This window comes from Pelodiscus sinensis, chromosome 2 (assembly GCF_049634645.1).
Source record: "Pelodiscus sinensis isolate JC-2024 chromosome 2, ASM4963464v1, whole genome shotgun sequence".
Classification (NCBI taxonomy): domain Eukaryota; kingdom Metazoa; phylum Chordata; order Testudines; family Trionychidae; genus Pelodiscus; species Pelodiscus sinensis.
This window is the reverse complement of record NC_134712.1, coordinates 135,387,268-135,675,625: the sequence shown is the minus strand read 5'-3', so window position 1 is coordinate 135,675,625 and position 288,358 is coordinate 135,387,268. Positions and strand designations below refer to the sequence as shown.

General features: G+C 44.7%; 2 protein-coding genes and 3 long non-coding RNA genes across 6 annotated transcripts; 2 read left to right on the top strand and 3 right to left on the bottom strand.

The window, feature by feature from the left end:
• The first annotated feature begins 3,377 nt into the window (after nucleotides 1–3,377).
• On the top strand, nucleotides 3,378–23,695 carry LOC112545293 (uncharacterized). The gene is made up of 3 exons (XR_003088762.2): nucleotides 3,378–3,441; nucleotides 13,141–13,252; nucleotides 23,504–23,695. It is a non-coding gene; the product is annotated as an uncharacterized LOC112545293 (long non-coding RNA).
• ANKRD33B (ankyrin repeat domain 33B) lies at nucleotides 3,926–81,991 on the bottom strand. The gene is made up of 4 exons (XM_025183120.2): nucleotides 81,369–81,991; nucleotides 31,093–31,222; nucleotides 17,854–17,994; nucleotides 3,926–7,371 (listed from the first exon to the last, which is right to left on the bottom strand). Exons 1-4 carry the CDS (start codon nucleotides 81,786–81,788, stop codon nucleotides 6,521–6,523), a joined length of 1,542 nt encoding a protein of 513 aa, XP_025038905.2. The 5' UTR covers nucleotides 81,789–81,991; the 3' UTR covers nucleotides 3,926–6,520.
• A 52,152-nt stretch (nucleotides 81,992–134,143) lies between these two features.
• Nucleotides 134,144–181,432, bottom strand: LOC142827218 (uncharacterized). Its single transcript, XR_012901796.1, has 3 exons — nucleotides 180,771–181,432; nucleotides 141,084–141,208; nucleotides 134,144–136,452 (listed from the first exon to the last, which is right to left on the bottom strand). It is a non-coding gene; the product is annotated as an uncharacterized LOC142827218 (long non-coding RNA).
• A 3,269-nt stretch (nucleotides 181,433–184,701) lies between these two features.
• Nucleotides 184,702–272,866, bottom strand: DAP (death associated protein). The gene is made up of 4 exons (XM_075921471.1): nucleotides 272,728–272,866; nucleotides 263,222–263,318; nucleotides 205,297–205,339; nucleotides 184,702–186,679 (listed from the first exon to the last, which is right to left on the bottom strand). The coding sequence occupies exons 1-4, from the start codon at nucleotides 272,780–272,782 to the stop codon at nucleotides 186,560–186,562; spliced, it is 315 nt and encodes a 104-aa protein (XP_075777586.1). The 5' UTR covers nucleotides 272,783–272,866; the 3' UTR covers nucleotides 184,702–186,559.
• On the top strand, nucleotides 187,826–200,213 carry LOC142827217 (uncharacterized). 2 transcript variants are annotated; one of them, XR_012901794.1, is made up of 3 exons: nucleotides 187,826–187,880; nucleotides 197,796–197,855; nucleotides 199,469–199,773. It is a non-coding gene; the product is annotated as an uncharacterized LOC142827217 (long non-coding RNA). The 2 variants fall into 2 exon arrangements; XR_012901795.1 differs by lacking the exon at nucleotides 187,826–187,880 and adding an exon at nucleotides 200,112–200,213 and having other exon boundaries at nucleotides 197,723–197,855; nucleotides 199,469–199,626.
• Nucleotides 272,867–288,358: the final 15,492 nt, after the last annotated feature.

The window sequence follows — 288,358 nt, the reverse complement described above, 5'->3', positions numbered from 1 at the left end:
TAGCCGCGTAAACTGAGTGAAGTCTTTGCTTCAACAGATGGTTTGGGGCAACACCCTGACCCTCATGCTTTGGGGGCTGTATGCTTCAGTGGGGTATGGAAACGTGGGGTCCAGGGTGACTTGGGGGTTTAGTGGGAGGCTTGGCACTGTCAGTAGGGTTGAGGCCTCACCCTGCACTCACTGGTGGTGGTGGGAAGTGAAATAACTCATCCACAGCCCTCTCTGGCTATGTCTACTTAGCAGCCAGCAAGTGGGAGCCAGACTGAAAGCTGCGCACGACAGGGACGGGACGGGGACGTGGGGGATGGGGACGCTCTGGGTCTGGGCCCAGGGGGGACGCTCTGGAGCTGGAGTGGGAGGATGCGCGGCGGGGCTGGCAGGTGGGGGCTGGGGGTCGCTCCAGGCAGGGCCAAGGGACTCAGCTCCAAATATTGCTGGAGCAGGGCCTCCGGCTCTGAATATTGGTGGAGCATGGGCACCACGAGCCCATATAACTCGCCACCCATGCCTGGGAGTAGCAGACAGGACCAGAGGAGTGACCCAGCCCGAAACTTTGGTGGAGCTGGACCTTAGGCCAGGAATATTCCTGGGATCTAGGCACCATAGGCCCATATAACTCAACACTTATGTTCCATTTAATGCACGAAAGTCTCCCAGACTGGAAAGGGAGGCATACATTTCACTGGACCTTAGGAAGAATTCACTCCAGGCAGTTGCCTTCCTTCCCTTAAGACTTCATTTGGAAAGGGATCCATTAGTTTCTATCCTGTCATCATAGGAATCTTGCTAGTGGGAGGATCAACTGAATTATTAAAATCAATGGGTGATGGACCACACAGAGAGAGATAAAATGAAGTTTTTAATCATTAGACACTGAAAATTTAGCTTTCTATTTCTGCTGAAATGCGTCTGTGGATTCAGTGTTATGAGGGCAATCACAACCCTTCTGTGATGTAAATCACATAGCTAATCATTAGCCTTATTCTCCTCTCACTCTGGTGTAAATTGGGAGTAACTCCACTGCAGTGGATACCAGTGGATATTACACTGACTAAAGACAGGTCCTTAAATTCTGTCTTTTCATCTAGCAAAGACAGAGGCAAACTGAAGGATCCATTTGGAAATCTCAAGGATCAGACCGTTAATTGCCAGGAAAACAAACTAAGAGCATGTCTTGGTGAGAGCTGATCATTTTTTAGCCACTGTATTCCTGAAGTGACTGATGTTTTGTGGAAACTATTTGGAATTTATAGAAATAAAAAAGTAAGATGATGTGCAGCAAAGGTGCCAGCTTTTCCAGCTGACTCAGCCCATCTGCCTCAACCATGAGTTAATGGCACCACCTCTGGGCATGAGTGAATTTTCAATACCTATTCAACCACTTACCCTTCTGAAGAGAAAGCTAGCAAGAGTGCAAATGAATGGTAAATACCTTTCTCACTGGAACATTTGTTTATTAGAAGTTGGACTGAGAACAGAGAAAGTCACTACTACCAGGTTAACTCCTTTCATCTAGGCCAAATGGTAATTACTACCCACTTCCATTGACCTGGTTTAAATTCATATTGGTAATCTAGAAACAAAAGGCAAAACCCCTACACCACTCTGAAAAACAAGTGCATGATTTTTAGCAGATTTTAATTCTTTTAAATGCATACATGTACATACATGCACAGCAAAGTACCACGGGTTAGAAAATGTGCTTCATTTTTAGTCCCTAATTTTAATCCATAGTACATTAATCCCTGAGAGAGTATGTCAGCCGCATCACTATCAAGACTAAGAGTGCAAAGTCATGTGTTCATTTTGTAGTGTTGATTGCTTTTGGGATACCGAATCTGTCTTGTGATACATAGCATGATGTGTTTTAATTGTGAACAAAAAATCCACTGTAAAGTAAGTTCATCAGGCCTACATTGTGTATCAGGGAGAAATCCATCCTGGTATTCTTTTTATGGGCAGCTAAAAGGTTGTCACCTAATCCTCAAAAACAAAGGAGTTTCAGTATATCCCTTGTAATCTTACATTATGCCCACATGATAGCCTGTCTCTGTTTCTGCTTCCATTAAACAGTGAAGTCTGCGCTGGAACTGAAATAAGCATGACTGCCAGCCTTCTGGGCTGAAATCCTCTGTGACGTCATAGAGCTGAGGTATCTTAGGCTGTGTCTAAACTTGCACTTGCTCCACAAAACCTTTGTTGTTCACGGATGCTTAAGCACCACCCCCCATGAAAGACAGAGTTTTGCTGTGACAAGCAGGAGTGTGAATGCTGCTTTGTCAGCAGGAGCACTCTGCTGCTGGCAAAATGAAACCCCCTTGTAGAGGGTGGAAATATTTTGTCAGCAGAAATGCAACAACCAGCGTTCACTCACAGGGCTGTTGCTAGAAGTGTAAGCACCCGTGAATGACAAAAGTTTTGTTGAGCAAGTGTAGACAAACGCTGCTGAGAGTCTGATCAGAGTGTGGCCAATCTGTGTGATAAATGGGGCAGAGAGAGGTCACAAGTGACCTTTTCTTTCTTTGCATCTTGTGAAGTAGCCAGCCATAAGTGCATTTAGGGACTGCTCGTTGTGAGCACCCCCCAGTGGTGTTCTCTGCCACAGCAGAGGCAGTGGGCAGGGCTGCTGATGGGAAGATGGGGCAAAGAGGGCAGTTGCCATGGGATCCAGGGATTTAAAAGGGCCTGGGGCTCCAGTTGCCACTGCCACTACCCACAGCAGGCAGAGCCCCAGGCCCTTTAAATCACTGCCAGAGCCTCATGCAGCACAGTCTGGGTGACGCTGAATGGCTGGCTTAGGGAGGCTAGCTGCTTCTGCCCCAGGCTCCTCACCTTCTGGAGGCACTGAATTGATCCCTCCTTCACGTTGCCCAGGGCCTGGGAAGTCTGTTGCCAGCCCTGGCAGTGGGTCCCATTGTGCTGTGGCCAGGATTCTCCACTGCTCTGCATTAGCCAGCAGGGCCAGCTGCTGCGAAGCATGGTACAGAGTGGGGCAGCACAGCAGTTTTGTGCCCTGGGAGCTGCAGAAGGGATTGCACTCTGGCTGGGGGGCAGTACCCCTACTGCCTGTTTGAGGCAGTTAAGCAACATCTGGCTGGCCCCAAGTGCCAAAAGCTTCCCGAGAAACCATTCTCTCAACTGGATGCAAAAGAAGTGGACAGAGTGTGATGCAGGAGACTAAGGGAGAGAGTCCCACCAGCAGAGCTGTGTGAGGATTTGTCATGATCATGAGGGTTAGCCAGCAACCCGGGGACTAAGGGGTTAACTATGTCCCTTACCTACCCAGGTGGAGTGGCCAATAGGAAGGTAGGTAGGAATTTCAAACTGGGACAAAGGAATTTTTGGTTTTCCCCTCTCCTTTGTCCTGGGCAGTTCTCTCCAGCTATTGAGGGGGACAGAAACTATGTCTCCCTCCAAGAAAAGACTCTTTCTTCACTCTCTGTAAGTCGGGTAAAGTTTAGATAAATCCGTTAGATTTTATTGTTTTATGGTTTGGGCATGGGATCTGCTGCCTGTGCACTTTTTAAAAGATGTTTTGGTTTTTCTTTGTAACTAAGGGTATGTCTACACTACCCTCCTAGTTTGAACTAGGAGGGTAATGTATGCATACCGCACTTGCTAATGAAGCCCGGGATTTGAATTTCCCGGGCTTCATTAGCATAAGCGGGGAGCCGCCATTTTTCACGAGGAGTAACGGTAGTTCGGAATAGGCACCTAGTCCGAACTACCTAGTTCGTGCCCCGGGTAGCCGCGCTGCACGGGGTTCGAAGCAGCGGGGATTTAAAAATGGCGGCTCCCCGCTTATGCTAATGAAGCCCGGGAAATTCAAATCCCAGGCTTCATTTGCAAGTGTGGTATGCCTACATTACCCTCCTAGTTCGAACTAGCGGGGTAGTGTAGACATACCCTAAGTTCTAGGCCCATGGAGTTTCTTCAGAAGTATATTTTGTTACTTTTCCATCTAATCATTATGCTTGCAACAGGACTATTGTGGTGATAATAAAAGTTTTCTCTTTTCTTTTTATTAACCTGGTATTGGTTAATGGTGGTGTCCTGCTTTGTACTTTAGGGCTGAGATTTCCCAAGTAATCTCTCCCCTGATTTTTTTTCACATCAATACTTGGGTGGTGGCAGTAGAGATTCTATCCCTAAAATCTAGGGTTTTAAGATTTTTGGGGGAAGTGTTATACAAAAGCCTGGTAGATAAGGTTTTGGGGTACTTTTGGGGTACATTCATCGTGCCAGAGTGGGGAAGGAGCCATGGAATATTTTAGAGAGCTGCAATATCCTGAGTGACTCTGAAGTTACTGAGGCCTTTTAAATTCTATTAGCCTTTAAAGTCACTTGTATGTGAAAACCTGAGAGCAGCAATAGCTTGTTTTCTGTCTTTGTTCAATATATTACTGTTGGGAAGATGTGAGCAAGATTCTAGAGAGTCACAATCTTAGTACCTTTGGGAACTGAGCTTTATTGAGGAAGGCTATAAGTGAAACTACTGCAGAGCATAGTGGAATAGGGTTACCAGTGCATTAACATTTTCAGTGATATCCTCATTTGAGTTCTATCTAGTCTTGAATGCTGGGTGACACAAGTGAAAGGAACAGAGAGCAGTGCCGTGCTTTTAAAATAGGAGGAAATATAAAAGCACAGACATAGTATTTATTGCATGCCTCACTGTTTTCTTTTGAATACTACTATTAACACAACCTTTCCATTGCAAGTAGCCAGCCCAGAGCCCTTACCGAAGTTTGTCAGCTAACTTGCTTTAAAAGAAAAATTCTAAAGAAAATTCCTAAGCTTGCAAGTGTTTTCTATTCTTGCTAGAACCAAATTAGTTGTAATATGCATTTAAATAAACTTTGTCAAATTATGCCAATTCTGAATATCAAAAAAAGGCTATATGTGCATACAGGAATGAATGCATTTCTGTGTCCATAAATGCTACTCACATTCTAACTTTACAGCTAGGCTTATATTTGGGACTTAGGGAATTACTCTGCAAGTCATAGGGCTTTGATGCTGGTAAAGCCACAATATGCAACATACTTGATTAGTTTTATGGTATCCAGGAAGGATGTGGAACAATATGCCTAACACATTGCTCCTCATTTGCCAGTTTAAAAACAGCTTGGGTCATTCCTGCTGTGACTTTGATATTAAGAAATGGCTTTCCATGTAGAGGGGTAGAGTTGGTAGACACAGCACTCCCATTTGGTACCCCAGATGCACTATGTCAGATGCCCAGGATTTCCAAAATCTGGGGAGTGAGCTGTCCCATACCCCCAAGAGGCACTCACTGTCCTTGATATACTTCTTGAAGATAGGAGAAGACAATTTCATTATTGAAGAGACTATCTGTTCCTTCTTGTCTATATGCTAGACCCGTGGTCACCAACCCGTAGATCACGATCTACCGGTAGATCTCCGGGGCTCCAAGAGTAGCTCTTGAGCCCTCTCTGAACTGTGCACCTGCGCAGTGCATTTACATTAGATTTCCTCATGTAATGTAGGCGTGGCTTCAAGGAAGGGGCGGGGCACTAGATCTTCACCTGTTCTGAGACTTAAAAAGTGATCTTGGGTGTAAAAAGGTTGGAGACCACTGTGCTAGACCATCCCCAAGAGGCAAACTTAGATTTAGTGAACACACCTTTCAAACATCTGATGATTTTGTAGGTAATTGCAATGATACAAGATGGTGTAGCACATTCCCTGAGTCTAAAGAGAAGAAAACCAATAGCAAGTGAAGGAAAATCTTGTAAGTGAGGAAGCAAATCTTAAAGTTGACCATAATAATACTAAATTGTAGCAAATCTGCAGCTGATGTAAAAAGGTGTAGCTCCATTGAAGTTTATGGAGCCATATTGATTTACATCAAGTGGGGATCTGATCACCTTAGCTGCTGAGACAATGTATATATTGGATACACAGCCATTTTTTTATCTTCAAATAATAAAACCAAGTGTTAAGAATCACATTCATTCAGACAGTACATGTTTGATACCTTTGATGTCTTAAACTCTGGTTTTCATAATTAAAATGTTAATCATAAAGTTCTTACTATATTCAAAATGATCTGCATTATATATAGCTCAGGATTCATTACCCTCCTCCTACTGTACCGAGATTGTGGCCTACTTAAAACTCCCAGTGATTTTCATTATTATTACAATGCATTGCAATTCATATGGTCCTACAGAAGAGGAAGGGAGAGTGACCAGTATCAAAAGCAGAAGCCCTTAATTTTATCCAGTATAAAATTACCACAAAACACGATCCTTTCATGCCTATAGGCAGTGATAGCTGTTTCTTGGCTGTTAATCTTGGACAGGGAAAAAACACCACCACCGTTTTCTGTCAGTGGGCAAACAAAGCATTATTTTTTCACTTCACCCTCAAGATAGCCTCACACTTCTCCAGATACAGCCGGTGACAGCCTATGTGTTTTTTCAGCACCACAAGGCCATTATTCAGTTTAGAAGCCCTTTTGATGTGCACAATCTGACATCATCCCCCCACTGGATCAAGTCCTGTTGTTCTGCGGAGACCCCCGCCTCAGTTTCTGAGCCTCTGTTGCTTTCCTCTTCTCTTGTTCCTCTGCCTTTTTCCGCTCCTCCTTCAGCTCTTTGTATCTCCATTTGGGAATCTGCAGATAAGTGCCATCTTTGGCACTGCTCTTCCTCCTCACTTTCTCTGGTTGGTAGGTGGGTGGAGGAGCTTTGTTGACACGGACTTTGGGGATGACAAATCCTGGCCTCACGCTGCTCCTTCTCAGTAGGTGCAGTGGCAGGAGGCTTGCTTTCCTTGTGACCACAGTGTTCATGTGAGCTACCGTGAGGCTGAAGGGCTGCAGACTAGCCCGCCGGTCTTTCTTTTTGGGGATCAACATGACTCTGGAGTTCTGAAATAATTTCTCATAACTGTTAACATGGTCTTTGTCCTGAGATCTGATTTCCTGGGCTCTCTGCTTCCTAAGGATTTCCTGCACAGCCAGTCTGCGTTTCCCCACACCCGGTGGGCTCCCCGGGCACACAGTCCTGCACGATATGGCAATAAAGGGGCTGCTTAAACTTGTAGTCATCCTAACCATGTGGTCAAGGACCCCATCTTCTTCAGGGCCACAGGAATTCCTGAATGACATTGCCGACCTCACACCCTCCAAGATCCTCTGCCAACAGCTTTTTGGCTCTGCGGCCTTGGCAACAAGTTCCTTCATCTTTGGCCATTCTAACGTATACTGGTCGCAGAACTGCTCAGCGCACGGCCTGTCCATCAGCCTCTGCATGAGAAAGGCTGCTTCTGTTCTGCCCGTGTAAAAAGCCCATTCCCGTGGTGTCATTCCACGGTTTGGATCAGTCGCGTGAACATCTGCCCCTAAAGGAAAGGAAAAACATTTGCATAGATTGAGTATATGCACACCTCAACTCCTACTGCCATAAAGTAAGCTGAACGAAGCCCAGCTCCCAAAGAGAAAAATAGCATGTGATTATGCAAAGTATTTTAATGTGCGCACACAGAGAAGAACATTAATTCGGGAATTTCCTGAGTTTTTAGTGTTTGACTTTGCAACCTTGCTGTTTTTAATGCTGTTTATTTGAATATAAATTCCTATTTTTTAAACAGAACACTAAAAATAAAACAAAAGCACCACACAACCTGAATTCCATCATACGGAACATGCTGACCCCCACCTGGATCGCAATTAGGATTGAAACCTTTAGATCCACAGCACAGACATCTGCACATCAAGTTAATGGAGCAGTAGCAGTCGGTTAGCCTCTACATGGACCAGTGACAATTGAACAATGAAAATATTTATCCTTGGATCTGGACTCATTATACTCCGGTCATCTGAAGAAATGGGTTTTGCCCATGAAAGCTCATGATACCATCTACATGTTTTGTTAGTCTTTAAAGTGCTACCAGACTATTTGTTGTTTGTTACGTTTTTCGAGTTACAGACTAATTCGGCTACCCCTCTGAAGCTATTGAATAATCAGACAGGCAGCAACAGAAGACCCCTTCTGTTTCTGTCATAAAATGTCTATAGTTCAGCAATGGAGGTGCAGCTGTGCCATGGGAGCATATGCAGATGTATGCTAAGTGACATGAGAGGGTGGTGGTGCCACCCACTGTGACAGATAAAGAGGGGAGAAGGAAGGACTTGGGTGATAGACTAGAAGTTCACTTTTAGCCATGTTGTTTCAGCTGGTGGCCAGCCCCAGAAGGAAACGTCAGAAAGACAGGCCAAGATGGGGTTAGGATGCAAGGAGACAGGTTACAATAGATAGGTAATAGAGCTGCACTTCCAGAGAAGATCATCAGTGACCAGGTACAGGGAAAGAAGGGGAGGGGAGCCAAATTGGAACTCTGTGAGACCCCACTGAGAGAGGGAGAGGGAAGGGAGAAGAGGAGTCCCAAATGAGACACTGCAGAGGCAGCCAGAGAAACAGGAGTGGAAGCAGGGGAAAGACAGCATTGCAAAAGCTAACAGCGGACAGGATTTCAAGAAGAATCTGGTTAATATCAAAAGCTGTAAAGAGGTCAACAAGAATATGACAGCCTGGAGGCCAAGATCTTTGGCATGGGTCTGCTCTTCACCTCTCCATCAGCCTGTCTTTGGACCCCTCCTATTCTCTTCCCCTACAGCAGCCTCCTGTTCCTTCACCTTTTCCCTTCTCGGCCTGTCCCCTTAATCTAGCTGCCCCTGGTTCAAAAGCAACAAGGAGTCCTATAGCACCTTATAGACTAACAGATTTATTGGAACATAAGCTTTCGTGGGCAAAGACCCACTTCGTCAGATGCACTTTTTGCCCACGAAAGCTTATGCTCCAATACATCTGTTAGTCTATATGGGTATGTCTACACTACCCCGCTAGTTCGAACTAGCGGGGGTATTATAGTCATCCGCAGTTGCAAATGAAGCCCGGGATTTGAATTTTCCGGGCTTCATTTGCATGAAGCCGGCTGGCGCCATTTTTAAATGCCGGCTAGTTCGAACCCCGTGCCGCACGGCTACACGCAGCACGGAGTAGCTAGTTCGGATTAAGCTTCCACGAGGAGTACAGCTAGTTCGGATTAGAAGCCTAATCCGAACTAGCTACTCCGTGCCACTTGTAGCCGCGCGGCACGGGGTTCGAACTAGCCGGCATTTAAAAATGGTGCCGGCCGGCTTCATGCAAATGAAGCCCGGGAAATTCAAATCCCGGGCTTCATTTGCAACTGCGGATGACTACATTACCCCCGCTAGTTTGAACTAGCGGGGTAGTGTAGACATACCCTAAGGTGCTACAGGACTCCTTGTCACTTTTGCAGATCCAGACTAACACGGCTACCCCTCTGATACTTGACACCATTTCTTTCAGTATTCCCTCATAGGTCATGTTTTCTAGATCTTAAATCATTTTTGTTGTTCTTCTCTGGACCTTCTCCAATTTGTCTACATCTTTCCAGAAATGTGGTGCACAACACTCCAGTTGAAGCCTAATCAGCACGGAGTAATTATTTATTACATTGGATAGCCCTCTCCCCACGCCCTGAGAATCCTTAATGTGTTTAAACTGACCCTGGGTATTCAGGGCAAGTTTGCTGGTGGACAATCCCTCATGCACACACGTCCTACAACCACACACACACACAAAACCAAAACAATAGCAAGTCCAGGGCAGATGGTCCAGCAAGACCCCATGCTAGGGGAGGAGGCTATTCTGATGTATGATGAAATTTGTTAACCAATTTATGAGGCCATCTTCACTTGGATTTGTTTGCACACAGGCAACATAAAGCCAAGCATGTTTGCCTCCAGATATACTCTAGATCGGGGTGGGCAAGACCAAGAATTTGGTAAGTTGTCAAGGACTGCACTCTTTCATGATATTAATGGAGGAGATTCTGGGTCTGGGATGGAGGTGGGGTGCAGAAGGGAGCTTGGGGTAAGGGATCAGGGAGGGTGTGGGGTTTGGGAGGAAGTTTGAGTGAAGAAGGGGATTATGACCTGGGGCAGGGGAGCTTCAAGATTGTGCTGAGAATGGGAGAAGTAAGCAAAGCCTCTCTTCTCCTGGTCCTAGGCTCGCAGCTTTCAGAGATGCACCTAGCCCTGCAGCCAGCTTTTCTGAGTGGAGGTTGGGGGTGGGGCAGACAAGGCGCCTGGCTGAGGCTCCCATTGGGCTGCAGGACGTATTTTGCTTGCCCCAGTTCTAGATGTAGAATTATGGAAGGGCTATTTCTAAGCCACAGAATATAAACTGTGTTTCTTCTTATTCAGATACATTTGTCCAAACAAATCAAAGACCATTTACAAGGGTCCATTGAGCTCACTATTCTTGCTGCCTCTTCTTTGATTTCAGGTTATTTCAATACAAATTGACACATTCCCAGCTCTTTTGGGAATTATGTCTCACAAAAGAAACCTACCAAATACAGAGATTCTAATCTTTTAGCAGCATACCCCATGCTTATTTTATGTCTCAGCTCATGCAATCTTGTGTGACACCAAATCTTCTTAAAGATGCTACAGACTTAATTTGTAAATCCAGAAACATTGCTTAACAAATTCCTCATTCAACAGAATTTCTACGGCCTTTACCTGTTGGGTCAGACATGAGTATTCAAGCCCCCTTTCAAAGGTTCAGATAGTTTATTGAACTATTTTTTGTTCAGATTTAAAGCACACCTAACAAGTCTCTGTGGGTATGTCTACACTACCATCCTAGTTCGAACTAGGGTGGTTAATGTAGTCAGACGAACTTGCAAATGAAGCCCAGGATTTGAATTTCCCGGGCTTCATTTGCATAAAGCCGGCCGGCGCCATTTTTAAATGCCGGCTAGTGCGGACTCCGTGCCCGCGGCTATACGCGGCACGAACTAGATAGTTCGGATTAGGCTTCCTATTCCGAACTATCTGTACACCTCGTTCCACGAATAGGAAGCCTAATCCGAACTATCTAGTTCGTGCCGCGTGTAGCCGCGGGCACGGAGTCCGCACTAGCGGACATTTAAAAATGGCGGCGCCCAGCAACATGCAAATGAAGCTCGGGAAATTCAAATCCCGGGCTTCATTTGCAAGTTCGTATGACTACATTAACCACCCTAGTTCGACCTAGGGTGGTAGTGTAGACATACCCTTTTAGAAAATGTGTGTAGTGCCCTTAGTCCTCATTTTCCTGAGATTAAATCATGCCCCAAATCCTGTTTTTCAAGCAACTAATCTGAGTAGATGTGGCACTTTGGGATATTAATATTCTAGTCAATTAATGAGGTTTCATGTCTCATGAGATTATTATCCACCAAATTAACATCACTGCTGCTGTGTTTCTGCTAGGCCGCCAAAGCATCAGAGTTCCAATTAATCAGAATTTCAGACTCCTAAATAAAAAATGGCCAACGTACTATGAAGTTGTTTTATTAAAATCCAGTTGTAAGTTTCACATTTCCTGCATTGCTCCTTTATCCTATCTGATTAGTGACAGAAACCCCTCCCCCCAAACCCTATGTGTTTCTTCTCAGTGTATGCAAGTCTGTTAATAAGAAGTAGGACCTAAAACTCTGGTTAAATATTCATCTCTTTTAAAAAATATCATCCCCACTAAATAAAGTAGCATCAGAACTTTAATTAAATGGCATCCTCAAGGAAAACTGCACCCATTTTGCTCACTTTAGCAAGATGAGAGTACTAGTGTAAATAGAACTCTAGTCAGATCAATTCTGAAGGTCTCAGCCAGGCAATGCTTTCTTAGTATATTATTTAAGGTCCAGATTCTGCTTTCAGTTATACTAGTGTAAATCCACAGCCGGTCCAATGATTTCACTGTAGTGACTTTGGTGTAAATGAGTGCTAATCACAATTGGCACTTCTGTACTGTCTTCTGCTGGAGGTGGTTGTCTTGCTGAAAAGCAATATCGTTTGTGACCCTGGCAGTGTGGCAGCCCAATCAAAGTAACTTCAGAATAGTAATTAACCTGCTTTAATATTAATTTTGCATTCCTAGAAGTACATTCACATTTTTAAAGATTAAACTTTATGGCCAAGACTGTCCAAAGTGACTAATGACTGTGGTTGCCTCCGAATTTTGGTTTCCAACCTGAACATCCTGACTTTTAGAAAGAACAGTCTCTCTGAAAATCAGGCTCCAATCAATCACCACATTTTCCTCTACAGTTTCCCCCCTGCAATGGTTATACCCATCACTACAGCATGTTGGAAACGTGGTTAGTCTCCAGTACTGAGCTCTTACATTGTCGGTGTCACAAGTAATAATACTCTAAAGAAGTCACCAAGACATGTGCATAGTAAACACCTTCTGGTCGTGTTTTACTGCAAAAACTAATCCATAGTGCTTTGATTTTATCCTCATTATAAGGTTTGCTGTCTCAGAATCCTTTAAGAGGGAGCAGGGTCCAAGGCATGTGGAATGATTTCTTGCTGCTCAGTTGAGATTAAGGGAAGGCATCTTGGCCTTATATAGAGGGAGACGGCTGCAGGTGCTGGTTGGCAGATGCCCATAGAGAGTATTTCACCACACCTGCAACGTCCTCTGAAGCAATAATATCATTTTAGTTCTTTGGGGCAGAGAGGAAAGGAAAAGTTATAATGATAATAAAGCAAACAATGGAAAATCATGGAATCCATGGCTTTGAAGAATGCCATCACAAAATTGCTTATATTTGTTTTCTGACGACTTACTTGCGTACTATTCAGTATGACTAGCAAGCTACAGGATTTACAATGCACTATGTCTGAGCACAGATGAAATTGCCCATCTAAAAACCTCACAATGCTGAAACTAATATTGTAAATGCATTTCAATAATTTAAGGGTATATGGGGTGGGAGGTTCAGAGGAAGACCTTAACACTTCCTGGCTTTCAAATATTTGAAAACTTCAATGCTCCTTTAACATAAGCTACTTTAAAACTACTCTTAAAAAATCTATTGATGGAGAGTATGGAAATGCCAAGTTGAAGTAGCAAATCATTAGCTTTCCCCTGCACTCTTGTATCCCTACTAACTTAATAACTCGAGTTTATTCCTAACATACTGCACATTTTCAACATTAACAACATGGTAGATAACCCAACTATGCTTTATCTGACTTAATGAATCACAGGAACATTTTCCATCTCTTTGTTGTTTGAACTCTGACAGGGCTAGAAGAAACACACTGAAGCCAGAGATCTCCAGAGATTATCTCCTGGTATACCCTGAAAGACACTTTGAACTGGCAAATTACTACAACACTATAACTCTCATGCTATAGGTAATAACTCATTTACATGTATATGTTTTCTTGCTTTAGTCTGTAAATATCTCTCATTTTGTTTTCCTAGTTAATAAACCTTTAGATAGTTCATTACAGGACTGGCTACATGTGTTGTCTTGGGTGTAGATCTAGAGTACCAATTGACCTGGGGTAAGTGACGGTTTCTTGGGACTGGAAGTGACCTGAATAGTCTGTGATGTCTTGTATAAGTGACAATTTATTTTAAGTCCAACTTACCTGGGTGTCAAGATAGACTGAAGAGCCTAAGGGTCAAGGAGAGCCTAAGGGTCATGGTCATGGAGTCTGTGACTTCGTAAGCAGCCTGTGATAGTGATCCAGTAACATTTGTTACTGGCTTGGTGAAATCTGACAGCCACAGTTTTGGTGGGGATCTGCCCTGTTTTCTGACAGTCTGCCCTGAAATTGGCACTCACACTCTTGAGCCACTCCAGACAATGGGACATATGGAACACCTGTATTTGAGATGGGAGTGTGATTCCAAGTCCACATAGATCAGTGTTTCTCAAAATGGTCCACAAACCCACTCTGAGAAAGCTGCTACCGGGACATTCTGGTTTGTTTGCTTACCGGCTCCACAGCCATGGAGCCGCGCAGCTCCCATGGGCCGTGGTTCACTGTTTCTATGCAAGGGAGCTGTGGGAAGTGGCACAGACTAGGTCACGCTGTTTCCCGTTATTCCTCCTGGCTGCAAATGGCTCTGTGGTGGTGGAGCTGGTAACTAAACAAACCGGGGTAGCCCGGCAGCAGTTTTCTCAGAGTGGGTCTGCAGATGACTTTGAGAAACACTGGCATAGATGTACCCATGATACCTCTGCTCAAGCTAGCATGTTAAACATATCGATATAGTCAGGGTAGCATGAGCAGTGGCATAGGCTGGCCATCCAGTGTGTACCCAGGGGGGCCATGTGGACTTGGGCAGCTAGCCCAAGCCACTGCCCATGCAACCCCTTCTACACAGATGTTTATAGCACATTAGTGTGAGGTCTACATGAGCTGTGAATCACACCTCACAGCTCAAATGCAGACATACAAATATTTCTGTTGTGGTTATTCCTCTTCCCCCATCCAACCTGGCTCACATGCCATTCCAGGAGTGAAGGCCAACTATATAATGTTGTTTCTGGTCACGGTTCTGAATGGTTAGGGGATGGAGTTGGTGGCAGGGCCAGGAAGGGAAATCACAGAGAGGGTTTCTGCTCCAAAATACTTGACAGTTTACCCCGTGGGTAAAGGGCTATAAAAGGTGTGAAGTGGTTCTTAAATAGTATATGTGTTATGTTCTTTTTTGGGGAGCTGGATAAGTGTGTGACTGCATACCAGGACTTAAACTGTATAGTGCCAAGATCCAGAGTGAGTTTAGACACCCAGAGGCATTACTCGGAGGGTATGTCTACACTACCCCGCTAGTTCGAACTAGCGGGGGTAATGTAGTCATCCTCAGTTGCAAATGAAGCCCGGGATTTGAATTTCCTGGGCTTCATTTGCATGAAGCCAGCCAGCGCCATTTTTAAATGCCAGCTGGTTTGAACCCCATGCCGCGTGGCTACACGCGGCACGGAGTAGCTAGTTCGGATTAGGCTTCTAGCTGTATGCCTTGTGGAACGAGGTGTACAGCTAGTTCGGATTAGAAGCCTAATCCGAACTAGCTAGTCCGTGCCGCGTGTAGCCGCGCGGCACGGGATTCGAACTAGCCGGCATTTAAAAATGGCGCCGGCCGGCTTCATGCAAATGAAGCCTGGGAAATTCAAATCCCGGGCTTCATTTGCAACTGCGGATGACTACATTACCCCCGCTAGTTCGAACTAGCGGGGTAGTGTAGACATACCCAGAGAGTGTAGAGGGAAAGTGGCGTGTGCAAACTTCATGGCCTTCAATAATGTTAGCTGGAACCCTGGTGGGTGAAAGTGTCAGGGCTGTAACAAGAAGAGAATGGCTTGTACTTTCAGCAAAGTGAGACTGGCAGAATAAAGGTATTTGTGCTAGTGGGGTGTATTGGGGCACTGCTGAAAGGACATGGGCATAACAACATCTAGCCAAGCCAGCTTAACTCTGTGTTAATAGTTCTTTGTCACTGAATTTTGTAGATTTAACCGGAAAACGTGTGGTTTTAGTAGAAGTTAGTGGTAATTTGGACAGTTGTACACATCTTGTCCTGTGACTTGCATATTGAGTAGGGATGTAAAATCCTGTTTAAAAAGTTAAATGGTTAAACATTATGTTTAATTGGTTATTCGGAATCAAATAAGTGGGGGAAGGCTGCTCCAGCCTGGCCGGGCTGCTGTGCTATGGGCTGCTCTGGACTGGCTGGGCTGAGCCCACTGTGTCTAGGCGGGGGCTGCTTGGGCCAGGCTGGGCCTGCTGCACCGTGCCATGAGTGGGGGGCTACTCTGGCCCGCCCAGGCTGCTGGTTAACCAGTTACCCAGATAAGTATGCCAGTAAGGCTGATGCTTACCAGTTCCCTTTACATACAACACACACACTCTTTGCAATGTTCACTCCCTGGCACACAAATATTTCTATTGTTGTTATTCCCTCTCCCCATTGTTCACTTGCCATAACAGGAGTGAAGGCCAACTATATAACATGAGAATGGTATTTCTGGTCACATTTCTGAATGGTTAGAGGGTGGAATTGGTGGCAGAGCCAGGAAGAGAAATCGCAGAGAGGGTTTCTGCTATAAAATACTGACCATTTTATGTTTGAGAGAAAGTATTTTTCTGACTAAGCACGCCGATTGTATAGAATTTAGAAAGGTCCACCTTTAAACAGATGCCACTGCAACCTTAACTATTGTAGTGCTGCCAGACCATAATAATAACAGCAAATGAACAAATTAAATAAGTCTTGTAATAAATAAATCATACTTCAAAATCCATGCCAAATGTAATAATTCCAAATTTGCAATTTGTAATTAAGTAGCTATAACAATATATTTTCTTTTATTCATCAGTTGATGGCAGTATAATAGGAGCATCAAGCAAAGTGCTTCCCCCTTCTCTGAAATATACACTGTAGAGCCCAAGCCTTCACAAAAGAACATGGCAGCCATTCTATACATGTTGTTTAATGACACTAGGCTATATGTACTCAGATGCACAAGGGATGCAGGGCTTTCATTTTATTTAGTTTTTCAAGTGATCCACTGTATAATGACAGAGCAACACTGCCAATGAATATGTTTACACAGTCTACGGCTATGTCTAGACTACAGGTTTTTTTTCCCAAAAAAGTAGCCTTTTTAAAAAAAAACATCATCTGTGTCTAGACTGCCGTTATGTTCTTTCGAAATTAATTTGAAAGAATGCAGCAGTTTTTTTCAACAGCAGTAAACCTCATTTTACGAGGAAGAATGCCTTTTTTCGAAAGAGCTCTTTTGAGAAAAGGTGTTCTTGAAGGCCAACAGGGCTTTTTCGAAAGAGAGTGTCCAGATTGCCTGGGTGCTCTCTTTTGAAAAAGCGCATCGCTTTTTCGAAAGTCACATGGCTGTCTAGACAATTTCTTTCGAAAGAGGCTTGTAGTCTAGACGTACCCTACATGTGCTGGCTGTAGACTCAGGTTTGCAGGGCTCAGGCTATGCAGCTGTTTCACTGCTGTGTAAGCCTCCAGACCCCTGTGGGGTCAGAGGATCCCAGAGCCTGAGTTCAATCCCAAGCCTGGAAGTTTTCATGGCAATTAAACAGCCCTCTGGCCCTGCAAGTCCAAGTTAGCTTCTAAGGCCAGCTGTGGGATTTTCTTTGCTGTGTAGCCATACCCTAAGAGGGAATTATATCTAATTACCATGCACAGCTTACTGTGTCTTATTATTTAACAGTAAGTAGCTTTGTAATTCTGGATGTAAACATAGTTATCACATCATATTTTAATACTGTATCATATTCATAATATTTGAGCTGTGTGAAATGTTTGTAATGAAACTTACTCAGTATCTCATCAAAACTAGTGGGTTTTCTAATAGAGTAAGAAATCATCCCAGGTTTTTGAAATCTTTACAGTGGACCTAAGCCCAATTTTGTAGCAATGTATCTGACCCCACATTTTATCAAGATTAAAAAGAAAAAAAGACTGTATTCTGCTCTTCTAATATTATAAGATAGATAGCCTCTTGGTTAAAGCATAGTCATATGGGATCTGTATTTTGTTCCTTATTTTGTCTCAGACTTGCAGTGTGACCTTGAACAAGTCATTTAAACTTCTATGCCTCGGTTTCCCCTTCTGAAAAAATATGGATAATAATATTTATTTACTTCTCATGGATGATGCAAGCCTAAACAAACTGTGTTAATGGGGTGTACTGAGGCATTGAAAGACCATAGGCTTGTAATTTCCTTTGAGATGCTCAGCTGGAAATTCAATAGCAGTGTAAAGTACTATTGTAACAACAGCAACAACAACAACAATAAATAAATAAAACTGCTCACTTCTCTATTTACAAGACATCCAGAAACTGTTTTCATTTGCATTAATAGCTCCATCATGCCTCTCAATAAAGTAAATATTGGAAAGGCCGGCTTTTTATAGATTTACTGCTATCTTATTCACAGCAAGAAGTAATGATGAAGCAAAGAATTTCATGTACCTGCCAACATTAAGGCTCTGACACATTCAGTTCGGCCTTGCATTGCAGATTTCATCAGTGCTGTGTATCCAAATACATTCCTCTTCTCAATATCAAGACCAGGAAAATAGTTCAACAAGTAGTTTGTAATGGTGATATGTCCTATAAAAGGACAAAACGGGAGAGAAGAGTTATCACTGCAGCAAAAATATTAAGAGTTAAGAATCATTCTGAGGTTCAGACTGCTTGAAACTTTTATTTGGCCACTAGCAGCTATCAAATACAGGAGGCCCCCAAGATGCCAGCACTCGACTTCCAAGCCCCTGCACTTTCAACCATTTCTGTAAGCGCAGAAGGGGCCAGAAACCCCCAACTTACATCCTCGGTCTGCATTTACGATGGTGCACAGTGCCTACCATAAATGTGGGTTTGAGTTACGATGCCCCCAACTTGTGATGCTTCCTCCAGAACCAATAACGTCGCAAGTCGGGGGCTTCCTGTAGGCAAGTCTGGCCACACCTACTTATGTGCCCTTCTCTCACATCCTTTTTCATAGGCTGTTGACATTAGCATTTACTCTTTAGTGTTACAGTGGTCTGACTGGAGCACAGGAATAGGAGCCTGGCATTCCTGGGTTCTAATCCCAGCTGACATTGACACTGGGTGTGGTTTCCATCTACATAAACACAGATGTACATAGTACTGCTACTTACCCACCTTAGGGGTTCTTGTGGGGAACAGCTAAGGACCAGATAGTAGCATGCCATAGTACCTACTTGCCTGTGCCATTACCCATGCAGTGGAAGGAAGAATAGCCTATGTGGGGTTACTATGTGTCCACCCTCATTCATCTTGGTTGGAAGGGATAGGAAATGAGTGGAGCTGTGTAGTTCCACCATCTCTAATGTACCCGGCCATGGCCAGCACAGCTGCACTAGGGGACAAAGGATGAGTCTGGAATGGGGGAAGCCCAAATGCAGAATGCATCAGAGTCTGCTCTTGGGGCAGTACAAAGATATTCTGCCCCATACATAGGGCTTGTGGAAAAACCATATTGACCCCTAACGCCTTTGGAAAAAGGGGTATATGATGCAACTGTGATTAATTGTACACACGCATTTTCAAGGAACCGGACAAAATACTGCTATAGAAATATGCAGACAGCTCAGCTGGGTCCTTTTCTCTAAAATCATGGATTGTGATTATAATTTCTGGTTATCCTAGGAAGTCAGAACTGAAAATCTCAATAGAACTTTGCGTGGGTTGATATTAGACAAATGGATTATTTATGCTCTCTCTCTCTCGCTCTCTCTCGCTCTGTCTTTTTTTCTCTTTTTCCTCATTGCCCTGCCTGGCAGTGGAAAGCCACTGGGCCATTCATTAGCAATAGGCCAGTGGAGTTGTGTTACTGGCTTCACAGTAAAATCAATATGACTGATGTTCTGCTGTCAAGTTTTACTCTCCACAAATGGCCATCACTGCCTTTCATTTCCTTTGGCTTGTGTGCCTGTGTCACTGGTGTCAGCAGGGATATGCAGAACACTGGAAGCCTGTCGCTGGCTAAAATAAGAAGTGTTACAGAACTAACAGCCTGAAGACCAATTAAAACATCAAGCCCTTATAACTGGTCTAACAGGAGATGACAAATATCTAGTGCCATTATAACTCATTCAGAACAGTTTTCCCTTCACTTGTCATTTATTTTATGATGGTTTGATGGTTTGTATAATAATGCAGTCTGTCAGGCAGCTGCAATAATTACAACTTAACTACTGTGAGCTGTAAAAAATGTTCTGTCATCGCACTCTGCAGTCCAGTTGAATATGCTGCAATGTGTGGCTGTCAAGTATGTTACTAAAGCAGACTGTAATTTACACAGAGGCAATTTTAAAAAAGAAATCTGCCACAGCACATCTGGAGCAGTTTTCATCAGCAGTTGTTTGCACCAACACAATCCTACAAGACTTCTGGAAGGCAGGAAAAACACATTTTTACCAGTTAAATGGTTTTAAATATATCTGTAATCCTAGTGTTAAAGGTGTTTTCAGTCTTACCCCTTTCTGAAATTTGCCAAAACCCACCAACCCTTTGTGTAACCAGAAGCTTCCAGGAAACTCAAGCAATTTCATAGACAACCTAAGACAGGAATTTAAACAGTGCAAGAATCAGAAAAATTGAAGGTCAAATGAATAGTTGCCCTGCACCTTGTGTCATCATTTAGTTCAGGGCAAAGTGAGGGCAAACCAGGTGTAAAAATACTAAATTAGAATGGCAATGATTTATACTAGTTTTCAACTGGGTCCTATAAACACAAACATATGCCCCAATTCTGCTCATGTTGCCGTCTATGGCAAAGCTCCTGTTGACTTCAGTGGGAGCAGGATCAAGCCACAAATAAGAACAATGAAGACAACACTAATGGAGTCTCAGAGTAGATCTACACAGCAGATTTATTTTGGAATAACATCCATTATTCCGAAATAACGTCATGCACTGTCTACACAAGAAGCCCGTTATTTCAAAATAAATTTGAAATAACAGGCTTCTTACTCTGACTTCCTGTAAACCTCATTGCACGAGGATTAAGTTAGCGGAATGGCAATTTATTTCAAAATAAGTGCTGTGTAGACAGTGCCAAATTTTGAAATAAGCTGTTCTGAAATAAGTTACTCAATTTGTGTAGTTTATTTCGAGGTACGTGCTACTGTGTAGACTTACCCTCCATGCCCAGAAGGCTTGCTGGAATGGCTCCAGAATGCTCAGTTCCTCTTGGAGTGCATCTGCACTGCACTGTAGGTCGAAATAAGATACTCAAGTTGAGCTACGCAATTTGCTTATCTTATTTTGATGTTATTTCAAAATAGCTTATTTTGTAATTTGGCGCTGTCTACACAGCCCCAAATTTCAAAATAACTCACTATTCTGAAACGTCTCTTACTCCTCATGGAATGTGGTTTACAGGGATGATGGAATAGAGAGCCTGTTCTATTTCAAAATAACGGGCTTGCTCTTAAGGCGTGGAATAGCTATTTCGGGATACTCCAGTAAATAGCGCTGCAGTATAGATGTAGCCTTGGTATGTAAGTATCCCTCCGCACCGCCTGAAGGCTTCAATGTAGCAGAAATATTTCTTTTCAACCTGGGATATCTAGAGAACATCAGAATAGTGAGGATGTTTTAAACAACAGCATTATATACAAATAAATGAGTTTTTAACAAATTTCTATGTTAATTGCTGTTAACGTTTCTCTTCTTTATGTTGCTAAAATATAACTACAGATTGGGCTATTTGACACAGATGGAGAGTGGGGGAAATCATAGTGAAAGTTCCCCAGGGATCTAACTGGATCTAACTTCAAGTAAAGACACAGACACACAAAATTAAATAACAAATTAAGCAGAGCTTTGTGGAACTCAGGTGTTCAGTATCACAGGGGTTCGTGCAAACCTCTTCAATTCCAGTCCACAGAGATTCATGTACTCTGTGGTTTGCCTCAAATTTCAGGTGCAACAAAACACAAACTCATAATAAAACGGAGTCATAAATGCATGGGCAATGGGTGAACTCCCGCTTTTGGGGAACTCCCATTCACCACACACAAGAGCCCCACTCTGCTCCCAGTTATGGGAGAAGCCTTGGCCTGTCCACCCCAGCCACTCCAGGCCACTCCTCAGTATTGGGCTGAGCCACTGGCAGAGGCACCATTTAAGTAGGGGAGTGATGGTCTGTGCCTCCCCAAGTTTGAATCCCTGAATTTCATCCTTGAGGTCTCCTTAAAGTGTATGCCTGAGCCCCATACACTGCTCTTACTGCCACAGAGCTCGTGCTACACCCAGCTTTGCCTTTGGGGCAGAGAGTCATAAGCAGGGGGAGGCAGAGTGATTAAGATAACAAAAGGCTTGAGGGATCATTAGATGATCATAGAAACATTGCCAGAAACACTCCACTTAAAAGACAGGAAACAAAAAAGTATGAATAAATGGTGAGAATGGAGAGTTAAATAGTGGTGTGCTCTAGGGGTCTGTGTTAGGACCAGGAGTATTCAAATTATTTGTAAATGATCTGGAAAAAGGGGTTAACAGTGAGATGGCAAAATTTGCAGATGATACAAAATTAAGGTTGGGGTGAATGGGCAACACAACGACAGATGGAATTCAATGCTGATAAATGCAAAGTAATGCACATGGCAAAATATAATCCCAACTATACATGCAAAGTGATAGGGTCTGAATTAAGTGTTCCCACTCCAGAAAGTGCTCATGGAGTCACTGTACATAGTTCTCTGAAAACAGCTGTTCAATGTCCAGTGGCAATCAAAAAAGCTAACAGAACACTGGGAATCATTAGGAAAAGGACAGACAATAAGACAGAAAATATCATATTGCCTCTACATAAATTCATGGTAAGCCCACATCTTGAGTATTGCATGCAGATATGGTCACCCCATGGCAAAAAAGGTATACCGGAATTAAAAAAGGTTCAGAAAAGGGCAACAGAAATTATTAGGAGTACTAAACACATTCCATAAAAGGAGAGATTAAAAAGACTGGGATTTTTTAGCTTAGAAAAAAGACAACTAAAGGGGGATATGATAGAACTCTATAAAATCATGACAGGAAAGGAAAAGTAAATATGGAAGTGTTCTTTACACCTTCTCATAACACAAGAGCTACGTTGGGTGACCCCCTGTGAAACTCCTTCTCAGAGGATGTTGTGAAAACCAAGACAAAACAAGGTTAAAAAAAGAACCAGATAAATTCATGGAGGTTAGGTCCATCAATTACTATTAGGCAGGATGGGCAGGAATGGTGTTCCTGTTTTGTCAGAAGCTAGGGTAGGAAATGAGGGCAGGAAATGGATCACTTGAACCTGTACTGTTCATTCCTTCTGAAGTGCCAGATATTGGCCACTGCTGGAAGACAGAATAGTAGACTAGATGGACCTTTGGTTTGACCCATTATGGCTGTACTTAGAGAAGTGTCTATATAATATAAGTAATAAATCATACCTTAACTTGTACGTATGCCAAGCATACTTTCTGTGAAGTATATCAGTGTCCTCAAAGACATGCTCTATGACTCACTTTCTGTCTGGCCTGGCTAGGATGCTTTTTTATTTGGTTTGACAATGGGATCAATTTTGGTTGGAGCTTCTCGGACTGCTGTATTATGATAATTATAAATAATAATGTCAGCAGCAGCATACAAATTCAGTTCACTATATGCAAAGACTCCCCATGATGTCTTTAAAAAAATTTTTCAATCTATTTGCTTTACAAGGAAGATACAGGGACATCGGCTGGCTCACACACTACCTTCCACATCCTAATGACTTAACCAACCAACCCAACAATGGAGGTGCTAATTGTTCTTATCAGCCTCTTGTAACTACTTGAACCATCTACTCACTGTCTCTCTCTCTCTTCCCCTCTTTTTTCTCTCTTTTTTTCCTCCTCCCCACTCCCCCTTCTCTTATTTATTCTTGGATCTGGATTTCTAATACTCCAGTCATCTGAAGAAGTGGGTTGTGCCCACGAAAGTGCATGATACCATCTATATGTTTTTTGCCTTTAAGGTACTACTAGACTATTTGTTGTTTAAGTTTTTCCTGTTACAGACTAATCGGCTACTCCTCTGAAAGATGATGATTACATTTATCTCCATTTTACAGATGGGAGGAACAGAGACAGACAGGAAGGTGGAATGACTTTCCCCAAGATAACACATCATTTAGACCCCCTTGACTTCTAGTTTGTGGCCCTAACCACGGGATTATGGCTGCCTCATTATTATTTCTGCATGTAAGCAGGCATGATGTCATTCGCTCACTGTCCTGAAAATGTGTGTAATATCAAGAAAGGAAACAGGGAAAGAATCTGATTTGAAACACCATCATTGAATCATTGATTTGTATCTGCAAATGTAGAGTCAAGACCTGTAAGATAACCAGTGCTTTCTGACAGATCAGCAGAATGGAGGCTGCTCAGCATCTTCTGTAATTTTCTCAGTACTATGTATGATTGGTTTTTACATCCTCATTAACATAAAGGAATTATTCTAATTTGCAATTCTGTACTGCACAATTATGACATAACTGCTAGAGATTAATAGGTAGCTGGCCCATATAACACACTGTCATGCAGCAGATATTTTGGAAGAGTGAGCAAATAAGGATTCACACCAGATAACAGCACATGTTAGCACTCATGTCTGGCTAGGGCAACTGCTATCCAGCAGCAGCAGCAATACTGTACATTCAGACCCTGAGAAGTGATGAGTCTTTAATTGTATTCTTCTTCTTGAATGCTTAGCTAGACAGTTGACCATAGCGATTGTTCACCATTTGTTGCTGCACAACCGCAAAAGTTTGATGGTCTGAGAGTCCAACATCAGAATGGACTTGATGTACCCATGCAATAGAGGGTCTGCCGCTGGACCACCTCCACCTCTTGATTGGTCGAGTTTTATTCCAGATGTTACAAGCCACCCAGGGAACAAAGCTTGCTGAAACGTCTTGTGACACCCTTCTGACATGTCCGAAAAGCATAAGGTGCTACTTGCAGACAATGGTCCCAGTAGTCTGCAGACCTGAATGACCATAAATATCTGCATTACAGATTAACTCATTTCACTTTATGGGAAGCCTCCAGCTTCGTTCAGTTTGCATGGGGTAGTGTCCATGTTTTGCAGCCATACATCAGTAGGGGAAGGACTCTGTTCACATAAATCCTGAACTTGGTTGTTGTACTAAGCTGATGATGATTCCATATCTGTTATAAATGGCCCATGTATTATTACTTTATTGTTGTATTAATCTTTATTAAATAAAAGTGACTGTATTGTGTCTTTCTCCCTTTTCCCCTTCTGTTTCCATTTTCATTCATTTTTCTTTTCTTTTACTGTATGTGGTATTCTTTACTTCTGTTTTTGATTTGTTTTTCTTTCTCAAAAGATCTTTGTTAAGCTGAAGTTTTAAAAGCAATTCTGCTGCTAGCATTTTGATAGACCTGATGCTCAGATCAAAATTCCAAAATAACCATGATATACTACATATTAAAAAGTTTTTCTTTCTACAAAAGATAATAGAAAAAGATAATAGACAAGTCCTTCTTGCAGCTTCAATGAACACTACATGCCTGCTTATCTACCTATTTCCTATGCTCAACTGAACACCAGAGATGTGTTTGAGACTATGAAATTCCATATAGTACAGTTTGGATTTAGACCCCCAAAAGTGGAACTGTTTTATACATTCTTACAACTAATCAAAATAGTGTGGATTTGCTACTTTGTATAGCACACACAAGAATAATTTCAGATTAAAATAACAATGATCTTGGTGTAATAATTACACTTATCTTTTTTAAAAATAAACTATTTCAATCGGCTGGGTGTTTGTTCCAGATATTATTTTAAATGGGAATACTCCGCAGTTAGGAAAATAAATTATTGTTAAGAGTTTGAAACACAATGAACTAACTAGGACCATGGCTACATGACATATTTAAACAGGGAATTTGCAGAATAGGCACTTGGAGTTTGGCTTACACCTTCACTAAGCACAATTCATTAAACCTAGCCTTCGGCTTAGAAGCTACATTTGGCAGCAATAGGTATTTAATTATAGAACTCTTAAGCCTGCCATTCATCTTTGGTGATACTGCTCACTAATCTCCCATAAGAGGAAATGCACATAGGCTCTCAAAGATGATAGGTCAGTTACTTCCTGGTATCTGCTCTTCTTTGAAAGCCACCTCTTTTCATTCACATTTTCTTGCTACCTTCCCCTCTTTCTCAGAGTGGTTATCTCAGTTTGGGACTCTATGGTTTGGAAGACAGGCCTGAGACAGTGGAGGGAGGGATACACTCACTTATGAAAACTCAAACACTTAAGTCAGGGGAGAAGGGAGGTGTTTATGCAATCCAATAGCCATGCTGCTTGTAAAGTTATATAATATTAGAAGATTTACCTGGCATTGCTCAGCTCCTTAACTCAAATACGGTTTTTTTACATTTAAATCACTGTTCTGGGGCGGGGCTGAGGATGAGGGGTTCAGTATGAACTCTCTGAAATATAGAGTAGATAGCTGTGCCTTTCTCCACCTCTGCCCCCTGCTGGCCCAATGGGGTTATAGCTATCCTGGTCCCTATCTCTGCTCCCTTGCTGCCCTCCAAAGAATAGTTAGCCAGCATGCCTGGGTAAGACTATTCATGTCGATTGGCCCATCAAGAAACATTCAATGAACAATGAAGCATGGGAGGCACCCAACTACAATGAATGGACTTCTCTGCAGACCTTCAAACTGGAATGTGGGCCATGAAGTCCATCTGCAAAGAACTGAGTTGTGCATGGATAGGTGACTTGCCCATGTGACTCCAAACTCCATCTTGGAATATACTTTTCCACAGCAGGAACAAGGAGATTCCTTTCACATGGAAAAGGATATATAAAGGGCCCTGGAATGCCTCCATTTTGTCTTCACTCCTGCTTCTCACCTCTGGAGGATCTTTACTAAAAACTGAAGCTCTAAACAAAGAACTGATTGACCCATTTTAATGGTGGATGTACTCCAGATACTTGATTTAAGCCAGCAGTTTATTGCATCACTGCTACAGATTTGATACCATTAACCTTTCTTTCTTTCTTTCTTTCTTTCTTTCTTTCTTTCTTTCTTTCTTTCTTTCTTTCTTTCTTTCTTTCTTTCTTTCTTTCTTTCTTTCTTTCTTTCTTTCTTGCTATAAACCTTCAGATTTTATATTCTAAAGGATCAGCAACAGTGTGCTTTTTGGGGTAAGATTCTGAGTTGTAAACTGACATGGGAATATGGCTGGTCCTTTGGGATTGGAAGAACCTTTTTATTTGATGAGATTGGTTTTCATAACCTCTCATCTGTATAAGGTATGTACTGATGTGGACACAGGGGAACTGGAATGTCTGAGGGAATTGCTTGTATGACTTCTTGTGAGCCAGTGTGGTGAACAGAAGTGCTTTTTGTGACTGGTTTCTGATTGCCTTATAGTGGAAAACTCCCTGTGTAGGGCTGTAGGAAGCCCTATCTCTATGCAATTCACCGTGACTAGATACTCCCAGCATTGTCTCCCCAGAACCTGCTTGCCACACCCACACTAAGGGTGTGTCTAGACTACATGCCTCCTTCGACGGAGGCATGTAGATTAGCCAGATCGGAAGAGGGAAATGAAGCCGCGATTAAAATAATCGCGGCTTCATTTAAATTTAAATGGCTGCCCCGATCTGCCGATCAGCTGTTTGTCGGCAGATCGGGGCAGTCTGGATGCGACGCGCCGACAAAGAAGCCTTTCTTCATCGGCACAGGTAAGCCTCGTGAAACCAGGTTTACCTGTGCCGATGAAGAAAGGCTTCTTTGTCGGCGCATCGCGTCCAGACTGCCCCGATCTGCCGACAAACAGCTGATCGGCAGATCGGGGCAGCCATTTAAATTTAAATGAAGCCGCGATTATTTTAATCGCGGCTTCATTTCCCTCTTCCGATCTGGCTAATCTACATGCCTCCGTCGAAGGAGGCATGTAGTCTAGACACACCCTAACAGTACAATCAATATAAGTGCATATCATGGTGAAGATATGCACCACCTATACAAAGAGCGAAGTGTATAGACATGCACAAGTGATGCAATTATTTTTGGTGGATATATTCCAATGTAAGGTAGGTCAACTTAATTTTGTAGTATAGACATGACCTAACCAAATAAGAAAACAGAAGGCAGGAGAAGTCTAAAATTATTATATTAGAAAAGGTTATTTACAACATACTTGAAAAATTAAAGAAAAACTACATAAAATATTTGGTTTCAGTCATCTACAATATATTGCTCTAAGCTACTACATAGAATTAAGTAGTAACTATATTCCATGTTAACTCCACTGATTGCAATGATAATCTGTATTAATAGAACAGTATCCTGTAATAAAGCATTAAATAACTGTTATCAACACTGACTCAAGATTACCAAGGGGAAAATAAGTAAAAAGAAGTATTTATGAGCTTGTATAAGCTTCTGCTGATTAAAGTCAGCCTGAGTTGCTTTGGGGATCAATATCAAACACTGTCAGTGTCAAATCAATGTCTGCCAAGTCAATGTCAGTACTATAGATTAATTCTGAGCTCATTATAATTAAGTATAAAAGGCAGAAAAGATTCAGACTTAACTCTAAATCTCTTATGGGCCAAATGTACATCAGAAGCAGATAAAAGAAAAGCAGGTTATAGAGCACTTGAGCCCTACTGATTCTATTTAGAAAGCTACAGAGATTATTACCTTACTACAATTAAGACAATTTTGAAAGAATTTAAATATTTTATAAGGAATTACTACTTCTAAGTGATTTCTTAAGTAGAAATTAATCCATCATTTCCTTTTTCAGAAAAATACAAAATGTTTCTTGAGTAAAGCCAAAGATTTACTAGGAGCAAAAGTAGTAGCTGTTTTTATTGCTATATAAATAATGTCTATGCATGTTCAGTTGGCTGCCAAACAATTATAATCAAGGCATAGAAAATTATCATTAAACTATATAATTTTCTTTTTTAAACAACTGCCCTAGACTTTTTTAATGGGACTTGTCTGTCACAGGTGGACCACTTGTCTAATGCTGTCCATTAAATGGGAACCTTAAATGTATGTTATGTGTATACCAACCTATTTGTTGCTCATCATTCTTTCGGTTCATCTGGCCTCAGATGTGGAACTCTTTGATGCTAGGTATAAATCCTCTTAACTAACTTATGTCAGAATTAATTATCTCAAAGTCTACAATTTCAAAGTTGCAGAACCTCAAATTTCCTGTCAGCCAGAGATACTAAGGCTTTTAGATTGACAAAAAATATTAGGTATTGTGACCCTGAGCTTTGGGGTGCCTAAATTTTAGACATATAGAAAAATTACAGGAACAATACTCTCATAACTCTGCTAGACACTAGCAGACACTAAAAATCATGGATTTAATAAAGACATTGGATTTATGGCCCGTTATTACAATCTGTAACCCACTAAGACTATATCCACTCTAGAAGCTGTGCTGCTGCTGTGAGATCACTCATGTAGTCGTTCTATGTTGACATCATAAAACCACCTCAATGAGTGGCAATAGCTGGTGGTGGGAGACGGTGTCTTGCTGACATTGCACTGTGCACACTGCCACCTATGTCAGTGAAACTTATCGGAGGGGTAGCTGTGTTAGTCTGAATTTGCATAAACAATGAGAAGTCCTGTGACATGCATCTGACAAAGTGGGTCTTTGCCCTCGAAAGCTTATGCTCCAATAAATCTGTCAGTCTATAATAGTGGTTTCCAAACTTTTTGGCATCACGCCCCCTTTTTGATTTTTGAGAAACTCTTATACCCGCACCCTGGCAAAATATCAGCAAAACTCATTGAGCAAAACAAAACAAAAATTGTGGCCCCTTTGATTCCCAGGACCAGTGTAAAAAAAAAAGGTGCCGGTACTCCAGGGGAAAAGTTTTTGACAACAAAAAAAATTTGCCCTTTTAAGAGCAGAGCAGGCATTGTCCTTTTAAGGCGGCCATTTTGAAGTCTGCCTGGGATGCTTCGTCCTCCTGCAGCCCGAGCCAGGAAAAACAGAAAATACCGGACATTTCACATGGTATTTTCTGAATTTTTTTTACCAGATGGACCGGGATCTTTCTTGGGGGGGATTGACGGGGGAAGGGAGGATTGACCAGGGGAGGAGGGGCTGGGTTGCCTCGCACCCTTCCCCCCGACATTTCTTCACACCTCCCAGGGGGGCGCGCACCCCCCCCCCCCCCAGTTTGGGAACCTATGGTCTATAAGGTGCCACAGGATTTCTCTTAGTGAAACTTACGTTATTCAGGGGCTTTTTTCACACTCCTAAGTGATGTAGGTTTTGCCATCATAAGTGGCAGGGTAGCTCTCCTTTTTTCTACAACTAGCCAAGTTAACTACCCACTTCATTTTGAATTGTTTCTTACAATATGTGATAACTCTTTCTTTGTTCCACCTTGTATTTAGCTGTGACATTCTAAGTACTTTTCTCAGACCTGAAAAAGAGTTCTGTGTAAGTTCCAAAGCTTTTCCCTGTCTCCAGCAGAAGTTGGTCCAATAAAAGATATTATCTTACCCACCTTGCCTCTTTCACATTCTGGGACCAACATGGCCACAACAACACTTGAAACACATAAATACAGTTAAGTACATCATAGATTCCATGCCTGGAGAGCAGGTTGGGCATCCACCTAGCTGTTAAGTGATTACTTCTAGAACCAAAGTAGACGATTTGCTTAGATGAGCAGAGCCAGATACGGACAAAAATAGAGTCTGTATTTGGTCAGTAGATACATATCTTAATTGTATTTGTCATCTCTCTTTTCTGAGTCCCTTCAGTATTTTGTAACCACTTACAGTATGTGACTACAGCAGTCTTTAAAATTAAAGCACAGTAATTTATCTTTTTTTAAAAATAAGAAATTGATTATGAGTGTATTAATACCAGCAGTAAGCACACATTTGTCTCTGAGTGGAATAAAACATGCAGACAACTTTGATTCTTCTCTCACTCTATTCTAAATTAGGAGCAACACCACTGAAGTCAATGTAGTTATCTTTGTATAAAATCGGTATTAGTGAATGATGGATCAGGGCCATAATATCTAATCAGATTATTTGTCCTTAATATGGAATGATTAAATAACATATTTGCAGCTAAAATACTTCTGAGTTGTCACATAGCTCCTTAACTTACTTTCCAATATTCAGCAATGACCACAGGCCAGCAAGGCATGTGCAAGGTATGTGAGGAAAAAAGCCATAGTTATGAACACACTTAGCTACATAATACACTATATTAACATCATTATGACAAGTTGTTTGTCATGGAAGAAACACAGAAAAATCAAAAGATAAAACCAAAATAAAAGACATTTAAAGAAAATTTACATTTATTTGAAATTAAAATAATTAAAATAATCTATTAATAATTAATGGCTTAGACCTATTCATAAATCCAGTTTACTCTCCCCTACTCCACCACAAAAGATACTGTTTGAATTTGACATCTATACACAGTGAACTTGTTAAAGGTTCATGAGAGCTTTGTTTGGAAGTAGACTAGTGGGTTTATAAAATCTATGAGCCACTGTGGAAAAAAACCCGAGTCACAGTTTTTCCCCCCAAAAGTGATGGCCATGACAAACATGTTGCCGTAACCCTGGAACATAAAGGTGAACCAGAGAAAGAACCTTACCTGCCTGTGCAGCTGTAATTAGAGCTGTATTCCCTTCATTGTCCTGCCAGTTTACATCAACATGAGGGCACTGTGCTAAGGCTATTATAATATCCACAAAACCTTGGTAACAGGCAACAATAAGGCCAGTCTATAAATAAAAAATAAGGAGGTTGTTAAGAGTAAGCAGATGGATCAATAGCACATTGAGGAAGCATATCATTTGGCTTTTTTTTTTTTTTTTTTACCCATATAAGATGAGATTTGAGGTTCAACTTAGTGATAGGCCTAAATTGCAAAGCTTGAATCATAATTTCCACAAAGTTGGGATAGTTTGGGTCAGGAGTTAAACTGGATCTGAGCTTCCACAAAGCTGTGTGTGCGTGCGTGTGTGTTTGGCTCTGGAGCTTTAGTTTGACTCATTTTCTGATTGTTCCCTGCTTCTTCATGGTTGCACAGAGATTGAAGTGAAAATGAAAGGCACAGCAATAGGCTTCACGGCAGTCCCTGTGCTTCTTATACTAAAGGAACTGCTTTCTTCATGTGCCACTTGAGTGCAAGATACCCCAAAGGGAGGTAAGGTAGGGCCATGGGTCCCCAAGAGCCAGCAGGAAAAGGGGTAAAAGCAGATAAATGGATACCTCCACATTCCTAAATGGAAGGCAGTGCCTGACATGAATGATTGACCCTTTTATTAGACTTGGGTTTACATTTGTAAATTGCTTCCTTAAAAAAACCCAACAGTAAATAATATATATTGAAAAATATTAAATGATCTCTAACAATTTTAAAGTGCATGGAAAATTATAACCCAATGAGCAGCACTCACCACCATTCATCAGTCAGAGCCACTAGTAATTCATTGTCGTTGAGGTCGTGCCCATGGATTTCCAGATTCAGAAATTAATTTTTACAATGTATTTTAATTTAAAAATTCTACTTCTCACAGTAGATTTTGGATCACAAACAAAACCATATAGCTGGAACAGTGTAAGAATCATCATGCTGTAAATCAATGTGGGATTAGGAAAAACATTAACAAGCTACCATACAACTCTTACAATTCCATTTTGGAAGCACACAAAAGGTGATATTGGAATACAGACTAGTGTGCTATTAGAGCATTAATATTCTAACTTAATATTGGGAAATTCAGATTTAAGGCATGGCATACTGATGTGGAATGTATGTACTGATGTGTCTTATACATATATTTGGTGGGACACAAGAACTTTCCTTATATTATCACATAGCAATAAGCCACACATAATACTGTACTACTGGGCAAAAATATTTTGCAAATGTGGCTTAATGATATGGAGGCCTAGAAAAATTTTGTATACCAATTATTATATATCAAGATGAACACCGCAAGTTCCCAGATCATTGGGTGATTTTACATTTAATCATCTGAAAAGCAAATATCTGTCCTATGGGTTGTTTTATTTTAAGATCATAATATCTCTGCTCAACTTTCAATATTTCAGCCATCAGTTGGCATGTCCACATTGTTAATATTGTAAATAACATAAATCAACTTTAATGTTTAATGTTCTTGATAACAACTAAAAGCTCTGGAGAACCTCCAGGAAGAAGAGAAGTCAGGAAATGTATCTGACCACCCAGTTAGCCTTGAGCCATTATTTAATTACAGTAAAAACAATGAAATAACAGTTTCCCTGAAATATGGAAATACTGTTGCCACTGATTAAATGAAACCAGAGTACTTAATCCTTAACCTCTCACTTGACCATTAGTATTAAAACCATTATCTCATGTTTTCAGGAGTACTTGTGTAACCCAGCTGTAAGTATTTCACAGTGCTCTGATAAATATACACAATATAGCAGCAATAAAGTGAGATGTTTAGTAAAAGTCCAGAGGTTTTCCCCACTGCCTACACATTGTGCTTAGATGCTGACTGTGATCTAAAGGCAGTGACTAACTACTCAGAAGACAGAGGCAAAGAACAAGGAGAAAATTCATTCTCTCGGATTCCTCTGCCTAGCCAGAACATAATAAGAAACATGCAGAATTCAACTTGACCACCAACTTACAGAGAGACATAAGAAGCCCATCGATGAAAAAACTTTAAACCTAATAAAGTGGCAAACATTTTTAGTTCAAAAGGTCCAAATGACCCCATTTGACTCCCTACCTGGTCCCTATTTAATCAAAGAAATAGTGACTGCTGTTAACAGTAGCAGGGTCCTTCATATGCACCAGCTGTTCACCATGTGCACGAGGTCAAAAAAGAATCCCCTTCTAGCTACCACTGTGGCTACAACCCAAGTTATATTTAAAGCAGAGTAAAGGGGAAGAGTTAGCACAGCAGAATCCTGACCCTTAGATTTCTTTTCTTCCTTTGGGACAATTAAAACAGAATACAGACCAAAAAACACAATGTAATCTTTCTTTCAAAAATCACATTCAGGAGACCAATCTCATGGCTTTTGGGAGGCAGAGGCATGACTCATGATTTTTTGAAATTTTCCTTCTGTGTGCAGAACAAGAATAGCAGGAGCAGTGTTGGAATGGAACGGAAGATAGCCTCCTCTAAATAGAGCCAGATATTAGTTCAGATGGTTCCCAACTAGTAGCTGCTACCAGTGATGGAGACCGATAGGCAGTGAGCACAGTCGGTGCTATGATGCTCCTATTGACAACTAGTCTCACAGTCCCTACTCTCCTACTTTTTCTTAACTGAATGCCAACATTTAGATCAAATGTTTGTGTTTAATAAACACAAAATGTATTTGCTTAATCGTTCCAGTTTTTCACCTTTTTTATTTTAATGTACATGTCAATTTTGATGTACTGCAAGCTTATTTTTTCTCAATATGTCCCTTTAAAAATATTTGCAAGCTCCACCAAACAGACATACTGTTCATATTCTATAATCTCCTTTCAGTTTGCAAACAAGATTTTGAAAATATACCATGCTTACCAGTTTGGAACGCTGTGCCTATTGGAATGAGATACATTTGGCTCCAGTACTGTAGTGACAATGCCACATGAGCCTCTAGCTGTTGTATGACAATCAACATGAGAACCATAATAACTTGATACTTTTGGAGCTCAGTGATTGCTCCTTAAACCCGGTTCTTTGATACTACAGTGCCCTTTGTGGTCTCTGCAGGCTGACTTATTTTGTGTGTCTTTTCCTTTTTCTGACTCTATTCCTAGCCTCCTTGCAAAAGGTTACAATAGTCCACGATAATGTAAACAGAGCAGGTTATCTGGGATCCACAGTGCACAGCTAATCTCATTTTATAGGTGGCAGCAGTATTAGCCGGGAGAGTATACAATCTCTCAAAAAAGCTGTTTTAATTTTGAAGGCACTCAATTCAGTTAACAATAGTCATAATCAACTTAAAATGGTTTCTACAATCCCAGTTAACAAATACAACTGACACAATGTCTACTCTCAACTGATGTCTTGGGGCTACAGATGAAGCTGTAAGATCTGATGAAATGCAGAGTAGTCTGTAGTAGCAAATTGTATCCTTTGGTATATATGGTTGTGACTATTTTCTTCCACTATTTTATCTGAGGAAGTGGGTCTGGCCCACGAAAGCTCATCATCTAATAAACCATCTTGTTAGTCTTTAAAGTGCTACATAGTCCTGTTTTTTGTTATAGTTCATCAATACTTTTTTAAAGGCAAGAGCATAATTTGCTTCCATATCTGACCATTCGGTCCTTGGGCTTTCAGCTGGGGCTATCAGAAGGGCAGCCGTAAGCACAACCTGCGGCAGTTTTCAGGCAAGGGGGGACAACAGTGTCTCCTCCCACTACTAGCTTGAGCCTGAGGCAGAGAAGAGGGGAAGGTGGCAGCAACAACAATAGACTTTACATTTTCTAGCATTCCTGCCTATTAACTGTGATAGAAATGTAGCCGTGTTAGTCTGGTGTAGCTGAATCAAAAAACAGGACTATGTAGCTCTTTAAAGACTAACAAGATGGTTTATTAGATGATGAGCTTTCGTGGGCCAGACCCACTTCCTCAGATCAAATAGTAGAAGAAAATAGTCACAACCATATATACCAAAGGATACAATTAAAAAAAATGAACACACATGAAAAGGACAAATCAAATTTCAGAACAGAAGGGGGATGTGAGGGGGGGAAGGTAAATGTCTGTGAGCTAATGATATTAGAGGTGATAACTGGGGAAGCTATCTTTGTAATGGGTAAGGTAATTAGATTCTTTATTCAAACTCAGGCGTAAAGTGTCGAATTTAAGCATGAATGAGAGTTCAGAGGATTCTCTTTCAAGTGCAGTCTTAAAAGGCCTTTGAAGCAGGATGCAGGTAATCAAGTAGTTGAGACAATGTCCTTTCTGGTTGAAATGGCAAGAAATGGTATGAAGTGTCTAACTGCAATGATAAGGTCATTGTGTTAAAATATAATTGTTTGAATGGATTTTTAATATTCTTATGCCAGGTAGAGCTGTCCCCTGATACTGTTCTCTGAATCTTAAAGTTTTAAGGAAATGAATAGAGATTACTGAGATTACAAATCTGATTGTTATCTGATTACAAATCTGATAACTGTAATATTGTTTATGACCCTGGAAGCCCATTAGAGCCAACTGGCAGAGGGCCCCCTATACTGAAACTCAGAACAGGCCTGACACACTCATTGCTCCAAGATACTTTTGTCATAATCAGCATCTAAAAAGTGCCATGTGAGATGTCCCATGTAAATTGGTAACATGCCAGTCCCCAAAACCACAGCGTGATGTATATATAGACTGTGTATAAAAATATGCATGTGTGTTGGAAATATATTCGTAAAATGTTTCTGGGAGAGAGTGCATAAGCCCAACCTCTCCTAGACAAAGGAATGGCCTCAAAATTGTCTGACCAGTGATCACTGGCAGAGGTCAATGAAACTATATTTACAGGTGAACAAAGACATCAAGCTAACAAAGCAGAGACGAAGGCTGCTTAACGATCACATCAGAGGACAAAATCTGTACCCTAGGGAATCCTTCTGATTCTCAAAACAGACACAATAGACTTTCTGTAAATAAAGGGAGGACAAAGAAACTTTTTTGTTATCCATCACTAGGGGCTGATTTTATACAACTCTGAGGCTATGAAAGCTGGATCCTCTTGGCTGGGAAGGCAAGAGCTGCTAGCGACTTAAAGTCAGTGACAAATTTGCTTAGATAAAGACTGTAACTTGCTGAAATTAAGTTTGTAATTAAAAAAGCATTTTGGTTTGTTTGTAACCACGCCTGTCTTCTATTCTTAGTTAGTATTACTTAAATCTCTGTTCTCTGTTAATGAACTCTTTCTTTTAATACATAACCACCTTAGTGCTTTGTATTAAACTAGAGGGTGAATCCTCCTCTAGCCATACGGTCTGGTCCATGCTCTGTCCCTTTAGACCTGGCTAACTTAATAACTTCTGTTTAGTGTTCAGTGGAAGGGACTGGAAATTGCAAGGTATTGGGGTTCACTGCTTGTAACCTGTAAGACAAGTTTGGGACTAATATAATCCTAAAATATCTGCTAGTAAGGCAAAAAAGCTGGTTTATCATCAGTTAACAGAGCTTAGCAGCAGCAACATTTTCACTTGCTGAGGTGGAGAGAGGTAACACAGAGGCCCACCATTTTGGAAACCACAAGCAGGACATTACAGTATTGACATAATTTACTTAGACTTCTGTAAGGATTTTATTTGGTACCACGTGACACTTTGATTTTAAAAAAAACCAGAACGATATAAAATTAACATGCCACTCAGTAAATGGATTCAAAACTGGCTAACCAATAAGCCTCAAAATATAACTGTATACAGGGAATCATGGAGTGGGTGTGTTTTCAATGGGTGTGTTTCTACTGGGGTCTCACAGGGATCCATTCTTGGTCCTATACTTTTTATCATCTTTTATCAATGACCTGCAAGAAAACATAAAATCATCACTGATAAAGTTTGCAGATGACACAAAAGCTGAGGGAGGGGTAAATAATGAAGAGGAGAGGTCACGGATTCAGAATCAGTGACCGCTGTTGAAATGCTATGTCCTGGTGCCCACAATGCAAAAAGAATGTTGATAAACTGGAGAGAGTTCAGAGAAGAGCCAGGAGACTGATGAAAGGATTAGAAAACCTGCCTTCCAGTGACAGACTCAAAGAGCTCAACCTGTTTAGTTTAACAAAGATAAAGCTAAAGGGATGACTTGATTACAGTCTATAAGTATCTGCATGGGCAACAAATATTTAATATTTAGTAATGGAATCTTCAGGCTAGCAGAGAAACGTTATAACAGTTATATGGAAGGTGAAGCTAGACAGATTCAGACTGGAAATAAGGCATCAAATGTAAGTGAGGGTAACTAATCATTAGAAAATTTATTAAGATGTGTGGGGGATTCTGCATTACTGACAAGTTTTAAATCAAAATTGGATGCTATTCTAAAAGCTACATTCTAGGAATTATTTGGGGCATGTTCTCTGACCTGAGTTATATAGGAGGTCATACTGAATTATCACAATATTTCCTTCTTACCTTTCACTTCTACTATCTACTCTTCCCTCCTGAGCTCAGGGTCTTTCTTGCCAACTTCAGTGTATCTCATCCCCTATTTCTGCTCCATTAAACCCTCCCCCCCCCAACTATTTTGAAATCACAGTAAAAAATCATTTGCTGACACTAAATAGTTTGGCTAGGAGAAGCAATCATACATACATTTAAGATAAGCACACAAAACCACCTCATATTAATGTCAATCAAGAATTGTTCTTTCTTGTGCTTTTACCATAGCTGCTACCAGTCATTTCAAGACCAATGAAAGAAGAGACAGAAGGAAACTCTGCCCCAGGACAGAAGAAAAGCAAAAGAAATCAAGACAGGAAAGGGCACTGATGATGCCTTTGGATTAGAACATAAAAAGCTTCTCTGACTAAGGAAACTTTATTGTATGTCTCCGAGATTTGGAACTGGTCCTCCTCCATCCTCTCAGACACCATGTCAAGACTCTGAGACAAGTCCATATGAGCTCCTTATTCTTCACATCACCTACACATAGAATCCTGTGCACCCTCCACAAATGGACTTGTGAAAGGTGTATGAAAGCAGAGCTCTGACATGCTCGTTTTCCTCTTAATGGGCCTGATCTTGCAATGCATTGAGGACTCACATTTTCTTTTGGTTCCTATGGAAACTGAAGCGACTCAGACCCTCCCAGGATTGTGTCCACATTATTAAATTCTACTGATAACAAAATCATGGACCCTTGTGACTAGCACAGTCTTCATTTTTTCAACTGCCTGAGCCCAATAAATAACACTGTCTTTAGAGTGTGTGGCAAATTAATCATCTCAAATACACATTTGAGAATTGGTGCGAAAGTGTGCAGAAGCGGCATATTCATCCTCCCCAGGACCCCAAGTGACTTTTATGACACTTAAACATTTCAGAAACTGGACTGTTGAGAAGCAGAATCGTAGGCACCAACTCTCTGGGTGCTCAGCACTGATGGCCAGCAGCACAGACCAGCGCCCCCCCCCCCCCCCCCCGCCACCCTCCAGTGCCTCCAACCTGCTGCAGATCAGCTGTTCAGTGGTGTGCAAGAGGTGTTGGAGGAGTGGGGCCGGAAGAGGCAAGGGAAGGGGGTTGAGCTGTATGGGAAGAGGTTAGGCAGGGGTGGGACAGGGAAAAGGAGGAGAGGGAGGTTGGAGTTTGGGGGAAAGGGTGGAGAGGGGGAAGGGCCTGTAGTGGAGGGAACTCTGGAAGTTGGTGCCTCTGAACAGAATGTCAAGATATTTTGAAAGTATCAATTCTTAATTATTTTAAGCTGATGATTTATTCGGGTGTGTTTGATTTTGAGTTGGGTTGGGATCACTGTAAAAATAAGTTCTGAACAATTGAGCTATACTGGACAATCACATCAAGGTGGGCCAGATTTATTTAACTATAATGAAGGATTTTTAGGAGACAATTTTATAAATTAGATTTTATATCAAGATACAGATAGGCAGTGGTATCTATGCATTATGAAAAGTAAAGAGACTGCAGGAAATAGCACAAAATCAATAATGAACACCAGCAAAGAAAATCACAAATGCCATAAAATGATTTTAGCTTGATTACATTATTTTCAGCTGGCACATTTTCCTTCAGGAAGGTAAGAATGAAAACACCTTAATCTAACCTGTCACCCACTTACCAACAAGTAATGTTCCAACAAGTAATGTGTTTGGCAGGAGAATAAAATATCATTATATTGTTAAGAGCATTTTGTTAAAGAACTGGCAAGTAAATTTTGGGTGAGTTCCATAAACATATTTAAGCACCTAAGTCCCTTTATTATGCTCCATTAAGATCCACAAATCTCCCACTGTCACCTAAACCTGAAGGTACTCACTTAAAACCTATGTATTTGCAGTAAAAGTCCTACACTTTGGCCTCACTCTAGGTGACCAGGTGGCTAGCTCCTGCCTGAGACCACATAGATTCACAAATTAGGGAAAAGATAGGGATCTGAATGCCTAAGTTGTATGTGGGGCCTGATTTGGTATGTGTGCTCAGAGACAGCCTAATTCTATACAAAACCATGAAGGGGGAACAAAAAGACACTTCTACTTAATAATCTGTAGCTTAGTGGTCTCCACAGTGTGGGAGAGCTCTCACTCAAATCCTTCTCCCCTCCCTGCTGAGAAGAAGGGGTTTGAACAGGGAGCTATCATTGCTCAAGAGAGTGCACTAACTGCTAGGCTAGAGAACCATTCTTATGCTGTCTCTTGCTGAACTAACAGTAACTCTTCGATTACTTTATAAAGTTGAACAAATTCAACAGGGGAGCTTGAGAGATCCCCACATCAGACTATCCCACACCTCAGAGATGACAGGTCCCTGTTCAAATCCCTTCTTCTCAGCAGGCAGAGGGAGGATTTAAACCAACGGTCTTCCATATTCTGAGTAAAAGCACATGCTAACCACTAGGCTGAAGATAATGAGGCAGGCTTTCCTCCTACCCTGGGGCTACGTCTACATTGGCGCGATCTTGCACCAGAGCTATGCAAATGAGGCTAAGCGTGGAATATCGCCGAGCTTCATTTGCATATCTAATAAGCCGCCATTTTTGAGGAAGAGGTTTTTGCACAGGAAGGAGAAGTCTACGCTGCCCCTGCTTGCAGAAGAAAAACCCTCTTGCGCGATGCCGTTACGCTGATTATTTTCAGGAATAACGGCATTGCGCAAGAGGGTTTTTCTTGCACAAGAAGGGGCAGCGTAGACAGCTCCTTCTTGCGCAAGAGCTTCTTCCGCAAAAATGGCGGCTCATTAAATATGCAAATGAGGCTCGGCGATATTCCACACTTAGCCTCATTTTCATAGCTCTGGTGCAAGATCGCGCCAGTGTAGACATAGCCCAGCTGTTTTGTGTGGAGTCACCTGGTTCATGAATCACAAGCAGCCTGGACTTAAGCAACTGTTTCCATGAGAGAAAAGGGGCTTAAGATTCAACTCTGTTGTCAGCTTATTCCAGAAGCTTCTTAGTGCAGTGGCTTTGCGGACTGCATTCTAAGACATCACTCTCTACCCATTCACTGCACAGGGTGCTTGGCTCAGGCTTTGTGAATCACCGTGTGATTTCTATGATTTTCTAAGTGCCTAAACCTTAGGCACTGGGACACTGAACATCACCGGGCCTAAGTCCCTTGATCGATCTAGGCCCCATGGGTACGTCTAGACTGCGCAGCTCTTTCGAAAGAAACTTTCGAAAAAGCGTCTTTCGAAAAAGAGTGTCTAGACTACAATATGTGGATCGGAAAATCGATCCGCTTTTTCGAAAAAGAGCATCCTGACTGCTGGACGCTCTTTCGAAAGAAAAAGCCACCAGGAACCGCTTCTGCCAGGGCATGAGGGCAGCATTTCTGTCTGGGTGCTGCTGCCTGACCTTTGTAGAGACATGTGGTTAAAGGGACACCCCTGAACACCTGTTGCTCTGCTCCTGCAGCTGCCGTTGCTGTCCCTCTAGGAGGTAAGCAAGGTATTGCAGTGCTTCTTTGGAGTGCCCAGCTTCCTGAGACACCCCAGCAGGTTTTTTGTTTGGAGGTTTTTCTGATTTAGACCCCTTTTTCTGGCATGGAGCCAGAGCTGCCCCTGGGCAGGCGATGGCCCCATGCCATCATACTGCAAGTTTTGCTGCATCTGCATGACACAGTCATGAGGCTACTTCCCCATCTGAACCCAGACCAGAGATACGAAGGGTTCGCCCGTCATGCAGCCCCACTGCCTTTGCCTCCAAACTTCTTTGGAACCTTCTGCAACTTCCGGATGCAGAAGGCCACCTTCCAGGAGCTGTGAACCTGGCTCGCCCCGGCTCTGCAACGGCAGGACACCCACCTGCGGCCTGCCATCCCCCTGGAAAAGAGGGTCGCTATTGCCCTCTGGAAGCTGGCCACCCCCGACAGCTACCGCTCCGTGGGACACCAATTTGTTGGGTCCATCCTGATGGAGGTAAGTCATTGTCAGGGAACAGTCACAGTTTGGCGAGGGAGGGGTGGAGAGGGGGGAAGGGAGACTGTCAGAAAAGGGCAAGGTGGAGTAGGAGTGGGAGTGGGAGTGGGAGTGGGAGTGGGAGGGAGCTCCTCCACTCACCCTGAGCTACGGGGGGAGGGGGCAGGAGTTCTGAGGAGAGGATTCCCGGGGTGTTTGAGGGGGAAGGTGGGTGGTGGGTTCTCCTCCTAAGAGATAAGTCACCCCTTCTAAAATTTTGTTGTCTGTCTCTTTTTGCAGGTGGTGAGGGCCATCAATTCTGAGCTGCTGAACAGGCTCATCCATCTAGCAGACCTGGACAGTGTCGTGGCCGGCTTTGCTGCCCTTGGCTTCCCGAATTGTGGAGGAGCACTCGATGGCACACATTCCAATCCGTGCACCGCCCCATCGAGCAGCCCAATTCATTAACAGAAAAGGCTACTTTTCAGTGGTCCTCCAGGCCCTGGTCGACCATCGTGGCCAGTTTACTGACATTTGTGTTGGGTGGTCAGGGCGGGCACATGATGCCCACATCTTCAGGAACTCGTACCTCTACCGGAGGCTTCAGGCAGGAACATTTTTCCCGCATCATGACTTTGCGGTTGGGGACGTGCACATGCCAGTGTGCATAGTGGCTGATGCCGCCTACCCCCTGATGCCGTGGCTGATGAAGCTTTACACCGGCCACCTGGATGTGAGCAAGGAGCAGTTTAATGCTCATCTTAACCGGGCTCACAACCAGGTGGAATGTGCGTTCGGACATTTAAAAGGAAGATTCCGGTGCTTGCTCACACGGCTAGACATGGGGGAACACAACATCCTTGAGGTGGTGGCCACGTGTTCCGTTCTCCATAACCTGGTGGAGAGGAAAGGGGAGGCCTTCCTACCAGGGTGGGGTACAGGTGCTGATGGTCAGAAGAGGCACTTTGCCCAGCCCCGGACAGCTGCCATCTGCCAGGCTCACCAGTCTGCTGTTCGCATCCGGGAGGCCCTATGGGAGCGATTCTCTATTGGAGGCCACTGATTCCTAAGGGGATCCTGTCTGGGAGCTTGGCCCTGGCCCAATACAAGCTTCCCTCCTCAACCCTTATCCTGACCCTGTTTGTAGAAATAATAAACACCAGGGTTTATCTGAAAAGAATAACTTCTGTTTTATTGCTATAAATGTCAAGAACTGAAAGAAGGTATAACTATTGCAAACATAAAAAAGCTTTTGTTTATTTTTGCTGGAGAAAGTATACTTTAATGATAAACTATGTACAATAAACATTTTCTTAAACACAATGTTTGGTATTTAACTGGGGTGATGGGGGTGTCTGAAACCTGGAGGGGGGAAGGGGACTTGAAACCTGGAAGAGTGATGGGGGTGCTTGAAACCTGGAGGGGGGAAGGGGATCAGGTTGCACGGTGCTTGCCTGCTCGCAGTCTCCTGGTGCCTTGTGTTCGGGGTCCACCATGGCCTGGGGATCGGGTGGGGCGACTGTCTGTTGGCTGGACGACAGAGAGTAGGTGCATGGGTCTGGGAGGCCTGGGGGAGAGGAGGGCCAGTGGGAGAGAGGGGCTGGGGCACTGGGGGGACTGGGGGAGAGGGAGGTACAAGGGGGGAAAGGGATGGTGCTGTGGAAGGGGTGTTTGGCAGGGTGGGGTTATGGGGTGCTGGAGGAGCAGGACCAGGCACAGGAGCAGGCAAGCCACAGACCTCCCTGAGAGTGGCACACAGGGACATGCGCTGCTGGACAAGCTCCTCCATCAGCCGATCATGCCACCGAGCCTCTGCCTCCGCCTTCTCTCGCAGGATGGTGTTGAGCTCCTGCACGGCCGCCACATGCTGCCTCAAGATGTCTGCATAGACACGCTTGTGTCTGCGGCTCCCATGTCCCCAGAATGGAGGTGGGGTTGGGGTGCTGCGGCCCTCTTGCACGGCTGGTCTAGCTGTGGAGGAAAAGAGGAAGACACAATCAGTCATGTGTTCAACAGCTGTCCAAAAGGGCATGCCCTCTCCTTCAGACGGGACTCAGACATTCTGAAGGTAACACCATGTGTGACCTGGGCATCAGCCTGAGTATCACAGTGGTCCCAAAGTGCCAATGGGACCTCACACTGACAACCCACCTGGGTGTGTTCCGGACATGGTTTGGTTTATGCCACCATGTGGCACACCCCCATGTGTCACACTCTACCACTGAACATGTTGGCACATGCATAGCCAGCTGCATGATGGCCATAGTGAACATTACAGGTTTCCCTTGTGCATCACCCACTGTGCACCCACCTCCCCCACCTGCACTCACCTGCTGCTTCGTCTCCAGCATCAGATGACACTTGGGAGGCCTCTGGGGTCTGGGTGACTGGCTCCAGAGTGAGGGTCACCGTCTCCTCGCTGTCCTCCTCCTCCAGCACCATCTCCCCATCTCCAGACTCCCTGGACTGCTCTAGGTCCTGCTCTGGCGCTTCCACCACAGGGTCCCCCAAACCAGACTGGACGAGACTCAGTGGTGTGCATGCTTAGCCACCACCAAGGATCTGGGACAGCTCTGAATAATAGGGGCAGGAGCGGGGGGCTGCCCCATAACAGGAGCTCTCCTCCCCGGCCTTTACATAGCTTTGGCGCAGCTCCTTTACTTTAGAGCGCACCTGGTCCTGGGTGTGGGGGTGGTGCCCTCTCTTGGCCAGGGCCTCTGCCATGTGGCCAAAAATGTCTGCATTTCGCCGCCTGGTGTTTAGGGCTTGTAAGGCCTCCTCCTCTGACCAGAGCTCGAAAAGGGTCTTGAGCTCTGGCCCAGACCATGCCGGTGCCTGGCGTTTGGAGCCCCTGGTTGGGTCCCCAGAAGGTTGTCTGGAAGGGCCAGGAGGGTCTTGGGGCTGAAACATGGCTGCACTGGAACAGCCCTGTGCTCTGGCTGCTTTGCTGCCACAACTGGCTGTGAGGGTGACTGTCCCTTTAAAAGATGGTCGCAGACAGGAACCAGAGACATGCAAGGCATGCCCCAGATTGTCCACCAGGGCTTCTTCCTAGAGGCCCTTATTTTCGAAAAAAGGGGCTCCCCACGTCCACATTCACTTATTTTCAACAGATCTCCATCGAAAAAGGCGTTCTTCCTCGTGAAATGAGGAGTACCGCTGTCGAAAGAAAAGCCGCGTTCTTTTGATTTAATTCCGAAAGAACGCAGCTGTAGTCTAGATGCAGGAAAAGTTTTTTTGAAAAAACCCTGCAGTCTAGACACAGCCCATGAGCTCAGCTTTGTAAACTTTCATGACAGTTTAACAAGGTTGGTTAAAAGCAGGGATGTGACGGTGTACAAATTTAAATAGTTAACCAATAAGCCTGGGCTCATCAGTTATGCGCAATGCCCCCTCCCCTGCTGTTTCTGATACAGAGGCAGCTGCGGAGGGGGAAAGGGCGGAGAGCAAACAGGAGCTGGTGCTTGTGAGGAGCCAGCTTTTAAACCAGCTCCCCGCAAGCACCAGCTCCTAGGGAGCTGCCTCCTTCCATGCGTGTAAATGTGGAACCACTCAAAATTTCAGCCATTCCATGTTTACAAAAATAATTTTTAAAAAAGCTTTTTTAATTTAATTAAATTGAATAATTTAACTCTAACAATGTATATGTACACACACACATATTTAGGGAAAATTATGGTAAGTGCATTTATTAATTTTAAAAGTATATAAATTAAACAGCATTTATAATCAACGGAAATATTCAATTAAGAAAAACAAAAACACTCAGGATTATTGTATTACAAGTTATAAATACCAGTATCTCATAAATAAAATGTTTAATGTGATGAGTAGCATTCAAAATCTGCATATTTTATTTGTAAAGATGCCATAAAACAAAAGATGATCCCTTTTAAAAAAAAATCTCAAATTATTTAATACAGGTCAATTTCTGCTCCTAGTTGAAACTGTGTAAGTCTGGAGTATCTCTTCATCTCTCTCTGCCCTTTGAGCTGGAGGTGCAAGTGCCAGCTTGCATAGACAAGCCATGTTAAAACTATCACTGCAGTTGGGGCAGGACTGGTGGCAGCTCAGCCTTGCTGCTTAAATACATACCCAGAGCATCCAGGTGGGCTTATCCCTGTCACCTGAACCGCTACCATGGCTACACTGCTATTTATAGCATGCTGGCTTCAGCAAAGCTAGCATGGGTGTATCAACAGGAACAGGTAGTCTATAAATCATCTGAGACAATCCAGATTTACACGAGTATCTGAGCAGAATTTAGTACTGAGTATTGATATCTATTATCACCTGACTTATATGGACTGAATAAACTGTTACAGACTACATATACCATTAAGAAAAACATTTGCCAATTGCTGAACTCATATTTATAATTGGTTTTGCTAATTAGGTCACCAGAGAATGAGATAAAGTAATTATCCAGGTCTTCTATCCAATGAGAAAGATTGTGTGCTGCAGAAATCTGTCAGGCATATCCTTTAATACCACTCATAAAGAGAGAATTTAGACTGACCTTTTGGAGAAAGAATAGTGGTGATATATTTGTGCAGATATTATATTGCGAAACGGACAAAAATATCAGGAGTTTGAAAGAGAAAATTGTTGTTTGGACAAAAACACAGGAGCCTAGGGGAATTTGCGGATTTTTTCCAATGAAAGTGGTCAGACAAGAGCAAAAGGGAGTGTGGACTGAAGCAGGAAAGTGTAAATATTTATGACTGCAAGGGAATGTAAAAGCCAAAAGCAAAATCTTGTCTCCAACAGCAAAGCTTGATGACACTATCTACTCCAGTTCCTGAATAAGGGAGTCACAAAAATGTCACCTCCACTGCAGAACACTAAGAACTTGTCTTGACATATATGAGTTTTGCACTATGTAAAAGCATGCCAGTCCTCTAAAAAATAACATATAACTCTCATCTGCCATTTAATGAATAGGGTACATTCTGTCCTGAGTTACCCTCTTATGCTACACATGTTAGCGGGTCTTCACAGGTGTAAATAAAGGTAGAATTTAGTCTATGTATCAGTTCTGCTAAAAATCCTTACATAATCTATTATAATCTAAATCTATAGTAATTGCTACTAAAATAGCTTATAGCCATTTTCTGTGTTGCAAAAGCTGATGTTGCACAACAAATAAATCAGTGGTTATGGGGAAAATAAATAAGCTAACAGAAGGGCATATTTTCTGCTAATAATGTCAATTTTGCTGTGGTTAATGTGTAAAGTCTTTTAATTAGTTATAGTAGCATTTCTTATTTACACAAAGGAATGATGAGAGGAGGCTGGCAGAAATTTCTGCTTTACAAAACTAATTTCTTTCTCATAATGGATGAATTATATGTAAAGTTCTTATTCCTATGATGTCATGGTTATTTCTGCCTTTTACAGGCATTACTTCACTTTTAAAAGTGCTCACTTTAACAAAATGTTTGTATTAAAAGGGAAGTGGAAAGGGTTTAACTGAATGATACCAATTGCCTTGTCAGTAGTTAACCAGTCTCAGCTGATTTGAGGTCAAAGGCAGTTAAGGCTCTCAGGTAAAAAATCCAGTTACAGCTCTTTGAGACAGATGGAGGCTGTGGCTGTTCAGCTTTCTGGTCTGGACACAATTTGTCATGATGCCAATGAAACATAAGTACATATATTGCCCTCTGGTGTGATCCAGGGGAAAATACCGTCAATTTCAATGAATAATTTCAATCTCCGACATGTCACGATGGTGAGATTAGACCCAAAGATGGCTGAACTAGTCCAGAATTCCACTCTGAGTTGGGTAATACTAAACAGTCCAGTCAACACACACTGTCCAAGATGAGTAATGGTCTTGAATATCCAATTTCCATTCAAAGTGAATGGGAATTGAGTTGAAATCCCCTCCCTTCCCATCCATCCCAATATCAGTGTACTGTAATTGTGTGTCTATATATAATGATATGCATTTATTATAAGCAGAGCTGGTAGCATCCCTTAAAGTTAAGGTTGCTTAACACTTTCCATTACAACACTCTGTTTTCAATTAATTATAACAACAGTTGCAAACTTTACCCGTTTGGGCTGCAATTTGGTTTGCAGGGTGTCTGGCTCAAGATGAATTGTTTTAGAAAGATTCAGCACAATGAGATTAGAGAAAATATGTTATTCTGCACACTATGTTAATAACATTTTACAGCTATAGAGAGAAGCTCTAGTGTCTCTGTGCTGTGGAGCCAGGGTACAAAATTTAGGCATAGAAGTCTTACTGTGTAAAGAATATGCCTTTTACCTTCTACATGAAAATTCACCCTAATTTAGCTAAACTAGAAGTCTCTGAAAAAATCTGTTTGCACATTATCAGTAGAGTTGTTAAAGTTTGGCACCTAACTTCTCCAAAGATTCCACCTGTCCAGACCCTGACTGCTCCTGTGTGCTGACTAAATTCTACCCCTTTGAAGAAAAAAGCACATAAGAACATTTTTGGAGTATTTGTATGAGTAATCAAGGCAGAGAAACCAACACCAAAGCTAGCCACTTAAGGAACACAGATAGTGTTGTGTGGTCTTTGCTGTTAAGGAGGCTTTGGGAGGGTTTTATAAATCCTTATGTCAGAAATGTCACTATTTAACTAATATCTAGACCCAGTATTCTGTTTCGCTTTGATATTTGCACAGTGCTTTGTTCTGGTTCCATAACACAGAGGCTACATCTACATTGGCAAGATTTTGAGCAAATACTTTTAACGCAAGAGTTTTTGCATTAAAGTATTTGTGCAAGAGAGCATCTACACTGGCATGTGCTTTTGCACAAGGGATGTGCTTTTGTGCAAAAGCATCCATGCCAGTGTAGACGCTCTCTTGCACAAGAAAGCTCCAATGGCCATTTTAGCCATCGGGCTTTCTTGTTCGAGAAATTCATGTTGCCTGTCTACACTGGCCTCTTGTGCAAGAACACTTGCACAAGAGGGCTTATTCCTGAGTGGGAGCGTCATAGTTCTTGCACAAGAAGCACTGATTTCTTACATTAGAACGTCAGTGTTCTTGCGCAAGAACTACCCGCCAGTGTAGACAGGCGGCAAGTTTTTGCACAAAATCTTGCCAATGTAGACACAGCCAGAGTGTATTTCCAGGTTACATCATTAATTTATAGAAATGATCTTCCTAATTATTGGTACCATCTGAAGTACAACAGTGTTTCTGCATAGAAGCCACAAGGGCTAACCAAAATTAACAAGCTTCTATTGGATAAGCCAGGATAATGTATATCCAAAATGTGACATAACATGTAATGTTAATGTTTCCAACCAACACACTGAGTCTGAACACCTGTAACCTTTGGGAAACTTCAGAAGTGAACGTGGATCTAAATTCTGTGGTGTGGCCCTAATCTCCAACCAGTTGATGAATGTATTGTATTTCTGTGCAGAATGTAAGAGCATAAGATCGGCCATACTAAGTTAGACCAAAGGTCCATCTAGCCCAGTATCCTGTTTTCTGACAGTGGCCAGTGCCAGGTGTCCCAGAGGGAATGAACAGAACAGGTAATCATCAAGTGATCTCTCCCCTGTCACCCATTCGCTGCTTCTGACAAACAATGGGTAACAGCCATTGATGGACTTATCCACTATGAATTTATCTAGTTCTTTTTTGAACCCTATTGAAGTCCTGGTCTTCAAAATATCCTCTAGCAAGGAGTTCCACAGGTTGACTGAGCATTGTGTGAAGAAATACTTCCTTTTGTTTGTTTTAAACCTGCTACCTATTAATTTCATTTGGTGACCCCTAGTTCTTGTGTTATGGGAACAAGAAAATAACTTTTCCTTATTTACTTTCTCCACACCATTTATGATTTTATAGACCTCTAGTATATCCCCCCTTAGTCTCCCATTTTCTATGCTGGAAAGTCCCAGTTTCCTTAATCTCTTCTCATATATCAGCCATTCTAAATCCCTAATCATTTTTCTTACCCTTTTCTGAACTCTTTCCGATGCCAAGTTTTTGGTTTTTTTCCAAGATGAAGCGACCACATCTGTATGCAGGCTTCAGGATGCAGGCATACCATAGATTTATATAGAGGCCTTAAGATATTCTCTGTCTTATTCTCTATCCCTTTTTCAATTATTCCTAACATTGTTTGCTTTTTTGACTGCTGCTGAACACTGAATGGATGTTTTCTGAGAACTATACACAATGACTCGGAGAGCTCTCTCTTGAGTGGTAACAGCTAATTTAATCCCCATCACTTTGTACTGTGACAGGGTCGTTGCCCAGGCCCCTTGCGTTGGGACCCCCTTCTTTGGTCACAAATCAACCAGAGACCCATTCTGGTGCAGTCACCCGTGCCTTTTATTGTCAGTGCCAATTTTCCACCACCTTTTATTTACAGAGCTTTGGTTTTTTAGCAGCTCACTCAGCCAGCCTCTCTTCCTGGCTTGGGTGTGTGCACACAGCCACACCCTGGCTCCTTGCTGCCCTGCCCCTTCCCCGCTGGCTAATGAGGCCCACAGCTACTTCCATTAGCCCTTCAGGTCTGGGCTTGCTCAGCTGGCTATAATTGGCCTTTTCAGCCAGGTCATAGTGGCAGAACTCTAGTTTAGCCAGCAGTCTGTCACAGTACCTATGGTTGGGATTATGTTTTCCAGTATGTATTACTTTGCATTTATTAACATTAAAATTCATCTGCCATTTTGTTGCCAAATCACCTAGTTTTGTAAGATACTTTTGAAGCTCCTCACAGTCTGCTTTGGACTTCATTATCTTGAGAAGTTTAGTATCATCTGAACATTTTCCACCTCACTGTTTACCCCTTTCTCCAGATCATTTATGAATATGTTGAATAGGATTGGTCCCAATGCATACCCCTGTGGGACATCGCTAGTCATCTCACTCCATTCTGAAAACTGACCATTTATTCCTACCCTTTGTTTCCTGTCTTTTAATCAGTTATCAATCCATGAAAGGACCCTCACTCTTATCCCATGACAGCTTACTTTTCTTAAGAGCCTTTGGTGAGGAAATCTTGTCAAAGACTTTCTGGAAATCAAAGTACACTATATCCACTGAATCCCCTTGTTCACCCCCTCAAAAACAGAGGACTTCTATAAAGTAATTTTTTTTCTTACCATTCAAAAAATAGTAAGGGTTGCATTTTGAGATATAATATGTAGAGAAGTGAAATGCAAGCCATGCCTCTCTGCAATAACATGCCACGGCTAAAAAGGAAGCATAAGCATTCCTGACTTTATAGCATGTTGCATATCCCCAAAGGCTTTAACACTTCTCTTACAAGTTTTATGTAAGTGGTTTCCATCCTGTGGTGTTCTGTCCGACATGGGACCACTCTAATTTAGATCAGAAGTATTACCTCTCTGGTCCAACACCCTTGAGACCTGACTGGTCCCGAAGGAGGGAATTTGCTGGACCAGGGGAGGTCCCTAGCTACTGGTCCCCAGGCCACTGCCCCTCCCTGCTGCTGGCTCCAGCTACCCACACCGGCTGTGCTGCGGTAGCCTTGGAAGCCTGAGCTGCCATGTGTTCAGCCCTGGCCCCACTACTAGAGCTGCTGTGGCCCCAGCTCCAATCCCACTGCCATGGGCCAGACTGTGCTACTGGGGCTCCAGCACCAATCCTGGCACCAGTCCCAGCCCTGCTGGGCTCTTAGCCACCAGTCCTCTTGCCTCTGGAGCTGGGAACCAGGACTCCCTAGTTCAGGAACATCCCTGGTCCTTCTAGACCACAGATATTGCTGGATCAGAGTCCTGGTTTTGGGAGGACTCATTGCTGGACTAGAGTGTCCTAGTTTTGCTGGAACTAATTATCTAATGAAGAATGTTAAAACTGTTACATATGAAAAGTATTATCCATTCACATGATTTATGAAAACACAGGGAACTAAACAATGAATCCACATGAAATTTCTGAGGACTAGATTTTAAAGCTGGTATCTGTTGAAAGATGTGCATTGTTGCCTAATAATCTAAAACCTCCTCATACAGCATTGCTTTTATAAAGCACATTTCTCTTTCGAGGACTGCTGTACATTTCCATTCGGGAAAGGTTTGTCCCTACTTCTCTAGCACAGCACCATTTTTTGAGACTTGACATCACCGCAAGCCCTGTTCCTTCTAAAAAGGATAAAACGAAGCACGTTGTCCCCAGGAAGCTGCTTGAGGGGAAAAATACACAAGTGCTCTTCTCCACTTCTTCACCCCAGGCTATGTCTACATTGCAGGTATTTGTCAGCAGAATATGCTAATGAAGCGCTCATTAGCATTTGTAGTGCTGTCATTTGCATATTCTCTGCCGATGCTTTTTGTGCAAGAGGTTTTTGTGCAAAAACAAGCAGTGTAGATGGGTCTGTTTTGCACAAAAAACCCTTTTGTGCAAGATCCTGTATACCTCCTTTTTTGAGGCATAAGGGATCATGCACAAAAGGGGGTGTCACATTACTGTATTTCAGGGAAGCAGCCAGATCACTGCTGCACCTATAGGTAGGGGTGTTGGCCCCAAAAATTGTATAAAAGGGGGCCATTTGAGGTGTTGAATAGAAGCTTATTGTCTGCTAATCCTATGTATGCTATTCATGTGATTACATAATGTCTGTGTGTGAAGTTATAAGCATGTACTTTGTATGGATACTGAATATTTCTCTGCATGTGGTTGAGCATTGGGCAGAGCCCGGCCTATGGACATGCTAATTAGCGAGACTATGTGGGACAATAGCACTCAATGGGCCAAGGACACACCTCGGGAATGAGGACTGACACCTAAGGGATACCAGCAGGGAACACAGGGATAGGCCACTGGCCAGGTGACCTGCTGCAGCCAAGAAGAGACCAGGAAGGATGTATAAAGATGCCATGTGGCTGACTCCATCTTGGTGCCCAGCTCAGCACTTCATCCCAGAGGCAGCAGTGCAGGGATCGAAGGGCCGGAAAGAACTGTGGACCCATCCTGACCTAGGATGTGCCACAGGACTTTTAAGCCAGCAGTTATAACATCTTTGCTGCAAGCCTGCATCGAGAACTGAGAGATTTGATGCATGTAATGTATGATACTTTAGCAACCTCACTCTCATGCTTTTCTTTCTTGTAGTAATAAACCTTTAGATGGTAGATTCTAAAGGATTGGCTCAGCGTAATATGTGGGTTAGGTCCAGAGGGTAAATTGACCTGGGATCTGTGACTGGTTTCTTGGAACCGGACAGAACTTGTTCGGGGAAGGTGAGATTGGGTTCTAGACCCCTCGCTAGGATATGAGGCCCGGGGCCATCTGGGGCACAGATATTGCTGGTGTGTCAGAGGGGTTTTGCTTGTGAGGCTTCAGGCAGGCAGCTGAAGTGCTCTGTGGGACTGGTGTGTGGCCTGTTTGGGAAGGTCTCCAGTCTGGGGCTGTAAGGAGCCCCAAATTTGAGCAATTCGCCTTGAGCAGATGCCCTCAGCTGTGTCCAGCCCCAGCCCGGTCAAGGGCTGGGCACAGCTGAGGGCATCTGCTCAAGGCGAATTGCTCAAATTCGGGGCTCCTTACAGGAGGGGTTTGTGCAAAATGGACCTGTCTACACTACTTGTTTTTGCACAAAAAATCTCTTGTGCAAAAAGCATTGGCAAAGAATATGCTAATGACAGCGTGACAAATGCTGATGAGTGCTTCATTAGCATACTCTCTGCTGACAAATACCTGCAGTGTAGACATAGCCCCAGTACCAACTTCTTAAGAGCACAGCCTGTTAGAACTGATGATTAAAAAAAAAAATCTATCCGCAGCCAGGATTCCACAATCATCCATTTCTGTATGCTGTGGTCCATCCCCTTACACATCTTCCTTCTGAATCTCTCAAAAAAAGTCAGTTTGTTCTGGGCATACAGCACAGTGGGTGCCATCACAGACTGGGGAGAATACATTTTAGAATACGACATGTGAATAGCAGAAAAGTTACTGTGTGACAGATAAAGGATGGAGGAAGAGGGTAATATGATCAAGCCAATGTTAAGGGTGATGGCTGCTACACATAGTAGTAGTACACATGTAAAATCCCATTTAATCAGTTAGCTGGTTAAACAAAATGTATAACCAGTTAACTGCTTAAATATGGGTGATTGGGGTGGGGAAGGGGGACGCTCTGCTCACAGCGGGCTCCTGGGGGCGTTGGGTGGGGTGGCTGCTTCAGCCCCTGCCGGTTAACCATTTACATCCCTAATTAGTAGGTCCATATTTGCTATTCTTGTTTTCCATTTGTTTATTGCATAAGTACCCCACAGTTGCCCTCCTACTTTGTGACTGTCAGCTGACACATTTTGTAGTCTTCGTAGCAGAAATGGGTCTTGTTTCTAACATCTGTATTAATACGTTAGATACTTGACCAAGAAACCAGGAAGTGATACAATTAATGTATTAAAAATAAATGCTTTTTTGAGGAAGTGGAAAAAAAATCGTTTGAACTCATTTATCTAATTGCTATTGTAAAGCTTATTCCACAGCTAAATGCATTTTGTGGAAGGGAAAAGTTAACATAAGCAGGTTACAGGTACAACTATTTGGCATTTCACAATGCTAGCTCTGCATTGTTTAGTCAAAAACAAGCACACATTAGCCACAAAAATATTTCTATTAAACTTTCAATCTTTTTATATTAATATATTTGATAGCCGAGGAGGGGGGGTGTTTGCATACAGAGCGTATTATTCACTGCAGCATGTACTGTACTTGTGTGCCCATACATTTCTCCCTCATAAGAATTTTACCATAAATAGGGCCAGATCATAGACAAATTAAATAGGAAAACTGGCATGAAGGTCCCAGCCATTCATATATGTATGGAGAAGTCCTTATGTAAAATTTGTGAAAAAGCCATGCAGGGTAATAAGTATTACATAGTTTTAATACATTGGAAAATGGTTTTAGAAGTGGTTATGGTATACAGGCAGTCCCCGGGTTACATGGATCCGACTTACATCGGATCCCTACTTACAAACGGGGTGAGGCAACCCCGCACTAGCTGCTTCCCCCCAGCAGATCAGGGAGACGCGAAGCTAGCGCCCTCTCCCCCCAGCAGACCAGGGAGATGCGGAGCGGCTTTTCTCAGCAGACACCTCAGCTTGAGAATAAAGGACTGAGAGAAGTGAGGTGTGGGAGAATAAAACTGAGCTCTGGAGAAATGTTTGGATAGAGCAGTGGTTCCCAACCTTTAGAGGCTTCTGTGCGCCCGGAGGGTGGGGCCACTCATGCGCCGGGGGTGGGGCCGCGCATCCTGGGGCACGCCAGGGGTGGGGATGCCCTTGCACCTGGCGCCGGCATGTGCCCCAGGGCCGGGGCCGCCCGAGCGCCTTGTGCCATGGACCCGGGGCCGGCGCCGCCGCCCGAGCCACACGTCTGGGGTCAGCACCAGCGCCGCGCGCCCATATGTGCCCCGGGGCTGGGGCCGCCCGAGTGCTGCGCACCAGGTGCCGGTGCGTGTCGCGCGCCTGGGGCCAGTGCCTCCAGTGCGCCGCGCGCCGGGGGCGGGGCCGGCCCAGGTTGTCGGCGGGCGCACACAAATGCCCTGGCGGGTACCATGGCGCCCGCGGGCACTGTGTTGGGGACCACTGGGCTAGGGTTTCCCCTACAATATGTACCAGTTCCGACTTACATACAAATTCAACTTAAGAACAAACCTACAGTCCCTATCTTGTATGTAACCCGGGGACTGCCTGTAGTATATTTTCCATTACACTAGGAAAATAAGGGCACAGATTAACAATCCTGTGCTGTAAATGACAAAACAAACATTTAACAATATGTAACCTGAGGGTATGTCTACACTACAGGACAAAGTCAATTAAGATATGCAACTTCAGCTATGTTAATTACGTAGCTGGAGTTGAAGTACCTTAACCCGGCCAGCTTTTGGCTCTGTCTACACAGCAGGAAGTCGAAGGAAGAACACTCTCCCTTTGACTTCCCTTACTCCTCGTGAAAGCAGGATTACCGGCATTGACTAGAGTGCCCCACTCACTTCGAATTACCTGTAGTACCTAGACCGCTAATTCGAATCCTGGAAAACTGACAGCAACTTTAATCTTCCTCTGTAATGTAGATGTACACTGAGGGTCTGTTTCAAAACACTTCACCCCCTGTATACATCCATAGTCTTCAGTGGAGTTGTTTCTTACTAGCAAAATACAACAGCAATGTATTCTGAAGAGAATAAAGACCAAATATTTACACTTCATCATCTTATTTGTGTTTATTACATACGCACAGACAAAATTTAGTTTGTGGTGTTCATTTTCTGTGTATAAAACTGTTGCAGTATTACTCTTGTATGGGAGTATCTAACAAAGTGGAAGGGTTTTGGACTTTACACAAGAATGCAGGACTTTTCAGTCTCCCTAAGCTTTTGTGCTAGAACCTTATTTAAAGTAAGGACGTTAAATTGCTGTTAATTTACTGGTCGAGTAGTTGATGGAATTTCCATCGACTACTAGAGTAGCTGATAGGCACTTCCGCTGGGGCTCTTATACATTTGAAAGGAACAATGCAGAACTCCACGTGCAGCCCGGGGCCAGTGGGAAGTCCCGCTGACTCTAAGCTGCACACAGGTGCGCCAGCTTTGGAATATACAAGTCCCCAGCGGGAGCTCTTGTGCATTTCAAAGCGGAAGCGCCCTCCTGGAACCCGGGGTCAGCTAGGGACTCCCCAGCTGATCCCGGGGTCTGCAGGGCATTTCCCCAGATCCCAGGGCCACCTCGTCATTTCAAAGCAGCAGCGCCACACAAAGCCCCCATATGAGCTCCCAGTGGCGCTGCTGCTTTGAAGTACTCCCTCTTCTTCCCCCCCCTTTGCTGCCTCTATCTGATGGAGGCAGCAGGGAGGTGGGGGGAATTGACTAGTCCTTAACATCCTTAATTTAAAGACAGATAGTAATTTCTGCTGATTCATGTTGGCCAGTGGATTTTGTTAGTTCCAACTAAGCTATAATAGAAGTTGTAGGGTTTCTGCAGCAGAAAGAGTTACAGGTGGGTTCAAAAGGTTTTCTGTTAAAAGCATTTGTGGAAAAGAGCGTCTAGATTGCCACGGATGCTTTTCTGCAAAACCACTTTTTGTGGAAAAGCATCCGTGCCAATCTAAACGCGGTTTTGCACAAGAAAGCCCCGATCGCCATTTTCACCATCGGGGCTTTTTTGCACAAAACAGTTTTCAGCTGTCTACACTGGCACTTTTGTGCAAAAGCATTTCCGGAAAAGGGCTTTTGCCCGAACAGGAACGTCAAAGCATTTGTGCAAGAAGCACTGATTTTGGACAGTAGAACGTCAGTGCTTTTGCGCAAAATCAAGCGGCCAGTGTAGACAGCTAGCAAGTTTTTCCACAAAAGAGGGCGCTTTTGCGGAAAAACTTGCCAGTCTAGATGCAGCCTCAGTGGAAGGTCAGTCACACATACACGTCTGTGCACTATAAAGAACTGGATAGTTACAATACTAAATACTGGAGTGGATATACCTATTAGTTGCCATGGCTATTATAAATTTGAATAATTTACAATAATAAATATTTTTACATTATAAACTAGTGCAAGGAGAATATACTGCTATTATCTCTTTTGGCTTTCCATTTTATACATTATACATATAATAGAAATGTATAATCGTTTTCAGTGAAATGTGCAGCTATGTGATTGTGATCTTATATATATATATATATATATATATATATATATATATATATGAAAGCTCTGTAAAATTAAACTACTAGTGTATATTTATTCAGTTTTCTGAAGGTGCTATGTGAAAAATATTTTATGCTCTTACTAAGCATAAACTAGATCAAACTAAAATAATCCACAGAAAAGTATAAAATGGAAACTTCATAATGTTGCATCTCTGAGGAAAATAATTATAGGGGAAAGGTAGACATATAACTTGTTTTTTACACGTTGATGGCTGCTTGATATTACTTATTGCTTCTAAAACATCTTTTCTCAGGGTTAACTTTTCCATGTCATATCACATTGTTATTTGCCATAAAGTTTTTTTGGAACTGTTATACTGAGAAAAACTTTTTGCATTACATTTGAATATTTTTAAATTGCATTTTGCTTTGTTCTTTCAAGCAACTGTATGCTCAGCCTTTAATAGGAGATGGAGCAAAGTATTCAATAGCACCCAAGTGTCACAGTAAATGATCTTCCTGTTATTTCTGCTATAACTGTAATTAGTTTTATTGTTTTTTATGGGATGTAACATGTTTCTTGTGAAACTGGGTAGAAAAGTGTTAGGCTGTGTCTACACTGGCACCCTTTTCCGGAAAAGGGATGCTAATGAGACAAGTCAGAATTGCAAATGCCGTAGGGGATTTAAATATCCCCCGCGGCATTTGCATGAACATGGCTTCCACTGTTTTCCAGCTCGGGGCTTTGCCGGAGAAAAGCGCCAGTCTAGACGGGATCTTTCGGAAAATAAAGCCTTTTCCGGAAGATCCCTTATTCCTCTTAAAATCAGGAATAAGGGATCTTCTGGAAAAGGGTTTATTTTCTGAAAGATCCCGTCTAGATTGGCGCTTTTCTCCGGCAAAGCCCCGAGCCGAAAAAAAGCAACAGCCATGCCGCGGGGGATATTTAAATCCCCCGCAGCATTTGCAATTCCGACTTGTCTCATTAGCATCCCTTTTCCGGAAAAGGGTGCCAATGTAGACACAGCCTTATTGTTTAGCTACACCTGGGTATCAGGATTCAGTTTGTTGCGCACAAGCTATTTTAATTCAAGTGGGGTATTAAAAAGATTATTTCTTACCAACGGCCCAATTCAACTATGTTGTAATTGAGGCCCTTATTTCACCAACACTTATCGTAAGGAATACCTTTTTGCAATGAAACTTTTCATGTGTTTAAAGATACTTGTGTGTGTATTTGTAAGGTTGGGGCCTAAATTTGAAATCCACAAACATGGGGGTAGAACACACGTTTAGGCTTCAGAAACAAAACAAGAAGCTGCCTTTTTTATTTATATTGGGCTGTACATGACCCAGAAGGAAGAAAACCACCTACACTTATGCTAAAATAGATGAAATTCATTGTATTTTAAATGTACTGACTGGCTAGCCAGATAGAGATTTTTAATTACTCTTCTCAGAGAAAGGAGTATTAATTACGCTTCTCAGAGTATTTTTGAATGATGGTTTGAGGGAGTAAATAGGGATACGATGTGGTCTGCCTTTATTCCTCTCTCATCCTTCAGATACCAAGGCCTCTGGAGGTTTCACAGATAAGGAACTTTTCAGTGACAGTGAGTATAGTTATACTTTGAATACCGGACACCTGGAAACCCTATCGGACAGTCCAGTTTTTGGGCCCTCTGTCCATTAAAAAAAAATCAGAAAATACCAGACATGTGCAATGTCTGGTATTTTCTGGTTTTCCAGCTGGGCACTCGACAGAAGCCTGGTGGGGGCGGGGGTAGAGGCTGGGAGGCGGGGCGCGATCGGCATTGGGAGTATCTGGTTGCGTCTCATGTAGGAGTGATGCCTTGGGGAGGAGGAGAAGCCCTTTCAGTGCTCCTGAGCGCTGTTCAAGCGCGTTGTGGAGCAGTAGACGGACTCACTCGTGCTTTGCCGGGACCATGCGTGGGACAGGTAGCGTCCTGGGATCTGCATATGCCAAGGTCAGTCCTGCTCCCCGCTGGCTGATTCTCTCCCCCTCCCACCTCTGGCCAGCCCCATTCCCCCTGACCTCCTCCTAGGCCAGCTCTGCTTCCTGCAGGCTGGTTCTCCTCCTCCCAATCTCCCGCGGCCAGCCCCATTCCCCAACTCCCCTCCCCCCCCCCCAGTTCTCCCCCGGCTAACCCTGTTGCCCTGACCAGCCCTACTTCCCATCCCCCCCTCCTCCCGGCCAGCCCCGCTCTCCTCCCGGCTGGATCCTCCCCCCTCCCCCATCAAGTGTGTCCGGTATTTTTTCTGAAGCTACCTGGTAACCCTAGTTATACTTTCTGTTGCAACTACATTTTCTGTCTTTCATTAATGAAATCTCTTAGCTAGTTTGCAGGAATATATCTTCTGGATAAGCCACTCTTCCATATTCTGTTTCCTTTTGAACATTTTCCTCTCCATATATTGCAAAATCAGAATACTACCGCTCTAATCCTTTTCACAGCATAATATTTTAATGGAACTCTTGACATGCATTTTAAAAGCATATTTCCATCTCAAATACACATGAAAACGTCTGGTCCTCATTCATTGGGACAGAGGAGGAGAGTGTTTGAATCATGGCACTAACATCTAAGAGGTTCACTTGTTTTAATTCAAGATAAGTGAAACAGTTTGCACTGGGAAAATGTACACTTGCACAATCAATAAAAGTATTGACTACATTATAAATGCAAGCACTAAATGCTCTTAAGACTGACGTGTTGTGGAGAATGCACTGTGAAAGCATGTTGTACCTATCACACGGCAAAATACCACCATGTTGGGAAAGAGCCAACAGTCCTCAGTAAACTGCTGTGATGCTTGCGAATTCTAATCCAACAGAAATGTTTATTTCTGACCCTTGGGTCACACAGATCTCCTCTTCTCAATTTTAACTTGCACAAATCATTTATTTAGCCTCTTTATAGCCATGCGATCCCTACAGCCACTATGTGAGCCAAGCTCTCACTGAAAATCAATGGTCACAAGGGGAACAGGTTTGCAGGGACGCACTTCTTGGAGGCTTCTTCTGTATTCACATTAGTCAGAATCTGGCTAATGGGAGCAGTGGGAGGCTGTGTTACATGGTGCCTCTGACACAATGCAAAAGCAAGCAAGTGGCCCCCCCCCAGCACCTCCTCATGCCGGGAAGCCCCATCCCGCTGACTCACCTTCCCCTGCTGAGACCCCGCTCCTCCAGCCCGTTCCTGCACCTTTCACCCTGACCAGACAGCCTGGCCCTAGCTTGCTCCTGGCCCCAGCCTGCCCCTGCACTTATCCCCTCCCCCTTGCCCGACACCCTCAACCCCATCCCTATCCCATTCACCGACAGCCCTGTTCTGCACACTCAATCCCTCATTTTTAGTCCCACCCCAGAGCCACAAAATCCCAGAAGAATAAATCTGGCCTGTGGTCTTGAACCTCAGTCCTACCTGCCTCTTTCCCCACCAGGGGGCTGGAGCCCCAGGAAGTGAGGTGTTTCAGTGAGGGTTGGGGATTTTTGTGTGTGGGGCTGGTGGTTTTTTTTTGCTTGTCACTTGTGTGGTTACTGACTGATTTTTATGTGGGACAGTGGATCCTGACCCCAAAAAGGTTCCCCACCCTGCCCTGCCACTGGGGCTAATAAAGACACTGTTGAAACCTTTTGTGTTGAACATAATAATTTACTTTCTTTTAAAATGAAGCCTCGCCAACAAGCCCCCAATTGGGGCTCCACTCCCATCTGGCCTCAGTATTATAACACTCCTGCATCTTCCCACACACCAACCTTGAGTCCATCATATGCCTGAACCCCCTGCTCTGTGCCCCTCACATTCCTACATCCCCAAACTCATGCCCCCCATATTCCCAGACCCCTGCTATAACATTCCCACACACCCCACACCCAAACCCTGTGCTCTGAGCCCATCATACCCACACATCCCCAGACTCCTGCACTTCCACATCCCCAACCCTGTCACTACATTCCTGCACACCCCACACTCTCCAACCCTGAAGTCATCATATACCTAAACCCCCTGCCCTGATCCCCTCATGCCCTCATATCCCCAGACTCCTGCCCCCCACATCCTCAGCCCCCTGCCATAAGATTGACAGAAGACAGCTTGAATGCCTGCATGAAGCTGGATTTGACCAGTTATGATGTAAACTTCAAAGAAATGTGCAAAAAGATGCAGCAGCAGAAGTATCATTTAATAAAGTCTGTGGGTAAGTTTCATTTACGCTATTATCATTACGTCAATTATCAATAATATTAAGTTGTATATTTTCAGTCATGCAAATGGGCATTCTTATACGGCTCTTTGTTGACCACTTGTTCTGAACGTTCATGTCGTTTGGCTCTTTGGTTTGAAAAGGCTGCCCACCCCTGTATTAATTCATATTCTTTTGTGTAACATTCTGTTTGCCCTCAGGTAGGGACCTTATCTCTTGTGCTGTTTTCACTTAATAAAAAGGATTTAATTCTGATGGCTTTATCTACACTAAGAGGTTAAAAAACAATGAATGGTTCTGAAGTACCCTAAGCACTAACAAAAAAAATGTAGACAGTATCATGAATTTTTGTGGGCACAATCTACTTCGGATGAATGAAGCAAGGGATCCACAGGTACAAATAAATAACAGAAAAAGAGGGGAGATAGGGAGGGAAAGGGGGAAAAAATCTTGTCAATTAGAGTCTCAATCATTTAATTGTACTGTAGTGTCACGGAAGTGGATCTTTTGTGTGGACTGATCCAGGCTAAGATTAACAGTGGGGTGGAAGTTGTTGAAATCCCTGTGGAATTCTTCAAGGGTCTCCTTCCCGTGGTTCCATATGATGAAGATGTCATGAATGTAGTGTAAGTAGAGTAAGGGTACTGGGGGCAAGAGCCAGTCCACACAAGAAATCCACTTCCTTGACACTACAGTACAATTAAGTAACAACCACATTTCCACCAGCTTATACCAGAAACCTACTGACCGTAATACTCGCCTATATGTCTCTAACTTCCATCCAAGGCACAGTTCACAGTCCATAGTTTACAGCCAGGCCCTAAGATACAACCAGATTTGCTCCAATCCCACAGCCAGAGGCAAACACCTACAGGATCTGTATCAGGCATTCTTAAAACTTAAATACCCACCCAGGGAAGTGAAACAACAGATTGATAGAAATAGATGAGTACCCAGGCATCAGCTTCTTCAAGACAGGCTCAACAAACAAAATAACACTGGTCATCCCCTACAGCCCCCAACTTAAACCCCTCCAGTGCATCTTTAACTATCTACAATTTTCCACCTATCCTGGAAAATGATATCTCACTCTCACAGGCCTTGGAGGACAGGCCAGTTCTCACTGACAGACAACCCCCCAACCTGAAACAAACTCTTTCCAGCAATCATGCAGCACCCAGGAACCCACTCCTGCCAGCTCTGTCTACACATCTCTATACAAGTGACATAATCACAGGACCTAAGCACATAAACCACACAGCAGAGGTTCATACAACTGCACATCTACTAATGTGATCTGTGCCACCAAGTGCCAGCAGTGGCCCTCTGCCATGTATATTGGCCAAACTGAACAGTCTCTATGACAATGGATTAATGGACACAAATCAGATACTCAAAAAGGCAACACACAGAAACCTGTTGGGGAACATTTTAACTTGCCCAGGCACTCTCTAATGGATCTAAAAGTAACTATACTCTTACAAAGCAATTTCAAAAACCAGCTGGAGAAACTGTGGAATTTGCCTTCATATGCAAATTTGACACAATTTGAACAATGACTTGAACTGGATGGGCCATTATATTAAACATCCAAATGACATCAAAGGTAAGTATCAGGCACTTAGAGCCCACTCTATTAGCCTCATTTAGAATGGACACTCTAATTGACAAGATTTTTTTCCCTTTCTCTCCCCATCCCTCCTCTTGTTCTTTGTACCTCTATTTATTTATACGTACCTCTGAACCCCCTGCTCCATTCATCTGAAGAAGTGGGTTGTGCCCACAAAAGCTCATGATACCATCTACATTATTTATTAGTCTCTAAGGCGCTGCCGGACCATTCGTTGATTTTTTAAGTTTTTTTTCAGTTACAGACTAACAATGTCATAACCAGGAGAGCTGACTAGCACCTGGGGACTAAGGGGTTAACTAATGTCTTCAGCACCTAAGCAGGTGTCGGGTGGTCAGCCAATAACAATGCAGATAGGAATTTCAAACTGGGAAAAGAGGAGTTTTTAATCTTTCCCTCCTTTTTCTGAAAAACAGAGCAGTTTCTTCCAAGACTGTGGGAGATGGGAGGCACTTCTCTCTCCAAAAACGGACTTCCTACAATGTGTAAGTAGGGCAAAGTTAAGATAGTCCGTCAGAATTTTGTTGTTTTCCTGGTTTGGGAATTTGAAACTAATGTCTGAGCTGGTAATTGTGTTTTCTCTTTTGTAACTAAAGTTTTGGCCCAGGAGGTCCCCCTGAGTATCTAGATCAATTGGTGGCCCTGTCCATCTAGCCACTTTCCTATGCTTGCAACTGTATGTTTGTTTTGATAATAAAAGTTTGTTTTCTTTTTTCGAATTAACCGGTACTGGTTGATTTTTGTGTCTTGGAAGGTGTGTCTGTGGGTCCTCTCTGTTTTTCCCAACTCCAAGGAAAACGGAGGTTGGGGTAAGGGGAAATTTTTACCTTAGGGAGGAAATTTCCCAAGTGATTTCTTCCCTGATTTTACATGGAATTACTTGGGTGGTGGCAACAGATTCCCCAAAATCTGGATATTAGGATTTTTTGGGGGAAGTTTTTGTACCAAAGCCTGTAAAGACAAGGTTTTGGGGTGCTTTTGCAGGCCCCCACTTCTGCATTTGTCAGGTCAGAGTGGGGAACAGCCTTGACATATGGGTACCCCTCTGAGAGTTTTAGACACAGTATGAGGTATTAGTCAGAAGACTTTTAATTTTTTCCCCTCAGTACTGTATGGATACATCTTACAAAATATCAATTATTAATTATAATACATCTTTGGAGCTGTTTCTAGCCATTTGGATAGCGATTTTCCTGACTATCCATATTTCTGGCAAAGTTCAGCAGAAGTGGTGTGGGACACATGAATATCCGTCTATTGCTCAAACACCCACTCTTCAGATTTGGCATGTGAAAATCATTCCTGCTCCCCACAGTGAATCAGACTCTCCACAACTAAGATTTGTGGTGCTAATAAAGAACTAACTCTATGTTGTTATTTATTTTACAGTTACACTCAAAATGTGCCAACTGCTTTCCAAACACAGAGAGCAACACCTAGTGAAAATGTGAGAGACTGATCAATCACAGCTGAAACGAACATATTTCTGAACAACAGTTGGAATTTATAAATCCTTTAAACAGAAAGGACTGCACTGATGTCAAGTGAAAAAACCCCCACTACCACACAACAACTCCCAAAAAACCAAAACTTCTCCAACAACTGCCATCCAGAGAAAGTATATAGAAACAAAATTGTGCCTGGCTTCTGCCCACACTTGGTATCCATTTAAATCTTTGTTAAAGAAGGTAAATAATGTAATTCTACAGACATGTTTTAAGTGATAATGATTAATTGTATACATATTTACAAACTGTATTGTTTATTTTCCATTATTATTTCATTCTGTTACATTTTTCATAGTGCTAAAGAGCATAGTATATTTTGTGTTTATATGCAAATCTGTTTTTGTAATCAATAACAATTGATTACATTCATTTTTCAGATAGTTCTGCAAGCAATATCAAATGACTCCTGTTTGTGTGATCAGATTTAAAGTATTCAATGATTCCCCATCCGTAAAATGAGTATAAAGATGCTAACCTGCCCTGTAAGGCAATCTGAGCTGTCCTAATGAAAACCACTATCCAAGAGCTAGGCATTATTATTCATCACATTCCTATTTCACATAACTATTTACAATGTTTTTCAATCTAAACACCCATTCCTAATTCAGGTAAAACTCCCACGGAGGTCAGTATCAGCTTTGCCTGATTGTGGTCTGGCCTTGAAAGGAGCTGAGCACTTAGAACTTCCACTGACTTCAGTGGTCTTCCCATATGGAACTCAGTGCAAGGTAAGGGCCTTAGATATAAGATAGGACATAGGCACTGGCATGATATATAGATATTGCTCGGTATATTGCAAGATCAACTCATGGGTATTACAGGTTGGGCTCAAAGTATTACACATAATCTGTGTTGTGCATCATAAGCCTGAAAATAACAGCCTTTTTGTCACCCTACTCACAATTTATATAAACACACAAAGAAAAGAAAGGACTGCTCTGTACTGCAATTGAATAACTTTGGGTTTCATAAACCTATTTCACATTGTTCCCTATAAAAGTTAACATACACAGTAAAAAGTAATAGAAGTGAGAACCATTTCTACATTGTGTTTTTCCATAATGGTTGAAATTTGAATTGCTAATTCACTGCCAGATGTGCAGCTACAGACAACTGTCCTGTTCTTGTGGTATTTAATTATTTGTTATTGTGACATATAGGATATGCTGCAAAATCTGGTAATATGCTCAGAGGTTTTTTTGGGAGGCAGGGAGTGGGTGAGGAGAAGTAAATGAAAAAACTTCACAGATGGAGAAATGTGGATGTACCTAGCATATGTATTAAATAATTTACTGGAAAAAGGGTTCAGAATGAAGTACAAGTAAGCACTAAGGGTGAATTTCTTTAGCCCTCCTGAATGTTAATGAGATTTTTGCTGTTGACTTCAAAGGGGTCAAGATATAACCCTATGCCACCTTTCTATAATCTAGGGGTTTTTTAAGGGGTAAAATTCCACTAAATACTTTTAATAAATGTTCTTTATTTATGAAAGCAAGGCTCAGTCACAAAAGTCAACTATAACTACATAATGCAAAAGCATGGACACAATTTAAGAAGAATTATGGGAGAAATTAATTAGCAAACAATATATTTTGCATGTAATTCATGACAAAAGCTACACTGAATATATTTGCATTAACACAGTATGGACATTTTAAAAAGGTAAATGCAATTTGCCATCTCAGTCCAGAAAATATTACTTTGGGACAAAACCATAGCATATTACCTGAAATATGTGTAATTTGGAAAATAGTTAATATTAATTGTCCACTTAGATGCAAAAAAAGAACAAAACTATTATTTGTGAAAAGAACACAAAAACAAACTGAGAAATATCAACAATCTTCAAAATGTTGAGGTAGCAATACAAAATTAGCAGAGAACTAAATTAACCACTTTATTTCACAACATGTAAAAATAAGTTATTCTCATTTAAAAATTCTTCTTGGCATTCCTTGAGAACAATAAGTTATGGTCTTGATTTAGCAATCAAACTATGACAAAGAAACTAATATAAATATTATGTGAGTAAAGTATAGTTTGCCAAAAAAGTTATAATTTACTCAAACTTACCAGAAATAAGAATTTAAAAATAGAAAAGATACTCCAATGCATTTAAATCACCATGCTACATGCCTCCTTTGATGATTACATAGGGGAAGCTCCAGAGACCAGACTACAAATACATGGTATAGCTGGAAGTGTACGGTATCAGAGGTCAGGTCTTTTTTGTTGTAATGGATCCCATTCCACTCACTGGAAATAATCGACAAAAGGGCAACATGGTCCTTGTGAGCATCCAGACCTATGGAAATCCATAGGAGGATGGTTGTCAGGTCCTGGAAGGCCAAATCAAGATACTTGAACAGAATGAGTCACAAAGGTAGTGTCACTCTGCTGCAGAGAACATGCACTTTCTCCTACCTATCAGCAGTGCTGCTTCCTGACTGCACTCTCAGCCTGAGAACCACAGAGTGGGAGGTAGAAATTATAGGGGGGGGGGGGCAAAAGGTGACCCATCTCTCTCCCCTCAGTCAATCCCCCTTGCCCTAAGTTTTGCTGCTATTTTTATTTTTCAGCCCCGGTCAGTTTTTTTTTTTTTGATCAACAAGTTTTGCTGCTATTGGGCGGTGGGGGTAGGGTATTAGGGTTTCTCAAAAATCTAAAAGGAGGTGTGAGGCCCAAAAGTTTGGGAACCACTGGTATAAAGAGATTGTGTCATGGAGCTCACAGCAGCTACGTGCTCATGGACAGAGCTTGCAGCTGGAAGGGGCTGGGCAAGCTCTTCACTGACTAATGGAGGTAATGGCAGAGGTGACAGTAAGGCAGTGGGCCCCGGTGTGCCGCTCCCATAAGAGGAGTGAGAGGACAACACACAGCTCACTTCCACTCCTCTCCCTCCAGGCTGGTGCAGGGAGGGGGCAGAGGAGAAAGTGACCCATGCTGTGTGCTTCCCTCTCACTGTCTGACAGTGATAGAAGGGGAAGAGTAAGCAACAGGCAGTGTCAGTAGGGGTGGGGGGAGTTTCAGCCTCTCTGCTCTCCCTAAAGGATGCCCTTGCCCCCCATTTCTGCCTGCATCCCCACTCTGTGCTCTGAGCCCCTAACACTCCCAGCCCAGATTCCTGCACCACTTCTTATACACCTATCCCTGACTTCTGCACATCCACCAGCCTCCTGCCCTTAGTTCCTCTTCACACCCCAGTCCTACATCCCCAAACACATCTCAAGTCTTTGTCCTGAGTCCCTCCTCATACCCCTCCAGCTCTGACTCCTGTACCCACCATATCATAAAATCATAGAAGACTAGAACTGGAAGGGACCTTCAGAGATCATCAAGTTCAGTCGCCTGCCCTCATGGAGGGACCAAACACCATCTAGATCAGGCATGAACAATAATTTTTGGTGGGGTGGGGAGCACTCCAAGGTTTTGGAGAGTGGTCAAGGGCTGCACTTTTCTGTGGAGAAGATGCAGGGTCTAGGATGGAGATTGGGTACAAAAAGGCACAGGGGGTAAGGAACTAGGGTGCAGGAGATGGGGTGAGGTCTGAGATGGAGTTTGGGCAAAGGAGGAGGTTGTGACCTGGGTCGGGGATTGGGGTGTAGGGTCAAGGAGGAGGTATGGGTGCAGGAGAGGATTCTGGCCTGGGGAGGGGCACTAGAAGGGGGTGCAAAGTCTGGGAGGGAGCTGTGACCTGGGAAAAGGGGGTGTAGACTGCAGGTTTGGGTGGTTACTTGGGGCAGGGGAATGGGGTGCAGAGTATGGGAGGGTCCTTGGGTGCAGGAGAGGATTCTGGCCTGGGGGAGGATCTGGGAGGGCGTTGTGATCTGGGGCAGCGGGGTGCAGAGGGTTTGGATGGTGACTTGGGGGAGAGAGTCAGGGTGCAGGGGTGCCAGAGGCAGGCTCTGGCTGGGAGGCCCTTACCTAAGCCAGCAACCCTGCAGCACCCCAAGGCAGAATGGGCTCCCTGCCTGCTGCAGTCCCTCTTGAAACTACAAGCTGCTCGCTCCATGTGGCTCTCGGCTCCGGGAGGGGAGATCTGCATTGCTCCCATCCCCTAGCCAATCTTGCAGCACCTACTGGATGGTTGTTCCCAGCCAATAGGAGCTGAGAGATTGGCTGGTGTCAGTTCCTATTGGCTGGTTGTTTCTGGCCAATAGGAGCTAGGATTGGGCTGGGGGCACGGAGATCGCACAAAGCTTCCCCTGCCTGCAGAGCAGAGAATCACATAGACTGCACTGTAAACCACGCAGCTGTATGCCTGAGGGTCCCGGCAGGATGGTCCTTGGGCCAGATCCGGTGGCTTGGCAGACCAGATCCGGCCCCCACGCTATATTTTGCCCAGCCCTGGTCTAGACTGATAGACACATTCCAACCTGCTCTTAAATCTCTCCAGTAATGGAGATCCCACAACGTCCCTAGGCAATTTATTTCAGTGTTTCACCACCCTGACAGTTAGGAAGTTTTTCCTAAGGTCCAACCTAAACCTCCTTTGCTGCAATTTAAGCCCATTGCTTCTTGTCCTATCATTGGAGGCTAAAGAGAACAATTTTTCTCCTTCCTTCTTGTAACACCCTTTTAGGTACTTGAAAACTGCTATTGTGTCCAGCCTCAGTCTTCTCTTTTTTGAACTAAACAAACAATTCTTTTAGTCTTCCCTCATAGGTCATGTTCTCTAGACCTTTAATCATTCTCGTTGCTCTTCTCTGGACCTTCTCCAATTTTTCCAAAACTTTCTTGATATGTGGTGCCCAGAACTGGACACAATACTCCAACTGAGGCTTTATCAGCACAGAGTAGAGCGGAAGAATGACTTCTCGTGTCTTGCTCACAACGCTCTTATTTATGCATCCCAGAATCATGTTTGGTTTTTTTTGCAACAGTGTCACACTGTTGACTCATAATTAGCTTGTGGTCCACTATGACTCCTGCATCCCTTTCTGCAGTACTCCTTCCTAGAAGGTCACGCCTCATTTCCAGATAGACTGGGTATCAAGAGATCACATTAAAGGTGTGGAGGTGGAGGGTTGTGGCTATAGTAAAGGACAGCGCTTACCTCAGAAGTAAGAAAGGGAAAATGAGATGAGTTAATGTTGCCTTTGATCTAGGATCCCAAGGGAGAAAACTTATCTTTCAGGTTAACGTCTTTGCTTTTCTGTACATTTTGCTTTGCAGTCTATCTGCAGAATATTAAAACTTTGGGAAGTTTGATCTGTTCAGTGAAACACTGCTCCTCTCCTGATATCTGACCGTGCAAATGTAATTCGGGTGCCTTGTGTGTATGCATTATCTAAATGAAATATAAAGAGGAAGAACTTTTAAGTGAGAGAAGACATGAGTGCAGTTTCTTGAGACATTAATTCCACCAGAGTCCTGTGCCAAGAATATAATCTTGTATTTCGTAATGGAATGAAGGAGGGGGTAAGGAGCACAGCTGTTGCTTTAATTCATTAGTAGAATTACAGCTTGAAAGCAGCATTGCAAAGCTAACCTTAAACAGCCTCCTGGAAAACACAAAAAGGCATACTGAGGTTATATTTCACAGCTACATTAAAAGCACATTACATTACATTTCAAGTATCTTTCTTTCTAGTCCTCTCCTTGGAACCATTGTTAACAAATCTCTCTTACCATCAACCTTGTTATCATTTCATTTTATTTTAAATGTAACCATATTTTATTAGATGTGGAGTCAATCTGCGCTTGATTGTACCTCTAATCTTTCCTAGGCTTGACAAAAAGATTATGCAGTTGACTTGATATAAATTATCTAGTAGGAGAAATGCTCAGATTCCATATTCCTTATCTTTTTTATTTGCCCTCTCCTTGGTTTCCTTTATTTCATTCTATTTCTTTTTGTCTCTCTCACATTTGCCATCTGAACATTTATTTTCTTCCTTTCTCTTGTCACTACGTTCCACTTTACCTTCCCAACTTATCACCTTTTCAGTTCTCCCATCTCTGACTTCACAACAATCTGTCTTCCCTGTCTCTTAATCCTGCCCTCCTTTCCCTCTTTTGTATTCGTGTATGTCTCCACACACATGGGCAGTGGGTATAATAGGCCAGGAAGGCTAAGCCTTCCCTGGCACAGCTGCCCTGTCCCTTCCTGTGCAGTCTCCACCATCTGCTGCTGCTGCTGCCTGTCATGTGGTAAGTCCTCTACTATATCCCCCGCTCCAGACGTCCCTGCTGCTTATTGCATAGATCCTCTTCGGGGGGGTGCAGGGGATGCAAGTGGCCAACCAGAAGTGGGCAGAAGGGTCTGCTGGTGAAGTGAGGCAGCTCTGCCAGGTACTGGAGTCAGCCCAGCACTTGGGGGACTAGTGGCTTGGGGGAACTGTGCTGGCAGCTTAGGAGATTGGGTGCTGGGGCCGGCCCGGTGGCTTGTGGCAGCAGCGTGGTGTAGTTGGGGGAGGCAGACCAGGGCTCCTCCTGTTATCGGGGGGAGGGAGGGGAATATACGGGGCTCCGGTGTGCAGGGGTTAGGGCTTCAGATGAAAGGGGTGGGGCCAGCAGGCTAGCCTCTTGAAAGTAGGATTCACCCGACACTCACCTACCTTTTTTGTCTTTACCTTGGTCTTTCCCTCATCTTTTTCTCATTCCAAAATAAGTCAAGTCTCCACAGCACAGCTTATTTAGCATGCCGTATACTCTATTACATGGTCTAGAAACAAGCCCATGCCAGCTTGTGGCCTTTGCAAGACTCATAACTCATTGTTTCTAATTCCTGCCGCCCTCTAAGAACTGCCTTGCTTCCAAGTTAGGTGACTGGCTGATTCTGTGGCAGATGAAATTTAGTGTTAAAAAATACAAGGTAATACGACACATTGGAATGAACAGTCTGAACTACTCATAAACAATGTGGTTCTAAATCAATTGTAACCACTCAAGAAAGAGACCTAGGTATCTTTGTGTAAAATTATATGGTCTGTGTTATACCTGAGGTCCAACAATCAATCACAATGTTCCCTCTGGCCTTTGCATGTATGGATCTGGACAACTCAGTGATAACCTACCTGCAATGGAGGTCAAAATAGCAAACAATGTATAAAAAAAGGGACAGAAAATAACGCAAAAATTATAATGCCCCTTATATAAATCACATTCTCACTTGGAGTATTTTGTGCAGCTCTGGCCAGCTTATTGCAAAAATATGTAGCAGAAGAGTTCAGATAGATAATGAAAATGATTAGAAGCACTAGAAGATTTTCTTATGAAAAGATTGAAAAGAGATTGATTGTTTACTTTACAGAAGAGATGAAGGAACATGATAAAGTCATAACAGCTATCGTTCCACTGGCTCTCCATTGCGAAAAGGTTATTCCATGCAAAGCAAAAGAGGTGTGGATCTTGCATAAAATGTAATTTAAGAGCGGAAGAATCCCGTGGATGCCTTTTTACATGCAGCAGCCTCCAAAACATTTCAATGAAGCTGGCTGAGTGCCCTCAGTGTTTCATTAAAAGCTACATACTGCTTTGGTGCAGCTTTCTTATGAAGACAAAGTCTTAGGGTACATCTAAACTACATCCCTCTTTCGAAAGAGGGATGTAAATTAGACATATCGAAATTGCAAATGAAGCTGAGATTTGAATTTCCAGTGCTTCATTTGCATAATCACGTCACGGTGTTTTTTCAAAAAATGCTATTTTGAAAGATCCTGTAAACCTCATTTTTGAGGAGTACGTGATTTTTTGAAAAATGCTTTTCTTTTTGAAAGAACCGTGTCTAGACCGTGATTTCACTTTCGAAATAGTGTTTTTCGAAAAAAAACCCGCCGTGATGAGATTATGCAAATGAAGGGTGGGAAATTCAAATCCCAGCTTCATTTGCAATTTCGATATGTCTAATTTACATCCCTCTTTCAAAAGAGGAACTGTGATTTCAGGAACTGTGACACAGGGACCTCCTTGTGTCCCTGTGTTGGTGGGAACATAAGGGTTACAAGAATGTCTTAGGTCTTGACTCTACATATTTGTTCACTCCTGAATGTCATGTAAGGTCTCTGCATAAAACCTATGTCACTCTGGTCATTGTAATTATTGTGAGATGTATGTACAGAAATACGCAAGCAGCTATGTATACTAACCATTATGTTCGGGTAGGTCTGAAAGTTAGGACAGGTCACCAAACAGTGAGCCATATGTTCTGTCAGGCCCTATGCTTATCTCTCTCTGGCTCATTAGGCACAAATTGAGTGCTGTAGGATTCACAGAGGATGCCCATTCACCATGGGTGGCAGGTACTTTAGGTTGGGGTGAGGTTATGCCAGGTATGGCCCTTCCCACACTCCATCCCCAACCCTCCCCTTCCTGCTTCCACTTTGGGGTAACCAGTATCGTAGTCAAGAGAGCATTTTGTTAGTAGGGTTTAAGCCTTGGAATGCATGCTATGATTTTGTTTTATATGTAACCATTCACTTTCATTAATTCCTCTTTGCAATTATCTGGATCTCTAGTTGTTCTTAAATAAACATGTAGATTTGTTTATAGACAAAGCAAGTATAAGTGCTATGTATGAAGCAGAGTTGTGCTCTAAGGTGTGACTACTAAACTGATGTATTGTTCATTTGGGAATAGCAAGCCTAGTAATTCTGTACTGTCCAGTGGATATAGCTGGCACCACAGGACAATACTCAGAGAACCCAGGCAGGGCCATCCTTTGGATTTATGGGATCTCCCACAGCACTATGAAACTGGTGTCATTATGCCCAATGGCAGCCTGGAGTTGGGGGGAAGGGGATGATGCTTTTTTAGAGATGTGATTTTATAATCTTCAGAAACACTAAGGAAATATTTCAAAGCAAATATTAAACTAAGGTCCTGGAGACTAACACAGTAAAGTCAGAAACTGACAGTATATATCTGAGATTAGCAAATGCCTGTTAAATGGTTTCATTGCTACTTAGGTGACTTTCAGGTTCAATGTTCCACTAATAGCTCTGGCAGACTCTTTCACTTTTAAGTCAACTAAATCCTCTCTGGGGGAAGCAGAGCCACAGCACAAGGACAGGAAGAGGCGGGTATGTGGCTATTAAGATCCCGTGGAATCCCAAATGTTCTGGTGCCCTATGCACTCTGCGTGTGGGTAAGCCCTGCCCTCAACCCAGGGTGCTTACAGAATCGCAGTCCCTGATGTATCACAAGGCTGCATGAAGGACTGCAGAAACCACAAAGGCTGAAAGGGGAGTGCTTGCCTTGCCCATGGCAGACACACCCTGGCAAGCAGAGAAAAAGTTTTCCCATGCTAAAAGCAGTAGAAGATCATGTTATTACTTCCACAAGACCTAGAGTTAGTCCCCACGGGAAACCCAAATGGAGGGGCGCTACATTTAACTATGCCATCTGTATCTCCTAGACTACAATTTGCTCCTAGAGCCAGAAATAGAAACCAAACATCCTGATACTCAGCATTCCAAGGCTGTCACATAGTATTAGAGTAATCCACTGGCCATGTGTATGATGCATCATCATGCATGAGCAGGTACACACAGAACATAATAGCAAGCTTTCCTTTCTGCAGCCCCACCTTTTAACTATGAATGTGTTAGAATACATTTTTAAATGGTTAACTGATGAGCCTAGGCTCATCGATTAACCTTGACGGTTACACGCAAAGCCCCCCCCCCCACTCCTTCTTCTGTATCAGAGCAGCAGCGTGTGGAGGGGGGAGGAGCTGGTGTTCATAGGCAGCTACTTTTTAAGCCAGCTCCCCACCTGTACCAGCTCCTGAAGAGCCATCTTTCTCTCCCTTGCTGCCTCTGTTTGGAGGCAGCAGCACAGGGGTGGGTGGGGAGGCAGGTGGTTCCACGGGAGCTGGTGCTCACAGGTAGCTGGCTTAAAAGCCGGCTCCCTCCTCCCCTGTGCTGCTGCCTCTGATACAGAGGCTGCAGCGGTGAGGGGGATCCTTTGTGTAACTGTGAAAATTAACCAAGGAGCCCAGGCTCAACAATTAACCGTTTAAACGTGTATGCTGACACAACTCTAGTGACCACATCTTCATGCAGTATTCAAGATATGGGCATACCACGCATTTAAATAGAGGCAATACAATATTTTCTGACTTATTATCTATTCCTTTCTTAATAATTCCCAACTTTCCTTAACTTTTTTGACTGTTGCTGCACATTGAGTGTTTTCCAAGATTTAAGCACAATGGCTCCACGATTTCTCTCTTGAATGGTAACAGCTAATTTAGACCCCATCATTTTAGTAATTTATCAACATTAGATTTCATCTGACATTTTGCTGCTGTCACCACATTTTGTGAGAGCTCTTTGTAGCTCTTTGGCAGTCTGCTTTGGAGTTAACTACTTTATGCCATTCTGAATCATCTGCGTATTTGGCACTTCCCTGTTTACTCCTCCCCTTGTGGGGGATACCACTCGTTACCTCTCACCGTTCTGAAAACTGACCATTTATTCCTACCCTTTGTTTCCTATCTTTTAAGTGAAGACCTTCCCTTTTACCCCTTGGCAGCTCACTTTGCTTAAGAGCCTTTGATGAGGGACCTGACCAAAAGGTTTCTGAAAATCGAAGTATACTATATCCACTTGATCACCCTTATCCACATGCTTCTTGGTCCTAAACATTCTAGTAGATTGGTGAGGCGTGATTTCTCTTTACATAAACCATATTAACTCTTCCCCAACAAATTGTGTTCATATAGGTCTCCGATAATTCTGTTCTTTACTATAGTTTCAGACTTGCAATAAATATATATATATATAGTATAAATTCAAAGGTATTGCAAGAGATGAGTATGGACACTGATCATAAATTACCTTTACTACTATGTTTTTATTACTGGTGTTTGGTTAATGGGAGCTGTTTCTTAAAGATAAAGTGAGATAGAGTTTGAATGTGTTTGATATGGAGGTTACATCTATACTTATAAACTTAAGTTGACCTAGACTAGATCAACTTACAGCTACAACAAACAATGTGCAGTTCACAGATTAAATAGTCTATGGAGAAATGCCAGAATGCACACTCACCACCAATGTATCTCTTTGTATAAATGTGTAATGTCACAGGCAGTCTCATTTCCAATGCCCCTTACAGGCCATATGCAAGAATTGACTACTCCCAATATCCTTGAGCTGGAGAACATGGTTTCAAGCTTAATGGTAGCACAACCTCACAGAAACATCTACTATTTTTAGCACGAAACTTGGGCTTTGTCTACACTTGCAAGTTTTATTGAGGAAAAGTGCCTTTTGTTGACAAAACTGCATGAGCGTTCACACTGCAACGTGACTTTTTTTGGGAAAAACAATCATTTTAGTCAACAAAATACTTCCAGCTACACAAGGGACTTTTGTCTTTTCCCCTCCCTATGCTGTCAACAAACATGCAGTGTAGACACCTCAAGGTGTTTTGTTACTAATTCTGGCCTCCAGAAAGTAGCCCACAATTCCCAATGAGCTGCTCTGGTCAGCAGTTTGAAGTCTACATAACCAACTCCCTGCCCCGCCTCCTTAGTAGCTGCACGAAATGTAAATCCACTTCATGCTGGCTGGCTTTTCTGTGTGAGTTGACTGGAGAGAATAATGACTGTCAGGTTTCATCCACATAATTGTGGAGGCACTAGATGCAACGGATGAAGTACACCACCTAGGGCTGATCTTACAAACCATGGTGCCATACACAGTCTAAGCACCTGGACCCCCTACAGGTTGGCTTAGCATGCAGTGTTCTCAATGCGTCTTCCCAGGTGTCTAAGCCTGGCCATCACGCCAAACACTATGTCCCTTAGAGCATCACAGAGCTGTTGGATCTGATGAGCATATGGCGGGGGGGGGGGGGGGGGGAGAGAAAGGAAGGGGGACAGGAGTCTGTTCAATCCCAGCTGAGTGACACCTATAGGAACTGGGATACATATGGGCACATTTCTCAAACCTGGTGTAAAAAAGAGCATGAGCAAAGATTAAAGAAATCAGACAAGTCTATCATTAGGCCCGTTATGCAAACTGATGCTCTGGTGCTGTTTCTATTAGGAGTTGGACGCTGCCCTCAACGGTGACCCCAGCTCCACTGCCATCAGCCCTGTGGATACTTCGGAGGGTACAGAGGCAGTACACAGAGGATCATGGAGGATGAAGAGATTGAAGCAAATAAGGACCAGGGGCTCTCCCCAGGGTTGCCAAATGTGTCCAGCAGCCAAGAGCTGTTCTCCACTGCTGACGGACACAGTGAGTCTGAGCAAACACTTTTTGGGGAATCAGGAAGCAGGAGATGAGACGCAGGGTTAAGTGGCTGTGGCTTGTGGAGTGCAGGGCTGAGAGCATGGAGAAGTAGGAGGCTGGCTGCGTCCCTGTGAGTTGCATGTATCCCTGTATATCTAATCCATATGGCCGAGCAGCATTTTGTTGCTCACCATGATCTCAATGGAATCCTGCAGAAAGAGGCTATCAAAACTTTTGGAAGGAATGCCATAGAGAATAGGGAGTTAAATAGCATTTAGTAAGCTAATCAAGTAGTTGATGGATTTTCTGTTGACTACTTGATTAGTCGGTAAGGGGGTTTGCTGCAGCTCTGCTTTTTAAATATAGTAAGAGCTCTTCTTACTTTAAAAGGCTCTTACTACATTTCAGAGGCAGAGCTGTTGTGGTCTGAGAGGGTATGTCTACGTTGCATTCCTCTTCCGAGAGAAGAATGCAAATACGGACACCCAAAATTGCAAATGAAGCGCAAAGTGCCTCTTATAGGAAGGAGTGGTGGTGAGATACAAGACTGTTCCTGGAACATGGAATTCAAGGACATGAGAAGGGAAAAGAAAGAATTAAAGTTATTTGCAGACCTTAACACAGAATTTTCAGACTTTTGTTTCTTGATAAATATGAACTTAATTCAGAATTGCTTTTGTTTTAAGGCAAATATTTTGGAAAGTAGATACATTTATGCTCTCACATGTGTATTTAAAAACTCATCTTTAAAAATGTTGGCCTATCTTTCTTTTATAATACAATATTCCAATAAGGACTTTAATTAAAACAATTGATATGTACCAATATAACTATTTTAATAAGGTTTTGTTTATGATTTTTCTTAATGTATTTAAGGAATATATTTTTAAAAATTAAGAAAATAAAACCACACTGAAATAATTATCTTCTAGCAGTGACTTTCATTAGAACTATATCTATAGGGTTAAAAACATGTAGGCTGGTCAATGAAACACAAAGAAGCATGATTCTGGAATCAAAAACTATTCTGGTGAAATTGTGTAGCCTCCTCAAACCTAACTGTCAGATAATGGTGCTTAAACTATAAACACAAGTGGAGTTTATAGACTTGGCCAGATCTTTCATTTTACTGGGGAGTTAAGTTTAAAAACAAGTTTTGTCTGTAGGTAACGTTTATAAATACTACATCAATGGACTGTCTGTATAAGCTCCACAGAAAGGATATTATATACTCTGTAGCAACGTCTCCTGTGCTATGTGCTTCAGAATTCACCTATAGCTTCCCCTTTGCCCGTGAGTCAGACTCTTCCGTTTTCCTGCTGATGCTCAAAACTCTCACTCCACTAAACCTCTTTTCATGTGCAAGAGCCTCTCCCTTCCAAAACAAAGTTCATGGAGTTTACCACACCTGAATCAGAACTCAAACAGTTTATATCTATAGGCTTCCATGGAGAGTGGGGGATGAGTAGAGAGAGCAAGAATACTATGTGACTAAACACCCATGAATTCCAAAAAGAGTAAAGCTGCATTGGTTTTCAATTGGGATAAGTAAGTAAAAACAATTTTGAAGTCTTGAGGTCAAACAGTGAAAAGCCACTAATTTTATCAGAACATGAACATCAGTTGCCTTATTATACGTCAGCTTTTTTTTTCAAAATTATCTTATCTGATCTTCTAAGCATGGACAATTTCAAGCTGAAAAGAATTTAGGGAGATCTTTTTGTGTGCAAAAATGAGGCGGAGTGTGTCAAACTGGGCTTTTAATTGAAACTATCAATCTTAATTCTGGAGTCACTGCTGTGAATCTCTAATATCATTACTCAGTTTCACTGTGCACATATGAGCCTATTCCATATTACCCAGAAAATAACTTACAAGTCCTCCCCTCTGCTTTAGTGAAAGAAATATATCTCACCAATGAATCAAACTGAGTGTCAGACCAATCAAAACTGTTGTGCTGATATTGAAACCAGAATACATATATATGAATATGAAATCAGAAAAAAACCAGTCCTAGATGCTCAGTTTTTCACACAGGAATTCATTAAACCTTGTTTGACATTTCAAAGCTGAGAGACAGAATACTATTTATACTAAAAAATAAGTAATATTGTAATGAGAGAGAGAGAGGAAATTATTAACCTTGATCAATAATAAGAAATGTAAAGTGTGCTAGGAAATGGGTGGGATAGTAGAGCAGCTGGTTTATTTCTGGTAAATAAAATAATTAGTAATTCCTTCAGGAACTTTGCTTGTATAAGAAAACAACTCAAAACAAAACTGAGAAGTTGAGCTTGGGAAATTTCTCAAAGTTTCATGGAAAATTCATTTGTTTTAGTTAAGAAATGTGACCACTATCCCTTCCCTCTTTTAATTAGAGTCCTATTTATCAAAGGGGGATGTAAAGTTATGCCAGACAGTGAGTGTGTCTATGCTCCCCCCCTTTATTCTTGTGCATAAGGATACTACTGGCTCTATACCCTACGCCATCTAAGAAATTGGGTAAATGCATGCTTTGTCCTAAAACCCTTAAGGCTATGTCTAGACTGCATCCCTCTGTCGACGGAGGGATGCAAATGAAATACATCAAAATTGCTAATGAAGCCGGGATTTAAATATCCTGTGCTTCATTAGCATAAATATGGTTGCTGCTTTTTTTCGACACGGAGTTTTGTTGACAAAAAACGGCAGTCTAGATGCGGCTCTGTTGCCAATAAACATTTTTTCAACAGATCCTGTATTCCTCAAAAAATGAGGTTTACAGGATCTGTCAAAAAAGGATTTATTGTCGACAGATCCGCGTCTAGACTGCTGATTTTTGTCGACAAAACTCCATGTAAAAAAAAAGCGGCGGCCATGTTTATGCTAATGAAGTACCAGATATTTAAATCCTGGCTTCATTAGCAATTTCGATGTGCTTCATTTGCATCCCTCTGGCGACAGAGGGATGCAGTCTAGACATAACCTTATAAAGCAAGTGATACCATCATGCCTTCATTTTCTACTTCCAGCATATTCAGATGTATGATCTCTGACAGCAAGTACAGTATAAGGGTATGGATGTCTGGATGTTCCAGAAGCTAAATAAGTTTCAGAGTTTGAGGACAGAGTATACGGATGTGGGGATAGATATGGGGACTAGGATGTGTGACAGAAGTATGGGAATGAATAGGGAGTCAGAGCATGAATTCAGGTGTGTGAGATATCCAGGTGTGTTTGAATGGTAGAGTTGGCAGTGTGAAAGGCAAAGCATGGTTTTAGAGAAGTGGTTCTCAAAAGTATGGTCCATGGACCATCTTTGCAGGTAGGCTGTGGGGTCAGGGCTTGCCCCCACCATAGCTGGGAGCCTACTCTGACGTTCCAACCCCCCCCACCCCAGCGAGGTTGAAGCATCAGTGCTGGCATCCTGCTGCAGAGAAGTGTGTGGGGAGGGGCAAACCTCACAGGCCAAATCCGGCTTGTGGGGACAGGAAGTGGCTCTATGTGCTGCTGCTTCCCATCCCCAGCTGGGGGAATGGCAGCACAGGAAAATGCTCGCTTGGAGGTTTTCCCTGCTGCTACCATTGGGTGGAATCATGGCCAATGGGGGCAGTGGGGGACAGCATCTGGGAGCAAGGGGAGGCATGGAGCCAGGTAAGCTCCCTTCATGCCCAGACCCTGCACCCTCATTCCCCTCCTATACACTCCCTCTCTCTCAGGCCCCCCACTCCCAACCTATTGCACCCTACCTCCTAGCCAGATCCCCTTCTGCACCAATTTTGTCATCCATAGTTGGCTGGTGGTTTACAGAAAGGTCTCTCTCCATTGAGTGCAGGCCAAAAAAATTGAGAACCACTGCTTTAGAGAGATATGGAAAGAGAGTGGAGCCAAGAATGTGAAGAATACAGAAACTAAAAGCACAAGTATTTAGAAATTGCCGGGTGACTGGGGAGTTGTTGGAAAACAGGAGAGAACAGAAGTGGCCAGTTTGATGTGTATCTTTATGAAGCATAATGATGGGAATTTTAGGGATATTGGTTGTACATGTTGTGGTTTGGAGGGCATATTTGAGGAGACGGTCTGGGTGTGGGAGTGTTGTGTTAGTGCTGAGAGAGTGGAGGCCCAAGGGAATTTACAAATTAAGAAAAAGGCAGTATATATTTACACCAGAAAGCCCCTAAATCCTGGAGTCATAATTATGTCATAGTCTCAGCTACTATTGTTTTTTTAAAGTAAGTCTCTAACCCTTGTGGATGCAAAGAAAAGCTTGAGAATGGTACAGGAGTGTGACCAATGCAGTGATATCTGCTTGGGTCTGCAGAGAACCTGGGAAAAGAATAGCTCAGATGGTACAGAGATAAGTATGGTATAAAGCTGCATAGGGTCAGTATGCTGGGCAGGAGACTGGAGGACAGCTGAGAAGAAGGTTAGAGAGGGTGTGTATGAGGTGGAAGTGGAGCAGGATGGAGCAGTGGGAGTGTGATATATGTTAAAGTGGAGAAATTCTGGTGTGGGTGAGACCTGGCAGGGAAGGGACCTGAATGAATGGACAGTACCCAGGGGCAGGGATGGGGCCAGACTTGGGCTGTTTGCATAGCTGAAGGCTGTTTGGGGCAGGGAGGTGGAGCATGTGCAGTGGGTGCAGCAGGAAATATGGGCTACAGCCCAGCTGTGATTAGCTCACCCGGTTGTTGCGGTCAGTCTCCTGCACCTCCTCCTCCTCGGGCCCCTGGCGGATCAACGCTCTCAGCACCACGGCGTTGTTGGTGCAGCAGGCTCGGAAGAGGCTCAGGGGCTCAGGGCTGCTGTCCTCTGACTCCCCCAGAGACCAGCTCTCCTCCTCATCCTCCTCGCCACTGGGTGGGTAGAAGGAGTCATCCGAAGCGATGCTGCGGGTGTCGGGCAGCTCAGAGAAATCCTCGTACTCCTCATAGTCTTCTTCTTCCTCTGCTGCCACCATCTGCACCTGCTGCTCCCCCTCCAGGCCCTGTGGCTTCTTCTCCCCCCCTGGATCAGGCTGGACCTTCTGCTGCTCTCCCTTCTGACTTCCCACAGAGCCCTGCGAGTCCCCAGCCCCTGTCCCATCCCCAGACAGCAGCACCATGCTCCCTGCACTGGGGCTTGGGAGAGGCAATGGGGGCAGAAATCACCCTTCCCAAGGGGGCCACGGACACAGCTGCTATTCCTGATCCTCACACAGGGAAGGGGCACCCCAATGTACTGAGCCCCACAAACTCCCACAGTTACCTCTCCCCCCACCCGTCACACAGAGATCCCCACTGGCCCAGGGAGCCCCCCACAGCTGCCTCTTCCCGCACTCCTCGCCCAGAGACCCCCCCCCCACCGACTGAGAGGTCCCCGCAGATCAACCCCCTCACTTACCGAGACCCCCAGCCTGGTCCACGCCCCGCGCCCGGCAGACACAGCCCGGCCCCCTCGCGCCTGCCGCCCAGCCACGTGCAGGGGCGGGGCGCTGCGAGCTTAAGCCCGCCCGGCAGCGAGCCCGGCGCGCCCGCCTGGGGGAGTGAAGCGAGTTCTCAGCCCCGGGCGCAGGCGGCAGCGGGGCCCGCCGGGGGGTCTGGGAAGGGCGGCAGCGCCCGGGGAAGCTGGGACGAGCCCCCGGCCAAGCAGCAGGGGCAGGCTCCGCGCTTAGGGAGCGCCGACGCCCTGAAATCCCCGCGCGTCCCGCTCTCGCATTTCCAGCGGGAGGGGACGGAGAAGCGGTGAAAAATCCCCACCCCGCCCCCGCTACCACGCTTCTCTGCACCCCCCCCCCCTCCAGAGCAACAGCCCAGCTGCGGGGGTTTCCCCCTCTACCTACGAGCCTCGGCCGGCAATAGGAAAATCCCCGGGAGCTGGAGTTTCTTTCGGCCGATCCGAAACTCCGAGTCCACTTTAGCTCCGCTCCTGGGGTGTAGGAGCCCGGACACCTCCTGCCCCTGCTGCCATCCCGGCCAGGTGTGGAACAGAGAGCCCCATGCCAGCCCCCACCAGCCAGCACCCTGCCGCTAGGGAGGGAAAGGCTGCGAGGAGGCACGCAGCAGCTGACGGGAAGAGAAAGAAACATGTAGAAAACTCCTGGCCATAATCCGATCAGCCTATCTTTGAGAAGATTGAAGCTGCAGCTTAGCATGTTGACATCAGGGACACACTTTTAAAAGCGATTTAGCCAGGGGACATGCAGCTGTCAGTGTTGCTTTTTACACACCACACAACGAAAATTGCAATTGACAGGTGAGTAATTTGAATTTTCAAGAACACCTTCAAGTTCTTCACCTCGCGTGTGCTGCTCATTTGTTCGTCTCCATTAGGTAATTCGTTTCCATTTCTGGTTTTATTAATATTGTGAAAGATCTCCAGCTGATTGCGAATCCGTGGTATACAGGGCGTGTGTGACTGTACAGTAGGAGAGGTGAAGAAGGGACCTAGAGCAAACTGTTCAGTACAAATCTTAAATTTTGAAAAGCCCTGATATAAGTAAACTTTGAAACTATTCTGGAACCACTATAACTTAATATTTAAAAATTACAATGTGCTAAATACATTAGGCTTGTGGAAAAAATAATTGTACTCAATCAATAATTTTAGAAAACAGCTTAATTTTTAGACTGGTTACACCATTTTAATGAATTCCTATCTTAAAATGGATCAACGATCGAGATATCACATAAATAACTTCTGTGGATGTTATCAGTTCCAGTTGTGTGGATGACACATTTCTCTGTATCGATCACTTTAATGATTGTATTCTGCTAATTGTATTTACTGGTGGAGTACCAGTCTCCAAAAGTAATCCCTCTGAAACCAATATGACTACATGCTGATTAAGGTACTATATAAGAAGTAAGAGTAGCAAAGTCTAGCTGTAAATAACTAGAGTTATATTGTTTCTTTTATTATTGGAAAGCATTTTGCATATCCCTTAGAAATCAAGGGATAATGCACATATATATATTGAATTCCCGGAGCAGTCTTGTCAGGGTTGTTTTCCCTGCAACTGCCATGCTTTAGTTTGGACATCCCGCCCCCACATACTTATTCAGCCTCTCAGTCTCCTGCACCTCTCTTTGTCAGCAAAATGGGATGCTTGACTACCTAACTGCAATAAAGAAGGTAACCCTTGGCAGTTCAATGTGCTTCTGCAGTGCTCCAAACCTGGGAAAGAAGGGACAAGTGTGGATTCCTATGTATGGGCTTGTGTTGGGCAGCCCAATAATTTTTTGTTAATATATTAATTAAAATGTTTTCTCATCCAGAGAGGCATAACTCCTCAGGGGCTCATGAGCTTATTACATAGGGGGTTGTAAGCCATCATCCTTCACCCCTCAAACGCCACTTCACCTCAGCATTTATAATACTCTACTATATATTTGAGAGAACTTGTGCACCTATCTGTGTCTGTCTATGGGTCAGTCCATCTTGAGTCCATTTGTTCACTAAACATTAAAGCTAGAGCCACCAAATTTGGTATGCAGCTTCCTCTTATCATAACTGAAAGCAAAACAAATATTTGGTTGTGCCATGACAATGGGATGTGCTTGGAATTAGATTTTCCTCTAAAATGGAAAGGGAGAGGTCTGGTCAGAGGGACAGTTTATACTGTAGAACAGGGGGTCAGCAATCTATGGCTTGCAAGCCATCTATGGCTCACTTAGGAGCCAAATATGGCTCACAGCTTGAGTTTAGCCTCTCCCTTGCTCCCCCACCACTCCTTCCCCCCCATGATCCAGCCTCATGCCCCCTGCAAGATTGAAGCCAGAGCCATCTTCCTTGGGGGTGGAGAAAGCCTCGCTGTGAAATTGGGAAAGAATCCGGAGCCATAAATGGCTCTGTGTGTGCACTCCTACTCCCCTGGCTAGAGGAACAGACACGCTGCTTCGAGGCTTTTCCTGCTGTTCCGTTGGCCAGAATCTGGCCAGTAGACAGTGAGAAGCCATGCCCTGGGACAGAAGGCAATAAAGCAGCACAGGGCACAAAAAACAGACCCAGCCACCATCTTGCCCGTGAAGGACCCAACACTGCCATGGCCATATCCCTGTTGTTCTGCACACTGTTCTGCCCTGCGCCTCTCGCATGTGCTGTGCACTCATCAGCCTGCGCCCCTTCTTCCTGGCCTTCTGGGTGCCAGTGGGCTGGATCCTGGCCAGCCAGGAGAGGTACAAGAAGCACAACTAAGCTTGCTGGTTCCCATTTGCACCTGGACCTGCCGGCCAGACTTCCTGAGCTCCTGCTGAGGCACAGCTCCATTCCACACTTGGCCTTTGGGCTACTAACTTATTCTGTGACCTGTGTGGAGCAGGTGCTGGCTGCCATGTGGGAGTGACTTGCATCTATTACAATGAATAAACCCTGCTACAAGCACTGGGGGGAAAAGGTAAGTGCCACCCAGACCTTGTATCCCTGGCCTCTGCCACATGCCAAGACCCTGCACCTTCCCCAATGGCCAGACACCCTGCCCCCAGCCTGCTCCTGTGCTCTACCTTCCACCCAGATGCTGAACCACCATCCCTAACCCACTTATCCCACACACCGGACCACTCATTTTTGGTCCCACCACAAAGTCTAGGGGGGCCCACAAAATCCACTAATCCTGGTACCTGAGAAGAGTTAATCAATTCTGAAGCCTTGAACTTCAGTCATCCCTGCCCTCCTGCCTGTCCCCCACATGGTGCTAGAGTGCCAGGGGAGTGAGATGTCTCAGTTGGGAGCCACATCAATAAGGAGTTTTGGGAAATTTTTGTTTCTTTTGCTTCTCACATGCACGGTCCCCCAATTGATGTTTCTGGCCCTTGACCCAAAAACTGTCCCCCACCCCTGCAGCAGAATGACCACAGCAGGGCAGAGAAGGACCAGCCATGGGGACCAGGACAGCTGTAACCCTACTGGGCGAGCAGGGGGCAGGGGTGGAGAAAGGGACAGCTATCTACTCTATATTTCAGAGAATTTGTCTGTGTATCTATATGTCCTACAATCAGGGGAACGTGTACCCTTCTCCCAGCTGTGCCAGTTGCAGTGGCCATGAACAAGCACTTCTCACCTGGCCCCAAGCTGCTGTGGTGAGAGAGGGCTGGGGTTGTCCTCTCTCCCCATGACAGACCCTCATCCCCAGCCCAGAGCAATGATTTAAATGAAGAAAAGCAAAATTTATTTGAGCTGAGACCCGAGCAACACCAGGTAAATCCTCTAATATTAAATATAGAAAAAATGTGTTTAATTTATAAAGGGGGCCACACTCAGGCTTGCTGTGTGAAAGGGGTCACCAATACAAAAGTTTGAGAACCACTGAATTAATAAGGATAAAAAACTGTGTAAAGGTGACTGAACAGCATAAATGATTATAAATAGGATACAGAGGTTTGCAACTGTAGATCACAGGTGTGAATCTGACTCATGTGAATAGTGATTAAAAGCCTAATGGCTATTTAGTGAGCTATTCAGCAAGAACTTAGTGTGGAGCTCAGAATTAGCAAGAATTAGCTCCCTGATTTACTTCTTCAGCAAAGAGGCTAAATTGGAGTGGGGAACCTCAGGCCCAGGCTGGATGCAGTCCCCAGCTTGCATGGATCTGGCCCCCGAGGCTCAGAGCCCCCTCCAAGCATTAGAGAGCCTGTGCTGGTGCTCGAGCACCCCCACCCCCTTCCACTGCTCTACAACAGAGTTGGAGCACACAAATCTATTAGGTTGGGCCCCCGTAGGGAGTGTGGGGAGTGTCTTTTTCCTTCTCAGTCAGGGACCATGTTAGGGAGGGGTTTTTTTTTTTGTGGTTTTTGTTTTTTTGTTTTTTATCTTGTGTGCAGCCCATGAGTGAATTTTTTTTTTATTGGGTGGGTCAACTGGCCCCAACCCAAAAAATTATACATGGGTGAAACTGAACTATCTTTTAACCTGTAGATACTTTTGAGACTGTCAGATGTACATTGGCAGAGCAGTGTAGAGAAGTTGACACTGCTCCCTGTCTTGTAGGAAATAAAGTTCCTTTCATAAGCAATAGAGTCAAATAAATGTCAAGTAGAACTTGGGTTGCTTGCAATGTAGAATAGCACAGCAACTTAATAGGATTAACATTTCAAATTCATATTATCAATCCATGATCTTGTATTTGGCTCTTGTCTTCCTAAAACTCAAGTGCCCTCTTCAATCTATCTTTACAGTTCTCCTCACACTGTTGATCCTTGGTCATTAACTGATCCACTAATGGATATATTCTTTAGCATTTCACTGACTGTCTAGCATAGTTTTTTTTTTCTTACTTGCTTCTCCTGTGCAGCCAATGAGGGTACGTCTAGACTGCGGGATTTTTCTGGGATACCAGTGGTATCCTGGAAAAACTCTGCCGTGTACACGGAACGCATTTGCTCTTCTGCAAAAATAGCAGAAGAGCAAACGTGCTCTTTCGGAAACCCTGTCTTCCTCTTGTGATGGGCCAAATTTTGGAAACGTGTAGATGGGCCAAATTTTGGAAAAGACTCTTCTGGGGGGAAAGAAAATCGGAAAAAGTGCATTTTGCGTACCTTTTTCCGAAAAAAAAGGTGTAGTGTAGAGCTAGCCTGAGTGTATTGACTGTTCGGTATTTAACTCAGCATTACAGGATTTGAATTAAAATTTAAATCCACTGCCAAAACTCAGGTTTCACAGCTGTTCTCCACCAATCAGTTTGATAAGTTGATACACAAGTCTTAAATTGTACTATATAATCTGCAGTTTGCTTCTGTGACAAACTGATTCTACTGTGGTATAATAGACATGAAAAGCTTAATACTAACTGGAGAAGAGCAAATCTGTCTGGAAATAAGCTGGACATTTTTAACAGTGAGAATAATTAACCTTCAGAACAGTTTAGCAAGGGTCATGATGGATTTTCCACCACTAACTTTTTAAAGCAAGATTGGATGTTTTTCTAAAAGCTGTCCTCGACTAATTATTTTGGGGAAGTTCTATGGCCTATGTGTGATCCTATGCATGCTTATATTTACACCCTACACTCTACTGCAATAGTTATACAAAATATGGCTTGTGAGCTATCATATGAAAGTATGCTGGTTATTAATTTTTTATAATAATATTAATGTGCTGGTATGCTATGGGAAGTTACAAATTTCCTCTCTCTGATACTACTGGAACACATTTAAGATAGGGCAGTCAAGCCTAGGTAAAGATGATAAACAAATCTGTCCTAGACAAAAGAATGAGTTTTTTTCAGTTGACATATTTTCAGTAACCAAAGCCATTGAGTTAAACCAATGGGGGTTATCCTGATCCTGAATTTGAGAGACCAAGAATTGATGTGGCTCCTCTACCCCAGAGAGATACAGAAAACTAAATACCCTAGAGGATTTCTAGATTTTTGAAGATGAAGACATCCCCATAGGGATGTCTTCATCTTCAAAAATCTAGAAATCCTCTAGGGTATTTAGTTTTCTGTAAGAAAGAGAGAGAGACTCCATTTTTATGCTTCACTTTAGGAGTCAAAGGAACCCAGTGATTTGATCTCTATGATGGGTCCTGAACAATATGAAACTGGAAAGGAGACTATGGGTAAAATAAATTATCTTAAATAAAGACAATGTCTTGCTAAAGTTAAATTTTAGATTTAGATATGTTTTCACGTTTGTTTGTAATCATCTCTACCTTTATCTCATGTATTTGGTATCCCTTAATGCATGCTCTTTTGTTAATAAATGTGTTTTACTATAAACCAGTTCAGTGCTGTTTGAAGGGAAAGGTGCACTTACCCCCAGTTAAATTAATAAGTAGTGATGTACCAACTCTGCAGCAGGGCAGCAAATGTGCAATAGCTTCTGTGAATTCAATATGGTAGCAATTTATGCACTTTAGGGAAACCTCTCTGAGGAGCTCAGAGGCTGGCGGTCACTGGTTATTACCTGCTAGGTGAGGTTTGGGCCTTGAGGAGTTTGCTGGCAAGAGAGACAGACAGCTGGGACAAGGAGCTGATACACAATCTAATCAGTAGCTGAGAGAGAGAGATAATAAAGTGGCTCACAGTTTTGGGTATCCTCAACAGCATGTTGCACTATGATATTTAGGAGGTCAGACTAGATGATCTCAATGGTCCCTTCTGGCCTTGGAATCTATGAAAAATGGTTTTACATAGACTTAGAATTGTGTTTTGCGAAATTAGGGATATTTCCAGATCCACATCCCATTTTATCTGAACATTTACCCGCAGTTTAGGAAGTTAAGTTTTAAGGTAAGTGGTTCCAGTTTGGGCCTTTCTCAATGTCTAACATAACACGAAAGACTAAGCGGGTGAAATAATATCTTTTAGGGAGCCACCTTTTGTTGGTGAAAGATGCAAGGTTTTGAACTACACAGAGTTTAACGTAACATAGCACAGCAGCTCTGGCACAATTTGTTCACTTTTATCATTCCAGGTTTTATATTGTGATGTCTAACAGATCCCAATCTCAAGATTAGAGCTAGGATAAGGCTGAGGTCCATGGTGCATTAGGACATGTAAAAATGAATGGGAAGTGATTATGAAGGCTCAGCAAAGAGACTCAGGTAGGGATGGGGATTTGAGAGTGTCATTCAAAAAGAACAGATGTTGTACTGCTCATATGCATTCCTCTGTTTGGAAACTAGAATCTTGAGATGAAAAATATGTCTGGCTGGAAAATATGAATATCGCTGCCAAAAACTTAGTTAATGCAAAGCTAGATTTGTCTAGAGCAGCCTTATGTCCTTCTAGAACAAGGAGGGTGACTAAGTTTAAGCCTCTGAAAACAAGAAACTAAAGCAGGGACGGGGAAGCTTTTTTGGGTCAGGGGCCACTAATCCACACAGATCAGTCAGGGGACCACACAAAAGAACGAATCGGGGGGGAAGCAAGTACGCGTGCACACACACAAAACCCATAAAACCCCTTTATGTGGTGTGATGGTCTTTTTTATTTAGAATTTTAGTGTGATGGCTGAGTTTGCTTTTCCTAGCTGAGCCTTATGTCTGCTGGAACTGAAGATGTTGCTATTCTTTATCCTCAAGCATCCTTCAGGCATCATCAACACATCTGCAATAAGGAAATCCAGCGTATGCTAAAAATGCTATTCTAAAAATGTTTTTTAAAAAAACCCACCTGTTGCAGATGCCCCAGCCAGAGCAAAGCCTCTGGGGCTTGCCCAGCTATAGCCATCCCTTCCTCCCTTTTCTAAGCTCGCCACGCTGGGAATGGGTTCTGGAGTTTTCCCAGCTGTGGCCACCCCTTCCTCTCTCATTCATGGAAGGAGTTGGGGGCGGAGCTTCCTTTCCCTTCCCTCCCACTCCTGCAAGGGATTCTTCCCTGCCACCTTCCCTCTAGTCCCACATGCCTCCTTAACTGTTAAGGAGGCATTGCTGGCAGCATGTGGCTGGGGCTGCCAGATGCTGCTCTCTGCTGCAGCCACCCTACACAGGGAAGGGACCTCCGCTTCCTCCAGAAAGGTGTCGCCTACACAGAAGGCAAGAGGAGTTGTTGCTGATAGTGTCTGCAGCTGCCTGAGGCTGGGAAGCAGCTCCAGCCTCCTCTTTGCTGCTGCCCGGCACTGGGGAAGGGCGGCAAGCACAGAAATGTGGAGGAGCTCCTGTTTGTGCAGGGGCTCAGGCACGTGGAGCTTCCCCTTCCACTCTGATCTCCAGCATGTCTCTCCTACGTTCAGGAGAGGAGCGAGAAGTGTCCTGCCCATGCTGAAGAGGGGGTTGGGGGAAGACTTTAAAGCAGCCCCTAAACCTCTCTGCGGCATTTCTTGGCTACTGGAGCCCTCCCCCTTCTCTCCACAAGGGCTGGATTAAATTGTTTGACAGGCCTGAGATTTCCCTGAACTAAAGAGAGAAGGTAATGTCCACATCAGTCTCCACTCAACTAGGACTCTGCCCTCTGGAGTTATAAATGGGCATTTGGACCAAACTAAACTTGACCCATCCCTAACAAAATCCACCATTTCCTGTGAAGGGTTGTGTTTGATTCAAGTCTATAATATCATTCTTCTCCATACTCTCTCAAAAACACCCAGGCTGTGTCTACACTGGGCCACTTATTCCGGAAAATCAGCCGCTTTTCCAGAATAAGCTGCGAGCTGTCTACACTGGCCCTTGAATTTCCGGAAAAGCAACAATGCTCTACTGTACAAAATCAGCCGCTATTCCGGAAAAACTATTCTGCTCCCGCTCGGGCATAAGTCCTTATTCCGGAACACTGTTCCGGAAAAGGGCCAGTGTAGACAGCCCAGTAGTCTTTTCTGGAAAAAAGCCCCGATCGCGAAAATGGCGATCGGGGCTCTTTTCCGGAAAAGCACGTCTACATTGGCCACAGACGCTTTTCCGGAAAAGCAGCCTGCCAATGTAGACGCTCCTTTTCCGGAAAAACTGAAAATGGAATAGTATTCCGTTTTAAGCATTTCCGGAAATTCATGCCAGTGTAGACACAGCCCCACTGTGTAGCTGCTCTGATGCATGGAGTAGTTGCTACAGTGTGCCTAAGATCACCCTGCCATCTGAGAATTGCAGCTGCAGCTAGAGGAATCAGGGATCCCTACTGTCTGGGAAGTTATGCAATAGATGAACACAATAGTCCCCCCCCCCCCCCCCCCGAGCTTTAGAATCTAGGAAGGTATGAAAGAGCAAGTATAGAGCTTCAGTATGTTGTTTCCCCCAGGCTGTAATCTGGACTGTGGAACTGCTGTGCACCCTTTACCTTAGCTTATCTCCTACACTTCTATGTTAGGGTATTTACACAGCACCCTAAACTCAAAATAAGATACACAATTTGCGCTAAGCACATTGCGTATCTTATCTCAAATCTATTTTGAAATTTGGCACATCTACACAGCACCAAATTTTGAAATAACATTCTATTTTGAGCCACCCCTTATCCGTCATGGAACAAGTTTTACCGGGATGGTAAAATAGCGCACCTATTTCAAAAACTGTTTTGAAATAACAGGTAACTTATGTAGACATGGGGTAGCTATTTCAGGATACCTCCAGTACCCTGAAATAGTCATGCAGTGTAGACATACCCTTAGTGAACAGCAAAGCCCTCCAAGTTCTGTCACTCAACCATCAGTTTGTAGAGAGACACCCATTAAAGTTACATGCAGGCTGTCCTTATGAACTATTTGTAGAGAGATACAAGCAAACAACCTTGCATGCCAAAAATATGCACCTTACTCTGCCTTGCAGCAGTCCCCCTAGTTTAATGTCTTTCATGCAATCTTGTTTTGACAGGGAAAGGGGAAAAGGCCGAGTGATGGTGGTGTCACTGTCCCCATTTATATATTTCTCCAGGTACTGGAAAGATCCTCGCTGATGGGGTTAGGTAGCCCCCATGGTGTCTGTGAGCTGCTGACCAGCTTTCATTATTTCTTGTTTACAATTCACCTGCTGGTGAATGGCCAGTGATGGTCACCTAACACCTGGATGGGTATTGGTCACTGTTTTGTTACAGATTTTCCTCTTGCAGTTTTTCCTGTAAACTCAAACTATGGTTGGTCCTACAAAGACACGAGAGGTTTGCCATATGCCAAGAGACCCCTGACTTCTTACCCAAGAGGCCTGCTGAAAACATCTAAGAATGAATAGGGGAAGGACCAGGCCCAAGCTAGAAGGCTGCTTAGCTTGTGAAAAAGATTATTAGAACAACTGTTTAGGATAAGAATTTGCATGTAACAAATTGCTTAATAGAGTAGACTTAGCTGGCATGATTTGTTTATTTTGTCTTAGTAATTTATTTTGATTTGTCTGTTTTCACTTGCAGTCACTTAAATCCTACTTTTTATACTTAATAAAATCTCTTTTTTTTAATTATCAAGCCCAGTGTAAATAACTGTTACCGGGGGAGGGCAGGCAAGAGCAATCACTGTGCATATTTCTCATTGATAAAGAGGGTTGACCTTATAAGATTTGTCTGTGTAAAAAACTTTTATACAGAGTAAGATTTGGGATTTTGGTCCCTTTCTGGGGTTGGGCTCTAGGGTGCTGCTAATGGGCCTTTAGCTGAGCCCTCCTAGAGCTGAGCTGGTTCAGGATCTGTGTTGCTTGACAGGGGCACTATTACCCCAACTCTATCCCTTGTCTGGGGGAGACCGGAGCTTCTGGCCCAGCAGGACAGGGTGGTGGGGAGCCTCAGAAGGCAGGTCATGGACATCAGTGGCTTGACCAGCACACCAGGTGACAATCCCAAAGTGAGTTCTGTGATCCAACCCGTCACAACAGACATCTCATAGAATGAACGTGCCATGCAGCCTTCCTTTCCAGCACCATTCACCTTCTGATTTCCTCTAGTTTCCTCTTCCTCCTTTCTAACTCCTCCTATTTACATCAGTAACTAGTAATCACCAGCCAGTTCATATTCCCCCAACAGCAAGTGCTGAACTGCCTCCAGCTGGACCCACAGCCTTCTCCATGCTGCAGCGATGCCAGCGATCACCATGCTGCTGCGGCTAGCTCTCTGTCACAGAGATGATATCTTAGCTATGCATCCAAGTTTAGACATTCTGCATGTTCTGGATGGTCAGAGGCAGAGCTAGGCAACCTTAAAGCTGTCATTAACACACAACTGGCAATTTCTCTTGTTTTTGAAGAAATGATGGTATTGAGGGGCACTTGATGAGGGGAACTCAAGAAGGCTTTTTAGGCACACCAGCCCCTTCCTCAGCTGCCAGTTCTGACTTCTCCATGCCCCACTCTGGATAAAGCCTCAGAAGCCCTGAGGTGGAGGGAAGGTATTAGATGCTGAACTGCAAAAGGCACATTTGCCAGTTGGAGGCAGGAAGCAGGCGGGGAATTCCAGAGTCCCTTAGGAAGGGGAAGATGTAGAGGAAGGGTCTCTGCATAACCTCTGCCTCACAGGAGGCTTATGACTCCTATGTTTCAGTAGGAGAGTTTCTGGTGAATGAGGACATACTATAGACAGTGATGGCCTTAACATGAGGCGAACTGAGGCAGCTGCCTCGGGTGCCAGACTGGGAGTAAGGGGGGGCACTAGGACCCAGCGTGTAGAAAATTGTCTGCTGCTGGTGCCTATGTATTCTCTCTGCTCTAGATGCACAGAGATGGTGGAGTGTTGTGCTGGAGGAAGGAGGGCACGAGACATAACAGGCAGGCAGGAGAAAAAGGGGCATAGGGGTGTCATTTGAGCTCCCCACCTCAGATGCCAAAATGTTGTGGGCCAGCCCTGGCTATAGAGATGCATACAGCTGAAAACGGTAGATATGAGAGATGTAAACTGCCAATTCTCTATGGGTATTCTTCTCCTCCCCTTCCAGTTTAAGCACTGTATACCTGTGGCATGCATTGAGCATTTTTGTTCTGAGCTTCTTACTCTGACACTTTCCATCTGTCACACATTGTGAGCATGCCTATTCTGAGCACCCAGGATAGCCTAGTGCTGCTTGACAGGAGCTTGGGGAATTCATCTGCCACAGAAGTGGTTCATGCTGGCCCAGACTTTTGTGCTAATCTCTCTCATGTCATTTCCAATATGGGTAATGAATATCTCCCATATCCACACAGCCGCTCTCTGTGACATTGACTTCATAGCCTTGGCACAACATTGTTCCCCGAACTGTTCCAGAATGGGACTAGATCTGATGGATATTGTAGCCCGGCTGGACACAACTGCTCCTCTCCCCCCCTCCCCCCCCCAATCCTTTGGTGCTGGCTCTTTCAATATAATTTGTTAGGTCTTCTGTTATGTTAAAGCTGATAAGGCCAGATTTTGCTTAGAAACCATGTTGCTTAATTGTATTCTTGCTTATAAATACAGGCAGTCCCTGAGTTACGCGGATCCGACTTATGCCCCCCCCCCCCCCCCCCCAGCAGACCAGGCTTTTGTTGTGGACACCTGGGGTAGAGCAGCTGGGGTGCTGCCGGGTTGGTCCTGCGGGGACCTACCCGGCAGCGCCCCAGCTGTTCTGTCCCAGGCTCCAGATTCAGCCGCTGTTGAAACTGATCAGCAGCTGATTCCAGGAAGCTGGGGGCAGAGCAACTCTGCCTCGGGCTTCCTGTAGTCAGCCCCTGGTCAGTTTCAGCAGCAGCGGCTGAATCTGGAGCCAGTTCCGAGTTACGTACAAATTCAACTTAAGAACAAACCTATAGTCCCTATCTTGTACGTAACCCGGGGACTGCCTGTATGTACGTGTGTATGAAGATTTGTGAATGAGAAACACCCAATCATAAGGCAGTCCAACATTTGTAACCTTTTAAGACCAGAAAGGATCCTGCAAGGTGCTTAAATTAACATGACAGGTGGCCAGGTCTCTCTCTCTCTCTCTCTCTCTCTCTCTCAAGATGTAACAGCATGCAAACATCGGGATTGAACTAGAAGCAGTAAGGTCCTCCCGGGGATCTGGAGAGACTCCAGGGATTGTTGTGGCCTCACGGTCAATCTCCTGTCTGTCCAGTTTCAGATGCCTGTGAAATCAAAAGTTATCTATACTGCACCTGCAGCCAGCCTCCAAACTGCCAGTATGAATGTAATGTGATGTGTGAGTACTGCCGTACCCTTAAGAATCTATGCAAATAAATAACCCTAGTACTGTTCCAGTTCACTCTTTGTCTGGGTTTATGTCTTGACTGATTCCAAGGACAGGTAACAGATATATAGCATATGGATACACTTATAGGGTGCTAAACTTCCTCAAAATTGTGTCACTGCATTTACCTCAATCCATTTTGTGGCATATCAATTTTCAAGGCAGTCTACCTACGCAGATGGATTTTTGAGCTTTTGAAAAATCACTTTTAGTGCAAAGTCATAATGTTGTCTGTTCTCTGGCAGGACTTCCCAAATCAGCTCCTCACCCCAAAAAGAATGCAGAAAGAGAGTAGTAATGTGCACAACATATATTTTGAAAACACAGAATACAGGATTTGAGCTCCTAATTGTTGGGTGGTTTTTGAGTTGAAGTATGTTTGCCATTTCTGCTAAATTATTGGATGACCACAATAGAAGCTGTGCGCCTCTAAACAGTTGGTTTCCACAACACAGCGGCAAAAGGCTCAAGTAGCACTCATCTTGTAGTACAGGGGTGGCCAAGCTATTAAATGAAGAGAGCCGAAACAGCACTGGAAAAAAATGCAAAGAGCCGCACCAGAATTGTTGAGAAAAAAAAAAAAAAGCACGCTGCCCCTTTAGGCTTTTGGGCCACATTTGGCTCCCGCTGGCCGCTACCATCTTGTTGATGCCATTATGATGTGCCAGAGAGCTCCCCTGCACCCAGTGAGCACAGGGAGCCATTTGTAGGGGTGCAGGGGAGGCTTTGCGAGCCACACTTTTAGGGGTGAAGAGCCGCATGCAGCTTGTGAGCAACAGGTTGCCCCTCTGTTGTAGTACATGCACTAATGACTTTCTCTGATGCTTACCTCTGATGCATGCCCATTGAGAGAGCTAGACAGACTCCCTAATAAGTTAACATTGTTCTCTCCCCTAAATTGTAACTGGGCTTCTGAAGCTTGACAATTGCTGATGTACAGAATCTATATTCTGTTTTGGGCACATGTGCTTTATAAATAGGTCTGGTATAACTGGAGATACTGTTCAAGAGCAATTCATCTCTGGCTAAATATTGTTCCTGTCTTGTAAATAATGTCATTCCCTGTGTAGTCCTCAGGCCACTATCTAATATAATCTGTGAAGCTAATTTTTTAAAATAAGTGTAAAACGTTCAGTCATGACTGAACAGTCTTTTGAGGTAGTTTTTCCCTCTCATTTTTTACTGTATTTTACATTTGCTTCCTAGCTAACTGAACATTGGTGAATATAACTCTTGTTGGCTCTCCTTGAGGAAGGATTTCCCGCATTTTATATCCATGTTTGAACACAAAATTGACACATCACAAGGGTAGTCAAAATCTTATTTATGCTAAAGAGATAATTTCCATTTTCAAAGCACCTCTAACATTTTGAATTTGCAGCCTGTGCTGTGCTTATCATCTGAGCAGTTGGCAAAGTAAAAGCTATGTATAAAAGAGGCTCAATGGCTCAGGTAACTGGCTTATAATAGAACCATAGAACACTAGAACTGGAAGGGACCTCGAGAGGTCATTGAGTCCAGTCCCCTGCCCTTGCAGCAGGACCCAGTACCATCTAGCCCATCCCTGATAGCTGTCTGTATAACCTGCTCTTAAATATCTCCAGAGATGGAGATTTCACAACCTCCCTAGGCAACTTATTCCAGGCTACGTCTAGACTGGCATGATTTTCCGGAAATGCTTTTAACAGAAACGTTTTCCATTAAAAGCATTTTCGGAACAGAGCGTCTAGATTGGCAGGATGCTTTTCCACAAAAGCACTTTTTGCGGAAAAGCGTCCGTGGCCAATCTAGACGCAGCTTTCTGCAAAAAAGCCCCGATCACCATTTTCACGATCGGGGCTTTTTTGCGGAAAACAGTACTGTGCTGTCTACACTGGCCCTTTTGCGCAAAAGTCTTTCGGAAAAAGACTTTTGTCCGAACAGGAGCAGCATAGTATTTCCGGAAAAGCACTGACGATCTTACATGAGATCATCAGTGCTTTTGTGGAAATTCAAGCGGCCAGTGTAGACACCTGGCAAGTTTTTCCGCAAAAGCAGATGATTTTGCGGAAAAGCTTGCCAGTCTAGACACAGCCCCAGTGTTTAACCACCCTGATAGGTATGAAGTTTTTCCTAAAGTCCCATCTAAACCTCCCTTGCTGCAGTTTAAGCCCATTGCTTCTTGTCCTATCCTCAGAGGCTAAGGAGAACAATTTTTCTCCCTCCTCCTTGTGACACTTTTAAATACCTGAAAACTGCTATCATGTCCCCTCTCAGTCTTCTCCTTTCCAGACTAAATAAGCCCAATTCTTTCAGTCTTCCCTATTCTCTAGACCAGGGGTGGGTAATCACTTTGGCTGGAGGCCACTTCAAAATTTTTTGAAGTGGGCCCGGGGCCTAAAACGGAAGGGATGGGCCCAGGATGCTTCCGGGCTTCCCCACCCCCAGACCATAACTGGTCTGGGGGTGGGGAAGCCTCTTCCCCCCCTTTACACTAATCACCCATGCCTCTGGCAGGGCGGGAAGAGGCTTCGCATGCTTCCCCACCCCCAGGCCAATTAGGGCCTGGGGGTGGGGGAAGCACACAAAGTTTCCTCTGCCCTGCCAGGAGCATGTAGCACTTTGATATGCTGCACTCTCCTGGCAGGGCAGGAGGAGACTTCACGTACTTCCCCATCCCCAAGCTCTTATTGGCCCGGGGGCAGGAGGAGCGTGCGAAGTTTCTTCCACCCTGCCCCCAACCTGCGAGGAGGCTTCTCTCGCTCTCCTGCCTCCACCCTAATCTGAGCTATTTGGCCTGGGGTGGAGAAGTGGCAGGGCCTCCGTGGACCAGATCAATCTGCTTGGCGGGCCGGATCCAGGCTACGGAGGCCCTTTTGCCCACCGCTGCTCTAGACCTTTAATCATTCTTGTTGCTTTTCTCTGGACCTTCTTCAATTTCTCCACATCTTTCTTGAAATGTGGTGCCCAGAACTGGACACAGTACTCCAACTGGGGCCCAATCAGCACAGAGTGGAGCAGAAGAATGACTTCTCATGTCTTGCTCACAACACTCCTGTTAATGCATATTAATAGCATGTGTGAACACATTTATACATTTAACACAAATAATACTTTTATAATTCTTGGTGAGGACTGTTCAGCTGCTAGTATAGCTGGGACTATTGCAAAAAGTATGAGTATGATGAAGAGCTGCTTTCTATTACACTGCTAAAATGGTCTTGCCTGGCCTATACTAGCAGGAGAACTGTTCTCTGTGTATTTTAGACAGCCATACCACAGGCTCATATGGGCCAGATTCCTGGCATAGCTAGGGAATAAGAAAGTACATGAAGAAGTACCCTAATAAAAGCTCCTTCTCATTCCTGGCAAAAGTGTTATGCAATGTGCTCTTTTCTGATTCTTGTTAAAGTGTATGTTTGTGTGTGTTACATAATGTTGCCCAGGAGCAATGAAAATCTTAATTTGTATGAAATAATTTTGATTGATGTAAACACATTGGAGATTTACCACATATCCTTAGTGCAAGCATTTCCAGAAATCTGTCTATCCCTTCCTCACAACCCCAAATAAAAGATGAGCTCGGTACTGCTAGTTGTGGCAAGTAAACACTTCGGGTTAATGGTTTTCACTTCTGGATTAGGAATTTTGGATTTTCCAGTAGGAACTGATAAACACTTCACTTAGTCTGATATTTTGTCTTCTACAATGCACAAACTCCAGGTGCCTAAGAGAAGAAGTATAACGTCCTTATAGTGAACCTAATTAGGATTTACTACAGGCAGTCCCCGGGTTACGTACAAGATAGGGACTGTAGGTTTGTTCTTAAGTTGAATTTGTATGTAAGTCGGAACTGGTACATATTGTAGGGGAAACTCTAGCCAAACATTTTTTTTAGTTTTGGATAGCATAGGGAAAGGTTAACTTCCTTCTAATGTTTGTTTTGCTGTCTGTTCCCCTGTTCAGAAAATTTCACATCTATTTCTGTCCCTGTGACAAACTCAGGACTAAAGGAGTAACTCATCAAATACCAAACAGCTCTGCACCATGCTTTGAGCTAATAGCTTTATTTCCACACACCACCCAGGGTTCTAGGAGGAGGGTCCTTTTTTTGCTAACACAATGAGGCCAGCACTTTGTTTGTTTTGGTGGAGTCTTTGTTTGCCCAGGGAGCCCAGCATGTATAGGGGGAGGAGGGGCGGAGAGGCTGCTTTTGTCTGCTGTTCTGCAGCCTGTTGCTCAGGGGAGGGGGCAGCCTGTTGCTGGCAGGGGGGGAGGGGGGAGGCGTGCAGGATGCGAGGCCGCGGGGGGGGGGGGGGGGGCAGCGGGCATGGGGAGGCACTTTTCCTCTGCCCGGCAGCTCTGCGGGATCCCTGTCCCTGTGGCCAGCTGCTGCAGGCAGAGGCCAGTTGGAGCCGGCCGAAGAGGAGGAGGAGGTGGATTCTAGGACCCAGGTGAGCGAGCCCCGGGGACGCTGCTGCGCTCCGGGAGCCCGGCATGTATAGGGGGAGGAGGGGCAGAGAGGCTGCTTTTGTCTGTTCCGCAGCCTGTTGCTCAGGGGAGGGGGCAGCCTGTTGCTGGCGGGGGGTGGGGAGGGGGCAGCGGGCGTGGGGAGGCACTTTTCCTCTGCCCAGCAGCTCTGCGGGACCCCACTCGGAGCCGGCCCGAGGAGGAGGAGGATCCTAGGACCCAGGTGAGCGAGCCCCGGGAATGCTGCTGCGCATGTGCGGGAGTTGCCTCACCCCGTTCGTATCTAGGGATCCGACGTAAGTCGGATCCACGTAAGTCGGGGACTGCCTGTATACCAGAGCCCTTGACAAATAGCAGGACATGCTTCATTCTTCTAACTAGCACTATTAGCAAGATTAGGAGTAGGGGAGCTGGATGGTCAGCTTCAAAGCTCTTCAGTTCTTCAGGAGAGATACTTTCTCCTTTGCTCCCTCACATTCTGTGCACTTCCGGACCTAGAATCATAGAACCATAGAGCTGGAAGAGACCTCAGAAGGCCATCAAGTCCAGCCCCCTGCCCAAGTCAGGACCAATCCCAATTAAATCAGCCCAGCCAGGGCTTTGTCAAACCTAGACTTAAACACCTCGAGGGACGGAGACTCCACTACTTCCCTAGGTAACCCATTCCAGTGCGTCACCACCCTGCTAGTGAAATAGTTTTTCCTAATATCCAACCTGGACCTCTCCCACCTCAACTTGAGACCCTTGCTGCTTGTTCTGCCATCCGTCACTACTGAGAACAGCCTCTCTTCATCCTCTTTGGAACCTCCCTTCAGGAAGTTGAAGGCTGCTATCAAATCCCCCCTCGCTCTTTTCTTCTGCAGACTAAATAGACCCAACTCCCTCAGCCTCTCCTCATAGGTCATATGCTCCAGTCCCCTAATCATTTTGGTTGCCCTCCGCTGGACCCTCTCCAATGCATCCACATCCTTCCTGTAATTGGGGGCCCAGAACTGGACACAATACTCCAGATGTGGCCTCACCAGAGCCGAATAAAGAGGAATAAGCACATCTCTGGACCTCTGCAGGGAAGAGCTACCCTCTGCTCCCGAGGCAACACTCTTTCAGTGCTTACATAGTAAAACTTAATCAGCCTCATTAGTGTACCAGTCCTACAATTGACAGGTACCTTTTTCTGTTATAAATCATTTGTTTTTTATTTCCACTTCAGCTCATTATCTGATGAGGTGGGTTTTACCCATGAAAGCTCATGATACTATTTATTTTTGTTTGTCTCACAAAGAACTGTTCAGGATTTTCTTTGGTTAAACTAGCAGTACATCTCAAGATTATGCAGCTCTTGTAATTGTTTTATTGTTTTTTTTTTGCCCCCAAAAGTATGCTTGATGTGTCACAAGCAAATAAGTACATATTCTCTGCTCCAAAGATTTTATAATACAAATATTATTTTATCATAATTGTAGCTAGAGGCCTCAACTGAGATCAAAGCTCCTTTATGCTTAGGCACTGTACAAACACATGCTAAGAGACAGCTCCTGCCCTTGAACAGTTTACTGTCTAGCAAGAGAATCAAAGGGTGTGAGAGAAACAGAAGCACAAAGAGATGACACAAGTTGCCCAAGGTCACACTAGAGGCTTGTGGCTGGTCTTAGTTCTAGATCATTCCCTTTTTCACTGTACGCTGCTACCTTTCTGACACAATGCTGTTAAAAACTGTACTGGTTAGGTTGTACAGTTACTGTTTGATTATGCCAGCTATGTAGTTTAAAAATTTATGGCCTTGATTTTCTCCATTTCTCTGACTTGTGGGTCCAATCTCCAGTTTGTCTCCTGCTTTTGATCTCCTGGTATCCTGACCCTGCTGACTCTTGACTCTGACTGTGGACCTGGCTCCGAACACTAGATATTTCTGCCCAGGACCTGGCTTTGACAGCTTGTTTGGGTCACGGTAATCCTAATGGACTGGGCCCAGTGTGAGAAGAATGGACCAACCCACACAGTCATCTCCACCAGAAGCATTGGACATACCTAACAAAGCCCTCCACCACCTGGCAGATCATCAGAACCCTTTGGGCCCAAGCCATGCAGCTGATCAGGGAAAACAGCAAGTGCAAGAGCAAGTGAGACCGTTCCAAGCCGAGAACGCTGTGATGTGACACCAACTGCAGTGCTATGCCTCAAACAGGGGCCTGCAGTACCTTATCCTGAAAGGTTTGGCACGAACCTCTGGCAGTCCTGGGGCTTTATGAACCTGCACCAAGCTAGAATGGCAGAGGCTGCCCTAAAGAGGTTCTGGCAGGGGTTAGACACAGCTGCCTCCCATAGGGCAGATGTCTACCAGTTCACAGTGGATACTGAGTGGAATGAAGCAGGGAAGTTGTACCAGTTCTGGAAGGGTTTCCTGGAAAATGTATATATGAATTGGCCCACGGAAAGATGCCCATGGGCCTAGATGATTTTGTGGCCTTTGCCATTGCATAGACAAGCAGCCATGAGAATAAAGAGAGAAGAAAAGAGGTTCTCTATATCTGCATACTGGGCTGTCACCTTCTGTATTGCCAACGAAACCCTTCACAAGCCAGTTTGGCTCATCAGTAGCTCACATATGAAGAAAACTAACAAAGACATCAGCACCACCTGTGTTTCTACTGTAGTGAACCTGGTCATGCCATTCGACTTGGTCAGTACAATGGAGAGGAGCTTGGGAAACAAGCCAGCTCAAACACAGAGTATGAGGAGGAAGGAACAGCCCGATCCTTTAGGGAAGAGAATTTCCCTGTACCCTCGTCCTCATTGAGATGCATCTCAAGCCCCATCCAGGAGATTCCCATTTGCAAGTTCCTATTCCTGGTCCAGGACCCATGAAGCCCAGCCCCAGTTTAAGGCTCTGCCCTGATGTCCTGTTGGTAGAATCCCAGAGCAATCGGTTGGCATGCTGACCCTACTTATGCTAGCAGCAGAAACCAAATAGCAGGGATCCACCCTGCTCTGTATCTTGAGGCTCCTGCTCCGCTGGATCGACTTCCTAGACTCCTGACCTGGTTTGGCACTTGGCCTCTGAGCACCAGGATTCTGACCCAGCCTGATTCTGGTTATTGGCCTCCAGTTTGTCTTCTGCTTCTGCTTCTGATCTCATGGTATCCTGACTCAGCTGGATCCTGGGCCTGCAAAATCCTTCATCTGGGACCAGTCAGGTCCCTGGGTGCCGCACCAGGGAGGTACAACCTCTACTTTATTCAACAGATCTATCATTTTATTGTGCATCTCTTAGGAGATTTTCATAAAAGATTGTTCATGATGACATAATTTGAAGTGATCTGGTGTCTGTCATCAGAGAATCTCAAACCTCCTTATAAAAGCAGGTATCTTTGTAACTATATGAATATGGACAGAAAAACTGAATTTTAGGTTGAGGTGCAGCTTCAGCAAAGCACTTCAGGATGCACCCTTTAAATATACATATGGTCTCATGTTGGAACTGCTCACAGCTTAAATTACTCTTTTAACATTCAGCAGAAGAGAGAATGATTCTCCTGACTACTGACCCCCTGCTCAAACAATTAGGCTACCTATCTCATTATCCTTTATGTAACTCAGTAAAAGGCTACAAATAGAAATCATAAAAACAGATTATCTTTTTGGAGGTCATCTAATTTTTGCCAACAATGCCAATGAATGATACTTTCTCTTTTACTAATTCAGTATCTTCTGGATCAAACATGTTTATTATATTTTATTACTGGATTATCCTCAGATGTTTCTTCCAGAATCCTAAATATAAAATAGGCATTTTGGGGGCAACCATCACCTCAGGCACCATTCACTGAGGCTATGTCTACAAAGCAGCATTATTTCAGAATAACTGATGTTATTCAGAAATAATATAGTCTGCCTCCACACAGCAAGCTGTTTATTTCAACATAATGGGGAAATAACACTGAGCTGGAGGACTTCTTACTCTGACTCCTGGCGTAGACAGTGCCAAAAGCCGAAATTAAGCTATTTTGACTCAAGCTACACAATTGACGTAGCTCAAGTTGCATAGCTTATTTTGGCTTTAGCCCTGCAGTGTAGATGTGCCCTGAGGGGTTTCCTTGTTCCAGAGCTCATGGGTTTATATGTTTTGCCAAGCAATAACTATGAGTATTTAAAAGTTTAATCCCTCCCATATGCAGTTGTGCTCTAATGGTTTTGTCCTTCTCATAAAGATCTGAGCCCTGAGTCTCCAGAGTATTTAACCGAGGGACTCTATTTAGACATTTTCATTCACCTTGACAAAATCACCTTTATTTTTAATCCAAAATTGGGTTTACTTTATCTGCAAGAGTGTTCTCCAATATTAAATAAAATATCTATTTAATATTTTCAAGGAGGCAGTTAAATTGCCACTCTATCAAACTAGAACAACTGGCACTGCCTCACTCTTCCCCCTGAACACTCACCCCTCCGCCCGCAATGTTTTCCCTATTTCTAGGTGTTTTCCTAATGTAATTTTGACTATCACTAATTCCTCCATAGTAGTCATAGGATGCTCAGACAATTGCAAAATATCATTCGCATAAAGTTTTAATGTAGACTCTATATCTTTCATTTGATTACCTTTTATATCAGCTTTATTTCATAGCACTGAAGTTGCAATGTTGCTCTGAAATGTTGGTTTAATCAGACCTGTATATATAAAATGTAATATCAAATTATACCCTTGCTATAGAAATCTATTGGAGAGTTTATTAAAAAATCCAAAGTAAAAACATTTGATACTAAATTACACAGTTTTCAGAGTGCTTTTTGTAGAACTTTATTGGTTTCTTCACTATTACATTCTATAGGCATCTTCCAAAGTGTACATTCACAGCACTCAAAGCAGATTACAATACAGAAAATCATCTGTCTTATAAACTGTATTCCAGAGTGCTCTACAGAATTGGCTAGTAATTAATAGCAGATGGAGGGTTTAATATTTACTTCTTGCCTTGTTTCCATTGTATGTTGTTTTGAGTTTAAAAGGAAATATTACAAAATGTAGTCTCAGTCTTCAGGAACAAAACAAAAAACAACAACAACAAAAAACCCAAAACCCATATAACTCCACAGAACTATACTTTCCTTTCCTGGAGAATTCCTCCTAGCTACTAGGTCATTTTTCTTTTAATTCCTTCTAATGTTAGTCTCATTTCCAGAAATAATTTTTCTCCAATAACAATTACTTTTGAGAGTATTGGAGGATGCTGGGGATGGTGGATTTCAAGGTAAGAAGACATACAGTAAATATCCTAGTATATAGATTTTTCATAGTCAAAGAGCTTTACAAACAACAAGTAATCCTCAAAACACATTGGGGTACATAGGTATGTAAACATGATCATTCCTGATATTTAGACAGTGAAAGTAAAACAAAGAGGCCAAGGCCAATATTTTCCAACAGGGAACCTAACTCAGACACACAATCAAGAACAGACTTTCAAAAGTGCTGAACACCTGCAGATTTCACTGAATGGAAAGCTGGATTCAGGTGCCTAACTTGAATGATGTAACCAAGTTTGAACACTTTTAGCTTATGCAACTAAGCCGAGGACATAGGGTGAGTCAGTATCAGAGCTGGTATTAAACTGTATGAGTTCTTGACATCCAGTCTTGTGTTCTGATCAGCAGAAATTGACTCTACTGTGAGACCATGTTTCATTATTTAGTTAGTGTTTGTATATTCCAATGTTGTAGGAGTAAAAGTTGGCATTAAAAATACAAATTAGGGTGATTGACTAAATGGACACATGCAATTTTCCTTTAGCTCACTGCGCTTCAGGTATCTGTATCTGCTAATGCTGAGCTATGAGTGGGTCATAGGGAACTGTTTCATGGGTTCTGCTGGAGCCAGGTAGAGTGAGGGAAGGCTCCCAGCTTGTCCTTGCAACCGAGAGCAACGTGAGCTTCCTGGCTGGCCCTCACAAAACAAAAAGGGGGGAAAAGCTTGCTTTTCCAGAGGAGAGGGGGCTATGACACTGGTCACCTATCAAATGCATTCTAGTCTGTCCTTGTCCAAAAAAACTGCACATAATCGAGGGAAGCCAGAGCCTAGGTGGGGTGTGGGAATCTAGAATAAGGAAGAATAACTGGAGCACTCTGTGTATATGTAAATACTTGATAAGATGCCGATAGATGTCTCTCAAGAATATATAGGGTTATTTATGAAGTTCATAAAGCCAGTAGACAGGCTGTGCATTTTCAGTTTCTTCACCCTGGGAACAAGCAAGGAGAAGTCAGGGATTGTCCCTCTTTTAGCTCAGGCAGGGGAAGATGTTGACATCTTCTTTCTTCTCTTCCACAGGATAGGGACTGTAGGCCAGGGGGTGGGTCCTCCTCTGCCCTTGCACTATAAAGAAGAGGGGGGGGGGGAGCGGATATCCTGCCTGAAGTCTTGATGCTATTATGTGCCATGACTGAACTCGATACCTTGCATGGTAAATGGATCAGCAGGGGGAATAGGCTCAGGGCTGTAGCTGAGAGCTCTTGGTGCCACTTCCAGAAGAAGCCCCAGAATGGCATTTGGCCAACCCTGAATGGACCACATATCACAAAAAAGTGCAGTTTTGTCCCTAACTTTGAACTCACAATATCTGCACGGGTAAAAATTAGGCAAAGCGAGTTAACCCAATCCTAATGGAAATCCCATTAATGCTCCTAAAGGAATTAACATTACAAGGACAATAAGGCTATGAGTTGGCCTTGGAAGTCACTCGTTCCATGATTTTAGGTTAGGATTGCCAGTTATATGGTTTTCTACCAGAATACCAGGTTGAAATGGGATCCTGGTGGCTTTGGTCAGCACAGTTGGCCTGGCCATTAAAAATCCAGTTGGCATGGGACTGGCAGGCTCTGAGAGGTTCCTGAAAGCATCTAGTATCTCTGTGGCCTCTAGGCTCAGGAGTAGCTGAGGGTGTCTGCATACTGTCCTGCCCCAAAGGTAACTTGTGTTCCGATTATCTGGGAACTGCAGACAATGGGAGCTGCAAGGGTAGCACCTGTGGACAGAGGTGGTGGGCAGAGCCACCTGTCCGCCTTTCCTCCACCTAGGAGCTGGAGGAATGTGTCACTGCTTCTTGGGAATTGAGGTAAGTACTGTCCAGAGTCCTCTCCCATTGGGCCCCTCCCACACCTCAACCCTGACACAGCCCAGAATACCCTTCCACACCCTGAATCCCTTGGCCCCATCCCTCTCCTGCACCCAAACCTCTCATCCCTGGCCCCTCTGCAAAGCCCACATCTTTAGCCAGAGTCCTAACTCCCTTTTGCACCTCAATCCCCGATCCAGTGAGTGTGAAGGAAAGTGAGAGTTGGAGGGAGGATGGACTGAGCAAGGGTGGGACCTCGACGAAGCAGCAGGGAAGGGGATGTGGTAAAGCTGTTTGATTTTTTTTCTATATTTAGAAAGCTGGAAACCCTCTTAGCTGACCTCCACAACTTCAGCTCCAGGTGCTGGAGATTTGTCTTCCATGATTTATTATTTATTGCCTGCAACCTGCCTGTGACTTTTACCCATGACAAAACCTTAACCTTAGTGAAGAGCAATTGTTACATGTGCTCCCTTGCAATTTTTCAAACAAATTTCTGTCCCATTTCAGAACATGTACTGAAAAATAAATCCCAACTTTGCCTATAACCTCTCAGAAGGAACTTTCTGCAACATAGTGGGAAACAGTCTAGAAATGGTTAGCAAGAAGGGACAGAGAAGGGTAAAAATGCAAGTACTAGGTATTAAATTAGCCATAAGAACATTCTAGAAACATTAGGTCTGCTTCTCAGCTCCAGCTGAAATACTCTTCATTCATGACCTACAATGGTGGGCAGCGAGGGCTTCATGCTATCTTAGCAGTTCATTCAGTCTGGGACAAGACTATAAAACCAGGAGTGTAGAAGAGGGCTGTTGGGGTAGGTGTCTGCAGTTACTTCCTGGAAGGAGGAGGCTGCTAGGAGGGGTTGAAGTAGCTACAGGGAGTGTGGCAGGCTCCTGTGGAAAACCCAGCTGCAGGCCAGAGAAGATAGAGAAGCTGGGTAGAACTCATCAGAACTCTTATAGTTCCCCTTTCCTGGAACCACAGGGGAAGGAGCTTATGACACAACGCAGTCCCTGCCAGCCCTGAGCCACAGAGCAACAGCCATCACTGCCTTCCCTGCTGCTATAGCAGAACTCCGTGCTTCCATCGAGCCCCCCATGGCTGCAAGGGAGCTGGCAGCCACCTCAGAAACCCCTGGCAGGGGGCGAAAGAGGAGGACACCCCATGGACTGACGCGGAGATCCTGGACCTGATCGAGATCTGGAGGGATCAGTCCAACCTCCAGGATCTCCGCACCAGACAGAAAAGTGCCGATGTATATGGCTGGGTAGCCGACAGCCTGGTCCAGAGGGGGCACAGCCGCACTCTGGACCAGGTGAGAATGAAGGTCAAGCAGCTCCACCAGGCCTACACCAAAGTTCTGGAGCCAAGACCTGCCGTTTCTATGCCCAGTTGGATGGCAACCTGAGAGGGGGGCAGGTCGCCTTCCCTACTCTCATTGTTGATTCCAGCCTGGACATGCCAGTCATCAACCTCCATAAGGGCAGGGCTGTGGAAGAAGACGACGAGGAGGAGGAGGCCAGCATCAACACCATGCCCTCTAGCCAGGAGGTCAGCCTGTCCCTGGAGCTGGTTCTCTCCTCCCAGGATGTCGCCCAGGAATTGGGGAAGGCCCATCAAGCGAGTTGCATTCCTTTCCCTAGACACGGGGGCAGCGTTAGGTGGTGAGGGGCTGTGCTCTCCTCACTCAGCCTTCTCGGCCTGGGGCTCACTCAGCAGCCTGTGCACGTGGGTGCACAGATAGCACCAGTCCCAAGCACACAGCTTCAATGAGGCTGCCATGCAGGAACCTTGCGCTCCTGGCTCACTTGGCTTCTGGAGAGACCTGCCTTACCCCGACCCCACGGTGGGACACCTTCCCACTATAAGCCACCACTGAGGAGGATGGGGTCATGGACCCACACAGCAGTGCCACACAGGGCACACAGGCATGCCCACATGCTCAGGGTGACATCTGCTCCTGGTCAAGCACGGTGAGGCAGAGGACACTGTGCGCCTGCCAGTGGAGCCTGCTGGGAAGAAGTGGAGGGGACCCCAGTAGCACCCTCCCTGCCAAGTAGCATCTGCCACACACTACCTGCTCCCTCTCCTCCAGTGGCCAGGGATAGAAGTCCTCTCCCTGTGGACGCTGCCACTGCAAGACCCAGCATGTGTGTAGCATGGAGGGAAGTCGAGTTGCCCCATCGCTCCCCTCCCTCCTGCATGCTCCTGGCTTGGCTGACACCTTCTCATGCCTGCTTGTCCCCAGGGCATGGGGGTAGTGAGGCTCCCCTGGGACATCTGTGCCCCTGCAGGAAAGTGCCCACTCTCTAGACCATAGATGGCCTTGCTTTAAGTACTTCACCTTAGACTGAACTGAGACCTTTTGGTGTCGGCTCACATGTTAGGGCTGGGCTTCATGCACACTGTCTCCTGGGATGACTGCTTGTGTCACTTTTCTTCACAGTTAGGTCAGCTGTGAAGGAGGCGTCTCCACCACCTCCCAGACCATCCTCCCAACCTCACGCGTCTCACAGGTGCTGGCGACCCCAGGAAGACCTGCAGTGGGAACACGTTGCCTGCCTACATGCTCTGCAGCCATCTTTTGAGCAGCAGGACTGCAAACTAGATGTCGACCTGGATCTGTGCTGCACCACGTGGCAGAAGCTATTGCAGCAGACCTGGAGCATGTACATGACTTAAACCGTCACCCAGCTCCTGCCCCTGCTCCCGCCCTTGCCCTTGCCCCTCCGGTTTCTCCGCCTTACCCCTGCCCATGACTGCTGAGGACCCCGCATATGAGGTGGGGGGACCCCTGTGGCAGGCACCAGTCCCAGCCCCATACCTGAGCCTCTCCTCCCTGCTCCTCCCAGTTACATTTAGCCCAGTAAAAAAAAAACCCAATAATTTATTGATTCAAAACAAAAAGGCTATATTTACACTAGCGGCTTCTTGAGCGAGTAATATGCAAATGAGACTAACCGTGGAATATCGCCGAGCCTCATTTGCATACCTAATGAGCAACCATTTTTTTCTGAAGAGGCTCTTGTGCAAGAAGGAGCGTCTACACTGCCCCTTGTGCAAGAAAAACCCTCTTACGCAATGCTGTTACACCTATTACTTTTCAGGAAGAACGGCATTGCGCGAGAGGGTTTTTCTTGAGCAAGAACGGGCAGTGTAGATGCTCCTTCTTGCGCAAGAGCCTCTTCTGAAAAAAATGGTGGCTCATTAGGTATGCAAATGAGGCTTGGTGATATTCCACGCTTAGCCTCATTTGCATATTACTCGCGCAAGAAGTTGTGAGTGTAGACATAGCCAAAGTGTGGTTTATTGTGTCTGCAGGGGAGGGGAGGCAGTGAGGAAGGTAAGAAGGGAGGGGTGTGGGAGGAAAGGCAGAGGGGATAATGCAGAGGGCCTGTGTGGGGAGGCCCAGGGGAGAGTGTCACATGCGTCTTTGAAACTTCCCTTCAGGGCCTCTTAGGTGCACACAGTCCCCTGATGGGCCTGCTGGGTGGCAGCTGCGTGGGCTCTGCCCCTCACCTCCTCCTTGTTCTTGCAGAGGATGCAGCAGGCCCACACCATTTGGGGGACAGTCCACTTTCCGAGGTCCAGGTGGGTGAGGGGACAGCGGAACCTCCCTTTCAAATACCCGAAGACCCCTCCCACTCCCATCACAGAGATATGGGCCCTGCTGAGCCTGGCGTTGAAGCATTCCTTCATGGGGTCCATGTGTCCTGTGTAGGGCTTCTTTAGCAAGAGGCGTGGGCATGTCCATTTCCCTGACACTTATGGTGCAGTTGGGGGAAAAAAGTGCCGGCATGCATCCTCTGGTAGAAGCTGGAGCTGCAGAAGACGTGGTGCACCTTCCTCGACATCTGACGTTGATGTCAGTGAACTGGCCTCGGTGGTCCACGAGGGCCTGCAGGACCATAGAAAAGTACCCCTTCTAGTTAATATAGTCCAAGGCCCAGTGGTTGTGGGCCCAGATGGGGATGTAGGTGCCATCAATGACCCCACCTCCTCCCACAGTTGGGGAAGCCCCTGGTGGCAAAGCTGGTGACGATGGGGTCCACGTCGCCCAGGATGATGACCCTGCGTAGCAAACTGGTGTTGATGGCCCTCACCACCTGTACAAGGAGACAGACAGAGAATCAAAGGGTTGCCAGAGCACTTAGGAGTTCCCGGAGCCCAACCTTCCCCTTCCCACACACTAGGCCCAACCCCTACTTACCCATCCCTGGCTGAGTTTTGTGAAGGTGGGACTGACAAACCTTCCAGGGCAGGAGCTTCCACCCTCCCCTTTCTCTAGGGAGCCCCATTCCACTACTTCACCACCTTCGTAGGACAATAAAGAGAGTCATACTTGCATAGGCACGGCCCTGACAATTGATCTCCCCATGCTTAACTGGTTCCCAGTGGAGCGGTAGCTTTCTGGCATGGCAAGCCTCCACAGTGTGATGGCAACACACACTTGCGGGGGATGGTGGGTTGCATGTGCTGGGACGTGTAAAAATTAATGGAGGTCTGGGATAGTGGTAAGGGGTCAGCCACAGCAGGTATTGCCCTTTAAATATGTTTTTCCTTTGTCCTGGCAGCCTTGAAAGATGGTTGCACTGATCACTATCCTGTTTTGTCTTTGCACTTATGCTGTAAAAATATTTTCAGGGTCAAAGCTCTTTTCCCCCACCCTGCAAGCTGCTGATTAAGAGAGTATGTAATGCTGATTTAACTAGAAACCAGTAAACAACAAACAGGGGTGGGTATAATTGCAATCATCACCTGCTTATTAGTATTCATTGTTTGGAAGCTAACATTACTAAATAAGGTTTGTAGGGAAAGTAGTGATAGACGTTTGAATTAACATACTAAAATAGATAAAAGGGTGTAATTGGTGCCAAATTGTTGCCACACGGAACAATGTGGTAGTGGTGGGGGAGGTTAATGTATGTGGGCAATACAGGAGTTCCGTTTACTGCATCTGCTCCTGGGTCACCTGTTTCTTCTCTAACAGTATGCGGGTGTCCCGTCAGCTGAGGGCATGGGCGAGCTACTCGCACAGCTCCAGGAAGCTATCCTTCCTCATGCATAAGTTCAGGGGCCACTACTGGTTGTCCCACCGCTCCATAATGTAACTGCACCAGGAGATGTGGCAGGAGGTCTAAGATCTGGTGACTGTTTTGCAGCAGGTCTGGCTCCATGGCAGGAGTGTTGTGGCATCCGCAAAGGCAACAGGAGCAGGCAATGAGGAAATTTTGCTGTCCCTCAAGAAGGGAGGCAAGGTGAAGAGCCTGAGATATGACTGTACAAGGGGGTCCCTTTAAGCATGAGCCTCAGCAACAGGAAGTGACTGCTGTCCTGATGCCCTGCATGAAGTGCTTCCAGGGGGCTTTAAATGCGATTAAGGCTCCAATCAGTGTGGATGTGCTATTTCAAAATAGTTCAGTGCTATTTTGAGGGACATTTGTAGTGTGGATGCGCTATTTTGAAATAAGCTATTTCGGAGGTTTTATTCCAAAATAGCATATTTCGAAATAAACGTGTAGTATAGACATACCCCCTAGTGAAACAGCAATAGGGCTTGGGGCTGAGCCAACCTGGACTGCTGATTTTGAGGGCTGATATACTGTCTAGAGCAGTGGTCACCAACCTGTAGATGGGGATCTACCAGTAGATTTTAGAGCCTCTGACAGGTGATCCTGACTGGTTTGGCCAGGAAGCTACCAAGTGCTGGCACTTCAGTCATGCTGCTTCTGCCCTTTGCCTTGGAGCTGCCCTTCTAGGAGCCTCCTCCTTGCTGTGCAGGTAGTGGAGTGGGGGGGGGGGAGAGGAAGGGCGCTGGTGTCAGGGTGTCTCTTGTCCCCCCACTTCTGTACCCTGTCTCCACACAGAGAGAAGGGGATGGAGGGAGTGTGGCAATGCAAATCTCTGTCACTCTCACACGCTATGTGTATCTCTGCCATTTTCACAAACAAACACTGTCCTTCACTCTCATCTCCCCACCCAACACATATGTGGAGGATTGTTATTATTACTTTTACTTTTTGCAAAGTGTGTTATTTTGGTTTCTGACTGGTCGTGTATTTCATAATTTTCCTTTCTCGCTTACACTTAAATTTAATTCTTTGAGTTCTAAAATGCCTAATGTGCCGTGGCTGGAGTAATTACTCTTGTGATAATTATTGCTCCTGGAAGTGGCTGGCATGTATCTGAGAATGACAGAGCAGGGGGTCTCCATATGCTGTCATTGCCTGCAGACACTGCTACTGCAGCTCCCATTGATCAGTAACAGGGAACCGAAGCCAGTAGAAGCTGTAGGCTCAGTGCCTGTAGATGAGGGGCAGCACATGGTGCAATGGAGCCATTGCTGTACATGCCAGTTGCTTTCAAGAGTGGTGCAAGGTCAGGCCAGGAGTAACTCTTCCTGCCTTAACCCCACTGCTCCACCACCTGAAAGCCATCTTAGTTAAGTGGTTCACAGCCAAAGCCTGCTTCCTGAACTCTTGTCACAGCCCTGAACCCCTTCCTGCATCCAACCTCCTGCCCCAGATGTGAGTTCCCCTGAATCCAAACGCCTTCCCAGAGATTGCACCCTGAAAACTCCTCCTGGACCCCAATCCCCTGTCCTGGGCTAAGCCCAGAGCCCCTCCCACACTCTGAAACTTTTGGCCCAAGACCAAAGCCTTCATCCCAACTCCTTACCCCAGCCTGGCGAAAGTGAGTGAGGTTCGGGGAGGAAGGGAAATGGAGTGAGCAGGATGAGGCCTCAGAGACGGGGTGGGGTAGGGTTGGGGCCTCAGAGAAGGCGCGGGAAGGAAGTGGGGCAAGCATATTTAGGTTTGAGGTAGATCTTACATTGCACTTAAGTTGAAAAAGTGATTTTGTGGTTAAAAAGGTTGGAGACCACTGGTGCAGTGGGTGAGCCAGGTTCCCCTGCCAGCCCCTAAGATGGTGGCACAGAGCCCGAGGAGGAGCTGAACACCATCTGGCAATGGCAAGTGGAGCACTGTCCTATTGGACTTTATAATTCTGGAAGGGGTGCCCCAAATGGTAAACTGGCCTATGATGACCAGATCACATGAATAAAATAATGGGACACAAGGCCCTGCCTTCCGCAGTAGGACCCCCCGGTAGCTAGACCCCCAAACTCTCCCCCGCTTCCAGAGGAACTCTGGACTGGCCCCAGAGAGCCAATTGACTCAAGCCCCAGCCAGAAGGGCAAGTTACCAGAAGAAAAATTATTGCAGCTAGGAGGAATTCACCACAGCAAAAATTACATTGCCTGACATAGACACAAGGAGGCTCACTGGCAAAGAGGAGACCTGGCTACATAGCTGTAAGTATGAGGGTTTTTGCTTCCATTTATTTTTCTAAATTAACTTGATTTATTTTTAGGGGGCATATCTGGTTTAGGAGTTGACAAAGTCCTTTGCAAATAAGGAAGATTGTAAATGCCTTTGTGATTACATTGTACAGTAAAACTCCAACAGTCCGGCATCCGATTGTACGGCACTCCTGATAGTCTAGCATCAAAATGGCAAGAGACTAATGAGTGAGCTTTGGCAAAAAATGAGTCACAAGGCAGCAGCGGCAGCAGCTGAACCGAAAGAAACCGGACGGGACCGAGACAGTCTGCCCCTGGCATTGTGTGATGCAGGACAGTGCTTGTGCTACAATAAAAAGGGTTAAAAACACTTTATATACAGCATATTCTCTGCTTGTATATATATATACATATAGATTATAGTTTATATATATATAAACTATAACCATCTTACAGTACCTCTTGATAGTCCGGCATATCCGATAATCCACCACCACCTAAGTCCCAAATGTTCTGGATTATCGGAAGTCTACTGTATAATGCTCATTTCATTACTGACCAGTGTCAGATGTACTATTTCTGGAATGATAAAATAATTTATTTTAGAAGAAACTACAACCTGCTGAGTAATTTCCATAGGAAATATTAGTATCTCAAAGAGATTTGAAGCAGGCATGATATAAATCTCCAGGTCACGGTTTGTATGATGGGAAATCCAACTTTACCTTAAAAAAAAAGACTCCTGTCGTACCTTAAAGACTAACAATGTTATTTGGGCTCCAGGTCATAAAATCTTAAACCCAAATAAAACTGTTAGTCCTTAAGCGACGTTGGGATTCCTCATTAGTTTTGCTGAAACAAACTAACATGGTTACTCCTCTGAAACTTTAATAAAGCAACTCTGAGGTAAACCTTCAGTGGTTTACTGTAGAGTGTAAAGCAGATTAATCTTAACAATGAAGAATGTTGGACAATTAAAAATAGTCAATTGACATGCATTATCCATGCAGTTTCTGCTGCACCGCTGTGTTTTCAGCACAAATCTAAAATAAAATGGTGAGACTTTTTTTTTAGCCTCTGACAAAAATATCTGAAGCACATGACTTGGTGGTGAGGGGGGACTTCAGATGTCCAGACAGGGTGGCTGACAGCTCCTGTGGGTCCCCAGGCAAGCCGTAGGGAGGCCCCTGCTCCATGCCTCTGGAAGGACCAGGATTGAGGCAGAAGAGACGGGGCCAAGGGCAGCATGGACCACGGCGCTGGACCCCTCCAGCTCTCAGAGCTGGGCAGAGTGGTGCTTCAGCAGCGATTTACAGAGCCCAGGGCTCTGGTCATGGCCAATGCCACAGTGTCAGCGGCTGGGAACCTCAGGCCCCTATGAATTGCTGGGCCCCAGGGCAATTGTCCCTTTTGCCCCTCCCTGCCAGTGGGCCTGTATCCAGACATCTGTTAGAAAAACAACACAGCAGGACACAGATTATTCAAGAAGTTCTTGGAACGTACTGGAGACAATTTTTTTATTTCAGAAGGGGGAGAAAGCTACTAGGTGGAAGGCTGCTCTACATTTGATTTTAACAAATAGGGAGGTACTGGTTGAGAATTAGAAAGTGGAAGGCAATCTGGGTGAAAGTAACCATAAAATGGTTGAGTTCATGATTCTACAGAATGGGAGAAAGGAGACAGCACAATAAGGACAATGGATTTCAAGAAGTCAGAATTTAGCAAACTCAGGGAGCAGATTGCCATTGCTCTGTGCCTCAGTTCCTCTCCTGTAAAATGCAGATGTGCACCCCATTTCACAGGAGTATCGTGAAGATAAATTCATGAATGTTTTGAACCACTCAGACACTGTAGTGATGAAAATCACAGAAAGGTCCATGGGGAAATTATTAATTATGATAGTAGGGTTTTTGTGACTACTTTTAATAAGATATCGGCTACGTCTAGACTGGCATGATTTTCCGCAAAGCTTTTAACGGAAAAGTTTTCCGTTAAAAACATTTGTGGAAAAGAGCATCTAGATTGGCACGGATGCTTTTCCGCAAAAGCACTTTTTGCAGAAAAGCATCCATGCCAATCTAGACGCGCTTTTCTGCAAAAAATCCCCGATCACCATTTTCACAATCGGGGCTTTTTTGCTCAAAACAAATCTGAGCTGTCTACACTGTCCCTTTTGCGCAAAAGGACTTTTGCCCGAACGGGAGCAGCATAGTATTTCCGCAAAAAGCACTGATTTCAGACAGTAAGAGGTCAGTGTTCTTGCGGAAATTCAAGCGGCCAGTGTAGACAGCTGAAAAGCAGCTGCTTTTGCGGAAAAACTTGCCAGTCTAGACACAGCCATAGTGTTGTTGTTTTTTGAACGAGCACCATCCATTTCAAACACTTAATGAGGTAAGGGGTCATATGAAAAAAACATAGTATGCAACTACGTAATTAATGACTGTATTGAAGTGTTGGGGGGCTGTTGAAGGGAAGAAACATTTTGGAAAGAATCAAATAGTTTTAAAAATGTGAAAATTTTTCAAAGTAAGTATTCTAAGAAATAAATTAAAAAACTTGTTAAAATATATTTTTATTTGGAAAAGTTTCAGTAATAATATCCAGGGTTTTTCCCATTTCTTTTATCCTTTAATTTTTTTTCCTGCTTCATTACAATGGAAAAGAAGTAAAGAGAGAAGTAGCAGTTTTAAAAAATATTTTCAAAAATTTAAAACTGATTCAAAACAGGGTTTTTTCCCCTAAAACATTTTCATTTTTTTGACCAGATTGATTTGAAAGACAAGAAATACCAGACTAAAGACTACTTGTATAATGTCAGTGATACCTCCCTGTGCATATGCATGATGATGCAGTCTTTATACAATGGCAATCTATTTTCCCCACATGGGTGGTGAGAGTATTTAATCCCAGCGCTTTCCAATCCGCAGCACAGACCTCTACACTTGAGCTCAAGGAATAAGTGTCACTAGAATTAGGCTAGTGATAGAAATGTAGCCGTGTTAGTCTGGGGTAGCTGAAGCAAAATGCAGGACAATGTAGCACTTTAAAGACTAACAAGATGGTTTATTAGATGATGAGCTTTCGTGGGCCAGACCCACTTCCTCAGATCAAATAGTGGAAGAAAATAGTCAGAACCATATATATCAAAGGATACAATTAAAAAAAATGAACACATATGAAAAGGACAAATCACATTTCAGAACAGGAGGGCGATGCGGGGGGGGGGGGGGGGAGGAAGGAAGGTAAGTGTCTGTGAATTGATGATATTAGAGGTGGGGAGAGTGGGATGTCTGTGAGCTAATGGTATTAGAGGTGATAATTGGGGAAGCTATCTTGGTAATGGGTAAGATAGTTTGAGTATTTGTTCATTCCTTCCCGGAGAGTATCTTGTCTGATATCTGTTTTGTGGGCATTAAAACTTCACCAAAGGATTAATGCCCACAAAACAGATATCAGACAAGATCACAAAGAAAAAACAGTTTCTTGCCATTTTAACCAGAAAGGACACTCTCTCAATGACTTAACCACCTGCATTCTGCTACAAAGACCTTTTACATCTGCACTTGAAAGGGAATCCTCTGAACTGTCATTCATGTTAAAATTCGACACTCTCTGGGAAGGAATTAACAAATACTCAAACTATCTTACCCATTACCAAGATAGCTTCCCCAATTATCACCTCTAATACCATTAGCTCACAGACATCCCACTCTCCCCACCTCTAATATCTTCAATTCACAGACACTTACCTTCCTTCCTTCCCCCCCCCCCCCTGCATCCCCCTCCTGTTCTGAAATGTGATTTGTCCTTTTCATATGTGTTCATTTTTTTTAATTGTATCCTTTGGTATATATGGCTGTGACTATTTTCTTCCACTATTTGATCTGAGGAAGTGGGTCTGGCCCACGAAAGCTCATCACCTATTAAACCATCTTGTTAGTCTTTAAAGTGCTACATTGTCCTGCATTTTGCTTTAGAATTAGGCTCTTATCCTCTAGCTTCTCTTATCAGAGAAATCAGTACACACATATGCTGCCGGTCTGTTACTACTCTTTGTGCAACACAACGGGATTAGCAGGATATTGGGATTCCTGAGTTCTATTCCTGTCTGTGTGAAAAAGAGCCTGTTTCTGAGTGATTCAAGCAGTGGTTTACAGGCATGGTAACCTGGGACACAGATTAGCATTCTTGTGCTGAAAGACAGGGTACCTGGGTGGATGAGACGTGGCTATTTAATGCTATCAATGTGTGTTCTATTCCCATACTTGACTGCATTGACCTTCTTTGGCCTTTGTTACAGCATTTGTAAAGGAGATGAATAACACTTGCCTTGCTCAGAAACATACGTTGCAAACTGTAGATAAACATTACCACCAGTCAAAACAAGAGACGAGACACTAATTCCCAATGGAGCCCAGCCAGTGTTTCTTCCTTTAGACCAAAGAGGGTGGGGACTCAAAAACATACATCATAGTTTCCACAACTACTGTCGCATCTATAGTTAAAGTTTACCTTTCCATTAGAAGACACAGTTTTCAGTAGCTTATAATAACTTTGCCAAACTTTAATCATTCAGGCTGAAATTTTCCATGCTGGGTGTCTTCCTCTGGCTGTGTTGTGTGGCTTTTTTTGTTTTTGTTTCAGTTTCAGAAAAAAATTGCCAAGCAATAAGCTTCAGAAAAATCATCATTAGTACATGCTCAGTAGAAATGTTAGATGCTAGCATCATTAGTTATTGAAGATTCTGCATTCTTAGCATGCCTCCTCCTCATTAGTGACTGCAGCTAACCTCACAGCAGATTGCACATGATCATCCCCACATAGCAGCTGTCCCAGGCTGCATGGGACCATGGAGGACTTTTTTTGTCTTCAATTTCTCCTCCTGGCTACTGAGGATTGCTGTCATGCTGAGCCCCAAAACTCAAAGCAGTGCTCTCTGCTTGTACACAGGCAGCATAAATAAGGAGCAAATAGACTGACTTGAATCCAATAGGTTGAATAGTGCAGTGGCTCTCAACCTTTCCAGACTTCTGTACCTCTTCCAGAGGTGTAATTTGTTTTGTGTACCTGCAAGTTTTACCTCACTTAAAAATTACTTGCTTAAAAATCAGACCTAAAAATACAAAAGTGTCACAGTTTCTAATACTGAAAAATGGTTTAACTTCGTTGTATTTATCATACAATTATAAAATTAATTGAACTAAAAATATGGTACTTACATGTCCATGCATGATGTATACAACAGTATAATCAAGTCATTGTAGGAAATTTTAGTTCGTACTGACTTCACTATTGCTTTTATGTTGCCTTTTTTAAAATTAGGCAAATATCTAGTTGAGTTGATGTACATCCTAGAAACCTTCTACATGCCCCCAGGATATGTGTACTCCTGGCTGAGAACTGCTAGAGTGATCCATTGACGACAGAGAGACTGGAGCAGTTTGGAAGAAATAAGAACCAGCCAGGAGAAGGGGAGGGAGAGAATGAAAGCTATTAGAAGCTGAGGAACAGGAGAAGAGCCTGTAAAAGAAGGGTTTATAATTAACTTTCAGAACCTAGAAAGAAACGGGAGTTCTTGAATCTTTACTCCTGAGGCAATTCTTTGCATAAAAATTCTGTGCATAATATTTCAAAATTCTGCAAATCTCTGCATATTTTATTTGTTAAAATAACAATATAGTCATGCCAGGTTCAATTATTTTGGTAATTTAATTCAGCAATTATGTCTGTAACAATAACAATAACAACTACCAACAGCAATTCAGGAGATTCCTTAGTAGGCAAGTTAATACAGAGCTTGATGTATCTTTGACAGTATCTTCTGTTTCAGTAAAATTAAGTATTTAATTTAAACAAAGTTGTTTTACACAAGTATGTTCGATAAAAGTATTGTACCAATCTGGCTGAAGAGGGCACTAGCATCCTTAAGGATTGTTTTTTGTCTGTCATGTCTTGTCCAAGATAGGCCAAATCTGTGATACAATGTTGGGTTAATGAAAGATATGTTGGCATAAAGCTGTCAAAGTTAGTACCTCACTTGAGCGTTTGTATACTTAGCTGCTTTCATCATTATTACATGTACTCATGAGGCGTGCTTATGTTAATGCAATGTGCAGTGCACCACAGGAAGGTATCCCAGTGTGCCATATGCTGTCATCCAGTGTCTTTTTAGAAAGGTTTTTTTTTTTTTTGCAGAGTTGTGAAATAGAAATAAGTTGTGCAAGATCTAGGGGTCAAGTTCCTAGCATGCAACTTTCTCTGTCCCATAAAGCCGTGCATATCTCATAATTTACTTTGTGTTTATTTTTTATTAACTCACAAACTTGCATGGCACTTCTTGCTGTCTGCCACCTCTGTCAGAAGCCGGAAGCCTGAACAGTTCCACATTATTCCCTGGATCATTGCAAGCACAGCATGGACTGTCCTCCACTATCTACAGACCCACAGGAGGGACCACAACAATGGGGGACATGTCAATTTCTTTGAGGACAGGTTGCCTGGGGCATAGTAACAAACAAATCAAGGCTCTTGGAGTTCACAAAGTGGCTGCAGATGGTGGAACACCACTTCTGGACTCAAGAAAGGAACACTGGCTGGTTGGATTGCATCATAATGCAGGTTTGAGGTTGGAAAATCCATGGTGGGGGCCACTGTCATGAAAGTGTGCAGAGCTGTTAATCGTCTCCTGCTACTCAGGAATGTGGTTCTCAGCAATGTGGCAGATATAGGGTGTGTCTACACTGCACCCTTTGCTCGAAATAAGATATGCAAATTGTGTATCTTATTTTGATTCTTTTTCAAAATAGTGCATCTCCACAGCACCAAATTTCAAAATAAAACACTATTTCAAGACATCCCTTATCCTTCATGCAATGAGGTTTACAGGGTGTGATGGTGCGTTGGGGTTTTCCCATCTCCTGCACCCCCGTAATGGCACGGACAGACTCCACCAGCCAGTAGAATAGAGGGAGTTTATTGCTTCTCCAGGAAACAGCACAGCACAGATGTAATCTGGTTACAGGGGAGGCCTAGGATGCCTCAGCCCCCCCTGAGATGGGGGAGCCTGGGCCCCTAAATCCTAGCCCGTTGCCTAGGCTGCTTCCTACATGATCCCAGCCAGAAACCAAACTAACTCACTTCCAGCCCTGCCCCCAGCCAGGGCTCCACTCCCCTTCTTTCCATTGCTCCGCTCCCTGGGAGATAACTGGTTGGGCAGGTTGGGAGCCCCCTTGCATAATGACTCATCCCCTGCCCTGCTGGGCCGTGCTGCAGACAGCAGCCAGTGGAGGTCACTCACAACCCAAGACTAGCAACCAGCAAGGTACCCACACTACGTCACAACCAGACAGAAACTAAAACTCTCTTCCAGCCCTGCCCCCCAGCCAGGTGCTAGTCTCCGCCTTCCTCCCTTTGTCTCTCTCCCTGGGAGGCTGAGTCTGGGTGTCTGGGTTAATACACATTTGGGAGAGTCAGTGAGAATCTCACATCACAGCGCAGGGGGACCCCGGGTCATAGAGAAGACAGCACCCCCACTACGCCACACAGGGATGCTGAGATAGCGCATCTACTATATTTCACAATAGTGGATGCATTCAAAAGACATGGGGTAGCTATTTGGTATCCCAAAATAGCATTGCAGTGTAGACGTACCCATAGCGGATAGATGTGCATTAATGGGGTTTCTGAACTGTGCTGGGGACAATAGATAGTACATGTTTCCCTATTTTGGCATCAGCCTACCTTAACAGAGTATGTTGAAAGAAAGGGAGATTTTTCTGTGCTTATATATACCTTGGTGGATCACTGGGGACACTTTAGCAGCATCAGCATTAGCTGGCTGGGGAAGGTTATTGATGTTTGCGTGTTTTAGAACACAGGACTGTTCAATAAACTATAAACAGGAACATTCTTTCCCCATGACCAAATTACCAGTGATGGTGTTGAAATGACAGTAGTCATCTATCAGACCCATGCTTGGCTCTTGCGCCTCTGGCTCCTGAAGTCAAACACTGGCCACCTTAGCCGCACCAAGGAAAGATTCAGCTCAGCACCTTTGGGATGACAAGCAGTAGTCATCACAAGAGCTTAACAAGGAGCTATGCAGTTGTGAGGGACTTTAAGGGCTTGTCTACACTAGGGAGTTATTTTGAAATAACTTCACTTATTTTGAAATAACAAGGAGAGCATCCACATTACCAAGCCTGTTATTTCAAAATAACAGGCTTGTTATTTCAATCTAATAACTCCTGCTTGTGAAGAGAAATAAGCTTATTTCAAAGTAGTTATTTTGTGTAGATGTAGTCTGAAAGAGCACTTCAATGGTCAGCCACATTCATGTGCTCTACTTGACTTTGCTCTAGCCCTGAAGTTTTGTTGGCTGTTCAGAATTGTGTAGTGCTTGGGATACGATTCTCAATATAACACTATGTCCCTCTGAAACAACAAATTACTGTATGGGGCACATGCTTTACACTTGCACATCTGACAGAGTTTTGTTAAGCTCATGAGTTCTGGAGGAGAAATGCACTTTCAAGTACTGGGTGTTTTGGGTACTGCCAAATGCCGAGAGGTACGTGTGGGGAAGTAATACAGATGAATTATTTTAAAAAATAGGATTTTATTGAGTGATAAACAGTGGAAAACCCCAATGTGTTGGCCTTTTTTATTTGCACAAAACCCAGTTCTAATATAAATTAACAAATCGGAACTTTAAAATGTGAAAGGCAGCCAACAGGTAAGTACATAAATGCAGTTGTTTTGGGCTACACATAAACCAACCATGGCTCTCTCAGATGAGTGAATGTGAAACACTGCCTTGCGACATGAAGTGATAGGGCTATAGCTGCGACCTCAATGCTATGTGAAAGGCTGGGTCGGGGGAGCTGACAGCAGGGAGACTTCTAGGGACTGCAGTGCGTGGTGTGTCTGTGATTGTTGGACCTGTCACATTTGTGTTTGCTGGATGAGACGTCCCATTATGTCCTGATGCTCTGCCTCTCCCTCTCCTTCTCCTGCTAGGTCTTTTCCTGGGTGTGTCTTCTTTCCCTCCCCACGCTGTCTACCATGTTGGCCCACCTGGCCCTTTGTTCACAGTATGATGCAGCACTAGCTTGCAGGATCACTTTAAACATCTCCTCCCTAGTTCTTTTCTTTCCCCTCCTCTTTGGGTTCAGGTGTTTCATGGGTATAAAGAGGGTAACTCTCAAGGCTGCAGCTGTAGCAGTTGCAGTGGAGACAGATGTATCACTGGATTTGAAGCCATGGTGGAAAGTGAAATCTAAGTTTCAAAGTTCCCGCAAACTCTTATTCTCATAAAAATCTATAACAAGATATTCTTGTTGGCACCCCAGCTTTAGAATGCTTATGTACAACGCCACTCTACCATCCGAGCCGTGAGCATGGCCTGCAAGGGAGAGAAGGGCATTACACATTTTAGTGTACTGGCACTATTCTCCACACAGTGTGGTGATTTAAGGTGGTATCTGACTCTGGAAGGTAACAAAGATCCGGAGAACAGCTGCTGCCGGGCATCAAAGTCACCTGTGTACTGCAACAGTGCTTGCTAAGAACATCACAGCCTGGGGTGGGAAAGTGTCCAGAGGAAATAAGGTCCTCAAAGCCTTCAGCAGAGGATTGCAGAGTATTTCCATGAAAGTTCATTGAGATGTCTCAGGAGCATACAAAGAACATCTTTATGTATATAAACAAATTGCTCTGCTTCCTCCCTGCTCTGGCTAACTCTGTGGGGGAATGGGCAGATGCCACTCTGTCTCTGTTGTGCTGCTACCCCTACAATGAGAAGTCAATACCTGTGTCTTGCTAATTTGAAGATGGAGCCAGGCACCATCTTTATATTTAAACATTGTATGGAAAAATGTGTGCGTACACTTTCCTGAGGTTCCTTCCCTTCATTGTGTTCACCTGTGTTCAGATGGGGGTCTGGCTAGACTGCAGCAGAGTCTCAAACAGATTATGGCATAGCTGGAAGCACCCTCTCCCACACATTCATCTCCAGTCGTCTTCCTCGTGTCTTGGAGGTGTCTGCAGTGGCCTCTGCCAATGATTTCTGCCAATCCTGGCATGCAGCTCAGTGTGAAAGTGCCAGACCTGCAGGTCAGCATCAGATTCACTACCTGCCACTCTGGCCCACTGGTACACCTGCTGCAGTTTCTTTGCTTTCTCATGGCACGGCTGCCGATCCTTAATATACTCCTTTGCCTGCATCCTCTGTGCAATCTTGTCATAGTTGTCCATGTTTCTGTGACTGCTCGATAGCTGTACCTGTACACTCTCTTCTCTCCACCAGCCTGGGAGATACAAAACCTCCTGTCTACTCCGGGCCAGAGTACAGCTAATGCGTGGAGTCGGCATGCTCAGTTGAGCAATTCCATGTAGCAAAGGTGAGACACTTGGTGTGCTCGCCAATGTGGACATCAAAAAGAGGCATTTCAGAAATAGGTGTTAAGGGATTGTGGCTTTGGGTCTTCTTGGCAATAGAGTTCTCAAGTGTGAACAATGTGCTGGCTGTTGGGTATTGCAGGACAGTTTGAGAGCTCTGGTATGGGCAACATAGGTCATACAGTATTTACACTCACACTATGTCAACCTCAGTACATCATCTGTGGTTCTTTGATACTGCATTGCCTTAACTGGACACCTGTGTTGGAGAGAGACAAACTTGAGTGAAAACACATGCATAAATAAGTTGACACAAGGTGACTTACATCAGCATAACTCTGTAGCATAGACCCGGTCTTAATCTCCCTGTATTAATTACCCATCTGTAAAATAGGAACAGTAATCCTTCCTTTCTCTAACTCTTTATTTGTATTAGGTCTTTGGGGGCAGGTTATGTGTGTACAGTGCCTAGCACAATGGGGGCTCCAATATTGTTTGGGGACTGGAAGTGCTATTATAATACAAAGAATTAATAAGAATAATGATCTTATTACAGAGAAATGAGGGCCCTATCATCAAGGTTTCACTGTATTAAAAAAAGTTATAGAACTATTTGGTAAGAATACATAAAAAACACTGTATCTCCATGGAATGATTGTTTTGTTGACCTTAATCTGTCATTGGCAAAGCTTGTTGGCTGCAACGTATTAGCAGATGGATAATCGGATCCAGCTGAAATTACTTGAACAGCTAAGTAGTTTATTTTCTCATTTTCCTACAGTGACAGTCTTAAAGTACACAGCTGTTCTGTAAGAACTCGTGTTTCTCTCTGTTTGTATTTGTTTTGCTGTTGTATTGAGCGGTTACAAGAAAAAGGCAGCCGACAGTGGAGCTGTCTGCTGTAACTCATTTTCCAATTCTTCTTCAAACAAATCTAAAGCTGAGGGAGCCCATTAGCTGCTTATAGCACATTTCACTTAGCTAGAGAAAATGCAGAGGGTGCATATATGTTGTTGATGTGACATATTAGCCTTTCTTTTTTCAATGCTTTTCTATGAATGGGAAGTTTTTGATCCAAAAGTACAAAGCTTGGATCAGCCTCCAATTTCAAACCTGTCTGAAAGCTCATAGACTTTGGATCAGGCCCATTTCCTCCTTTAAAATCACTTGTTTAAAGGCCTCTCCACACTGAGCTTACTAAAGATGTCTCTATGCCTTGTGCAGAGAAATGAATCTTCATAGAGACATTTAAAGGGCATCTGATGAGGGCAATAATCTCAATACTAGTCATAAATCAAAATTATAGTCTGTGCTAATCCTACCAAACACAAAGAACTGTGTCTGATGAACAGGCAGATTGTTACCCTGCAGAAACATATTTGTCACTCCAATGAGTTAGTAGTAGAATTGTGATACTGGATATAGAGTCAGCCAATTAAATGGGATAAGCACTGACTTCAGAGACAGATGAGATTCTTGTGACCTACAACCTTTCCATCCTAACAAATGAGAGTTCTGATGAAGACTTTGAACTGGTCTTCTGTTGAACCAAGAGCAAATAGTTGAGCACTTGAGGAATTCAGGGATGTCCTAGAGGAATAAAAAGAACACCTGAAGGCTTTTCAGAAAGGAGTGAGAGATAACCAGAGAATAGAGATCAAATCCAATCAGTTGTAAATAAAATCACATATGGCTCAGAAGCTGAAAAGCTACAAAATCAGATCTTGAAGCCCAGCTACAAAATGCCCAATCCAAACAGGTGAAACTCGTTGAAAAGACGATCGGCAACTTGATTAGCATGGCCCAAAATACTTTCCAATAAATGTTGGATATCCAGAAAGTTCTGGCCAATTTGGACTTTTCCAATAGAGATGAGCTGCAGCAAAAACAAGGAGATGAAAAATTATCTGAAAAATTAATTCCAGTGACTTTAGATCACTGTAGAAGCCATCTCTTTGAACAAGAAATTGAGTTGGCCAGAGAACTTGGAATAGACAGAACATTTATGTCTTTAACTCTGTGAGATGATTTGGGGAGTCTGTGCAATTTGTGAATTCTGTGGAAAAATTCTCTATATGTATCTTTTCTAATCTGCAAACTCCATTTTGAATGTAACCTTTTCACTTCCTTTTTTTCATCCTCCATTTTGGACGGAAATTCCCCAGCATAGTGGTGCAGGGGTCACAAAGGAGATTGTTAGATTTTGATGTTGCTTTTTGAATAGAAGGCCAGTTTGAGACAAAAGACTGGTTCCCTATCCAGGAGAACTGCTTTGTCAGGGGATAGATCACCTGGCAACAAAGTTGCCTTGTAGAGGTCTGTGATCACCTGAGGAGCCTGATTCTTGACAATGGGATTGGAAGGATACAAATTTGATTTAGTTGGGTTTAGTCTTGCTCTGGGCAGGGGGTTGGACTCGATGACCTCCTGAGGTCTCCTCCAGTTCTAGGATTCTATGAAATGTTAAAGCTGCTGATCTCCTTCAGGTCTCTGGCCATTTTCAGCATTGCCAAACACAAGTTGCAATGTCTCTTCAGCACACTAGCTCAGCTTAAACTAGTGTCTATACCCCTGGGCTGGTGGGCTGCATTGCACCTACAATCACAACTACCTAGATGGGAGAGATCAGATTTCTCCAGCTGGAAGAGAGAGAGACAACTGCCTTCCTTCAAAGGAGGTTGATTTGGTTCAATTTAGCATCAAAGCCCCAATGAACGGTTGAGGAGAGAAGCAGAGAAGGGACTTTCTAGCAGCTAATTGGAATGGCTGCAGTTCAGAAAAGAGACTGAATTATCTGGCAGTGTGGAGACAACTATGAATATGAGCTGGCCATAAGAAGAGGCTCACTAGAAACCTCACCTGAACTGGCAGAGGACCTCATGAGACTGGTACATCCAGATACCAGTTAGAAGACACAAGATAAAATTGCAGCAGAAAACTGTATGGATGCTCAGTTAGACCCGGAGTGAGTTTGCATCCCTTGACTTCAACTGCATAAGTCATTCTGAATATCAACATGCACAATATCTTGGCCAAAAATCTCAATGATTTTTCTTAGCTGCAGAAATGCATGTAGCAAGGATTCTTCCAGCACTGTCTGTTGCAGCTTGTGTTGCTATTCAAGCTGCTGTCAAGACGTGTAATTAGATGCCCAGTGAAACACAATCTTTCATGCCCATCGTTACTGGTGCTTATCTCAGAGATAATTATCTGTGATATTTATGGAGAAAACAAAAGTTTCCCCACTGTCTGGTGAATAAAAGCACCATTGTCAAATAGTGATTGATAAATGAGATATAATCTTCCCCTGAAGCATCGTTTGGGAGGAATAAGTGATCTGTGGCAGAAATGTGAAAGATATTACATGAGAAACAAAGCTAATATAGAATATATTATAGTCTGATTTTTATAAAAAAAAATACATCAGGAGACTACCTAAAAAAATAAAATCTTTTCTGGGAATGAAAGATCACACCAAACATTAAATAATAACCATGCATCCACAGTAGCAGATTTATCATTGGACCAATTGTTCCCTGGCACCAGTCACAAGCTCAGAAGGGCCCCATTTTTCTCCCTTACTCACCGCTGCATTGTGCAGTGGGAATCAGCAGGGCATGATGGGGAGCTTAAGGTACCCTGGGAGTTATAGTTCCTTGGCCTAGAGCAGAGAAAGACTACATTTCCCAGCATTCTCTTGGTTGTTAGCAGGAAAGGGAGGGGCAGTGAGTGGGGGAAGCTGTGCATAGCAGCAGCTTGATGTAAATGGAGAGCCAGTGCTATGAATGGGGAACGTTTGTACAAAGGGAGCAGGAGTCTTTGGCCCAGCTCTCACCCTCAGAAACCTTCCCCAGTCTGTATTAGGGATGCTAGTGGCCTCAGTCCACTGCTCCCAGAGAAGGAATTGAGTGGACTGATGGACAATGCACATCTGACTGAAGCCTAGTAAGGAAGGTATGTTGACCCAACTCGGCCCTGGTCTACACTATGATGTTATTTCGAAATAACCCCTCTTAGGTTGAATTTATTAGTGGAGCATCCACACTTCCAAGCCCGCTATTTCAAAATAAGGGGCTTTTTATTTCAAAATCTGTACTCCTGCCTTTCTCAGGGAAAAACACTAATTTCAAAATAGTTACAGGGCCTCCTCGCTATACGTCACCCTGGTAGACATCCATTCCATAGTAAAGTCATTGACACTTGTAGGAACTGATGCCTGATAAGTCCTTCCATTCCCCACTCTTAAGTTGCGCAACCCTCTCCCCCCCAAATTTGCACAAATGGAAGTCAGCCGCAGGAAAAAAAATCCCCACTTTAAGTTGCTTAGCTATAAGTCCAAGTTTTAGTACGTATCTTGGACTTATAGCAAGGACGGCCTGTATTTCGAAATAGCAGTAGTGTGGATGCTCCAGTGCTGCTATTTCAAAATAACACCTCTTGCAGCTGCAGCTCTGACTGCTCTGGCCACACTTGGCATCTCCACTGTTCCCCTCTTCCTGCGGAGCTTAAAAGTCCCAGGAACAGGAGAAGGGCTTCCCGCATATGGCCAGTGTGACGGGGTGAGGCAACCCCGCACTAGAAGGGCCCCCCCCAGCGAGGCAGGGGAAAGCGGCGCGGCTTGTCTCGCCGCCGCCGAGGACGCGTCCGGTGGGGTAACCGGGACACGCCGCTCGGCAGGCGGGCGAGCGGGCGGGACCCCGAGCAACACAGGGGAGGGCGGTGACGGGGTGAGGCAACCCCGCACCGAGGAGGGCCCCCCCGGCGGGGCAGGAAGAGACGCCACGGCTGGACCTGCTGCCGCCGGGGACGCAGGCAGCAGGGCAGCCGGGACATGCCGCCAGGCTGGCGGCTCCAGGGACGCAGCCCGGGACAGCGCGGGGGAAGAACCCCCCCCCCCGGCAAGGTTAGTGGGGACAACCGGGCAGGGACGGCACCCCACCAGCCGCGGGGCGGGCAGCCCCGCGGGCGCCCCAGCCGGCCCTATGCCCCACAGCTGCAGGAGAGGGAGAGAACGCTGGGGGTGAGGGGAAACAGCTGGGGAGGAGAAGCTGGAGCCGTGGATGAGCACAGGTGTGAGTGCTCTGGAGGGGCGGGGCGGCACCTTCCCCAGGTATAAAGTCAGGAGAGGCAGAAGCAGAGGGGAGGGAGGAGAAGGAGGACGCTGGAGGCAGAGGCTGAGAGACACCGAGGAGGCGGCGAGACCAGCCAGCTGGTGAGCGGACGAGCGAGGGCGTGAGGAAGCAGCCCAGGGCGGGTGTACTGAAGCCCGAGGGTTGATGCGTTGCGGCTCTGTGCCCCATCAGCCAGGTCGGGGGAGAGAAGAGCATCTCCCCCGCCTTAGGGCCCTGGGCTGGGGTCTGGAGAGAGGGAGGGCCCGGACCCCCCTCACCTCCTCGCTCGTGGGATCCTCTGGGCAACCACCGGGAGGGCCGACCCGGCGCCGCGGCACCGAGACTGGGACCTTCCGGGGCGGCAACCGTGGGAGTGTGACTGCCCAGGACGGGGTGGACTCACGGACCCCGTAACAGCCAGCTTTGAAAGCCCTGTGCGAGACACTACTATCCAAGGCAGGCATGACCGACCCCAGTGCTCCCTCAGACCCTCTCATGGCTGCCAACACTCCTGCTGCTCCCACGGCTGCCACTGCCTAGGGACACAGGAGAGCTCTGGCCAGGACTGATGCAGAGATCCTGGACCTCATTGAGGTGTGGTGGGAGGAGACCAACCTACAGGATCTCTGTACCAGGAAAAGGAATGCCAATATCCAGTTCTTTTTTTGAGATGGTACTGCCCAGTCAGAGCTTACCTGGAAAGAACGGAGCGTACCGGTACCTCTGTAATGAAAATGGCCAACAGTCAGCTGGGCTGTGTCTCTTAAAGGGGCCACATCTCTTAAAAGAGCCCTGCCTTTTTCTATTTGTTTGTTTTTTGCTCAACAACTCTTCCCCTGGAGTACCGGCACCCTTTTTTTTTTTTAATTAACAAAAAAACCCACTGCATCTATGGCTGGATTGCCACCAGCCTGGCCAACAAAGGGCACACCCGGACCCTGGACCAGTGCCACATGAAGATTAAAGAGCTGTGGCAGGCCTGCTACAAGGCCAGGGAGCAGAGCGAACACTCCAGGGCAGCACTACACACCTGCCGGTATTATGACGAGCTGGATGCCATCCTAGGAGGGGACTGCTCACATCCCCTACTGTTGTCATCGAGTCCAGTCAGGACATGTCTGGCGTCAGCCTGCAGGAGGGTGAAGTGCCAGTCTGGAGCACTCAGCTCCATGAAGCTCTCACATAGGAACCCCTCGGTCCTTCTCACAAGGTTCTTGGAGAGACCTGCCTTACTCTGGCCTCTGTGGTGGGACAACTTCCTACGACAAGCCACCACTGGAGTCTAGGGTCATGTAAACACACAGCAGTGTCAGACATGGCACAGGTTCATGCCCACACTTGGGCAGCAACCACTCCTAGTCAAGCAGAGTGATGCAGAGGAGACTGATCCCCTGTGTGGAACCTGCCGGGAGGAGGAAGATGAGGAGTCCCCAGTAGCACTCTCTCTGGCAACCAGCCTCTGCCCTCACCCGCACCTTCCTCAATACCCCTTCTCCAGTGGGCAGGGATAGAAGTTCTCTGTCTGTAGAATGCTGCCAATGCCGGACACTGTGTGTGCAGGACACAGATGGAAGCTGAGCTCCACTGTCTACCCCTCCCACCCACAAGCTCCTGACCTGGCCAGCACCTTCCCATGCCTGCTTGTACCCAGGCCATGGGCATTGTGATGCTCCCCTGGGACATCTGTACATCCTCTGGAAGGTTCCCATTGTCTAGGTCTTGCTTGAAACACATCCCCATCATCTGAACCAAGATCTTCAATGTCAGCTCATAGATTAGGGCTAGGCTTCATACACAGTATCTTCTGGGATGACTACCCATTTAACTTTTCTTCACAGCGTGGCACGTCCCCCACCTCCCATGCCATCCACCCAACTCCATGGTATCCACAGACAAAAACACACCCGGGAGGACCTCACGTGGGAACCTCAGCTTCCCACTCTGGCAGGAAGGTCTCCCCCTTGCTTTTGCACAGATTGTGGAGCACAGAGCAAGCTGCCACCATGAAGGGTGTATTGCGCTTGCAGAGATCCAGGTGGCTGAGGAGACTCCTGAAACTTCCCTTTAAATGGCCGAACGCACATTCAACAACCATGCAACACCTGTTCAGCCTGGTGTTAAAGTGCTCCTTGTTGGGTGTCCAGTCTGCCCATGTAGAGTGTCATGAGCCAGGGAAACAAGGGCAGGCTGCATTGCCCAGGATGATGATGGGCATGTCCACCTCTCCAACTCTGATGGAGCAGCTGGAGAAAAAAGTGCCAGCCTGCATCTTCTGAAACAGGCAGGAGTTATGGAAAATGTGGGTGTCATGTGCCGTCCCCGATCAACCTACATTGATGTTGGTGAAGCATCCCTTGTGATCTACATGGGCCTGCAGTATCATGGGAAGTACCCCTTTCTGTTGATGTAGTCTGAGGCACAGTGGTAAGGGGCCAAGATAGAGATGTGCCTGCCATCTATACACTCCCCCCCCTCCGCCCCACAATTGGGAAAGCCAATGGTGGCAAAGCTGTTGACAATGATGTCCACGTTGCTCAGAGTGACCACCCTCTGTAGCAGCACGTGGTTTATGATCTTAGCTACCTGCAGGATCATGGCTCTGACTGTGGATTTCCCCAGGCCAAACTGGTTCCCAACTGAGCAGTAGCAGTTCAGCATGGCAATCTTCCACAGGGCAATGGCCACACACTTCTGCATGAGGATGGCAGGTTGCATGCAGCTGTCCTGTCACCTGAAGGCAAAGGCAAACCAATCACAGAGCTCCAGGAAGGTGGCCTTCTGCATATGCAAATTCTGCAGCCACTGCTGATTGTTCCATCACTGCAGGACGATGTGGTCCCACCAGTTCGAGCTCATCATGCATCATAAGAAGCAGCATTCAACGGTGTCCAGGGATTTGAGGGGCATGTGCAGCAGCAGGAGCACAAGACCTGGGTGAGCAGGGCCTGGGATCCATACCTGGGCTAGTCCTGCAGGTTCTGGTTCTTGTCCTGCTGCAGCAACATGTGGGCAGTCTGGAAGTACTACACCATTAGGCTCAACACAAGGTCCATGAGCCTAACACTGCTTTGCAGCAGCTCTGGCTCCATGCGGTGAGTGCTGTGGTGTCCACAAGGGGGAGAAGTGTAGGAGGGACATGTGAGACACAGCCATCTGTACCCCCGCTGTCAGAAGTCCCTGTAAGCACATGTCACAGCTTGCCTGACCAAGCATCCACAGGAGGTATCTACCCTCTTGGTGCCCTCCCCACAGTGCTTCTGGCTTCTCTAAGTCTGAGGCATGCTCCAATCAGTGTGGACATGCTATTTCAAAATAATTCTGACTTATTTCGATGCTTCCCCATAATAGGGACATGCTATTTTGATTTTGTTAAATCAGGAGTTAAGTCAATTTTAGTTATGTGGACATAATTTCCTAGTGTAGATATGGCCTTGGAGAGGTTAATACAATAAGTGAGGGAGGGAAGGATCTACTAGAGGGCCTGGGCAGATTTAGGTACAATACCAAGGACACAGGAGACTCTATTACCAGAGCCATGGAAGCAGAAATGGGCTTCTCCTTCCCAGATTTATCTAATACTCAGAAAGGGAATCTAGCATATGCCTTCCATGTTTGAACAGGTGTGCTCAAGTTTAATTTGGGATGCTGTTACATTATTTCTCCAAAATCAAATACTGATCAACTGTAATTTGTTGTAGAAAAAGTAGCATAAAATTGAGCAACAAATGCTGGCATCTTCTCAATGCTAACTGGGACCGGAGATGCTATTTTCAATCGTTATTACTAATTGTTGTTTTTAGTTCTTTTTATAAGAGAAAATACAATAATATTGTATTGGTGAATTCCCCACAGAAACAAAGAATGGAGCAAAAGAACAACATAAGTTGAGGCACCTCAACTTTTCCTCATTATGTGGGACAGTCTTACAATATGGGTCCCAATAGCCTCTAATCACACAAACTGAAATTATTCCACCTTATTGGGTACTGGGGAAAGGATCTTCAGAACTGATCAGGTAGCTGCTGGTTTGTGGAACTTTGAGCTGAGACCTGGACCACATACAGTGGCTGGTGAAATAGGGTGGTCCTGGAGTCATGGCTATAAAATATCTGGATAAGGATGGAGATAAATCTGTGGGGAATTTTCACTGATCACTATGAAATTTCTACTAACTGTGGACACTGGTAAACCCACACGGGTTACTAATCTGTATGTCTACACTACCACCCTAGTTCGAACTATGCAGTATACAGTCTTGCAGAGGTGTATGGTCAAAATGAGAAATACTTCTGACACTCATCAGCATACATCTAGACTGCTTCCCTATTCTGAAAGAGGAAATGCTGATTAGCATATTCTCACACTTCATTTGCATAGCCTCTTCTGACCCTTTTTGCGGAAGAGGTTTTTCACCAACAAACGCAGTTTAGACGCAGCTTTTTTGTGAAAAAAAACTTTTTCGAAAGAACCCGTATTTCTCAAAAAATGAGGTTTACAGGTTCTTTCGAAAAAGGGGTGTGGCAGCGCGTCGGGGTTCCTCCACCTCCTGCACCCCTGCACGAACAGACTCCGCCAGCCAGTAGAATAGAGGGAGTTTATTGCTTTTCCAGGATACAGCACAGCACAGATGTAATCTGGTTACAGGGCAGGCCTAGGATGCTTCAGCCCCCCATGAGATGGGGGAGACTAGGCCCCTAAATCCCAGCCCCTTGCTTAGGCTGCTTCCTCCATGATTGCAGACAGAAACTAAAATCCTCTCCTTGACAGGCACCAAAGCTCTTTCTTGCAAAAACCGTGGCAGTATGCTTGGGGTTGGACTTGATGACCTCCTGAGGTCTCTTCCAAGCCTATGATTCTATGATAATGCCACATAAATCAGAGCGAGAAGGCAGCTTTCCTTGAGCCCAGTGGTTAGGGCACTCATGGGAGATCCCAGCTCAATTTCCCCCTTTGCTTGATGAGAAGTGATTTGAATAAAGGTCTTCTATCAGCAGAGTGCTGGGGTGGGACAAAGTAGCATAGCACAGTCCAGGAGGCCCCGAGGGCTGGCTGCTTCCGAGCCCCACCCCTTCCATCTGAGGGCATGCTCTTTTCAGGAGCCCAGAACCAGGCTCTCCCCCATTTTGCCCAGGGGCTCAGCAGTTCTGTCAGCTCCCTGCCTCTGATCAGATCCCTTCTGTTCCTCAGGCACAGAGATGCATTCATGGGGGGATGGGGCATCTACTGCATCCAAGGGAAAAGTTTAACCTCTGGGCTAAAGGGAAGACTCCTTCTGGTCTTTTTGTGAAGGCTGGGTGTGCTTGGATCATACTCTGCAGGTGAGATAACCAGGGAAACCCCACTTTTCACTTGGTATGAGCATTGTGCTGAGGCTTAGGTGGGAGACAGACAACTGGGTGTCGAGAGAGGGACATGCTCATGCCTAGAGGCAGAAACTTAGCCAGCTAGAGAACATTTGCAGTGAAAATGTAGGCACTGAATGGCTACGTCTACACTGTAGACTTCTTGAGCAAGAACTGTTTTGCACAAGAGTTTTTGTGCAAAAGTTCTTGCGCAAGAGCTCATCCTCACTACCATGTGCTTTTGCGCAAGAGCATCCATGGCAGTGTGGATGCTGTCTTGCGCAAGAAAGCTCTGATGGCCATTTTAGCCATAGGGGTTTCTTATGCAAGAGCTCTTATGCAAAAAGGCTTATTTCTTGTGGGGAGAGGAATAACTCTTCCGCAAAAAGCCCTCTTTTCCAACACTGTACTGTAAATTTACTTGCGCAAGAACACGTGCAGTGTAGACGCTCTGCAAGTTTTTGCGCAAAAACAGTTGTTCTCGCACAAAAAGCCTGCAGTGTAGACGTAGCCAATGAGTTTAGGCACCATCAAGGTTAGGTGGCAGCTAAACAGGAGTTTTGTTGACTGAAGTTGTGTCTAAATCTAGGCTTTATGTGCCTACGTTCCTTTGTGGAGCTGGGCCTTGGTGCCTACTCCTAATGTTACATTTTCAGGGAACTTTCAGAAAAAATGGCCTTGTATCTGACGCACAGGCCTGGGAATTAGAACAGATTTTTATAGCAAACTGGGCCAGATTTCCTGTGTGCCCTTGGGAAAGTCATTTCCCCAGTGTGCCTCAATGTTTCCACCTGAAAATGCAGCACTTCCCTTCCTCACAGCTTAGTATGAGAATTATTTCATCAATATTTATGAAGCTGAAACCTTCTGATGGAAGCAATGTGCAGAAATTTTGTACTGAAAAATATGCTTTCAAGCACATTGGTAACAAATGACATTTAGAACAAAACACATTTTACACTTTCACTTCTGCATAAAATACATTTTCCTGGCTTGATTCTTTTTCATTTCTGCTGTGACTTTTTCTGCCTCCATTAACAAAATGGCCAGGTCAGCTTCAAAGGTCAGCATGTGATGCTTGCATGCATCTTGATGTGGTCAGAACAATAAACATCTTTCTAGCCCTTTGAGTAAATATGGATTAATCAGCCCTGACTGTGTATTATTAAACCTCAAGCAATATATTTTTGATAATCAACTGACATGTAATTATATTATTTTATTTTAAATCACTATTAAAGCCTTATTTCAGACATTTATTCCAATATATGATCAAATGGTCCATGATGATGATGATGGGCAATCACTCGTTGCTGAATAGGATCATCTTCCATGGGAGTTATGGACCCCTCAGGTGGCTGATATTGTCTCAATATTGGTGGTCTTTGCTTCTTCCAGGTCACTGATGTTAGTGCGCCTGTCATAAGTTCCTCTTAAAAAAACCATTGCTGACCCAGCTCAAGCCTTGATTTTAGAATCATCAACTGTGGTATTTCTTTCATAATAATGAACAGTGATCAGGAAATAACCTAAAAAAGATGAGAGAGTTATTGCAACTATTTTCCTCCTGAAAATGATTATATTCAGCAGGATTTCTATCAAATGGTTTCCAGAGCTGCTGTAGAATTGCCTCCTTGCTAATGAATGATTTTCACAGCTGTGAGGTTTTTTGCTTGTGATGGTGATTTTGCACCTTGAATTTCCTGTGACGCTTTGGTTGCTTTTAAGACATAATACTGCAGTGCTAGAGCTTATGCTATGGTCTGTAATAATGCCCCTTTTTTGTTTGTTTCACAGAAGTTCTTACACTTAAGTGGAATACAAAAAAACAATCAAATACATGGGTGGGATTGTTAGATGATTAACTTTCTCTGAGAAAGTGCCTGCAAAATAAGAGAATGAATTTGTATGTTTTCCTTATAAATTTTATCATCACATCTAATTTTGTGATATGTTAGAGTAACACAAGCAAAATCTTTAATACCTTCTACCATCCTGCTGCTGTCAGGAGAAATTCAGTAGAATTAATTATTAGTGTCATTAATATTATAGTGGTATCTAGAGATGCTATTATCCTAAGTATTGTATGCACACACAATACAAAAATAACTCCTTCCTCTAAGAGTTTACAGTCTATGTCAGGGGTGGGGAACATCAGGGCTGGATGCAGCCCCCAGCTTGCCTGGATCTGGCACCTGAGGCTCAGAGCTCCTTCCCAGCATTGGGAAGCCCATGCTAGTGCCTCAACCGCTCTCTCCCACCACTCCACCATGGGGCTGGGGCACACAAAATCTACTAGCCAAGGCCCCCCTGCGCTCTGGTGTGTGAGGGGAATGTGGGAAGTATCACATGTCAGTGAGGGTTTGTTTCTTTGCTTCTCACTTGTGTGCAGCCCCTGGCTGAATTTTCTGTGGGTCAGCGGCCCCTGGCCCAAAAAGGTTCCCCGCCCCTGGTCTATGACTTCAGTCCTATAATTTACAAGAGAGGAGCCCTTCATCTGTACACCATCCCATTAAAGTCCATTGCCTGGGCTCAATCAAGGGGCCCGTGAAGGATTGGGGCTTTAATAAAGTAGAACTGAAAATGCTAATTCTAAATAGAAATAAATTAAAATTGCCGGGGGTGGGGGCTGTTCTGACTGGTGCTTTTACTAGAATTTAGCTTGCTTGCTTATCATATAGCACCTACTGGTCTAGTACAGTGGTGCGCAATTTATTTAAAGGGGCTGCAACCTTTTTTTTTTCTCAACCAAAATTCCCAGGGGTTGCGCCTTTGGTAAAAAGGTTGCACACCATTGGTCTAGTAGAGCATCTCCAGCTCATGAGCCACTTCAGCGCAGTTCTGCAATGTAGAATGCATCTGCTGCGGTAATTCACTGGTGCTGCATTGCTAATGCATTTTGTGTTTTGTGGCCTAAGTTTGTGAAACCTGCAAAGCCTGCAGGTCACAGTACAGTGCACATACTCATGTGAAAAGAATTATTTACAGTTGGCAGAAGCACATTTTGATATTGTACAGAGGCAATGTGGGAGGACAGGGAGGGTCACGTGTTCCCTTCCCCCTCCACAGATTTCTCAGGACACCTCTCTTACTGGGATACCCAACAGCAAGGAGGCAGCAGCTCCCTCTGACAATGGAACTCCCCATGTTTCCATGCGGGGCGGGTAGAGAGCAAGCTGCTGGGCAGCTGGTTGTGAACAGAGCTCCCCCACCCTCCTACCACATGGGGTTGCTTCTCCTTTTCTGCTGGTGGAGTCCCAGTGTTTCCCTCTGCCTGCTTGGCAGCCTGCCCGCTGACATGAGTCACAGAGTAGAGGCAGAGGTAATGTGTGGGATAGTCACATGGCCCTCCAGAACCATCCAGTTGTGCCCCCCCAATATGTAGTCACGTCACCTCTGACAGAGATGCAAATATTGCTAACAAAATACCCAACATTCCTCCCCCTCCTCCCCCCCAAAAAAGTTTTGTTGCGGTGTAAAAATTGTCCTCATTAAATAATCACTTTTTTCTGTAGCACCCACAAGGAGATGGTAAAGAGGATAAACCTAGGGTGGGATCCACAAAGATATATAGACACCAAGACACTTACGTCTCTAAGTCTGGGCCAGCGAGCTTGCAGATGTTTCCAGGCTGTGTTTGAGGGTCCACACCACATCATAAACCTGGATTACTGACGCATCCGGAGCGCTCTACACAGATCCTCTGAGGCTGTGGCTTGAGCTGCAGCCACATTGCAAAATGAAGGGGTTTGAACCTGGTCACAACAGGAGTTGGGATCTGAGCCAATCCCCTATCAGGGGTCTAAGACCTGGGTCCTGAGTGCTTGCTGACCTGAGTCAGACTGATTTGAGTGTGGACAGAAAGGGGGCTTGGGCTCAAACCTGCATCAGAGCCTGGACTTACTGAGTAGTGTAGACATACACTAAGTCCCATTTTTAGGCACTGCTGTGGTCTGCAAAACTCCCATTGAACTAGCTGTACGCCTCGTGGAATGAGGTGTACAGCTAGTTCGGATTAGAAGCCTAATCCGAACTAGCTAGTCCGTGCCACGTGTAGCCGCGCGGCACGGGGTCCGAACTAGCCGGCATTTAAAAATGGCGCTGGCCGGCTTCATGCAAATGAAGCCCGGGAAATTCAAATCCTGGGCTTCATTTGCAATTGCGGATGACTACATTACCTCCGCTAGTTCAAACTAGCGGGGTAGTGTAGACATACCCTAGGTGTCTAAAATCACTTGGCATGTCAATTTCTGCCTTTGGGCATGTGAACTGCTGACTCACTCTAGCCACCCTGACCAATTCCTGCCTGAACAAGCACACTGCTGCCTTGACAGAGGTGTCTAGACATCTCCCACCTAAGCCCCAGAGCCATTCACAGACTGGGAAAGATAGGCGGGCCCAGTGCTTTTTTTGTAAGAAATAAGGTGATGGTACTCCAGGGGAAAGTTGTTGAGCAAAACAAACAAAAAAAAATGTGCCGGGGGCTGAAATGTGGTCACGGTCTTTTTAAGAGCTGTGTGTCCCAAGCGGGTTTCCATCGCGGGCCAAGCCTCCCTGAGGAAAATGCCAATAGGTGTTGGTGTGCCCCAGGGGAATGCCATTCATTTATGACATGCTGGGGAAAAAAGTACTGGGCAGCCCAATGCTTAAATCACATGTGGGACCTGATCAAGTACAGGTTGAACCTCCCTGGTCCGGTACCCTTGGGACCTGACTGCTCCCAGATGAGGGAATTTGCCGGACAATGGGAGGTCCCTGACACCAGCCCCTCAGCTTGCTACTCTTCCCCACTGCCAGCTCTTTTGGCCTGGCCGGGCTGCCTACTGGTTAGCCCCAACCCCTGCTCTGGTGCCAACCTGGCGGCACACTGCCTGATTGGGCTGTAGCAGCTCCAGTCCCTCTGCCACCAGGCCTGATTAAATGGGCGAGAGGGGAGGGAGCAGGAAAGCCATTTGGCTCAGGCCTCAGGAAACAAAGAGGCCTCAAATTTTGATATTTTTCTACCAAGTCCTTTTCATTTATTATACACCTTGCAGTTATAACAGAGACAACAAAGGAAGCTATATATACCTGCAAAAAATAGATTTAAATAATTGTGGGACTTCGGGCCTTTGCCAATGTTTTGGTCACATCCAAGATTTCATCTGCATGACTGGAGACTGGAGTAGCTCTGTGATTAGTGATTCTACGTTATGAAGTGTCACTTACAGTCTTTGCATAGTTTAGAGGTTTTGAAAATTGTAATTAATTCTGTCACTGTAAAGTGATTTTGCTCGGTCTGAGGGTGAGTTTAACCTTTAAATTAGATGTTTTTCTCTGCATAGGAGATTTTCATATTCCTGTTTTGTTTTATGTGGCTTCATATACAATAATCATATCGGGCTCAACTATAAGCTATCTCTTTATCCAGTTTTAGATTCACCTTTAAAAGCTTTTGTGTGATAATGAACTTTAAATTCTAGTTGTTTAATAAACTTAAGATCTAATCTGGTAATCTCCCCATGTTCATATTCATAACAACACACCAGAGGAATGTAAGCATAGGAATATGTTAGCAGTTGAAATTTCAAGACTTTGAAATAGGGCTATAATGGCCGTAGTAAATAACACCCCCAAACCGTTATTATATAATATTAATTGCAAAGTATATACAAGTGTTTCTCAACCTTTTTTTAAAAAGTACCCCTTTTAAAAATATATATATATAAGTACCCCCAGTACCTACAGTATTCAGACACAAAATTTTTTCTACCATTTCTTTAAACAACTTAATCGTAGCTGGGTGGGTGTTTTTGGGTGTAAAAAGTACAAAACCAATAAAGCACTGTAAAACTTAAAACAAAAATTCATTTTCCTCCAAATTTCAGTTGTGTTGGTGTACCCCCTAGACTTCTCTTGAGTACCCCTAAGGTACTCGTACCACTGGATGAGAAACACTGGTATATATGTTTAACATTTTGTATAATCAATAGCCTTTAGCGAATTAATTTATTGTGTATTACTATTTCTTAAAAGAACCCCTTTATAAAAATGAAGCAAAGATTTGAAAATGATGCAAGAGACAGCAAAAGCAACAGAGTGAAACAGTAGTTAAGAGTTTAAAGCCAATAACATAATTTCTCATAGAAAATACGCATAAGCAGTACAATTGAAAACTTACCCTTGAGTAAAATAAACACAGAAATTGATAACTGGAAAAACTCCTTGAGCACATATTGAATGTCATTCTTTTTCTTTCTGAACAGGGATTGGCTTTGTTTGGTTCCAGTCAATGTATCGGTGACCCTACAAACAGAAACTTTCTTGGTATACTTGAGCTTCTTAGCAAGTATGACCCACTTTTATCAGGCCATATTAAGCATGTTCGTGAATCACAAGAGAGTGGAAAATGCATGCAAATCCATTATCTGTCTATCAGAATACAAAACGAGTTTATTGACCTGTGTGGAATGTTTCTGCAAACAACAATTCTTGAACAGATATGACATGCAAAGTACTTTTCAATTATTATTGATGCAACTCCAGACTGTTCTCATAAAGAACAGATGACCTTGGTTATTCAATACATTAAAATTGCAGGAAGTTCAAAGGTTTCAATTGAAGAACAATTCATTTTATTTGATAATTTCACACACACACACACAAAACTGGAAAAGAAATTGCTGCTCGTGAATTAGAAATTCTGGAAGGCTTCAAATTAAATTTTCATGTCTGCTTTGGCCAGGCCTATGAAAATGGCTCCAATATATAAGGTTGGGAAGTACAATGGAGTGAAAACAGTCCTCGTGCAAAATCCATACTGTTTTTTCTCCAGTTGTTGCAACCACACACTAAATCTTGTCAGCATTGATTGCTCTGAATCATGCAAGGAAGCAATCGCATACTTTGGAACAATCCAGCAATTGTACAACCACTTCAGTAGCAGTCCTCAAAAGTTGGAAATTCTGAAGCAACAGCTGCCCGTTTCCATTCACGGCATGTTGACAACAAAATGGCCAGCACAGATTGATGGCATTAAACCAGCTGCATAGAATTTGTACTCTGTGTGAAAGGCTTTAAGTGAGCTTGAATCTCTTACTCTCATAGCACAGGCTCGTACTGAACTTAAGAAAATTCAGAAGTAAACATCCAAATTTGAATACATTTTAATGTTGTCCATGTGGCTGAAACTGCTAAAAATGATCCACGAAACTAATCTTTTATAATTAAAGCACAATGCTACATTAGATGTTGAGAGGGATAACATTGAACGACTTCTTAAATATATCACTGTAGTTGAAATCAATATATTTGAAAATGTAGATAAACATCTAAAATACTTAATAAATTTCAGTTGGTATTATATTATTTAACAGTGCAATTAACTGTGATTAATTTAAAATCATAATACATTTTTAATTAATTACATGAGTAAACTGAGATTAATCATCAGTCCTACTTTAAAATAATGTGAGATTTTTTTAATTTCCTTTTGTTAACAAATTTGATAAAGCAGCACAGTATTTCTGCTGTATTTGATGATCCATGCAGTAGTAAAAACAGTCTGAAGCATGGGCCTGGTGTAAGGCCTGAGGCCTGAACCAAAGTGAGCCAAAGATGTACTGCGAGTAACAGTCAGGCCCTGATAAAAGCAGATGCTTACCTGTAAGACAGTGTCTGGGACACAAACTTGGCATCATTATTGCTAGTGCTGCTAAACACACTAAGCACATCCCAGCAGGACAATACAAAGATGCCCCAACCTAGTACATGATAAAGTGGTTTGACAAAAGTGATGAATAGTGACATTTTGTCTGAAAGATCAGGAGTGAAAGGTTTGACCTCCCTGGTCCAGCACCCTCGGAACCTAACTGGTTTGGGATGAGAGACTTTGCTGGATCAGGAAAGGTCATTTCTGCCCCCCTTTTCCCTCCCTGCCCACCAGTTCCCCCATCCATGGCCTGGCTGCCAGCCTCCCAGCTGCTCCCGCTTGTCGCTGGCCATTCCGCATGCAGAACTCCTGTCCCCACAGTGGCAGCCCCACCACCGCACACACAGCCCCGCTGCCAGGCTCCTAGCCTCACAGGATAGCCCCCCCTGCTGGGGTCTAGCTGAGCTGCTGGGTGGCAGCCCTGCTTGGGCATTAGCCTCACTGGGCAGCCCCACTGCCTCCCGGTTTCACCAGACAGCTCCACTGAACGGGAGCGGGCACTTCTGGGCTCTTTACTGTGCTGCTGGGCAGCCCCACTCCTGGGTTCCTGACCCCTCCTCCCCCAGGCAGCTCCATGGTCAGGATCCCAGCTCCATGGGGCAGCCCTACTACATCCCAGTCCCACCGCTCAGCTGTGCTGCTGGGCGGCAGTTGGGCTGCTGGGCTCCTGGTTGTGTTGCCAAGTGGTCCTGCTGCCGGCTCCCAACCCCAGAGATGGACAATTCTGCTGCCCTGGGTCAGCCTTAGGGCCAGGCACTCTGAGCCCAGGCCCAGGGTGCTGCAGTCAGGGGGGCACCATTAAGGGCTCTGACCCCGCCCCTCCCCTTCGGCTTTTTTTCCTGTCAGTTGGCTTTTCTCTTCCCCTCCCCCCTGGTTCCCTGCTAGACAGCAGGCTTTTCTCCATCCCCGCCCATACAGCCCCCTCCGTGCTGGTCCCCACCCCCAGGCTTCTCCCTGCCCCACCCCTCTTGCCAGCTGGAAGCTCCCGTTCCACTCAGCCCCACCCTCCTGGGGATCCCAGCGCTGTTACAGTGCCCCTGTCTGCCAGGAACAAAAGTTTGCAGCATGTGAGTGAGCCTATGGGGGCTGGGCAGCACAGGGGAAAGGGGGAGGTGACCTCAGGGAGTAGAGCCAGGCATAGGGACTTCAGGTAACAGTGTGAACCAGGCTTGAGATGGCTGTGACAGGAGTGGGGCTGGGAAGGGAAAGGAGGGGAGGCATTGTCTGGCTCAGTGAGCTAGAAGTGAATGTGGCAGGGCTGCTGGGGAGCAGTCTGGTGCCCCTGGGGGTTGCTGGGCATAAGGGGTTGTGTGATACTGGCAGGGAGGCAGTGTGGTAGGCACACTGGCAATGCAGGGCTGGAGCTGGGGGTGCAGGTGGGAGGGAAGTGCAGGGGTTGGGGGTGAAAGTGACAAAATGTTGGGGTTGGGGCACAGCATAGGAGTTAGGGTGCAGGAGAGTCAGGCGTTAATGGCAAAGGGAGCACAGGATGGGGGGTCCAGGGTGGAGGAGCCCATGGCAGCCAAGGGAAATGGAGGGGGCACCCTGCACAGGGTAGGGGGAGCCAACATACAAGTTCACCCAGGGTGCCATTTTCCCTAAGGCCATCCCTGCCACTGCTTCCTGGTATTCCTGGGCACTTTTGTTGCCAGACAGTAGTTTTCCAGGTGGCGTCCGTGCTGCTGGGCTCTAGTCCTGCTGCCGTTCCCCCCACCCCCACTCCTCACAGTGTCACCACCAGGTCACAGCCTTGCTGCTACCCTCTTGGTTTTGCTGCCACAAGGCAGCCCCGCAACTGGGCTCCAGCTCTGCTGCAGGGCTCCCAGCCACCAACTCTCCATGGGACTGTCTGGTCCTGAACATCTGTGGCCCTTTCAGACCCAGGGATGTTGCCAGACCAGAGTCCTGGTTAAGAGAGGCTCAACCGGTATAATGACAGGTGGTGAATAAGATTGTTTTGCCTGAAATATCAGGAGGAAAGTCCAAGGGGAGATTAATAAAACATCCCATAAAAGGCATAAGATGATGCACAAGTTGTGTATCCCAGATTTTTGTCTAAGTCTATAATTGTTGGGATACCTCATCTTAACTCTTTGCCCAGACTAGAGGGCAGTGGATAGTCCCACCACTAACTGAGATGGCCCATTGTCAGGAGGCACACATGCACTAGCAGAACAGTAGACATCTGATCAGGGGAGCTAAAGGTTGTGCTCCATTTGACAAGAAACCTGGCCAGGTGCCTCCTTCACACCTTATCTGATTTTGTGGTCCTTGGTGGTTCTCTCAAGGTTTGCTAGGCTGGCTATCTGCACAAAGCAAGGAGAGCCCTTAGAGGGTGAACTCACACACAAATGGTTATTGGTATTTGCCAGAGAAAGATGTCTGACAGAGCTCCACATTGGTAAGAAATGTCAACACTGACACTGTATCTGATGACAGAGTCCCCATTCAGAATGAAAAATGGACAATGAGGTGGTTTCTCCCAGGAAGTTTGCACCAGTTTTTAATGCCCATATTTAAGTTGAGAATATGCAGGCAAATGAGGTGTAACCAGGAAAAAGATAGTGGAATGCTTTGGGACTTTATTCCTCTGGAATATGATTTTAGGTTCTCATTCCTTGGGCCTTCTTTTTCCTTCAGACTGTATAGTGTTTACAATGTTCTAAAGGGTTTTAATGCAATAGCTCTGACTAAATTCCCTTTAACACTGGGAGTCAAAGAACCTTGTCTTAACTGGATTTCTGCCAGCAGGGTCTCTAATCCAACCTCGTTTCCATGGAATAAATTCCCCATAAGACGTGAATGTAGCCTGTTGAGACATGGCAGGCCTTTCTGTCTGTCCATCTGCCAACTGCCTCAGCCTGCAATCTGCTATGTCCCCAGCCAGGAAATAACAAGCCTCAAAGAATGGTGTCAAAGTCGTCAAATATGCTTAGAAGCAGTAAAACTACACAAAAAGTATTTTTTAATGTTCACATTGGCCACAACATAAAATTAAACATAAATAAAAAGCTCTGCATTAACCTTTAATATGTTAACAGATAAAATACCCAATTACTGTTTAACATTCACGCTGACACGTGCACACCAGTAAATGTTACAGCTAAAATCCCTCAACAGTTACAAGAATTGGAATAAGCATTTAAGTGGAGTATATAAATAGCCTCCCATATGTTCCATATGATCTCTTAAATAAATATGAACATCTAAAACATTATATTGGAGATTTCCAAACCAGCCTCAATGCTGCCCTTGAACATCTGCCCAGATGTATGTACATTTTTAACTCCACCTTCCTTTGTTTATGTTTTAGTGTTGTATGACATGGTCACATCTTATTGCTCAAATAATACATTAGTAATTAAAAAAAAACATGTATACACTTGTGGCCATGGATATAGGAGCTGAGGTCCCAGACTACTGCATAAATTATACAGTACATTGGGGGTGGGGAACCTAAGGCCCCCCAGCCCCCAGCTTTCCTGGATCTGGCCCCTGAAACTCAAGGCTTCACTCCCAGCATTGGGAAACCCTTGCTGGTGCTCCAGCCTCCCTGCTGCCCCACCACAGGGCTGGAGCATACAAAATCTACCTGCCTGGGCCCCCCAGGCTCTGTTGTGCAAGGGGAATGTGGAGAGCGTCTTTCTCCTCAGTTGGAGGCCACATCAGTGAGGGTTTGTTTGTTTGCTTCTCACTTGTGTGTGGCCCCCGACTGATTTTTCTGTGGGTCAGCAGCCCCTCACCCAAAAAAGGTTCCCCTCCCCTGCAGTACAGGTTTCCTCCTACAGCCTTATATGCAAACTGTAGTATGTTCGGTCTTGTCTACACTACAGAAAATGTCCTTTGCTGACACCAGTTAGTTGGACAGGTGCTGAATCCCTGTTGCACAACAGCAGAATGAGTGAACAGAGTTATAGCACTAGACACAAAGCAGACCTTCTCCACCCTCCTCTTTGGACAATTCTGGGTTCTACTAGTTCCACACTCATCTAAGCACCAGAACAATACACATCCGCAGGATAAGCATATGTCTACACTGCGGAGTTTTTACAGAAAAACAGCTGTTTTTCCAAAAAACTTCACTTACATCCATGCTGCAATCACGTTCTTTCAAAAAAAAAAACTGAAAGAACAGAGGCATTTTTCCAACATTGGTAAACCTCTTTCTATGAGGAAGAAGCCTTTTTACTAAAGAGCTCTTTTGGAAAAAGGCGGGTGTGGACGGGGAAGAGGGAGTTCTTTCAAAAGAAGAGGAAAGAAGAAAAAGCACAGGTGGCCTGGTGGCCACTCTGACGATAGTAATCACAACTTAAATGCGAGATAGAGTCCATTTGGTGTGGACGCGATCTTTCGAAAAAGCAGATCACTTTTTCGATGTGCTTTGGCAGTGTGGATGCTCTCTTTCAGAAGAAGTTTTTTCGGAAGATGTCTTCCAGAAAAGCTTCTTCCGAAAGAAGCCTGCAGTCTAGACGTAGCATAAGATAGGCATTCCCAAGCCTGTAGGTATGTTTGGAGGCCATCTATCAAACAGGGTCCTGTTCAAAATCCAGCCAGAGGAGGAGCTGGTGCACACCTTTCAGCTCAGTGGTTAGGGTACTCACTTGGGAGCTGGGAAAATCAGGTTGAATTCCTTCTCCCTCATTGGTGAGAGACAAAGCATTTGAACACGTGGCTTCCTACCTCTCAGTTGCATGTGCTAACCACAGAGCTATGGAACACGCTGATAGAGGGCTCTCTCCTGGTGCACCTATTCCACAGTGAAAGGAAGACCATATAGAGCAGGGGGACTGCAAGTGCTTCAACCACTAGGCTATGAAATGTATCTTTCCTGCTTGATCTCTGACCCAGTGATTGTTCCACTGTGGAGAAATGTGCAAATAATCACTCTTTTTATCATTATCCACACTAGAACAGCTTCAACATGAGAGCCTGAGGGAGTCCCAGCATAGTTCAGGTATCAAATCCTGGTCTAGAAGTGGGAGACCCATTTTCGAATACTTTCTTCCCCTCCAGCAGAGAGGGGGGTAAATGAACCTGGGTTTCCCCATCCCAGACAAGTGCTCCAACGGCCTACCAACACTTGAACAGGTAACTACTCATGTGGTCCTCATTTTCAGAATGTCACCCCTGTGAAAAGTTGGGCCAGATTTTCAAAAGTGCTGCACACTCACAGCTGCAAGCAAAGTCACTGGGAGCTGCAGGTGGCCTGTACCCAAAGCAGGGTTGTCTGATAAATGTAGTTTGGGTTAGGAAGCAGGGACTAATAATATTCTGCCAGCTCCGATAAAGGTAGGGAGATAAAGACATGAATGTCTGTAGTGCGCAGAAACTGTGCAGTGGAGCAGTTGCTCATTTTAAACCTTGTCCTTGTGGGTATGTCTACACTACAGAGTTAGTTCAAACTAACGGATGTTAGTTCGAACTAACTTTGATAGGCGCTACACTAGCGCGCCGCTAGTTCAAACTTAATTCGAACTAGCGGAGAGCTTAGTTCAAACTAGGTAAACCTCATTTTACGAGAATTAAGCCTAGTTCGAACTAGCTAGTTCAAATTAAGGGCTGTGTAGCCCCTTAATTCGAACTAGTGGGAGGCTAGCCCTCCCCAGCTTTCCCTGGTGGCCACTCTGGCCAACACAAGGGAAACTCTATGCCCCCCTCCCGGCCCCGGACCTCTTAAAGGGGCACGGGCTGGCTACAGTGCCCGTGCCAGGTGCAAGCCTGCCAGCACCCAGCCAGCAGACCCTGCACCTGGCACGGATCGAGCCAGCCACCCGATGCCCCCCAGCCCTCCCCCTGTTCCCAGGACCAGGCTGGCGGCTCCTGGGAGCTTGCCCGGGACCGCAAGAGACGGGCACCCACCTGGGCTAGTGCGGACCTCGTCCACGATCTCCGCACTAGGCACAGGAAAGTGGCAGTCTAGGGCAGGAGAGCTGCCAGCCTGGCCACCCAGGAGCAGGTGTGCATGAAAATCAAGGGGGTCCACTGAGACCCCCGACCCTGGAGTCCTGAACTTACAATGGCCGTACTGGGTCAGACCAAAGGTCCATCTAGCCCAGTAGCCTGTCTGCCGACAGCAGCCAACCCTAGGAACCCTGGAGGGGATGGACCGAAGACAGTGACCAAGCCATTTGTCTCGTGCCATCCCTCTCCAGCCTTCCACAAACCTTGGGCAGGGACACCACTCCTACCCCCTGGCTAATAGCACTCCATGGACCCAACCTCCATGACTTGATCTCACGTCCCTTTAAACTCTGTTCTAGTTGTAGCCTTCACAGCCTCCTGCAGCAAGGAGTTCCACAGGTTGACTCTTTGCTTTGTGAAGAACAACTTTCTGTTACTAGTTTGAAGCCTGCTACCCATTCCTTTCATTTAGTGTCCTCTAGTCCTTCTTTATGGGAACTAATGAAGAACTTTTCTGTATGCACCCTCTCCACCCAACTCCTGCTTTTAGAGACCTCTATCCTGTCCCCCCTCCATCTCCTCTTTTCTAAGCTGAGAAGTCCCAGTCTCTTTAGCCTCTTTTCATCTGGGACCTGTTCCCAACCCCTGATCATTGTAGTTGCCCTCCCCTCTCCCAGCCTCTCTCTTCCCCTCTCACACCTCCTTTTCCCAGTCTCCCCCAGTTTTGTTCAATGAAGACAGATTCCATTTTTGACCACAATTGTCCTTTATTTTGTACATCAAGAAAAGGGGCTAGGGAAGGGTAAGTGGAAGGAGGTGAGGGAGGAATGGGGTACGAGCCCCCGATGGGGAGGACTGGGCTGGCTCTGCGGGCTTCTGGGGGTGGAAGCTCTCCTGCAGCCCCCCAATTACCCCCTCTCCCCAGATGGCAGCCTGCGGCAAGTGCAGCCGGGCTGATGGCCGAGTGGTGTGATGTGCCCAGTGTGGGCACTCCGGGCACTCCAAGCCAGGACTGGTTTTCAAGCGGGGCACCCCTGAGAACTGTCTGTCCAGGGTGGGGGTCAGGTCTCTTTAAGCGCAGCCCTCGGCTAGCCTGAGACAGCATCTCCACGCTCTAAGTCCTCCTCTGATGCCCTGCCGGCACTGCTTCCGGCCATCCTTAAGCCCTGTTCAGGGTCCACTTAATGTGGACATGCTAGTTCGAATTAGCAAAACGCTAATTCGAACTAGTTTTTAGTTCTAGACGTGTTTGTTCGAATTAGCTTAGTTCGAATTAACTAATTCAAACTAAGTTAGTTCGAACTAACTCTGTAGTGTAGACATACCCTGTGACACATCATTAGGCTATAAGTCAGCAGAGGAAGTTACCCTCATCAGTGTGTTATTAGATTCAATTACCCTTTTGATCTCCCTCAACATTGCAAGGTCCTTTTCCAGATCAGCCAACTGGTGGCATAATTGTACTGGTCTACTTGTATTCTTATACCTTGGCATGTGTACTGTAGAACATTTTGTTGCAGTGAAGTCTTCATGAACTGGAACTACATTAGGCAGTACTTTCATTACCATCTTTGTTGAGAAGTGGGGAAGCCCCCCCATCTTTGTGTGTGTGAATGGTAAAGTGGGAACTGGTGAAAGGTAAGGTAACAAGGGTCTACTGTAGCAGGCTTATACTAAATAAGGGTACATCTCAATTAAAACTTCAACAGAGTATGTAAAAATGTGTCCAAATAATTATAAGGATAAATTTTTCTGCTATTTCAAATATCTCTTATTACCTGATCCATTTTGTTTTTCTCTAAGGCTGCTTCTGAATTCTTGTAGGAAAGCAGAAAATCTGAAATTCAATCTGTTAAGGTTACAAATGCTATCAGATTTTCTATTATAGTTACCACTTTGGTTCTGGTCTTTAAAACGTGACTAATGCTCACAGTTACCTGCATTGTATTGCCTTCTGAAGTATAAACACACAGAGACAAAAGTGCCATGTGGAAGTTGTACTGTGAACAGCAACCATACAAAATGGCACTGTGACATTTCTAAGTTTATTGTGTCTCGGTGACTGTAACAAGTTTACTCAGCTCACAAGAAAACATGTAATTGCCAGTCTCGGCAAACTCAGCTCATTATCTGAAAGTTCAACTCTGCGTTTCTGGCTCCCCCATAATCTCTAGTAATAAAGATTCTGCAAGCTAAATGTGCTCAGTTACTTGTGCAACCCCATTTTTTCAAAAAATCTGCACAAGCATCAATGTTGATTTATGAGCAGAATCTGGCTAGTGGAAACTGGGAGTTGGACCAAATCCAGCAAAATACGTAAGGATGTACATTAAATATGTACTTCCCTTTGATTTGAAGACAAAGAGGCTCCAAGTCAGTGGTACTACTCATGCACTTAAAGATAAATGTGCCCTTAAAGGCTTTACTGGATCACGGAGTTAGTGTATGTCTACACAGGAAAAACACCACTGTGGCAGCAAGTCTGAGTCCAGGTCAACAGGCTCTGGCTCATACTACAGGGTTAAAAATAGCAATGTAGATATTCAGATTCAGAAAAAGTGATGTGGAGAAAGTAAATAAGGAAAAGTTACTTATTTGTTCTCATAACACAAGAACTAGGGGTCACCAAATGGAATAAATAGGTAGCAGGTTTAAAACAAACAAAAGGAAGTACTTCTTCATACAACGCACAGTCAACCTTGCCAGAGGATGTTCATAGAATCACAGAAACAGAACACTAGAACTGAAAGGGACCTCGAGAGGTTATTGGGTCCAGTCCACTCCCCTCACAGTAGGACCCAGTACTGTCTAGACCAGTGTTTCTCAACCAGTGGTATGAGTACCTTTAGGGGTACTTGAGAGAAGTCTGGGGGGGTACATTAACACAACTGAAATTTGGAGAATACTGAATTTTTGTTTTTAGTTTTACAGCGCTCTATTATTTTTGTACTTTTTACACCCAAACATTTCATTGCCCACCTGGCTATGATTAAGTTGTTTAAACAAATGTGTCGCAATGGTAGAAAAGAAATTGTGCATCTGAAAACTGTAGGTACTGGGGGTACTTATAATATTTTTTTTAAAAAGGGGGTACAATTTTTTTATTTAAAAGAGTACTTTATAAAAAAAGGTTGAGAAACATTGGTTTAGACCATCCCTGATAGATGTCTATCTAACCTGCTCTTAAATATCTCCAGAGATGGAGATTCCACCTCTTGAGGCAATTTATTCCAGTGTTTAACCACCCTGACAGTTAGGAAGTTTTTCCTAATGTCCAGCCTAATCCTCCCTTGCTGCAGTTTAAGCCCATTGCTTCTTGTCCTATGCTCATAGGCCAAGGAGAACAATTTTTCTCTCTCCTCCTTGTGACACCCTTTTAGATACCTGAAAACCGCTGTCACATCCCCTCTAAGTCTTCTCCTTTCCAAACTAAACAAACCCAATTCTTTCAGTCTTCCTTCATAGGTCATGTTCTCTAGACCTTTAATCATTCTTGTTGCTCTTCTCTGGACCTTCTCCAATTTCTCCCCATCTTTTTTGAAATGTGGTGTGAAGAACTGGACACAATACTCCAACTGAGGCCTGATCAGCAAAGAGTACAGCAGAAGAATGATGTCTTGTGTCTTGCTCCCAACATTCCTGCTAATGCATCCCAGAATCATGTTTGCTTTTTTTTGCAACAGTGTTATACCATTGACTCATATTTAGTTTGTGGTCCACTATGATCCCTAGATCCCTTTCTGACGTACTCCTTTCTAGACAATCGCTTTCCATTCTGTATGTGTGAAACAGATTGTTCCTTCCTAAGGGAAGTACTTTGCATTTGTCTTTATTAAACTTCATCTTATTTACCTCCGATCATTTCTCCAGTTTGTCAAAATCATTTTGAATTCTGTTCCTGTTAAATTCTGCAGGACTTGTCCATAAGGGAGCTGTCATCATAACAGGAGGCATTTTCCTCTTGGTTTAAAATTCCATCCCAGGCCAGTAGCAGGATTGGAAGTATATGGAGCAGGAGAAGGAATCCTGGAAAACACTTTTGGTGCCTCTTGGAAAAGTTTCATCAGAAAAAAAAATGCTGTTGTCTGTTCTGTGTATGGAAATGGACATTTAATTTTGATCTCTGGGTAATAAGAGAGTGGGAAGGAAGCCGGCATTCCCATTCCTATGCAGTGAAAATCCCAAATTTTCAAATAGAAACACTATTTTCTGGAATGGAAGGAAAAATGAAACTTCCAATGTTCCTGCAAAGCAGAAATTCTGACAATTTTAGAAGTTGCCACATTTTGTTCTGACTTTTTTGGAAAACCTCTGATGGTGCCTGTGGTATCGAGAGCCCCTGCAGTCACCAAGGTGAGGAACATGGCAGCCCAGATAATCTGGACACAGGACTGCCAGGCAGCTTGGAGCCTAGGAGCCCTGGCTCTGGGACAGTCATACTGATGGGCTGCCCTAGAGACATGGTTCCTGGAAGCCCTGACTCCCCTGCAGCCCACTTTGACTATGCCTACACTGCAGCAGTCCCGCGTCTTAACAGCAAGCCCATTATTTCAAAATATAACAGGCTTGCTATTTCGACATCCCTGTGAACCTCATTCCATGAGGAATAAGGGACATTTCGGAATAGCGTCTTATTTTGAAATTTGGTGCTGTGTAGATAGCACCAAATTATGAAATAAACTATTTTGAAATTAACTCGAAATAAGCTACATAATTTGCATAGATCAAATTGTGTAGGTTATTTCGAGCTACGGGTGCAGTGTAGATGCACCCCTACTGACCTACCTTGGTGTTGGGAACCCTGAGGCTATGTCTACACTACCAGGTTATTTCAAAATAAATCATTCTGAAATAATATCTCCCAAAATAACTATTTTGAAATAAGGTTATTCCTTGTCACAAGCAGGAGTTATTATTTTGAAATAACGGGCTTGGCCATGTGGACGCTCTGCTTGTTATTTCAAACTAAGAGGAGTTATTTTGAAATAACTCCCCAGTGTAGACATGCCCTGGGAGTCCAGGCTACTGAGGAGCCTGAGAGCTGAAGTCCCCAGGGCTGGCAGGCCCCTGCCTCTCTGCCAGAATGCAGGCAGGCTATCAAAGTGAGCAAGCTGGAAGGGTTCCTGCCTGGTTTCTACCAGAATTCCAACAAAACTGACATGGTCCTACCACACATTTTGATTTTGACTAAGTGGCATTTTCTGACAGAAGAACGTTCCAACATTTCTGATCACTTCTAGTAAATGTGCATAGCCTGTCTTCTCCATTGTAACAGCTAGTTTGTTGATGACACCGTTCAAATGAGTATGTATCCACTTTCACAGCACAAAGCTATCCATTGGGAGGTTACGGAAATGATCACTTATTTGCAGAGATGCTTTCATACATGAATCGTTTTACTCAGACAAGTAACTCTGTTCATGCCAGTGGGACCTGGCTGGCCCAGCATTTTTATCAAGCTCTCTGTGGCTGCACAGTGAGCGCAGCTCCCATTCCTCCAGCCCACGTCTGAAGTGTAGCTCATTCTTCAGCTACACGGGGAGAGGGTGAGCAGTGTACAGGTGAGCAGCTGAGGAGAGGGAAGTGTTAGTGTTGAAAATTAGGGTATTGCACCAAGCTGCTCTGGCTGCTGGGTCCGTCTCAGTGTTAGCAGCAGCTCAGGAGCATGGTGATAATGATCCCTACTTCAGAAGTTTATTTTTCTCACACATGATTAATTTAAAGGGGGGCATGTTCAAATGTACCTGAACTCTTTGGATTGTATGAATGGCAATAGTATAACTGGTCTTCCTGAGGGATAGGTTCACAAGAGGGACATAGACACCTACATGCCACTTTAGAAGCCTAAGGGCAATCTTTAGTTGTTAGTGAGATCTTCAACCCCCCCTATTCAGCTGCTATCTAACCTTGCAGGTCTAAACTCCCTAGGTGCCTACGTTTCCATCAGTAAGCTCCCCTCCCTGCCTAAATTTCTGCCACTGAGAAGCTTGGCATTTAATTCATATCCAAGTCCTAGCTGGAATTACAAGCTACACATTCCTCTCCCATCACACCGGCAGAACCCAATCTGATAGGCATGCTCAGAGGCTTCCTAAAAACACACCTACTGGCTTTCCCCCTTCCCCAAACACAGGAGGGAAATGTGGTGTCCCCCTCCCATAACCCTCGGGTTGGAATACTCACCAAGACCGAGGAAAGCATGCGTTCAAATCCCCACGCACTGTACCTCAGTGTTTCTCAACCTTTGTTTTTTTATAAAATAGTCCTTTTCTTGAAAAAAAAAATCATAAGGTCTCCCAGTACCTATAGTTTTCAGATGCAAATTTTTTTTCTACCATTGCAACACATTTGTTTAAACAACTTAATCGTAGCTAGGTGGGTGATGAAATGTTTGGGTGTAAAAAGTACAAAAATAATAAAGCGCTGTAAAACTTAAAACAAAAATTCAGTTTTCTCCAAATTTCAGTTGTGTTGATGTACCCCCCAAGACTTCTCTCAAGTATCCCTAAGGGTACTCGTACCACTGGTTGAGAAGCACTGCTCTACCTGATGTAAGACAAGGATTTAAACCTAGCTTGTGCCCACGAGCACACTAAGCGCTGTGTGATAGGGTACACTGGCGTAGGTCTAGCTCTGACTCTCTTGACTGAAGCTCTCCCCATTTGTATAAAGTATTTACACATTCATTAGAGCAGAGACTAACATCTGAGTCTCCCACATGAATGTGCTAACCAGAAGACTGTAGTCATTCTGATCGTCCCTCCCAGGCCCAATTCACTTTCTCCTCCTTGGGCTTTTTCACCCTTGAGATGGACGTAGCTTAGGCACTTAACTCCAGGGGAAGGTTCACAGCTGTGAATCCCAGGAAGAAAGGGGTGCCATTCCTCTGCCTGGTGGCAGATACCGATTGAGCATTGAGGCCTAATGTCACGCTTTGGTATTTCCTACTAGCTAGCTTAAGTGGCTCCCTGCTCATGTTGGTGGCTTTTTTAAGCACCTGTCTCTCCATCTTGTTAGTCTTTAAAGTGCGACATAGTCCTGTATTTTGTCTCTCCCCAGGCATTGTCTGAGGTCTAATGCTAGGTAATGAATTCAACTAGACAACAGGCCACCTACAGCTTAGGCCTTGTGACTCTCAAAGTCTGTATTGCGACTTCCCCTTGTGAATCTAGCCATAGTTCTCACCTCCACCCTTATTGGGGTCTGTGCTTTCTAATGAATAGAAACACAGAAATTGGAGACGAAAAAAAGACTTCCAGGTCAGCTAGATCATCCCTGTTGCAGTGACTACTTCCTCACTGCCATCTATTTGTTTTGCTTCTACTCCTTTGGTCATTGTCCCTCTAATTTGGGAAACAATTGGCTTTTACTATTTATGTCAAACTCTCTTAATAATGTGCTGATTAGCTGTGCTTTAGAATAGCACCCTTCTTTTCTAGCACGCTAGCTAGTCTCTGGAAGGGGCTCTAAGAAAGAGCAGATACTACCTCTTACTAAAATATTATAGATCTATATGTTTGAAGTAGCCCTATTTCAGGATATGAAATTAGTGCATTCCTTGATTCAGGAAAAGTATATCATCCCACAGCCTTTTGGCCAAGGAACACCGTGACAGGGAGAGCATACCCTGCACTGACGAGGCGGGGGATGAGACCCTGTGGGCGGAGAAAGTCCCACCCCTTTACCCAGATTGGGCATGCTCCAAGTGCTGGAGCAGTATGAGAGGCAGCAGAGCACCTCAGTTTGGGCTGGCCAGCGAAGAAGGACCTCTCGCTGGAGCTCCTGCATGTCAAAGCAGGCTCTTTGCTGGCCAGGCCTCTCGCGCGTATTGCCATCCAAGCAACAGGCCAAATTCCCCTTGATGGGAAAACCTTACACTATGTAACTTAAATATCAGCGAAGAACAGGAACCTAAACCAGATATGAGAAGTTCACGTAAAGGTCATGCTGGTTGTGCTGGCTGTGCCATGCCTGATAAGGCAGAAAGGGAAAAACAGGAAACCATCTCACCCTCTTTCTCCTGTCAATTAACAGACAGGGTCTGCTAGCCTATCACAAAAAGTGCACAAAAGCTTTCTCTATAAAACAGCTTCCCCTTCTATATCAAATTGAGGAATCCCGAATAAACACTGGAAGACAGAATACGAGCCAGTTCCGAGGACTAATCACCCGAGGGTCACCTCCCGCTCACCGAACCAATGAGTTCCTGTAGAGCGTAACGTATACCAAACATAATGTATACCAAATATGTTGTTGTTGTTGTAGTTTGTGTGTCTGTAAATGTAAGTATCGTTATTTGAAATTCTTTAGAGGTATTGTTAAGTAGTAGTGTTAAGAGTTTTAGATAAATTGTTTGTCTAATCAGTAAGATTGATGTAAATGTAACTGTTAATTATCCCTGGTCCCTTGTTAACAACTATTGGGATTTAGAGAAACCTCAGGGAATTTTCTTTACTGTATTGCATTTTGCTTATTAGTCATTCTAATAATTATTTGTACAAAATTGATAAACTAATAATTTATATGTAGAAGTCCTTTAATAAAAGATATTTAGTAATAGTTTGCCTGTTTCTGCACCTCCCTGGGACTAGCCCCATTCCCGAACCTTTTACTTTATGACACACTGCACTGCTGCAGCCAGCCACCCCGGGGTGAGAACCAGAGGCCTGGGAGACAGCCACAATGTGACCCCTGTGGGATTCCAGGGAGAAGCGGCTACTGAAGAGTCAGAAGACCCAACTATCATGTGGGACATTGATTCAAACAATATGGTAGGAAGTGACCCAGGGCAGGTGCAGGAGCGCGTTTGGGCCGGATTCCCCACTGAGGGAATGGCAGACTGTACTGCTGCTTCCAGGACTCCAGGTTGGGACTCGGTGGAGCAGGGAAGGCCCAGGTCCCTCTACAAGGGCATTAGCCCTAACTGCACTGACTCAGACTAGTGGGCTATACTGCCCTGGACTAGCAGCGATTTATTGACTGTGGCTAATAAGCCGTACTGCCCTGGACTGTGGGCGATCATTGACTGACTCTGGGTAGTGGGCCATATTGCCCCAAATTGAGGACTATTCACGTACGTGGGCTAGTGAGCTATATTACCCTGAACTGAGGGATATAAATATATATATTGATTCTGGCCATTGGGCCACACTACCTGGTGAGCAGAGCCTCTTCTAGACTCGGGGTTACCCAGAGACCGGCGAAGTTTTCCGTTAAAAGCATTTTCAGAAAAGCATGTCTAGATTGGCAGGATGCTTTTACGCAAAAGCACTTTTTACGGAAAAGCGTCCATGGCCAATCTAGACGCAGTTTTCCGCAAAAAAGCCCCAATCGCCATTTTCGCAATCGGGGCTTTTTTGCGGAAAACAGTACTGTGCTGTTTACACTGGCCCTTTTGCGCAAAAGTCTTTTGGAAAAAGACTTTTGCCCAAACGGGAGCAGCATAGTATTTCCGGAAAAGCACTGACGATCTTACATGAGATCGTCAGTGCTTTTCTGGAAATTCAAGCGGCCAGTGTAGACAGCTGGCAAGTTTTTCCGCAAAATCATATGATTTTGCAGAAAAACTTGCCAGTCTAGACACAGCCTAAGAGTTACAGGAGTCAAAGTAAGAAGTCCTCCAGCTTGACAATATTTTGACACTATCTGAAAATAATTGCCTGCTGTGTAGATGCAGACTAAGTTATTTTGGAATAGCACTAGTTATTTAGAAATAGTGTTGCAGCATAGATGTACCCAAAGTCTCAAAGGAGAAGAGAAAATGGCTCTCTTTTTTTGCTTATCACTGTGTTTATATTTTTATTTCAGATCACCAATCATGAGTCACATATGCAACATGAAGTGTGATTCTGCTCTGAAAAGTGACAAGGTAAAAATGGAGCAGTCTTAACTCATCAGATTTGCTTCCTCTGGGCATTTGGAGTCACAGCTGCTTCCTTCAGTGACCATGTAAATGTTTTCTGTTTGTTCCCCTGCAAACTCTACACAGCCAGCTTGCCAAAACACACAAACATCCCCACGTGTTCAGTTCAGCAGCACATAGTACTGGGAGAACCTTGGACCTGCCATTTCTACCTTGTCTCTCTAACGGCTGGGGAAACAAAGCTGAACTGGGCTCTGTCCCCAAACTTAACGTCTGGCCTGGCCTAAGCCCAGCACACTCTCCAGGGCACCACATGGGGCTGTAGCTTCCCCAGTTCCCAGGTGCGGGAGAGAGAGAACAAAATTGCCAGACTGGGCTTCCCTGCTACCAATGCCTTGGACCTAGCACCTGAAATCGTTCTCATTCTCCCCTGTGGGATAACAACCTTCTTGTGCGGCAAGTAAAGAGAGTTCTGTAGTTCAAGTAATAGTAGTCTGTGCTGTGATGCTGCAAGTTTGAGACCACTACCCATGGTGCACCAGACTGTGCATCGACACAAGTACACAAGGTGAGTACATGCAGTGCCAATGAAAACAGCCAACTCTGCACACACATGATATACTAACTGCCGCAGCTTTATGTTGACATTATGCATATTGATCAACATCAGTAGTGTAGACATGACCTAAATGTTTTATTTGCCAGACAGAAAGGAAAAAAAGTCTAATGGTGGAGAAATAATGGTGCATTCAGATCCCCTAATACAGGAAGGATGGGAAGAAGAGGGATGTTAGCAGAGACCCTGGCTTGGGACAGAAGGGAATGGGAAACACAGAGAGCCTCTGTTGTAGGTGGAGGCAGTTTAAAGGGGTCTATGAAATAGAGGCGGATAGGAGAGCAGCAAATGGGGAACTTGCGCAGGGAAAGTAGAAATGCAAGATGCCTCGGAATATGTAGAGTGCTTGACTTACAGAAGCTATGAAGTATGTCATGTCCACCACAGGTGCTGAATCTGTGGATGATCCAGGGCTGGAGAACCCCTGGGCAACATTTTGTGGAGCAAAGCACCCATTGGTGTTTGTCACATAAAAAGTCATATGTGGGGCCTGCAGCTCAGTGGGCTAAGATGGAAGTTTCTATCCTAGCTGTACACAGCAAATGCAAACAGCAGCTGGGCTTTATCAGCTTTAACCTAGGCCTTGAGCTGGGAAACTACTAAGCAGGAAACAAGTTTGACCTTGGTTCCCAGCCCGGTGGAAACACTGAGAGTGGCGTTGGGACAACTCATGGACACTCGGTAAACAACTGTAATATAACTAGTGTAGGGAATCCCATGCCCGGTGAGTCTCACCAGCGACCTAGATCTCGGAGGGTGCCCTGGATTCTTCCAGCTGGAGCCACATCCACTGTGGCCTGGTGCTTGGTGGCAGGAATGGGACTCCTCACAGACTGAAGGGGCGTAAGCATTTCTAAGTGCCTGTTGCTCTCTTATGCATTGCTCTGCATGTGCTTATTGATGTGTCACTTTGCAGTAGTTGTGTAACCATCTGACAGTATTAACTCTGTAATAATAGTGACGTAGTGAGATTAATAAAGGCAACTATCCCTAATCGACTCTGTTTTGAAGCGAATCCATAATCCTGTTTGGCTCTGCCCCTGTGAGTTGGGGTGTTAAGTGTTAAGATCTCCCCTTCTGCCACTTTCACCCCCATGCATCTTGCGTGCCAATGGCCCCACTGATCTACTCCTCCCCTGCCCTCACAGTGCCTCCAGAGTACCATGAACAGCTGATCTGGGATGTTCAGAAAGTTCTGGGAGGCAGGTGAAGTGGAGACAAGAGTGCTTGAGGGAGGAAGTGGGTCAGGGGCAGGAAAAGGCAGGGCAGTGTTGAGGACTTGAGGGGAGTGGTGGGGTGGGAGTAGAGTCTGGGGTGGGGAAAACAGGGGGGTTGAGCACCCTCCCAGCTAGAGGAGAAGCCAGCACCTATGCCCCCTACAATACCTCATTTAACCTATTGGGGAACATGGGTTGGGAGAATGCTATTGCTCAAGTTGGTAGGTGACCAGGTTATGAAATGTGACACCTGCAATACATGCACATGCAAATGCCACAGGATCTTATCTGGCCACAAGTGAGTTGTTGCAGTTCAATTGTATCTTTGGGTATGTCTACACTACAGCACTAATTCGAACTAACTTAATTCGAATTAGTTAATTCGAACTAAGCTAATTCGAACTAGTGCATCTAAACCTAAAAACTAGTTCAAATTAGCATTTTGCTAATTCGAACTAGCATGTCCACATTGAGTGGGCCCTGAACCGGGGTTAAGGATGGCCGGAAGCAGTGCTGGCAGGGTATCAGAGGAGGACTTAGAGTGTGGAGCTGCTGTCTCAGGCTAGCCGAGGACTGTTCTTAAAGGGACCCGACCCCCACCCCGCCCAGACAGTCCTCAGGGGTTGTCTAACTCGATGAGGGACAGCAAAGCAGTCCTGGCTTCGAGTGCCCTGAGTGCCCACACTTGGCACATCACAGCACTCGGCCATCAACCCAGCTGCACTTGCCGCAGGCTGCCATCCGGGGAGGGGGATCAATCGGGGGGCTGCAGGAGAGCTTCCACCCCGAGGAGCCCGCAGAGCCAGCCCATTCCTCCCTCACCTCCTTCCACTTACCCTTCCCTAGCCCCCCTTCCTGATGTACAAAATAAAGAACACGTGTGTTCAGAAATAGAAACTCTCTTTATTGAACAAAACTCGGGGAGACTGGGAAAAGGAGGTGGGAGAGCGGAAGAGAGAGGGTGAGAGAAGGGAGGGCAACTAAAATAATCAGGGGTTTGGAACAGGTCCCATATGAAGAGAGGCTAAAGAGACTGGGACTTCTCAGCTTAGAAAAGAGGAGATGGAGGGGGGATATGATAGAGGTCTCTAAAAGCATGAGTGGTGTGGAGAGGGTGCATAAAGATCAGTTCTTCATTAGTTCCCATAATAGAAGGACTAGAGGACACCAAATGAAATGAATCGGTAGCAGGCTTCAAACTAATAACAGAAAGTTCTTCTTCACAAAGCAAATAGTCAACCTGTGGAACTCCTTGCTGCAGGAGGCTGTGAAGGCTAGAACTACAACAGAGTTTAAAGAGAAGTGAGATAAAGTCATGGAGGTTGGGTCCATGGAGTGCTATTAGCCAGGGGGTAGAAATGGTGTCCCTGGCTTCTGTTTGTGGAAGGCTGGAGATGGATGGCACGAGACAAATGGCTTGGTCATTGTCTTCGGTCCATCCCCTCCAGGGTACCTAGTGTTGGCCGCTGTCGGCAGACAGGCTACTGGGCTAGATGGACCTTTGGTCTGACCCAGTACGGCCATTCTAAACTCAGGGCTCAGGGTAGGGGGTCTCACTGGACCACTTTGATTTTCATGCACACCTGCTCCTGGGTGGCCAGGCTGGCAGCTCTCCTGCCCTAGACGGCCACTTTCCTGTGCCTAGTGCGGAGGTCGTGGATGAGGTCCACGATGTCTGCACTAGACCAGGCGGGCACTCGCCTCTTGTGGACCTGGGCAGGCTTCCGGGAGCCGCCAGCCTGGTCCCGGGAAGAGGCGGAGGGCTGGGTGGCAGCGGGTGGCTGGTTCGTGCCGTGCCAGGTGCAGGGTCTGCTGGCTGGGTGCTGGCAGGCTTGCACCTGGCACGGGCACCGTAGCCAGCCCGTGCCCCTTTAAGGGCTTTGGGGCTGGAAGGGGGGCAGAAGAGTTTCCCTGGTGGTGCCCAGAGTGGCCACCAGGGAAAGCTGGGGAGGGCTAGCCTCCCATTAGTTCGAATTAAGTGGCTACACAGCCCTTAATTCGAACTACTTAATTCGAACTTGGTGTTAGTCCTCATGGAATGAGGTTTACCTAGTTCGAATTAAGCGCTATGCTAGTTCGAATTAAGTTCGAACTAGCGGTTTGCTAGTGTAGCGCCTATCAAAGTTAATTCGAACTAACGTTTGTTAGTTTGAATTAACTTTTTAGTGTAGACATACCCTTTCAGATGAAGAGCAATGCTTCCAAGAGCATGCCACTATAGCCCTGAGCTGGAATGGTGCTTTTGGCCTAACTTCGAAGGAAGAACTTCACTTATTGAACCATTGTTTGCAGTGATGGTGTAGCCAGGTTGGTCCCAGTATATGAGAAAGACAGGCTGAGGTAATGTCTTTTATTTGATTACCTTCCATGAGTGAGAGAGAGACGCTTTCAAGTTATCCAGGGCTCTTCTTCAGGTCACAAATCACAAACTACTGAATCATCTAATACAGTCTTCTTGAATGAGAGGAGTAAGGATATAACTATAAACCATACCGTGCCCAATGTGCATTGTGAAGCAGAAGTGCCAGTTCCTCCCAATCTCTCCCCCACTGTGTATGTTTGTTTAGTGAGGCAGTGTGAGCATCTTGAGTACATGCCAGTCTCCTTGAAGGGAAGCTGTAATCCACTGTGTTAATCCTCCAAGGAGGAGGACAGTTGCAGGCAGCATATGTGAATCCCCACACACCTAACACTAATCTTGCTATAAAACCTGGCCTGTCATTGTTCCTGCTAACAGTTACTGGAGGAATTGTTGTCGATGAGTAACATCCTCCTTCCCTTAGGTATACTTTGAAAGATTACATTGATTGAAAAATAACCTTCTTGTATCACTTTCCGTATAAAAAAGAAATGGTAACAGAGAGGGCCAGTTAGCATTAGTTCTTGTAATAACACCGTGAGATATGAACGCCTTTACAGTGTTTACTGCCTGCAGATCCTGGCAAGAACATGTTGACCTACCCCAATGGCACCCAGACAATTGTATAGTGATAGCACGTAGCGGTCCCAAATGGTTATTTTAATGGAATAAATGAGCCCAGAAAGTCAAAGGCTTTACCATGACCATCTCACTGCAAAGCCCTAAACAGGTAAGCATGGCTTGGAGGTTTGTATACAGAGACAGCAGCCTGCCTACTGACATGGCAAATACTTCACTGAAAATCTTTTCAACTTTTTATTAAAAACACAGAAGAAGAAGGAAAACAATTAAAGCAACTGGAATATTGTGTTGTTATACCAGGCTTGCATTTTAATAGTATCCCATTTTTCCTTTCTCTTGAGCTGCAAAGAGATTGTCTTAAGGAAAGATCCAGATGACACTTTATAGTTAGTGTTAGAGATGGTAATAACTGTTCTTTTTTTAAGGGGTGGGGGCAAGGAGTTAGTTAGTTAGTTGAGACTGTCTGGCACCCTTGTTGTTAAAGTCCAATCTTGTTTCCTTTAAAGGACAAACAACCACAAAAGGAGAGAGAAAAGAACAGCAAAAATAAAAAATGGAGCTTCTGTCTTTTATGTTGACTTTTACTTGGGGAGGCCCAAGTCCAAACATTCCTTCTGTCTACATACAATTCAGTGTAACTCAGGCCTGCGCCCAGGACCTTGCAGGGGTGAAGAGTTCAAGATAGGGTCCCATGGAGATCCAGGCCCAAACCAACATTTTGCACTATGGATGCAACTGGAACCTGGGACCCTCAGACTCATATCCTGAGAGACCATTGGACAAAATTCCCACCAGGGATTTGTATGCAGTAATGAAAGATGCTGGGGGAAGTGGGATAACTATATAGTTCTTTGAGAATTCATGTTATTGTGTGTGTTACAATGTAGTCCCTGCCTAGATGCATTCAGAGCTATAGGGACTCAGTTTTACATGGGGACATTAAGGGTATGTCTACACTACATGGCTCCATGGACGGAGCCATGTAGATGAGCTTTGTAGACATAGGAAAATGAAGCGGCAATTTAAATAATCGCTACTTCATTTACATAAAAATGGCTGCCGTGCAGTGCCGATCAGCTGTTTGTCGGCACAGTGCAGTAGTCTGGACGCTCTGCGGTTGACATCAAAAGCCTTTGTTGACCGCCCCGGTAAATCTCATCCCACGAGGCATAACAGGGCGGTCGACAAAGGTTTTGATGTCGACCGCGGAGCGTCCAGACTACTGCACTGTGCCGACAAACAGCTGATCGGTACAGCGTGGCAGCCATTTTGATCGCCGCTTCATTTTCCTTTGTCTACAAAGCTCATCTACATGGCTCTGTCGGCAGAGCTATGTAGTGTAGACATACCCTTAGGCTACGTCTAGACAGTGGTGCTATTTCAGGATACTGGAAGTATCCTGAAATAGCTATTCTGCATCTTTAAATGTGTCCGTTATTTCAAAATGTATTTTGAAATAATGGGCATGCTATTCCAGCATTCTGGTAACCCTCATTCCACAAGGGCTAAGGGACTTGTTGGAATAGAGCTTTATTTTGAAATGACTTCAAAATAAGCTACACAGTTTGCATAGCACAGATTTTGTAACTTATTTCGAGGTAAGGGTGCCTTGTAGATGCACCCTAACATAGCATCCAGTTGATTCTCTCATGAATTCTGATCCAATCCCAGCCGCTGATAGCCACAAACTTTTCCTTTAGTAGGAACACCAGATCAGTTGTGAACTTTTGAGCAAAAGCACATATCCCAGATGTTCCTCTGGAAGTCACCAGCCCCCTCCACTTGTTACCAGACATTTGAATTCTTTGGCAGACACAACTGGTTCACTACAGATAGCTTGGAATAAAAGCTACCTTTGCTGATTTGGAACTTCAAAGATGAATGCCAGAAAGTCTACAGCAGGCTTATGTGGTAGGCTGTGGCTCTCCCTGGGCATACCCTACCAAAAAAGGCTAAGGAGCTCTGCAATTTTTAATAATAAAGAAAAACACATCTATAAACTGTAATTTACCATTACCAGTCTAGTCTTTTCACTGGGCTAAACTGAGTTTGGTCCAAGGAGCTTCCTGAAGCTGAGCTATGCCTCAGAATATACTGCAGCTCAGTTTTACACAGTAAAGTTTACCATGCGCTGTGTGAAGAAAAGCTTCCTTTTGTTTGTTTCAAACCTGCTGCCTATTAATTTCATTTGGTGACCCTTCATTCTTATATTGTGGGAACAAGTAAATAACTTTTCCTTATTCACCTTTTCCACACCAGTCATGATTGTATAGACCTCTATCATATCCCTCCTTAAGTCTCCTCTTTTCTAAGTTGAAATAAGGCTCAGGTCCTTCACAAGAAGAGAGTCCATGAGATTCTTTTACCTGTGGATGAATGGAGCCTGCTGAGAAGCGCTGAAACATCAATGCACTGCTCTGTCTGCTTTTGGGCCCTACGAGCTCTGATAGGCCTGCAATCTTGGCAGTTTGGGCCCCCTGCAGCAGATCCCTGGGATGCAGAACTGTCACCGGCTGTCAGGTCTGTGGTGAAGTTTCCCTCATATAGAGAGGCAGACCTGCCTCTTTCCCAGCCAGCCTTGAATTAAATCAGGTTCTCGCCTTTTCTTTCCCCTCCAGACCTGATATTGGCCACAGGTATAGCAGAGCAGGGCTAGCTGGGCCCATAGTCTCTCTTTAACCCATGTTCTGTGGGTGTGAGGTTTCTCTGATCCATCATGAATCCCCCCACTCTTATGATACCATTTGGGGTACATTCCTTCCCCATTAGCTCTCCCATCTTATGAAAATAAACTGACGTTCAGGTGGGCTCCTCTGGCTCACTATGGGACATGGAAACAGAAAGGCTGGAAGGACTAGTACAATTGAATAATTTGTGGGTTAGTGTCCTCCATGTAGAGAGCCATGGTTCATGACTAAGGCAAAGCAAGTGCCCAGGAAATAATACTGAAGTGAGTCCATAGGCCACTTGTTGTCTGTTCTTCCCTTTCCATTACAAATTAGCCCTCTCCCTGGGGAGCAAGATGTTGCTAATGTAAAAGGTCAGGTGCTGGAGTACGGCATTACTTGGAATAAGACAGCCCCCCTAGCACTGCATCTGAGGCATTGATCTGCAGCAGGAATTCCAAAAGCCTCTTAATAAACCTGAGTCCACTGGATCTTCTTTGGGCTATTATTTTTGAGGAGACATGGAAAAAGGACTGCATTAGTTGAGAATGCAGGAATAAACCGGCCATAGCATCCTGCCAGGTTTAAAAAACAGCATACCTGTTTCTTGGAGGAGGGCATGGAGGAACTGGACCTTGTTTCAGCTTAGAAAAGAGGAGACTATGGGGGGGATATGATAGAGGTCTATAAAATCATGACTGGTATGGAAAAGGTGAATAAGAAAAAGTTATTTACTTGTTCCCACAATATGAGAACTAGGGGTTACCAAATGAAATTCATAGGTAGCAGGTTTGAAACAAAAGGAAGTTTTTCTTCACACAGCGCATGGTCATCCTGTGGAATTCATTGCCAGAAGAGGTTGTGAAGACTAGAACTTCAACATGGTTCTAGAAAGAACTAGATAAATTCATGGAGGATAGGTCCATCAATGGCTATTAGCCAGGATGGGTAGGAATGGGGTCTCTAGCACTTTGTTAGAAGCTGGGAATGGGTGACAGGAGAGGGATCACTTTATGATTCCCTGTTCTGTTCACTCCCTCTGGGGCATCTGGCATTGGTCACTGTTGGATCACAGGATACTGGGCTAGACAGACCTTTGGTCTGACCCAGTATGGCCGTTCTTATGTTATTCATAGTGTCATACTGTGCCTTTTCCCAAAACATACCCAAGATAGGTAGTTTTGGCCTTGCTTGGGTGACATTTAATAGGATCTGCTGTTAGTTTGGCTCCCTTAGGGCACATCTATACAGCAGGGTTAAACTTGAAATAAGCTATGGAACTTGAGCTATGCCAATAGTGTAGCTTAAGTCAAAGCCACTTATTTCGACTTTTGGCGCCGTCTACACAGCAGTTATTTCAAGATAGAGCACTCTTCCTCCGACTTCTCTTACTCCTTGAAAAATGAAGTTACAGGAGTCAGAGTAAACAGTCTTCCAGTTCTCTGTTATTTTGACATTATGTCAAAATTACTGCTTTTGTGTAAAAGCAGACTCTGTTATTTCGGAATAACAGCAGTGTAGACATAGCCTTAAGGGATTGTAATATTGCTATTACATGTTTTAGATGGTCTTGCCAGTTTTGACTGTAGATTACAATGTAATTGAGGAGTAATGGTGGTTATGGGGTCCATCAGTCATTGGAATATAGCTGGGTCCCTACGTAATCTGAAGGCATTCTCAACAGGATAAGACAAAAGGGGTGGAATCCTTTTTTCCCCAGGATTCCCGTGGTCAGATCCATGGTGGTAATATATTCCACTTCATCTGCCCCTCACATAATTCATCAATACAAGCACAGGGTACACATCACATTTTGTTGCACTATTAACTTTCCTGACATTTATGCAGAAATGAATAGTTCCATCAGGCTTAGAGACCAGCATTCCTGGGCTCCTCCAGGCACTAAATGACCCTTTGATTACTTCCAGCCCTAGCAATAATTAGAGCTCTTGCTTCATGGTTTCCTTCAGTTTCTGGGGAAAAGGTCATGGGTTTTCTCTAACTCCAGGTTTGGTCTAAATATGATGGATAATTAAATGGGTTTGCACAGGATGGGCAGAGAATGCAGCTGAGAAGGTAGTGATCAACTCCTGGATCTGGGTCCTTGATTTACGATGAGGTTGCTTCTGATTTTGATCTTCCCTGTCTCCATGGTCCTCATGGCCTGCAGTCCTAATTCGAGTTCCATTAGGTAGGGAACTATACACAGGCTTTATTTTAGCTTTCCAGCACTTTAAAAGGTTCATATGGTAGAGCTGCTGGAGTTTTCATTTGTCCGACTCTGAGATTTCCTAATTCAACAGCTCCACCTATCGTATCACCTCATTAGGGTTGCCAGGTGTCTGGTTTTGAACCGGAGAGTCCGGTATTTGAGCTTTCTGTCTGGGAAACAAATTGAGAAAATACCGGACATATACATTTCTGGTATTTTCTAATTAAGTAAATTTTATTATCATCATGTTATGACATGACTTGTGCGCGAGTATTCTCACCCACTCTCTAGGCCTGCGTTATACGCTACTATGCCGATTCACCGCTTGGATATGAGTATCAGTACGTAGTTGCGTACTGCCTGGCTGGTAGATGTGCTCACACGTCGTGAGTGCATCTACCAACCAGGCAATATGCAACTATGCAGTAGTGCTGAATATTTTCCTTTTATACATGTACAATTTGCGACAGTATTGTCCTTTGTCTACCTTTCATCTTTCTCGTATCTCACAGCGCTCTTTCAAGATAAGGAATATTTGGCAGCTTTATCAAAAAAGGCAGCACAATCTAATGTAAAATATACGATGTAATGTAGATTGTCGTCAATAAACCTCCCATATCATGTATATTTTTTTTGGTCTACAGATTTTTATCAAGTGTGTCCAGTATTTTTGTTGAAATTATCTGGCAACCCTACACCTCATATAGCACTAGCAGCTTTGATTCTGCAATGGCCTATAGTAAGAGAACCCGATCACCAAGTTGAAACACCAAGATGTGGGCTTTTGCAATATAGGCTGCATTCTGGGTGTGTAAGAGTTCTCTCTGGGAAGTCTAAAGCTTCAGACTTCTCTCACGGAGTAAGAACGTTCTATATCACATTATTGGCTAACGGGTTTTTTTTTTATTCCCACATTTCTTGAATTAAATCTAAAGTCCCTCATGGCTGCCGCCTCTACTGCAGTTAGAATGGTTAGAAGCTGGTGGGAACCCTGGTAACTTTTGTGAGGCAAACAGGAGGGAAGGGATCACCTTGTCCCAGTGTTCGACATCTGTAATGACAGACCTCTTCAGATACTTTTTAGTGTTTTGATTATTCGTTTCACTGAACTGTGTGTTTGGGGATGATTGAAGGATGTGCTGAGGGCCTTGATTTTTAACAACGGACACAGTTGCTGCACCATCCGGGACATAAAGTATGTTTCCTGATCCATTATGATCTGCCATGGTCTGCAGCCCAGGCAAAGATGTTCTTAAGCTTGGCACCAACCTGCTTTGGCATTCATAGATCATAACAGTATATTCTCAGGTTACTGCACTGCATAATCCACCACGAGTATAATGAACAGGTAGCCTGCAGCACTCTTTTCTGGAGGAGCTATGTCCTTGCAGATGCAATTTCCTCATCCTTCACGAGTTACAAAGGTAACATAGTGGTAGGAGTAGACTTCTTTTTTCTCTGCCATTCATCTTTGTTGACTTTTATAAGCTATTTTACTGAACAGGCTATGTTGGATGTTTGTTACCTTGGACAATTTAGAGCACAGGGCTCTGCACAATATGACCCCATTTTGTCAGGGAGCTGTGCAAACACACACACATTCTGTACCGCAAAGAGTTTACTACCCAGTTTAAGAAGAGGTGCCAAAAGTAAGTGTCAAACAAGTCTGAAATGGGGGAGGAGATATGAGGGTACTGGAAAAGAGCACATGATTACATAGGCTGCATGCAGGCATAGCTGCATGGGTCTGAGTAATACTTCTGTTTTCTCTCTCAACCCTTAGGCTAAAGGAAACCTGTAAATCTAGCTAATACTGGATTGTCTAAATTTGTTTGGGGCATGCAAATAAGTGTACATATAATAGATTATAGGTAGGCGAAGAGGCCATTTTGAAAATTTAACAGAATGGTTTCAGTTACAGTAGTGCTGCTGTGCTAGTGGAGCATAAGGACATCTGTGCTGTGGGGACTTGACCTAGCACAATTCCAATGCCTGCCTGCAAATCTGGTATAGAACATCATTAGTATTTTTTACAGCTAGTTTGGACTGTTCAAGCAGTTGAACAGCTGCACTTTGACTGTATGTTAAAGGGAAACTATAATATGACACAATCAAAGCCTCTATGCTGCCTCACTGGGAGTCATGAGGTGCACAGGAAGTGGTAGATGCTGTAAATGGCAGGGAAGCTTTTACACACATTCGTTTAAGGAGGAGCTGTGCAGTTAGCAAGGTGACCAAGCACCCATGCTGAACTTTGGCAGGTAATAGCTGTCCGGGTTCCATACAAATGTCGTTGTTGTACAGAAAATAGTACTCACCACTAATGCACCCCAGGCACACACATCAGTGACACAAAAACAAAAGCCAGCCCTTGCAAAAACAAGCATTAACCTATTGCTACATTATTAAGTATTTTCATAAGGAGGGAAGGAAATATACTCTACATTTGTACAGAACTTTGTCCCCAGAGCTGTGGTTTTTGACCTTTTTTCATTTGCAGATCCCTAAAAAAATCAAGTGGAGGTGCAGATTCCTTTGGAAATCTTAGACATAGTGTGCAGACTCCCCAGGATCCACAGGTTGAAAACCACTGCTATAGAGCACAGGTTGTTTAAAATATTAAGACATGGAAACTTGCAGCATATCTTTGAGACGGGCATGCTTACTGGTGGGGAAACTGAGTCAGAAGAGATGGTAAGGCCTCCATTTTCAGAACTGTCCATAAATTATCAGTGCCTCTATTTTTGGCTGCCCAACATGAATCAGCCATAATCTGATTTTTAGACATGCTGTGCTGTGAAATAGGGGAGCACTAGATACGCAGTACCCCTGAAAACAAGCTACTCTTGTCTATAATTTTGGCATCTAAGTTTTAAAAAGTTGACCTATGAGATTTACACTGATGGCTTGTTTTCCCTGCTGAGTTAACTCAAGTCTTAACTTGGTGCCCCCCACCCCCATCCCAAACTGTTTGGGTTCCATACAAATGTTGTGGTACAGGAAATAATACTAACCACAAATGCACCTCAGGCACACACATCAGTGACACAAGAAGAAAGGCAGGTCCTTGCAAAAGGCCAGCCCCAGTCACACACAAAACCCTTTATGAAGGTGGAGGTGCTTATAACATAAGTAGCTGGGCTGTGACGGGGAATAGGCTACCACTCAAGTTTAGTGCAGGCTAATCCCTTAAAGTGCAGCTCTTCATTGACAAGTCACTCCGTGAAAATGATAATTTGGTGCTCCGGAGTTATTGGCTCTCATACAGTGCAGAGGTGTAGTAAGAGTGTTATGCGCCTGGGGACAAAGGCAAAATTTATGCGCCCCCCCAATCATTTGTTACCTGTGGGACTTTACACATTCCAACCTGCGCTGGGAGGGGAACAGGGTTTGGCTTGGACCCTCCATGCTGCCCCTGTCCGGCCAAAGTGCAGAACGTGCCGCGTGGGAAGCAGGAGCTCACTGCAAGGCGAGTGGGGCCCGGCGGTTTGGGGTGACAATTAATCGCACCCACATGGGTGGCCGAGGCCGGAGAATTGCTTGAGCTCCATGCGGGGGCAGAGCGCTATGTGCATCTGGTGTGTCCGTGCCAAGCCTGGCAGCACGATGGTGGCTCATGGTAAGTTCGGGACCCAGGACTGCGAAGGAGGCTGCCGAGGCCGGGCTGCAAAGGGACTGGGGTTAAAACTGCTGTGTGGGTCCCAGGTGGCACTGCGTTGTGAGCAGTCGCTGCAGCGTAGCCGGGGTGGGAGCTGGTCTCTGTAGAGAGCCAAGCAATGTCCTCCACTTTGCTCATGTTCTTAAGCAGAGGGATGGTACATGTAGGGGGCTCAGGGCAGAGGGTTCCGGTGTCAGAAGGCGGGTTCAGGACAGGGGGTTGGTGTTTGGAAGGGTGCGGGTGGAGTTAAGGAGTCATGCAGGGGGTTGGGTTCAGGGGCGGGCTCAGGGATGGGAGTGAGAGTGCAGGAGTCAGGGATGGCGGTGGGAGGTGAAGGGCTTGTGGCAGGGTGCTGAAAGGCAGGGGTAGCTTACCGGGGCTGGCCAGTGGTAAGTGTGATGCAGCTCTTACAGCGGATCCTCACAGGGGCAAGGGACTCCAGGAGTGGAGAGGCCTAGCTCTAGGGGTTGGCCCTCGCCTGCAACTGCGCGCCAACCGCTCCCACAGCCCAATCAGCAGCCTCCCGCTGTGTGCCGACCACAAGGCTCAAGCTGCCGTGCAGGCTCTTGCTGTGCTGAATTGCCACCCCACATGCCAGTAAAAATTGGCTCGTGTGCAGCCCGTGGCACACATGCTGGGGGTCGCCGACCCCTGCTGCAGAGGGCAAATTTAAAGCATTTCCTCTCTGCTCCCCTTCCTCTCCCACTAGCTTTGAAAACCTGGCCAGTCAGAATGTGAAATTGGGGTCTTTCCCTTTTTGACCTCCTATCTAGCTACAAAGGTTGTGAGGCCACACGAGAGCCTTGTTCACAGCTGCCTTTACAACATGGTGTTGAAATTATGTTGCATTGACATCACTGAAAGCCATCTCTGGGTTTGCACAGGTGTAACAGATTTGGCTTGATAAGCAATTCTGTTAATGATGCACAATCAGAACAAATCCAGCTCTGCCCTCATGCCACTTTTCTGGCTCTGCAAAGCTAATGGGGGGCAAACCAGTTTTCTAGCACTAACGTCAGCAGATATGATTTGACTACACACCTAGGCTTACGCTGCTTTTTTATGTTGTCAGTTATATCTGTGCACAGTGAGTGCAAAATGCTATCAAATCAGAGTTCAGAGGTAGTGCACAGATGCAGGCCTGAAAAAGTGCACGATCAATGAACAGGGAGGTGCTATCTTTATATAATAGCTTTTCTAGAACTGCATTTTGTTAGCCTTTATTTGTATTACAGTAGCATCTAGGTGCTCTCATCACAGACCAGAATCCCCTTGTGTTAAGCACTGCACAAACACAGAAAAAGACTGTCCCTGACCCCAGGGGCTTAAAATCTAAACATGAAATGAGAGAACAGATGGTTACAGAGAAGGACATACAAAGAAAACAATGAGATTGACCAATACTATGTGAAAGGCAGGGCCTTGGCATACTAGCAGCCTAACCACTATCAAATATTACGTAGATATTTAAAGCAGAAGCAGGAAAATGACTTCTGGGTAAGGTTGCCTCTATTGCTTATTTGTAAAGGACTCTGTCAGAATCTTTTCATTCTGAGGCCTCCGCTCTTTCAAATAGTTAGCCAAAGGACACTTGGATTTTCAGTGCTGTAAAGAATGCTACACTGAGAATGATGACTTCTTTTAAAAAGTACTTGAATAGTGCCCCTGTGTGAAAGCAGACATTTTGCCAACTGCTTGGCAGTCTTTTTGGTAACAGGAACAGCAGCACATAAACCGGGAGGACTTTCAGTAACCATTGCAAACCAGTAACACCATCATTATTCTGCAAATTAAAGCAGGATTGACAGACGTGTGTGTGGGGGGGAGGGATGTTATGGTGAGAATGTTCTAGCTCAGTGGTTTCCAACTTGTGGTCCATGGACAGTACTGCAGGAGGTCCATGGAAAGTTTAAAAACAAGCATTGGGCCCACTGTTTTTCTTTTCTTTTTTTTCCTCCCGCAGGCCAGTGGGGGGAGGGGGGGAAGGGAGAGGGGTGGTCTGTGAAATTTTAATAGGTTGAAAAGGGGTCTGTATACAGTACTCGAAAAAGTTGGGAACCACTGTTCTAGCTGATGCATACTGTATATGCCTTTTTATTAATCTTTGCAGCATTAGTGTATTTTCTCCCAGTTAGCAGAATTTATTACTGGTAGTGAATACTGAGTCATTTGGTGTGTGTGTCCACTTCATACTAGTGACTACTCCTGCATCTCAACAAACCACAACAGCATTTGGTGAATCTTTACAATGAAAAGTAAAAATAAGGAGGTAGCTACTCCCCCCTTTTTATTAATTCCTCAATCTAGGAGAGGTTCATAGGTTACCTCTGTTGAGCACCACTGAATTCCAGCTCCTTCAGTCAGAGGGGCTGGGCAGTTGCAGGACTCTGCCTGCACATATGTCCTTGTAGGATCTGGGCCAAAATGTATACATGTTGCAGGGTTAAGTGTCCTGATCTTATAATGCCAAGCAGCATGACTCAAAGCAGTCACGTTTGACTCTAATCCTTGTTTGACTGTAATTCTGTCTGTCCTGGTTTGTTTATTATTACTCCATGTACGGAGATTAACATGATGGGGAATAAGCCAATATACTAAAGTAGAAAAACAAAACTTAACGTGGCTGGAATCAAGAAATTACTGAGAAACAACCCTTAAGTACATAAAGGATTAGCACACTAAATTGATATTGAATTGTAAATGAGACCTGACTCCCATGTAATATCATAAACTAGGATTCTCTGATCCCCAGATGAAGCCTTGAGAAATGGAAAAGCTACCACACCTCAGTGTGCAGAACAATTGAGTTTGCTAGGCCTGATATATTGTTGAACTGCTCCCTGTGTAGCCGTTTACACCAGAGCAAGTGGAATGTAACAACTGTATCAAATCAGAACACAGTAGTGGCTCATTAGTAGCAATCTCTTGGTGCCTTTTGCTATGTTGCTCCCACAGTTATGGGGAGCATTGATAATTCATGTTAGGGAAAGTGGTCCCAGGCGAAAAGTTGCTCAGAAGTGGCAGTTGCTCTTACAAGCTGTTGCTGCAAATAAGCATCTACTGTAGTAGCATTTTTGATGTAGCACTGTAATGCTAGGGATTAGCACTCAAATGCAGTCCAGGTGCTCTTAATTCTTCTGTTTTACCATTTCCAGGTTGATCTTTTATGGTTGCTGAGGATGTATGTTTCTGGACATTACCACCTGAACTCAGATAATGGAGACATCATAGTACTTGATCCTGCAATGGCATTTACAGGCAGTCCCCGAGTTACGCGGATCCGACTTACGTCGGACCCGCAGTTACGAACGGGGCCCTTCCTCTCCCTGGTCTCCAGCAGACCAGGGAGAGGAAGCAAAGCGGCGGAACACGCGGGCAGCGGACAGGGCTGTCCGCTGCCCACGTGCTCCGCGGCTTGGCTCTGCTTTGCCCCCCCGTCCCCCTGGTCTGCAGACCAGGGGGCGGGGGGGGGGGGGGCAAAGCAAAGCAAAGCAGAGCCAAGCCACGGAGCCTGAGGGCAGCAGGACAGCCACGGCGCGTCTGGGCTGTCCCGCTGCCCCCCTGCTCCGCGGCTTTGCTCCGGACGCCTGTGGTACAGCAGCTGGGGCGCTGCCAGTTGGTCCCGTAGTGCCGCTCTGGGCGCTACTGGACCAACCAGGCAGCACCCCAGCTGCTCTGCCCCAGGCGTCCTGATTCAGCCACTGCTGGTCAGTTTCAGCAGCGGCTGAATCAGGACACCTGGGGCAGAGCAGCTTGGGTGCTGCTGGGTTGGTCCAGTAGCGCCGAGGAGCGGCGGCGCTACTGGACCAACCCAGCAGCACCCCAGCTGCTCTGCCCCAGGCGTCCCCAAGTCAGCCACTGCTGAAACTGACCAGTGGCTGACTACAGGAAGCCCCTGCCCCGGGCTTCCTGGAATCAGCCGCTGATGAGTTTCAGCAGCAGGTGACTTGGGGATGCCTGGGGTTCTTAAGTTGAATCTGTATGTAAGTCAGAACTGGCGTCCAGATTCAGCCGCTGTTGAAACTGATCAGTTTCAGCAGCGGCTGAATCCGGACGCCAGTTCTGACTTACATACAGATTCAACTTAAGAACAAACCTACAGTCCCTATCTTGTACGTAACCCGGGGACTGCCTGTATTCCATAAGGAATGCCACTGAAATCAACAGGACTCCCCAAATGTGTAAACTCTCTTGGTAGGATCCAGGCCATATACAGTAGAGATGCTGTAACATTTCCTTACACCAAAAGATTTGCAGACTGACATCTGGAAGGGAATCTAGGAAGACTCAGCTTAAGTTCTACTGATACAGATTCCTATGCAAGAAAGCAGCTGGAATGTTCTGCACTTGTCACCTGCCTCCACTGGATAAAATCATACCAGTTATAAAAACACTGACCATCAAAATCAGTCATTCATGTTGTATACAATATAATGTATTTTAATAAAGTCTATTAACGTAAATATATGAACTCAGGAGAGAGGATTATTCTAAGCCATGATAAATAGTCAGATCACGCTCCATACTTTCCATCAATATTTAACTTAGAAACAATCGGCTAATGGTGAACCAGCAATTAGCATGCAAAATGGAGCCCATGTGCTCTAAAGTATAGGTTTCCAATGTGTATATGCTAAGAGCTGCTTGGCACAGCAAAAGAAGAGGCTGTGTGTTTAACAAATGTCCTCATAATGAGCTCAATTGAAAAGCTTATTTAAGGTTTCTGTATTCATTCCAGACCCCTCCAGCTGTCACATTTGTCACATCAGCAGTAGGCTAATGTTTATCCAGTTCTGGTTGATAAATCAGACTATATGGGAAAAAAATTCTCACTTGTGCTATTTGTTACAGTTTGTTCAGAGTAGGCACTGAGCATAGAATCAGCTTCTAAAGAAACTATTTTTTAAATAAGCCGCTCAGATTTAAATATTCTTAAAACTACAATGTAAAGGACATTAAAAGTGTCAATTCAATAAATGTATTCGCTGAAGTCTGAGCCCACAGTGCTCCATCTCCATGAAATGATTAAAATATCAGATCTCAGAGTCTAAAACTAACTACTCTTTTTCTCAGAAGGGGGCTGGATTAGAATGTCAGATATAATCTTAGGAATCAGTTTTAGTTGAATTATGTCTGGATTCCATTCTTGATATTAAAATAGATGTCCTGTAGATAACCAGAAGCTTGTTAAATTTTTAAACTGTTTATATTAACATTTTTTCCCTTTCCTTGCCTTAGAAGATTCACAGTCATTCACACTTACAATCATTGATTTATGCATGGAGCCCAAATCTTGCAGGGTGCTAGTGAATATTCTTATATACACCAATTCAAGCCAATGGGAGTTTAGGGCTCTGAGAAGCCCTACAAAGTACTCCACTCACTGTCTTCTTTCTCCCATCCTTCCCCTCTCCCCCATTCCCTGATTTATTCTTGGATCTGGACTTTTAATACTTCAGTCATCTGAAGAAGTGGGTTTTGCCCACAAAAGCCCATGATACCATCTACATGTTTTGTTAGTCTTTAAGGTGCTACTAGACTATTCATTGTTTTTTAAGTTTTTCCAGTTACAGACTAACTCGGCTACTCCTCTGAAGCTCTTCCACACATTATTATAGTAGTTGGCCATTTTGTCTACAATATTTTCTAATTAAAATCACTTTTACTGAGCACCAAAAAATTCAACTGGTGCAGACTCACTTACCCTTTAAAAAAATATTAAAATAAGCCCAAACTAAGCTATTACATTTTAGGCTCTTATCCCATCTCAGTACAGAGTAACTACTCTGCTTTCAAAAGGGTTGATTGTGCAGCATTTCAGCGGCATGTGGCCCATGCTACTAGCCACTGACTTCACGGGCCTTCCAAAATCAGCTACTCCAGCACCAGACAGAACAGTGATGCTAATACAACTGTCTGTGGGCCAAAAGTCTGCACACCAGAGTAACTTTACTCATTTGAGTAGTTACACTGAGTTGCAGTGGAAAGGCAGAGGGGTCCATGGCAGTGGATCCTAAAACTGTATACGCTCACACTGCGTATCACCTCCTTAAAATAGTCTTTTCCCATGTGTCTCAATCCATCTTAGTACAGGGGGATTGGTTTTGACATCCATGTAGTAACTGCCTCTCACGATATAGCATTTTGAATCTAAATTCTTTCTGCTCCCATCATGCTACAATAGGCTACTTATTTCAATTACATTACAATAATAATACCTAGCACTTATACAGCACTTTTCATCACTAAATCTCAAAGCATTTCATAATCTTTTAGGCTGCGTCTAGACTGGCAAGTTTTTCCGCAAAATTGGTCGCTTTTGCGGAAAAACTTGCCAGCTGTCTATGCTGGCCGCTTGATTTTGCGCAGAAACACTGACGTTCTACTATCCGAAATCAATGCTTCTTGTGCAAATGCTTTGACGTTTCCGTTTGGGCAAAAGCCTTTTTCTGGAAATGCTTTTGCGCAAAAGGGCCAGTGTAGACAGCTGAAAACTGTTTTGCACAAAAAAGCCCCGATGGCGAAAATGGCGATCGGGGCTTTCTTGCGCAAAACAGCGTCTAGCTTGGCACAGACGTTTTTCCACAAAAAGTGCTTTTGCGGAAAAGTGTCCGTGCCAATCTAGACGCTCTTTTCTGCAAATGCTTTTAACGGAAAAACTTTTCTGTTAAAAGCATTTGCGGAAAATCATGCCAGTCTAGACGTAGCCTTAATGTATTTAGCCTCACAACACCCCTGTGGATAGGGACGTGCTATCATGCTCATTTTACAGCCAGGGAGCTGAGAGGCATGGAAAGGCACTGTGATCCACAAGTTAAACCAGCTTCTGACCAAGTGCAGCAAACCCTTGCATTTAACTTGAATTGAACCCATGGTTTTGAACTTCCAGAAACATTTGTTATAAAAAATTTGACTCCTATTAATACACACATAATTTAGTTTACTGAGAGTGCCTTGAGATGAAGTTACTTTGCCAACTGAATCAGCCAGAAGCAAGGGTAAAACCATTTTGCCACACAATTTTTGCTCACATATATACACACACATAATCAAGAGGACTATAAGATAACACAGGTGTCCTCAAATCCTGGAAATCATAGCTCACAAAAGCAATTTAAAAAAAATTCTGAGTGTATAGAATAATATGGGCTTCGGTTTTAAAAAATATACCTCAAATCCAACCTGGGAAGTAAGTATTGCATTACAGGGCTTCCTGGCAGATCACTTGCAAGCATCTACCTTGCAACAGGTTGGGTGTCTGCATTTCATACCCAGGTAGGCCTTGGTAGGTGTTGTGAGATCAGTACAGATTGCATAAATGATCAGCATCTTACTATGTCTGCCACCTCCAATGCTGCACCCTTGTTCCTGCCTCAGTTCAGTAGAGGTAAACAGATGAGTCTTAGATAATCTTCCCCTTTTTTTCATTTTGTGGACCCCTTTGTACAAAATGTCCTTTCCTCCCTTCCCCTTCTTCCAGCCTTCCAGTTCCAAAGTTTTTCTCTGATATTATAAAATATGGAGGAAAATACCATTTGCCAGATACTGTGTTGTGGGCTGAGGGGAATCAAAAGATACAAATGAGTACAGAAAAAGAAGCACCATCGCCACTTCATGCTTTCCATCCCATCCAAATCTATGGCAGATATCTAAAGAGATCAACATAATCTACATAGCAGTAACAGGTGTTCCATTACCATCCTCACCCCACTTCCCTAGAGAATGGTCAGTGGGCATGCAGTCTTACATTACTAGGGCGTCGGGGGCCTACCAAAAGAACTCAGAGCATCTAACATTCCATGGAGTTTTCTTCCCACCCATATCGGCAGAGCAGGTAGCCTGTCTCCTGCATGGTTCACAACTACAACCTGAGGAAAGGAATACTTAAAAAGTCACACAATGACCTTGTGTGGAATTACCAGGTTTTTCTGAGAGGGCCCTATACAACTCCATTGGAATACCAATGGTTTGAGCTTCCTTGCACACCCTCAATTATAGTAAAACCTGTACAAGATACCGCCTGTGAATGACAGGGGAAGTGTCCTGTGTTAAGAGACCACCCCAAATAACAACAGGGTTCAAAAAGAACTAGATACATTCATGGAGGATAGGCCCATCAATGGCTATTAGGCAGGATGGGTAGGAATTGTGTCCCCAGCCTCTCTTTGTCCGAGACTGGGAATGGGTGACAGGAGAGGGATTGTTGGCAGCAGTTGATTGATTTATTAAGAACTGATCACATGTGCAAGTTGGACTCCATTTTAAAATCACAAGAGACTCCATCTTGGAATTATAAATTCCATTTTGTTTTTGGGACTACTGTGGAGGTAAACAAGAACTGGCTCGAACTGTTTTTATGCGCCAGAGTCCATTTTACCTCAGAATGTGCACAGCATATGCTGCTGTCAATCATCTGTTTTCCTACCACAAAAGACATAAAAGTACCTCCCACTCAAGAGTGCAGGTCTCAGTCCTTGACTGTCCAGTAACTTGTCAAGACTGACATCAGTGCTGCAGCTGGTTCCCTCACATGCTGTGGCGAAGCCCAGGGGTTCAAGTTTTGAGGATACTGGACCAGAGACAGCTGTACTACAGTGGTGCTGCGGAGCCTCTGAACCACCAAGAGTGTTTTCTCCATATCACTTATGGTGAAGGCATAGGTGTGGTATTGGGGATATGCTACATTGGGGTTCGTTGACTTCCCCCACCACCTGAAGAGCCACTCTGACTCCAGACTTGTGGTGAAGACCCAGTTCTCTTTGGACAGTGCCATCAATCCTCACCCACCCTTAACAGCAAGGAACATCTGCTTTGGGATCAGGTTACCTAGAGTTCCTCCCCTTGGCTGCTAGGGTTGCCAGGTGTCTGGTATTGACCTGGACAGTCTGGTATTTTTGTCTCCTGTCCGGTAAAAAATTTCAGAAAATACCTGACGCCTAAAATGTCCAGTATTTTCTGATATTTTTCCCTGCCAAGAGGGGAAAATACTGGACACCTGGCAACCCTAGGACACACTCAGCAACCGGGCCCAGCCCCCTGGACCTTCCCGCCGGGTCTCCTTTATCCCCCCCCCCCTCCACTTACCTGGTTCTGCAGGGGCTTTTCTTGTGGCTGTAAGAAAAACAAAATGGTCTTTTTTTTTTTGCTCAACAACTTTGGCCTCCCCCCCCCTTTTTTTCTCAACAGAATTTTTTTCCCAGTTTTTTTTTGGGGGGGGAGGGATGTGGTTTGGTATTTTTGGTTAAACCATCTGGCAACCCTATTGGCTGCTTGCTACTGGGTAGAAGGTCCTAGGTCCTCTCCTCACCTGCTGTGTTAACATCTTGGCCAGAGACTGAGACTGTAAAGTATTTTTAACTTACCTGTTTGTTAGGGGAACTTTCTTTTCTTCTATTTTGAGAGTGTGGGGTTGGATTTCTAATTGGTGTAAGAGGGTTGTATTGAATAGTTATATGCTGTGAACTGTTACAAATTCTTTTAATAGATTTGTTAAATTTATACATGAGTTGTGTTTTCATTGGGCAATTATCCACTGGTGATAAATACAGTGTCGGGGAACTTATTCTTCTGGGCTGTGTCTACACTGCATCCCTTTTCCAGAAAAGGGATGCAGATTAGACCAATCGGAATTGCAAATCCGCAGGGGATTTAAATATCCCCCGCGGCATTTGCATTTACATGGCTGCCGCTTTTTTCCGGCTTGGGGATAAGCCGGAGAAAAGTGCCAGTCTAGACGCGATTCTCCGGAAAATAAGCCCTTTTCCGGAGGATTTCTTATTCCTACTTAAAAGTAGGTACTTGAAAGTAGGAATAAGAAATCCTCCGGAAAAGGGCTTATTTTCCGGAGAATTGCGTCTAGACTGGCGCTTTTCTCCGGCTTATCCCCAAGCCGGAAAAAAGCGGCAGCCATGTAAATGCAAGTGCCGCGGGGGATATTTAAATCCCCCGCGGATTTGCAATTCCGATTGGTCTAATCTGCATCCCTTTTCTGGAAAAGGGGTGCAGTGTAACTACAGCCCTGGTGTCAGGAACAAAACTCCACAGATCTTAGTTTTAAAATTATTCTTGTTACTGAGTTCCTGGGTAACAGGATCGCTCGATGATTCCCTGTTCTGTTCACTCCCTCTGGGACATCTGGTATTGGTCACTGTCAGCAGACAGGATACTGGGCTAGATGGTCCTTTGGCCTGACCCAGCATGACCATTCAGAAACCATGAATATTTTACTCCATCTTATTGGGATTAATATCTCACCACTTCAGGCTTGTGAATTCTAGAATGGGCAAGCTGTCTGTTATGCATGTGATCTGTTCCAATGAACCTCATGGAACAAATCATGTCTATAAAGTTAAACACGTGTGTACATGTTTACAGGATCAGAACTTTAGACTGTAAACTCCTCATGGGAGGCTATTGCGATCTTAGTTTCTTTAAACTATCTTGCTATAGTATAAAGACTATGAATGTATACATCACGTTAAAGGACTTTAGAAGTTTTCTACTCTACTAATTATAAAGCCTTTTGCATTGAAGGAGAATAAAACTGAATCAAGTGCTATATTAACATGTTAAGTACCATTTCCTTTGTCATATCAATTTCAGACAAATTGCTGTATCTAGTTTCCAGATTTGCACTCCCCCCCCCCCCATAAAGGACTATTGAGGAGCTCCAGATAATCAGTTTCATAACTACCATTAGCACCTACACTCTATTAGACAGCATTTAGTTTTGTTTTAAATGATCCAGGAATGAGAATCTAGTCACAGGATGAGAAACTATTTAAAACTTTCCATCTCTTGTGCCAAAGAACCTCAATAAACGTCTCTAGTTTAAATGTTAATTCATTGCTTAACATTTTGAATAAGAATTAAATAACAGTTCAAATGTGTTGTACCCATGGAGAGGTGCACCAAATATATACCACAGGAGTGATTTTTATTGTTACACTAGCATGCTGGCAATTCTATTCCAGGAAATTTCTAACATTCATTTTGTGTTAACAGCTGAGCATCTGGATACTTTATATTGCACTTAAAAGGCTGTTAAAATGTGTTTCTTTAATTAAAATATATCCTGCAGTAGGAGCACAGAATCCATTCCTCGGCTAGGATTTTTTAAATTTTGGACAAGGTGGTGCTATGTGTGCCAACATGGACATCCAATGTTTTCTATACTGCTTCTATACAGAGTGAATCTCTCTAAGCTTACATTATTTTTCACTGTCTTGAAAACCGCTAAAACTATGAGTAACTTTTTGCAGCACATAACTACATCTGTCTAGAATATCTAATGGATTCTGCAAATGTTGTCTATATACATTGTATTTATTGCATTGACAGCCATCAGTAGGAGTTCAGAACTACAGTCATGTTCCTAGCTTTTAACATTAGGTTTGATGAACAGTGCAGTAAGTAACGTGTCAATGAAGCATGTAATGCCATCTCATTTTCCTAGACACAGTAAATTCCAAAGCCAATACCCATATACCACCAAATAATTGAGGAAGATGTACTGGCACAGGACAATGTCAACTGTTGACTGGTCTGTTAGCATATCAGCAATGTTTTAGGGCTGAGTCTTGCCAACATGCAAATAGTAATATTAAACATGTTTTACTAGTGCCTAAAGGCAAATAAAAAATGAGGTCCCATTGTGCAATGCATTGTACACAAAAAGTAGATAGTCACTGCCACAAAATGCAAGTCCACTTATGCAGATAAGTAATTCTATTGGCTTTAACAGAACCACAGTGTGCCACTACAACAAAAGGTATGTTTTAAAAAAAATGCTGAATATGCAAATGTTAATTTGAGTGTGACATTACATTCTATGTTCTTTATGAAAATATGCTTATATGACATAACTGAAATGTACTTTATGCAAGAAAACTCATGTCAGGTACTGCTGGAAAGGTTATGATCTACTGAATATGATTATCCTATTTGTATACATGTATCATTTTTGTATCTGAAATTAGAGATATTGACTAATGGATCTGTAGTTCAACTGAGCTGCTTTGGGTGACACCCACTACTAACACTTCAGGTACAACAATGGAAAAGCCAGACAGGGCTGATGGCCCATCAGTGAGGACAATGGACTGGGAAAAGCTTGGCTTTCCTGCAGATACTCCATAGTGCCACTGACTCATGGATGCTGAGATGCTACAGAGTCAAGTGACCTAGTGATCTGACACCAACCTCCATCCTGGACTACTGAATTGTTTCCCTGTGAGGTAATGAATCAAACCTATGGAAATTCTATATAAGGTGGGGGAGAAAGGCCTTCAGTTTGCATCTCCTCTGCCTCCCCCCTGCACCTCCGCCCAAGAGACACACTGGAAAACACCTGGAACTGAGCAAGGGAAGAACTACTGGATCCAGGCTATGATGATACTTCTGGCCTGTGAAGGACTCAACCTAACACTATCTAGGATGAGGAATTATTATTTGTAACCAATTTCTTAAGTGAATCAAGCTCAGTTTATGGACTTTGCTTTATTTTCTTAATAATCTGATTTGCTCTGTACATCTTTTACCACTTAAACTTATTTCTGATTTATAAATATAACCCAGTATATGTAATTTCTAACTGGGGAAAGGGAGAGAGGAAATTGTGCATACTTTCCTCCACATTGAAGGAGACTAATTTAATATACATTTTGGTTTGTATTCCAAGGGCAGGAGGGGGAGGAGGGTAGACACTTGAGTCCTATGGTAAATTACTTAAGCTTAGCCTCCCCAGAGCTGATCTCAGTATCTGTATCTGTTCTGTAGCTGGGTGTGGCCCTGTCTGTGGCACTGGAGGAAGTTTAAAAGCCTGACTCAGCAAGACAGGCACAAAGAGTGCCCAGGCTGGCAGAAAAAGAAGATTCAGTGGTATCTTCAGCACATTAGGTGGTATCCCAGAGGGTCCTAACCCATCACAGAGAGGATGCTTCATCTTTAAAGCAAGTACAGTTCACAAATATCTTAAGATGAAAACAGTATGGTGAAGACAACTGACAAGAAAACATCCCTGCGAAAATTTTTATTAAATTTGAATATTTTCCCAGAAGCCCAAGAAATTTACAATCTTTTTTCATGTACAAAATGGTCACATAGCCAGACAACACTTTTTGTTGGCCTTCAGAAGATTTACATGAATGCAAACAGGACAAACTTCATTTCTATGTGCAGACTCTGAGGATCCCCACCAAGGATAAATCTTACTCACAATGACCAGAATTATTATTCCACTGAGAAAATGGTACTGTGTGTTTTTTTTAAAAATTTGTTTGCAATAACCAGCCACTCATAGAAAAATGACTTTATTTAGCTTGAGGATAATGGTTTAAAATATCATTTTTAAAGCTCTCTTCCCACTACTTTTATATGCTATTTGATTTTAAATCTAAATGTACTATCAAAGCCCTGAGCAGTCCAGAACTCCCAAGGTTAGCCAGAGTAGTGACTTCAATGTTGGTTCAGGTGGCCACGTTCCTTGAAGTGGAGTTCTATAATCCTGCAGGGTACTTCAGCCTGCTGTGTATTTATATTCCTTTAAAAATTCAAGTACATTTAAAAAAATGTAGGCTAAGTATTTTTTTTTTAAATGTCATGGATGTGTGGAGATTACATGGGAGGTAACTGATGAGGCTACTAATTTTGTGGTAGTGATTTTAAACTATGCAAGCATAAAAAGAGTTATACACACAGCCAGATCTAACCTTGACTAATCAGATTACTTTAGTTAAAATGGTATATCTTATCTGTAATCACCATCTGCTTGCCTGTGATAAAAAAGACTAGAAAAAACAGCAGACATGGCATATAACAGACCATGCACAATGATGTCATACACATTTACAGTTACAGAGAGTCAACATTTTAGAACAATAACCATATACTGTATTTAAGTTAAATGGGTTTACTCAATTCTATGAAGTGCTGAGTTTGCTGAACTCTCTCAGAGGGATGCAAGGGAGCTCAGTTCCTCACAGCACTGGATTGTTTGCACCTCACTGATTTACAACATACATTATATCTTATTGCTCATTTTATTTAGAAAGGCTTCACAGTTATGAAGCCCCACAAATACCAATCATGAACACACAGATGGGTTGAGGGATGCTGCTGCATAGAACAGGTTTCCCCCTGGTTTGACATCTTTCTCCCACCTAAAGCCATGGTGCTCCAAATGCACAAAGTGTACATGAAGAGCACTAGTGAGGTGGTGTAAGTTTGGAACATGGTGTCTTGAAGGTTCAACTAGATTCCACTTTTTTCCACTACAAAAAAAGTTTTTTTTTTCACTACCATGGCTAAACTGAAAGGAGAGAACTGAAAGCCTAAGAAATATAGTGACATTTTTCCTTAATTTTTTTATCACAAATGTAGTGCAGATTGCAATGATTCTATAAAAATCAGACAGTCATATATTACAAACCTCTTGAGCAAATGTAAAAATTATTCTCCCCACACCAAATAAACCAAACACAACATCTTATATGGTCCCTAATAGGTTTAACATTAATGTTATCTCTGTTTTTTGGCTATAGCAATCAGGAATGTAATCCACTCATCAGATGAATGATTTATATTTAAATCTGGCCTCGGCAGTAACAGATTTATTACACTGCTAAGCAAAACTGAACTGGTTAAATTGAATGATGCTCTTGATCAGCAAACACACAGCAGCAATGCAGAAGGTTTTCCATCTGGAATAACAGAACCTAATGAAATCTCCACTTTTATGAAACCATGGAGAATTAAAGCAAAAGCAACATATATCATTTTTAAAAGCCAGTTTTATTGATTTGGTAGTGTGAATCCTAAAAACTCTGATCTCTTCTTTCTACACTGATGCAGGTTGGCTGGCTTTTTGACAGGGCTCACTTGCGAGGCTGGTGGATGTGCTGATTGACGTGCTGTGGATGAGGAAGCTTTTCCACAGAGGGATGAGGTTTCTGGTGAGCCACCTGAGCTGCAGCTGGAGGGAAGTCTTTATCACCCTGTTAAAGAACACACTGGTAAAATACAAAGGTTTAAAGAACATACCTACCCATTCAAACTGATAGTATTTTTTAAATTAAAGCAAAAAGTGTATGTGAAAAACACTGAGTCCCTCTAATTCCGTTTTTCCTTTGCAGACACACTGCCTGCATTTCATCATGGCATTTTTTAACAAGGACTTTGTCAATGTAAAAGAAAAATCACACTTATTTCTGAAAATGTTTACCTACTGTTTTTACAAGTAGCACTTAAAATGACTGTACCTGAGAGACTAGAGCGAGAACATTTTTCCATTTTTGATTTCTGCATACATCAGCACTTTGTGCAAAGTCAGGCTGTGTCTACACTACAGCCTATGTTGGCATACCTTGGGTCACTCAGGCGTGTAAATAAACCACCCTTCTATGAGACATAAGTTACACTGATATAAGTGCTTGTACGCACAGTGCTACTGATGAGAGACATAGCTCGCACACTCACTGAAGTCATTTTATAAAGTTGATGGGAGAACTCTCTCACATCAGCATATAGTGTCTTTACCAGATGTGCTGCAGTAGCACAGCTGTACATATAGACATGGCCTCCATTTCACTGGCTCATTATGATCAGTTTCCCTATTTGTGTGGATATTTTTCACAGAGTGGCAAGGGAAAGGAAAACATTTAAAAAACAGGAGAAAGTAGTTTGTTAAACCACACAAATGAATTCTTCCAGGGGAGCTACATACCCAGGCTACTTTCAACTCGAAGTATAAACATGGCTTAGATTTCAAGTTTAATATGTCCCTTTTAAAGATGCATTGGTCCCACCTGTGCCATCATCACATAATATCTGCTCCTCAAAATCTGGCCAGTTGTACTACTACATATTTGCTGTACATTCAGCAAGAAATCAGGCAGCTACTTATTTTTCTTTGTGAGGTTATCCCTGACAACCAGTCAAAAATCAATGGAAAAAATCATTAACTTTCAAAGAGGCAGGTACTAGAGAGAGAGCATCACCATATTCCTGTCTCAGTGCTGGAGAAGAATATAATGTATAGTCCAGAAACATTTTAACTTCTGTTAACTGGCCGACTGACAATGTTGTACACAGTGACTTTGTACATAACAGAAATTACTTTCCCTCGATTTTACCCTAAAATAGGTGCAGCAGTCTCTCTTGAGTACTCTGGGGCTGGAGCACACATGGGAAAAAATGGTGAGTGCTGACCACCGTCCTGCAGGCCCACATCAGTGCTCCAGAGCCTTCTATCGATCAGTAGGCTCCATGGAACTGCACCCCCTCAAACATCTCTGGCAGCTGTTTCACGGCATTCAGGAGGTTGGGGGTAGAGTGGGAGGAGGATGCAGTGAGCTCAGGAGGCCAAATTGGGCAGGAAGAGGCATGGCAGGAGTGAAGTGGGGGCGGGAAGAGGTTTTGGGGGAAGAGGCAGAGTGGGGGTGGGCCTGGGACAAAGCAGAGGGTCAGGCACTCCTTGGCCCTTTGGGTGCTTGTGGGCCAAAACATTTTAACTCCTGTTAATGGGCAGAATGACTATGTACAAAACAGAACATTTAAGTCTGCTTTACTTTCACTACATTTTACCCTAATTCCCCTCTATATCTAATCAAGTTTTTCTTTGCTCTTTCAGTGCCATATTGTTAATTAGATCGAGGCAAGGTGGAAGAGGTGATTATTAGAACAATTTATGTTGTTGAAAGACAAACTTTCCAGCTACAGAGAGCTTCACTTCAGACCTGGGAAAGGTACACAACTAAATAAAGGGTGAAACAAACTGTTTAACATAAAGAAACACATTCAAAGAAGAAGAGTGCTGTGTGACTTGAAAGCTAGTCTGTTTCACCAACAGAAGTTCATAGAATCATAGAGCCAGAAAAGACCTCAGGAGGTCATCAAGCCCAGCTCCCTGCCCAAGGCAGGACCAATCCCAACTAAATCAACCCAGACAGGGCTTTGTCAAGCCGAGACTTAAAAACCTCTAGGAATGGAGATTCCACCACCTTCCTAGGTAACCAATTCCAGTGCTTTACCACCCTCCTAGTGAAATTGTTTTTCCCAATATCCAACCTAGACCTCTCCCACTGTACTTTGAGACCACTGTTCCTTGTTCTGCCATCTGTCACTACTGTGAACAGCCTTTCTCTACCCTCTTTGGAACCTCCCTTCAGGAAGTTGAAGGATGCTATCAAATCCTCCCTCACTCTTCTCTTCTGCAGACTAAAAACACCCAAATCCTTCAGTCTCTCCTCATAGGTCAAACGTTCCAGCCCCCTAATTATTTTGGTCACCCTCCACTGGACCCTCTCCAATGCGTCCATATCCTTTCTATAGCATGGCGCTCAGAACTGGATACAATACTCCAGATATGGCCTCACTATAGCCGAATAAAGGAGAATAATAACTTCCCTGGGTCTGCTGGCAATGTGTATCCTAATGCACCCTTAATATGCCATTAGCCTTCTTGGCTACAAGGGCACACTGTTGACTCATATCCAGCTTTTCATCCACTGTAATCCACAGGTCCTTTTCTGCAGAACTGCTTAGACATTCAGTCCCCAGCCTGTAACAATGCTTGGGATTATTCCATCTCAAGTGCAGGACTCTACACGTGTCCTTGCTGAACCTCATCAGATTTCTTTTGGCCCAATCCTCTAATTTGTCCAGGTCACTCTGGACCCTATCCCTGCCCTCCAGCGTATCTATCTCTCCCTCTAGCTTAGGGTATGTCTACACTACCCTCCTAGTTTGAACTAGGAGGGTAATGTAGGCATACCGCACTTGCAAATGAAGCCCGGGATTTGAATTTCCCGGGCTTCATTTGCATAAGCGGGGAGCCGCCATTTTTAAAACCCCACTGGTTCGAACCCCGTGCAGCGCGGCTACACGGGGCACGAACTAGGTAGTTCGAACTAGGAAGCCTAGTTCGAACTACCGTTACTCCTCGTGGAATGAGGAGTAATGGTAGTTCGAACTAGGAAGCCTAGTTCGTACTACCTAGTTCGTGCCCCGTGTAGCCGCGCTGCACGGGGTTCGAACCAGCGGGGTTTTAAAAATGGCGGCTCCCCGCTTATGCAAATGAAGCCCGGGAAATTCAAATCCCGGGCTTCATTTGCAAGTGCGGTATGCCTACATTACCCCGCTAGTTCGAACTAGCGGGGTAGTGTAGACATACCCTTAATGTGTCATCTGCGAACATGCTGAGGGTGCAATCCATCCCCTCATCCAGGTCATTAATAACGATGTTGAACAAAACCAGTCCAAGAACAGATCCTTGGGGCACTCCGCTAGAAACCAACTGCCAACCTGACATAGCTGTAGATCACTATCTGTTGGGCCCAACAGTCTAGCCAGCTTTCTATCCATCTTACAGTCCATTTATCCAATCCATATTCACTTAACTTGCTGGCAAGAATATTGTGGGAGACCGTATCAAAAGCTTTATTAAAGTCAAGGTATATCACATCCACTGACTTTCCCATATCCACAGAGCCAGTTACCGCATCATAGAAGCTAATCAGATTGGTCAGGCAAGATTTGCCCTTTGTGAATCCATGTTGACTATTCCTGATCACTTTTCTCTCTTCCAAGTGCTTCAAAATGGACTCCTTGAGGATCCCCTCCATGATTTTTCCAGGGACTGAGGTAAGGCTGACTGGTCTGTAATTCCCTGGATTGTCCTTTCCTTTTTTAAAGATGGGCACTACATTTGCCTTTTTCCAATCATCTGGGATCTCTCCCGATCTCCACGAGTTTTCAAAGATAATGGCCAAAGGCTCCACAATGACATCTGCCAACTCCCTCAGTACCCTCAGATGCATTCAATTCGGGCCCATGGATTTGTGTATGTTTAGCTTTTCTAAATAGTTCCTAACTTGTTCTTTCCCCACCAACGGCTGTCCACCTCCTTCCCATACTGCGTTGCCTAGTGCATTTTTCTGGGAACTGACCTTGTCTGTGAAGACAGAGGCAAAGAAAGCATTGAGTACTTCAGCTTTTCCCACATCATCTGTCACTAGGTTACCTCCCTCATCCAGTTAGGGCCCCATAATGTCTCTGATCACCCTCTTTTTGCTAATATGCCTGTAGAAACCTTTTTTGTTACCCTTCATATCCCTTTCTAGCTGCAATTCCAATTGCGCTTTCACCTTCCTAATAACTTCCCTGCATTCTCGAACAATATATTTATACTCGTCCCTAGTCATCGGTCCAAGTTTCCACTTCTTGTAAGCTTCCTTTTTGTGTTTAAGCTCACCAAGGATGTCCCCAGTAAGCCAATCTGGTCACCTAACATTTTTGCTTTTCTTGCTGTGAATTTGAATGATTTCTTCCTGTGTCTTTAATAAAGCTTCTTTAAAATACTGCCAGCTCTCCTGGACTCCTTTCTCCTTCATGTAAGCATCACAGGGACTCCTGCCCATCCGTTCTCTGAGGGTATGTCTACACTACCCTCCTAGTTCGAACTAGGAGGGTAATATAGGCATACCGCACTTGCAAATGAAGCCCGGGATTTGAATTTCCCGGGCTTCATTTGCATAAGCGGGGAGCCGCCATTTTTAAATCCCCGCTGGTTCGAACCCCGTGCAGCGCGGCTACACGGGGCTCGAACTAGGTAGTTCGGACTAGGTTCCTATTCCGAACTACCGTTACTCCTCGTGAAATGAGGTGTACCGGTAGTTCGGAATAGGCACCCTAGTCCGAACTACCTAGTTCGAGCCCCGTGTAGCCGCGCTGCACAGGGTTCGAACCAGCGGGGATTTAAAAATGGCGGCTCCCCGCTTATGCAAATGAAGCCCGGGAAATTCAAATCCCGGGCTTCATTTGCAAGTGCGGTATGCCTACATTACCCCGCTAGTTCGAACTAGCGGGGTAGTGTAGACATACCCTGAGGGAGTCAAAGTCTGCTTTTCTGATGTCCAGGGTGTGTATTTTGCTAAGTTGGGCCAATACAAGACATTACCACACCCACCTTGTCTAGTCTAAGAGGTCATTCAAAGTAAAGTGGCCTATTAACACCTCTTCAATCATACGGGACAAAAAAGATGTTAGTGAGTTACATATTGTTGTAAGAAGCCATGAATCCAGTATCTTTAGTTAAACTGATATTTTGTGTCTATCAAAGCTATGAATTTGTTTGTCTGTTGAAAGTGTTCTACAGATTACCCTTAAGACAAAGACTGAGAGGTCAGATAGGAAATGATGTTTTATCAGAGTGTTTGCCCATGAGTGATTTGGTGTTTATCTTTTATCATTTTTTGTGACTTAATATGAAAAAATAATAATTGTCTGGTTTCACTCACGTAGTAGTTGTTGGGATATTTAGTATACTGGAAAAGGTACACCACAAGATGCGATAGGCCCATGCAGGATCTTGAAATATGTGTTGTGGGAGCTACTGGTTTTGTGGTGTATTTGTCTTTTAGAAATTCTTCTTCATGGTGACCTGTGAACTAATTGGCATATTGGGGAGCCATTCTAGTGCCCCCAACTGTTCCCATGTCTTCAACAAAGTGTTTGTTGTTACATGTAAAATTATTATGGATAAGGATGAAATGGATAAGTTTGGCGATGTTCTTGGCTGAATATCTGAGTGTTGTCCATTGTTTTAAGGAAGGCAGTGATGCCATCATTGTGAGGGACGCTGGTATATAGGAAGTTGGAATCCTTGGTGTCAAGAATGATTTTCTAAGGAGGTTGTTCATGCTAGAGACTGTGGAAAAAGTTGGTGGTGTCGTGGAGGAATCTCAGCTTACAGAGTGGTTTGAGGATGATTTTTATGGGTCCTGATATTTCTTCAATAAAAGTGCCCATGACCAGATTTGATGGGTCTGCCTGGATCCCCTTGTATGTGTATCTTGGGAAGTATTCAAAGGTCTCTGGGGTCAGAGAGTTATTGCTTGGCTTCACTAATGCAGTTATCACAGATGAAGACTAGAAAGTCACACCTTTAACCTGCCGGTTTGATCACTATCTGGTAGCTGGATTTCAGGTGCAGTATTGCTGTCCTCTCAGCAGTGGAGACTGTGGTGGATGTGATGTTTTAGGATTTCAATTATTTTTTTTCCCTGAAGCTGTCATTGTTTTTGTCTAGCATGGGGTGTCCAGTTAGATGATTCTGTGTGGGTGAAACCAATCACTGTGCTCTTGCATGAACTTTTACAGAAAAATAATACATGACAAAAATACATCATCACCTGCGGGTGAACAATTTTCACAAAACAGTCACACCATATCTCACCTCTCTGTCCTCCTCCTCAAAGGAAACCTGCATAAGATGAATCTGAGTGTTTAAATATGGCTTATTACGACATTCTGTAACTTGCTAATTCCACCTTTTTTGGCCTAAGTATAAGGCAGCGTTCACAGGCACTTCACCTTGAATGGGTTTTTAGAACATGTGTTAACAACTTTTGCTAAACAATCTGTTCCACCTTGTATTTAGCTGAGATGCTCCTGGATCTGAAGAGCTCTGTGTAGTTTGAAATCTTGTCTCTTTCACCAACAGAAGTTGATCCAATGAAAGTTATTACTCCATCACATGGCCTCTCTAAGGGTACGTCTACACTACAGCGCTAGTTCGAACTAACTTAGTTCGAATTAGTTAGTTCGAACTAACGCATCTAGAACTAAAAACTAGTTCGAACTAGCGTTTTGCTAGTTCGAACTAGTAAGTCCACATTGAGTGGACTCTGAACAGGGCTTAAGGATGGCCGGAAGCAGTGCCGGCAGGGCATCAGAGGAGGACTTAGAGCGTGGAGATGCTGTCTCAGGCTAGCCGAGGGCTGCGCTTAAAGGGTCCCGACCCCCACCCCGGACACACAGTTCTAAGGGGTGCCCCGCTTGCAAAGAAGTTCTGGCTTGGATTGCCCGGAGTACCCACACTGGGCACATCACACCACTCGGCCATCAGCCCGGCTGCACTTGCCGCAGGCTGCCATCTGGGGAGAGGGGGCAATTGGGGGGCTGCAGGAGAGCTTCCACCCCCAGAAGCCCGCAGAGCCAGCCCAGTCCTCCCCATCGGGGGCACGTACCCCATTCCTCCCTCACCTCCTTCCACTTACCCTTCCCTAGCCCCCCTTCTTATTGATGTACAAAATAAAGATAACGTTTCTTCCAACATTGACTCTGTCTTTATTGAACAAAACTGGGGGAGACTGGGAAAAGGAGGTGGGAGAGGGGAAGAGAAAGGCTGGGAGAGGGGAGGGCAACTAACATGATCAGGGGTTGGGAACAGGTCCCAGATAAAGAAAGGCTACAGAGACTGGGACTGTTCAGCTTAGAAAAGAGGAGACGGAGGGGGGACAGGATAGAGGTCTCTAAAAGCAGGGGTTGGGTGGAGAGGGTGCATTCAGAAAAGTTCTTCCTGAGTTCCCATAAAGAAGGACTAGAGGACACCAAAGGAAAGGACTGGGTAGCAGGCTTCAAACTAGTAAGAGAAAGTTGTTGTTCCCAAAACAAATAGTTAACCTGTGGAACTCCTTGCTGCAGGAGGCTGTGAAGGCTACAACTAGAACAGAGTTTAAAGGGAAGTGAGATAAAGTGATGGAGGTTGGGTCCATGGAGTCCTATTAGCCAGAGGGTAGGAGTGGAGTCCCTGCCCAAAGTTTGTGGAAGGCTGGAGAGGGATGGCACGAGACAAATGGCTTGGTCATTGTCTTCGGTCCATCCCCTCCAGGGTCCCTAGGGTTGGCCGCTGTTGGCAGACAGGCTACTGGGCTAGATGGACCTTTGGTCTGACCCAGGACGGCCATTGTAAGCTCAGGGCTCAGGGTCGGGGGTCTCAGTGGACCCCCTTGATTTTCATGCACACCTGGTCCTGGGTGGCCAGGCTGGCAGCTCTCCTGCCCTAGACGGCCACTTTCCTGTGCTTAGTGCGGAGGTCGTGGACGAGGTCCACGATGTCCGCACTAGCCCAGGAAGGTGCCCGCCTCTTGCGGTCCCGGGCAAGCTCCCGGGAGCCGCCAGCCTGGTCCCGGGAAGAGGGGGAGGGCTGGGGGACATCGGGTGGGTGGCTCTGTGCTGTGCCAGGTGCAGGGTCTGCTAGCTGGGTGCTGGCAGGCTTGCACCTGGCACGGGCACCGTAGCCAGCCCGTGCCCCTTTAAGAGGTCCGGGGCCGGGAGGGGGGCATAGAGTTTCCCTGGTGTTGGCCAGAGTGGCCACCAGGGAAACCTGGGGAGGGCTAGCCTCCCACTAGTTCGAACTAAAGGGCTACACAGCCCTTAGTTCGAACTATCTAGTTCGAACTAGGCGTTAGTCGTCGTAAAATGAGGTTTACCTAGTTCGAACTAAGCGCTCCGCTAGTTCGATTCAAATTCGAACTAGCGGAGCGCTAGTGTAGCACCTATTAAAGTTAGTTCGAACTAACATCCGTTAGTTCGAACTAACTTTGTAGTGTAGACATAACCTAATATCCTAGGTCAACACAGCTATAACAATACTGCAAACATTAGGTTAACTATAATTTTCACCATTAAATTGCTTCATTTACTCCCCTTCCACACTATTTTCTTTTGAATATATTTTCTCTGAATTGCTATTTTCTCCTCTTTTTCCCTCCTCTGCTGTCATTGATTTTTTTTTTTTTTTTTGGTACTTCTACTTCCCTCTCACATATACTCAAGAAGGAGGCCTGAATGCAGGTTTTATTAACACATTAAATGTGACTGGTGAGTGTTTCAGAAGGCAAGGAGTTGTCAGAGTGGGTCTATTACTTTCCTACAGAAATGTATCTCTGCCATGAAGAGAACTACTCAGTTGTCCAGCTGAAAGACGTGTTTGCCAAAGTGGATCAGAGTTCAAAGAAACATTGTTTCTCTTGGTGGAGGGATAAAATTTGAGGGTAAAGACAACCACAGTAGATCTATACCGTTGGTTGCAAGCATGCTGCAGATCACCATAGTAATGTACCAAGAAGCTAACTGTTACCTAAAGAGCAAGACACAAACTAGACTCTAGACCGGGCGTGGGCCAAATCCAGAGCAGGTTGCCACACGGCCGAATCCAGGCCACCAATCCACTGGATCTGGTCTGCAGCCATCTCGCCAGAACTCTTAGCAGAAAGCGGTTCACACTTTAAACAGCCAGCTGTTCCCTGCTCTGGACTGCTGGGGAAAGAACAGGGAGGCTTCGTACACTGTCCCCGCCTCCTTTCGAGCAAAATTTCTCAGCTCCCATTGGCCAGTTTCTGGCCAACGGGAGCTGAGAAATTTTGCTTGGGGCAGGGTTAGGGGAAGGAAAAGTAACTAAGGACAGGGCTTCCCTTCTCTTTTCTTGAGACCTGGATCTTTTAGACTTACAAAGTTCATGTCCCTTGTTTTTATGCTCAGCAATGTGAATGGTATTTGTGTGTCACCAAGGTAAAATGTCACCATTTTAGAGCTGATAAAGTGAGACTTAAGCTTCTAAATTGTAATACAAATGTTTTTGGCTGTTAAAAAAAAACCCACAACCCAAATAATCAAAACCAAAACTTTTCTGGATGAAATCCTCAAAGGCACAGTAATGCTGATATTTATACAAGGGAAGGCCAGCACATCTATATTGGTGAAATACATACCCGGTCTCATTCTGATGCCAGCACTTTTCTGCTACTCTAGTTCAAAGATCTGAGCAAACGGCAGCTGCCCCTTCCTGGCACTTCAGATTTTGTGGCTAATCCCCTTTCCCAATGTGGATCCATACCAGGGTGTCTACAAGGGGTAGACAAATTATGGCCCATGGGCCTCATCTGGCTCATCAGCCATTTTAAGTAGCCCTCAAGCTCCTGCTGGGGAGTGAGGACTGGGGCTTGCCCAGCTCTGGATGAAGAATTTACTCACCCAGTGCAATAACAATGGTTATTTCAGATGTGTACTCCACTCAGGTGTCGGTGCATCCTCACATCGGCGATCAGAGATTTTTAGCCTAGCAGTGCCTTCCCGCACCGTGAGTGCACAGCAACCGTCTCTTAGCTGTGCGCACAGTGTGAGTGTCCCTCTGTTTCTTTTCTACTGGAAATCTTCTAACAGAGACCAAAGTACAGGGGAGGAAGGGATGATAGTGGAGCACCCACAGGGACACACATCTCGAAGAACCATCATTGTAGTATAGGGTGAGTAACTTCTTCTCCTTTGAATCGTGTCCCTGTGGGTGCTCTACTCAGGTGACTGAAGAGCAATACCCACAGTATTGGGGGTGGGTCTGTGGCATTATCTGCCAGAAGAAGCAAGGATGGCATTGCTCACAGACGCGGTAGGTACTGGTCCTTGCTGTAATGCATAATTTTGTGCAAAATTGTGCAAGGAAGATCATGTAGCCATTCTGCAGATATTGGCTAGTGGCATATTGTATAAGAAGGTTGTGAATGCAGCCATCGCTCTGGTAGAATGTGCAGTGACTGACTGCGGTGCCTCTTTGTATCTGAGTCTGTAGCAGGTGTTTATGCAAGTTGCTATCCATATGGATATGCATTTTTTGGAGACAGCATCTCCCTTGGTAGGGCCGGATGTGGATATAAAAAATCTTCTTGATTTTCTAAAGCGCTTAGTCCTATTTAGGTGGAATGTGAGTGCCCTTCTTGTACCAAGAGGGTGTAATATCGCCTACCTACGGAAGTTTTGTGGTTTGGGATGGTAAGTGGTTAAGTAAATGGGCTAGTTGATATGGAAGTCAGAAATGACCTTTGGTAAAAACTTAGGATGGGTTCTAAGGATAATCTTACCCTTGGTGAAGAGTGTGTAGGGTGGGCCCAACATAAGGGATGCGATTTCCCCTATCTTTCTTGCTGATGTTATAGTGACAAAGAAGGACACCTGGCTTAAAGGTTTGAAAGGTGGTCTTGTTAATGAGTCAAACACAAGGTTTAGGTCTCATGCTGGAACAAGCACATATATGGGGGGGCTGTACTTTTTATAGGCTGGCTAGTAACTGCTTGGTAATGGGATAAGTGAACACAGATACGTCATATACCAGCTCATGGAAAACAGTGATGGCCAAGAGATGAACTTTTATGGAGCTGATGGAGAGCCCCATGTCACTGAGATCTATTAAGTATTCTAGCACGGTAGGTATTGAGGAGTGGTTGTAGATGGTGCTGACTGCACCATTCCTGAAACCTCTTCCATTTGTTTTGATAGGTGTATCTTGTGGAAGGGCAGTGACTGCTGAGGAGGATCTGTTTCACTCTCTGGAAGCAGGTAAGTTCGACATTCTGGAACCATGGAGAAGTGAGGTGGCAAGCTGCAGGTTCTGAGGATTTGGGTGGTATGTTCGCCTGTTGTTTTGAGTTAATGATTGGGAAGTGATGGAAAATTGAATAGGTTTGGTGACTGACAGGTAATGGAGGTAAGGAAACCAATGCTGCCTGGGCCAATATGGCCCTATTAGGATGACTTTCAATCGATCCTCTCAGGTCTTGAAGATTACCCTGGGGATCAGGAATTGGAGGGAATGCATATAAAAGAGGATCTGTCCATGGTATGGTGAACGCATCCCCTGAAGTGCCCAGCTTGTAGGCATCTCATGTGTAGTCTTGCTAGGGACACCACGAAGGTTGTGACTGTCTTGTGTCCTAAGGCCTGTAGGCATGTCCAGACAGTTGTCACTGGGGCCTGGAGAATGGTTTGTACAATGCTGTACACAGCTCACGGAGTGTTTGAAAATGGATCAGGGAGAATGCCCCAGCCACCGTAGAATCTAGTACTGCTTCAATGAATTCTATTCTCTGAGTAGGATCCAGAGTAGATTTCTGTATGTTTATTAAAAGCCCAAAACAGGTAAAAACATCTTGAGTAAGGGCTGTCATAATCACAGTATGTTGTTAAGAGGACCCCTTGATTAAGCAACCTTTGAGATATGGGAATATGGTGACTCCCTGATTTCTGAGGAAGGCTGTGACTATGACTTGGAGAAAATGTATTGTGCTGTCAATAGTCTAAAAGGGAGGACATGATTTTGGTAATGTTTTGTGCCCACCTGGAATCAGAGGAGCCTCCTGTGGTCCAGATGTACTGTTATATGAAAGTACGTGTCTTGAAGGTCAAGAGATGAAGACCAGTCCTTCTCGTCCAGTGCCAGGATGATGGTTCCAGAGTTACCATCATGAACTTGTTGTTGCTTATACACTTGTTGAGCTTCCTGTGATCTAAGACTGGCCTCCATCCCCTGGTCTTTTTCGATATGAGGAAACAGTTGGAATAGAACCATCTTCCATGAAACTCTGTGGCACTCACCCTATGGCTCCTATGATGAGCAATTTTTGAGCTTCTGCTTGTAGAAGGGACTTGTGAGAGGGGAACCTGAAGAGGAATAGGGAAGGAAGATGGGAAGGGGATATAAATAAGAAGGGAAAGGTGTAGCCAGTTCTTATCATCTTGAGGATGCACCAGTCCGTAGCGATGAGAGCTCTTTGGTAGTAAAAGGGCCTCAAACAATGATGGAACATGTGGATGGTACACACCGGATGTTCAGGGTGCTCACTCATGCCCTTGACCAAACCCCTTCAAATATGTTGCTTAGCAGCAGTAGATAGGGACGCTGACGCCTGAGCATGCTGCACCCTTCTTCTATTTGGCTGTTGCTTGAGCCTGTTGTCAAATGGCCTCTGATGCTGCTTTTCGTAGGAGATGTCTCTTGTCCTCTGATATGCGGTGTATCTCCTCCTCTTATTGGGCAGCGAGTACATTCTGGCATGTGTCTGGAGGACTGTGCGTGAATTTTTCATGCAGCGGAGTACCTCATCTGATTTAGCCATGAATAGTTGAGCTCTATCAAAGGGCCGATACTCCAACTTAATTTGCAATTCCCTCAGAACACTAGATGACTACAGACAAGAAGCTTGGCGCATAACAATCACTGTTTCAGTTGATCGGGCCACCGTATCTGCTACATCCATCTATGTTGGAGTGTCTTCCGACAATGGACTGGTCCTCTTTCATAATGGACACAGTTGTGGCCTCTTTCATTCTGGTAGGTTATTGAGCAGCTCCTGAAGCCTAGTGTATTTAGAATAATTGTAATTAGCCAGGAGGGCTCTGTAGTTAAGAGATCCTAAGCTGGAGTGTAGCAGATGAATAGACTTTCCTCCCAAAAATATCAAGCCTTTTGTGCTCCTTGTCCCGGGGTGTTGATTAGTACTATGGTTGTCTAGATCGGTGACAGACAGAATCAACAACTAAAGAGTTTGGCTGGGCATGAGAAAAGAGAAAATACTTTGTCCCAGTGAAGGACATGGATTTTCTATTGACCCAGCGGTTGGTGGGTGGTATAGAGCCTGGCATTTGCCATATGGCTTCCAATGGCTCCATACTGGCCTCATTTATAGGTAGTGCAAACTTACAATATGTGGAAGGTTGTAAAATTCTTACCTGCTTGTGCTGGTTTTCTTGCACTTCTTGTAAGGGTATGTCTTGAGACTGTGCTACACTTTTGAATAATTCCTGAAATTGTTTCAGTTCATCTGCTAGAGGAGAAGAGGATGGGAACACTGCTTCATTGGGGGAGGACGAGGATTGCTGAAGTGGAAACTACTGTCTGAATTCGACTGTGGTAAGTCATCGTCCTCCTCTACAGGACCAGTTTAAGTAGTAGCTGACGGTGATGGTGGAGGATGGGTGGAGCGGATTGAGTAGTCTGTGGGGGGGACTTTGCTGGGGTATGTGTCAGGGTAGCTGCAGTCGAGCAATGAGATCGGTGCCAATGAGATGGTGGCGGGTGGTATTGGGCCCATGGTTTCCAGGGTGGTTACTGAAGTTGATATTGTTTAGGTGGGTACGACCATGAGTGATTGACCCAAAGGTATTGAGGATGATGGTATGAAGGCCTGTGCCTGCTTGGGCGCCAAGAGCTCACTGAAGCCATTGGTGATGAGTGCTGGGAGGAAAAACATCTGTCCTGCCCGGTGCCAGGTCCAGTACCCGGAGATGACAGCATCGGGGAGAATGAACTATTTTCGGAGGGATGCTGGAGTGCACTAGGTTCCTAAATCCTAGAGGAATGTGGAGGTGTCTTATTCATTGGTCAGGAGGGAACTGGCAATAGTGATGGTTGGTGCCAGGGCTTAGGTCCACTCAACTTAAATCCACTCTGCTGCGGTGCCGAGGAATACTTGAGTGCTGCTGGGCGCCGAGACTGGTGATTGCACTGTCATGGTGTCCTTCAGCACCGGTGGAAGCAGCATCTTTGTGGGTGCCAGCGCTGTCAGTGCCCTTTTCGGTTCCAGCTCGGCAACTGTTGTCAGAACCAGCTTTTGTTTATGAGCCATGCTGGATGTTGACGAACATGCAGCATGTGAAGTACATGGCACAGCTTGCAAGGAGCATGCCGGAGAGGCCCGGGACTTATGGGAATCCCTTATGGGTGACAAGTTAGCCCTTTTTTTCAGGGTTGTGTTCCCAGGGAGCCGTTGTCTTGGCTTCTGGCGGCTGTAGAGATTTCTGCTAGAGCAAGCTTTTAAACCTCATCACCCGGTCCTTCTTTGCCCTGGCAGTCATACTTTGACAATGTGGGCACTTTTGCGCCACCTGGCTTTCACCTAAGTACTTTATACAGAAGGCATGACTGCTTGAGGCAGGCATCAAGTCTCTACAGGAGTCACAATTTTAAAAACCAGGAGAACCTGGCATAATGCTTAATTGGGGCGAAGAACTTAGAGTGGAAAATAAACAAGAGGAAAAACTGGACAGTAACTTTAAAAAAAAAACACAGTAGCTAACTACTAACATTAAGCTGAGTAAAATTATGAACAATTACATTTTCATCTCTCTTCTCAGCTGAGGAGAGCACTGCTGGAAACTGTATACTGCTGAGGATGGTAGAAAAGGAACTAAGTTAGTTTGAATTAGCGCATCTAGACTTAAAAACTAGTTCGAATTAGCGTTTTGCTAATTCGAACTAGCATGTCCACACTGAGTGGACCCTGAACTGAGGTTAAGGATGGCCGGAAGCAGTGCCGGCAGGGCATCAGGTTAGGACTTAAGAGCGTGGAGCTGCTGTCTCAGGCTAGCCAAGGGCTGTGCTTAAAGGGTCCCGACTCCCACCCCGAACAGACAGTTCTCAGGGGTGCCCCACTTGCAAAGCAGTCCTGGCTTGGAGTGCCCTGAGTGCCCACACTCGGCACATCACAGCACTCGGCCATCAGCCCGGCTGCACTTGCCGCAGGCTGCCATCCGGAGGGGGGGTCAATCAAGGGGCTTCAGGAGAGCTTCCACCCCGAGGAGCCTGCAGAGCCACCCCAGTCCTCCCCATCGGGGGCTCGTACCCCATTCCTCCCTCACCTCCTTCCACTTACCCATCCCTAGCCCCCCTTCCTGATGTACAAAATAAAGGACACATGTGGTCAAAAATAGAAACTCTGTTTATTGAACAAAACTGGAGGAGACTGGGAAAAGAAGGTGGGAGAGGGGAAGACAGAGGGTGGGAGAGGGAAGGGCAACTAAAATAATCAAGGGTTTGGAACAGGTCCCATATGAAGAGAGGCTAAAGAGACTGGGACTTTTCAGCTTAGAAAAGAGGAGACGGAGGGGGGATATGATAGAGGTCTATAAAAACATGAGTGGTGTGGAGAGGGTGCATAAAGAAAAGTTCTTCATTAGTTCCCATAAGAGAAGGACTAGAAGACACCAAATGAAATGAATGGGTAGCAGGCGTCAAACTAACAACAGAAAGTTCTTCTTCACAAAGCAAATAGTCAACCTGTGGAACTCCTTGCTGCAGGAGGCTGTGAAGGCTAGAATTATAACAGAGTTTAAAGAGAAGTGAGATAAAGTCATGGAGGTTGGGTCCATGGAGTGCTATTAGCCAGGGGGTAGAAATGGTGTCCCTGCTCTCTGTTTGTGGAAGGCTGGAGATGGATGGCACGAGACAAATGGCTTGGTCATTGTCTTCGGTCCATCCCCTCCAGGGTCCCTAGTGTTGGCCGCTGTCGGCAGACAGGCTACTGAGCTAGATGGACCTTTGGTCTGACCCAGTATGGCCGTTCTAAGCTCAGGGCTCAGGGTTGGGGGTCTCACTGGACCACCTTGATTTTCATGCACACCTGCTCCTGGGTGGCCAGGCTGGCAGCTCTCCTGCCCTAGACGGCCACTTTCCTGTGCCTAGTGCGGAGGTTGTGAGTGAGGTCCACGATGTCTGCACTGGACCAGGCGGGCGCCCGCCTCTTGCGGACCTGGGCAGGCTCCCGGGAGCCGCCAGCCTGGTCCCGGGAAGAGGCGGAGGGCTGGGGGCCAGCGGGTGGCTGCCTTGAGCCGTGCCAGGTGCAGGGTCTGCTGGCTGGGTGCTGGCAGGCTTGCACCTGGCACGGGCACCATAGCCAGCCCGTGCCCCTTTAAGGGTTCCGGAGCTGGGAGGGGGGCAGACAAGTTTCCCTGGTGGTGCCCAGAGTGGCCGCCAGGGAAAGCTGGGGAGGGCTAGCCTCCCACTAGTTCGAATTAAGGGGCTACACAGCCCTTAATTCGAACTAGTTAATTCGAACTAGGCATTAGTCCTCGTAGAATGAGGTTTACCTAGTTCGAATTAAGCGCTCCGCTAGTTCGAATTAAGTTCGAACTAGCAGATCGCTAGTGTAGCGCCTATCAAAGTTAATTCGAACTAACGTCTGTTAGTTCGAATTAACTTTGTAGTGTAGGCATACCCTGGCTGCCTGCCACTATGTGCGCCTCTGATCATAGAGGCAGCAGCTCGGGGTGGCAGCAGCCCCCGTCCCCCTCGCTGCTGCACTGGGGGGGGAGGGGTAGGTAGCACTGCAGAGCCAGTGCTGGGGGGAAACCAGCTTTTAAGCCAGCTCCCCCTGACACCAGCTCCTGCCTTGAGGCAACAAGGGGGGGGGATGCGAATAGTTGACTAGATTAACGGATAAGCCTAGGCTTTATCAGTTAATTATCTACTCACCTCACTTGTTCACATCCATAGCTCCCACACCCCAACTGTGTGAGCATTCATGGCCCTTCATATGATTTCTGTACCCTGAGGTGGCCATTGGGCCAAAAAATTTGTCCATTTCTGATTTATGGCCTACTCCAATATCCCAATTGTCACTATCAGGTTGGGTTGCCATAGCAACCTTTCACAGTTCACACTGAGTGTGCTTGACCTCTCCACTGGCACTCACTGAAGTTCCAAAGTGGGACTTAAGTCTTGCAGTGGACTTTATTGTGGTCAGGTACACATCAGGAGCAAATTCTTTCTAACCAATTCTGAAGCAATTATTCACAGCAGCTGGACCATAAATGGATCTCTGGCTTCAGTCCCACAAAATAAATAAAACTTACCAATTGAACACTACAGTCCAGTAAGGGAGTGTGCAGTCTAGGTCAAACAAAACATGACTGTAGCAAATTTATTTACACTAATTTAAGCAAAGAGTTTAATCGACACGTAGGCTGCATCTACACTGCAGGACTTAGCTACACTAAGTCAATTGTGTAGCTTATTTCGAAATTAAGAGAAGCTACACAGCACTTATTTTGAGATAGAGCACTCTTCACCTGACTTTCCTTATTCCTCGTACAATGAGGGTTAAAGGAGCCAGAGTAAGAAGTCCTCCAGCTTGACAATATTTTGACACTATTTCAAAATAACTGCCTGCTGTGTAGATGCGGACTAAGTTATTTTGGAATAATGCTAGTTATTTCAAAATAGTGTTGCAGTGTAGACGTACCCTTAGTATTACCTTTCCACATGGTGATAATATGGTTGATACAAGCTTGGGTATATAGGGAAGTTATGTTACATTCCATACATTGACATTTATAGAGAGTTTGGGCACAAATTATTTTTACATTCATGGCAAGTTTGTTAATCACATCATGCTGATATTCCTGCCTTAGCTCTGTTATAGTTATAGGAAGCAACTAATACACATATTTATCATTTCTGAGGCAGTCATTACCCACCCTCATCCCCACTCTAGAACTTTGTCTAGCACGTAGTAGAAAAAAGTTCATCCACAAAAAATTAAACCTGTGAAACCCTTACATCAGTGGGCACACAAATATTCCCATTGACTTTGATGGACATTTTACATGAACAGGTGCGCTCATATTTGTGAGTAAGGGTTGCAACTGTATTCCTATGTAGATGCACAGTGATGGAGCTAATAACGGTAATGTCGTTAACTGCACTGTTAAACTCAGTTATTCAGAATTCTCATTACTTGATTCCATCTATGCATTTCCCCACAATATAATTTTAGTTATATGCTTATGTCTGAGATACAATAAGGATGCCAGTATTTTCAACACATCACATGCCCACGGTCACACTGTGCAGCTGGATCTATATGGATGCATTCTTGTGTGGAGTTCACCTGACTTTAGCAGATGTCCACCTATATGGATCAAGTAAGAATATGGCCTATATGTAACAAGTTTTGCATCAAAGTTATAGGAGAAAATCCAACAGTTTCACATTTTTAAACTCACGAACTAAAACATTAGAAAAAAATTCAATAGATCTATTCACCTAAAATCTAATAAAATACTCAAGTAGGTTAAAATAAAATATAAATATAAACTCCAATCAATTTGAATATGAAAGGAAAGGGAAAATATCAGAATTAAGAATCTTTTTCTCATCAGCAATGAAGTGGAAAGGCCTTCCTTTTAATCAAATGACTGAAAATAAATTAACGTGTAAACTTACTCTTGCAATGACACCAGAGATGAACACCGTTGGTTTAGGTGGGCTGCAAAATAAGAAAGATTAAAGTTATTTAATTGATGTTTTTAACTTTACTTCTCCTCATGGGAAAAAATAACATAGGTACAACAGAAGTAAGACTTTGTCAACTTAATGTAAGATAATCCTGGGTGTTCTTGGCAACTAATGGATGCTTGAAATAGAATAGACAAATTCTCCCTTCAACCTTGTTTTGCTACAGTAATTAGTCTATTAAAGCCCAAAACACCAATGGAACTTTTCTTTGGCTGCTGTCTCTTCAAATTAATTGATGGACACTTACAGATTAATTCAACAATACAGTTTGCTTATTTGAAGTTAGGGGACTTTTGTTTGTAGTGGTTTGCAAATCCTTAGTTTACACATCAAAGCTACTAGCAGTATTTTTAGACTTTCTGTATTTCTGCTGCAAAATAAACTAGTAGTTAGGGTTTATTGCTGCTATAATGCAGAATAAAAACAGGTTGAAAGTTTATGCTTGGTAGTCTAGTGAGCCTCAGAAAAAGCAAATACCCAAAACCCATTATCAGAAACATTTATAACATTACCATTCCAAATATAAAGCTATAGAAACATATCTGTTATAAACAAAACATGACATTCTAAGCAGCAAATTTGGCTCTTGCTTTTCCCACATACAAATTCTCATTCACCTTTATTTAAAGCAGAGTTTGACTCCAATTCTTTTCTGCGTGTGAGAACTTTACAAAATATACTCTCTCAAGTGCTAAAATGAACTAAGCAATCAGATGATTCATCATAAGAATATTGCACAGAACTTTAATACTTCACAACTCTTTGCAAACTTTAATTAATCCTATAGATCGGGGTCTGTAACCTATGGCTCTTGTGCCAAATATGGCTCAGTATTGAATCAAATATGACTCTTTTGTCATTCTCAAAGTGCATGCAACTTTTAAAATTAAAATGAAAAATCAATTCAAAAATTTAAAAATGTGTAATTACTCATGTATGTTGAATGCATTCATGAAGCTGAATTTGACCAGTTATAATGTAAACTTCAAAGAAGTGTGCAAAAAATTACAGCAGCAGAAGTCCCATTAAATAAAGTCTGTGAGTACAATATTTTATTTATGCTATTATTAATCATCATGTCAATTATCAATAATATTAAGTTGTGTATTTTCAGTCATGCAAGTGGGCATTCTTACAAGACACTTTGTTGACCACTTGTTCTGAATTTTGATGTAGTTCGGCTATTTGACTTGAAAAGGTTGCTGACCCCTGCTATAGATGATCAGAGGACATACACAGACAGTAAACAGAATAAATTTTTAACCATAAGCAGTGATTTAATTAATTCTTAACCATACACTAAAACAGTATTATATCACTATCTTATCTGAACACTTTGTTCTTTTTATAACAGCATAAATAATGCCTTATAGAAAACTAAAAATAGTAAATACGAAAGGGAAAAAAAAGTTTGAGGGGAAAATAATAGGGAAATGTCAGGTAGTAAGACAAATCCATTTGAAAGCACTAATACCTTCTGTAATAGCAGAAGAATATATACTAAGTTCGTCTCTTTTAATATTTTTAATAGGCAAGTATCTGTAACCTGATATTTTAATTTCACACTCGCTGTGCTGGTGAATGGAGGTTACATACAACACAGATATGGTGAATTTCAGAGCAGTATTCAAAAAGATTTCATTTAAAAACTCTATGGAGAAACTCTCATTAAAGATTTCAAGACATGTTAAAGGAAATGAATAGTAAACAAAGAAAAATGAACGGCAAATGGTCCTTTAATAATATACAAAACCTTGTTTTAAATCTCACTTTCTAGAAACAGTTGTTTGCCATGACACTTTTGAATAGGTTACATAATGGCAAATCTGTTTCTGATGTACTTTTCTTGAATTCTCACCATGCCCTTTTAGTATTCACTATGTTCTGATGATGCATTCAAATGCAGGCTTTAGTTTCTTAGAAAAAGTTTGTGTGTATTGGACCCACTATGCTTTGTCAACCTGTCACCATAAACCATTATGCTTCCTGTTGCTTTTTTTTAAAGGGGGCGGGGACTTGGCTAGGAGCAACACTTCTGATTAAATAAAGGAAATTTTTAACATAAAAAATGTTTTAAAACACCTCTTATTGCAAACTCTAGTCTAGAAAGCGTTTGGAAACTCTGGTCTTGTGTGTCACATAGTATTTAAAGAATACATGGCCCCTCGAACTAATTGAGAGCTCATTCTAGTTTTTTACTCTTATTTTTCATTTGATTGCTTTCTGTCTTCTTGCTCTTGCCAAAGAAATTACACTGAAGATTATGTAAGACTTTAAAATCACCTTCCTAATCAATTAAGGTCAAGAGCAGTTTGAGGATGGCATTTCAGATGGTATAGCAGAACTAATTAATGAGACAGTTGAGACAAAAAATAGGAATACTCATTTCCTGATATTCTCAGATTTAATTCACCTGGCTTCTACCTCTAGCTCTGCACATATACCCTGGAGCTGTTGCTGATCCTAGCTGCATTGGCCAGAATGAGGGCGTAATTGCCTACCATAAACTTCAGCTAAATCACAAAAATCCTTAACGCTAACTTTAGTATAGACAGCTACATTAACAAATCCTGTAGAACTACTGCAACCAAAAGAGGAAAAATCCCAATGGTAAAATGCAATTGTTTTAATTTTTATTTCCACAGTAAAGATCCATACAGAATAGATTTTAAACTTACATATACCAGTCTTTTGTCCTCTGTCAGCAGCCTCTTAATTTTTCTCATCTAGAGCATACATATTTGTTTTTCCCAAGATTAAATATTTGAGGAAAATTGTAAGAGCACCCACTCACAAGATTTGGTGGCCACACTCTGCAGCCACCATAGAGAAGGTTCTCCAAACCTTCCAGCCCAGAGTTCATCTGTGCTCACTGATGTCAGGGTGCAAAACTTCAGATCTCAATCCTGTCCTACCCTTCTGGAATTTTGCAAAACCAACAACAAAAAACTGGTGAGATATTCAAGCCATCTAGCTCAGCCTTCAAAAGTTATTTGGAAGTGTATTATAAAACAAGAGTTAACTGTCTTCAATTTTAGCATAGTGCCAATTTAAAGGTCTCATAAATACTACTTCACAGAGGTGTTTTGAATGTACCAGGTTGCCGCCTTTGATTCTGACATTGTCTAAGAAAATAAATTGAGATGATTAAACACATACTGAGATGATTAAAAACACATTTTCCAGCAAACAAAGTAAGAATAACAACAAGCACACTGCTCATCAGTTGGCCTGAAATATTTTCTGATTTGCTTATAATGTATTTGGGTTATTAATTTTCAGGACACAAAAGTAATAATTAGCCTGGCTGACTACCAGAGGGAAATATTCTGCTTGATTGCACACAGACATTCCTTATCTGAGATTCTACGACACACTATGCTGTTGAGGTTGTTTGTATGCCAACCAAAACCACATTCTGAAACCTGCAAAATGATCCACAAGATGGCACTGTTGAACCTCCTAGTGTTGTGTACTATAAAAAAGTTTTAAGAAATGGCAAATAAAGCTTCCTCTAAGAAAAAAAGCAAAAAACAAAACAGACAACCCAGTATACAGACAACCCAGTATACATAAGTACTTACTTACACATTATACTATACTATAGTTGGAAAACAATTGTATTGCTCCATGTGAATTTGAAAAAAAACCTATGTGAAATCTCCAACCACCTCAAATTGTTTCCCTGTTCTGTACAGCAAATGAATGAAGTTTTACAAGCCTTGAAAAGTTCCCAAAATCTTATGTATATATTTTAACAATAATTAGTTTTGTTATTCATATACAAGTAAATTGGATGTTCTAATCAGAAATAATTAAGTATTTTGCCTTTTCTATACATTTAAAGTATTTAGTCCTGCTCTTGCTTCATTAATTAAGGCTCAGCCTGGTCATTTTAACATACAAGTGAGTCCCAGGGAATTCAGTGATGAAGTTAGCACAAGCAACAGCTGCAATATTATGTCCGCTTATTGTCTGTAGCCTTTTATGTTTTAAACGTGCTAAACACAAATTTTATTTCAATGGTGACAACATTGAAAGGAAAATCTCATCAATGGAAATAAAAGGCTTATCAGCCAGAGAATTAGCCACAGACATTAAAACAGAGAGCAGCTAGGTAACAGCTAGGTAAACTGGGTCAATACCAACTGTGCCACTATCTATTTGGATTCCTGTCTAAACTTCACCCTCTGATCAGTTGGCATTTTATAAGTTTATATCGTCCTCCATTATACTCCTTTGAACAATGGAATGCAAAGTTCTTCCTCTCCACTGTGTACCCTTGCTTCAAACATGGAAGATTCCTGACTATTATGAAGAGAAGTCTCCACTAGCTTAACTTTCCAACGTCCTCCATGTTTTATATAGTTGGCTGTCTGTGCACAGCTCTAGGGTGTACCTCTGCTGTTACTCAAAGCTTTCTATATCAACTGTGAAATGAAACCAACACAAATGTAAAATATTGATGTTCTTGTAAATTCCACTGTGCTACTGTTAGCCCTGGAAAGAAAAAGGCACTGGAGCTGTCTGCAGACTCAGAAGACAGACTTGTATCACTTCACATTCAAAAGGCATCTCTGAAATGCCTACATGCCCAGAACTTTGTGCCTTCTATTGTTCCTCAGTCTCCAGAGAAAGTTTCCAATTTGCCAGCGAACTTTTTGGAGGGATAAAGGTTTGATGCTTTTTCATCCTTTCTTTTTTAAAATATTAAAGATTGTCTTGTGGTTCACCCCCACCCACCAAAATCATGAATGTTTATGCTTATTTTCCATTTGTGAAACATCAGGTCCTGGCTTCTTTCTTTAAAAAGAGAGTCAGAATCACAAGTCCTGATGTTTTCATTCTCAACACACACTAGACTTCATTTTCTACATGGAAAAGCGCTCAAGTTGACAACAGAAAGCAGAAACCTTTCACTCTCTTTCAGTCACCTCTAAGGCGAGCCACTGGAATGGCAAGTAGTCGACTCTTCATTCCTTTCCCAACCACAAATGTCTACGATTCCTAACAGCATCACCTGGGTCACTTTTTTCTTTTCTACTACACTCCTGAGTTTAATATATAGGGCCAATACTTGATATAAAAATCAACTGAAAAACTTCCACTGATTCTAGTAAGACCAGCTTTTGGAAGTTAGAAAGTATAACATTAACAATGGAAATATCAGAAGAATAAAAATGAGCAGCAAAGGGATTTACAACATTCAGAGGATTTTTAACTGAAGTCTTAATCTGAGGTGGAAACAGTTTCTAGCCCCTTAAATATTTATGAAAACTATGACAATGAATAATGCTTAAGGTATAACTCTCCTGTCCAGGATAGTGAGATAACACCACCTATTTACTACATTAGTATTAAAATCAAAGCTAATTACAATCACTTATATGTCAATAAAGATAATCATTTAGTGCTAACTGCTGCAACAAAAAGTTGCTGAATTTTCTAGTTAAATTAAGGTGCATCACATCTGTCATATTCCAGCAATATGATTATCTGAATTAGGGATGTGAAAGGCTAACTTTAATGAGTGATGCTTACCCGTTCCAGTTACCAGGGAAGGGAGAGACTGGAGAAGCTCCAGCCTGGCGGTAATGAGTCGTAATGGGCGGGGTGGAGCTCCAGCCAGGCTCTACTGGCCTCTTAGTTCATCCCTCGTTTAATCGGTTAACTGGTTAAACATCACGTTTAACCCATTAAAATCTGAACACATGTGCTTGTACCAGAAGCTAATACATGTGCTAATACAGTTCACTTTAATATGTATAATGGAATTTTGTAACCTTAGGGCATTTGGTCTTGTGCTCATTCTGTTACCTATCTCTCCCCTTGGTGACACTGCTAGAAGATTACAGTTTTCTCCATGTCACTGACCCCTTTATAGCTCTTATGTTCATTCCTGAGTTTCTTTCAGGAATGCATGTCAGTAGTGTTTCCCAGTTCAAGCAGTCAAAACCTAATCTTATCTCAGATAAAACAGCAGGAATATTTATTAGTAGTTTACAGATGGGAGGGAACAGAAAATGATTATTGAAGTAATGGATCAGTCCTCAAAAGTTAATAATTAAATCCAAGATAAAATTATAGATTTTACCTCATCTTCTCATCTCTTGACTATAGAGAAACTTGACTATAGTGTTCTAGAATACCTTAGAAGTGGTATTTCTAAGGCTTCAGCTGTGATATGTCTCCAGCAATAATATGGAGTCTGCTTAAACATGGGCCTAGTTCTAGCACACTCAACCTTTGATGGAAAAATCAGGGTCAATCAACAAAAATGCAATGTTCTCTTTTTCTTCTTTCCAACATCTAGTGAGTTTAGATTAGCAACAATTCCTTTAAGAAGCCTGCCTGGTTTCCTTGCTTAACTCAAAAGGACCTCCCTTTCATCTGATGTACAATTAGATATATAAACTCAGTTCCATACATTTTAACAGTTCTTCTATTTGCTAATGATCTAAGCCATCACTTTTATAGAATGTCATTAATATGCAAATGCAGAGATTCCTCCTGGTACAGTAGATCATTTATACTCTGCACAATTTATCTGTGTAATGGAGTCCCAGTACATCAAAGAGTAATTGAGCTATAGAATATTAAGAATCATAAATATAGATAATAAAACGATTAAAAATGGAAATACTACTTGTCACGATAAGTTAAGATATAGCAATAAGGCACACCGACTATGTGCATTCGTAAAGGTGCTGGTGTATGGCTCCAATAATCTGGGAGAACATGTCTACACACCCACTGATATATATTGGTAGCAAAATAGGGCTTACTAATTTTAAATTTCACTTTTAGAAAAAGCATTTATAAACATAATAAAACCTTATAACAATTCTTGAAATGTTAAATACGCTTTCCCTATTTCTTAGTATGTTTGTTTAGATATGTCTTCCCCTGTCAGGGTAAGAACTATCAGGAACATCTATCTCAGTGGTTCCCAAACTGTGGAAAATGCCTACAGAGGAAAGTACTGGGGGCACACAACCAAGTTAGGCTGCACAGGACATGACAAGGGAGTGCCACATTTCCAGTCCTACTCCTCCCCAAACGCAGTCAGCCCCCAGTCCTGCTCTGCCTCTCTAAATCAACTCAGATACCAGGCACAGCTGCACTCCCAACCCTGCTCTGCCCCATGTTCAGCTATGTCCTCATTCTCTCTGCACACCCTGATATTCCCACATCCCCAGTTTTCCCATGTCCCCAGTTTCATATCCAGCCCTGCAGTCAGCCCAAGCTCACCTGCTGAGGCAATCTTGGTTGTGCTATAATGTGTGTGTGTGTGTGGGGGGGGGGGGGGCAGAGCAGGGCAGACAACTTCACCACTAGAAGGGTGGCGAAGCACTGGAATGGGTTACCTAGGGAGGGGGTGGAATCTCCATCCTTAGAAGTTTTAAAGTTCCAGTTTGACAAAGACCTGGCTAGAATGATTTAGTTGGAACTGGTATGCTTTTAGCAGGGGATTGGACTCGATTACCGCCTGAGGTCTCTTCCAACTCTATGACTCTATGATTCTGTTAAGGGGGGGGGGGCACAACTGGATGTTTTCAAAACACTGACTGAGCTGAAAGACCTCTTTCAAGTTTCTCAGTACTGAATAGTTCCAGTTTAGTTTTTAGCAAAAGCAAGTGGCTGGAGGTCCCTTACTACCTCTGAAAATGAAGCACAATTAATTTGAAAGGGGGAACTGAGGAAAATGAAAAAAAAACCCCACAGTTTTTAAAACTGATTCTCCTCTCCCTGCTTCCTTCCTGTTAATATTTTTCTCTTTTAACTGCCCAGCTATGCAAACTCCTACCTACCCCATTTAACATGATAAGCACAAGGTGTGTTGTTCTTCCTGTGACATTACTGAGCCATATACCACTTGAAACTGGTATATTATCATCAAAAGGTCCATTTGGCCAATGAGAATGTGGCTTTAGACAATGAATGTCCCCAGTCAGACTACTTAGTATTTCTGAATAATCATCTTTGTGATTTGCAGTATCATCATCTGGTATCATAATTCCAGATCATGAATTTGCTATCAGGAGCAACCTAAGTTTCACTGAAGATAAGAAAATGCACAAGTGAATGTGAGATGGTAGGTACTTGCTGGTATAGCTGAGGTATTCATTAGTGGAATCACATGGTCTTAGAAAACAAGAACAATAACCAAAATCTTTTCTATGTGGGACACTAGCTTTCTTCATCCACCTTAAAGGTGTGGGTGTTTTTTTTCTAGGGTGAACAAAATCTGAATCAGCAGACTGGACAAATCTGTACAGACATTGCCAACATTCCCTGCACATATCCACTACCCTTGGATAAAAGCAATACCAATAGTATGGCACACTGAAGAAGAGGCAAATGCCTAACACAAATGTTTAAGGAACAGAATTTCCCAAGAGAACATGACAAATTCTAGGGTCACAGATGAGAGAAATGCACCAGTGAAAGGAAAAAGAAACCTCTGAGAAAAGGCTTGTGCCCTCCACATGACCTATTTTACAATATATAACATAAATCTTAAAAAGGAAAGAATGAAATAAATTACTTGTTCATTTAACCAAATCAGATACTATTACACGGATTATTAAGATGAAACTGAGTTTAAAACATTTAATAGCAAAACTCAATATAAAGCAACCCTAACATTTGCACAATGCTGGGATCCTAAGAAAATCTTTTAAGACTGAACAAATAAGTTAGGTCACTACAGACATATAGGACAACATAAATAGGATACATAAGAGCTTTTATATGTTTTCCACTTGGATTCACCAGTAATTATAATTCTTCTTCCACAGTCTTTCTGAGATGGCATTGTTATGATCTGGTATTTAGGAATCATTCTACCAGCAGGCAAGTTGGCATATCCTCCCCAAATCAAATATACAGATAACGAATGGATAGATTAGTTATCTTCACCAATAAAGGGGAGAAAATACTAGGTGTAAAGAGGACAGTCCTAATGTAATAAAAGACCAACCATTTTCTGATTTTCACCCTCTGCTTTCATGGAATAATTTTATATTAACCAACATGGCATTCCTATTATTCACAGTACATTCAAAGGAAAAGCAGACCTCCTGTGTATACTTGCTCTGAAAACTTGCTGTTATGACATTAAAATTGACAGAAGGGTATTGGCTTCCTGTCATATTTATTTAAAATCTTTATAGAAAAGAAACCTATGGAGATATATTCTAGGCACCCAGATGACAGCAACACTATCGCTGCAACATAACAGCCATCTGCAAACTAAGGTTTAATTTCATTTTTATCTATCAGGGGGCTCTCCTCAAACCACACTCAGATGAAGGGAATAAGGGGAATTTACACAAATTTTACAGGCAAATTTTTAGTTTTATGTTTCTTTTTACTCCTGTAACATTTCAAGTAAGTATGGCATTTTAAGGATCCCCTAGCATTACTTGGAAAAAGTAAAAATTATATTTTAAATTATGAGTCATATGGGACAAAAACTTTTTTCTAAAGCGCAGCTGGAAAGTGTAAACGGCTTTGGTGACACAACTATACATAGAAGAAAATTAAGAATTTAGAAGACCCAGAGGGTACACTATAATTTAATGGTTGGTTCAGTCTTGAAGCACCATCTATGAATGGAAATGGGATAAGCTAGCTCTCTCTCGTACCATCACTTCTCTTTTCCCAGGCTCACTCTGGGAACAGTATCTCGGCAGTGACTGGGTAGGAAGTAGGCAGATAGATGCACATAGAGTAAGGCAAACTGAGGGATGAAAGGCATTCGATTTCTTTAATTTAGCAGGTAAAGGTCTTACAGCCCTAGGCTGTATTGCTTTTCTGTATCTCTGCCTCTGCAGTGCAACACATACACCCTTTAAAGAAGGCACTAGTAGCACATCTTTTATTTTGGGTGTGCACATCCTACACTCAAAACTCCGGTCACCTGAAGAAGTGGGCTGTGCCCACGAAAGCTCATGATACCATCTACATGTTTTGTTAGTCTATAAAGTGCTACCAGACCATTTGTTGTTTTTTAAGTTTATCTTCAATGGAGTAACCCAACCAGGGAGTCGGAGGCTGGAAAAAGGTAAGAGATCCAGAACTGGCAGAGAAATCCTGGCCCCCTGCAGATTCACTATGATTTGTGTGGTCTTGGAGCATATTTCACAGGATGACATACTCTCATCCCCCTTTCCCTAACAAAACAACATGAGAAATTCCCTGAGAGACATTCCATAGGGTTATCTTCTCCTTTAATCTTTTCCCACTGTGATTCAGGGTAGTGATCCTTGATCTATTGATGTTTTAATTCACCTGGAAGATGAAACTAAATAGAGCATTACAGGCATTATTTCCTACTAGCAACATTCAGTTTTTCCTAATTAAGGACAAGTGTATTTGCAAAGTACTTGTGAAGGAAGCCTCCCACAATGAATGGACTTAGGATGACAGAACTATTTGTAATGAACCCACTCAAATCTCCACCATCAAAGTTAACATTAGCCATTGCTCTGTGTGTGTGTGCATTTCTCTCTCTCCCTCTCAGGAGTTTTTTCTTTTTTTTCCCCCACTCGTCATTATTGTTGGCACTTGCCATTTATTGATATGCATTTTCTTCTCCATCTTTTTTGTTTCAGAATCCTAGGATGAGGGCTAAGGCGCTTTCCATCTCCACTACTCTCAATAGTCTCATATCTCAGTGACAAACAAGCTCTTGAGTCCATGACACGCTCTTCCATTCAGGCTGAGAAGTGGAAGAAAGAAACTGCTTCCTTCCTCCTAGGTTTTATACTATGCTCCTAACTTCTTTTGTCCAGGGAAGTGAAAGGCCAAATATCATTTCACTCTGCTGCAGCCACCACTGGGAATGTATTATGTGCAGATATACCAGTCAAAACTTCTGCTATAGGACTCTCCCACATGGCTTCATTTGAAATATATGAGGCTTCATCTGAAATATATAAGGAGGCACTAGAGGATACAGGAGTCCTCTGATCTTTAGCCAGATTTAACTCTTTGGCAGATACCAAGTGTGCCTAAATGAACTAGAAAGCCCAGTTCCACACATTAAATATCCAACAACACAAGCACATATGCATACAGCCAGAACGCAGCAACATATTTCCAATATTAGTTTTGCCATAAACTTGCAAATGGAGATTTCAGTGTGCCTTGGACCTCTAGAGAGCTGGCTAGCCAAACCAAAGATACATGAAGAAACATTAAATTACTTTATTTAAAGCTGCGAGGTACTGAACATGTTGGCTCTACATCTGCATTCATAATACACTAGGCTTAAGAGTGTGTGTGAACCTGCAGAAGAATCATCTACCAGTTCTTAAATTACATTAAGATTGCTGTATCCATAATGTATAGTTTCAGCTTCTGCAGAGTCCATTATGAAAGTCAGGATTCTGACAAAAGCAAAATTGCAGAGAATTGTATGATGAATTAAATGCCAGTGATACCGCTGCTAAAATATTACATTATGGAATTTGTTCACTGTTTCACCTATGAATCCTGTGTAAACAAAGCAAATTATGAGTACTACTTAACTACAGCGTGTTTTGAGCCAAAGACAACTCAAAGCATGGAAACTATTTCACATGTACAGCACAATCTGTTGGTTCTCCCACGAACATATTGCAGGGTGATTAAAGCAGGATACCAGGAATGGGTCACTCCTGGATTTTATTCATAGCTATGCCACAGATTCAATGTATGATTGTAGACATTTAGGCCACACCTACACTGGCCAGTCTTGGGCAAGAACATATGAAAATGAGGCGCCGCGATAAATATCACCATGCCTCATTTGCATACTTAATGAGCCGCCATTTTGCACAAAAGGCTTCTGAGCAATAAGGAGCAGTCTACACTGCCCCTTCTTGCGCAAAATCCCCATCTTGCATAAGAGCCGTTCTGCTGCTTGTTGTCAGGCAGAACGGCTCTTGCGCAAGAGGGGGGTTTTGTGCAAGGGGCAGTGTAGACTGCTCCTTCTTGCACAAAAGCCCCTTGTGCAAAATAGTGGCTCGTTAAGTATGCAAATGAGGCATGGCAATATTCATCACGGTGCCTCATTTGCATATGTTCTTGCGCAACATAGGCCAGTGTAGCCTTAATGTGTTGGTTTACTCATTGCAAAATAGGTGAGATAGTACTTTACATCATCTTACAGTATCCCAAAGGTAAAAAATTGTCTGTAAAGAGCTTTGGGTTCCACAGATGTAAATTGTTAGATATGCAAAGTCTTACTGGTCCAATCCTGAGGTCCTCACTCAGTTTGTTCTCACTCCTGGAGTTTGCTTGATCAAAAAACTGTGTAAGATCAAAGGCCCAATTACGACCTTGAAATCTGTGCAAAGGGAGAACACTTCCTGCATGTATCTCATCCCTCTCACCCAGAAAGGGAGGTAGGTCAATTACATCCACAGAAGCCTTCTCCTTTCTCCTTAGACCAGTGGTCTCCAACCAGTAGATCGGGATTTACCAGTAGATCTTGGAGCCTCTGTCAGGGGATCCTGACTGGTCTGGCCAGGAAGCTCTTCTCAAATGCTGGCACTTCAGTTGCCCCTCCCCCCACTGTTGTGCGGCTTCTGCCTTCTGCCTTGAGGCTGCCCCCTGGGAGCCTCCTGCTTGTTGTGCAGGTTGTGGGGGGGTGGAGGGGAAGAAGAGGAAGAGTGCTGATGTCAGGGTGTCCTTCCTCCCTCCACTTCTGTACCCTGTCTCCACACAGAGAAAAGGGGATGGAGGGAGCTTGGCAAAGTAATCTCTGTCACTCTCACACATAGTGTGCTTATCTGTCATTCTCACAAACACACACTGCCCTTCACTCTCATTTCCCGACCCAACACATACATGGGGGGTTGTTGTTACTTATTTTAATGCTGGCAAAGTGGGTTAGTTTTGGTTTTGACTGGTCTGCGCATTTCATAATTTTCATTTCTGTCTTACGCTTACATTTAATTGTTCCAGTAGTGAGTTCTCAAATGCCTAACCCCTCGTGGCTGGAGTCATTATCCCTGTGGTAATTGCTGCTCCTGGACGTGGTTGGCATGGCCCTGCAGCCCCTAGAAAAGGCAGAGCAGGGGGTCTCCGTGTGCCGTCCTTGCCTGCAGACACCACTTGTGCAGCTCCCATTGATCAATAACAGGGAACTGTGGCCAGCAGAAGCTGTGGGCTCAGTGCCTGAAGATGAGGGGCAGCATGTGACACCAGGAAGCCACTGCTGTACACGCCAGTTGCTTTCAGGAGTGGTGCAGGGCCAGGCCAGGAGTAATCCTGCCTTAACCCCACTGTTCCATCACCTGGAAGCTGTCTCAGTTAAACAGTGCCCAGCCAGAACCTATCCCAGCCCTGAAACTCCTCCTGCACCAAATCTCCTGTCCCAGACGTGAGTGGGGATGAAGGGGGCAGGGGCAGATCAATGGGCTGAGGGGGAACAGGGATGTGTGAGGCGAGGGCAGGAGGAGGATGCAGGAAGTGCTAAAGGAAGGTTGGGGGGGGATTTATGGGGCAGATGGGAGCAGGGGTGCAATGGAGAGAAACTCTGAGGGGGAGGATCACAGGGAGGAAAAAGGGGGGTGCTGGAAGGGGAGGCTGGAAGCAAGAGCAGCCTGACTGGGAAAGGGAGAGACACAGGGCCTGGAGGAGACAAGGAGATATAATGGCAGCTCCCCCATCCCATGGGGCAGGGAGAGGGGGGAGCTCACAGGTGATTGGGGGTAGCACTTGGGGGCACCAGCTTCTGTGCCCCTGACAAAATTTCAGTTGCTAAATAGGGTGCCCCACATGCCTCCTGCCCCGTGGGTGCCCCTCAGTGCACCTCCCTCCCTTTGCAGGCACCAGTTGCCCTTGCAGGAAGGGCTGCCCCACTCAGCAGCCAGAGGGGAATTCTTTCTTTGAATTTTTGTTAGTGTTGAAGATATCTGCAAACTCTGATCCGTTATGGACTGGTAACATTTTATTTGCATAATGAATATGTAAATAAAATGTTGCCAGTCCACCAAAAGTTTGAGAATGGGTTTGCCGGTCCATGGTATAAAAAACATTGAGAACCATTGATCCACAAAGTTTATAGGCTAGACTCCCTCTTTCTCATCTCATGTCACAACAGAAGAATATACTTCAGGAGGAAACTCTGCAAGAGGAACTTCAAGTAGTTTCTAAACTTCTGCTTGCTATTGCTACAAAAGGGCAGAATAGTCTTGGGTAAAGACCTCGGATATCCAACCTGCAGATATCCAATTTGACTGAACTGTAGTTGCCTCCTACATTACCTCCTGTGATTTTACAGAAAGCTCAGGTAATTGGCAGGAGGCGAATTCTTCTTCTCACTAGGCAATCAAGATCCAGAATTTCCCATTCTTCATTTCGCCAAATGTCATCTCAGTGCAATTCTTAGCATGAGGCAGCTTCACAGACAGGGATTCCCCTATATTAAGGTGTGATGCCCTTGTCTTCAGGATGAAGTGATCTGAATTGCTTGATTTAAAAATATATTTAGTTTAGAATAGGCTGAAACTTTGTAAAACCAATTTTTGAATTTGTGATAAAAATGCCACTATTGGTAAAGTACATGACAATTTTAGAAAGGGAAGAGACCCTGACTTGGCAACTATTTAAGCAGGAATACTGTTTTACTTATATGCAGGGTTCGACAAATTGCTGTTTCTACTCCCCCGTAGCGAGTAGATTTCAGCCAAGTGCCCTGTTCACCGGTGGCGAGCGCATGCGCAATGCGTGTCTTGCGCATGCGCAGTGCGGAGCTGGTGAGTAGATTTCGCCGCCGTTTGTCAAGCCCTGTTTATATGAATAGTCTTATTGTTTTTAACAGGATTCCTCATGTGCTTAAAGTTAAGCGTGTGTATAAATGTTTGCAGCATCGGGGATAAAATTGTATAGTTTATTAAAAACATCTAGGAAAAAAACTTTATTAAAAAAACACACAGCTTCAGAAGTTTCAGAGGGGTAGCCATGTTAGTATGTAACACTACTTCAGAGTTATTTACACTTTCAATACATTAACAAAGTTGTTGTGAATTTTTTTTATACACAGGCCAGAGTTTCAAAAATAAGAATGTATATCAACTAAAGCTAGTCAAAAATGTCAATGCGTTGAACGCCAAATGTTTTGCAACAACTGTCCCAGCTCAATCCGTTTTTGTGGAATTGCAGACCAGGTGATTCCCACACAACCCTTCTAACCAGACAGGCTTCCCTCAGAACTCTGCCCTCTCTGTTTTCCTGGAAGTCTGGGCTTCCAGCTCCAGGGCGCACCCACATTGCAACACTGGGTTGGGTAATAGTGAAACTGACAAGAACTGACAAGAATCATGTCCATTTCACTAAGTAGCTGCCTGGATCCCAAAGAGCATATGTTGTTTCCAAAATACATTTCAGTTTCCAAATCAACATTTTTTCTGAATCTTTGGTTCATAGGATATTTTTAAATTTTTGGTTTTGGTCCAAATAAGAACAAAAACAAATATCAAAATGTAAAAACTTACCATTAACTAGAAAATCCAACTGTTGCCTAGCTCTACTTTTAAGCCCTTCCTGAGGCACCTAAGGTGGGAGTTTCGAAAGCATCTATGTGATTTAAGAGTACAAGTTCTACTGATTTCAAACTGCAAAACTTTTGGAGGAATGCAATTTTATTAAAACATATCTGCTTTATTCATTTTTGAAAGCTTAGTTCATTGGAGATGAATGTTAGTTGCAAATACTATATTTAACATTTTTACATTTTACAGTTTAGTTTCATTCATACAGTATGGAGCGTAATGAGAAAGTGGGCTTGTTTTTTACAGCATACCTGAAAATGTTAATTGAGAAACTTATAAACAAAAAAAACAAAAAATACACCATGCAACACACCTGAAATTCTACCAAAAATTAGGAAATGAAAAAATGTACAGAAAACCACTTTAGCAATAAGACCAGAAAATGGGGAAAAAGAACTAGCAATATATAAATAAAAATTTCAATTTAAAATAAAAAAAAATGACAAATAATTTTAAGGTTTTTTATATCCTTATATTATCCTCCCTTATCTTAAAGCTTGTTTATTTTAAGAATAGCAGAACTGCTCTGAAAATTCATACAAATGTTCATTAAAAAGACATATACACAAAATAGAATTGCAATTGCCAAGACTCATGGCTCATTTAGTTTAGTGTCCTGTCATTGCGCCTGATTCTGTAAGATGCTCCCTTGCTCTGATCCAATGAAGCACTTAGACACCCAACTTTAAACCAGTGAAAAATAGTCTTGCAGCACCTTAGACACTAATATAAAATGTAGATGGTATCATGTGAGCTTTCATGGGCACAACCCGCCCCGAAAGCTCATGATACCATCTACATCGGGGCGAGCAAAAGGGCCTCTGCGGGCTGCATCTGGCCCGCCAAGTGAGTTGACCCAGCCCGGGGAGGCCCTGCAGTAAGGGACTGGGGTACAGAGGAAAGTATGGAGTCTGGAAGGGAGTGAGTGAAGGAGGCAGTTGTGACCTGGGTTAGGGAACCAGATGCAGGAGTTTTGGTTGTGACCTTGGGCAAGAGGAGGTCATGATCTGGTGAAGGCTACTAGTGTACAGGAGAGGGTGGCAGGGATTGTGACTTGGGACAGGGTGCAGGGACAGAAGGGGGTTGTGACTTGGGGCAGGGAACTGGGGTGCAGGAGCTTGGGTTGTAACCTAGGGCAGGGGATTGAGAGAAGATATGGGGCCAGATGATTTGGGATATGTAGGGCAAAGAGTTGGGGTATCAGAGGCAGGCTCTGGCTGGAAGCCTTACCTACTTGATTCCCAGCCAGCAGCCTTTCAAGCAGACTCCCTGCCTGCCCATCCCCGCCCCGGCTACAAGGGCCATGTAGGTTTTGAACGGCTACACTCCTAGGGAGCGGCGGAGGAGGGTTCTTCACTATTAACAGGCAGTTCCCATTGGCCAGAAACCAGACAATGGGATTGTGCTGGGGGCGGGAGCAGAGTGTGAAGCAACACACTCCCCTCCCCCAGGCTCACAGCTGTCAAAGAGAAGTGGCCACAGTAGCCCCTTTTCTGAGCAGTGGGGGGAAGGCACGTAGAGCAAGTAGGCAATCTGCCTGAGGCATCCTGCTGCATCCAAGGGCTGGATCTGGCAGATTGATAGGCTAGATCCAGCCCGCAGAAGATATTTTGCCCAGACCTGCTGTAATACGCCACTCCTATGTATCAGTATCAAGTTGGTTGCCTTTCAGTTTCATTGACTAGCCTCTTGTACTCTGAGGTAAAGTAAATAGTAGTATCAAATCCATTCTCTCTACTCCATTTATTGCAAAGGTTGGGAACCTATTTTGGATTGGGGGTCACTGACCTACCAAAAAATCAGTTGGGTGCTGCACACAAGTGAAAAGCAAAAAAAAAACCAAAAGCAAACTCTCACTGATGTGTCCCAACTTAGAAGGACACTCCCTACATGCCCCTTGCACACCAGAGCCCATGGGGGCCCAGACTAATAGAAAGGGTGTGCTCTAGCCCTGTGGAGGGGCTGGAGTGCCAGCAGGGGCTCCCCAATGCTGGGGGGTAGCCCTGAGCCTCGAGGGCCATATCCAGGCAAGCAAGAGGCCGTATCCACCTCCCAGGCCTTGGGTTCCCCACCAGATATATCTTTTAGCATAGTTCTATTATGACACACTGATTTATCTTCTCTCTCACCTATTAGAGCAAAAAGGCAGATTCCCAGTTCAGACATCTCTCCATGCCTCTATCTGGCTGCTTGCCCATCTGTGAGTCACTTCTAGACCTTTTTTCTTTTCAAATACAGGCTACGGTCATGCAGGAGATCACTGGGGGCCATGCACTTAATTAGCAGAGCCATGTAGGCCTGCTCACTGCATTCTGGCTATGGCCACAGTTGGCCTGGAAGATGGCAATGGGATGAGGTGTGGGATGTGGTGGGGGGTGGTAATGGGGGAGTGTGCAGGGCCGTGGTGACTCCCTGAGCCATGGGAGCAGAGGTGAGGCACCTCTCCCACTGCCCAAGGCCCAGAGCTACTGTGTGAGAAAGGGCTAAAGGAGTCTTCTCACCTTGCCACAGCCCCAGGGAAGCCTGCCTCCATCCGATCCCTCCCCCCCTCCACTATGAACCCTTCAATTCCCCTCCTCCCCCCATCATCTCCCTCTTGGTGCACATAAAATTCCTTCTACACATCGTGGGGAAAAATTAGAGGGAACATTGTTCAACTGTATTTCTTTCTTTCTATTATAGACAATTGAGGGAGAAGTTTTAACATGTAAATGGGAGGTCATCTGTGCATAAACTAGCTATTTTTGACAAGATTTGTGTGCTTACTCTTCACCTGACTTTGTTGAGCAATGAAAATATCTCTAAAAATTGAAGAAGCCTTACTTAATAAAAGTAAGTTGGATCAAAAGGATATCTCACTTTTAAAAGGGAAGAGGAAATAATGGTCCAAATTGCTGCACCAGAATATTTTGCTATTTCAGAAGCAGAAATTCCCAAATATAACAGAATCAAATTTTACAGCAAGTTCTGAGATATATTGTCAAGCACACAGATATATACTCTGTCTTAAAAATGTCAAAGTACCAAAGCAATTATTTCCCAATGAGAGCTCTGATCCCACAGTGGCTTCTGGTGGGAAAAATTGGCAGTGCTTATTGTCATTTAAAATGAATGGAAAAACTCTTTAGCACTTTAAAGACTAACAAGATGGTTTAATAGGTGATGAGCTTTCATGGGCCAGACCCACTTCCTCAGATCATATTCTGGAAGAGAACTGGCATGACCATATATATACACCAAAGAAATACAATGAAAAAAGTGAGTGCATTATAAAACTGACAAATCAGATTTAGAACAGAAGGTGGGGTGAGGGAGAGGAAGGGAGGGAATAGCTATTTATGAGTCAATGAATGGATAATGAGGGGTTATAAGTGGGGAAGCTATCTTTGTAATGGTTAAGGTAATTAGCATCTTTGTTAAGGCCCATTCGTAAAGTGTCAAATTTAAGCATGAAATAAAGTTCTGAAGTTTCCCTCTGTAATCTGGTGTTAAAGTCTCTTTGAAGTAAGATGCATGTAGTCAGGTCAGTAAGACTACATCCAGGTAGGCTGAAATGAAAAGCAACTGGTTTTTCCTTGTGAAGATGTCTGATTTGTGGGCATTAATTCTTCAGCAAAGTGTCTGAGAAGTCTGTCGAATATACATAGCAGAAGGACACTGTTGGCACATGATGGCATAAATTATATTTCTGGATGAACAGGAATATTTGTTCTTGATCATATAACTGACATGGTTAGGTCCAGTGATGGTGTCACCAGAGTAAATATGTGGACAAAGTTGGCAAGGGGGTGTGTTTCAAGGGAAAAGTTCCAGGGTTGGTGGTATGTCCTGTGGTTGTTGGTAAGAATCTTTCTGAGGTTAGGTGGTTGTCTATAGGAGACTATGGGTCTGTCCCCCAGAGCCTCTCGGAGTGTAGTATACCATTCCAGTATGTTGTAGGCTACTGATAATGCATTGGAGGGGTTTAAGTTGGGGGCTATGACAAGGATATGACAAGTGGTGTTCTACTGTTGGTTTTCTTGGGCCTATCTTGAAGTAGATGGTTTCTGGGTATTCGTCTGCTCTTTCAATTTGTTTTTTTATTTCCCCTAGTAGGTAATTGAGATTTACAAATGTATTTTCATTGAGATTTTCATTGTATTCCTTTGGTATATATGGTCATGCCAATTCTCTTCCAGAATATGATCTGAGGAAGTGGATCTGGCTCACGAAAGCTCATCACCTATTAAACCATTTTGTTAGTCTTTAAAGTGCTACAGTTTTTCCTTTTGTTTTAGCAAGATCAGACTGACATGGCTACCTCTCTATTATTGTTGTCATTTAGTTATTCCAATTTTAACAGAGTAAAAGGGTCTCCATCTCTCACCCATGCTTCCTCAGTAGGGGAAAAAAGAGCAGATGAAAATGAAAACTGAATACAGCTACAAGAAAATCAGAAAATGATCTAGTGAAAATTGGGGGTTAATGGTATATTCACTTCTCAGCTACCATGTTGATTAGGAAAATGTGTTCCTAGCAAAACACAAGTTATGCTGCATCTCAGAGAAAATAAAGGACACGCTTTCTTTATTCATCTCATTCACTCGGACACACACTAACTGGTGTCAAGTGTTTGTGATAAAAAAATTAAGGGCATATAATGACACTGCTCGAGAGATTTAATTCCAATGCTGTGTAGTTCAAAACAAAATCACAGAGTTTTTGTTAAATTACCACAATATTTTTTTGTTCAAAAACATGCCCTCCACCCTATAAAGGGGACCAAAAAGGAATATAAGCGAGGGCTGGTTATTTCCAGACTATTGACAACAACCATATTTGTGTAAATTGGATTATCTGATCAGCTAATGTTTTTGAAGTCAATGTAATATTGGAACAAGCTGCAAGTCCTCTGTTTATCCATGGAACAGGCATTGAAAGTGTGGGCCAATTCAAATAGCACTGCTGTTGCTTATTAACCCTATTTTAGATTAAAGAACATAACAGCTAGCAAACTGGGTCAGACCATGATCCATCTTGCTCATTAACCTATATCTGAAAATGGCCAGTATTAGGAATGTCAATGTGTAGTCAACTAGTCGATTAACCGATAAGCCTAGGCCAGTGGTCTCCAACCTTTTTATACCCAAGATCACTTTTTAAATCTCCGAACACGCAAAGATCTACCGCCCCGCCCCTTCCTTGAAGCCACACCCTCTCTATTCTCCTCCTGTCCATTACTTGCTATCCCCAGCCCTTACTTACACACTCTGATAAACAGTTTATTTTTAAATTATGCAATGTATAAAATTAAAATCACATGTTTATAGTTATGAAATAAATGGTCTGGTTTTTATTAATGCTATTTAAATCTAAAATGAAGCATTTATAATTATACATTTTGTGGGGACAAGAGTTCTGCGGCGGGAGGCAGGGAAGAGGGAACAGGGTGCTGGGAGGGCAGAGGACAGGGTTCTGCAGCAGGAGACAGAGTGCCAGTGGGGACAGGTTTCTGCAGCTGGGGACAGGGTGCCAATGGGGACAGGAATAGGGACAGAATTCTGTGGCTGGGGACAGGGGAATGGGGACAGAGTTCAGGGAGTGGGGACAGGGGAGTAGGGACAGAGTTCTGTGGCTGGGGACAGGGGAGTGGGGAGAGCGTTCGGGGAGTGGGGACAGGGGAGTGGGGAGAGCGTTCTGTGGCTGGGGACGGGGAGAGCGTTCGGGGAGTGGGGAGAGCGTTCTGTGGCTGGGGACGGGGAGAGCGTTCGGGGAGTGGGGACAGCGTTCTGTAGCTGGGGACAGAATTCTGTGGCTGGGGACAGGGGAGTGGGGACAGTGTTCGGGGAGTGGGGATAAGGGAGTGGGGACAAAGTTCTGCAGCTGGGGACAGGGGAGTAGGGACAGAGTTCAGGGAGTGGGGACAGAGTTCTGTGGCTAGGGACAGGGGAGTGGGGACAGTTCAGGGAGTGGGGACAGCGTTCTGTAGCTGGGAACAGGAGTGGGGACAGAGTTCTGTGGCTGGGAAGTGGGGGCTGGGGAGTGAGGTGTCAGTGGAGACAGAGAGTCCCCTGCATCTGCCTCCTCCCAGGTTCTCCCTCCCCCCCCCCCCCCGAGGGAAACCAGCTGTAGTCAGAATGTACAAAACAGGGCAACAGTCACCCGTCTTACACTCCTGGTTTCTAGGAGTCAGAGATTTAGGGTCATCTTGAGCATAGGACTGCATCTGAGACTATTGCAGCTAATAGACTTATTCTCTATTAACTTTTTCAGTTCTTTTTTAAAATTGAGGGTTTTTTTTAAACACCCAGTTACGCTTTTGGTCAATACTATATAGTAATAAATTCCACGGATTAACTATGCACTTTGTGGAAAAAATACTCTATTTTAAATATGCTGCCTATTAATTTCATTGGGTAAACCCCTAGTTTTCATATTGTGTGAAACAGCAAACACTTCTTCAGTTTCTACACAGCAGTGTTATTTTGGAATAACCTCACTTATTCCAAAATAATGCTGCTGGGTAGACATAGTCTTAGTCTCTTTTTTAAGTCAAAGAATCCTAATCTTTTAAATTTCTCCTTGTATGGAAGCTGTTCCATATCCTTGATCAACTTTGTTGCCATTCTGCCAACCTTCTCCCAGTTCCACTACAATCTTTTAGAAATTGCATGACCAAAATGTGGGTCAGACCAAAGGGTTTGACAGTGGAGGGGACCCCTAGAGAGAGAACTTATATCCCTGCCTTCTGGAGGAAAGGGAGAGAGGGTGTTGGGAGAGGTGTGTGTGGTGCAGCAGACACCACTTGTGGAGGAGAATGCTACTGTGGTAACTCCACTACTCCCCCATACAGGTTCCCATGTAGGGGATTAGTGTCCTCCACCTTGCCATGCTTGCCCGGGAACGCATGCTGCCCGAAAGTGTGGGCATGAGCCTGTGCTATGTGTTTCCATGACCCCAGCCTCCTTAGTGGTGGCTTGTCGTGGGAAGGTGTCCCACCACAGAGTTTGGAACAAGGCCTCTGCAGGAACCTTTTGAGAACATGCGAACGGCCATACTGGATCAGACCTAAGGTCCATCTAGCCTCGTATCCTGTCTGCCGACAGTGGCCAATACCAGATGCCCCAGAGGGAGGGATTACAATAAGTAATCCTCATGTGATTTCTCCTGTCACCCATTTCCAGACAAAACTGAGGCTAGAGACACCGTTCCTACCCATCCTGGCTAATAGATTCATGGAGGTTAGGTCCATCAGTGGTTATCTAGATCTTTTTTGAACCCTGTTAAAGTCCTGGTCTTCACCGCATCCTCTGGCAAGGAGTTCCACAGATTGACTCTGCACTGAGTGAAGAAAAACTTCCTTTTGTTTGTTTTAAACCTGCTACCTATTAATTTCATTTGGTGACCCCTATATTGTGGGAATAAGTAAATAACTTTTCCTTATTCACATTTTCCATAGCAGTCATGATTTTATGGACCTCTATCATGTCCCCACAATATACTTAGAGCCCTGCACGGATACAAGTTTCTATGTGTGGACGCAGATATCCTCAGAGAGAGATCATTATTCACTGATCCACAGCACACTATTCCTAGGAGACGCAGCAGCCAAAGCACAAGAAAGTGGTGCTGCCGCGACCAGAAGCCAGCTCCCTGTGCTGGCAGCTCCTCCCTGCCATTTTATTTTGAAATAAAAAGTTGTAATTTCCCTCAGAAAAATGTGCAGCACAAAGGTCTGACTGAACTGTAAGCAGCTGCAGCGGCAGATCAAACTGGAGGAAGTTTGTGTAGGCAGGGCATTTCTCTACTGTCACTGACCAACAGGTCTGGTTTTTCTGCAAGGTCCAAGCAGGCTGAAGTGTAACCTTATAGTCTTGTAGGTAATTAGTTATAATAAATGTATGTTATAGTACAGCAGACTTCCGATAATCTGGCATCTTTGGGACCCAAGGGGTGCTGGATTATTGGCTATGCCGGAGAATCAGGAGGTACTTCGGCAGCGGGGCTGTGAGGTGTCCGGTGGGGGGTGGGAAAGAGAGAGTTGGGCGGGGAATGGCGCAGCGTGGGGCAAACCAGGTGCTGGTGAGGGGCAGCGCTGCAGGACCAACCCGGCAGCACCCCAGCTGCTCTGCCCCATGGCTTCCCCAAGTCCGCCGCTGGTTAGTTTCAGAAGTGGACTTGAGAAAGCAGCGCAGAGCAACTCCAATTGTCCAGCTGGCCGACGCACTGCTGGGTTCCAGTTGGTGCCAGACTTTTGGGAGTGCCGGACCACTGGAGTTTTACTGGATAAGATTTTGACTACAAGATGTAGGCCTCAGACAAGCACAAGGCAGATTTATTAACTTAGCTCCAGCTCTGTTTAAAGTTAGCATGTTCTGGTGTTAAAATGAAGGGATCGAATACTGTAATGCATAGGGATGTCAGTATTAGGTGAAGTCTTGTAATAGATAGAAAGATGTTTAATGTTGAAAGACTTTGAGACTTTGCTAGCTCAAGTGGCTAGAAGTACCCTTTGTTCTATGCTGCAATTATGTAAAAGCATTGTTTGTGTGAATGGGAGAAAGAATATCTAAAGAGAGATAAGAGTAAATGCCAGTGTGTACCCAGATGGCCAGAGACTCAGAAGCACCAAATAATTATCAGCTAAGCTAAAGCACACTGAAGAAGAAGACTAGACAGGCAGATTGACTAGCTCTGAAGTTAGTGGCAATCGCCCCTTGATAGGGAACTGATGACAACTCTCGCCAGAAGACAACACCCAGGAGGGGTAATCAGCGACTTGTCGGCACACACAGGCTGCTTTGTTACAATAATAATATATGGAGATATACCTCTCACATAGAACTGGAAGGAACCTTGAAAGGTCATTGAGTACAGTCCCTTGCCTTCTCAGCAGGACCAAGTACCATACCTGACAGATTTGCCCCAGATCCCTAAATGGCCCCCTCAAGGATTGAACTCACAATCCTGGGTTTATCAGGCCAATGCTCAAACCACTGAGGTCTCTCTCCCCCGCCCCCACTGTACTGATACATTATCAATAAATGCAGTGTGTTGCCTTATCTCCCTTAAAAAGATGCCATGTGTTTCTATTAAGCATAACAGAAGTACCCATTGTACTTTAAAGTACCCAATGGTTCCGGGGACTTTTAGTAGGAGGAAGAAATAATCTGTTTGAAGATTTTTGTAAGAATGCAACAAAAGTTAAGAAAATCCATCAATGAGGATATTTTGTTTAAAAAAAAAACTAAGTTCAAGCATTTAAAATGTGCAAGTTTTGTTTCATTTGCTAAACACACAGAAAATAAACCATGGTGGGTTTAGATTGTACTTTCATTTCTTCGTTTCTTAACCTGTAGGCAGAGCAAAGCACTAAGATAATCAACACAGGTTTGAGCCAGCGTCACGACAACAGTCTGCACTTAATCCAGGGTGATATTTTTTAGGTCTTAACTACATTAGAACCACTGACAATCAAAAGCCCACATCACTCTGGTGTTTTGGCATTCTTCATTTTATCTTGCACACAACGCAGAGCATTGTGTTACTGCTGAAGTAGCAATGTCTAAGATCCCTAGTTTGAAGCGATATCAATAACATTGAGATGTTTCACAGAACTAGTCCTTGATATCGGTGTCAGTTTCCAATCAGTTTCCTTCAGCCTTTGCTTTGATCAAAAGTGATCCTGCTGTCCTTTTAATACCTAGAGCAAAATAAGCTTGCAATTAAGACTTTAAAGTTCAAGTGATCCTGATACAATCTAATTTGACAAAACATGTAAATTAATACTTCAGTTCTAAATCTTGATCAGTTTAGTAAGTTAGTACAGTTCTCTGTTGCAGATACATCACAGAAGCTACAGAGCATTTAACAAGGATGGAAAAATATACAAGCATGAACAGAATTTTAAAAGGTAAGCATTCCATCAGCAATATAAGTTACAATATTTGTTACATTTGCAGAAATAGAGTGCAAAAGTAGACACTTGACTTTAGCCCTTTTTAAAAATACATTTGACAAAGAGCAAGAAAAGATAATTTTTACTTAAAAGTAAGTGGGGGTGGTGGTTATTAAAAAGAGAGAGACCCTTAGCGTGCACATCTCAGTACCCTGCCACAGTTAAATAAAACAGTAAGATATTTAGCATAAAAATGATTTTTTTACCAATGTATTTATCATTTTCCCAGCTCTAAGCCTGTCAGATGTAACAATTAGTTTGATGATTTCAAATTAGACCTGACAGGCAGTCCCTTGATAAATGAACATGTATTAGTTTTACAGACTCCTTTTTCTTCAAAACAGCTTTCTAACCAATTACACATGTTTCTAGCCTCCTAACCCTGCCAGCTGTTCATCTTTCTTCCTGGCTGTACAAGAGCCTTTACTATGAACACAACCAATCTGAATGACGATGATGAGACATGCATGAGAGGAAGTAAAAGATCATTCCTTTATCACCCTTAAAAAAAGAGAGAGAAGGAGCTGATAATTGTCTTCATGAAGACTATTGGATGAGAATGACAATGTTGCTTGAGTAACACCTGAAATCTAATATATGTGATATTCACTGCCTCCGCAGACACATATTTCACACCTGGTCCATGCAGAATGATCATTATTTGCTGCAACCCCTTTAGGCCTGCAGATTGCAGAGTGTCTATAGTTCCAAATATCAATCACAGATGCCGCACAGCTAAGGCAGCCAATGTTTAATGTACCAAAAAATTCTTACATAGTTTCATGGTTCTAGCCATTGCTGCAGGAAATTTCTTGCCAAGAGAAGGACAGTTGTCTTTCAGCAGCTCATGACCTTAAAAGTCACTGCCAAAGAAATGCAGACAGATATGGTTTGCACATCTAAAGCCTCACTGTCACAGGAGTTTCCATGCTACATCAGGCCAGTGGTCTATCTTGTCCCAGGATTCTAATAGTGGCCATTACAAGATGCCTCAAGAAAGGTACAGGAAGCTCAGCAGCAAGTTGGTGTGGAATAATCTGGTACAGTAATGGGAAATTTTTCCTGATCAGTCAGCTGGGGATTGGCTTGTACCCTGAAAAGGGTAGCTATGCGTGTGCGATGGAAGGGGAGGGGGGAGTGAAATTATGGATAATCAATCTTTTAATCATTCTCAAATCTTGGATTTAACAATATCATGCCTTGATAGTTCTCAGGTAATCTACGCACTGTTTAAGTACTTTGTTTTTCTTTGCTTTGTTGAAAATACAAGCACCCAGTGGTTTGAATATCTGTCTGCTAAATTTAAAAAATATAAACAAAGGGATGCACATAAACTCACTCCCTCTTTCCCTGCTTTAGAGAAGAAAGGGGAAACAATGGGCCTCCATGCATGTTTCAAATTTGGGTTCTGGCTGATCAAGGGAGCGGGAACAATTTCCAAACCAAAGCTATTCATACACTTCCCTCATTTATACTGAGGGATATCCAGCTCAAATGCCTCTGCTGCTGTCAAATGTGGCAGTATGTCAACTAATCAAATATCCAAAACCAGTTAGGGCTTTACAGGCTAAAAACATGGAATTCCTCATGGAAACTTATTAGAAGCTAGTGCAGATCACAAAGCGCTGGTGTACTTGGACTCCCAACAGGCAACTCCATTTAAAGAGAAGGCTGCAACATCTTGCAGTAAGTTCAGTCCCTGAATGGGGGTCTCAAGGTGTAACCTTATGTGGCACATACTACAACAATCTAATCTTATGGTGCTAAAGGCATAGATATTCGTGGTAGTGTCTCGTGTCTCTTCTTTGGAGAGGAAAGGGCAAGACAAGTGTTCCAGGTGCAGAAAGAATAAAACACTCTTGGCTACAGCAGCAGCAAAGGTATCCAGGAGCAGCTCAGAATCTAATACCACCAATACACACATGTTTTATACATGGTCACACTGACTCCCTCAATGTAGTGCACAAGCACAACTCCTGCCAACTCTTCTGGCTTGTTCCCTTTGCCCATCTATATTCTTGTCCGGACTGAGATGAGAATTCTCATTCAAGACCTAGTCTAATCACAAAGTCATCTGTTCCACAGTTCTGTCTGGGTCAGACCTGGAGAGAAAATATTATTTTGCATAGATGTTTGTGTGACTTGGTTTCCCTGTTCAATTTTGTATTGCTATGTGCCTTAATGTATTGGGCTAAATAATAGGAGTCTGTAAAGTGTCTGTTAAAAATACTTGAGAGGTAAAACAATAACAGATAAAACAGCTTCAAAGGAGTTAAGATAACAGGAAGTTACTCATCTTCAGGCAGTGGTTCTTCGAGATGTGAACAGTGGGTACACTTTTGGGGAATATGCGCCTAGAGTATAAATATGGGCCACGGGGACCACTCGAAGAACAACAATTGTTTTAGGTAACCTTCTTCTCATCAATTGTGGGGGAAGGCTACTTACCTGGTTCTATCCATGCTAGGCTATTTTACTTTTCCCAAATCAAAGTCTGAAATCAAAGGCCACCTAATATCTCAAAGACTATAGAAAACAGAGGGAGATTGTTGGGGTAAACTAACACTAGGGATGTAAAATCCTGTTTAGTTGGTTAACCGGTTAAATGCAGTGTTTAACTGGTTAACCAATTAAAGGGGAAATAGGTGGGGAGGGCTACGGTGGGAAGGGTCACTCCAGCCCAAAGAGCAAGGAGGGTGGGCTGCCAGCTCCCAGCCCAGCATGGGGAACCATGGAGGGGGGGGGGGGTTGCATCAGTCTTCTGCCTGCAACAGGCCACAGACCGCTCCTGGGTACCAATTAACCGTTCACATTCCTAGCTAAAACCGAGGGAGTATGCTTGGAGAAACCAGGAGGACCCAAAGATGCTGTTCACCTGATGACTGACACATTACTACAAAACATTTCAACAGAAAAACTCAATTAAGTGAACATAGGGAGCAGAAAGGATTCACCACGCTCACAACCACTTAGAAGTCCTCCGTTGATACCATGGTGGAAGTGAATAAACCTTTGCTTACAACACAGCCATGACCTATGTTCTTAAAATGCTCTACAAAGCAATCAGTCAGACTTGGCCTTAGACTTCTGACACCAATGCTGTAGGCATCTTTGCTCCCTTCATCAGTCATTGGTTATACGGTGTTTCCTTATCATTTTTAAGTGGGCAGTTTGAGTGTCTCATTCTTCTATTCAGAGAAAGGATATGTAGGCCCAAATTACTATACCATTTGTTAGTCTGTATGGGTGTGTCTAGACTACAGGGATTTTTTTTTTTTTTTTTTTTAAAGTGGCCTTTTTTCAAAAAATCTTTATCCGTGTCTAGACTGCTGCCGCATTCTTTCAAAAGTAAATCAAAAGAATGCGGCGGTTTTTTCAACCACGGAAAACCTCGTTTTACTAGAAAGAATGCCTTTTTTTGAAAGTGCTCTTCCGAAAAAAAGTGCTATGTAATGCAAATAGCGAAGTTACTCACCTCCGGTGCAGTAACTGTCGTTCTTTGAGGTGGTGTCCCCGCAGGTGTTCCACTATGGGTGCTGGGCTTGCCCCAGCGCCGCAGACGGAGACTTGTTATTACCAGTGTCCGGCCGGACCACGCATGTGCCGCAGGCTTGCGGCTTTCGCGCTCTGTCGCGCGGTCCGGCCCCTCCATCAGTTCCTCGGAACCGCCTCGGAGTCTGTAAAAGACAAGAGCAGAGAGAGAGAGAGAGAGAGAGAGAGAGAGAGAGGACTCCGAAGCGGGGAGGAGGGCAGGTAGTGGAGCACCCATGGGGACACCACCTCGAAGAACGACAGTTACTGCACCGGAGGTGAGTAACTTCGCTTTCTTCTTCGGGGATGTCCCCGCGGGTGCTCCACTATGGGTGACTGCATAGCGGTAGTCGCCAAAAACGGAAGGAGGGCACGGAGACCCTATTTATCCGCCATGGAGAGCGCCGCAGTCGCCACTGCCCCATCTGAGTGAGAAAGATAGAATAATGCTTAGCGAAGGTCCCATGAGAGGACCAAATCGCCGTTCTGCAAATGTCCTTCAGAGATACGCCTCTGTGGAACACTGTAGATGTGGCCATGGCTCTAGTGGAATGAGCGTGTGGTTGGGACGGAAGGGGTAACCCTCTCGTTGCGTACGATTGCACTATGCATGCGGTCACGAGATTGGAAATTCTTTGGGAAGATAAGACATTGACCCTTTGACTTGTGTGCCAAGGAGACGAATAAATGGTCCATAAGCCTGAACGATTTAGTGCGATCTATGTAGAATGCTAAGGCCCTGCGGATGTCCAAGGAATGTAGGGCCGCGTCTTGTGGCGAGGCATAGGGCTTCGGGAAAAAAGTTGGCAAGATGACTGGTTCATTAACGTGGAAATTGGAGACAGACAATCTTGGGTAGGAACCTCGGTGTAATGTCAAGACTACTCCATCGCTACGGAAGATCGTATATGGTGGGATGGCCATCATAGTGGAAAGTTCGCTAACCCTGTGTGCAGAGGTTATTTCGAGCAGGAAAACCGTTCTCAGAGTGAGGAATTGTAAGGATACGGTCGCCAGAGGCTCAAACGGTGGCCTCATTAGGGCGTCGAGTACCACGTCCAGGCTCCACACAGGAGGGACTGGGTTGCGTGGTGGTTCCATGTTGATAAGGCCCTTGAGAAATCTTTTAGTCGTAGGATGTGCGAAGATAGAAACGCCATCTATAGGTGGTGTGAATGCTGATATTGCTGCGAGGTGCACCCTGATGGAGGCTAATGCAAGACCCTTGTTTTTTAGGTGCAGTACATAGTCCAGTACGGAGGAAATGGACGGACGTGTCGGATCGTGATGGTTCGAGCTACACCAGGAGGAGTACCTGCGCCACTTGTGAAGGTAAGTTTTCCTCGTGGTTTGTCGTCTACTTTGTACTAGGACGTGTTGGACTGCGGCAGAGCTGAGAGATTCACATGGGTTCAGCCAGTTAGGAACCATGCTGTTAGGTTCGGCTTTTGTATCTGGGGATGTTTCAGGCGTCCTCGGTCTTGTGTGTGGAGGTCGTGGAGAGGCGGAAGGCGGATCGGTGTCCGCACAGAGAGGCAGTGCAGGAATGGAAACCAGTGCTGGCGAGGCCAATCTGGGGCTATGAGGACTAGCGTAGCCCTGTCCGCCTTCAGCTTCTGAAGGACCTTGGGAATGAGAAGTATGGGGGGAAATGCATAAAGGAGTGGTCCGCGCCAAGTAACGAGGAAGGCATCCCCTAGAGATGCGCAGCCCAGGAAGTCTGCCGTCACGTTTGTGATGCCAGATAAGTAGGATGCCAAAGGAGTCACACCGTGGCGAATGCACCAATTCCAAAAGCAGATAGCTTCCGTGTATAGTGAACGGTAGGGAGCGCTGCCCTGGCGATTTACGTAGTACATGGCTACGATGTTGTCTGTAAGTATCGTGGTATTATGAATTTAGACGAGGAAGGATTTGCATGTGTTGAAAATAGCATGAAGCTCTAGGAGGTTTGTGTGTAACCTTGCTTCTTGTGGAGACCACTGGCCTTGTACCGAGAGGGAGCCCATGTGGGCCCCCCAGCCCAGTAGGAAGGCCTCTGTTGTGATTTGGTGGAGAGGCTGTTGCGGGTGAAATGGTACGCCCAACAGCAGGTTTGTGTGGCTGATCCACCATCGGAGTGATTGAAGAACGCCAGGTGGCGGTGTAACGGGCCTGTGGAGATCGTATCTGGTGTGGTGGTATACAAGGGTCAGCCAGTGCTGAAGAGCATGTAGGTGTAGTCTGGCGTATTTCACCACGTACGTTGTGGCAGCCATGTGGCCCATGAGCCTGAGACATGTGATGAGTGGGATGGTGGGGCTCACGGTGATGGTGCAAATGAGGTCCTGGATGGTTTGAAAGCTCTGCAAAGGTAGGAACGCTCTGCCGGTGAGTAAGTCCAGACGGGCCCCAATGAACTCGATGTCCTGAGTGGGATGCAAGACTGACTTCTGCTCGTTGAGGAGTCCGAGAGATCGAAAGACTTGCATCGTGAGGTCAACTATGTTTGAGCAGGCAGTCATCCAGATAAGGGAAGATGAGCACCCCTTGGCGTCGGAGAAAGGCCGTGACCACGGATAGGACCTTTGAGAATACCCTGGGGGCTGAGGATAGCCTGAAGGGGAGGACCTTGTATTGAAAATGGTCCTCCGCCACGACAAAGCGCAAGAACTTTCTGTGAGCAGGGTGAATAGGGACATGGAAAATAGGTGTCCTGGAGGTTGAGGGCGGCAAACCAGTCCTGTGGATTTAAAATAGGGATTATGGCAGCTAGTGTTGTCATTTTGAAACGTTGTTTCCTGAGATATTTGTTCAGACGACGGAGGTCTAGGATAGGGCGCCAGCCTCCGGACCTTTTCTGGGTGAGGAAATAGAGAGAGTAAAAGCCCCTGTTCCTGAAGTCCTTTGGAACTGGCTCTATGGCACCCAGAGAGAGAAGGCGGTCGACCTCTAATGTGAGGAGGGTTTCATGAGAGGGGTCCCTGAAGAGGGATGGGGGGGTGGTTGGTGGGACGGCTATGAGAGGGATAGGATAGCCGAACTGAACGATCTCAACGGCCCTTTTGTCCGTGGTAATTTTGCCCATTGATGTAGAAAGGGTCTTAGACGGTGGTGGAATAGCTGGGTTGAACGATTCATGGTGCTGCCTGTGGCTGTCTGCTCGCCCTCGACCAACACATCAAATCTGTTGCTTGCTGTTGGACGGCATGTTCGTTCTGCCGGTTGGGTTTCGGCGTCGTTGAGGCCCCTGGCGAGAACGCTGATTGTCAAAAGGCCTCTGTTGTTGGTGCTGTTGTTGCCACTGGTGTCTAATGTAGGGGTAATCATATCTGCGCTGATAGAGTACCGCCGTCTCTTAAAGGGGGGGGCGTATACATCCCTAAAGTTCGCAGGGTTGTCCGAGAGTCTTTAGAGGAGTGCAGGATTGCGTCCGTAGTCTCTGCAAAGAGCTTAACCTTGTTGAAGGGTAAGTCCTTGACTTTTGTCTGTAGTTCCTTTGGAACTCCTGTTGCTTGGAGGAAAGAGGCTCTACACATAAGAATAGCCGTAGCGGCAGAACGAGCAGCAGTATAAGCCACGTCCATGGTCATCTGGAAGGACATTCTCGCTGATGTGTAGCCCTCTTGGATGACAGATCTCAGGATCGATCTTTTTGAGTCGGGGAGACGATCCATGAGAGGAGTGAGGCATTGTGACGGGGCAGGACCGCCCCGCCACTCGCGGGCGATAACGGGGACCCCCGGGGAGCTAGACGCGGCCGCGGCAGGGCCCGGCGATCGAGGGAGCGGGGCCGGGGAGGCCGGGACGCGTCATCACGACGCGCCCGGGAACGCGGCAGAGGACGTCACTGCCGCGACGGCGGAGGGGGAGGGGGAACCCGGAAGAGCCGGGGGAGTAGAAAAGGCGCGGGGTGAGAGCGGCAAGGGGGGAGGAGAAGGAAAGCAAAGGGAGGACGGCGAGTGGGAGGCAACGGAGGGAGCAGCCCCGGAGGAGAAGGGGCCGGTCAGGGTGACCACATAGGCCGAGCGGCCTAGCGGAGTGGAGGAGGACCCAGGGCGGGTCGTGTATCCCGGGAGCAGGTGCGTTTGGGGTACTACCCCCCTGCTATCACCGAGAGGCACGCTCTCGGTGTCAGGGCCCTGGGTCGGGGTCCGGAGTGAGGGCGGGCCCGGACCCCCCACTCCGCCAAGGAGGTACGCGAGCAAGCGGTGCATTGGGCACTACCTGACTGTAAGCAAAGCAGTGGGGGCGGCGGACTGGGGCCGCACCCCGTGACAGGCATGAAAATGTATCGAAGGTATGATTGGAGAGATGTGCCGAGTAATTGGCTATTCTGAGGAGCAGAGTCGCTGAGGTGTATACCTTCCTGCCCAGAACTTCGAGCCCCCTTACGTCTTTATCAGAGCCCTGGTGTTTGAGGTGAGGGGCTCTAGATCTCTGTTGAGCTGCGTTGACTACTAAAGAGTTAGCCTGTGGATGGGCATAGAGGAATTCCATGCCCTTTGGTGGCACAAAATATTTCTTGTCAGCTCTTTTGTTGGGGAAGGGCCGACGCTGGAGCATGCCACACCTCGTCAGCCAGTTCCAGGATGCCTTTGTCGAGAGGGATGACGAGGCGTGAACTATGTCGCGGTTGGATATTCCTAAAAAGCTTATGCTGCTTATCTTTGAGCTCTTGTAGCGGAATCTCCTGTGTAATAGCTACCCGCCTAAATAATTCTTGGAATTGACAGAGGTCGTCTGGAGGACAGCTGTTGTCGGGGTTCACTGCATCCTCCAGAGGAGATGAAACCGGAATGGAAGACCCCGAGGTATGGTGTACAAAGGGAGTATGGTCCGGCTCTGAAGAGTGGTGAGATGGTGATGTCGCATGATGCGGAGGAGTAAGGGGAGCCGGGGTTGGAGAACGCCTGCGTGCAGCGTAGTCAGAGACGGATCGTGGTCGGTAAGAATACCGGCTATGGGAATGTCGAAAGTTGTGGTCGTCATGATGGTAGGTGCCGTGGCGCGGCGAACGGTCATCATGGAAGCTGGAGCGGCTGTCGTACCGATAATGGTACGGGGAGCAGGGCGAGGAGGAGCGGAGCTGTGATGCCCTGGACGAGGCAGGAGAGGCAGAGACACGTCTGTGCTGGTGCCTGCGATGGGGAGATGCAGCAGCCAGAAACGGGGAGGGCAGTCTAGACGAGCCGTGAGGAGAGCGGCACCGATGAGAGGAGCAGCGTGGAGATCGCAGTGCCGGCAGAGGAGAGGACGGTGCCAGGGAGTCGAAGCGGGAACGGGAGCAGCTGCGGCGGCGTGGGGAATAGAAAGCAGCAGGGCTCCGGAGTGATTGGGTTGCAGCATGCGCTGAAGTGCTGGCCGCTGAATTGCTCAGCTCCTGGTGCAGCGGGGCAGGAGCGATCGGCACCGTGCCAGCCACGGAACAGGTCGGTGCCATGTAGTCCGGCACCGCGCGGATAACTCGGTGCCAGTGTCGTGGTCGGGTCCGAGGTCACGCTCGGCGCAGGAGGAGGAAGAAGCGGCTGCGCTGATGCAGGCTGGGGAGGCAGCGTCTTTGAAGACTCCCGTGGCCGCTTAGGCTTTGAAGCCGCCTGGCTTTACAATGCCAAACGTCCCAGGTGTCTCTGCCTGGCTCTCCCTGCCATTAAAGGCAGCTGGCAGGGATCTTGCTGGGGACAGGCTCATTTTCTTCTGGAGTCCCGCAGTAGGGGAGGAAGCCCGGCACTTATGAGGCTGCTGATTAGAGTCAGCCTGCTGCGGTTGTAGGGCTGAGTCAAAGAGGAGCATACGGATGCGCCTCTCCCTATCCTTCCTGGCTCTAGAGGTGAGCCTTAAGCAATGGGTACACTTTTGGGGGATGTGAGACTCCCCCAGGCAGCGGATGCATTCTGCATGGCCGTCCGAGGCTGGCATTGCCTCACGGCAAGAGCCGCATTTCTTAAACCCGGTCCCTGACATTGCCGGCAACCTGCTGCCTCTTTTCTTTTGTTTTCGAATAGTAAGTGGTTGTTGAAGCTAATAGCCTGGTAACGACTCTGCCCAGGTATCTTTGTTGTTTTATCTTAACAGTCTGTTTATTTTTTTATTTTTAGGTAAACGTAGCGTGAAGCTGACAGGAGAACAGCTGAGAGGCGGGAGGTAAGAGCGGTCTCTGCTTTTACTCCGGATAGCTTTTTTTTTTGTCCTTCCTCTCTTGAAAAAAACCTTTTTTTTTTTTAAAAAGTTTTTGGGGAAAGAGAGGGGAGAGGGAGAAGAAGGGAATTTTACATACAAAAGGGAGAACTAGAAGCAGTCTAGTTCTGAGGCGGTGAAGTGAGGAGCGCAATTAGAAGCGTCTGCAGCCTGAGGCGGTGAAGAGGAACTGGCAGAGGGGCCAGACCGCGCGACAGAAAGAGCGCGAAAGCTGCGAGCCTGCGACACATGTGTGGTCCGGCCGGACACTGCTAATGACAAGTCTCTGTCTGCGGCGCCGGGGCAAGCTCAGCACCCATAACGGAGCACCCGCGGGGACATCCCCGAAGAAGAATGTGCTTTTTTGAAAGAGAACATCCACATTGCTTGGGTGCTCTCTTTTGAAAAAGCAGCTTGCTTTTTCAAAAGTACTGGTTGTAGTTTAGATGCTCTTTTTTGAAAGAGGCTTGCTGCAGTCCAGACCAGTGTTTCTCAACCTTTTTTGCTCATGGCCCCCTTTTGAGCCTCATTTACCTCTGAGGCCCCCCTCATAGCCGCTGTTAGTTGGGAAAAAAAAGGTACATAATTTACCTAATGTTCCGTTTTTTTCCATGTGGCCCCCTAGAGGTAGGGCATGGTCCCTGGGGAGAAATATGGCCCACGGTTGAGACCTGCTGGTCTAGACGTAGCCTATATGTCCGCAATTCACCGTTCATTTAATAACTAAGTTTCTTGAAATAGTTTCTTCTAAGGGATTGTTTCAAAGTCCTTTGAAAAATATAAATCAGTCAAGGGCAGAGTTTCAGGAAGGCAGGGGAGGCAGCAGCCATGCGCCACAGGATGTGGCTTGCTTTTCTTCCTGTTCACTAGACTATCAGGGAGCAAGGGGAATAAGTACTTCCATTCTGTAAATGCCTCTCACTCCTGGCTGGTGAAGAGAGGGGACAAAGGAGTAAATCACGGAATACAAGTACTTTCCCCTTACTCCCTGGTAGTCCAGGGAACGGGAAGGAAAGCAAGCCGTGTCCTGGTGCAACTTGTAGTACTGAATGCATCCAAAATAACACACTGTGCCACATGTGGGCCGCAATGGAAAAATCACTAATATAAACAATCCAAGAGTTTCTTCCTCTTCTCATTTGATGACAAGTTCAAAGTATTCTAATAGATCAGAAAGGCATGATTTTCATTTACAGAAACTGCTTTGTCCTTGTCATATAGTTTTTCTTCTTGTAATGGCTATTAATTATCATTTGGTTTTCATGGTGTAGAAGTAAGGCTTAGTGGTCTGATTTCCAAGATCACCTCAAACACTTAAAAGGTGGGGGAAGGGACAATGTTTGATACCTTCCAATACAGTAGTTGATGTTTATGAGAGGCTGCACATTTTAAATAACCGTTCCAGCAATTTTTAGTTAAGTTCTTTCCCAACTCTTAGAAAAATAGAATGTGGTCTTTACTTCTCCACTTGCTATTTTTCCTCTAACCCCTAGTCCTGACACCTCAATCACCGATAGCTTTTCGGTTTGTCACTGGAAAAAAAACACAGGGTTGGGTTAAGGTTCCCTCTGTGATAAGGACGGCTCCTCAAAAAATGAAGTTTTTTGTTTAGGAGACTGACTAAAGCCTATAATTTTTTTAAAAAACATTATTTAATATTTTGGAAACCAAGAAATTCCTACAGGAATAACAGAAAAAATAACCTGCATTTATATTGTAATCCTAGTCTAATGGGTTTACCCTTATAGTGCTTTGGTATCAAATAAGAGATGGAGGCGGTAAAAGAATCTTTGAATTTTCATTGTATTTCTTCTAAACTGAGCATTTTTACAATGGATCAAGCATCCAGAATGCTGCCTGGAGTGTGATAAAGTTATTTAAAACTTCCATGAGATCATGTCTGGGCAAGCTTTAAGATAGTGAAGCATAACAATGAATAAGGCTGTTACCGTACTTAAATATAATTGCTTACAATCCACTCATATAAAAAGAGCTCAGAAATGGGCGTGCCTTGAACTGGACAGAGATTTATCTCTAGGTCACCAGCTCAAATCAAGCTGGAGTCAGGTTCATATAGGACAGCTTTTTGAGGGGCTCTGACCTTGGTGGTCTCAGTCCTGTTCCCAAGGTGCACAGTAGTACACATTTCAGACATAATTATCACATTTTCATTATTTATCACCCCTGTGGAGAGCCTCAGCAGAAAGCAACGGATGAATGGGCATGGAGAATTAGCTCTCTTATCACTCCAGCTAATGTCTCTAATTCACCACGGAGGCACACATAGCGTGAAGAAACTTGCTTTGTCACTTGCTGTGGTGAAACAGTGGGCTTCAATCTCCAGAGCTATGCCATCTGGGAAGATGTACTTGGACTAAGCTCCGTCTGTGGCATTAATGAGACAATGGACTTTCCTCAGCAGCACCCTATCTACCATGCAGCCCAGGGGTAGAGAATCTTTTTTGGGACAGGGACCACTGACCCAGAGAAAAAAAAAAAAAAATCAGTCAGTGGCCAAACAAGTGAGAAGCGAAAAAAACAACAATCCCCAACTAAGAAGGAAAGACACTCCCTACATTACCCTTGCACACCAGAACACGGGGGGAGGGAAGGCTAACCTAGTAGATTTTGTGCACTGCAGACTCGGGGAATGGAGCACCAGCGTGCACTTCCCAATGCTGCATTTGGCCCCTGAGCCTGAGGTTCCCCATCCCTGATGTAGCCACATGATTTCCATGCCCCAGAATAACCCACCTGAAATGTTGGCATCCCTCTCATGCAGCTTGCTTCCTCCTGACTAACCCCCACCCCTAGACCCAGAAAGAGTCCTGCATCTCTCACCTGCTTCGGCAGCTGCAGCCCAGCTAAGGCTGCTATCCTGAGGCAGACAAGGTCTGATTCTTGCCACAGCCCAGACAGGAGTCAGGATGCCACAAACTAACTTCCCATTCCCACCTCCCTGCACAGATGCCAGCACCCTCACCCCACTTTCCCCCACCAGTCCCAGAGTCCTGCCCATCAGAGCTGCAGGCACAGACAGCTGCAGCTCAACTAGGAGTCAGAATGCATACAACAAACCCACTCCTCCGTCCACCTCACCAACATCAGCACCTATTCATCCCCTATTTTCCCACCTATCCCATGCAGCCTGCCCCCCCCTCCCCCCCCCGAGCCCAGCCCAGAGTTTGGGAGAAAGTCCTGAGTTTCTCACTGGCAGCAAGATGGTGTAATCAGAGTAGTCTCTCTCTTTTCTCTTGGCTGCCATGAGATGGAACACCCCAAACTCCAGGCTCCTCCCCTCTTGCCCCCCCCAGCCACTTACTCTCTCCCTCCCTCCTTATGTCCCCTACCTACCAGCTGGGAGAAGTGGCTCCTTCATCCCCAGCAGGGAGTTGCTGCAGCTGGGTAGAGGTGCCTCTCCCCCACCCAGGAAGCTCCAAGCTTGGCAACCCTGGGTAAGCATCATTAAACAGCTGAGTGGCCATGCTGCCATGCAGCTTAGTGGGAACCTTGGTTTCAGGGATCTCCTGAGTCTTATTTTTACATTCTAAGTAATAATGTCATGTAAGGTTTCTATTGAAATGTGGATACACTATGCATACCGGCCATCTTGCATATATTGAAAGTTATGTTCTTAAACCTTTGAAGAATAAGGCAGGTCATCCAGTTGTAACATACTTAAAGTCAAGTTCACCAGACAGGAGTGCCTTACCTCTTTGGCTGACCACTATGTATCTTAGAACAGAAATTTATTTGTATAGTGAGTCAAATACTAATGAAGGGATTGTTAATTTCTTCTCCTGATGAAATTAACAAAGAGGTGAACATCAAGGGAGGGAACTCTGGGGACAAGGGAAGAATAAAAGCCTAGTCTAATATAACAAGGGTCCAGAAAGATGTGTTGCCATCCTTCAGCTGGGGAGATAAGTTATCACCAGACTTGACCTTGTGACAAGAGCTTCTCAGGTAGGTTCCTTCCAATCGGTGCAGCAAGCTAGCAAGTGCCCCACACTTCAGGTGTCTCTCTCCTACTGCTGCACTGCTCCGGACCTCCGCCTTGGTGCTCCTAGACAGCTGCTCTCAGAACCCGTCTGGGTCTAATAAAACATCCTGGGACCAACATAGCTATAATTACAGGGTATACAAAAGAGTATCTTGCTACTTAAGTTTAGGCTTTAGAATAAATGTCATGTTATTATTTTATATGTCACTCTGTTTCCATTAAACTTATTTGCCTTTTCTTGAATACCTATTCTTTGGTAAATAAATGTATTTTCACTATAAATGTATCTGTTTTATGTTAAGAAAAGCAGTGGAAGTCATAAGCTGGTCTGTAGTATTTCTTTGGGAGTAGCAGATCTGTGAATTCTGTGAATGTCCAATGGATCAGGGTCTGGGCATTGCTGAAAGATGTTCAAAGGATTCAGAGACTAGAGTGCGCCAACCACTAATGTAAAAAAAGAGAGACAGTTGAGCCTGCATATACTGAGAGAGGGATACTTGTGCTGCCTGTGGCTGATCCCTTGGAGACAGACAAGGCTGTCTCGTGCTAAAGACAAGCAGTAACGAGATGCCTTGCAATCCTGGATACGTGGTTAAGTGTCACAGAATGGCTCATTACTGAACCCATGCCTTCACTACTGGGAAGATCAACATTGCGGTGATTGATCTTCCAGAGTTCGATTTAGCGGGTCTAATAAAGACCCACTGAATCAAACACTGAGGGTGCCTACATCTACGCCAGTACTCCTCGATTGGTAAGGAGTAAAGGAAGTCAACAGGAGTATTTGCTCTCAACAACCTCTTGCTGCAGAGATGCCGCTGAAGGTTGAATTAAGGTATAGTGACTCCAGCTATGCCATTAATACAGCTGGGCTATGTCTACACTGCCCCTTCTCGCGCAAGAAAAACCCTCTTGCATAACACCGTTCTTCCTGAAAAGTAATAGGTGTAACGGCATTGCGTAAGAGGGTTTTTCTTGTGCAAAAAGGGGCAGTGTAGATGCTCCTTGTTGCACAAGAGCCTCCTCTGAAAAAAAATGGAGGCTCATTAGGTATGCAAATGAGGCTCAGCAATATTCCACGCTTAGCCTCATTTGCATATTACTTGCACAACAAGCCATGAGCGAAGACATAGCCCTGGAGTTGTATATCTTAATTCAGCTTTCTATGTAAGTATAGACAAAGCCTGAACATGGAAAAAAAAAAATCACAAGGGGTGGGAATCCCAAATAGTAAATAACCAGAACTACATCCTGTATTGGGTTCTCTCTAGCTGGCTTCCATCCAATGAAATGTCACATCTTTCTTTGAGTTATGGGGAGAAAGTGAAAAATTATTTCAGAATGTAAAGAACCAACATTAAACTTTCAAATAAACAATGAACATTTGCTTCTTGGCCTCTATCCAAATATCGACTAGACTCAAAAGTAGAACTAGAACTATGCTAATAGTCTAACATGTGGTATTTAAATTTTTCATTTATTTTCAATTTCTGAATCCTGTACTGAAAAAGGCGTGTGCACACACAAAATCCTTCTTTCACATACTTCAACTATAGCAAACTCCATTTTACAACACATTATACATTTCCTTCCTTTTCTGTATTTGAAAAGTTTCAATGTATTTTTCCTCACAAATATATAGTGCATTTAGCAGGTGATGAATCAATTAACAGTGCAACTCCCCATTTTGTTTTACCTTACCTTTTTTAATTTGATTTCCTTTTTCTCAAACTGTCATTAGAAAATTTATTAATCCAAATCACTCAGATAAATTTCATTTTCTTCCCCTTGCTTTAGGCACTTGCTTTTCATTCTTTTCTTCTATACATTTACTCAGACTCTTGCTTTTCATGTTTAAACCAAATGTGTACTTGCACCCTAAATATACAAAAGCCATAAAAGATTTAATCATATCAAATTTATGCTAAACATTAAAGATAATGGACACAAACTTAATCAATTGCCAACAGCCACAATGTTAAAACGTGTTGCTGTTAGTTCCACACTTAGATTCTAGCAATTATTTGTTAAGCATTCACACTTTACAAAAAATAGAAAGTGGAACTTTAAAATCGATAGTCAAGGTTATTTAGAACTGTAAAGAGCACGAGAGACAACTTTTCTCCAACATGAAGCAATATTAAACATGTAGCAACAAAACATGTTAGGACTAGTTTGTTTCCTATTACAGATATTGTTGCTGGAAAGGAGGGATTTTCTAAATTGAGAGTATTTCTTGAACTTCTTTTTAGTTGAAGATTCTAAACTAAAGTTTCAGAAACCAAGCCTAGAGAGAGGTTCCTTTCTGCTTACAATTCCCTAAACTTAGTGTGTCAGGGTCACGTAGGAGTAATTAGACTTTTATCCTTTTGTTCAAGAAACCCTGGGAGATTAAAGCTGTTAATAACACGTTCAATAGTTTGTGAATCCAGGAATGGAAAACACTAATAAACACCATTGAATTTTCTTTCAAATATTCATACAATCCCCTAATGGTACCAGATACGTTGAACAGGCCTAACAACAAGAGGCCCAGATCTCCATCTATTAGACAACTGATACCAGAAGAGCTGTGCTCACCTACATAAGCTGAGGACTTGGCCTGGAAACCCCACTTACAGCAGATCTAAGAAGAAAAACTAACTTAGAATTCAAGATATATTGTGTAGTGCCCCACTAGCTAGCTCTTATTTTATGGTTCCAGTTTAATAAACCCTTTTAGCTTACTAACAATATTTTCAGCCCATCTTAGAAACATCTGAAACTACTGCAGAAGTTCACTGCAGGCTCATCCTGGCTCATTTCTAGAACTAACTGAAACGTTAATTAGTATGTCAGTTGGCAAACAAGTTTAAGCTACACCAAAGTCTGTTGAAGGCTTTCCCTAGATTTGACATGGAGGCTCAGAAGAGAGATTCAGTGTTTTGAGCACAAGGTAGAGATGCTAAATTTAGATTAAGTAACTAATGAAATAGTCAATGGAAATTCCATTGACTATTCGATTAATCTATAATGGTGCCACACATTCCTCCCTCCCGCCTCTCCTCCCCCCCCCAAAATACTGTAATTATTGATCTGGAACAACTCCACTTTGTACTTCTGGTTACTACCTCCTGGGCTCTTGCTACAGTTCAAAAGTGGAAGCCCTGCAGGGAGCGTAAGATCAGCAGGGACACCTTCACTGGGAGTCTTGTACATTTCAAAAACAAAAAACAAACAAACAAACAAAAAAGAAGCCTGGCAAAGAGAGCTGGGCCAGCAGGGATTCCGCTGAAGCTCTTGTACATTTCAAAGGCAGAATCGCAGCAGAAGCAGTGCGAGCAGAGATTGCTTCAGTTCCCATTCACGCTGTTTCCCACTATGCCTCTATCTTCCCCTGAGCCCCGTTGAGACGGTGCTGGGGGGAACCAGCTTTTAAGCAGGCTCCCCCCAGCATCAGCTCCTGCTCCCCCTGTTGCTGCCGCCTCTCTCAGATAGAGGCAGCAAGGGAGGGAAGGGGGAAGAGTGACTAGACGCATCACCAGGTGACTATCTGATAAGCTTCTGTTTATCGGATAGTTGACTAGTCTCTTACAACCCTAGCACAATGTACCATTTTGTTTCCCCGACTTCTGTGCTGAGACAAAATGCACAAGCAGTAGCTGTGTACCATAGAGAAGAAAAAAGAAGAAACCTGAAACAAGAGCTCACAAAACCAAGCATTTAAAAGATTTGTTTTGCTAAAGGTTACTTCAAATGCTGTAAACTTCTGCATAAAACTTTTATATATGCTGTTTGTGCATTCCTCACTGGGTACAAACTCTGTTCCCAGGTGGTAGTGTGAAGTGTTTACAAGAGGGTTATGAATTCTAGATGGGTATAATTAGTACTTTCTGAACCTGAGCATACATAGTCTACTAACCAAGCAAATGAATCAGGGTCCCGCCACCTCCCATCCACACACAAGAACATGTAACATGAATTTAATGGTGCTTTCAACCCAGGCTCGCTGGCATGGATAAGTGTATAGGCTAGGTTTCACTTTCCCACAAGATAGTAAGCCTACCACAATATAGTGAAGACAAGCCACCTGACTTGAGTGCTGATTGTTCTTCTGGGCACATGAAGGGAGTAGTGTCAAGGCACTGAAGGAGGGACAAGTTCTCCCATAGAAGGAAAGAATCATACCTGAGTGTACAGCAGCACCAAGAATGAAGGGTCATGTCTCGAACTCTGAGACACACTTGGGGTGTGCAACACCAATGAGGACATAGTAACTCAGGAGTGGCTTTGCAGCGTGGTTGCTCATGGCTGGTTTAACCCTTGTGCCAATCATCCATTCTAACACAGCAGTGAAGACAGCTCTTTAGAGAGTCTTACTGAAGCCACACATTCTCTCCCTCTCCCCCCAAAAAATACTATAATTACTGATCTCAAACAATTCCACTTTGTACTTCCAGTTACAAAAAAACCCACTTGAGATGTTGGTATTGAACACAGTTCAGCAGGTAAAAAGAAAAACTGTCATTACTGCTTAGATGTTGGACAAAAAATTATCACTATGGGTTTTACTGGCTAGGAGGGAAAAAGCAGATGCTTCTATGCACTGCAGCAGGAAATAAGGAAAATATTCAATGAAATAGTCCTTTGCTAGTACAGGCCGTCTCAGTCAAATTAGGACAAAGTGATTCTATCAAGAAGGAAGCAAAAAGCTACATGAGTTAACGGATCCCTTTAGAAGCCGAAAGTATCAGTTACAAGTCCCTCCTACTCTCTTATTTCATGGAAAAGTGATTTTTTAAAAAATAAAGCAGCAGCAGCATCTGGTTCCTTGGCATCTGTTCCAAGTACATATTCATACACACAGGTTTGGAAGAGCCTCTAGACTTGCAGAATGTTTAGGTAATGAAGATGATTTTGGCTTGACTTATTCATTTGGATGCCATTTTATTAGACTTTTGGATTAGGAGAATTTTTTGCATTATAAGAAGTCTGTAAATCTCAGAAAAGCATTTGTCTATGCTTTTTTTTATGCCGTACACTGGTAGAGAAACCTTTACACCATGTTCACTAAAATGGCGTAGTGGTAAACAGAAGTACATTACAAAGGTGCCAAGCCATAAAACTGAGCATATTATTATTTGTATTAACAAGAACATGCAATTTCTCAATAAATAAGATCTCTCCCTGCCTCCTTGTGCATCTTCTCTTTTGCTTCATGTCATTTTTTCCTCTTGCTCTTCTCTGCACAACACTAATTTGATTTTTAAGTCTAACTTTCCTTATAATCTTTCTTATTCCAACTTGACATCAGCCTTCCAGCTAATTTAATATAGTGCTGAATATCTTTAAGGAGATAATTTGGTTCTTACTCAAATCAATGGAAAAGCTTCCATCAACTTCAGTAGGTGAAAAATTAGACCCTTATTCTTTATATTCTTCTCACACATGCCTTTAGTATACATTTGATTAGCTGTCAGAGATGTAAGCGAGTAGTTGACTACTCGCATTTCCCCTCTCCCTTGCTGTTTGTGTAACACAGGCTACAAGGGGGAGGGGAAGCAGGACCCAGCACTGTCTCTGTGGTGCCACCTAGCCACCGCCCCCCGGCTCATTGTGAGCAGAGGCTGCTCCTCATCCTACCAGGCAGCTGTGACCCTGTGTGAACATGGGCTGCTGCCAGAGCAGCCTCTATTCGCGGCTAGCCCTAGCCACTGCGGCCTGGGGCTACTTCGTAGCAGCAGCCCTTAGCAACAAACAAAGGCTGCTTCAGCAGCAGCCCCTGTCTGCAGGTGGTCCTAGCTCCTCTCTGTGGACAGGGGCTGTCGGACCTCATGCGAGCCAGGACTGAGGAAGCCCGGCTCAGTCCAGGCTAAAGCTGGGTCCAGGACCTACCCCCACTGCAGCTCTGCAGTTTAAATCTAGTAGGACCTGGGCTGCCTGCCAGTGATCTCTATAACATTTTCTATCCTTGGGTGGGCTGAATTTTCTTTTGGGCAGGTTGAAATTTCTTATGTGCACCACCAATATTGAGACAATGTGTGTGTGGATGTGCATCATCAATACACACACACACACACACACACACTTACACTTACTTTTAAGCAGCCCATACGTGTGGAAAAAAATATATTAAAACAAGGGATAGTTAAAAGAGCAATACACACGATATTTAATTTGAAATTAAATAAAAAAGAAAATTAACGCTACCCTTGAAGTATATGTATCAACCTTTAGAGAAGTAGCAAGTACTAGCTTGAGCTATTAAAGACCTGGCCTTAACGCAATACTAATTACAGTAGAGTCCCAATTATCCGACCTAAACGGGACCGACAGGTGGTCGGATTAATGAAAATGTCGGATAATAGGGATTACCTGTATAGTAGTTGATTCGAGTGGCCTGGCCCCTTGCCTCCCTGCAGCCCCCCAGCGTGGGCGGAGAAAATGGCCCCACTTGCTGCCCCGTCGCTCTGGGCGCAGCTGCTGCTGCTCCTGCCAGCGGTGCTCAGTCCCCATTCCTGCCTGGCCCATTCCCTCCCTGCAGTCCCCGGGGCGACGGGGCAGCCAGCAGGGCCATTCTCCCGGCCCACGCCCGGGGGCTGCAGGGAAGGAAGGGGCCAGGCAGAAATGGGGACTGAGTGGCGCCTGCAGGAGCAGTAGCAGCAGGGACGTCAGCAGATGGGGAAGGAGAAACGGGCCAAGTCACATGGAAGGCTTCCGGGGGCAGTGCGGGGTTTTAGTTTTGCTTTCAGGAGCTGGCTATGTCGGATAAAGCAGAATGTCAGATGAGCGAAGGTTGGATAATACAGACTCTACTGTAATACATGGCCTACTGTAATACAGATTTTTAAAAATCATTCAGTTCAGAGTTTTAGATATCTGTAACACTCTACAAAACATTCTGTTAAAATAATAAAGAAAAATATTATTTTAAGCCATTACCACCTTATGCAAACTTTGTTTGAAATGCAATCATGCAAATGGCCCGGCACACACACTTCCCTTGCAACCTGCTCCCTCCCTCAACCGTCCGTCAGAGGACTGCAGCTAGTCAGATACCCCAAACAAACTGCCCCTTGCCTCCACCTCACTGTACAGATGCCAGCACACAACCACTCTCTTTTTCCCCCACCTATCCCTATTCATTCAGACCCTTATCTCCCTCTTCCCAGAAGGCATGAGTACAGAGTTTCTACCTCTCTCTCCTCCTGCAGAGGGACGCTCTAAACTTTCTTCCTCTCTGACTCCTCCTCAGCCACTTCATTACTCCCTCCCTTCCCATCCCCCCAGCCACTAACTGTCTCTGTATCTCCCTTTTTACTGGCTCTTTGTGCTACTCAATTCAAGCAGGCAGCTAGCTCCATTTAGTTGCTTGCTCAGTGAGATGCCTCTCCCCTCTTAAATCAGCTGAGCTCCTTGCCTGCCTGGGACCTTCGAACTTCTGAGTGGAGCTCAGAACAATGCTGCGCAAGCGCACTGCTTATAGGGAGCTTTGTAGGGTTGCCAGGTGTCCAGTTTTGAACCGGACAGTCCGGTATTTCAGCTTCCTGTCCGGAAAACAAATTGAGAAAATACCGGACAAATAAAATGTCCAGTATTTTCGAATTAGGTAAGCTTTATTATCATTAGGAGTATCAGTACGTAGTTGCTTACTGCCTGGCTGGTAGACATGCTCACACTGTGTGTGTTTACCAGCTAGGCAGTACAGCATTACACGAGGGCGGGAGCGGGCCCAAGGCGGGAGGGAATCCCCGGGGCCGTACTCGCCCACGCTCCCTGCCGGGATCTCTGCATGTGCCTGGGTCAGCCCCACTCCCAACCAGCCGATTCTCCCCTCCCCACTCCACCTCCCCCCCGCCCTCCCCCGGCCAGCCCTGCTCCCCCAGACCTCCTCCCGGCCAGCCCTGTTTCTTGCTGGGCGGTCCCTCCCCCACCCCCGATCTCCCCCGTCCAGCCCCGCTGCTTCCGCCAGCCCTTCTTCCCGCTGGCTGGTGCCCCCCGTATCTTCCCCGGCCAGCCCCGCTTCCCAACGGCCGGTTCCCCCCCCTTCCCAGCCAGCCACGCTCCCCTCCCAGCTGCCCTCCACCCCCATCTGAAATCAAGTGTGTCTGGGTTTTTTTTTAAGCCACCTGGTAACCCTAGAGCTTTGTTACCTGTGCACCTGGCTTCTACTACATTTAAACTGTAGAGCACAGTGGGGATAACTCCTGGAACAGGCACAAACCAGGGCTGAGCGTCTTCCCTTATCATTTAATCAATTCAAATTGTATTGACTACACTATTAGCCAGTTACCCACTTCTTAGTTGTCATTATTAAAAAAAGACTATGGGAATACTGAAAGTGGGATTTTTATATTATATATATATACACACACACGCACTCACCTTATATGACAGTTCTCCATTTATAATGTTTAGGGCTTCCTCTAGCAAATATTTTAACTGTCTCACATCCATTCCTGGACATTTTTTCTTTTAAACTCACCTATCGAGGGCTTTAAACTAGGTTCGACGGGGACAGGTGAGCAAAGCCCACGGATAGGTGGAGAACATGGAGACCTGGGAGATAGGTCGGATATGGGAGGGAGCATGGGCTACAATGGCAGAGAGAAAGGAGGGTCAGGGCAAAACTGGGAGGCAAGGTCAAATCAGGATCTTAGATGCCTATCTACAAATGCAAGAAGTGTGGGAAACAAGCAAGAAGAACTGGAAGTGCTAATAAATAAGTACAATTATGACACTGTTGGCATCACAGAAACTTGGTGGGATAATACACGATTGGAATGTTTTTATAGAAGGGTACAGCTTGCTCAGGAAGGATAGACAGGGAAAAAAGAGAGGAGGTGTTGCCTTATATATTAAAAATGAACACACTTGGAGTGAGGTGGAGGTGGGCATAGGAGATGGAAATGTTGAGTCTCTGGGTTAGGCTAAAAGGAATTAAAAACAAAGATGATGTCATGCTAGGAGTCTACTACAGGCCACCTACCCAGGTGCAAGAAGTGGATGAGACTTTTTCTAAACAACTAACAAAATCATCCAAAGCCCAAGATTTGGTGGTGTTGGGGGACTTCAACTATCCAGATATATGTTGGGAAAATAACACTGCGGGGCACAGACTATCCAATAAGTTCTTGGACTGCATTAGAGACAACTTTTTATTTCAGAATGTTGAAAAAGCTACTGGGGGGAAGCTGTTCTAGATTTGATCCTAACAAATAGGGAGGAACTGGTTGAGAATTTGAAAGTGGAAGGCAGGTTGGGTGAAAGTGATCATGAAATCATAGAGTTCACAATTCTGTAGAAGGGAGAACAGCAAAATAGAGACAATGGATTTCAGGAAGGCAGATTTTGGTAAGCTCAGAGAGCTAATAGGTAAAGTCCCATGGGAATTGAGACTGAGAGGAAAAACAACTGAGGAGAGTTGGCAGGTTTTCAAAGGGACATTGTTAAGGGCCCAAAAGCAAGCTATTCCGATGTGTCGGAAAGATAGAAAATATGGCAAAAGACCGCCTTGGCTTAACCACGAGATCTTGAATGATCTAAAAATAAAAAAGGAGTCATATAAAAAATGGAAAGTAGGACAAATTACAAAGGATGAATATAGGCAAACAGCCCAGGAATGCAGGGGCAAGATTAGAAAGGCAAAGGCACAGAATGAGCTCAAACTAGCTATAGGAATAAAGGGAAACAAGAAGACTTTTTATAAATACATTAGAAGCAAGAGGAAGACCAAGGAGAGGGTAGGCCCACTGGTCAGTGAGGAGGGAGAAACAGTACCAGGAAACTTGGAAATGGCAGAGATGGTCAATGACTCCTTTGTTTCGGTCTTTACCGAGAAGTCTGTAGGAATGCCTAACATAGTGAATGCTAGTGGAAAGGGGGTAATTTTAGAAGGTAAAATAAAAAAAGAACAAGTTAAAAATCACCTAGAAAATTTAGATGCCTGCAAGTCACCAGGGCCTGATGAAATGCATCCTAGAATACTCAAGGAGCTGATAGAGGAGGTATCTGAGCCCCTAGCTATCATCTTTGGAAAATCATGGGAGACAGGAGAGATTCCAGAGGACTGGAAATGGGCAAATATAGTGCCCATCTATAAAAAGGGAAATAAGAACAATCAAGGAAACTACAGACCAGTTAGTTTAACTTCTGTGCCAGGGAAGATAATGGAGCAAATAATGAAGGAAATCATCTGTAAACACTTGGAAAGTGGTAAGGTGATAGGGAACAGCCAGCATGGATTTGTAAAGAACAAATCATGTCAAACCAATCTGATAGCTTTCTTTGATAGGATAACGAGCCTTGTGGATAAGGGAGAAGCGGTGGATGTGGTATACCTAGCCTTTAGTAAGGCATTTGAAATGGTCTCGCATGATATTCTTATCAACAAATTAGGTAAATACAACTTAGATGGGGCTACTATAAGGTACGTGCATAACTGGCTGGATAACCGTACTCAGAGAGTACTTATTAATGGTTCACAATCCTGCTAGAAAGGCATAACAAGTGGGGTTCCGCAGGGGTCTGTTTTGGGACTGGCTCTGTTCAATATCTTCATCAACGATTTAGATATTGGTATAGAAAGTACGCTTATTAAGTTTGCAGATGATACCAAGCTGGGAGGGGTTGCGACTAACCTGGAGGATAGGGTCAGAATTCAAAATGACCTGGATGAATTGGAGAAATGGTCTGAGATAAATAGGATGAAGTTTAATAAAGACAAATGAAAAGTGCTCCACTTAGGAAGGAACAATCCGTTTCACACATACAGAATGGGAAGCGACTGTCTAGGAAGGAGTACGGCAGAAAGGGATCTAGGGGTTATAGTGGATCACAAATTAAATATGAGTCAGCAGTGTGATGCTGTTGCAAAGAAAGCAAACATGATTCTGGGATGTATTAACAGGTGTGTTGTGAGTAAGACATGAAAAGTCATTCTTCCGCTCTATTCTGCGCTGGTTAGGCCTCAATTGGAGTATTGTGTCCAGTTCTGGGCATCGCATTTCAAGAAAGATGTGGAAAAATTGGAGAGGGTCCAGAGAAGAGCAACGAAAATGATTAAAGGTCTAGAGAACATGACCTATGAGGGAAGGCTGAAGGAATTAGGTTTGTTTAGTTTAGAAAAGAGAAGATTGAGGGGGGACATGATAGCAGTTTTCAGATATCTAAAAGAGTGTCGTAAGGAGGAGGGAGAAAACTTGTTCATCTTGGCCTCTGAGGATAGAACAAGTAGCAATGGGCTTAAACTGCAGCAAGGGAGGTTTAGGTTGGACATTAGGAAAAAGTTTCTAACTGTCAGGGTGGTCAAACACTGGAATAAATTGCCCAGGAAAATTGTTGAATCCCCATCTCTGGAGATATTTAAAAGTAGGTTAGATAAATATCTATCAGGGATGGTCTGGACAGTATTTGGTCCTGCAATGAGGGCAGGGGACTGGACTCGATGACCTCTCGAGGTGGTCCCTTCCAGTCCTACTATTCTATGATTCACAACTTCTTTACTCTCTATTTATAGAAGTTCTGTATTTTAGTCAATATGTGATAAAAAATACTTTAAAAGTAAACTGGCATGCATGCACTTACTCTAATACCTCACTAGCACAACCTCTTCAGTAGAGATAAAAAATCAACTTCATGTGGCTTAGTTCAGTCTAACTTCCTAGTGCAGACCAGGCCTAAATACGCTGCAATGGTACTTGGCAATCACTAGCAGCAAAAGGGAAAAAAAAGATGCCAACTTTACTTCCATTTAATTCCTACAAGTTCTGATGAATCAAAATGGGAGAAAAAGGGAGAAAAGGAAAAAAAAATTGACCTTTATGAGTGTAAATAGTAGCAGTCTGCACTTGGAAGGAAAAATGACACCTGCTTTCCACGCTGCTTCTCAACTGAGACAACAGATGTACTATAATTAAAGTATTGAGATTTAGTAAGTTATATTGACAGACAAATGAAGGATGCCAGGGTACCTTAAGCAATTCCTCTCTCACCCCAAAACTGAGCAAGCGCAGAGGCAGACACTTCTGACATATGGACAGCCATATGCTTCACTGTATGCCTATGCTTTTAATTCACTACCTGACAGATTTTAAAGCATCTTTTGAAGTAGTTTCATTTTGCAAGATCAATAGAATCATGGCCAATTCCCAGATCTTAAATGGAATTAATTCCGCACAATTCATACTTTCTAATGCACAAGAAGAAATCAGAAATGACACTAGATTCACAATTCCAAAGCAGGTTTGCTCTCAAGTCAGTGAAGATTTTGTAGCCTCAGAAATATTCTATGCAATAAAGACTATTAGATATACTACTGGAGGGAACATTTTTATCAAATCTGTTTGTCTACGCATATCTAAAAACTACCAGCATTAATGCTTGGTAATTAAATCACTGCAATAGCCCACTTTCTACCACAGATAAAAGCAAGGAGAAAGAATAAAATATCCAAGCATTTAATCCAAGAAGTCTTCACTGTTTATTCTATTTGGTTCAAGGACAACACGTAGCAGTTACTGCTAAGAACTCTGAGTACTAATCTCATTGTTGCTTCCACTTCTTGAGGTCCTACAAGAATAGTTAATGAAACTCTCAGGTAAAACTGAATGACCTGCTATCATTTCAAATTATCTGTCCTTCAAAAGCATTTACTGCATTAAAGTTCAAGGTGTTGGCAGGTGAGTCCCATTGTCACAATCAAGCATGCATGTTTATGAAGTCCAGTGCTATTGTAATAACCTTTTCATCTAAGTAGTTTTAAAAAATTACCCATGTAGTTTCTGTTAGGGATATTAAAAGTTGGTTAAATAGGTAACCGTATAACTGCTGAAATTCTCAGTGGTTACACTCTGTGGCCTCCTCGGTATAAAGCTTAAATAAGTATAAATAAGCTTTATACTGCAAAGTTCACAGTGAAGCCTCCTCCCTGAGAGCCAGGCTGCCAGCCCTTTTGTCCTAGCTAAAAATCGAACTCCAAAAGATCAATCGTGGCAGTGGCGATGTTTTGTTTAGTGTACAGAAGGCCTCAGGGTATGTCTACACTACCAATGGAGCAATGCTGTAGTGATTGATCCACTGGGGCAGGGCGATTTATCAAGACCAGTGAAGACCTACTAAATCAACTACCGAATGTGCTCCCATCAACTCCAATGTGCTCCCATCAACTACCAGAATGAGAAGCTTAAGGTAAGGGAAAGGGAAATTAGGGATGTAAGCAACTAGTTGACTATCCAATAAGACTAGTCTTATTGAGTAGTTGAGCCACTACTGACTAGTCACTCCCTGCCCCTTGCTATCTCGGTATCAGAGGCATCAAGGGGGTGGGGAGAGCAGGAGCTGATGCTGGGTGGAGCAGGCTTAAAAATCAGTCCCCCCAGCACCGTCTCTGTGGGGAAGCAGGGGCGCAGCAGGGGAAATGGTGTGAGCGGGGACAAAAGCAGTCCCTGCTCATGCAGGCTCCCGACTGCTGCGCCTCTCTCCCTTTAAAATGTATAAGAGCCGCAGGTGGCTCTTGTATATTTCAAATGTAGAGGCACAGCGGGATAGTGAGCAGCCCCCTTATCGACTAATCAAGTCAATGGAAATTCCATCGATGACTCGATTACTTGATTAATCTGAATTTAACATCCCTAAGGGAGATCATATCATAAGATACGTGAGGATTGCTTGTAGTGACAGCATGGTCAAGACAATAAACAAAGAGGGAAAAGTTTAACTAAGTCTTTTCCAAGCTTTGCAAAAAACCCTAAGTTACCTATAAATTAATTTTGCAATTCTAAAAATCCTTAATGGCTTTTGTTCTGTTCATGATCAGTTACGGTTATTCAGATCTATTTTGAAAGGCAAATCTGATTATAAAATTAAAGTCTTCACTATATACATAATTCATATGTTTGCACAAAATACAATAGTTTTCCATATTCTCTCATCAGTGCCTGACTCTAGTGCTCATGCAAACATTATTAATTTCAGTGTCAATAATAAGTTTCTAGGACAATGAAACGTGAACAGAAAGTAATCAAGTCACTCATCTAATGACTGAAGAATAACTTAAGTTGAATGGAAGAAATACAATTGGGCAAACTGAGAACAAACCATCCCCCTCAATTTCTAGATATGGAGATTGAAAATGACAACCAGCAGGGACTGGAAGGCACACCGATGATTGGGGGAAAAGGGGCTTGAGTGGCATTATCTCCTGTTCCCCAGAACACACATGGGCATGGGCACCAGCAGTTCACAAGTTTAAGCGGGAGAGCAGGGATTGGCTGGAATGGAGGGCAGAGTCAGAGTCACTCTCAGGTGCAGCAGAATGATATAAAACAGATAATGTAATTACAGCTGAAGCAGCAACAATTTCATAGTGCCCTGTTCGCCTTTGTTACCCAGCTGCAGCTAAAGGTCCTGCTGCTTGAACTCATGTACCTATCCAGCAGCATGCCAGCACCAGACTATGATGGAGTCAATACATCTTTTCCTTGTAGATGCACAGGTTTCCCTCATGTCGCTATAGCCCTAGCACATCCTGTCTAGACAAGCCAAATAGCAATAGCACCCACCCCCTCAGATTAATGCCATGCTACTCCAGATTGTAATTCACAGTGCTTCCTACTGAACTATCACCTTCCTGCTAGCATTTTCACAGTAGGGCTCAATCTATTTAAAAGGAAATTCAAACTGATACATATTTTCAAAACAATCTTGAAACTACCTTTCCCTAAACATTTCTTTGAGGTCACAATCACAGGATGAGTCATTAACTTACTTTACAGAAAGACAATAGGGAGACAGACTTCCATAGCTAATGTGGTCAGAGAGCTGAAACAACTGATCTTGTGAGACTGGTACTTTTTATCCCCGTACTTAAGATGGACGTTCTACAGGTTGCTAGGCTTTCTATCTTCTGGTAAACACACACAAAAAATTCCCTTTGCCCTGCTTTACAATGTTAGGACGAGTCTAGTTATATTTATACCTTTTTACAGTAATGTTTTGCAATGAAAAGAATCACTAAAGGCAACCTCATTGCAAGGAATCAGCCAGACAGCTAGATCAAAACAGAGGCTCAGAGGTCACCATTATCAAAATGGAATAGCAAAAACTTTCCATTTGGATCTAAAACAGGCAGGACCATCCAGCAACAGGTTCAGGATGACATGGTACAGAGAATAAAGTCAAATGAACAGCAGGTTATATACCTCAAAGGAATAGTATGCCTTTCAAAGCCAAAAAACATTTGACACAGGGGAGGAAAGAATTATTTTTTCCCCTGCTTTCCTAAAATTTCACTGACAAACCTGCTACAACCTGGTTTTCTCCAGACAGAATTTAGAGATGACTAATCTGGTAAAAGGTGGGCTATTCATTTTTTTCCCTACCTTTCATTCAGATTTACTAATTCAAACTCTTTCTTCACACAAATTCCTTGATTTTAAGTCACAGTGATAAGTGGAAAGAAAAAGTTCTTATCATGTTTTTATTCCTGAAGACACTGCATTTTTTTAGGACTGTATTAGCTATTACAGCACAGAAAAAAGTAGCTCTGTTTTTTTGGCACTTTTACTAAATACTGAAAGCAGTGCTGTCAATCAGCATAAAGGGAATTTGGGTAAAATTGGGTTCAGTTATAAAGGAAAAATAGCTGGCATCATAAATGATTATTTTACATATTTTAAGCCTAAAAGGCAATTACAATGTTCAAATTTGAATGCCAAATAAAATAAATCCTCCTTAAATGTTTTGTGCATTACAGTAAACTTCCGATAATCTGGCATCTTTAGGACCCAGGGGGTGCTGGATTATCAGATATGCTGGAGTACCGTAAGTGGGGTTATGAGGAGCCTGGGGTGGGGGTGGGGGGGTCGGTGGAGAACTGCGCAGGGTGGGAGAGGGCGGCACTGCAGGACCAACCTGGCAGCACCCCAGCTGCTCTGCCCCGGCTTCCCCAAGTCAGCCGCTGGTCAGTTTCAGCAGCGGCTGACCTGGGGAAGCCAGGGGCAGAGCAGCTCTAACTGTCTGGAGCACTTCCGGGTTCCAGTTGGTGCAGGACTATCAGGAGTGCCGGACCACTGGATGCCGGATCACTGGAGTTTTACTGCAGTTACTTTAAATATTTTTAATATACAATAATGAAAAAATGTTTTGCTGATTTTTCAGTAAAATGAGGCAAGGACTCCAATAAATATGGGAAAATACACAATTGTTTTCCACAATCTCCCACTACAATCAACGAAAGTCTTATAGCAGGTGAGTCCAGCTCCAAAAACATCAAGTTATTCAGAAGCCCATAACTCCTCAAATATTTGCTGTCTCTCACCCCAAAGTTCAAGACAGTAATGAACAGCTGGTATTGTAAGCCACATCAGCTCTGGGATGGATGAAAGGAAAACAAAACCCGTGGCTTGGTGTACAGTGAATTAAAAAGCAAGAAATTTGAATTAGTACAGCATCACTCACTTCAAAGAAGACCATAGGTTTGATGTTTTTCACATTCGAGGCTCTGTGGTTTTGGCCCATGACTAGATGGGGAAAGGAATCAGAAGACTGGTGCATTGTATGGCATAATTCCCCTCCAAACTAAGTTTGCCAACTTCCAGTTCACAAAACCGAACCAAACACCCTAGCCCTGTGTGTCTCCCTCTCCCCCCAATTCCATCTCCCTCAGTGGCTCCCTTTCCACTACTCTCACTGTCACTGGGCTGGGGCAAGAGTTTGGGGTGTGGGAAGGTGAGGCCTCTAAATGGGGGTTCAGGCTTCAGGTGCAAGAGGGGGTTTAGGGCTGGTGCAGGTAATTGGGGTGCAAGGAGAAATGAACATTTCAGGGGAAGGGGGAAGGTGCTGCGGGGAGGGGGGGGAGGTAGAAATGAGGGATTAAAGGTATAGGAGGAGGCTCCAGGTCAGCAGCATTAATGCAGGCTGCCTGCCTGCCCTGGGGTGAGGGGTGGGAGGCTCTGCAATACACTGCTCTCCTGCAAGCACTGCCCCTACCTCCCACTGGCTGGTTGAAGTGCAGAGCCTGTGCCAAGTGTGGCAGGGGCAGCATGTGGAGCCCTGTAACTTCTGCCCTCCACCTATGAGTTGGAACTGCTGGCCACTTCTGGAGTGCAGTGCCGTGCCCCAGGACAGGCAGGCAGCCTGCCTTGGCACCACTGGCCTAGGGCACTGGCAGCAAGAATGTTAATGGTCTGGTCAGCAGCGCTGACTATAGCTGCCAGCATTCTTTTTCAACTGGGTGTTCCAGAAAATTGGTCACCCTATTCCAAACCAGACACTTGGTCACCATACTCCAAATCCATGCTGTTTCTTCTCCTAAGAATAACCAAACACACATTGTCTGTTTTATTTTAAATTGACCCCTTGCTTCCCACTCATATACCTGCAAGGCAGAGTGGATTAGGCCAGACATGGAAGGAAATCAGCAGAAGCATAGCTTGGTACTCTATGGGGCACAGACAGTATGTCTAATTGAAGCCCAGGGCTGGCCTGTGTCCAATGATCCAGGTTGTTTAATTGCCACATACGTTAGAGATAAGGCTGAAACCCAGGCTCTAGGACTCTGTGGGGGTCCCAGTGCTCAGTCTGAGCCCATATGTCTACATTCCAGTTAAATAGCCCCTTTAGCCTGAGCTCCACAAGACCAAGTCATCTGAGGGGTAACTCAGAAGCAGAGGGCATGTGTCCAGACTTATTTGGCCATATAGCTCGCAGATTTCCCAACACATCTTAGGCAAACCATCAATTAGAAGGCCCTTGTCTCAGATTTAGGCTCTGTCTATACTACTAAGTTTTGACATCAAAATTCCTTTTGGTGACAAAACAGCAAGGGCATACACAGACTTTTTGCTTTTCCCCTCCATATACTGTTGACAAAGAGCTAGCGTACACTCTGCTGTTTGTTTTGCTGACAGAACTGGTTTCCACAAGCATCCCACTATGCCTGCCCTGATGGCTCTGCTCAGATTTGATCTCTGCTGCTCTATAGGCAAGAGCCACTCTCCTTTCAAAGATCCAGTGAGCTGCTCCATTTGGGTAACAAAGGGCAAATCATTGGAATGCTCCTGTTCTACCCTTCACTAGCAGACTGCTGTTGCAGGGGGAGGGGTACACACTGCTGCGCTATTTTGACGTTCCTCACTACAGAGAGCCCATAGAGCTATAAATGATAGCCTCTTCAGCTGCTGCGAATGGTTATGAGAGAACAGAGGGGGAATCCCAAGAGGGGCAAGGATCATCTCTGCCTTCCTACAACACTGCACTGTGGGATACATACCCAAAGTGCATTGTTCACATTATCTATGATGGTGCCCCCAGTGTGGACATGATCTGTGGATAGAGCGCAAATGTGAACATCAGGAGGTGATTTTTATGACAAAACTTGGTATTGTGAACATACCCTTAATTGGAAGAGGAAAGGGAATCAGAGAAAAAGGGGCCACATTCACCTCACAGGATGATTTACAGGCAGTTCTGCAAGGTGAAAATAGCTGTTTTTCCAATACGATCCTGCATTTCTATTTTTAAATTGGAATACAAACAACGCCAGATTACAAGCAACTGTAGATAGCATCAAGGCCCAACTCAAACAAACATGTTTTACCCAGACTCTTAAAATAAACAAACCCAAGCTAATGTTTAAAGAAACAGAAATTAGCTGTACAAATATGCATAAAAACCATATATGGACTTCAGACTGCTTACCTGCTGCTTTCCCACTCTTCATCATCCTTATCTTTCTCTTCTTTGGCATCTGAAGTGTGGGGGTGTTTCTGCACAATTCTCATCCCACCAGCTTTCACTAGAATGAAAATAAGAGTAATGATTCAAATCAATTGAACTGAAGGTGAACTAGTAAAAATAAGGACCCATTTCCACAAAATTTAAGAATCAGAACTGTATAACTCCAAACAAGCTTGAGATTATCTGCAGGTACAGGATCTGAGTAGTAGCTGGTTACATCTCACTACTCAGCACGTTGTATTGCCATCTCTCACCCAATGAACTGGCCACTCAAAGCACCTCTTATTATTTCCATAACTCCTTGCTTCAATGTCTGTCTCTACTAGCCTGTAGCAACAAGAGGCAGCTATGGAAGTCTGGGACTATCATACTGAACAAGAAAAGCAGTGTCTTTTGCAAAACAGCACACATGAAAGCTTAATTTCATATAAACTAATACTGCTCCAGATTACATCAACAGTGCTAGAAAGCTGCACTTTCGCTATTCCACACTAAACATATACAAAAATCAAACCTTTTTTAAATAAAAAATGTAATAGCATTACCAGTTAGGGATGTTAGATAGAGGGTAACAGAATAGTCAACTAACTGCATGAATTCTTAGTGGTTAGTCAAATATTCTACAGTCCCCGAGATTGCCAGTGCAATCCAGCCCCACTCCCAGGGAGGCCCCTGCCACTCTGATACAGAAATAGCTGCACAGAGGCAGCAGTGCAAGATGCCAGGAGGTAGCCAGTCTATGAGGGGAGCCAGTTTAAAAACCAGCTCTCCTAAAAGGCCAGCTGTAGCTAGTAGAGGCAGTAGCGCAGGGTGGCAGAAGCCCACTTCCGCGGGAGGTCTGAGCTCCCCGCAGACAGAAGCTGCTGGGGGGGTGGGAGGGGACTGCCCTAAAACAGCCCTGTCTGTGGGGAGCTCCAAATCTCCATGAACAGGGGCTGCTGCCGCAAAGCAACCTCTGCCCTTAGAGAGCCAGGGGTAGAGGCTGCTTCGTGGGAAGCGGGGAGGGGGCGCGAGGTGGAGGTGTCACCGCCAAGCCAGTGCAGGGGGAGGAACTGTCTTTTAAACCTGCTCAAAACCCAGTTCTCCCCAGCACTGGCTCCTGTTTCCCCACCACCACCACCAAGAGAGGTAGCAAGAGGGGATGTGACTAGATTAACTTAGATGTGACTAGATTAACAATAAATTTAGGCTTACCAGTAGTTGACAAGTTAACTACTTGTTCATATCCCTAATACCAATACAAATGTAAAGACACTGTCAATTCACCTTTGACAGTAACTTTTGCATTTGTAAATACAAGCATTAGCCAGACAGGCCAACTCTTACAAATTTATCACGAGAGATGTGATTTCTAAGTGAAATTAAGCCAAAATTGTGTCTAACAGAATTCATGTTAGTACGAGACACAGGACAACACTAATTGTCACATGAATGCACTCTGGGTATGGGCAATGGGAGCAAGGAAATCAGGAAACTGAACTAAAAATCACAATATAATCTTTTTAAAACATCATAATTTTTGGGGGGGAAGGGGGGGAGGACAACAGGATTGATTCACAATTGTTGATCTCTTGGCAGTGTTGATCACCAAACCTCAAACCCAAGACAAGTTCTCTGATTATTTACTTTTAGTCCCAAAAAAACCCAAAAAAACCTCTTGAAAGTGCAACTCAGTTCACTGTTCATCCAGAGAAAACTGCAAAACAGAAACCAGGCTCTGCCTGGGTAATCAATAGAAGCTTACATATCTGCAGATACCCGTGGACAGGGGAGTGGATACCCATGCAAGGGCCCCTCCCTGCCCATTCCAACCAGCCACCAGGCGGGCTGGCAGGGGGAGAGAAGTTAGCGCCAGGGCACAGCCAGCAGGGAAAGGATGCAACAAGCTCCATCCTAAAATCTTCCTGCAGGAGATGCCAAGTGCTGCTCCTGCCTGCCCTTCTTCCCCCACTGCCTGGTGAGCCCTGGCCTCAGGTCCCTGCTGCCACTTACCTCCAGTGCCTGGCGGAGGTTGTTAAATCCTTTTAAATTTTGTTTAACCTGTTAATAATGTTTAACCAGTTAACTGATTAAGGGAGGGTTCAGGGGGAGCAGCCCCCTGTCATGGGCAGGGGCTGCTTCAGCCCCCACCAGTAACCATTCACATCTTTAGTCCCTGCTACCACTTACTCCCAGTCCCTGCTTTCAAGCTGCCTGCCTCTTTCCTGCACAACCTTGCCCATTCGTTGTTCATCTGTGCTCCCAGCACCCTCCCGTCCAGATGGTTTATTGTGCGGATGCATGTAAAATCCAAATCACAGATTAGATTATGAGCTCAGCCTGGTGGATGTGGATCGGATGCAGATAAACATTTTTGTGTCCCCACAGGGCTTTAGTAATCAGGACGACTCGAGTAGCTCCCTGATTTGGGGCCTAAAATAAAAGTAAAATTGATTTTTCTTTAAATTTTTAGCTTTAACATTCTGTGGTAATATTGATAACTGGTAAAAATCTACTAGGTTACAATAAGACAAAAAACATTTCAGGTGGCAGTGCCTCTTAAGAAAACAAGTTCAAATTATGTTACAATCAATGATTCTACAACAGAACTATTTAAGAGACAGAACACAAAACTCCATGCTAGCAAAAAGATTCACCTCAGACTTTTTGGTTGTGTTTCAAGTTGATACAGCTTCTATGAAAGAGTTTGTTTGAACATTTCAGAGATGCCCACGATCTGAATAAAGCCCACTCAATCAGCCTTATTAGCATCACACTACAATTAACAGATTTTTTTCCTTTTCTCCCCCTCCTCTTCTTTTTCTGATATGAATTCTAGGTTCCCGTTTTTTCCACTCCAGCTCATTTGAAGTGGGTTTTGCCCATGAATGCTTATGATCAGGGCTCGACAAATAATGCAATCTACTCGCCTGTGGCGAGTAGATTACAACCCAGAAGAGCTGGGTTCGGGCGATTTGTGCATGCGCAGAACAAACTGAGCACGCACAGATCACCGGACAGCGAGGCTGGCGAGCGGGGCTTGCCGCAGTTCGGCGAGCCCTGCTCATGATGCTATATATATTTTTTTTTTGTTAGTCTCTAAGGTGTCACAGGACTACTCATTGTGAATAAATATAATGACAATCACCCTAAGAGATTGGCAACATTATGAAAAGCTTCCAATGCCAATATCTATGATGCTCTTATTCTGAGGACAAAGAGATTACGAAGTTTGTATCGTTGCAAGTAATACTGGAAATAAACCAAAATGCCTATCGGTGCACAGAATTTTCCATAAATTAGAATTGCGAGAAAGATATATTCATATGCTGTTCTTACAAAGCACATGTTTGGGAGGGTAATACAAAAATTTTAGTTTTTATCCTCACACAAATCAGTTTGTTTAAAGAATGTATTTGGTTGATATTAACCATTTAAAAAAATATTAAGACAAATCAAAATGTTTAAAAATACCCTAATTTAACAATGGAGAACAATTTAAGAGACACTTACAAGGCAAAACTAAAGCAAGCACGATTGGCAATGTATTTAATAATCTAACATTTACTATTTCTCAAAATCTGTATTAAGAATTCTTAGCTTACCTTTAAAAAGCACAAAATATATAAAATACTAAAATAGTGAATGCTCTTTATCAGATATAAAGAAGTTTTTATTAGGGAATGAAAAAAATTACAAGAGAAACTCCTGCTAATCTTTCATGATGCAAACTATTAAAGACTATTTGCTTGCATTAGTAAATAGCATCAGGGTCTATGAAACACCATCCAGCATTGACATCTCCATTTTACTTTGTTTATAAAGACTATTAGCCCCGTTAATACTTCCTCGAATGGTTTTAAAGGTAGGAATTTATACAAATAGAAAAAAGGTACAATAAAAACAGGACGGTAGTTAAATTTTGAGGAACCACAGAACAGGAAGCATGACAGCATATTTTTGACATAAAACAAGTATTATCAAAGCTTATTGCTTTGTATGTTATTTCTTGTCTAAACTACAGTTCAGGAGAACAAAAGTAAATATAGCTGCTAGCAAGAATACCTGAGAAACTAATAAAACAACAAATGGTCTAGGAGCACTTTATAGACTAACAAAACATGTAGATGGTATTATGAGCTTTCGTGGGCACAACCCACTTCTTCAGATGACCGGAGTTATGAGTAGGGGAAATGAGAACTCGAAATAAATAGGAAAAGGGGGTGGGGGAGAGAAAGATGCTCTGTCTCCCACCACCCTTCCCCCTTCTTTTTTCTTAAAGTATCTGGAGAAAGGATGCTAAACCTGAGCAGATAAAAATCAAAGTCAGTAGACAGATTGCTAAGGTAGGAAGGATACCATTCAGAAAGCTGTTAGCACCTTCAATGATAAAGACTCCACCATCCAGTATCTCGATTGAGCCCATTAGCATGTGAATTGAAATTGTATATGTATTGTAATTCCAAGCTTTCCCTGTGGATTTGGTTTGAGGAGCTGGCCTTTGAGAAGACCGCCACCTGAAGATCTGTTAGATTATGGTTAGGTAAGCAGAAATGTTCTCCCACTGGCTTATGAGTATTTCCTATGGCTGTGTCTAGACTGGCCAGTTTTTCCAGAAAATCAGCCACTTTTCCGGAAAAACTTGCCAGCTGTCTACACTGGCCACTTGAATTTCCGCAAAAGCACTGACGATCTCATGTAAGATTGTCAGTGTTCTTGCGGAAATACTATGCTGCTCCCGTTCGGGCAAAATTACTTTTGCGCAAAAGGGCCAGTGTAGACAGCTCAGCTTTGTTTTCCGCAAAAAAGCCCCGATCGCGAAAATGGCGATCGGGGCTTTTTTGCGGAAAAGCGCGACTAGATTGGCATGGACGCTTTCCCGCAAAAAGTGCTTTTGCAGAAAAGCGTCCGTGCCAATCTAGACTTTTTTTCCGAAAATGCTTTTAACGGAAAACTTTTCAGTTAAAAGCATTTCCGGAAAATCATTCCAGTCTAGACGTAGCCCTTATGTATATCCAATTTGTGTCCACTGATTCTTTCCTGCAGAGAACGTCCAGTTTGACCATCATATATAGTAGAGGGTGACTGTTGGCATTTGATAGCGTAGATCAAATTACTAGACAAGCAATCAAATGACGCTTTGATTTTGTGGCTCATGTTGTTTGCTCCAGTGATGAATTCATCAGTGTAGACATGTGGGCAGAGTTGGCATCTTTTTTGGTTGCAGGGCCAGCTTCCTGGAGGCTTATGATGTGGTTGTGTGTCATGGTTACCAGAAAGAATACATTTCAGGTTAGGGGGTTGTCTGTAAGCAAGAATAGGTTTTTCTCCTAAGGCCTCTGAGAGTGAGGGATCATTTTCCAAGATGGGTTGTAGATGGTGTATAATGCGTTGGAGGGGTCTGAGTTGTGGACTGTAAGTAACAACAAGAGGAGTTCTGTTATTTTCTCTTTTGGGTCTGTCTTGAAGTAGTTCACGTCTGGGTACTTTTTTGGCTCTGTCAATTTGTTTTTTCACTTCCCCAGGTGGGTATTTCAGTTTTATGAATGCTCTGTAAAGATCCTGTAAGTGATTGTCTCTGTCTGTGGGGTCAGAGCAAATCCAATTGTATCACAGGGCTTGGCTGTATACAATTGACTGAAAAATGTGTCCGGGATGGTAGCTGGAAGCATGAAGGTAAGTGTAACAGTCAGTGGGTTTCCGATATAGGGTGGTTGAAAGTTGTCTATTATTTAGCTTTACTGTAGCATCCAGGAAGTGGATTTCCCTTATGGACTGGTCCAAGCTAGCCATGAGGGCTGAGGGACTTTCTGGCTGCTGGCAAGTCCCGCAATCTGAAGGATTTTTGGCTGGCAGCATGGAGCCTCTCAGCTCCCATGGCTGGGAGCTAAGAGTCTCCACACCAGCAGCCAGTAAGTCCTTCAACCAGCACTGCTTCCCAAGCCACAGGAAGCAATATGGATTGAAGGATGCGCTGGCTGTGAGAGGCTCCATACATTTATTTTAATTTTTATTTTAAACTTTCCACCGACCCCCTATAGTATCATCACAGACCACAGGTTGGGAACCACTTGTTTAGGCAAAGCCCTCGGGAAGAGAGGGGGACATTTATTGGATCTCTCAAACCAGTACAGATTCTAGTTTTGTTCACCATTACTCAGTGGATGGGCTTGTTATATAGCTGTAGGCCACTTATTGAAGTTCGAGACTATAATGCTCACACATTTTGATTCTTCTTCTTGATAACTGCCAGAGACTCCCCAGTCATCCCAACTACATTACTCCTCACAGCTTACAGCATTTTAGGGATATTAGCAAATGGCTGTTTTTGTAAACGTGTAACCATGGAATTTTTCAACAGCAGGCAAGGGAGCTTGTGCTCACGAGAAGCCTACTTTTAAGCCAGCTCCTCACAAGCACAGGCTCTCGCTTGCTCCCCCAGTCCCTGATACAGAGGCAGCAGTGTGGATGGGGGAGGAGCCAGTATGCACAGGGAGCCAGCCTTGAAACCTGGCTCGCCACAATCACTGGCTCCCGCCCCTTCTTCTCCCTGCCACCCCGGCACTGCTGCCTCTGTGGGAGGCTGGGCAAGGTGTGAGGGCAGATAGCCAGCTTAAAAGCTGGCTCCTCACAGGCACTGACACCTGCTTTCTCCCCCTTGTGTCCTCTGACAAACGTAGCAAGGGGGACAAGGCTGCATGTAGCTATTAGGATTAACGACTACACACTAATATTCCTACTACATTTAGATTACTGATATTCTAAATTGGGCCTGATCTTGTATTCACTGAGCACCTATACATCTGAATGAAGTCACTGTGAACCAAGGAACTTTACTGTTGGCCCCGAACACTTAACATTCAATATTTTCCCTTTCTAGTACCCTTAACTATTTATTCTATGTATTTAAAATAAACAATACAGTAATGATTCTGGCCCAAGGTTAAATTAGACTGACATTAGGAAAAAAAAACACACTTTGTATGTTTTAGGACAGCCTTTCAGTTAATATTGAGAGAAAAACTAAAGCTTTGGAAACTTATGAAAATGTTACTAGATATATACCTTTCCTGTTTACTAAATTCCTTTTATTGTTTCATGTCCATATTCTAGTGGGCAGTTCAAATTTTAAAAATGTACTAAAACATGAAAACAGTATTTTTATTTATTAGCAGTTTCAAAGATACACTGTACTCACCACCCAATTTTTTCATGTATCCTGCTGAGGTTAAAAGAAATGAGTAACTATGCTCTTTACAGCAAGTACTAGATGTGTCAACCAGATTCAAATATAGATACACTAACCTTACTGACAGTAGCAACATTAGATATCGAGTAATTGAATAATTGTGTACTAGCATGAAATATTAGCCATTACACGGTTATTAGATAATCCACAGGGGTAGGACTAGCAGACAGCGTGCTCCCAAGGAGCCTGCCACTCTGCGCTGCCGCATCGGTATCTGGGATGTTAAATAACGGTTATTCAGCTAATCGAGTAGTCAATGGAATTTCTATCAACTACTTAATTAGTCAGCAAGGGAGGGTTTCATTACCCCTACTACATTTAAACTGCAGAGCCATAGTGGGGTTAGCCCCCAGGGCTGGTGTGAAGCAGGACTAAGCAGACTCCTACTACGTTTAAAATGCAGCAGGCTCTTACTACGTTTAAAACGCAGAGCTGCAGCAGGGTTAGCTCCCAGGGCCAGCGCAAATGGGGACTGCTTAGTCCCAGCTTGTGCTGGCCCCAAAAGCTACCCCCACTGCTACTACATTTAAAATGCAGAGCTGCAGCGGGTTTAGCTCTTTGGGGGCAGCATGCAGGCTCTGGGACACTGCAGCTCTGCCCCACTTTCCCCACACTGTGGAGCAGGGATGTTAAATTTTAATTAATCAACTAATTGATTAGTCAATGGAATTTTCATTGACTACTCAATTAGTCAATAAGAGGGGGCACTTGCTATCCCGCTGCACCTCTTCCTTTGAAATGTACTCAGCTCTTGTACATTTCAAAGGGAGAGGCAAAGCAGTAGGGATGCCTCTGCCTCCCCTGGCCCCCGCACAGAGACGTGGGGGGGAACCAGCTGTTAAGTTGGCTCCCCCCAGCACTGGCTCCTGCCCCCAACTTTGCTGCCTCTCTCTGACAGAGGCAGCAGGGGTGAGGGGGAAGCAACTAGTTGAGTGACTACTTGATTATCTGATAATCTTATGCTTATTGGGTTGTCAACTAGTCACTTACATCCCTACCACAGAGTCAGTGCTGGCGGGAGAGAACCATCTTTTAAGCCTGGGCTCATCAGTTAATCACAATTACACTCAGCCTTCTTCCTCCCCCCACCATCCTCTGCTGCCCCTGTATCAGGGACAGCAACACAGAGAGGAGGGGGCAGGTATGAGTCAGTGCTTATAGGGAGCCAGCTTAAAATCCAGCTCCCTGCACACACAGGTTCCCATGGAGCCACTTCCTCTCTTCACCCCCACATGTGTAAGCGTGTGTAACGGCTGAAATGTTCAGCATTTACATTTACCAAAATGAACATGTTTTAACATCCCTAGTTATGCACTGAATGAGCATAACTTTTATTTGTAGATACTCCACATGACACCAAGATACACAGACTCTTCTTCTCAACCTGTGTACTACGCACATTTTTAACATCAGCTTCAATTAAGCTTTTAAATATTATTTGTATTAACCTAGCCCCTTCCCTCTCTCCCCTCTAGCCTCTGCCATTTATTGGGGCTGGAGACATTGGCTGCTGTCATGTACAGCTGTGCAAAAATGGGTAAAAGTACTACTAAGAACCTGGCAGTGTTTCTCACTCAGTTTACACAGCTGCAAATGAAAAAAAAAAAAGCAGTGAAGAAACAGAGCCCGTGTTTCCCAGCTTTCAGGTAACTTAACGCTAATAGCAGGCTGCTTCTGGGGCCTCCTCCATCCCTTGCCATGGGTGTTCCTGCACGAGGGTAAACATGTCCCTCACCAGGAAAAGTTCACCCATGCTCAGTAGCTAAGCTGCAAAGCCGCGCAGCCCGGGCCGAGCCAGGCATCGCTTGCCGATTCGAAACTTCGCTGGGGAAGGGAGGCAAGCGAGCGGCGCCGGGCTGGCGCAGGCGGGGCTGGTTTCTAGCTGGGGCTCGCTGAGCGCACACGCCGCCGCTGACGGTTTGACCGGGGGCCGCGGCTGCGCGGGACGAGCCGATCCGGAGACCTGAGCGTCTCCGCCCCGAGGCGGCCGCTCCCCGCGCGCTCCGCCCCTCCCCCCCCGCGCGCTCCGCGAAGCGGCCCGCGGCGCCTTTGCTGCCGGGGGAGGGGCAGCGCCCGGCGGGACACCGAGGTGGCAGCGCTGCCTGGGGACGTGGCCGCCGCCGCCGCCTCACAAAGTCCCGCCGCCGCCGCCGGACGCGCTCTGGCCGCAGGGCAGCGACCTGCGCAGGCAGCAGAAGCGGGGCCCCCCCCCGGCGCTCCCCGCCCACGCGCGCTGTACCGGCAGGGGGGTGCCCGGCCCGGGTCTCGGCTCGCTCCTTGTCGGGCGAAGACATCGCGCTCGGCGCCCCACGTCCGGATAACACAAGGCCCCGCCCCCCTCCCCCGGCCCCCGCCCGGCCCGCGCTCGGCTCCGCGCTGCCAACGTGGCCGGCGGCGTTTGCAGCGAGGGGCGGGGCCCGCGGCGGCGCGTGCTTACCCGCCCCACGCGCCCCCTCCCCCTCCCCCTCCCTCCAGGCTGCCGCGGGGCTCGGGCGCCGGGGAGCCGCTCGGGGCTAGATCCCTGCCGGGCTCCACTGCGCTGAGCTGCACCCAGTACCGCTGTCCTGCCCGTATCGCCCCCCCCCCCCACAGTCCCCCCCGGTCGGGCGCCGTGGGGCTCGCAGGGCGCTTTCCCGCTGCAGATGACGTAGAAGGAGATTTTGGTCCAGAGATGGTGTCAACACGGTGGTCTTGTAAATTAATCCCCTCTCCCCCCGCTAGTTTACGTTTCACCCCCCCCCCCACACACACACACACAGGCATCCACGCTTCAGCCACACAGACCTGCCACCAGGGCTACCACAGGTTTGACCTTAATAATCTAGTGCCTGAGCAGCTCAATGTAATGTGACGTTGGCACAGTAAGACCAAGACTTATACTAAGCAGTTCAGTTGCTCTAGTTAAATGACTCCAGTGCCTGAAGCAATGTAGTTAAGCCAATCTAACCCTAACTGGGCAGTGCTAGTTCACCAAGTGACTTTTTCTGCCAGCCTAGCTACTGCCTCTTAGGGGCTGGATTAATTACAAGGGATGGGCCAGAACCCATCCTACAACTGTAGTGTATGGCTACACTTAAATGTTTCAGTTAAATATAGACATTCCTTTAGGTTATGTATCTGCTACAAGCACTGCTACTCCAGTGGCACTGCTGTAGCATAGACAGTACTGTGACAGAAGTATTTTTTCCATCATAGTAAATCTACCCCCTTGAGAGACATTAATGAAGTTGATGAAAGCATTTTTCCACTGCCTTAGCTGTAACTATCATGGGAGTTAGACTGACATACTACAGGCACTCCGCCAGTAGGCAAGATATCAGACTGCCTTCCCATCAACTCCCCCAAGGATAAGAATGTAAGAACCACAATACTGGGTCAGACCGAAGGTCCATCTAGCCCTGTATCCTGTCTTCCAATAGAGGCCAATGCTAAGTGCCCCCAGAGGGAATGAGCAGAACAGGTAATCATCAAGGCTATGTCTGCACTGTACTCTAAACTAGAGATAAGATACGCAATTTGTGCTATGCAAATTGTATACTTATTTGGAGCTTATTTCAAAATAGGCTATTTCGAAATTTGATGCTGTCTACACAGCACCAAATTTCAAAATAAAGTGTTATTTCAAGACATCCCTTAAGCCTTGTGGAATGAGGTGTACCGGGATGCCAAAATAGCACGCCCATTATTTTGAATAACAGGTGGCTTGTGAAGATGCAGGGGAATTATTTGTATCCCAACATAACTTGGGTGTGTAGACATACCCCAAGTGAGCCCATCCCTGTCACCCATTCCCCTACTGACAGAGGCTAGTTACACCATTCCTACCCATCCTGGCTAATAGCCATGGATGGACCTATATATTCCATTAACGTATATAGCTCTTTTTAAAATCATGTTAAAGTCCTGGCCTTCACAACATCCTCTGGCAAGCAATTCCACAGGCTGACTGTGTGTTGTGTGAAGGTTTATTTGTTTTAAACAGCTACCTATTCATTTTATTTGGTGACCCCTAGTTCTTGTAATGGGAACAAGTAAATAACTTTTCCTTTTGCACTTTCTCCTACTTTGAAGTAGGAATAAGAGCCTCCGGAAAAGGGCGCTTTTTCCGGAGGATCGGGGCCAGTGTAAACGCTCTTTTCCGGCTTTTTTAAAAGCCGGGAAAAAGCTGCGGACATTTTTATTTAAATGCCGCGGGGGATATTTAAATCCCCTGCGGATTTCCCTACTACGACTCATGAAATTTACATGCCCCTTCCGGAAAAGGGGCCAGTGTAGACGAGCCCGAGCAGTTTAGTATCATCTGCAAGTTTTGCCATTTCACTGTTTACCCCTTTCTCCAGATCATTTATGAATATGTTGAATAGGATTGGTCTCAGTATAGATACCTGCAGGACACCACTAGTTAAAGCTTGATATACCTCAGGCTGTTAAATGGTGCTGTGGTTTTTTTTAAACTTAAAATCTAAATAAAGAGATCTTGAGCCTTCTGTGTCTGTTCTCTTAATTTCCTAGATATTTCGAAATATCTTATTTCGAAATAACGCATCTAGACACAGAATGCATTTCGAAATAGTGTTTTGCTGTTTTGAAATAGCGTGTCCACACTGATTGGACGCTGAATTGCATTTAAGGCCAGCTGAAACCGGTTCCAGCAGGGCATCAGGTCAGGAGTTACTTTGTGTGGCTGCTGCCTGAGGCTATCTGAGGCCTGTGCTTAAAGGGACCCCCCCCGGACAGCCGGTTCTCAGGTTTCCCTGCTTGCTTGCCTATCTCGCTGAAGGACAGCAAAGCATTTTTTTTCTCTGTATGCTCTGGTTGCCCTCACTCGGGACACCACGGCACTCTGAACCATGGAGCCGGAGCTTCCCAGGGCACTCTGGTGCTTCTTTTGGATGTGTTGCTGCAAGCCTGGCAGCACTTTCTGGAGGCTGCTTCGCAGCATCTGCTGCAGCCTACCCCCAGGCCGTCATCTGGACCCTCCTAGGGTATGTAGAGAAGCAGCTACAGCTCCTGGATGCCAGCGTGCCCTGTTGCATCTGGCATCTGGACACCAGCAGCAACTGGTAGGACCACATTGTCCTGGAGCTCTGGGGAGACCAACAATGGACCCAGAACTTTAAGATGAAGAAGGACACCTTCTTTGAGCTCTGTGAGTGGCTCGCCCCTGCTCTACAGTGACAGGACACGCACATGAGGCCCGCCATTCCCTTCCAGAAGCGTGTAGCCATCGCCCTCTGGAAGCTCTCCATGCCGGATAGCTACCGATCTGTGGGGAACCAGTTCGGCCTGGAGAGATCCACCATCAGAGCAGTGCTCAGGCAGGTGTCGTACCTCGGTGTTCTGTACCTCGGTACCTTTGGTGGTCTGAACTGTCAGTCTCAGCATCGTCTGGTCAGGGTCATCCTGGCACGCTCCTGACAAGACCTCTACTCCGTCAGTGATGATAAACTTTCGGCTGCGTGTGTAACAATTGGTACTTCCTTTATCTAGAGTGTTAGACCCCCATGCATGGTCTAACACAGGAGAACTCTGAGAGGCCCCGGAAACAACAGATGCAGGCAAGGTTTGAAATCAATTGAGCAGGTTTATTGTCAAATGCGAAGCTCTACCAGTTGGTAACAGAGATCAGTACAATGTTACACCACTGGGCACTATGGCCTGCGTTGACAAGGTACCAACACCGGGCAGGCCTATTGCCATATATCAGATATTAACAGCAGTTAGTTAAAGTTAAGCTACTGTGCATTCTGTAAGTTTAGGCAATGACACCTGCCGTTCAGGCGCCTAGTGCGCCCCCTCAACCCCCCAGGTCGGCCGGAGAGCACCCTTTGCTGAGTCCTTTTATAGATAGGTACAAACAACTTTCATCATTTCTTTATGTACCAGGTTGCCACCCTCTGTTGCCTAGTTACCACCCCTTGTCTTATGGAAGGGGGGCTTACTTACTATCCTTCAATTCCGACCTGGTCCTGAACCTAGGTCGGTATGTGCATTAGTTTTTGGGGAGTCTTTGTACCAAGACAGTTCTTATTAAGATGTTCTGCTACTCCCCTTTGGCTTACAGTTTGTACTCAGTGCCTCCCTGTGTCCTTCCTTGCTCGACCTAACTTATACAATTACACAGTTATCAGTAGGACCTCTTCCTGTGTTACTGAACCAAAGCCTTGCTCACTAGATTGCAGGCCTGTTGCTGTTTTCATGTTACAGGTCTCTATTTAAGCCTGCTGACTCCATGTTACTGACCTTCAACTTACTAGAGCAGGTATGGCAATCTCTGGCCATTGTGCCAGGAAGGGGGGGGTGCAAGGAAGGAATGGGCTACCCTAGGGGAAAGAGGGGGAGGTGGTGAAAGTCCCCTCCCTGGAGGAGGGGTTGTTCTGTCCCGTCTGCACAAAGGACCAGGATTCCGGGGGAGGGGGGGGGGGGTTGGGTGTCGCTCCTGGGGAGTGGGGGCATGGGACAGTGGCGGGAAAGGAGCACTCTCAGCCACCCTGGCACCCCAGTGGCTCTCGGTTTTCTGTGTACCTCTGCAGGTGGTCAAGGCCATCAACGGAGTGCTGCTCCACAGAGTCATCCGCCTCACTGATGTTGATGCCGTCATTAAGGGGTTTGGCACCCTGGGCTTCCCCAACTGTGGGGGGGGCTATCGATGGGACACACATCCCCATCCATGCCCCGGACAACCAGGCCTCCATCTACATCAACCAGAAGGGATACTTCTCGGTCATCCTGCAGGCTGTGTCTGTCCACTTCGTGGACATCAGTGTGGGCTGGTCTGGCAGAGCACACAACGCATGGGTTTACCGCAACTCCTCCATGTGCCAGAAGCTGCACACTGGGACTTTCTTTCCTGTCCACCACATCAGAGTCGGGGATGTGGACATGCCTGTGTGCCTGGTGGGGGATGCGGCGTATCCTCTACAACCCTGGCTCACAAAGCCCTACATGGGACATCTCAACCCCTCCCACCAGGCCTTTAATGCCAGGCTCAGTAGGGCCTGCATTGTGGTGGAGGGTGCCTTCGGCCAGCTGAATGCCTGTTTTAGATGCCTCCTCATCTGCCTGGACCTCTCCAAGCGGAATATTCCGCACATGGTGGCAGCGTGCTGCATGCTGCACAATTTGTGCAAGAGGAAGGGGGAGGCTTTCCTACCAGGCTAGATGACAGAGGCTGAGCACTTAGCCACCCTATACATGTAGCCCCGTATGGCTGCCAGCCAGGAGACCCATTGGGGGGCTGGCCGTATCCAGGAGGACCTGCGGGAGAGCTTCCACCCAGAGGAGGACTAACAGTCTCCCTGGTGTGCCCCACTGGGGGCTTGTGTCTCATTCCTCCCTCAACATCCTTCCACTTACCCCTCGCTAACCCCCCTTCCTTATGTACAATAAAGGACATGTGTTATCATGAAAACAAACTCTCTTTATTGAACAAAAGGGGTGGGGGTGAAGGGGGAGGCAAGGGGGAGGAGAAGCTCAGAGCTGAAAGTGGGGAGTGTATGGAGGAAGAGGCGGGAGGAAGAGAAGGAGTGGGAGGAGGAGCAGTAGCTGGGGAGGCAGCAGGAGCTGGAGCAGCAGAAAACAGCACTCTGCACCAGGGTCTGCAGGTGGTCGCAGATGGCACGGCCCTAGGAAAGTAGCTCTCGCCAGCTCTCCCACCAGAGCTGCATGTCTTCATACATCCAGTAGTCCAGGGTTCGGTGCAGGGCTCATGGTGCCCCCAGGTGCTACTGCTGGTACTCATCCTGGTTACGGCTCAACCTGCTGAGTGCCCATGTGCAGGAGGATGGCCTAGGCGGGGTGGTGCGCACTGCACTTGCAGCTGCTGCGGCTGTGGAGAAACAAGAGAAGTGGTCAGTTATCCCTGGGGACACAGTGGGTGAAGCCCAGCCCCCCCGCTGCAAGGCGAGGACGACAGGTCTCCGCACCATCAGAGCCAATGTGCTTGCACACAGGCCATGTTCGGGATGTCCTGCTATCCCCGGGAATAGGAGCTGGCCTGGGACTGCACCCATGCCCCTGTGCTGTATATAGTGTGGCGGGGGACATGTGCTGTGCCTCTGTGTAGAGGGGGCTTGTGGCCGGAGGGCGTCCTGCTGTGTCCCACCCCGGGGTCAGGAGCATGTCTTGTGTCTTCACACATATGTGTGGGTAACAGGCCAAGGTCCCTGTGTGGCAGCCAGCTGGGACCACGTGCCCAGGGGTGGCATGGCACGTGCTCACACGTGCACAGGTTGCTGCATGATCCGTGGTCAGCCAGGCCCACGCGCGCAGTTCCTGGTCTCCCTTTTTCTGCCCCCTCCGCATAAGGGGACAATGATAGCAGTCACATGCTGTTGCCTTCCCAGCCTCGGACAACACCGGTGACAGGCCCACTGGGACAGCTCGGGGGTCCTGGGTGCGCAGCACACTCCTTCCGGTCTCTTGCGGCTCCTGGCCCTCCTCCTCCTCCTCTGTGCCCTGGTCAGAGCCCTCTGCCCCAGGGTCGATGACCACCTGGGGGGCATGGACCATCCAACCCCTCAGGATGCAGTGCAGGTCATCAAAATAGGGGCAGGTGTCTGGGTCTGTCCCTGGCTGGGAGCTGCCCCCTGTGGCCCTGGCATAGGCCTGCTGCAGCTACTTGATTTTCATCTGAACCTGCTCCATAGACAGATTTTCATCTGAACCTGCTCCATCCGGCCATAGACAGATGCATTTCTCTGTCTAATGCGGAGATCATGGATGTTGGAGGCATCCCCCAAATCTCAATCAGGTCCATGATCTCCGCACTGGACCAGGAAGGCGTCCGCCTTTTCCAGCCCCTGACAGGCTCCTGGGAGCTGAGGGACTGGCCCGGGGGAGCAGTGGAAGTCTGGCTGCCAGAGGCTTGCTGGCTCATATTGGGGCAGCAAAGACTGACTTTGGGCTGGCAGGCCTGGAGGTGGCACAGAGACCGTGGCCAGAGTCTACCCCTTTTAGGGCTCCAGGGAGGGGAGGAGGAGAGGTGTTTTCCTGGTTGGGGCCAGAGTGGCCAGCAGGGCACCCTGGGAAAGGCTGGAGGCCTCCTCTTTCGAAATAAGCATCTACACCATGCTTATTTTGAAATAGCAATTTCGAAATTGGCACTATTCCTCGTGGAATGAGGTTTACCAATTTCGAAATAAGCCCTCTGCTATTTTGAATTAATTTCGAAATAGCAGTTGGCTTGTGTAGATGCTAGTAAAGTTATTTCGAAATAATGGCTGTTATTTCGAAATAACTTTGCTGCGTAGACATACCCCCAGTCTCATCATTAGGAGTTAACATTTGACTTGCAACAGTTTAAATACTTTATCATAGTTATGGGCATTTCCTTTCTCTTTCTCGCCTCCTTATTTAACTGACATTGGTTCCCTCTCTATCAAGTGGAGGGAGCTGTGGGACTAACCTAAGGCAATCAGGAAGCATTTTCAGAATAACAGTGATGATAATTTTATTCTCCGAGCCCTGTGTAATGCCTGGAGCAAAGATTCTTTTTTCTTTCTTTCTTTTTTTAACCTATTTTCCAGATGTGGTTTCGCATCAGACCTGCTAATTCTCAGGTTGAGAAAAAAAATCCTTTTTTATCATTCATTTCAACAGTTCCTGTCTTTAGCACACTCTTTAAGGCAGATGATGTCTAGCATGACACCTGAAACATCATTGGCAGTAAGGAATAGCCTCAAATGATGTCAAAGTTTGCTGGCGTGAAGCCTCAATGTTACTGCTGTGCTACTTTGTCACATGGAAGTCTGTCTGAACCAGTGAAGCTTCCCCTCCCATTTCCCTTTTGTTTGCTATTTGAATCCATGCTTGACAATCCAAAAATGTATGTATTTTACATACATATGTAATTACTGTTCATATATTTGTGTGTCATGCCCAGCATCTCTCTGGATTTTCCTCTACTCCTTGTTCTCTGCACCTCCGTGCACAGGGAGCTGCAGTGGAATAGTGCTCTGCACAGTGCCAGGTGGACCTTCTGCTTTGCACGGACCCCCTGAAATCCTGCGGTGCAGGGGAACTACACAAATTCTTTTCCCATAGGATTTGCTATGCTACATCTGAATGGCAGAGAGTGTCTTTATGGTTTCAAAAGCTACATTTACACTTGTAGTACAGGCTTGTCCATAACACCAGCAATTGTCTCCTGCCAGCGTGCCACAGAGCACAAGAAATGCAGCTCAGTTGACAATGATTAAAGTACCAGCAGCTCCTGAGCACTCTGTCAATTCTAGTGCTTAGTACCACCAAAGGAGTTGGAACAGACAACTAATTAAGGCACAGGCTTGCAGTTAAATCATTTTCATTGCCAGTTCAGCAGCACCTATTTGAATAGGTAAACAGTAGTTATCCATTTCTCAGGTAATTTTGCTAGCATAGACAAGATTTTGACTAGAAAACTTTTGAAATGACATCACAAGTCAATCAAGTAAATCACAGAACCAATGAAAAAAGGAAGAAAATTTGTATCTGTTTAAAACTTCACTTTTGTTTGTTTTAAAATTCATGTTTGTGATTAGAGAGCATTTTAGAACATTAGCATCTTTGTTAGTTTCCACCCAACAACATGCTTTCATTTATGATGGGACAACACACAGTACACATCTACTATATATTCGAGAGAGCGTGCATCTGTCTCTGTGTCTGTCCATCTATCTGTGAGTCTGTTTGTTCAAGAACTCCTCCTAAACAGCAAGAACTAAAGCCATCAGATTTGGTCTCCCAACATCCTGGAGAGCTGTGAAGCAGCAGCCAGCTTGACAGTACGGCCCCTGCTGCCCCATCCTGGCCCAAGGCAGCAGGCAGCAGCCAGGCAGAGTGGCCCCTGCTACACAAGGCCAGCCTCAGAGAGCAGCCAGTGGCTGAGCAGTGTGGCTTTTACCATCCCATGCTGGCCCCAGGGAGCTGTAGGTGGCTATTCCCTTCCCGAGCCCCTCTCTCATACCTCACAACCTGCTGCCCTGACTCCTGCACCACTCTCACCTCCTGATCTGAACCCCTTTCCTGCTCCGACCCTGACTGTGGCATCCCCCCACTCTTCCAGCCCTCTGCCATGAGCTCCCCTTTTTCCCAAGCTCCTGCCCTAACTCTTGCATCCATCACAGCCCTCTAAAGGATCTGAGCAACACCTAGGAAATCTTCTAGTTTCAGATATTTAGGAGATCCTCCAGCAAAATCAATAGACTCAATATTACAAGGATTTCTAAAGTGAAAAAGAAAACAACGAATCACCCTAAGGATGTTAACTAGCAGTTAATTGATTAGTCAAGTAGTCGATGGAATTTCCTGACCCCGGGCTCCATGCTGTGCTGCCGATTTGAAATGCCACGCAGAGCCAGGGTTACCTGGGGACTCCCCAGCTGATCCCGGGTTCCACAGAAATACTGCACTGGAGCCCAGGATCAGCTGGGAAGTCCCCAGCTGACCCTGGGCTCCACATGCACAGCACCACACAGCTTATCCCTGGCTCAGCTGTGCGGCGCTGCCGCTTTCAAGTACCCTCTTTCCCCCCATTGCTGCCTCTATCAGGGTACGTCTAGACTACATGCCTCTGTCGCCAGAGGCATGTAGATTAGGCTACCAGACACAGGAAAATGAAGCGGCGATTTAAATAATCGCCGCTTCATTTAAATTTACATGGCTGCCGTGCTGAGCCGACAAACAGCTGATCAGCTGTTTGTCGGCTCAGCACGACAGTCTGTACGCGCGGGTGGCGACATCAAAGGTATTTGTCGACCACCCAGGTATACCTCATCCCAGGAGGCATACCTGGGTGGTCGACAAATACCTTTGATGTCGACACCCACGCGTCCAGACTATCGCGCTGAGCCGACAAACAGCTGATCAGCTGTTTGTCGGCTCAGCGCGGCAGCCATGTAAATTTAAATGAAGCGGCGATTATTTAAATCGCCGCTTCATTTTCCTCTGTCTGGTAGCCTAATCTACATGCCTCTGGCGACAGAGGCATGTAGTCTAGACGTACCCTCAGATAGAGGCAGCAAGGGGCAGGGGGATCAACTAGTCGACTGACTATCCAATAACCATTTGCTTATCAGATAGTTGACTAGTCTTTAACATCCCTAAACCACCCAGCTTTTAGGCCTTCTTCACGTATCATGAAGAAATAAAAAAAGGGCACGTACCTAATTCCCAAAAAATGTCTTGTAGGTGATCGAAGAGCTAAGTTTTTAAACAACGTATATTATGAGGAAACTGTGTGCAAAACTGCATGGATGAAAACATTTATATTTAGTTTCAATTGGCCCTTTGCTCACAGTACCTCTTCTGAAAATAATCCCTTTTTTCCTGTTTAAGTTCTTAAGTGTGTGCTTTCCTGCCTAAAGTGTATTCATTTTTTTAAAGTATTCAAGTCTGTTGGCTGTGAATAGGAGTACAATTTCTGTCCTATTTTGAAAATACTCCCAGGTACTTAAACGGATGGCTGTGATCCCAGATCAGTCTATTTATTTTGGTGTTCTCATCTGGGTATTCAATAGCTTTTGTACTCCTACTGACTATGTAATGATGTATAATTCTTCACTTGATGTGTACAACTGCCCATTTTATATATGCAAGTCAGGAGCATATTTTTAAGAATGTGGTCTAAGTACAAACCTTTCCCCCTCGCCTCTTGCACACACATACATTACTGAATGTATATCCTGTCAGGCATGATATACCTGTCCTTCAGTGCCCACCCACCTGTTTTTATCTTTAGTCCGTAAGTGGCATATTTATAGGCATATTAGACAGGAAACACTTGGTTTGCATCGTTATGACATGGTACAGGTTGAACGTCCCAAATCCTGGACTCTCTGGTTTGGCAATATCCATGGTCCGGCAAGACCACAGATGTTGCTGGATCAAAGAGCCCCAGGAGCAAGATTTAACCAGGAGAATGCAAGATCTGAGGAGTCCCAGCTGGGCCAACAGCAGCTAGGCAGTGGAACCCTGGCATCAGCAGGTCCAGGCAGTATCGGGGAGCCTCTATCCTGGCCAGAGAACCCCCAATGTTAGTGGGGTCAGGTGGCCAGAGGGCCCCTGGCAGTGGGGCCAGTGGCAGTTGGGAAACCCCAGGTACCCCTCAGCAGCAGCAGGGCTGGGATGGCTAGGCAGCCCTGACTAAGAAACCCCCAGTGGTAGTGGGGCTGTGCAGTAACCCAGGCCAGAGAAACTTGGTGGTGGGCCAGGCGGTAGCCTAGGAGTCCTGGCCCCAGGAGGGTAATCCCCAGTGGCAGGGGGGCTGGCCAGGCGAACACCTGGGAATCCTTGGTGCAGTTGGTGGGCAGCAAGGCAGGTAGCCTTGACCAGGACAGCTTTAGCAGGGCAGTGGCAGGGCAGGGAACCCCAGTCTTGGGAGTCCCAGGGAGAGTAGCCGGCAGGAGGCCAGCCAGGAGGGGAGCATTGACATCCTTCTGGTCCGGGATGGCTCAGGTCCCGAGGGTGCTGGACTAGAGAGGTCCAACCTGCATTGCAGTTTTTGATGGAGTAGTAGAGACCCCCGAAGTCTCTGTACTTCACTTTCTGCTTTTTCTGGTTTTGCTTGCAGTAAAAAAAATCAGTTCTTTTATCAGTTACAAGCTAGCTAAAGCTGAGTTCAAGCAAGTGTAAACTTCTATTCATTATCAGGAGCATCTGTGTATTCTTATCTCCACAGTCAGCGTATCACTTACTGTTTCTATAGACATGGACTAGTTGTATGAGTAATTGCTCACCAGTTAGAGTAAGGGACTCATCGTTTGAGACACTCAAACACTATAGGTTCATCACAAAAAACTTAGAAAGAAAAGCAGAATAATTTAAAGAAAACCCACCATTTTCAGCAGCCACAAAGGGTTTTTGTATGTTGAATGTAGATATAGGGAAACAGTTGATGACAAAAGTAATAATACCATGGAAACTCACAGCAAAGCAAAACGTGAAAGGGCCTGTATTCTCTCTGCTCCACTTTCAAGCAGCTTACCTTTGTTGTGCTAAAACATAATTTGGGTCACTGTTGTTTGTTAATTTATAGGGACCCTGATTGGTTAAGGTAATGCTGTGATGTTTTTAGGGTAAGGAATATAATTTCATTTCCCTATAGGAAGTCCAGATATGTTTGATTTCTTCCTCCAAATTAGAATGGGAGCCCGTTGGGGCACAGAGTATAAAACTGGATGTGTTAGTAGTAGTTAGATTAAATCATATCTGAATTATAGGAGCAAGTCAGATTTTACCTTACTGCTCTCTTATTAGGTTCCCTCAGAGCTTTTCTGTAAATCAGAAAACAGGTGTAGGACACTACATTAGAATAGCACAAGGATTTCTTGATGTAGAAATAACACAATATTAGATTATCACTGTTTTAAGGTTTCTGGAGATCAGCACAAAAACAATTTTTCAGTGATAGATCACTTCCAAGTACAGTAAACTTCCGATAATCCAGCACCTTTAGGACCCAGGAGGTGCCGTATTATCAGATATGCCGGACTATCGGAAGGGGGGGGGGCTATGAGGGGTCTAGGGTGGGGTGGGGGGGATGCCACCACAGACCCCTCAGCCCTCCCTTCTGATTGTCCGACTCTGTCCCAGGCGTCCCTGATTCAGCCGTTGCTGGTCAGTTTCAGCAGCGGCTGAATCTGGGACGCCTGCAGCACAGCAGCTGGAGTGCTGCTGGGTTGGTCCGGTAGCGCCGATGCTTGGTGCGACAAGACCAACCCGACAGCACCCCAGCTGCTCTTGGGGATGCCTGGGGCAGCTGGGGTGCTGCCAGGTTGGTCCCGTAGTGCCGCCCCTTGGCGCTACTGGACCAACCCGGCAGCACCCCAGCTTCTCTGCCCCAGAGCTGCTCTGCCCCGGGCTTCCTGGAGTCAGCCACTGGTCAGTTTCAACAGCAGCTGAATCCGGACGCCTGGGGCAGAGCAGCTGGGGCGCTGCCGGGTTAGTCCTTGCAGCGCCGCCCCTCAGCTCTACTGGACCAACCTGGCAGCCCCCCAGCTGCTCTGTTCCAGGTGTACCCAAGTCAGCTGCTGCTGAAACTGATCAGGGGCTGACTCCAGGAAGCCTGGGGCAGAGCAGCTCTGCCTCGGGCTTCCTGGAGTCAGCCGCTGATCAGTATCAGCAGCGGCTGAATCGGGGACAGCTGGGGTGCTGCCAGGTTGGTCCCGCAGCCTCTAGGGGCAGCGCTATGGGACCTACCCGGCAGCACCCCAGCTGCTGTGCCCCCGGCTTCCCCGATTCAGCCACTGGTCAGTTTTAGCAGCGGCTGAATGGGGGAAGCTGGGGGCAGAAAAAGTGGAAATACAAGAACACTACAAATTGTAATGATAGTGTAATTATTATTTTTATTTCCTCCTCAATGTTATACAAGATCTTACATCTGATATTAGACTTCCAATAAGACACATGCCACACATTATACATAGCTTTTAGGGAATCTGGGGCAAAATTATGGGCTATAGTATGCCATTAGGCTCAAGCAGAATTCCCATTGATTGTAGTAGGGAGTTCTAGAAAATCAATGGCATGATAGAGCCTCATATTAAGTCTAAAGTCTTTACAAATGCTTCAGCCACTATATTTGAGGAAAAAATATTTTATTGTGGTTAGATAAGAAGTTAACAACACTAGGCGACATGCCTGCAGAGGTTGATTGCTAAAAAGTGTAATTATTTTGCATTACGTAATATGCCTCCAATTCACTGCAAAAGCTGAAACCTTCAATTTTTTATGCCGTTGAACTAGCTTACTATGCAGAAGCTGCAGAAATACTCCTGCAAAGTTTTCCGTTAAAAGTATTTTCGGAACAGAGCGTCTAGATTGGCACGGAAGCTTGTCCGCAAAAGCACTTTTGCACAAAAAAGCCCCGATCGTCACAAGTGGATCTCCCCACTTGTCCTCCTTCAAGGCTTCCAATTAGCCACGAAGTGGAAGGTTGCAAATGCCGATTGCCACATATTTTGTAAAGTATACCTTTCTTTGTATTGGGATCTTTCCTATCTTCTTGGTTTCTAGGGATAGGGTGGATGAGTTGTGGTTATTATTCCTGTTTCTGCTGTTCATTCAAAATACATGGTTTGGGCCCAAACTTTGTGTTGCCTGATTATTGGGTCCATAATTTGCCAGTGATAGAGATACGGATTACCAGGCGAACCTCGCTTCTGACTCTGGGATCAGTTACATCTAGCCAGAACAGGTCTAATTTCATTCTAAATTAACGCATTACATCATTCCCAGTGTAACACAAGGATTTGCACTTGAGTATGCCATGTTTCAGGAGCATGCCCTAACCCATGACTGGGCAAAATATGTCCCAGGAGCTGGATCTGGCCCACCAAGCGACCGGATCCAGCCCACGACCGCCCTGCCAGAACCCTCAGACATGCAGCTGCCGCAGTTTAAAGTGCAGTCCGTGCAACTCTCTACTCTGCAGGCATTGGGAGGCTTTGTATGATCTCCCCACCCCCAGCCCAATCCTCAGCTCTTATTGGCTGGAAACAACCAGCCAATAGGAGCTGAGAGATTGGCTAGGGGATGGGAGCAATGCAAGCCCCTTCCCCGTCTGGGAGCTGAGAGCCACGTGGGAGGGAGCAGCCTGCAGTTTCACGCGGTCTGCAGCTGCAGCATGCAAGGCGTTCAGCCTGCCTTGGGGGTGCTGCAGGTCAGGAGATACTTAGGTAAGTGCTTTCCAGCCAAAGCCTGCCTCTGGCACCCCTGCCCCTCCTGCACCCCAACTCCGTCCCCCAGATCACCATCCAAACCCTCCACACCCCTTTGCCCCAGGTCACAACTCTCTCCCAGATCCTGTACCCCATCCTATACCTCTCCCCCAGGCCAGAATCCTCTCCTGCACCCATACATCATCCCAGACCCTGCACTCCATTCTTCTGACCCAGGTCACAACACCCTCCTTCACCCAAACTCCCTCTCAGACCTCGCATCATCTCCTGCACCCCAACTCCTTACCCAGTGCACCCTTCTGCACCCAATCTCCATCCTAGACCCCGCATCTCCTCCACAGAAAAGTGGCTGCACCACTTTCCAAAATTTTGGAGTGGCCTCCCACCAAAAATTATTGCCCACTCCTGCCCTAATCACTGCTCTATAGAGTAGCGCTGGACAGAGTTCTCTCAGTCTTTCTTGTTGAAGGAGTTATATTGTATATAAAATATTTGAATAGTCACAGGGATCCATGTGTCCAAAGAAATGAAAGAGAATGTGTCTATAGTATGGAGGTTCGGTCGTTCACATGGAACACTTAAGTCTATATCCCTCGTCCAATAAATGTTTAATTATTTAGACATAGTGGAACAGCTTTATCAGAAGAATTGGAGACCCTACACAAAAATATCCCACAGTCCACTGGTTACGGTTTTCTCCTGCAAAGAAGGAACACCAAGTTCAAACTCCTGTTCCATATCAGCAAAGGGGGAACTAAACTGAGCTCTCCTACATCTCACATCATGGGGGATACTAGGGCTGCAGGTTCTAAAATTGGGGTTGTGTCCTCCTCTGCCTCTTATGAATGGCATACCTAAGCCCCCTTAGTTTTGGCCCAGAAAAATAATTGGCAAATTCATGAATAGTATCAGGTTGACCAAACAGCTTTTTTCCACCAAAAATGCAATCTGAAAAATAGATCCCAGCTTCTCAATATACTATCCTCTAAGTTTCTTCAGCTTCTAAGAAAGCATTCAGGACAAAACAAGGATAGCACTAGAAGAAACTAGACTTCATCACTTATTAACAGAAAAACAATTATACTAGGAATTCTGGCATTCAGAATTGTATTAAAAAGGAATGTTCTCTGAACTGCAGTTATTTCTCTTTCTAAAGTAAAGCAGCATTGTAAGAACAAGGAAAAATATTTGCTGGAACAAGTTTTGAACTTC

Coding starts and splice junctions, on each gene's coding strand:
- ANKRD33B (XM_025183120.2), bottom strand. CDS start 81,788: ATGGTGCTGCTGTCTGGGGATGGGACAGGGGCTGGGGACTCGCAGGGC. Junction 31,223..81,368: donor AGACTGACCGCAACAACCGG/GTGAGCTAATCA, acceptor TTTTATTTATAG/ACTGGCCTTATTGTTGCCTG. Junction 17,995..31,092: donor AATTACAGCTGCACAGGCAG/GTAAGGTTCTTT, acceptor GTCCTTTTATAG/GACATATCACCATTACAAAC.
- DAP (XM_075921471.1), bottom strand. CDS start 272,782: ATGTCTTCGCCCGACAAGGAGCGAGCCGAGACCCGGGCCGGGCACCCC. Junction 205,340..263,221: donor GAAGAGTGGGAAAGCAGCAG/GTAAGCAGTCTG, acceptor CTTATTTTGCAG/CCCACCTAAACCAACGGTGT. Junction 186,680..205,296: donor TCTCTGGTGTCATTGCAAGA/GTAAGTTTACAC, acceptor GTTCTTTAACAG/GGTGATAAAGACTTCCCTCC.